Below are 288358 nucleotides of genomic sequence, written 5' to 3'. Positions count from 1 at the left end.
TATTAATAGGAATTATCACTCGTTATCATGCTCATTAGTAGTTAATCTTGACTCATTAATAGGCATTCTACCCCCTGGTGAATAAAACTTAGAAGCTGACAATTCCCAACAAAATTTCTACATGGATACCTGCCAACTCCAGCTTGCTGCTTGCTCCTCCAGACTGCCATCATGGACATCTGGCAACAACATCTCAGGATATGCTCCTCGGACTGTGGTTATGTATACCCGACATCCACAGATGCTGGTATCTGACATGTATCTCCACACTGTCATCATATATTTCCAATCCACGTGCCGTATGTTTCTGCACTGTCACTTTGGTGCAGCTTGAGAATTTTCATTGGAATACTGCTGCAATTACACTTCATGTGCATAAACAGACACCCAGCTCACATCATTATTATTCCAGCTCATGTTATTATGAAAAAAATCAGATCCCAAACTGAAATCTGGTTTGGTAGATCATAAATTGCTTCTTAGCTTTAATGCCTTTCACTAAAGCACAAGCACAGAATGTTGCAGATTTTCTTTTAACAGTAAATCAGAAGCTTATTATTCAAAAGAAATGAAGAAACATCAAGCTATTCACATATAACTCAAATTTAAAGATTTTGAAGCATCATGGTAAAAATGCAATCTCATTAATCCCAACTGCACCCTTGTATAGACCTTAACACGAGTGAGAATTCCCTTCTTTATCCCACTTAAGCTGTGCCTTTAATTCTCAGTTATGAGAGGCTCATAGCTTCTTCCTTGATTCATCCTTCACATGAGCTGAGACTTTTTCAGTTTCACATCATCCCTTCAGGGTATTAACAAACACTTCTTTGACCCTTCTAAAACCTAGCTTTGACAAAGGCTCAGTTAGACTCGAAACGTCAGCTCTCTTCTCTTTTGTCTCCTTACAGATGCTGCCAGACCTGCTGAGATTTTCCAGCATTTTCTCTTATGATAAGATGCAGTTCTATGTATAAGTTGAGATATCATAACAGTCTAGATAGTTAGCGTTGTTAATGAACTTCAAGTCCTTTGTCTCAACAAGAACCTAGTCTTTATATATAAGTTATGTCAACTTACAGATAGGGAAACCCTCAGACAATACCATAGAATCCCTATAGTGTGGAAACAGGCCCTTCGGCCCAACAATGTCCACACTGAATGTATTACTTTACATTTACCCCTGACTAATGCATCTAATCTACACTTCCCTGAATACTATGGGCAATTTAACATGGCCAATTCACCTAACCTGCACATCTTGTGATTGTGGGAGGAAGCTCATGCAGACATGGGGAGAATGCTCAAGCTCCACACAAGCAGTTGCCTGAGGGTGGAATCAAACCTGGGACCCTGACATTATGACGCTGCAGTGCTAACCACTGAGCCACTGTGCCACCCTTAATATCATATTGGCAGTGGTGCTTTTGACCCACAAAGTTATGTCAAGTATGACTATGATCATATTAGGCTGGTGTTATGGTAGTCTGTGAGACAACTGTTCTAATTTTGTTACAAAGCCTGAGATGTTTTCTCGTTTGACTGAATTTGGTGTCCTATTGTAATTTCCAGTGTCTAGGTTGATGTCAGATACTTCATCTATTATTCCTTTTTGACTTCTAGTAACGCAATTTCAGAAGATAATTGAGAACCAACCACATTGTGTGTGTCTGATTTTATGTGCAAACCAGATTAGACAAGGTATGCTTTCTTTCCATGAAATCCTATCTAAATTGCTAATGAGTTGAAATGTAGTTTGATGCACTCCAAAGTTGTGATTCCTGTTCACCCGTTGTGTCACATTCCTTTGGCAGTCCCAATTCCTCAAAATTGGGAAGTAGATGAAGGTTTATGGTCCAACCATAAGTCTGCTCCCTAGCTTTATTCTGGTTTTCAACTGAATCTGTTTAAAAAATTGTAAAATTGGGTGCAAATTATATTTGAAACCTGGCAACAGTCATTCTACAATAAAGACAATCAAGATTAGAATTAGAATTCCTACAGTGTGGAAACAGACCCTTCAGCCCAATAAGTCCACACTGACCCTCCGAAGAGTAGCCCATCCAGACCCCTACATTTAACCCCTGACTAATGCGCCTATCCTACACATCCCTGAACACTATGGGCAATTTAGCATGGCCAATCCACCTAACGTGCACATCTTTGGATTGTGGGAGGAAACCCACACAGACACAGGGAAAATGTGTAAATTTCGTGCAGACAGTCACTAAAGGCTGGAATCAAACCAAGGTCCCTCGCACTGTGAAGCAATAGTGCTAACCACTGGGCTACCGTGATCATATAAACTTTCTGAATTGTAGTCATGTATATAGATTATCAGATAAACACACTTATGCTGCATGTTGTTTGTATCACTGATCTGTCATACAGAAACTAGATTTAATTCAGGCTGCACTCTCTAGCATTTGTGTAAAGGTAAACAGAAACTTGAACAGGCATTTTCAAAGAAAGAGAAAGGAAAGGTTTTCAATTGTGACATAATTGTCAGTGCTTCAAAACAGTCACAAAAACCAGTTGGTCCATTCAGTCATGTTGTAATTAACCATTAGGACCCTCAGTCCACCCACCCACTTGCAAATGTGTATAATCCAAGGAAAAGAAAGAAAAATCAAAAAATGAAGAACAATAGAAAATGCTTGATTTCCCAAGGGAAAGGAAATCAATTCATTAGGCACATCATGTGATACTTCACCCGCCTTTTTACTTAGTGATATCTGTCTCAGACAGGAACTGATCTAGATCCATTTTAAAGCTTCACACTCCAGTCTACATTCTCCCTTCACCTTGCACAGCTGAACTTGCATTAAGAAACTTTAAAGAACCACCACTAGTGCTTTTTAAAGAATTACTTGCTGATTTATTTCTTCTGTTTGCTGCTATGTTTCTATACAGTTACTTGGCTCTTTCCATTGTTCATAAAATTTTCAAGAGCCTACAGACGGTACAATGGTACAAAGGATACTCCTTTTAGTGAAATCAAGGCATCAGTATGATTATCTTTCAGATATAACTGCACTAGCAGGCTTTCTTCTTGGAGTTGATCATAAATGGGAGTGTAAGCCGAGATCACACAGTACAGGACATGCTGCTGAAAGAGGGAGGAGAAGGACTTTCAGCAGGAACTACATCTACTCAATTGCTCAGGAATCAGTTCATATTCCGGAATTTCAGTGATAACTAATGCTTAACGGCTCCATTTCGGAATGGCAGGCAGTGACCAGTGGGGTACCGCAGGGATCCGTGCTGGGACCGCAGCTTTTTACAATATATGTAAATGATATAGAAGATGGTATCAGCAATAACATTAGCAAATTTGCTGATGACACAAAGCTAGGTGGTAGGGTGAAATGTGATGAGGATGTTAGGAGATTACAGGGTGACCTGGACAAGTTAGGTGAGTGGGCAGATGCATGGCAGATGCAGTTTAATGTGGATAAGTGTCTGGTTATCCACTTTGGTGGCAAGAACAGGAAGGCAGATTACTACCTCAATGGTATCAAATTAGGTAAAGGGGCTGTTCAGAGAGACCTGGGTGTTCTTGTCCACCAGTCAATGAAGGCAAGCATGCAGGTACAGCAGGTCGTGAAGAAGGCTAATAGCATGCTGGCCTTCATAACAAGAGGGATTGAGTATAGAAGCAAAGAGGTGCTTCTGCAGCTGTACAGGGCCCTGGTGAGACCACACCTGGAGTACTGTGTACAGTTCTGGTCTCCAAATTTGAGGAAAGACATTCTGGCTATTGAGGGAGTGCAGCGTAGGTTCACGAGGTCAATTCCTGGAATGGCAGGATTGCCTTACACGGAAAGACTGAAGTGACTGGGCTTGTATACCCTTGAGTTTAGAAGACTGAGAGGGGATCTGATTGAAACGTATAGGATTATGAAAGGACTGGACACTCTGGCAGGAGGGAACATATTTCCGTTGATGGGGGAATGCCGAACCAGAGGACACAACTTAAAAATACGGGGTAGACCATTTAGGACAGAGATGAGGAGAAACTACTTCACCCAGAGAGTGGTGGCTGTGTGGAATGCTCTGCCCCAGAGGGCAGTGGAGGCCCAGTCTCTGGATTCATTTAAGAAAGAATTGGATAGAGCTCTTAAAGATAGTGGAGTCAAGGGGTATGGAGATAAGGCTGGAACAGGATACTGATTAGGAATGATCAGCCATGATCATATTGAATGGCGGTGCAGGCTCGAAGGGCAGAATGGCCTACTCCTGCATCTATTGTCTATTGTCTATTGTCTATTGTCTATTGAAATGTCTGCACTTCATTAGTTAGATGGTCACTGTAATCTGCCAACTGTTCAACTACAAGCAATACGATGCCATTGGCTGGGAAGGTGACTGTGGCAATACACACATTTAGTTCTTTTGTGGCAGATGTTGTAATGCCTTGCAGTTGTAATGCATAAGATCATTAAAGTTCTCTATTCAGAGATACTAATTTGCTTTGTTCACTCTTGCCAGAGTGTAACAGGTGGAGTGAGCATTACAGTTTGCAAGGATCGTACACATCCCAAAGGTGAAGAGCACCACTGATTGAACACATTTTGTTTTATGGATACCATGCACCAATTTTGCCTTGTACCTGAATTGAAAGGAGTGCCACACCCTTAACGTGTGTCTAATTTGTGACCATAAGTAAAATTCACTGCCAGTGACTGGCACAAGTAACAATGTCTTCATTCGATGGCAGTCCTCAAGGCCAATTATATTTCAGTACCATGCCAAGCTGAAAGGTTGCTGCTGTATGACAAGGGCTGTTCACTGACAATGTGCTTATGAATCTTCATCTGCAACTCTGTATGTGTACGTCTCTTGCACGTCTGGCTCTTCTTGCCCCAGGAAGGTAAGTGAAATGCTCTGAGCCTTAGCCTGTCTTTATTTGCTCCATTGTGGGATTGATTCTTCTTGCCCATGCAAAGATACTGAGGAAGTAATAGGGTGGGAGGATGAATTCTATCATCCCGAGAGTACAGGATGATCACTGTCATCAATGTTAGCAATCTGTTGGAGGACTGTTTGCTGGACTGCTGTGGCACCCTTTGAGCAAAGAGACTCAACTCTTACACATTGGCTGACTATTGTTTATATTGCAATGAATGTTGAAACATTAATCATCAGAATCTGCATCATAGTTAGTTATATAATTGTGTTGATGGAGTTAGCCATTAGTTTTCATATGAATAATTTCCTGTATAACTTTATAAAATTGTGCTACAAGTCTCATAATAGGAAGCTATAAATACAGTGCATTCTGTTCCCATAGTACGGGTATAGGCTAACTGCTTACAAACCTACAGCATGTGCAGCATTCAGTGAGAAATCAAGAGGAAATCATTTATCAAGTTTAGTGGAAAGCCAATGAATGTTTAAGTTGTTGAGGTGATAATTCAGAGTTGGAGGGCAGACAGTACTGAGACACATTCAGCTCCTGATTCTTCTCATTGCACCCATATTGAAAACCTGATGAAAGAAAATTGCGTATAATTAGTCATAATATAAAGCTTTTCAATTTATTAAAAATCCTACAGAGTTAGAGACAAATATGTGCTCAGGATGCAAGCATAATACCCCCTTGTTTTTGTTTTGACAAGAAGAATGCATTGAATTTACAAAAGCAAAACATATGATCCTGGAAATTTGGAAGAAAAACATATATTGTTGGAAAAAGCAGATTAGATAATGTCTGTGGAAGGAGGTATAGCATTAATGTTGCAGGTCAGAATGTTTAATGTTTCATTAGAACTGGTAACACAGGACAAAAGTTTGTTTAGGGATTAGATCACAACATTGTGATTCTAGACCCAGCCTCACAAGATCAGGGTGATTTTTGCAGGAAAGCCCAGTAAATGACCAGAGAATCCCAGAAGTGGGGCCTCCGCCATAAATCTGGTGCCATGTCCTGCGATGGAAAATCCAGACTGGTCTGCCTCATCACTGTCTCCAGTGGGCTTCCAAAATTCTGCTCATTATCCCTGTCCCTCCCTCTACAGACTTACTGAATATTCGGCAGTTCTCTTTTATTCTGAAGGTACTGAATTAAAAATGAGACTGGGTGTATTTCCAGAGGCAGCATACAGCTTAAGTAAATGGTCTGATGATTGATAGAAGTTGATCTTTGAGCGGCATTGGTATACTCAGAGTGTAAGGGAGAAACCTTACCTAACATAATCTTCAGGAAAGTCCAGGTGAATTGAAGCAGGCTCTATACAACGGTAGACTGTGACTCTATCCAGACATTCTCCATATGGTATGTAGAATCTCTATTTTGCCTAATGGAAAACTACTTTCTGTCTCATGAAGCTTTTGCTCCTTAAAGCATCCTGACTTCTGCAGCTATTCAATAAATTCTGACAAGGATTAGCTTCCTTATGCGCCTTGGAAATTGTATGCTATTGGTTGTCCTCTTCTTATTTCTGTTCCAGTTGAAACTGAGAGTAGGAATGGCTGCAGTATGTTAGCATAAGCAAGGAACCATACAGATGGAAGTAGTGCTTTAAAAAATAGGATTTAATTGACCTCAGCAAGCCTGCTGCAACAACAACAAAAAAAGAATCCCACTGCAGATTTCTGCTCCAATTTAGAGCCAGCAGAGTACCCCAGCTTTTTTGTGTAGTGCCAGTTGCCACTGCTAAATCAATTGCACAAATTTCCACTGGGTTTAATGCCAATGAAAATGATCACCAACCCGAATCTGGAACAAAGAACACAGCCCTCTTTAAATGCCAGAAAGACCCAATTCTGGTTGAATCTTTCGAATTGTGTATATGATTACTTGTAACAAAAGATAGTGCTATCTTTGTAAATATGTATTCTGTTGTCAGTAATTTTACACTGACACAAACTACCTTGAAGAATTATGTATTCCTTATTTACGTGTATAGGTTTATTACTGAGGTTGCTTACCTACAGATATCCTGTTGTGATATAGCCAAAATAAAATTAACTGTATGGAATAATAGGTCTACACAGATACACAGGACAATATTGGTCCAAGAGATTCTGATGACTGCATAAATTACAAGCAAAAACGCACTTTTTCTGGCCCATTATCAGAATCCAAAATTTAATGGCTTTTCTAACACATTGTGCTTGAGTCATATGGAGTTAGATTATGTATAGTTTATGCATTGGATATTTGTACCTTTGACAAATCCTTCTGATTCTTACCACTCTTGTGCAGCATTCCCTGTTCCCTGACACTTTGTTCAAGTTTTTCTGCTTCCTCTGACCATTCAGACAGGAATTGCAAAACTAGTCCCACATGCAAGAGATCGCAATTGTTTCAAAGAACAGACAAAAAAAATCCTAACTTTCCAGTTCCACAACAGTCAATGATTATTTATTCTTGATGCTGAAATTTTAGAGAATGTTTTCATTGTCCTGGGTTTAATTTTCCTACCGCACATTTTTCTGAATTGATCCATCAATGAGCAACTGCCCTGATTTTTAATGTGAAATTCCCAATGGAATTCCACCTGTATGATTGAACCTTAGTTCAAACAAGTAGAATAAATAATGTTGCTATATGGTATGGTTGGACTTGTGGCTTGGGTCTTTCTGGCACTTAAAATGGTAGAAGATCCAGTGGCAGGGCAGTAAAAGCTATAAATACAGCGCTATGATTTGCATAGTCCAAACTCCCAGTAATGCAGGCAAAAGCAGTGAAAATTAACCCCATATTGTTCACGTTGAATACTACAGCTGTTTGATTTCCTGCTGTTTGGGACTACGGGGTTTATCATCCATTGAGAATCCAGTCAATAAGTCACATCGTTGTTCACTTACTTATCAACTTATTGTTGATAGCAGTGGCATTGGATCTAAAAGTATTCAGCATCATCTGGTTCATGCTATTCCAAAGCTGATGAAGAACATTGGAATATATCTGTAATATTGGGGGTAATTTTGGATATAATCTCAAAATGGTTGATAATAATTTAGACACATTTAATGTAAATGAAATTTGGGAGAGATGGATGACTGAACTGATGTTGTCTGTTTATCATCCAGAGTCAAAATTATCTCCAGCGTGCCTGATATGGATAAATTACAAAAATACTCTGTAGTTGCTTCATTTTTGTAATACTTCAGTTATTACGTTTTACAATGACATATTTGCCTATGGATGAATAGGCCACATGAAAATGAATAATCTTTCTTTTGCCTCACCTTTTGAACCCCATTATTTTCAGTGCTTCAGCAGAGAGCATTTTGATGTTATGACATGTAAAAGAAGGTAACTGTGAATTGCAACTGTTATTGTTGCCAGAAAATATCAGTCAAATAATCGGCAACAATTAAAGTAGTCTACTCTGATTCCCCATAGTTGAGCATTCAGGCGCATATGTGCAGAATGCCCAGATGTGTGCCTAATAACCCAGGAAAATTTGCATGAAAGCAGTGAGGAACAGCACTGCACATATCTTACAGCAGCCAGCCAGTGCAAATGTTCCTTCAGCTTAAAATTGCCCTATGCCTCTAAGTCATTTTCTCATAGGCCAGATAATCAGTTTTCAAACAACATGTTGAATCAACAACTTCAGCAAATTACTATTTCTGACAGCCATAAGTTTGGTGAAATGCTAGTGAACAACTGTATAATGCATTTGCAGCTGGGTTAGTCTGGAAGCATAGTATTTATGGTTCTCACTTCACGCTGCTGTGGATATGGAATCTTTAGAAGACTAACAATCCAGTACATTAACCATATGCGTAATGACCTTTTTTTTAATCACGAAGAGCATCTCATTTCAAGGGGAGAAAGGAAAAAACAGAAAGTGCTCATTTTATTCTCTTAAACTACGATTTCTACAGGACGCCCAAGGAGTAGGGAAAATAATACATTTTTGGTGCCATGAATAATTCATATTTTTTAATACATAGGTATACATTTCTACTATGTAAGTCAGCAATCTATGAATATTGTAACATTAGGGAAGGCATTTCCAATGGTTGCTACATTTGTTTGTTTCAAATATTTGATGTATTTCAATCCACTCAGGAGTAAGGCTGGATTTGTTACGAAATTTTCAACATGTCCTTCTGAACAATTCAAGGGTTACTGCATAGGAAATGTAGTCAGTTGGATGGAGGCGCGAGAAGAAAGGTTGTTACCTTTGCTGTGAGTCAGTCAGATACTTAGGGAGAAGAGGCTCAATCGTTAAAATGTGCTTCTGTAGCAGGCTCTGAGCTATTCGGACTCGGAAAATGCCTACGAGAGCCAAGAGGTGCAGTTAAGTGCTGGGTTTATGGCTCAGCGAGAGCTCTGGGAGCTGTAGGCCTCAGAAAAAGTCATATGCCATTCATATTTCGGTGCAGCTGACAGGAGGGATGAAGCAAGTCCTCAAGCAGTACTTGCTTTGTATAGCTGAGCAAGAACAGAGTTCAGGAAATGCAGGGACTGTACTGAAAAAATTCCACAATCACCAGTATCCTGTCACCAAGTCACACTTTATTTACATGTTTGACTAGATTAACCATTCAGCGAACTCGTATTCCTTGAGGTCAAGCTTGGCTGACATAGCTACATCACTGCATCTCTCCCCCACTGAATCTAAGGACATAGGCCAGTTCTCTTCTTTTGTAGCTCCTCCTGGGTCTTTTTATCACTGGGTCAGGTTCCTCTGACTCTTCCACTGATATGGGCAGCATGTAACACACGCCACTTACACTTGGAGCACCCGGAAGAAATTCATTCTCTTCTTCAGGCGGCAAAGGCAACGAGGCAAGTCCATTTCAGATTCCGAGATATCTTAAGCGCTTGGTGGAAAGGGAGAATGCACGGGTTCTGGCACTGTTGGAAAAGCTGTTGAGGAGTTGGGCATAGTTTGCTCTTGCACAATTTGGGAATTTACAGCTTTCGTAGGATCCACATGCTTGTTCAGGACTGTTGCACCTACCTGAACTTTATACGTCACTGGCTCTGACGTTGTGTCAACAATGCCTCTCACTCATGCAGGACCGTTCCCATGGTTCCTGTACCAAACACCCTGAAATAAACTATCTCTCTCACTTAGCAGTCTTGCATCTGGCATTGGTGTTCCTGATGCCATTTCGCCCTCAACCCCTCCAGATCCAAGAAGATCAGATAAAACTTGGTGCGGAATCTTCTCCCCATTAGCAACTCTGTTGGAGATATACTTGTAGTTGCATGAGGGGTGGAACCAGGACAGTTTGGTATCTAGTGAAGCTATAGGCTTTTTTTAAAGCCTAATTTCAAAGTTTGGGCTGCTCTTTCTGCCAGACCATTGGATGGTATGATGCAGTCCTTATATAGGAGAAAGTGAGGACTACAGATGCTGAAGATCAGAGCTTAAAAATGTGTTGCTGGAAAAGCGCAGCAGGTTAGGCAACATCAAATGAACAGGAGAATCGATGTTTCGGGCATTCCTGATTCCTGAAGAAGGGCTTATACCCGAAACGTCGATTCTCCTGTTCCGTTGATGCTGCCTGACCTGCTGCGCTTTTCCAGCAACACATTTTTAAGCTACTGTCCTTATATGTTAAATATCAGTCGACTTCAGGAAATACTTAAAATCCCTGCTGGTAAATAATGGACCGTTATCTGTAATCAATACTTCTGGATGTCCGTATATTGTGAAAATGCATACAGCTTTTCTATCATTGTTCCCATGTTTGACAAATAAACTCAATGCATGTCCAGTCACAATGATTAAGAATATTGAGTACATGAAAGGACCTGAGTAGTCAACATGTACAGAGTCCAGGGTTTATCTGGCCATTCCCACAAATGTGGAGGTACTGTTGGCAGTAACCTTTGTCCTTGTTGGCACTCTGGACACTGCCCCACCAATGTGTACATGGCTGCATCTTAATTTTGGAAACACCTGGATGAATCTGGTGGAACTCAGCCCATACCTGACAGTAAACTTTGCTCAGGACAATCTATCTTATTCCCCATAACAATACGCTATCCTGTGAGCTGGTCTCTCTGGGTCTAAAAAGGTTTCAATTCTGGTTGTGATGGTCCTTTGTTTTCCCCACATCACCGCCAGCTGTTTCAGTTTTGCCCGGACTAGATCTCCCAGCATCCAAAGTCTGATATTATTGGCTGTGACTGAAACTGTGTGCAGAAAATTTAAAACCATTATTGACTTTTCCTGTGGCTGCATCCCTGGTGGTGTATCTGCCCGAGGAAGGCAGCTCAATGCATCCACGTTTATCATTTGGCCTTATGGATGGTGTTCCAACTTCTAATTACATGCACTCGGTATTTGAGCCAACCACTGAATTCACTCTGAAACTATGGGTGGCACTGCCTTTTCCTCTTTAAATAGACAATGCAGGGGTTTGAAATTCATTATTACAGTATTACAAATTTACCTCTCTGAAGGATTTGAAGGAAGTTCCTGATTCTAAATATGACTGCCAAGCATTCCTTCTCTATCTGGTCATATTTATACTCTCCATTAGCCAAAGTTCTGAATGCATATGCTATAAGTGCTTTTGCATAGTTATGTCATTGATCTCACTGGCCACTGAAATAACTCCGCAGAGGCCAGTTTCCCATCACCAAGTCACCCTTGATTTACACAAGACCTTGACACTGATCCTGCTCCTTCAGAGCTAGCTCTCAAAGTGAACAGAACCTCTGACAGTCCAGTTTATATCTGTCAGCAAGGACTCCCTTATCGGAGCAGATTAACAGGTCCAATCAGGGAACTCATATTCGATAATGTTCACCTGGCTGACCTTGTTACAATCACTACAAGGACCAGCTTGGTGAAGCTAACTGTCCATGGCCAGGCTGAAATTGTGCCTATGTGTAGGTGCTGGAGCACAGGTTCCAGAACCCACAAAATCAAACTCTCAGTTGGGAGAGTGAAATACCAAAACATGAGCAGTCACCAGATAATCCATAACAGAATGGTTTTGAAGAATGCTCCAAAGTTATATCTTCAACAGTAAAAAATTGGAATCTCGTATGAAGTTTTAATATGATTTAATAACCAACAGTGTCACTAATATCTGGTGCGATTGCTGAGAAATCTATGGAATCTGTCTTGACCACAAATATTATTTGATGTGCCCAAGACTCTTGGCCTCAGTTACCCATTATATTTTTTACTCTCAAGTTAATTCTTGATCTTAAAATATAAATTATATGTGTGAAATTGTATTACTGTTCTAACTCTATAGTAAAATGTATTGTTGCTTGTTAAAAAAAAATTGAAACTTCATAGAATCATGGAATTATACATTTTAGAAGAGGCCCTTCAGTCCATCAAACTTGTACAGCTAAAAATACATGACTACCTGCACTAGTCCCACTTTCTCACTCTCGGCCTATAGCCGTTATGAATATTATAACACTTCAAGTGCCCATCCAAGTACCTTTTGAAGGTTGTGAGGTTTCCTGCTTCAACTATCCTCCCAGCCACATTCTGAGTGAAGATGTTTTTCCTCAAATCCCCTCCAAATCTTCCTTCTTCTTTAGTGAACAACTGAATCTTATATCGGGCCTGCTTTGAAAGAAATATTACTGATTCCTCACTACATTGTAACTTAAATTTGGAAGGCTGCTCCAGTATCATAATATTATTTGGTGGCTTTTGTGAGATGCAAATTTCTAAAACAAATGTAAATTCAGGGGACTTGCTTAGGTTATGACTTATTAAGATTTTCAAGGTGAATTTTACTTTGCATATTGTAAAACAAATTGGCATTTTTCAGTTACTACGATCTTTGTGGAAAGGGTTCATTTACCTTTGGATGATTTTCCCAAAATTAACCAAGGCTAGGATAACAGCCTAGGCAAAAAAGTTAAAGTTAGAATTAAAGTACAGAATTAAGTGGGTAAAGATACTTGATCGTATAACCAAACATCTGGGAATGGAAGAAGAAGTCTAACCAAGGTAGGTCTAACCAAAATGTATTTGTAGATGAAGCAGCTTGAAACAGAAAAGCACAAAGCAGTGCAAGCATTTGAACTTGGAAATTGTTATGAAGGTGTAAGGGTACTGTACCTTGAAGAGAGTTGAAAGCTAGCAAGGACTTAGAGAGGCACACAAAGTACTGGAAAATTTACAATGTAACATTTGGTCCAGCAGCTAGCAGTACCTGGGTTGCCACGAAACAAAAAACAAATTCAAATTCGGCCAATCAGCTTAAATTATACCCCAAGTTACCAAACTCTAATTAAGTTTGAATTTGGTATTTTGACAATATTAAAACCAATGAAACGATCTGATGTTTTGTGGTATAAAACTGAAAAAAAATTGAACAGTTAGTGAAGAACTGCCAAGCCACCAATGCATGCAGACTGCCCACAGAATAGCCCTTAAAAGTTCCTTTATCTATCAGAAAACTGTGAAACATAATTTCTAAGCAGAAGAAAATGAGATGGAGGAACATACAAAGAGAAGATGTGACAGCTGCCTCGTTTTTAAATTTGATTTTTTTGGTAAATCTTAATCTGGGGTTTTATTGGACCAGTATTACAGAAGGGAAAGTAAAAGATAGGTTAGAGAAAGAAGTTGTAAATAGTTGTTAGTTTATTATTCTCTGTTAGACTTCTAAGTAAAACTAAAGTCGTTAATTTAAACTTTAAATAGTGACCTTTGGGATAGTTCTTGACGTCTCAAATTTTAACAGATTATAGCACAATTTAAATCATTTCTGTGTTGCAGGTTTAAATTATCAGGGGGGTTTACCCTGTGTCATAAAAAACATGAAAGCCAAATATTTGAATTTGAATGCCAGAAAGGGAATTTGGCAATGGAGGAAAGAGATTAGAAAGAGAAAGAAAAGTTCAAAGAAAGGAAAAAAAAATCAGTAAGTGTCAATTGGCTCAAGAGAAGTTTAGGTTAAATGGTTTAAGAGAGGCTGGCACAGTCAATAAACATGAGAATATAGAGAATGAAAGTGCTGTCAGAAATCCAGCTGCATGTTTTCATTGTCATAAAACAGGATATATAAAAGCAAAAGGTTTAGAAGTGGAATGGCAGTTTCATGGGAGTAATAGGAAAGCTTAAGAATTCTTCAGAAAAGACAGTACCAGTAGAGGAAATATGCGTGAAAGTAACAATGATGCACTTAAAAGGTGGTCAGAGGCAAGGATTCTTGCAGCAAGTAACTCATCCTGTGACTCCCCAAAGTCTCTCCATCATCTACAAGGCACAAGCCAAATGTGTGATGGAATACTCCCCAATTAACTGGATGAGTGCAACTCCTATAATACTCAAGAAGTTTGACACCATACCAAATGGATTACAGCAGTTCAAGAAGGCAACGTCTCACCACCTTCTCAAGAGCAATAAAGGATGGGCAATAAATGCTGACCCAGCCAGTAATACCCACAAAGAAAATAAAATTATGGCAGTTATGGAACAGATCAGTCATAGATTGTGGCTGATGATGCAATTTGTGTTCCAGATTATTTGATTATGAAAAAGTATTAAGAAGGGTTTTTATTGGATTCATTAACCTATTTTCTTGTACAAAATTAATCTATAATGCAATTTAGTAGATAGAATTGTTAAAATGGAAATTGTTCCTAGTTTACCCATTGAATGAGTGAATTTTATACTAGTCAATGGCAGATTTGAAACTCTGGCATTTCTAATAGTTTTGGGAAACCAATTGAGATGAGAGAAATGGAGTATTCAAACTCATAGGATAAAATGGAAAAATAACTAGCTCAAGATCAAGGAAAATTAAAATCAGAAATGTCAAAGTCAGCATTAGGAACCAGGTTGTACTAAAGAGAAATGATCAATACAGGGAACCAATCTTTTTGCATAAAAGATGAGTTTATTAATAAACATGAACTGATGATAAGATTTAAACACCAGTCACAGCAATTAAAACACGTAAATGATGATTTAAAACATCTAAATGATAAACTAGCAAAAGCTAATTCAACAAAAATAGATCTTCTGTTAAAAGCTAATGAATTTCAAGCATCAGAAATCTCTTTGAAATATGATTGTAAATGCATTGAATAGGAGAAGAAATTGCTGATGATTTAGAACATTCGGTTGAATGCAGAATGAAAAGCCCAGATTGACAAACTATTGGAAATTTGTTTTGAAAGCAGCAGTGAAAGGTTTGAACTCCAAAACAATCTTGGAAATCAGATGGGTGAGTTATGCAGTATGGAAAAGCAGATCCAAACTTTAAAAGCAGCCTTTGGAAAACATTATGGCACAGAATTAGGAGCTGATGGGTAAGTTGAGAAAGTCTAAGGGACAGTCAGTAACTACGGAGAAAAAAATTCTGAAATGACCAGGATGTCCATGTTAAGTAGGGTAAAAACAATGACTGCAGATGCTGAAAACCAAATACCGGATTAGTGGTGCTGGAAGAGCACAGCAGTTCAGGGATGCTGCCTGAACTGCTGTGCTCTTCCAGCACCACTAATCCTGTCCATGTTAAGTGATCAAACTTATGTAAAGGTTCTATGTGTGACTTCCAAAAGGGACTGAACTGATTGGAATGGTTGCTAAAATGAATGGGAAGATCAACAAGCTTGAAAATTAATTGGAAAATAAGACAGTAAACAAATGTTGGGAGAAAATTTTTATAGAAAGGAAATTGAAAGCTTCACTTTTGAAGAATCAGTGGGAAGAAACTGAATGCCTGCAGAAGGTACAGCACTCACTAAACCAGATGATGACTTGTTAAAGAGAACAAAACTCGCTCAGTGCAGATTTATTCAGCCAAAATGACAAACTGTTAAGGAGGAAATGATTGTGGAATATAGTTCTGAAGCTGCCTGTCAGTCTGAAACACATGCTTTCCATAGCAAACTTAAAAGACCAGTTGAAAGCACATTTCTATTAAAAGAGGAAAAAAAGTACAAAAATATCATGCTGTTTGGTATTCCATTTAAGAAACCTATGCAAAAAATATTTATGGATATTTTCTAATCAATCTGTTCAGAGATGTTATTATACATTCCTCTGGAGCAGGTGGAACTTGAACCTGGGTCTCTTGGGGGAGACCACCAAAATGTTGGTTTGCAGTTACATCAAGAAAATGGAAAACCGTGGTACACAATAAAAGGAGACATAGGAGCAGAAGTAGGCCATTCAGCCTGTAAAGTCCAATCTATCATTTAATGAGATCATGGCTGATCTGATAATCCTGAGCACCATTTTCCTGTCTTATCATTCCCAGGCTCTGTTCGTGATGAAAAACCTGTCTGTCTCAACCTCAGAAATATTTAATGATGCAGTCTTCAAAGCTTTCTATGGTAAAGATTCACCATCCTCTGAGAGAAGAAACTCTTTCTAAACTCTGTTCTAAATGTAAAGCCTCTTATTCTGAGATTATGCCTTCTGATCCTAGATTCTCTTATAAAATGAAACAACCACGCCACATATATCCTGTCAAACATTTTAAGACTCTTATATGTTTCAATACTTTTTTTTCTAAACTCCAATTATTATAAGGCCAATCAGATCAAAGAAGCTTGTGCTGGAATAATGTAGCTGCCTCAAGACTCTGGATCTCAGATGTAATCTGGAAGAACTACCAAATATTTCTTAGGGAAAGAAGCGTACACTGTTAATATAAGGTAGACTGTGTTTGAAGTGTTATAATAACCAAATGTCTTGCAGCACTGACAGAGCACTGGTTCTGGATCAGGTACTGTTTTATGGAATATGTGGCAGTAATACACTTTTTGGTTAATATGAAAAAATAAACAAAAGGTTTGAAAGTATTCACTGAATCTGTAGGACATAGAGGTTGAGGGAAATAAGTTAATGTGAGTTATGGAGTTGAAGTACAAAGAGCAAAGGTCAAGATGGGTTCGGTACAGTTATTGAAAATCATCACCACCAGGCTGTCTACAGCATTCTCATTCAGAACCTGAACCTCTATTTCACCTTCTACCTCAAGAATTCCCATTATATAGCATATTATGCAAGCACTACCCAGAGCTCCTTGCAACATTAGGAACCTGAACAAAACCTTTAACATTTCAATTGTCTGTTTAGCAAGAATTTTGGTCTTCACACTTTTTTTTATTCACTTCTAGGACATGTGTATCAATGGCTGGGCCTGCATTTTATTGCCTATCCTTAGTTGCCATTACAAAGGTGGTGGTGAGCTCCCTTCTTGAACCACTGCAGTCCACATGCTATATGTAGACCCATAATGTTGTTTGGGAGGGAATTCCAGGATTTTGAATGTTTGAACATTCTTATTTACAGTGATGGTCCTCAATAAAGCTATTGTTAAACAAAGAAGCAAAGTGGAGCTCTCTACTGACTTGCCTTCATGAGTGGAAAAAAACTGGCAGTGTAGCTTAGCTGAGAATGATCATTGTCCTGACAGCTGTCAGCAAAATACACATCGGCAATCAGAATTAGATATTTGCAAATGCACTACACATTTAGGGAATGGAATTCCTTTATTTCTACTTAATTCTTAAGCTTCAGAAACAGTGGTCACATTGTGTACACTGTGACAGATGTTGGAATTTGAAAGATGACTTTGTTTTCAATTGTTCCTTTAATTCAAGATAACATGGAGAAGTATGTGGAGAATGATGTGACTTCCTGTGAAAAATGCCTAAATATAAGTCCATGTGATCTCATTGTCATTGTCCAGATCAAAACGTATTGCAAGTATGATACAAATTTTCACAGCTGGACACAGAGAAGAGGCAGTTGGCCTTACTGGGTACAGAGTCAGTCAGAAAGGAAGTGAGAGAGAGATACTGTTGGGTGAAGAAGGAAAAAGAAGCTGCTGCTGTGAGAGAGGAATGCTGATAGGAACAGATTTCCTGTTTGAAGTAATAAACCTTGTAGGGTCTCCAAGATTGAGAAGTTGCCAGAGAATGCCTTGCTTATAGAAGTTCATATGGTTACACTCAGAAAGCTTGTCTGAAAGGAAATTTAAAGACTCTCTGGAAGACTGGCACCAGTCAGGCAAAGCAAACCTTTTGAATAGCCGAAGTGTTGGGACTTCAAATAAAAGGTTACATATCTTGTGAGGATGTGCAATAAAGTATAAACATGGTTGTTTGATTATGTTAAAAAAGTTTCTTTTCTGATGCCTACTGAATAATGCTTGGTCAACATTGATTTTAATTTGTTTGTTACGGTTAAAATCTTAAAATGTTATATCTTGTACAAACTTTGCATCTGTCATCAAGCAATTAATGTCTGTTATTAAAAGTCATTGGTTCAAAGTTTGGTGGAAGATTTGTAGCTCGGGTGCTCGTTGTTGTGGTTCTGTTCACCGAGATGGGAATTTGTCTTGCAAACGTTTCGTCCCCTGTCTAAGTGACATCCTCAGTGCTTGGGAGCCTCCTGTGAGGCGCTTTTGTGCTGTTGCCTCCGGCATTTATAGTGGCCTGTCTCTGCCGCTTCCGGTTGTCAGTTCAAGCTGTCCACTGTAGTGGCCGGTATATTGGGTCCAGGTCGATGTGTTTGTTGACAGGACAAACACAAACACATCGACCTGGACCCAATATACCGGCCACTACAGTGGACAGCTCGAACTGACAACCGGAAGCGGCAGAGACAGGCCACTATAAATGCCGGAGGAAACAGCACAAAAGCGCCTCACAGGAGGCTCCCAAGCACTGAGGATGTCACCTAGACAGGGGACGAAACGTTTGCAAGACAAATTCCCATCTCGGCGAACAGAACCACAACAAAAGTCATTGGTTTTGAAAGGGTCAAATCTTTGAGAAGCTACTTCTCCTGTAAAAATGAACAGCTTTGCTGTTCAGGATTAATATCAAAAGGAACAAAATGGGCTGCCATGAAAAACCAACCTCAGTGATTTGACAATTGTAATCGTACACTACAAACTGGTTTGCATTACAGAAGGACCTTGTAATACCCTGGTCAATACCCGTTGTAAAGAAGTGAATGACATTTGGCAGTTTTTGCTTATTGTCAGTATAGTCCCTGTAGTGGACATGGATTAGTTTGGAATATAAGGGATATCTCTTCAAAGGCTTCTCTGTTGAATCTCAGGCTTTTCATGGAGAAATCATGCCTGAACCTCTAGTAAGGATAACAGGTCCAATAATTCTTCCCTGGCAGGAAGTTTCATTTTCTACAATCCTGGCAGGTATTCTAAACTTTCATAAATAATTCCTAAACCTTCTAGACACCTGCTATAAAAACAAATGCATAATGGGATTCCTTAGGGAATCGTATGTTACAATATGACAGTGTTCGTGAAAAAATCCTGAATGTGTAACCTACTCAAAGATTGAAGCAAAGACTCCGACTTATCTAGAAATAAAAATCATGGAAATTAGAGTCAATTTAAGATTTTATTAACTTAAAACAGCAGTTTTGCCTTGATCAGTTACTTAAGACAAACGCGTATCTTTTATAAGATACATTTTATGACTACACATGAAAAGGTGGAAATCATATAATCTATGACCGAGCTCATTGAATTGTAACATTGTCACATATGATTTCTTGGGTTAATTTCTAACCTATCATAGAATCATTTATTTTTGACACAGCAGGAAGAAATGTAGCCCTTTGAGTTTCTGACAGCTCTCCATTGAGCAATCCACTGTCCACTATCCTCTAATCTGAAAATTAACCATTTACTGGAATGTACTCTTTTGTGTCCTTGAGCCTATTTTTAAAATTCAGTTGGATACTCACCTTTCTATTTCATGAACATCAATTTTGTTCAGCAATCTTTTACGTAGTACTTTGTTGGACACTATCTGAATTCCACATTGACAACATCCAGCACACCCCCATATTGACTTTCTCTGTAACTGCATCAAAATCCATTTAGATTAATTAATCTGCTGCTTACAAATCTGTGCTAGCTATTTTTAATTAACTCAAATTTCTGTTGATTTTTCCTCCATAATTGTTCCTAAAAGTTTGTTCACTGTTAGTTTAACTGCCCTGTAGTTCCTGTAGTTCTTTTCTGAACTCAAGCTGAAGTGGGGTCTCTTCCTATCCAAGTTAGATGAAATTCGGTTCCAATTTTAAATTCCATTCTCTTGTTAGCATCACACTATTATGCTACCCACATGCCCTTGTTTGGCACCTAACCAACAGGATTTTGTTTTTGGTCTACATTTACATCTAACTTCCACAATAATAGGCACATAAGGGGACAGAAACCTCATGGTTATGATGTCTTTTTTTAAACCAGCTGTCATGAACTCACACACTGCCATGGAGAGTATAAAGTTGGATCTTTAAGTCTAAAAAAGTCGCTGTGAAAGTCATGGAATGTTGTGAAAACCCAATTGCACCACAAATGTCCTTTAGCAAGCAAACTAAAGAGACTTGTTTCCGCCAGGTCTTGTTTTCTCAACTCACAACTGCTCTCAAATGTACTTGTAGTTATTATAATGTGGTCATGGTCTATAAGTTCCCTGATTGAGGGTGTAAATGTGCTCCAATCAGGGAGCCCTGGCTGACACATAAAAGGATAAGTATCAGGGATATTGATGCCCTGAATTCCTGACTCAGTAGGAGGCAGTGCTATTATCAAAGGTAATAATTTGTAAATAAAGGGTAATTAGTGATGGGATGCTGGCCACTGAAGAATTATTTCAATTCCAGGACAAAGAAAACACTTCAATGACACACCAAAGCTCCCTGTGAAAAATGGAAGCATTGACATTAATGACTGAGAGGAGCATTTTCTTAATTCATTCATGAGAAATAGGCTTCACTGTCCAGGTCAACATTTATTGTCCATACCTAATAACCCAGAGTTAAAAGTCAACCATATTACTGTCTGAAGTCACAAGTAGGTCAGATCAGCTGAGGATAGTAGATTGCCTTCCCTAAAGGACATTAGTTGACCAGATAGTTTTTTCCTAAAATGACAATCGACAGTGGTAGGAACCATTACTTCAGCTTTCTATACCAGTTTTTTAATTGAATTCAAATTTCAGCACCCACAATAACAGTTATGGCTAGGGTTTTCTCAAACATTAAGCTGGGCTTCTGAACTACTAGCTCAGTCAGATTACCTCTATGCTATCACCATTCCCATAGCTTGTGATTCCTTGATCAAAATGGTGACACTTTGTCCATTAGGCTACATAAAACTCATAATACCTTAATGATAAGGCAAAATGGAAAGAAAAGGAAAATCCCATCTATGGACCATGAATCAGCCTGTTCAGTCACGTGAAGACACATGGCAAAAACCTGTGACCCTGAATTGTTGACATCAGCAAATTGAGGGACAGTTGATGGTGATGACCAGAAGGAAAACGCAGAAAGCAATTTATGTGGGACCCTTTTGAGAAGTCAAATGTGTTTCATGGCCCTTCAGGAGGAAAATCAAGACTTTGATGTTCGCATGAAATGGAATTGAATCAAATTATTGAGGCTCAAAAATGAAAAGACATAACATTAAGATGAAAGGAAGGAAGTTTAGAGGGGATTTGAGGAAATGTTTTTCACTCAGAGAGTGGTGGAACTCTGAACTGCATTACCTGGAAGGGCAGCCGAAGTGGGAAACCCCACAACCTTTAAAACATATGTGAATGAGCATTTAAAATGTCATACCATTCAAGGTAATGGGAAAAATGGGATTAGTGTGAATAAATCAGCACATAGCTGATGGGTTGATGAGCCTCTTCCTTGTTATATGACTCTTTGACTTTAAGCTAAACATCATGAAAAGTAACAGCCAAAAGTGACAAGTGTTAATCTTAATTCTTCCATGCTGTGATTCTCCCTTGCTACTGTACTGAAATAACTTGTAGATGGCATTCTATGTGACTGTAAAAAGGCAAAATGCCCCAAACCCCATCTTTTGTGACCTCTTTGCAGCTTTACACATAGTTAAGTATACCATCTTCCTCCAACATCTCGATACTTTAATCCAGCTGAGTGATTTCCATTCTTATTCTTAATCTTAACCCAAGTATATCTTGTAATGGTTTCTGTTCCTGCTCTCAGACCATTATCTCTGGTGTCTTCACAGTCTTGGCCCCATCCTACTTCTTACCAATGTACTGCCTTTTGGCTTCTTAATCTAAAATCATAACCACATGTACCCTTACAAACCCAGCTCGAACTCATCATCACCTCTCGCCTCCACTTTTGAAAAATCACCAGAATGCTTATCCAATGACCAGTATTAAATGAATTGAAATTTGCTGTGATTAAAAATTGGAAGACTGAAGCTTTTGACTTTGGTCTGCACTGGAAACTCCCTTCCCCAGTTATTAACTCCATTTCTGCTCCTGGCAACAGTCTGAGGTAGAATCAAACTGCTTGTCTGAGATAGAACTAAGCTTTTAACCATATAAAAAATATTATCACTTGCATTTCTAACTGCACCACACCTGAAGAAGGAATGAGACTCTGAAATCTTGTGTTGCCAAATAAATCTGTTGGACTATAACCTGTTGTCGTGTAATTTTTGACCCTGTCCAACCCAGTCCAACACTGACATCTCCACATCATGGCTGAAATCCTCATCTAATGCTTTGTTCCATCTAAACTTGGCTTTGCGACACATTCCTGGTTAGCCTCCAACATTCTATACTTACTCTAAGACATTATTTATAACTTAGCTTTATCATAAAGCTTTAATCTGTCATAATAACTTGGTGTCAAATTTTACTTTATAAGGTCCTATGCTGTACTTAGAGTGTTTAATTATATTTTTATGTGTGGAATGTAGTCAATAAAGTTGGCGAGCTGCAGGCTCAGATAGTAACATTGAAATATGATGCTGTAGTGATAACAGAGAAATGACTAAAAAAAAGCGGGACCGAGTATTAAATACAATAGATATAAGATATCCTGGAAAAACAGAGAAGAAAAGAAACAAAAAGGGGTAGCAGTATTGATTAAAGAGAATAGTATAGTGTTGGAGAGAGATAATGTCATGGAGGAGTCATGTTCAGAATCTAGTTCACAAAGTGAATAAAAGAGCTAGAAATCAAATCACATACCATTACATTGCTGGGCAAATATTCCAGGCCTAAGAGTCTTAATGACTGATCAGAAAAATATGTTGTGGGTCACTAAGTATCATAAAAGATTGGGACCACTAGTTTTTGGAGCGCTGCTCCTTCATCAGGTTATAGTGGACTACACAAGTGTAAGACACAGAATTTATAGCAAAAGTTTACAATGTGATGTCACTGAAATTATACATTGAAAAATACTGTGATTGTTTGTTGAGTCTTTCATCTGTTAGAATGACCATGATAGTTTCACTTCTTTCATATGTAAATCACAAAACTTGTTTTAAAAGTTACATTCTCAGGTTAACTGTAACAATTGGTGTCAGCCCAGGTCAGATGTTAAGGTGATGAAGGTGTTAGCCCCCTGTGTTCTGTTGTCTGTGCCATAATGCTTCGACTGATTCTAATCTAAAAAGTGATTTAACAGAGCTGGAAAATGTGTTGCTGGAAAAGCACAAGAGGTCAGGCAGCATCCAAGGAACAGGAGGATCGCGTTTCGGGCATAAGTCCTTATTCCTGAAGAAGGGCTTATGCCTGAAACGTCGATTCTCCTGTTCCTTGGATGCTGCCTGACCTGCTGCGCTTTTCCAGCAACACATTTTTCAGCTCTGATCTCCAGCATCTGCAGTCTTCACTTTCTCCTAGTGATTTAACAGAGTCTTATATGGTGGATGAATACTTGAATATTTCACAAATGCCTTCACCAAGGGAGAAGACGCTGTCAAAGTCACGTAGAAGAGGAAGTAGTTGAGCCACTGAATGGGCTAAAACTTCACAAATGCCTTCGCCAAGGGAGAAGGCACTGTCAATGTCATGTAGAAGAGGAGGTAGTTGAGACACTGGATGGGCTAAATATATATATCACAGGAGGCATTAGATATACTTGTTGTATTTACAGTTGCTAAATTATCTGCAAATGAAAAACTATGACAGTACTGTCTATGATCTTCCAATTAATGCAAAGAAATGATACATTTCAGGTGGAAGACTGAGAAGAGGCAGGAGGGTACAATTCTAAGTCAGAAGTCACACAACACCAGGTTAGAGTCCAACATCTTTATTTGAACTCACAAGCTTTTGGAGTGCTGCTGCTTTCTCAGGTAAAATGGAGGGAAATGCACAGGCATAGAATATATAGAGGGAGAGATAATTGCAAGATTATTCCAGGTAATTAAGAATGTCAACAGATAAGGACAAATAGTATGAATGGAGTGTCAATAGGCTGAATAACAAGTCTTTGCGGGTGATCAAAAATGTCAAACCATATGAGTAAAGTGTTAACAGCTGCATAACAAGTGAATAACAAGTGTCCACCCCAGTACAACACTGGCACCTCCACATCATGGGTACAATTCTAAAAGGAGTGCGGAAGCAGATGGACCTGATGATATCTGTGCACAAATCATTGAAGGAGGCAGGGCAGGTTGAAATAGCAGTTAGGAAAGGATGTGGGATCCTTGATTTTACAGATTGAATAATATATAAGTGTTGCATTTCTGACCTCAACTACAGTATTATGTCTAGTTATTGGCACCACAATTCTGAAAAGATGTGATGGTGTTACAGAGAATGCAGAAAATATTCATAAGAATGATTCCAAGAATGAAAGACTTTATTAACATGAATAGATTGGAAAATGCTTCTCCTTGGAGAAGAAAAGATTAAGAGGAAATTTGATGGAGGTATTCAAAATTATGTGGCATCTTGATAGAGAAAATAAGGAGAAACAAGTGCCGTTCATAGCAGAAGTGGAAACATAGGACACAAGTTAAAGACGATTGATATAAAAATAATAATGGTCACATGGGGATTTTTTAATCCAGTGAATTGTTAAATCAGGGAAATAGAAATGGTTAAGTGCTTCTTTCAGACAACAATCATGGGCACAACAATCCAATTAGCCTCTGGTACTCTCACAATTCTATTCTAATATTCTATGATAAGTAAAACTTTACCTAAGTTCATGCAGTCTGCAAAAATCTAATGTAGGTAATTATTGCTTTACCAATCTACTCTTAATCATCAACAAAGTGATGGAAGTTTCCAGTCCCAGTACTATCAAGTGACACTTACTCACCAATGACCATTGCACATAACTCCTTTGTTTGGATTCTGCAAGAACCACTCACCCCTAAACCTCATATCAGAGGAATGCTAGGAGTGAGGTACGAATGACTGTCCTTGAAATCAAAGTAACATTTGACTAAATATAACACTGAGATGCCTTAAAAAAAACTTGAGTAAGTGGGAATCGAAGGAAAAGTGCTGTACCATGCTCCATAGAACTTTAGTTAGGCCACAGTTGGAATAAAGTTCTGGTTACCACGCCATCAGAAGAATGTGGAGACTTGAAGAGGCAACAGATGTTGCCTGGTTTGGAGGGCATTATTTTTCCAGGTAAACATTGGAGGCTGAGGAGTGGCCTGATGCAGGTTTCCAAAATTCTGAACAGTGTGGATAGAATGTATAGTTGAAGTCTTTAACTTTGGGGAGAAATGTCGATTATTAGGGGGCATAGGTTTAAGATAAAAGTGGGGAAGTTTAACAAAGTTGTGAGAGAGAATTTCTTCACATAGAAGGTGTTAAGTGCCTGAAATGCATAACCAGAGGAGGCGGTAGAAGCAGGAACAATAACAACACTTAAGAGGCATCTTGGCAAATTCATGAATAGGCAAGGAACAGAGGGATGCAGACTGTACAGATACAAAATGTATTTAGTTTAGAAAGGTGTCATGTATCAGCACGAGATTGGTGAAGTGAAGGGCCTGTGCTGGACAATTCTTTGTTCTTTAATAAAGTGATACTCAGCACAAGGATAATGATTGCGATTGTTAGCAGCCAATCAATACAGTTTAGGGACATCACTACCATGCAGTTTTTGTGGCCTTACCGGTTTTGAAATCTATCCCATTTAGAATGGTAGAAATACCACAACATGAAGAGTTCCTCCATGTAGGAACACTGAACTTCATCTCCACAACAGTCAGGACAGGACAGTAAAATAATAATATAGAAAGTGAAAGTCAGAATGACAGGAAGGCTCAGAATGAATAAATATAAGAACACATTAGTAATGAACGCTAGATGCTACAAATATAACAAATTATATCATATCAAAGTTAGTAAATATGATGTGGTCACCACTACATAGACATGGTTGGGGTGGTACAGTGGCTCTTTGGTTAGCACTGCTGCCTCAACAGCACCAGGGACCTGGGTTTGATTCCAGCCTCTGGTGACTGTCTGTGCAGAGTTTGCACAGCCTCCCCATGTCTGCGTGGGTTTCCTCCCACAATCCAACGATGTCCAGGTCAGGTGAATTGGTTATGCTAAATTGCCCATAGTGTTAGGTGCATTAGTCAGAGGGAAATGGGTCTGCGTGGGTTACTCTTCAGAGGGTCAGTGTGGACTTGTTGGGCCGAAGGGCCTATTTCCACACTGTAGGGAATCTAACCAAATGATGGAATGTGTTATAAACTATTATTAAAGACATTGTAACAGAGCACTTTGATAAATTCAAGGTAATCAAGCAGAGCCAAATAGTTTTGTCAAAGGGAATCATGTTCAACTAATTTATTTGAGTACTTTGAAGAAGTAACTTATGCTGTGAATAAAGGGGAATCAATGGATGCATTGTACGCCCATTTCCATAAGGCATTCGAGTTTGATGAGATGCCACATCAAAGGTTATCGAGGGAAATTGAAACTCTTCGTGTTGGGGGTAACATATTGACATGGATAGAAGATTTGCTGACTAACAAAAGCAGATTACCAAGGAACAAATCGGTTGGCAGAATCTCATGAATGATGTACACCGACATCAGTGCAGGGACCTCAACTTTTTATGATTTGTATAAATGTTTTGGATGAAGTGGCTCAAGGTTTGGTCGATAAACTTCCTGATGACATAAAGATAGTTAGGAAAATAGTTATGAAGAGGACACAAGGAGCCTACAGGGATATAGATAGGTTACATGGGTAGGCAAAGATCTGGCAAATGGAGTACAATGTGAGAAAGTGTAAAATTGCCTATTTTGGCAGAAAGTATAAAAAAGAAGCATATTTTCTGGATGGTAGGTGTTTGAAGAGGCTCTAAAGTACAGAGAGATCTGGGTATTTTAGAGTGTAAATTGCAGAAGGTTAATGTGCAAATTTCGTGAGGGGAATTGAATGACTGTCAGACCATAAGAAACAGGAACAGGATAAGCCTTTCAGCTGCTTGAGCCTGCTCCACCATTCATTAGGATCATGGATGATCAAATATTCTGCACATTCACTTACTTGCCCTTTCACCATAACCCTTTATTGACTCACTGATCAAGAATCCATCTATCCCAACCTTAAATATTCATAAAGACTTCATCCCCACAGCTCTCTGTGATTACATTAGATGCCATACAGTATGGAAACAGGCCATTTGGCCCAACAAGTCCACACCGACCCCCCAAAGAGTAATCCACCCGACCCATTTCCCTACCCTATATTTACCCCTGACTAATGCACCGAACACTACGGGCAATTTAGCATCACCAATTCACCTGACCTGCACATCTTTGGATCGTGGGAGGAAACTGGAGCACTCGAAGGAAACCCACGCAGACACGGGAGAATGTGCAAACTCCACACAGACAGTTACTTGAGGTGAGAATCAAACCTGGGTCCCTGGCACTGTGAGGCAGCAGTGATAGAACATAGAACATAGAACATAGAACAATACAGCACAGAACAGGCCCTTCGGCCCACGATGTTGTGCCGAACTTCTAACCTAGATTAAGCACCCATCCATGTACCTATCCAAATGCCGCTTAAAGGTCGCCAATGATTCTGACTCTACCACTCCCACGGGCAGCGCATTCCATGCCCCCACCACTCTCTGGGTAAAGAACCCACCCCTGACATCTCCCCTATACCTTCCACCCTTCACCTTAAATTTATGTCCCCTTGTAACACTCTGTTGTACCCAGGGAAAAAGTTTCTGACTGTCTACTCTATCTATTCCTCTGATCATCTTATAAACCTCTATCAAGTCACCCCTCATCCTTCGCCGTTCCAACGAGAAAAGGCCGAGAACTCTCAATCTATCCTCGTACGACCTACTCTCCATTCCAGGCAACATCCTGGTAAATCTTCTCTGCACCCTCTCCAAAGCTTCCACATCTTTCCTAAAGTGAGGCGACCAGAACTGCACACAGTACTCCAACTGTGGCCTAACCAAAGTCCTGTACAGCTGCAACATCACTTCACGACTCTTGAATTCAATCCCTCTGCTAATGAACGATAATACTCCATAGGCCTTCTTACAAACTCTATCCACCTGAGTGGCAACCTTCAAAGATCTATGTACATAGACCCCAAGATCCCTCTGTTCCTCCACCTGACTAAGAACCCTACCATTAACCCTGTATTCTGCATTCTCATTTGTTCTTCCAAAATGGACAACCTCACACTTGGCAGGGTTGAACTCCATCTGCCACTCCTCAGCCCAGCTCTGCATCATATCTAAGTCCCTCTGCAGCCGACAACAGCCCTCCTCACTGTCCACAACTCCACCTATCTTCGTATCATCTGCAAATTTACTGACCCACCCTTCGACTCCCTCATCTAAGTCATTAATAAAAATTGCAAACAGCAGAGGACCCAGAACTGATCCCTGTGGAACTCCACTTGTAACTGGGCTCCAGGCTGAATATTTACCATCTACCACCATTCTCTGCCTTCGACCGGTTAGCCAGTTTTCTATCCAATTGGCCAAATTTCCCTCTATCCCATGCCTCCTGACTTTCTGCATAAGCCTACCATGGGGAACCTTATCAAATGCCTTACTAAAATCCATGTACACTACATCCACTGCTCTACCCTCATCCACATGCTTGGTCACCTCCTCGAAGAATTTAATAAGACTTGTAAGGCAAGACCTACCCATCACAAATCCGTGCTGGCTGTCCCTAATCAAGCAGTGTCTTTCCAGATACTCGTAAATCCTATCCCTCAGTACCCTTTCCATTACTTTGCCTACCACAGAAGTAAGACTAACTGGCCTGTAATTCCCGGGGTTATCCCTATTCCCTTTTGTGAACAGGGGCACAACATTCGCTACTCTCCAGTCCCCTGGTACCACCCCCGTTGCCAGTGAAGACGAGAAGATCATTGCCAGCGGTACTGCAATTTCCTCTCTTGCTTCCCACATAATCCTAGGATATATCCCGTCAGGCCCGGGGGACTTGTCTGTCCTCAAGTTGTTCAAAATGTCCAACACATCTTCCTTCCTAACAGGTATCTCTTCTAGCTTAACAGTCCGTTTCACACTCTCCTCTTCAACAATACGGTCCCTCTCATTCGTAAATACTGAAGAGAAGTACTTGTTCAAGACCTCTCCTATCTCTTCCGACTCAATACACAGTCTCCCATTACTGTCCTTGATTGGACCTACCCTCGTTCTCGTCATTCTCAGGTTTCTCACATACGCATAAAATGCCTTGGGGTTATCCTTGATCCTATCCGCCAAGGATTTTTCATGCCCTCTCTTAGCTCTCCTAATCCCTTTCTTTAGGTCCCTTCTTGCTATCCTGTATCCCTCCACTGCTCTGTCTGAACCCTGTTTCCTCAACCTTATGTAAGCCTCCTTCTTCCTCTTTACTAGACATTCAACCTCCCTCGTCAACCAAGGCTCCCTCACACGACCATTTCTTTCCTGCCTGATAGGTACATACATATCAAGGACACGTCGTATCTGCTCTTTGAAAAAGTTCCACATTTCCACCACATCCTTCCCTGACAGCCTATGCTCCCAACGTATGCTCCTCAAATCCTGTCTTACAGCATCGTAATTTCCCTTCCCCCAATTATAAAATCTACCTTGTTGTGCGCACCTATCTCTCTCCATAACCAAGGTGAAAGTCACAGAATTGTGGTCACCATCACCAAAATGTTCACCCACTAACAAGCCCACCACTTGTCCCGGTTCATTATCGAGTACCAAATTCAATATGGCCTCCCCTCTGGTTGGACAATCTACATACTGCGTTAGAAAAGCTTCCTGGACACACTGCACAAACACCGCCCCATCCAATCTACTTGATCTAAAGAGCTTCCAATCAATATTTGGGAAGTTGAAGTTGCCCATGACTACGACCCTGTGGCTTCTGCACCTTTCCAAAATGTTTCCCAATCTGTTTCTCCACATCTCTGCTGCTATTGGGGGGCCTATAGTAAACACCCAACAAGGTGACTGCTCCTTTCCTATTTCTGACTTCAGCCCATACTACCTCCAAAGGCAGATCCCCCTCAAACTTCCTTTCTGCAGCCGTTATACCATTTCTAATTAGCAATGCCACCCCCCCTCCTTTTTTACCACCCTCCCTAATCTTACTGAAACATCTGTAACCAGGAACCTCCAACAGCCATTTCTGTCCCTCATCTATCCATGTTTCCGTGATGGCCACAACATCGTAGTCCCAGGTACCGATCCACGCCTTAAGTTCACCCACCTTATTTCTAATACTCCTTGCGTTGAAGTATACGCAAGGAGTCCACAAGTAGTCCCTGTCAGTGCTACCTTCTCCACAGCCTCCCTACAGTCTTGGGCATCCTGACACACAGCTAGCTTACTTGCTGGACTACAAGTCCGGATCCCATCCCCCTGCCAAATTAGTTTAAACCCCCCCGAAGAGTGCTAGCAAACCTACCCCCCAGGATATTGGTGCCCTTCTGGTTCAGATGCAACCCGTCCTGTTTGTACAGGTCCCACCTTCCCCAGAATGCAGTCCAATTGTCCAAATATCTGAAGCCCTCCCTCCTACACCATCCTTGCAGCCACGTGTTCAACTGCACTCTCTCCCTATTCTTTGCCTCACTGTCACGTGGCACCGGCAACAACCCAGAGATGACGACTCTGTCTGTCCTAGCTTTTAGCTTCCAGCTTAACTCCTTGAGCTCTTGAATGACCTCCCCACCCCTCTTCCTACCTATGTCGTTGGTGCCAATGTGTACCATGACTTCTGGCTGCACACCCTCCCCCTTAAGGATTCTGAAGACACGGTCCGAGATGTCTCGGACCCTAGCACCCGGGAGGCAACAAACCATCCGAGAGTCTCGCCCATGTCCACAGAACCGCCTGTCCGTCCCTCTAACTAGAGAGTCCCCTATAACTAGCGCTCTCCTCCTCTCCCCCTTTCCCTTCTGAGTCTCAGAGCCACAGACCCCTTCACTGCAGCTTACACCTGCAAGGCTGTCCCCCCCAACAGTTTCCAAAGCTGTATACTTATTTTTCAGGGGAACGACCACAGGTGAACCCTGCACTGCCTGCTTCTTCCCCTTCCCACCTCTAACTGTTACCCAGCTACCTCTGTTCTCCTGCGTAACTATGTCCCTGTAGCTTCTATCAATCACCCTCTCAGCCTCTCGAATAATCCTCAGTTCATCCAACTCCAGTTCCAGTTCCCTAACTCGTTCGGTGAGGATCAGGATCTGACTGCATTTCCTGCAGACGAAGTCGGCAGGAGTATCGGTGGTCACCCCTACCTCAAACGTCCTGCAGGAGGAACATTCCACCGCCTGCGCTGCCATGACTGTACACTTTGTCTCCAAAAACAAGAACACTGAGTCAATAACACTGAGTCACTTACCTGTGGACTTTAAAGTTAGGTTAGAGGAGGCCCTACGAAAGTAGGACCTGGGGTCTAGAACACACCCACTCAAATACTAATCACTTACCTTCCCGCCCAGCTATGCGTTCCAACCTCACTTCCGCTGCCCGCTACAGGTAAGTAATTTTGAAACAAACTGTCTTACCTTAGCTGTAGTCTCCCGGGTTCGCTTTTACTCGGCCGCTGCTCCCACTCAAATGACCGTTGGTGATTAAAGGGTGAGTATTTATACTCACTGTTCTCCTTCCCGGCTGCCCCTCTGTTTGCCGTCACTTCCTCTGCTGCTCCCGCTCTTTTTGTGAAGAGAGAGAAAAGAAAAACACCGCTGCCCGCTACAGGTAAGTAATTTTGAAACAAACTGTCTTACCTTAGCTGTAGTCTCCCGGGTTCGCTTTTACTCGGCCGCTGCTCCCACTCAAATGATAAGTTCCAAAGACTCTCAACCCTCAAAGAAGAAGTTCCTCCTCACCTCAGTATTAAGTTTGGATTGCCTTTATTCTGACACTATGCCCTCAGGTTGTAGACTCTCCCATGAAGAGAAACATCATTTCAATGTTAACATTGTCAAACGCTAAAGAATTCTATATTCTTCAATGAGCTCACTTCTCATTCTTCTGAACTCTAGTGAGTAGAGTCTGAATCTGTTTAATCTTTGCTCATAAAACAATCCATCTATACCAGGGATCATCCTGGTAAACCTTCTCCGAATACCCTGCAATGAAATGATATCTTTCATTAGATAAAGGCACCAAAATTGCTCACATACACCAGATGTGGTTTCACCAGATGCCTTGTGCAATTGCAGTAAGCCTTCCCTATTCTTATATTCCAACGCCCTTGATATAAAGGCCAATATTCCACCAGCCTTCCCAATTATGTGCTATATCTGTGTGTTGGATTTCTATGTTTTGCGTACAAGAACCCCACAAGATTGTGTCACTGGTCTAAGGATATGATTCACTCCTAAGCTTGCTTTCAACTAGCAAGTGAGATGTCACAGTTTCATATCCTGGACAAGCCCCTGATTATTAGGGTGGCATGGTGGCTCAGTGGTTGGCATTGTTGCCTCAGTGCCAGGAATCTAGGTTTGAACGTAGCACTGTCTGTGTGGAGTCTGCACATTCTCTCTGTGTCAAAATATGGCAATGGAAAAGCACAGCAGGTTAGGCAGCATCCAAGGAGCAGAGAGTCAAGATAAGTCCTTCATCATGGTGGGGAAGGGGGGGAGGAGTTTGTGCATGGGGGAAGGGGGCTGGTAAATAGGAGGGTGGGGGTAAGGTAGCTGGGAAGGTGATAGGTAGACGCAGTTGGGGGATGATGGTGATAGGGTGGAGTGGATAGGTGGAAAGAAAGATGGGCGGGTAGTACAGTTCAAGAGGATGGTGCTGAGTTGGAAGGTTGGATCTAGGATGAGGTGGGGGGAGGGGAAATGAGAAAACTGGTGAAGTTAATGATGCCGTGTGGTTGGAGGGTCCCAAGGCAGAAGATGAGGCGTTCTTCCTCCAGGCATCAGGTGGATTGGATTTGGCTGTGGAGAAGGCCCAGGACTTGCAGTCCTTGGCAGAGTGGGAGGGAGAAGTTGAAGCGGTCGGCCACAGGGTGGTGGGGTTATTTGGTGCATGTATCCCAGAGATGTTCCCTGAAACGTTCCACAAGTTGGCATCCCGTCTCCCCAGTGTAGAGAAGACCACATCGAAAGCAACTGACACAGTAGATGAGGTGTTTGGGTGTGCAGGAAAATCTCTACTGGAATGGAAGGATCATTTGGAAGCTTGGATGGAGGTGAGGGGGTGGTGTGGTTACAGGTTTTACACCTCTTGCGACAGCAAGGGAAGGTGCTGGGAGTGGAGGGTGGATTGGTGGGGGGGCGGGGGGGCGGCCGGGGAGGTGGGGCGGGGGGGTGGTGTGGGATGGACCTAACAGGGAAGTTGCGGAGGGAACAGTCTCTGCAGAACAGGGAAGGAATGTCTGCCTGAGTTTCTGCCAGGTGCTCCTATTTCCTCTCATAGTTGAAAGATGTACAGATTAGGTGGATTGACCACGCTAAATTGCCCCGTAGTGTCCAGGGATGTGGGGATGTGCAGATTAGGTGGATTGGCCATGCTAAATTGCCCCATAATGTCCAGGGATGTGGGGATGTGCAGATTAGGTGGATTGGCCATACTAAATTGTCCCATAGTGTCCAGGGATGTGCAGATTAGGTGGATAGCCAATGCAGTGTCACAGGATAGGGTGGGGGTGCTGGATCTTTTCAGAAGATCAGTGCAGATTTGATGGTCTAAATGGCCTCTTTGTTTGCAGTTTTGCTCCTGTACTTTTCCAGAGTCAAGGAGTTTTGAAAAATTGCAACCAATGCATCTCCTATCTCAGTAGGTTTTGTGTAGGATTCTATGGTACAATCTATCAGCACCAGGGGACTTATGCACCTTTAGCCTTATTAGTTTACCTAACATTACTTTTCTAGTCATGGTAATGTACTTAATTTAAATAACATTCTACTCCTTTGTTCTCTTTTGAAATGAACAACTTCACATTTTCCCACATTATAGTCCATTCACCAAATTTTTGCACACTTACTCAATGCATCAATATCTGTCTGTAAACTGTTTGTATACTTCTCACCACTTACATGTCCACTTATTTTTGTGTTATCTGCAAAATTAGCTACAATAGAGTCACTTCCTTCCTTCAATTCATTAACATATATTGTAAACAGTTGCTGCCCTAGTACTGGTCCCTGTAGGACCCCACTGGTTACAGGTAACCAACCTGAAAAAGAACTTCTTTATCCTGCCCATGAGCCAATTCTTTATCCATGCCAATATACTACCCCCAATACTAGCTCTTAGCTTATAACTTAACCCTTTCTGAGGTATCTTGTCAAATGACTTCTGGAACTCCAAATACAACGCATCTCCTGGTTCCCTTCTGTGCACATTGGTTGAGACTTCCTTGCAAAAATAATAAATTAGTCAGACACAATTTCCCTTTCATGAAGTCATGCTGACTCTGTTTGATCAGGTTATGGTGTTCTAAATGTTCTGCTTTTACTTCTTTAATAATTGATTCCAATACTTATCCAACAACATACGTTAGGCTAATTGAACTATACTTACCTGCTTTTTGCCTCCCTCCTTTTTTGAATGGGGGCATCACATTGGCAGTTTTCCAATTCTCCCGTAGTTTTAAAGAATCCAAGGATATTTGAAACATTACAAACTCTGCATCTACTATCTCTGTAGCTACTCTTTTTAGGATGCTACGGTGCAAGCCATCAGGGCCAGGGGACTTAGTTAGCTTTAGTCTTATTAGTCTGTCTAACATTAGTTTTCTAGTGATGACGATAGTACTTAATTTCTCCCCATATTCTTCAATATTAAAGAGACAGTCACAGAATCTTCCACCTTAAAGACTGACATAAAATATCTACCTATCTCCTTTACCATTTTCTTGTTCCCCATAATGATCTCCCAAGATGCATTGTTTATGTTTACATTGACTTTTCCCTTTTTATACATTTAAAGAAGTTCAGATTGTTAGATTTATTTTCCTTGCAAGATTCCCCTACTAGTTAATTTTCTCTTTATTATCTCTTTAGTCCTCTTTTGTTAGATTTTGAATTTATCCCAGCCTTCAAGGCTATCACTGCCTTGTGCCTCATTGTGTTTTTTTCAACTTAATACTCTCCTTAACTTCCTTGGTTAGGCATATCCCCCTCTCAGAAACTTTTCCCCTTACGGAGATACAGTTTTGCTGAGTAACATACATTACTTCCTTAAATATCTGTCATTACTAGCTTGCTGTCTTTCCTGCTAACCTACTTATCGAGTCCATTTTAGCTCATTGTAATTGTCTTTATTTAAGTTAAACATTGTTGTTTCCAAAAGCAAGAGTGAGGAGGTTATGTTTCGTTTATACAGGGCATTGATAAGACTGCCTCTGGAGTACTGGTCACTGTAATTATGGAAGGATGTTAATACATTGAAAGCAGTTCAAAGAGGGCTTACTAGATTAATACCTGAAAATGAGCAGGTTGCCTGAAGAGGAGTGGCTGGACAGGCTGGACAGGCTAGATCTGCGTCCTCTGGAATTTAGAAGATTCACCGGTGACTAAATTGAAATATATAAGATTCTGAGGGGACTTGACTGGATGAATGTTGAAAGGATGTTTTCTCCTTTGGGAGAATATAGAACTAGGGCTCATTGTTTAACAATATAGGGTTGCCCATTTAAAACAGAGATGAGAAAAACACTTTATTCACTTAGAAGGTAATAAGTCTTTGAAATTCATTTCCTCAAAAGATAGTAGATGTAAAATCTTTAAATATGTTTAAGGCAAAGGTGGATTACTAAGGGGATGAAAGATTTTTGAAGATTTGCAGGGATGTAGGGTTGAGGTTAAAATGATCAGTCAAGACCTTATTGAATGGTGGAGCAGGCTTGAAGAGCTCAGTAGCTTACTCTTCTAGGTATGTGTGTAAGATAAGAAAGGTGACCTGAATGTTCAGGGGTATATGGCATTTATGAGTACCTATTGGTGGATGGATAGTACTGTCCATCAAGGATAGCACTGGGGCTATACTTAGAAACATTTATGTCCTGGCAACCAAGTAAAAAGTATTGCCGTTGTTGTGCTACTCTGTCGTTTGCTCCACTGTGAATGTTTTGTCACCATGCCAGAACTTCATCCCTCGGTCATGATGCATTTTGTCTTCTGCAAGAAACATTGGTATTGCCATGATCTCTGCGGCCAAGAGGGCTGTGCTCAAGGCAACCCCTCCTCCATCTCTGAGGGATGGAATATGTCTCGGAGGATAGTCTAGTAAGACTATCTCCTGCATCTCCTACTGGCACAGACACTGACACCTTGGTGGGTACATCAGCTGGATTAGAGTCAGTTGTGCACTTTACTGTCAAGTCTCCACAGCTGTCTGAGGAAGAAATGCCCAGATCGGTGGCATTTGAAGAACTGGCAGAGACCAGGCATCCACTCAGCTCCAGGCAGGAGCTGTCCCCAGGATTCATGACTTTATTGACACGAACAAGCAAACAAAGGAACAGCATGTGGGTTTGTCAGGGGCATGGGCGACATGATGCAAAAGGCTGAAAGACTGTAGCAATACTGCCTTAGACACGTCAAAAAGGACAGTTTGGAGGCAGCCAGGTTCAGCACTCTCAGGGTCTGCTAAATATGCACACAGACCTTTTTTGTTAGTTGCCCTCGAGAAGGTGGTGTTGAGCTGCGTTCTTGATCTGCTGTAGTCTATTTGCTGATCCACAAAGTTGTTAGAGAGGGAACTTCAGATTTTGACATAGCAACACTGAAGGATCAGCCATATATTTCCAATCAGAATGGTGGGAAACTTGTAGATGGTCATGTTCCCATGTATCTGCTCTCCTTATTCTTCTAGAAGGACGTGGTTATGGGTTTGGAAGGCACTGTCGAAGGATTCTTGGTGAATTTTTGCAGTGCATCTTCATGTGTGCTGCTGTTACTGAGTGTCAGTTGTGGTGGGGATGAATGTTGGTGTAGGTGGTGTCAATCAGACCTGCATTGCCTGAGATGCCCAAATCAGAGGCTGCCTCCTTGTCTGACCACCCACAGGTTCAGGGTGACAGACAGGGTGGAGGTGGAAGGCTCACACACCTCTGGAGTGTCCTGAGGGGTATCATGTTATCATAGAATTCCTACAGTGTGGAAGCAGGTCATTTGGATCTTCAAAGCCACACTGACCTTCTGAAGAACATCCCACAGAGACCCTGTGACCCTGCATTTCCCATGGCCAACCCATCTAGTCTGCTCATTCCTGGACACTATGGGCAATTTAGCATGGCCATCTTCTCAACCTGCACATCTTTGGACTTGAGAGGAAACCAGAACACGCAGAGGAAATTGACATAGACAAGGGGAGAATGTGCAACTCCACACAGACAGTTAGAGGGTTGAATCAAGCACAGGTACCTCGCATTGTGAGACAGCAGTGCGAACTACTGAACCACCTTGCTGCCCTAAGAGGTGGTCACGGGGACGTTGAGCTAGTTAAGTGGGGTGAGGCTATTAACATTTACAGAACCAGTAGTAGGGCAGACAGTATGGAAAGAGTCAAGAATCTAACACCAGGCACAGCAGATAAGGAAACAACTCCGAGAAAGGGAATGGTCAACGCAGGACTGGTGATGTTGTAGTTAAATGCATGTGGTATTCAAATCAAGGTAAATGAGCTCATGACTAGGTTGAAATTGTTAGGTATGATGTTACAGGGATCACAGATATGTGGCCGCTCGACGATCTGGGCTGGGAACTAAATGTCCCAGTGTTCCATCTAAAAGACAGTTGGGGTTGTCTTGTTAGTAAAAAATGAAATTAAATCAATAGCAAGGGGTGATATATATGGTCAGAGGCACAGAATCTGTGTGGGTAAAGTTGAGGAACCACAAAGGAAAAAAAAGATTCTGATGGGAGTTATATACAAGCCCTCCTTCAATATGTTGGTGGAGATCAGGTGGGTGGCAGATCCCATGAAAAGGAATATGTGATGTGTCTGTTTGGTTTTTGGAGCAGCTTGTAGTAGAGTCCACGAGGGAACGCAAAATTCTGGATTTAGTGCTATGTAATGAGGAGGACTTGATTAGGGAGCTTCTCGGGGGCAGGGACTATAATATGATAAAATTCACCCTGCAGTTTGAGATGGAGAAGCTGGAATCAGACGTAACGGTAAACCAATTGAGTGATAGTAACTACAAAAACCTGAGTGAGGCGCTGGCCAGAGTTGACAAGGGAAATTAGGAACAGCATAAAAACTAAAGATGAAGCATACAATGTGGTAAAGATTAGTGGGAAGTAAGAGATTTGGCAAGCCTTTACAAACCAACAGAGTACAACTAAAAAAGCAATAAGGTAGGGGAACAAATTAAATGAGGGTAAGCTAGCTAGTAATATAAAAGAAGATCGCAATTTTTTTTCGTATTTATAAAAGGTAAGAGCAAGGCAAGAGTGGGCATTGGACTGTGAGGCTGAAGAAGTAATAATGGGGAACAAAGAAATGGCAGAGGAACTGAGTAGTACTTTGTACCAGTTTTCACAGTGGAAGACACCAGCAGCATACCAGAATTTCAAGAGAGTCGGGGGCAGAGATGTGCAGTGACCATCATTAAGGTGCTGGAGCAGCTGAAAGGTCTGAAGGTAGATAAATCATCCAGACCAGATGAACCACACCACAGAGTTCTGAAGAAGATGGCTGAGGAGATTGAGGAGATATTGGTGGTGATACTTCACGAATCACTGGAGTCAGGGTCAGTCCCAGAAATCCTGCTGGAAAATGGATAATGTAATATCTCTATTTAAGAAGGGATAGAGTCAGAAGATGGGAAGTTATAGGTTGGTTAACCTAACCTCAATTATTGGTAAGATTTCAGTGTCCATCAGCAAGGATGAAATTGGAGAACTTGGAAGTACATGTTAGAACAGGGCAAAGTCAACATGGTTTCATCAAGGCAGGACATGCCTGACAAATCTATTAGAACTCTTTGAGGAGGTAACAAACAATTTATGCAAAGGAGAGCTAGTGGATGTGAATTATTTGAATTTCTAGAAGGCCTTTGACAAGTTGCTGCACAGAAGCCTGCCAAATAAGAAAAGGGCAAGGTTTTGGGTGCAAGGTCCTATCGTGGATAGAGAATTAGCTGACTGGAGAAGGCACATTGAGGATAAAGAGGTCTTTTTCAGGATAGCAGCCAGTGACGAGTGGAGTTCCGCTTTACATGTTATACATTAGCGATCTGGATGAAGCAACTGAGGGCACCGAAACTAAGTTTTCAGATGACACAATGGTTGGTGGAGGGACAGGTACTATTGAGGAACCTGGGAGATTGCAGAAGGACATAGGTGGGAAATATAGGCACTTTGGTATTAGGGGTGGGGTGTAGTGTTGTTATTGATTCCTCCTTCTGCTGGCTACATTCTTAACTCTTTTTGGAGCTGTACTTATCCAGGCAAGTGGAACTTGCACCTTTGTGGAGTCAGGAGGTGAATTACTCACTGCAGGATTTCTAGCCTTTGATTGTAACCACAATATGTGTATGGTTAGTCCAGTTGAGTTTCTGGTCAACTCTAATACCCAGAATATTAATTGAGGGGTTGCAGTGCTGGTAACATTATTGAGTGTTAATGAGAAAAAGTTGTTGGCTTTGGTCATGGCCTGGAACTTGTGTGGCCTGAATTTTACTTGCCACTTGTTAGCCCAAGCCTCCATATTGTCGAGGTCTAGCTGCATTTGGACATGGACTATCTGAAGAGTCATGAATGATGATGACTACTGTACAAACGTCATTGAACATCCCGACTCTGACATTATGGTGGAGTGAAGGTCAATAATGAAGCATCTAAAAATGTGGTTGGTCCAAGGACACCACCTTTTGAAACTCTGCAGAGATGCCCTGGAGCTGAGATGACTGATCTCCAACAACCAAGACCATCTTCCTTTGTGATAGAGATGACTCCAAACAATGGGGACATTTCCCCCTGATTCCCACTGAGTCTAGTTTTGCTATGGCTCCTTGATGCTTAGTCAGTCCATCAAATGCACTTTGATGTCATGAGCAGTCATTCTCACCTCACCCCTAGAATCCAGAGCCTGCCCCCCATTGTTCTAACCATTGGTGCTCAAAACCAATATTAAGATGACAGGGATTGAGGGATTTTGAGTTTGCTCCAGGCGCCTCTTCCTCAAAAAGAAACAGTGCAGTGCCAATCGGCACCCAGGAAAAGGAGGCCTCAATCACCGCGCCACTGCCCACCCCTGATATTCCCAAAGTTAACATTCAGAACACTCCAGAGATAGCTGAGACTTCCACCTTCACCCTCTCTGCCATCCTCAGCTCTGTGGTAGGTCAGACAAGGAGGATGTAGCTGCATCTGAGAAGGACACACTCAGCATGTCTGGGCCCTCCCAACCACAACACCCTCACATTCACCCACCGAGCTTCTAAGGCCAACAGAACTCCAGGGTAGGGCAGGATCCCTTTGACCCAGCTGCAAAATCCATGACTGTGCTGGGATGTGTTGGGAGGAAAAAAAGAAGATCACCATCTGAGGGAACAGAGGGCACATAAGGGCTGGCTAACTGGAAATACATTATCTACATTTGTTACGTCTGTTCACTGTTCTTCACCAGCTGTGTGAGCGAATGTCTGTCTAGCCACAACTGCAATATTGAAGATACCGTCCAACCATCCTGAATGTTTGATGGGCCAAAATGTGATGTGAGGAGTTCCTGCAGCATGTACAGGCTTTGGGAACTTGGCAGGTGTTTGTTGCTTTGGCAACTCCCAGCATACCTGAATGAGCACAGCTCCAACAACATTTAAGATGCTTGACATTATCCCAGACAATGCATGTGCACTGACACCACTTGCACAAACATCCACTCCATTGACACTCAATACCAGCAGTGTGTATCATCTACAATATATATTGCAGAAATTCATGAAGGGTATTTAGACAGCACCTTCTAAACCCATAACCCCGTACACTTGGAAGGGCAAGCAAATATGATCAATCTTACCAGACTGCAAAACACTCTTTCTGCATCATGGCATAAGTGTGATTGCTTCATAATGATTCATGAAATGGTCTCTTTATGCCCTCCGGTCTCTTAACAATAAGATTATAACCTGGGTAGTTCACATGTTAACAAGTAAAGTAGTGTATGATGTTAATATGTAACAAACTGAAGCTTAAAGACTATTCTTGACTTTACCTTCTCCTCAACTAGTCTGTCTTGAACTCAAATTCTCAGGTGTAGTCCTAAAACCACCTGGCTAAAGGGTTAATTGGGAGGCAGAAGCAATTAAACACATAATTCTGCTTCCACTGGAGCTTCAATAATGCAAGTGTTGATTTAATATCTCACTTTCAGCCCTTTGATTATATTTACCTGCACTAGTATGAGTTGAGCGCATTGACCATGCTTTCTGACGTGATTGGCTGAATGTAGTGGGGATCCTATGTGATCAATTTTACCAAACTATGGTTTCAAGAAGGCTGTCCTGTGTTCTGAAGTAATGTCATTCAAGTCTTATTTTTTCAGAAGAGGATTGTGTGAGCACATATGAATACATTTTTAACTTTTAAACAAAGACAACTTTGCTAAGGAAAAACCACTGAGTACAACAACAATAGCAAACATCAAGGGAGCTCAGGTACAGTCATATAGTCCGAGGCCCATGTTATTCGTTAAGTCCTCACCCTGGTTAAACTTAGAATTTATTGCGACCATGAAAGAGTAGGACTAGAAAAAGAAACAATCTATCCGTCTAAACTTGGTTAGATCACCTGTCAATCAGTCTTCCCCCTGAATACAATAGCTGCTGCATTTCAGTAACTGTGCCCACAGCTGGATTACAGATGTAAATGCAGATATTTGGAGGTTATCAGTCTAACAATACAAAACTGACAAGTATTAATTATGAACAATTTTAATTTGAGTTGAAAATACAGCCTTCTTGCTAATCTATTTACTCCCAAGAATAAACATGGCTCCAATTATTTCATGAGTCTGCAATGTTTTGGATTTCTTGTAAGCTGGAAACACACTTAAATTGTCCTTAAAGTTATCTAGTCTGATTATATTGCTATAGAAATTACTGGAAAGATTATAGATTCCCTACAGTGTGGAAGCAGGCCATTCAGTCCATCGAGTCCACACGGTCCCCTCCAAACAGCATCCCATCCACACCCACCCCTCCACAAGCTATCCCTGTAATTCTTCATTTCCTATGGTTAATCCACCTAGCCTGTACATCTCCAGACACAAGGGGCAATTTAGCATGGCCAATCCACCTAATCTGCACACCTTTGGACAGTGGGAGGAAACCAGAGCACCCAGAGGAAATCCACAAAGACATGGGGAGAATGTGCAAAATCAACACAGCCAGAGGGTGAGATCAAATCAGATCCCTAACGCTGTGCTAACCGCGGAGCCACTGTGCCACTTCCACTGGGGGTAAAAGAAAAAGGTTACAGCTTCTGCAACTGCGTGGAAAAGTGCTGTGGAAGGGAGATGAGGTGCCGGGGATGTTAGAGGAGTGGATCAGGATTTCACAGATGGAATGATTGCTTCAGAATACTGACAGGAAAGGGAGAGGAAGGGGTTTAAGGATTGGACAATAAATACTGGCCTGACCACATCCTGTGAATGAATGAATAAAATGAGACTGGTGGATTGGAAAGTAAAGACAAGGGAAACACTCATGCAGTACAGGAAAGGAGGAGAGGGGGTGAAAGCAGAAATGAATTGGATAAAGTTGATGATACTGTGCATCATAGTGTAAGACCAAAGAATGTTGGAAGCACTATTGTGGAAAATAGATGGAGAAACAGGAAGAATTGAATGGAATTCTTTCAGGAAACAGGATCCATTTCTGTGCGTCATAACTCTATGGCTTTATGAGAAGAGGAGGTGGCATTGATTAATTCAGTGATGTGGTCAGGAGATTGTGTAGGACTGGAACAAAGAATGTTCCATAAAAAAAGACAGGTTTAACTAAGGCATCTTTCTGGGTATCCATGTGTTTTCATTGGAGGAAGCAAGACCAGTGAGACAAATTATTCAATGAGAGGACAAGTTCAGCCAGGTGGAGGAGAATAAAGATGGATGGAGACTGATAAGGATTCTGTTCAAGAAGAAGCAGAGAGACTTATGACAATCCTGCTGGGGATGGAGGTACAGAGGCCTGGATGTCCAGGGTGAAGATGAGGCAGTTTCGGGCCAGGAAATTGGAAATTAATGAAATATCAAATCATGAATGTAAGTGTGAAGAGATTGAGCAAGGCAAGGAAAAATCGTGTCAAGGTAGGAAGAAATAAGCTCAATGGGTAGGAACAGGCTGAAAAAGAAATGATGGCCTTGTGGTATTTATGCCAGACTATTAATCCAGAGACCTAGATAGTGTCCTGGGGGCCATGATTCAAATGCTGCCATGGCAGATGAATTCAATTTTTAAAAATATGGAATTAAGGGTATAATGATGATCATGAAACCATTGTTGTTTTTCAGAAAAAAACGGGTCGGGTTCACTAATGACATTTAGGGAAGGAAATCTTCTGTCCTTACCTGGTTTGGCCTACATGTGGCTCCAAACCCACTGGTTACAAAGGTCCAACAAAGGCATCTCTTCTACCTCAGGCAGCTGAGGAAATTTGGCATGACAGCAAATACTCTTGCCAACTTTTATAGGTGTGCCATTGAGAGCATTCTGTCTGGATGTAGCACTACCTGATATGGCAACTATACCATTCAAGATCAGAGATGGTTACAGAGAGTGGTGAATGCAGCCCGGACAATCACAAAGGCCAACATCCCATCTATAGAATCCACCTACTAGTCCCACTATCAAGGAAAGGCCGCCAGCATTCTCAAAGATCCATCCCATCCTGGCAATGTTTTTCTACAACCTCTACCATCGGGGAGAAGGTACAGAAGCCTGAACACATACACCAGCCAGTTTCAAAACAGTTTCTATCCTACTGTTGGTAGAATACTGAATGGACTCACAAACTCTTAACATTTGCCTGTACCTGTGTTTTTGTTTTTGCGGCTGTTTACCTATTATTTACTTATCTATGCTACTTAACTATGTGATCTGCCTGTATTGCCCGCAAAACACGTAACAATAAATTCAATTCATTCAATTCATTCATTCAACTTGGGTGGTATGCACGTTGCCCAAAGATGAACCTTATTTATTTCTTTCTGCATGCAGGCAGGGAGTGCTTCACTACCTGAAAAGTTATGAATGATACTGAACACAATACAAACATCAATGAATGTCTCCACTTCTGAATTTATGTTAGAGCTGTAACAAGGTCTTCAATAGCTTAGGTTGAGAATGATAGAGGACACTGATCAAGAGAGTTGAGCAGTTCGTTGGGTCTTCCCCCAACAGGTGGCAGCAATAAGGGAGGGCAACTGGAGCAGTTTAACAAACCTTTGCTGAAAAGAAAGTCTTTGGTGAAAGAGAGCAAATGGGAATGGCAAACAGAGAGACTGAGTCTCCTCAGTCCTTGTAATCACAGATTTCGTTCCATGCCCACATTTGTAAATAATTTCCTTTTTATCCTTATTTTCCCTTCATGTTTGTAAGGCCAATAGAATAAACAATTCTGTTTCTTGATCTCATAGAGGAAGGTCATTTATGAAGCAGTTGAAGATAGTTGAGCCTAATACCTGAGCCTGTGGGACTTCTACAGCAATACCTGCAAATTAGACAATGGACCTTCAAAACAACTACAACATTAATGTACCCGTGTGGAAGGAGCAATTTCTAATCCAACTTTCATTAGCTAATTGTTACAGTTGTCAGTTAATGCCCAGAAAATGGATTAGGTCAGAATGCACTGAAAAAATGATGTTGCAGGAATACAACTTTCACTTATCCTCACTCCACGGTAAGAGTTGGCACTCAGGAATTCTCAGGCTTCACAGGAAATACTGCTTGATGCACCTCATGAAGGTATTCTTGATAATAGTTCTGCCATGTACTTTCCAACCGCTCCAGAATTCAGAGGAAAGTAGGTAGTAAATCCAAGAAAAAATGGATTGCCTTCCAGGCCAGGCTACACCTTTGGAAATGTTAAGCTTGACCCAGGTGTCTGAGAAGCACTTTGCCAGCTTAGTGTTGCATTAGAGCAATATGGCATCATCTTAACTTTCCAAGCTTTCATAGGTCAGTCCCAATGAAGCATCATTGCAGACTTGGGTGAGCTTCCCAAGTATACTAAGGGTCTGACTCCCATTCTTAACCATTAGGCTCCATAGGTAATCAGATGTTACTAAAACTTTGAAATAAAAACAGAAATTGCTGGATAAACTCAGTAGGTCTGGCAACATCTGTGGACCAAAATCAGAATTAATGTTTTGAGTCCAATGCCCATTCTTCAGAACTTAACAAAATTTGTCTTCTTACAGATGCTGATGAACCCACTTCTTGCATTTTCTGTTTTTATGACTAAAAGCCTGTTTGTGTTGCTTCGTAAAACCTATTGATAGGATATAAATACTCATTTTATGCAAGAAATTAATTCCAACATTCAAAACATCAACAAATTGACTGAAGCATTCCGATGATAAAACCAGATTAAGAGCACTCACAAAAGCATTTTTATGCTTGTTCTCACATTCTATTTTAGAAAATACACCCTGTGCACCATTTTCTCACGTTTGGTTTGTCTGTCAGTAGCTGGACTCTGCAGTGTTATTGAACCTCATGCGCAGATCTAGAATGATGTGCAAATTAGGTGGATTGGTTATGCTAAATTACCCATAGTGTTCAGGGATGTGTAGGTTAGGTGCATTAGCCATGGCAAATGCAGAGTTACAGGAGTACAGTAGGGGGATGGGTCTGGGTGGAATGTTTTTCAGAGGGCTGAATGTGGACTCATTGGGCTGAATGCTTCCACACTGTAGCGATTCTAATGAAAACCAAACCTCAGGACTAACTGCCTGAGCAAACTTTCTGAGCTTAGTTAATCTGATGAAACATTTGTAGACCCACATTTTCATGCATCGGGGATCATATTGGCTCTCAGCCACTTAGCCTTTTTACACTGCATCTAGCAGAGGGAGATGGCTGACTGCCTCCAATTATACTCCACTGGCGTAAAAACACATATAATGTGGTATTAAATATCAGAAAATGCAGGCTAGCATAAATTAATGGGATTGTCTTCTAATGATTAGTTTGATGGCTGTTTTTAGTCCACTAGCCATGAGATTTTTCTACTGAGGTGCACAGGATACATTTTATAATTGATAGTGTGATTATTTTAGTATAAGAGTTGCCAACAATCCCATCCCTAGAATTTCTTATTTTCTTCTTTGTTTCTTTGCATTCTTTAAAACATGCTCAACGTTTTCATAGTACTTTTCATGTAAATGCAATGGAAGTAGTTCAGACAAGAATCTAGAATGGGTAATTTTTCATTCTGAGGAGAGATTGGATAGACCAGGTTTATATCCACTGGAGGTTAGATGAATAAGAGATGATGTGATTGAAATACATAAGATCATGAGAGCTGCTGACAGAGTGAATGTGGAAAAGATGTTTCCACTTTTGGGAGAATCTAGAACTAGGTGTCACTGGTTAAACATTCTGTCACAAGAAGAAACGTTTTTTCCTCAGTCACCCTGTCTGTAAATTTGTAAATTGTAGATTGCTATTCTGATAAGCGCAAGAGGTGAAAGATTGTCTGGGGTAGGTAGGGTAATCAGATCACCCACCGTCTTATTGGGTGGCAAAGCAGGCCTAAGAGGCCAGGTAGTTTACTTCTGTTCTTAATCCATATTTTTTCACGAATGACCTGACACTTATTTTTATAGAGAGGTTTACAGCTTATGATTAGATCAGCTTCACATTATGCAGAACTTAATGCAGGTTACTGGGGTCTCACTCTCCAGCTAGAGAACTAGCAAGAACCTCATACTTACTTCTTTTCGGGAAGGTCTGCCACTTGAGGGCACTTAGCTGGTAGGGACTCTCTGAGATTAAGGATCCTGGTGAAAGTAGAAGTTCTTCCTGCTGAGGGCCACTGGTTAATCAGACGCTAACAGCCCTCATGGTTTGGCATGAGGATTGGTGTCAGTAATACACCCTCCTGGTCCTAGGATGGCCAAGGAACCAAGTCACAAGTGAGCAATGGCAGCTGGGGGATTGCAGTGGGGATAAAAAGGCATAAGGCAGGGGTCAAAAAGAACAATTGTGATGTTTCTCAGCTGCCCAATACTCCCCTCCCCGCTCACAAAACTTTCTGGAGTTGTGTCCATTTATCAGCAACTAAGAGTGCATAATTCCTGGCCATAATTGATTATGGGATGAGAAGGCTGTCCATGAGCTTCCCAGCACAGTCTTAAGTGAGACAGAGGTGAGAAAGCATGGGGGTCCCTAGCTGCTACACTCCTGCACAATTAAATGTCTTAATCTCACCAAACTCACCACTGGGACATCCATTAAATGCTTGCCATTTTGTGGATTTTGATGAGTGACATGAACGTATTGCTTGAATGCCCATGGTTTAATGATTGCTTACCAAAGAATCCAAAGAAAACTTACCTCTGCATAAAATCATGTAAATTTTCAGCATTCCAAACTAATAAAATTGCAAGAGAAAAGTATGGGGGTTGCAGACAACCAATCAACTGGGAGTTGAGCCAGGTAAAGTTAAATGGAGGGTGTACAAAGACATTTGTAAGCACATTGTCAGAGCTAAAGAGGAAAAGTGAGAGGAGTATACCATGACCGTAACTAGGAGGACACAGAGATTTGCTTTTAATGGCTCCACAATATTTTAAAGACGGAACGGACTGCAGTATACACACGCAGATAGCAAAGCAAAACACAATTTTTGATGAGAAAATGATGAACATGATGAATGAAAATATCTTATTTTCAAATTGAAACCAGAAATGTTATGATGTTGGATATATGAGAATCCTAAGGCAAAACAGAAATCAACAAAATGATCCCAGAGAGGTATAGCTTTTCTAAAGTAAAGTAAATGATTTGTTGTGGTGTTTAATAAAGATAACATGCCAATAGAGCTCCTAAAGTATCAAAGGTTATGAAAAAGTAGACATAATAGAGTTTGCAAACAAGGAAGAATGGGAAAATGACAAGCTTTATTTCACAAATAACACTATTTTTATTTATTCTTTTCATGATCTGGGAACTGCTGGCTCGGCCAGCATTTACTGCCCATTTCTGATTGCCCTTGAAATGCTAGTATTGAGTTATCCTCTTGAACTGCTGCAATTCATATCCTATAGGGAAACCCACAATCCTAGTAGAAAAGGAATTTCGGAAGTTTAATTCACAACAGTGATGGAATGGCAGGGTAATTCCAAGTCAGGATGATGTGAGGTTTTGAGGAGAGCTTGCAGGTGCAGGTGTTCCCATGTTCCTGTCCTTGTCTTTCTAGATATTAAAGGTCATGGTTTTGGAAGGTTCTGTCAAAGGAACCTTGTTAGGTTGTTACAGCGCATCTTGTAGATAGTATGCACAATTGTAATTGTGGAATGAATATTGAAAATATTGGTGGATTAGGTGCCAATCAAGTGGATTCCTGGATGGTGTCAAGTTTCTTGGATGATCTTGGAGCTGCACTTATCCAGGCACATGGGAAATATCCTGTTATATTTCTGACATGTGCCTTGCAGATGATAGACAGGCATTAAGGAGAAAAGAGGTAAGTGATGTGTCACTGAATTCCTAGCATCTGACCTATTTTTGTGGCCACAGCAGCCATATGGCTGGTCCAGTTCAATTCATGTTAATAGTGGATTCAAAGGTATTGATAATGGGAGATTCAGCAATGATGATGTTATTGAATGCCAAGAAAAAATGATTAGCTCTCCCTCATTTAGGATAGTGATTGTATGACAGCTGTGTGATGTGTATGTTGCTTGCTACCTATCAGACCAAGCCTGAATGTTATTCAGAACTTTATGCATTTGTACACAGGCTACATCAGTGTGGAGTCACAAGTAGTACTGAACATTGCACGGTCATCAGCGAACATCCCCAATTATGGTTGTATGACGGAAGATCATTGATGAAGCAACTGAAGTTAGTTGAGTCAAGGATGTTGCCCCAGAGAACACCTGCAGTAAAATATCATTATCTCCAACAATCATAACCTTTGTGCTCGATAAGCTTCTGACCAGTGGAGATTTCCATCCCCACTGACTTCCATTGACTCGAGTTTTGCTGAGGTTCCTTGATGCCACATTCTACTTTGATGTTAAGGGCAATCACTTTCACCTCACCTCTTACTTTCAGCTCTTTTGGAATGTTTCGACAAAAGCTGTAGCATGAATCAAATGATCCTGTTGGAAGTTCTACATTATCTGTTTGCAATAACTCTAATTCAGGCTTATATAAGGAATCAAGTGCATATATTTTAGAGAAAAGTGCCAGCTAAGGGCACTATAAATGGTTTCAATGGGTAAAGTATATTGGACCACAATGAAGACTGTAATAGATATACAAGGCCTTCTTCAGTGCAGTGGATGTACAATACAGAACATAGAATGTAGAAAAGTACGGCCCACGATGTTGTGCCGCGGATTATTCCTAATCTAAAATAAAATAACCTAACCTATGCATCCCTCAGTTCCCTGCTGTCCATGTGCATGTCCAGGAGTCACTTAAATGTCCCTATTGCCTCTGATTCCACCACTACTGCTGGCAAGGTATTCCATGCATTCATAACTCTCTGTAAAGAACCTACCTCTGACGTCTCCTCTCTACCTTCCTCCTAATATCTTAAAACTATGACCCCTCGTGCCAGTCAATCCTGTCCTGGGGAAAAGTCTCTAGCTATTGATTCTATCCATACCTCTCGTTATCTGGTATACCTCGATCAGGTCTTCTCTCTTCCTCCTTCTTTCCAGCGAGAAAAGTCCGGGCTTAGTCAACCTAAATTCATAAGACAAGCCCTCCAGTCCAGGCAGCATTCTAGTAAACCTTCTTTTCACTCTCTCCAAAGCCTTTGTATCTTTCCTATGATAGGGTGACCAGAAATGGACACAATATTCCAAGTGTGGTCTCAACAGGATCTTGTAGAGCTGCAGCAAAAACTCGTGGCTCTTAAACTCGATCCCCCTGTTAATGAAAGCCAAAATACCATGTGCTTTCTTAACAACCCTATCCACTTGGGTGACAACTTTGAGGGATCTGTGTACTTAAACACCAAGATCCCTCTGTTCCTTTATATTGCCAAGAATCCTGTCTTTAATCCTATATTCAGCATTCAAGTTCGACCTTCCAAAATGCATCACTCTGCATTTATCCATGCTGACTTCCATCTGCCATTTCTCAGCCCAGCTCTGCATCCTGTCTATGTCATGCTGAAGCCTGCAATAGCCCTCGATACCATCAATGGCACCTCTAACCTTTGTGTCATCTGCAAATTTACTAACTTACCCCAAAACCTCACTATCCAACTCATTTATAAAAACTACAAAGAGCAGAGGCCCAAGAACAGAGCCCTGTGGGACACCACTGACCTGCAAGCAGAATAATTTCCATCTATAGCCACCCTCTGCCTTCTGTCAGCCAACCAATTCTGAATCCAGACAGCTAAATCTCCCTGTATCCCATACCTCCTGACTTTATGAATGAGCCTACCATGGGGAACCTTATCAAATGCCTTGCTGAAGTCCATATACACCACATCCACTGCTCAACCTTCATCGACCTGTCTCATCACCTCTTCAAAGAACTCAATAAGATTTGTGAGGCATTACCAGCCCCTCACAAAGCCATGCTGACTGCCTTTAATCATGCTATGTTTATCCAAATAGTCATAAATCCTATCCCTCAGAATTCTTTCCAAAACCTTGCTGACCACAGATGTAAGACTGACTGGTCTGTAATTGCCAGGGATTTCTCTATTCCCCTTCTTGAAAAGAGGAACAACATTCGCCTCCCTCCAATCCTTTGGTACAAATCCTGTGGCGAGTGAGGAAGCAAAGATCTTCACCAGTGGCTTAGCAACCTCCTTCCTCACTTCCTAGAGCAATCTAGGGTAAATCTGGTCTGGCCCTGGGGAATTATCAATCTTAATGATTGCCAAAATTTCTAACACATCAACTTCAGCAATCATGATCTGTTCAAGCCTGTTTCCCAGCTCATCAAAGTTCTCATTCACAACAAGGTCCCTTTCCTTAGTGAAGACCGAAGCAAACGATTCGTTTAGGGCTACCCCTATCTGCACAAATTCCCTCCGCTATCCCTGATCTGCTCTACCTTCTCCCTGATCATTCTGTTATTCCTCATGTATGAGTAAAATGACTTTGGGTTCTCCCTACTCCTTCCTGCCAAGCCTTTTTCTCAACCCCTACTGACTCTCCTTAGTCCATTTCTGAGCTCCTTTCTAGTAAGCCTGTAATCCTCTAAAGCTGTGCTAGATCCTCGTTTCCTCCACCTTATATAACCTGTCTTCTTCCTTTTGACGAGAAGCTCCTCTGTTTTCATCATCCAAGGCTCATTAACTTCACCCATTCTTGCCTATCTCAGAGGAACAAGTTTGTGCATCACTTGCAACAACTGCTCCTTAAACAGTCTCCACATGTCTGTTGTGACCTTTCTGTGGAACAATTGCTCCCAATCTGTACTTCACAAATCCTGTCGGATAGCGTCATAATTTCCTTTTCCCCAACTAAATATCTTCTCTTGGTAACTGCTCCTTTCCCTCTCCAAGGCTATGGCAAATGTGAGGCAGTTGTCGTCACTGTCACCAAAGTGTTCTCCCACCACAAGATCTGACACCTGTCCTGGCTCATTGACGAGCACCAAATCCAAAATGGCCTCTCCCCTTGTCAGCCTGTCTACATACTGAGTAAGGAAACCCTCCTGACAAAAACAGCTCCATCCAAATCATTGGCACTAAGTAGTTTCCAGTCATTATTGGGAAAGTTGAAGTCTCACATAACAACAACCCTGCTACATCTGCATATTTCCAAAACCTGCCGGCCTATGAGTTCTTCAATCTCCATACTGCTATTTGGGGGTCTGTAGAAAACCCCCAGTAAGGTGGCTGCTCCCTTGCTGTTCCTAATTTCCACCCATACTGACTCAGTGGACAAACCTTTCTCAACAATCTTCGTTTCTGTAGCTGTGATGCATTCTCTGATTAGCAATGCTACACTCCCTCCTCTATTTCCACCCTCCCTGTCCTTTTTAAACATTCTAAACCCTGGAACATCTAGCAACCATTCCTGCCCCTGTGAAACCCACATCTCCGTTATCATAGTCCCAAGTACTGATCCATGCTCTAAGTTTTATCTCTCTTATTTCTGACACTCCCTGCATTAAAGCAGGCACACTTTAACCAATCCCTTTGTTCCATCACATGAATAACCTTCTCGATAGATTCACTACATCCTATCACTTCCCATTAACTAACTGCCCCCCTCTCAGATACGTAGCTCTGGTTTCCGTCTCCCTGCCAAACTAGTTTAAACCCTTTCGAACCACACAAGCAAATCTCCCATCCAGGATACTTGTGCCTTTCCAATTCAGATGCAACCCGCCCTTCATGTACAGGTCCCACTTTCCCCAGAAGGCATCCCAATAAATATCTGAAGCCCTCCCTCCTGCACCAGCTGTGCAACCACATGTTAAGTTGCACTTGCTGCCTGTTCCTCACCTCACTATCACGTGGCACTGTTGGCAAACATGAGATCACTACTCCACTCGTCCTGCTCTTCAGCTTCCAACCTAACTCTCTGTAGTCACTTTTCAGATCCTCAATCCCTTTCCTGGCTATACCATTGGTGCCAATATGTACCACGATTTCTGGCTGCTCACCCTCCCCCTTCAAAATCCTGTCAACCCAATTGATGACATCCCGGATCCTGGCATCAGGGAGGCAACATACCTTCCCAGAGTCCTGTTCCTGACCACAAAATCTCCTGTCAATCAATCTAACAATTGAGTCCCCTACCACTAGTGCATTTCTATTCTCCCCCCTTTCCTTCTGAGCCTCAGTGCCAGAGACCTGACAACTATGGCTTTCCCCTGGTACCCATCCCCACCAGCAGTATACTTACTGCTGAGGGGAATGGCCACATGGGATCCCTGCTCTATCTGTTGGTTCCCTAACTGTAACCCAGCTGTCCTTATTCTGTGTCTGAGGAGTGACCACCTCCCTGTACATCCTCTCAATTTCTCCCTCAGCCTCCCAGATGATCTGCAGTTCATCCAGCTCCAGCTCCAGTTCCCTAACTCGATTTTCGAAGAGCTGGAGTTGGGTGCACTTCCCGCAGATGTGGTTGGCAGAGACATGAAGGGCTTTTGCCCGAAACGTCGATTTCGAAGCTACTTGGATGCTGCCTGAACTGCTGTGCTCTTCCAGCACCACTAATCCAGAATCTGGTTTCCAGGATCTGCAGTCATTGTTTTTACCAGGCAGAGACATGTGTTGTGCCTCTCACCTGCCACATTCTGCAGGAGGAACATGCAATTGCCCTATCAGCCATACCCTGCTAAGCTGAAAGCCCACACAGGACTAAACAAGGAAGAGAAAAAAAAAAGAGAAAACCTGAAAACTTACTGAGTTTACAAACTCTTAGTAAGGTTAGAGGAGGTGGGCAGGAGAGAGGCCCTATAATGTAGGGTCACGGGTTTAGATCTCACCCACTTAAAAACTTCCCGGCAGCCCTCTGTTCAAAATGGAGGCCCGACTCTTGAGCTGTCCCTTTTTAAGTGGGGAAAACGGACTTACCCAGCAGCCCTCGCTTCTCTCCACCCTCTCTCCTTGCCACTCTGTTCAAAAAGGTCGACCAATTGCAAATTCTGCTGTATTGTGGGGATCTCAAATCCCAAACCATCTGTGACATGAATATACACTTATTTCACTATTTAAGCATTTCATTTGGGGTTCATATGAAAAATTAGCTTAACTTCAACAGTTGAATGAAAATGAAACCAAAATAGTTTTAAAATTGGAGTACTGCATTTGGCATCCCGGCTTCAGCTTAATCCTTGCGGCTGCAATTTTGCCAAGGGCTATTTAATTATAATGTCAATCAACCTACTTGTATAAGCACTGTCCATGACAATGATGGTCCTTTAAGTTGCATCTCAGGGGATGACATGATCTCTTTCCCCCAACAGAAAGGGGAGATTCTGGAAAGATACACTCATGAATGAAATAATTGAAGTCCCTGTTTGCGAGAGTGAATGTTTCAAAATGTTTAATTCAGGTGGCATGTAAATCAGATTCTGTAGCAGTACCATACATTTACGTGACAGGAGGAAAAGTTATTGATAAGATTATTAATTTGTCTGAGACTTGCAGTAGCAACACGGTCCAGATATGATGTGAATTTCATTTCTTGGATCCCAACACCCATGTTATATTGGGTGTTTTAGGAACAATATCATGAAGTAACCTGAGAAATACTCTCCTGAACATGTCAAAACATCATTAATAAATATCAATCTTGCTTAAGTTAGGTTGCATGAGGCTATTTTGTTCATTCACAGAATCATAGGGTGTTATAGAGGCGACACGGTGGCTCAGTGGTTAGCACTGCTTACCTCACAGCACCAGGGGCCCTGATTTAATTCCACTCTCAGCTGACCGTCTGTGTGGAATTTGCACATTCTCCCCATATCTGTGTGGGTTTCCTCTGGGTGCTCCATTTTTCCGATGTGCAGGTTAGGTGAATTGGCCATGCTAAATTGCCCGATGTGTCCAGAGATGTGCAGGCTGGGTGGATTAGCCATGGGGAAGGCTGGATTGCAGGGATAGAGTAGAAGGATGGGTCTGAGTGGGATGCTTTTCAGAGGGTTGGTGTGGACATGATGGGCCAAATGGCCTGTTAGGCATTCTAAAGAAAAAGAAATTTGTGGTTCCCCATTGGCAGTTTTGCAGATGGGTGGTTTAGTTGAAATTCCTCAACGAATCTTGCAGGTGGTACGGCACCACTGTGCACAATATTGTAGGGAATGAATGTTTTAATTAGTGGATGGGATGTCAATCAAGCAGGTTACTCTATCTTGAGGCTGCTATTGAGATTCTTGACTGTTGTTAGAGCTGCACTCATCTGGGCAAGTGGGGAGCATTCCGTCACACTCCTGACTTGTCCCTTCTGGATTCTGGACAGGTTTTGGGAGCAGGAAATGATGTATTCGCAGCAGAATTCCCACCATCTGACCTGCTCTTGTTTTTCACAGACCTTGTCCAGTTCAGCTTATGGCAAATGATAACCTCCAGAATATGGATGATGGGGTAATCAGCAATAAGAATACTGCAGAAAATTAAGGGTATGTGATTAGATTGTCTTTTGTTGGAGATGGTCATTGCCCAGTACCTGTGTGACACACTTTTCATCCAAAGCCTGAATGTTGACAACGCCTGGCTGCCACGGACTGTTTCATTTTCTGAGTCATTGAGAATTGTATTGAACATAATGGCCCCTCCTCTGTCATTATGTTGAAGGAAATATCACTGAGAAAGCAACTGAGCTCCTGCAGCAATGTCCAATGGTTGAGAACATTGACTCAAACAATTCCAATCATTTTCTTTCTTGTTAGGAGTGACTCCAATCTGTGCAGAGATTTGCCCCTGATTCCCATTGACTTCAATTTTTTTGTGCAAAACTGCCATTGGGAGACCGTAAATTTGTTTTTTTTTCTTTAGAATCCCTACAGTGTAGAAACAGACCATTTGGCCCATTGTGCCCATACCAAACCTCCAAAGAGCATTCCACCCAGATCCATTCCCCTACTCTATCCCTGTAACTCAGCATTTCTCATAGCTAATCCAGCTAGCCTGCACATCTCTGGACACCATGGGCAGTTTAACGTGGCCAATCCATTAAGCTGCCTTAACATTAAAGGCATTCACTCTCACTCAGTAAAACAATTACCTGCAGAATGGAAACTGATACCTGCTACCTTGTTATTGCTTTCACATCCTGGCAAAAGTACAGATCGATGGGCAAGAGAAGGGCTGTGTATGTACAAATGTATCTGAAGAAATAATGGGTCTGATTTTCCCCAAATATTTCAGATGTTAAGGGTCAAGACAGGGCATGGAATTGTAACGCCAGTGTCTACCATTTCTAGTTCCAAGAGTAAATGAGTTGAAACTCAAATGAAGAATGGCCATTGTTAATGAACTGATTATCAATTAAATTCATTAAGAATCTGCCCAGCATTTTGATGGTAGGGCTTCAATTAAAGATGTCTCCTTATAGGAAATGGAAAACAAAGTACACGAATCATTGCTGAAAAATTTGAAAGCTATTTCAGCCTGAGGTCAGCTTTCACTGGTTAATTTCTGCTGGAGGTTTGTAGATCATTTTAAGACAGGCCAGGAGACCATTTCTGGCATTTTATCAAATCTTCATCTCCACCCTTATAATAATTTATTCCAAGTAGCTACAAATGTGTGACCTAAAGATGGGGAGTAAAACTGAGACCAGAAGGAGGGGAGGAAAAAAAGGATGACCTGTGTTTATAGAACATCTCCTTTCCTCTGAATCTCCTCCTCCTCCATCTCCAGTGTCATGTCTAAAGATCTTTATGATAGTCCCTGAGCCAACTTGAAATGTTCCACTGTGCCAACCAGCACTTTTCAAACCTCTGGCAGGAGCAGGATTGTGGAGATTGCCTCTATTACTTTGTGAAAATCACTTTAAATCAGCACTAAAGTGTGAATACTACAACCTTTTGTTTTACCACTGCCACGTGACTTCAAGTTATAACAATCATCGATTAACAAAAACTTACAGGCTGAAAGCTAAACTTCTTGGTCAATTTTATAATAAAAATACCCAACTGGAGCCTCTTTTAAACATTACATTAAAGTAGCACCAAGCAAGTGAATCCATAAGTAGAAATGACTGCTGAAAACAATAAAGCTCAGAAGTGTACTAAAGTGCTAATAACAACTAGTAACACATTTGTTAGGCTTTGTTCAGGGTAATTTTGGTCATAATGGAATGTGGTAGTATAATGGGTAGTGCTATTATGCTAGTAATCCAGGATAATGTCATGAAGACACAGGTTCAAATCCCACGATAGTATTTTGTGGGATATAAGTACAATAAATTAATAAATCTAAAAATTGAAAGTTTACTTAAGTAATAGTAATCATGACACTATTATTGCTTGCCACTGAAATAGCTGCACAGAGTCTGGTATCCCATCAGCAAGTCATCCTTTATATACACGTACACAGTACACTGGCTGTAGTCAGCCAGCTCCGAGTCAGTCTCTGAACCGGGGAGATTCAGAATCCCCTGTTTATATATTTTATTAAACAGTGCAAGTTACAAACAAACAGTTAAGATTAACAGCCTTATACAAGAAAGTACAATTTACAGGGAAATGGGGCGGCAAGGCCAGACCCCAAACCCTACCGTACAACCAGTTTGCAGGGAAACAAGGACAAATCTCGAATCCCATCTTATGTTAATCAAGAAGGAAACAGTAAATGCAATCACACACACAGTCCGATAAACTGAACAACAAAACCATGTATAAAACACAGACACCCTGGCAACCCACCAAACCACCGCCTCTCCCACCTTTTCCTTTTTGCTTTGGTCAGACAAAGCTTCCTGATTGGCCCAGATTAACAATCCCAATTGAGGATCTCATAGTGAGCGGAATCCACCTGGTTCCAATCATTACAACCATAAAAATGTATTGGACTCATTAATACTCATGAGGAAAAGAAATCTGCCAGCATTGTCTGGTCTGGCCTACATGTGACTCCAGACACACAGCAAAACTCTTTACTGCTCTCTGGAATGGCCAAAAAAGCCACTCAATTCAAAGACAATTACAGATGAGCAATAAATACTGCTGTTGTCAATGACACCCACATCCCTGGGAAAATTTGAACCTATGGAATGATGGTTAACATTCTAGGTCGAAAAACAATGTAGCACAGACATCATCTGTGGAGAGAAAACAGAGTTAACATTTTGAGTCCCAGTGGCCTCTCTTCAGAACTGGATTCGAGACAGGTCACTGGACTTGAAATGTTAATTCTGTTTTCTCGCCTCAGATGCAGCCAGACCTGCTGAGTTTCTTCAAAATTTATAGTTTTGTTTCAGCATTTGCAATTCTTTGTTTTATATTAATGAGGCACAGTTTTTTTTAAATACAGCAGAATAACATTTCTTTATTTTTATCCTGGGGATAGAATAAGAATTGCACTTCACAAATCCACAAAAATTCAGATTATCTCTATATAAATAACTGCTGAAAATGCAACAGTAAGTAATCCTCAATAAAAAATAGTTTAAATTTAAGGCTGTTCTAACCTTGATAAACCTGACAGACACTTTAACAACTGAAAGCTTCTCTTTTGGTCTTTGGTAGAAGTTTTGATAGGTATAAGACTCCAAAAGCTGCTAGGATGGAGGGGCAATCAATTTCAAGCTTGATAAGGCGTTAAATGAATGAAGTACAGACATCAATACCTGCACCAGCAAGCATAGATTTGATCCAAAATCTAATAAGATTTAGCCTGGCGAGGCAATCGAGACCCACAGCGTGTGGTTATCTCTATCCTTTTTAAACAAGCTCAAAACAACTAGAAATACAAATGGGGCTCCAAAACTGAAAGCACCTAGAGGAAATAAAAGAACGGTAACACCTCTGACCTCAGGTTTGTAAACTGAAGCTGAGGGTCAGAAAAACCATAAAGGTTGAACTCTAAATCTGAGAACTTAAAGCAGGCTCTGTAAAAGAGAAAAAGCTCAATGAGGTTAAATTTATGGGGAAGAATTCTGCCACTTTTCCACTGTAACTATGATGGAGGAGTTGCAGAAACTCCAAAGAACCAGCCTTTTCACAGTTTGTGTTATTTCAGTGAGGCTATGGCAGAAAAATCAGGAAATCCTCAGTTGAAACGATAAAAAGTCAATAAATATCTGATTTTTTTGCCTTTTTTAACTGAAAGGTGCAGAGATTACAGGGTCAGTGATAGTTGTTTACAATGATCTACCTACTTTACCGCACTGCACAAGTCAAATAACCTGTACAGGTCCAACTCATAACATGGCTCCTGTGAAATGGGATCCATCTCAGCCTCAAGAAGCTCAAAAAGCTTATATTAAGAAGTACACTACACACATTTCTATTACTCAGGAGTCTGTAGGAGAAAGAATAAGTGAGGGCTAGGAATTGTTGTAATAGTTTCATATTTAGTAACTAATGTGGACTTGAGTTTGAAGGATTGTGGAGATGGCAGAATTGTTATTTCTTTCAGGCAAATGAAAAGACACACTGGAACTCTTTTGTCAACAAGACATTTCTTGGGAAGCCATGTGTTCCCACATAATTGCAAATCTTGGTTGTTTAAACTCAATAAAGGGAACAACACCAAGGATCATAGAATCCTTGCAAAGTGGAAGCAGGCCATTTGGCCCATTTAGTCCATGCTGACCCTCTGAAGAGCGTCCCACCCAGACCCATCTCGAAACCCTATCCCTATAACCCTACATTTTCCATGGCTATATATCTCTGGACATTTTAGCATAACCAGTTCACCTAATCTGCGCAACTTTGGACTGTAGAAGGAAACCAGAGCACCTGGAAACCCACAAAGACACAGAGAGATTGTACAACCCCCCACACAGAATCCTCCAAGGGTGGAATTAAACCCAGGTCCCTGGTAATGAGGCAGCAGTGCTAACCACTGAGCTCGCAAGTCACTTTGAGACACCTGACTGTTTCAAGACTGGGTTTTATGGCTGTTTTATTTGAACCACATGAGTGACACAGTGGCTCAGTGATGGTTACAGTTTGAAAATATCCCAGCAGCAATTGCCTATGTTTGGTGACACCCATCTGCACATATCAGAGTGCCAGAACATCCATCTGAACATGTTACATCTTAATCCTTTTGTCTTCAAGGCATAAGACTCATTGGCCAAAAGTGTTATTTTAAAGTGAATCTCTGCCGAAAGAAATCTGCTTGGAGTGTGTGTTTGACTTAGAGGGGCAAATATTTATATTCCCATATTAGATACTCAGTATGTAAGACAGTTACTTAATCTCATTGAAGCTGTTTTGTTTTATAACAGATCAATGATTTTGTAATTATTAAAGAATATGGCTCTTGGATCTTTTCATTTACGGCTAACATGTAAAAATCTTAAGATGAGTTATATTGTAAATCAGGTAAAGCAAGTACATTTATGTTGTGACCTTTGCTGCAACGTACTCAGAGAAAGACACATTTTTCCTATTTGAATCTTAACATAAAAGTGGGGTTTGTCTCCCATACCCAGCCAGGACAACATATAATTGGATGCGGGATTAATTATTTGGAAAGGGATAAAAGAAGGTAAACCTGGTTTCTTTTGCATTATTGAATCAAAATGGTTTTGACAGATATGAAAACCTTTCTAGAGATGGAAGATTTATCCCTGGATGATTTACAAAAAAAAGCAAAGTTAGGCTTTTAGAATTAGTGTACAAATTGAAGTTAGAATTAAAAACTAGAACTCAGAAAGGAAAAGTAATTGAGGTAATAAAACATTTCAATTAAAAGGAAATCAAAGCAAACAACATGGTAACTTTGTTAAATTATCAAGAATTAAATTGGAGATGAAGCAACTTAAAGTAGAGGAGAATTAGAAATGCAGAAACTTTGAACTTGGAAGAGAAACAATACAGAGAGAATGAAAGGAATGAGCACTTTGACACAGAAGAATGAAAAGAAAGAACAGTTAAGAAGTTAAAGCTAGATTTTAAAGTGAATGCCTGCTAAAAATGTCATTGGCCTCCATGGAACAGGCTGACAAGGCAAGATTTGAGTCCAACTCAAGACCCAATAGAAAGTCTTTATATTGTTCTATCTCTCCCAAAATCAGATGAAAAGGCACAAAGGCATTTTTAATTGCTTTTGAATGTATAGCTAAGGTGAGGTGGCCCAATCAAAAGGTTGCAACAAGCCAGACAGTTGGGATTTCTGATGATTGTGAGCCAGTCCATAAATCCAAGCTTTATTTTTAATCCACTTCACAACTGACAATGATAGAAAGCAGGAATGTGAAAAGAAAGTGAGTAACCAAAGACATGAAGGGCCAACTGGAAATGCTTTGATTTAGAAAGCAGTCTTTTGGTAGACTTGGATTGAGCCTACAGGATTCTTAAGGGGGAAGGAGAGTATCCAGAAGTTGTGGCACACATTGGTACCAATGACACAAGTAGGGAAAGGCAGGAGGACCTGAAAAGTGAATATAAGGAGTTAGATTGGAAGTTAGAAGGCAGGACAAGAAGAGTAGCAATCTCAAGTTTGCTACCAGTGTCACGGGCTAGTGAGGCTGGGAATAGACAGCAAGTGCAGATGAACATGTGGCTGCATGGCTGGTGTCGGAGGAAGGGCTTCAGATATGTGGATCATTGGAATACCTTCTGGGGAAGGTGGGACCTGTACAAGAAGGACAGGTTGCACCTGAACTAGAGAGGCACCAATATTCTGGGCAGGAGGTTTGGTAGAGCTCTTTGGAAGGGGTTAAACTTGATTGGCAGGGGGGTGAGAACTGGAGCTACAGATCAGATGACGGAGTAGGTAATGAACAGCCAAATACAGAATGCAGAGAGTCTATGAGGAGGGATAGACACTTGATCGGGCAAAGGTGCAGTCAGTGGGATGGGTTGAAGTGTGTCTATTTTAATGCAAGAAGTATCATCAATAAGGATAACAAACTTAGAGCATGAAACTTGGAACTATGATGATGTGGCTCTTATGGAGATTTGGATAACACAGGAGCAGGAATGGTTGTTGGATATTGCAGGGTTTAGATGTTCTAAAAGGAATAGGGAAGGATGTAAAAGAGGTGGAGGAGTGGAATTGCTAATCAGGGATGGTTTCACAGCTGTAGAAAGGGAGGTCGTCGAGGAGGACATGTCTAACAGAGTCAGAATGGGTGAAGTCAGAAACAGTCACTTTATTGGGGGTTTTCTACAGACTCCCCAATAGCAACAGAGACATGGAGGAGCAGATTGGGAGGCAGATTTTGGAAAGGTGCAGAAGAAGCAGGGTTGTTGTCATGGGTAACTTTAACTTCCCTAATATTGATTGGAACGTCCTTACTTCAAATGGTTTGGATGAAGCAGTTTTGTCAGGTGTATCCAGGAAGGGTTCCTGGCGTAATATGTAGATAAGCCAACCAGAGGGGAGGCCATATTGGATTTGGTGCTTGGCAATGAACCATGCCAAGTGTCAGATGTCTCAATGGGAGAGCATTTTGGTGATAGTGATCACAACTCGCTGACCTTTACTATACTCATGGAGAGGGAAAGGAGCAGAGGGTATGGGAAAGTATTTAACTGGGGGAGGGGGAATTATAATGCTATAAGGCAGGAACTGGGAAGTCTAAACTGAGAATAGATGGTCTCAGGGAAATGCATGACAGGAATGTTGGGATTATTTAGGAAGCACTTGCTGATATTGCTGGAAAGATTTGTCCCACTAGGGTAAGGAAAGGATGAAAGGTTGAAAGAACCTTGGGAGACAAGAGACGTAGAACTTCTAATCAAGAGGAAGAAGGTAACTTCCTTAAAGTTGAGGAAGCAAGGATCAAACAGGGCTCTAGAGGGTTACAAGGTAGCCAGGAAGGAACTGAAGTATGGATTTAGGAGAGCTAGAAGGGGGCGTGAAAAAGCCTTGGTGGGTAGGATTAAGGAAAACCCTAAGATATACTACATTTATGTGAGGAACAAGAGAATAGCCAGCATGAGGGTAGGGCTGATCAGGGATAGTGGAGGGAACTTGCGCCTACAGTCGGAGGAAGTAGGAGAGGTCCTTAATGAATTATTTGTTTCAGTATTTACTACTGATAGGAATCTTGACATTTCTGAGGACAGCGTGAAACAGACTGATATGTTCAGACGGGTTGATGTCAGGAAGGAGGATGTGCTAAATATCTTGAAAAACATTAGGACAGATAAATTCCCTGGACCAGATGGGATACACCCTAGAATACTACAAGAAGTGAGGGAAGAGATTGCTGTGCCTTTGGCCTTGGAGTAATGCCAGGTGATTGGAGTGTGGCCAATGTTATTCCCTTGTTCGAGAAGGGGACATCATCAAAGAATTCAATAAGATTTGTGAGGCATGATCTGCCCCCCTCAAAGCCATGCTGATTCCCTCCATTGTGGAAACAGGCCCTTCAGCCCAACTAGGATAATCCTGGGCACCACAGACCAGTCAGTTTTATCCATGCATTGGAGAGTATTCTGAGAGACAGGATTTATGATTACTTGGAAAATCACATTTCAATTAGAGATAGAAATAATGGGCAGCCGTAGCATCTCAGTCATTGGCACTGCTGCCTCACAGCACCAGGGATCCAGGTTCAATTCTAGCCTCGGATGACCGTTTGTGTGGAGTTTGCACATTCTCTCCGTGTCTGTGCAGATTTCCTGTGGGTGTTCTGGTTTCCTCCCACAGTCCAAAGATGTGCAGGTTAGGTGGATTTACCTGTGCTTAAATTGCCCATAGTGTCCAGGGATATGTAGGCTAGATAGATTAGCCATGGAAGTTCAACGGTTCTAAGGGAAGGGTAGGGTAGGTGGATCTGTTCGGATGCTCTTAGGGGGCATGGTGGCTCAGTAGTTAGCACTGCCATGGACCCAGGTTCAATTCAAGCCTCGGGCGACTGTCTGTGTGGAGTTTGCACATTCTCCCTGTGTCTGTGTGGGTTTCCTCCAGGTGCTCCTGTTTCCTCCCACATTCCAAAAATGTGCAGGTCAGGTGAATTGGCCACACTAACTTATCCATAGTGTTAGGTGCATTAGTCAGAGGGAAAAGGATTTGGTTGAGTTACTCTTCAGAGGATCAGTGTGGACTGGTTGGGCCAAAGGGCCTGTTTCCACACTGTACGGAATCTAATGTAATAGTCAGCATAATTCTTTGAGGATGTGACAAGACATGTTGATGAAGGTCAAGCAGTGGATGTGGTGTACATGGATTTCAGCAAGGCATTTGATGAAGTTCCCCATGGTAGGCTGATTCAGAAAGTAAGGAGGCATGGGATGCAGGTAAATCTGGCGTCTGTACACAGAATTGGCCAGCCCACAGAAGACAGAGGGTGGTAGTGGATGGAAAATATTCAGCCTGGAGCTCGGTGACCAATGGTGTTCCCACAGGGATCTGTTCTGGGACCTCTGCTCTTTGCCATTCTTATAGATGACTCTGATGAGGAAGTGGAAGGCTAGGTAAGTAGGTTTGCCAATGACACGAAGGTTGGTGGAGTTGTGGATAGTGTGGAGGACTGTTGTACATTGCAAGGGACATTGGCAAGTTGTGGAACTGGGCTGAGACATGGCAGATGGAGTTCAAACTGGAAAAGTGTGAAGTCATTCACTTTGGAAAGTCAAATTTAAATGCAGAATACAGGGTTAAAGGCAAGATTCTTAGCAGTTTGGAAGAACAGAGGGATTTGGGGTCCATGTCCATAGATCCCTTAAAGTTGCTACCCAAGTTGAGAGGGAATTTAAGAAGGCAATTCATTAGCAGGGGGATTAAGAGTTGAGAGGTTAAGCTGCAGCTCTATAGAGTCCTGGTTAGACCACATTTGGAATATTGTGTTCAGTTCTGGTTGCCTCATTATAGGAAAGATGAGTAAGCTTTAAAGAGGGTGCAGAGGAGATTTACCAGCATGCTGCATAGACTGGAGGGCATGTCTTGTGAAGAAAGGTTGAGGGAGCTCGGGATTTTCTCACTGGAATGAAGAAGGATGAGAGGGAAGGGGTGTACAAGATGTTGAGAGGTATAGATAGAGTGGATAACCGGAGACTTTTTCCCATGATGGAAACATCTATCATATAAGGGTATAACTTTAAGGTAATTGGAGGAAGGTTTAGGGGAGATGTCAGAGGTAGGTTCTTTACGCTGAGAGTAGTAGGTGTGTGGAATGCACTGTCAGCAGTGGTAGTAGAGTCAGATACACTAGGGACATTTAAGTTGCTCTTGGATAGGCACATGGAAGATAGTACAATGTAGGTTAGTCTGATGTTAGAGTTAGTATCAAAGGTGGGCACAACATCGAGGGCTGAAGGGCTTGTCCTGTACTGTATTGTTCTATGTTCTAAAGGAAGGTGCTGAGGGTGAAAGAGAAGTCCAAAAGCTTAAATTTTACTCATCACAAGGTTCTATGGAAATACATGGGATGTATCAGGAAACATAGGGTCAATGCAGCAAAAGGAGCCCTGTCTGAAAGTACAATAAACTTGCTTGTATCCCTGACTGCAGCTGTGAGACCAAATACAAACACTGCTGTAGGTCTGGTGAAAGCAACCAAGATACCAGAGAGTTACAGGAGATTCTTGTCAAGAGGAAAAGGAGATCATCTTTCCTCATATGCGTCAAGTCAATCTGACGGCGATTACCAGGAGCCTCCCAAGCTCTTTGCTGGAGAACAGCAAGACTTTTCCAGCAGAGAGTGACATGGGTGCCCAGGCTTTATGCAATGATATTAATGGGGAGTATACACCTGTAATATTGTATCAGGTGCACCTAGAGGATGACATAATGTTTGGAACAGTAACTGTAGCGGCTGTCCATAACTTGCTTGTGGCAGTGTTGACCTACTCCTGGGGACGAATTGAACAGAATGAAGATAATAGCTTCTCTTGTATTAATACCAAGGTCAAGTGAAATCAAGCAGACAAAGCAGTTGCAGGAAAAGGTCCCAAGAAATTTTCCTTCATGTGTAGCGACCTGAACAGTGGCTAAGTTAAGTTTATCATTGGAAGTCAATTTGTCACCTGACACAGATATTGGGTTATCCGAAACTTTCTTTGGGAATTTGAATAATTCAAAGGAAATATTTAGTAAATCTCCTGATTAAGGCTCAGCAAACTGCCCCAGAATTAACGAAAGAAGACCAGTCGGATCAAATTGAAGTTGAAGCCATGAAAGTTCTGCATTGTTACTATATTAAAAATCAGTTTTGATAAGGAAGTGGAAACCTCGTCCAAGATTTGCTGATGGATTGAGTGGATGGTGGTTCACCTGGCAATTGTAGCATTCAAAACTCATTGAGAGGTATTAATGATATCCCCTAAATTCTTTTTGCAGGGCATATAGGAATCTGGAAGGCCCAAGTATGTAGCGGTTAACATGTCTTCACAAGGATATGATACAGTCCTGCTAAGTGTGCCATATGTGCTGAATACAGGGAAAATAATAACATGCAATCAAAGCTGTACCACAAATTCCCATATCGGGTTTTTGAGCAATCATTTAGTACAGCTTCATTAGACTGTGAGGGACACCTGAAAATCCTTATTATTTTGAACATGGCTACTTGATTCACAGGAGCCATACCCTTCAGAACAATTGCGACTGAAGTAGTGGCAGAGAGCTTAAACAAGTTCTTTACAGAATACCAATGGAAATCCAGTCAGATCAAGGTTGCAATTTCATGTCTTAAATATTTCAGCAAGTTGAGTATTCCGGGCATAAAAGAAATGCAGTCTTCAATATACCAGCCACAATCATATGTAACCATAGAAAGGTACCGTCAAATCCTTAAACAATGATCAGGACTAAAATTTCTGTTGTTTGCCACCCAAGGTTCATATGATGAATCTATTGGTTGTTGACCTTTTGAATTAGTTTAAGAACATAAGATGAGAGGTCCTTCATTCTGAAGAATGAATGGTGGACCATGTGTCCATGTATGGTGAATGGCTCATGGAGGTCTGCAAAGTAGCTCAAGAGCACCTTGAAGCATTGCAAGCAACCATGAAGAAGCATGCCAAATCCTGAACATTTCACCTGAGGGATGAGATGGTAGTATTATTGCCTTTACCAGGTGAACAAATGAAAGCACAGTCTAGTAGTCAATGTAAGTAATCAAAAGGATTGATCAGGTAAATTATTTGGTAGACACCACAGATTGTGGTAAAAAATTATTACATTAACAGCATATTAAAGCAATATCTCTGCCTGTATAAGCAAGGGCAGATATGTCAAGTGGTAAGGACAATGGAGGATGAAAGGGCTAGTGATAATGAGGTGGAAGGAAGCCTAGAGCATTCTCAGATTGAATCATCTACTATCTGGTTAGCTCACACTGAACTGTTAAGGAAATGAGATACCATGCCTTCATATTTATATACAGAATATTGAGAAGGAGAAAGTGAGGACTGCAGGTGCTGGAGATCAGAGTCGAGAGTGTGGTCCTGGAAAAATACAGCAGGTCAGGCAGCATCTGAGGAGCAGGAGAATCGATGTTTCAGGCAAGAGCCCTTCACCAGGAAGGAGGCCTAACAAAGCTATTTGCAAAACTTAAAAGAACTTATCGGATCACAAATTTAACTACGTATGTTGTGAATGTGGGAGAGTCTCCTCTTATAAAATTCATTCCTGATGAAAGGCATATGCCTGGAACATCGATTCTCCTGCTTCTCGAATGATGCCTGACCGACTGCTCTTTACCAGCAACACACCCTTCGACTCTGATCTCCAGCATTTGAAGTCCTCACTTTCTCCTATAAAACAGTATTCTTATGGTTTGGGTTCACGAAAGCAGGCTCCGGTGAATCAGAAACCAATGCATGTTGGAAATTAACTTAATTGGACACAATCAAAGCAGTTGGAGCCCCACGGTCATGTTAGTGACCAAGCCTAATGGTTCAACTAGAATCTACATGCACTATGTCAAGGCAGATATTTATCTAGTTACCTGCTTGGAAGACAGTATTGGCACAGTTGGCATTGATAGCGTTCTTACTGAAATAGATTTGATTAGGTGATACTTGCAGATTCCTTTATCCCCAGAACTAAAGCAATATCAGCCTTTATCACACCAGTTGATCTTTTCAAATGTCAATTGATGCCATATAAACTAAAAAAAGCCACTTTCCGGAGATTGATGAATGAAGTGGTAGCCAGTGTTCCTAACCGTGTAGTTAACCTTAATGACATATTGTTATATCGTGACACTTCGAAGGACCATTTAGAATAATTAGAATCTTTAATTAGAAGATTGCAACTAGTTTCATTGAACCTTGCCCAAAGTGAGTTTGCAATAGCGCTTGTAACCTATTTGGAGCATACAGTAGGGCAAGGACAAGTGCTGCCAAGAACAAAAGTAAAAGCTTTAGTGAAATTCACTGGCACTAAAACGAAACACAAAAGTGTGAGGATTGTGAAGATGTGGTGGTTGTTTTTCATAAAATTATCTTGAATGTCAGGTCCATAGCTGTCCTACTGATGGCTTCAGAAGAGAACCAAGATAATGTGGTCAGGGGGATGTCAAGCAGCTTTTGAGAGGCTGAAAGGCATTTTCAGTAATGAACCTGTGTGACTGCACATAATTTCACTCAACCCTTCAAGGCAGCAATAGATACTAGTAACTTGTGGTAGATATAGTCCTGGTACAAAAAGATAAGCAGCGCATAAGAAGCGAGAGACATACTTTTGTGTAAAACTAAATCAATATCAAAAATGACGTTCTAGGGAAAAAAGCCTAAAATTGTTACTGAATCTTAAATGTTTTGATATATATGTCTCTCATGGCTGCAGGGAAATGCTATGATATTACCAATCACAACTCTTTAGTGTTTGAAGAAAATTTCAGTGTCCAAAATGCCAGGTTAGTTGAATGGAGTTTGTTAATACATCCTTAACGCATGAAGATTATTCACATTGCTGGGAAAAATAAATGCAATTGCAAATGTTTTGTCAGAAGTGTAACATTGAATTATCTAAATAGGAGGAGGACATCTGAGATAACTAGATAGATTACAGGTAAAAAGAGAGAATGGGAGTGTTAATGTACCTTGAGTTTTTATACTTCTATTTTTGCTACACTTCATAATGAAATAAATTTGAAAATCATGTTTCTTTTCAAGGTGGATTTGCTATGATGACTGCATACTTAATCATTTTTTGGACTTGAGTTTCAATGTGGAACTACCTGGACTGTATTTTTCATTTAAAAGTCATTGAAAAGAGGCAGTGATTTTTTTTTTAGCAAGGCATTTCTTGCAAACCACATATTTCCACAAATGTTCTGGTCTTAGATGTCTGAACTCATTTCAATGAATACTCCTGGCTGTTTGTATGACTGGGTTTTATGGGTGTTCTATTTGAACAATGTTTTGCAATTTTGATGATAGTTCGGATTTTCAGTTGGTGGAAATAGTCTGTTAAAACCCAAGCATCAGCACTTCTGTTTGCTGGAAAAATGCTTGTTATGAAGCCATTGTACAACAGATTGTCCTCAAAGTGCATGTGCGATAATCCTCGATACAATGTTTCTTTGCCAAGCTGTGGTTTGCAAAGATCCTGATGACAATTGTTTATGTTTTGTGATGGTCATCTACATCCACCAGATTGCCAGTGCACCAATTTGGACACCATCCCTTTTACCTTCACAAACTAAGCCAGAAGTGTTTTTTTTCTAAAGTAAACCTCTGCAGAGAGAAATTTGTTTTCTTTCACTTGGTCTGTGTGTGTATTTACATGTGTATTGTTTGGGTCATTTAGAGGCATAAATGCTTATATTTTAATGTCACAAGCTAGGTATATTAGTCAGCTTTACATCTCATTGAATATGGTTGTTTTATAATCCCTCAAATATTTTTGTGTTTATTAAAGAAACATTGTTCTTGGATATTTTCATTTCGGTCTGATATGGAGAAAGCCGACAGACAATGCCATACTGGGAACAGGGCAAATTTATGTTGTGACCCATGTAGTAGCGGGAGTAGAGAAACACAGTGCACTCCTCCCATTTCAGTCATAACAGAACCCATGCTTCAGTAATAGGGAAATAAAAGAAACAGGAGATAAGAACTGTGACTCACTTACACATGCATATGCAGAGGAATGGGCAATAGATGTGCCTCAGCCAGTGATGTAAATGAATGAAAGAAAACAGGCAGAAAATGGAGGCACTCTTAAATTATAATGGCATTAAACTGAGATGTCTAATTTCCAGGTGACTACTAACATAAAGTGCTGGTCTGCTGTCTGAGAGACTTATGATACATTTCTTTGGGGACACCAAGAATGATGGCTCTTCAAAATGAAAAAAAAACAAAACAATAAAGAACATGCATATGCTATACTGAAGAATGTCCCATATCAATTCAGACATTTCATTTATTCTTTTAGCATTCAGTAAATTATCAATCTGATTGCTTCATTCTCTTATGCATTCAATGGAAGTGGCATTATTGGTAGGACCAGACTTTACTGCTCATCCTTAATTTTTCCTAAGAAACTGGTGGCTACGTAGGAAGCTCATTTCATTGCTGCTGAGCTCAGATACTAGGACATCACACACCGCCATGATTGCAAAAAATAATTTTGATGCCCAAGTTTCATCTGAGACCTTCTCAAGAGAAGTGTCAGCACACTTACTTGCCTTAGAACCACCAGTTGTAATAAACAACTTGGAAGTCAAAACTATACATAAAACTGAGTGCTGGTGGACTCATCATTGATGTGCAGATAGGAAGAATTAATTTGTTCTAATTCTTGGATTTGGAATGATCAAGGCAACATCCAGGGTCATGTGCAGGCAACAGATGACTCTTTGAATGTTCATAAATCCTGTTATTATAAGGTTGCAGTGCTTTATAATGACATTACTGGCTGTCCATAGGCATCTACAGATATCTGGAGACATCTCATAGAGAAACTAATAAGCATCCATGAAGTAAATGTAATTCAAGCAGATTGAGTTAATTACAATTAGAAACTAATATGCATTGATCTCACAGTTCATGAGTAGAGATTTGGAAGCAATGTACATTAGGATGTCTTCCATCTTAGCATATTAGAGCCAATAGATTGTTCCTTACATCAATAAACAACTTAAATGCTGTATTCAGTTTCCAGATCAAGTAAAGGTAAAATTGAGTTGTAATTAAGAGAATTCCTTAAGAGGGAAAACAATTTAGGATGATAACATTGTAAAACTCTATTAGTAATATAAATTAGTCATAAGAGTTAGAGAGTCAAAGGGTAGTATGCAAGGTAAACTGATTAGTTTGTATTTCTGTTTGAGAGCATTTAAGAGCATCACATATCATAATAGAGACAGGATATGTTTGTGGCAATACCCACTGTGCTAAGTGGATAATCTTCAAATAGATCTAGTAATTCAAAATTATAGAATCATGCAGTACAGAAGAGACCCTTAGGCCCATCAAGTCTATACTACTAAAAATACACTACATTTACACCAGTCCCACTTTCCAGCATTAAGCCTGCAGCTTCGAATGTTATGCCACTTCAAGTACTCATAAAATAGCTTTTTATGTATTTTGAGGTTACATGCCTCAACAACCCTCCCAGACAGTGTACTCTAGACCCCTTTCACCTGCTAGGTGAAAACATTGTTTCTCAAGTCCTCTCTTAACTTCTTGTCTTTCATCTTAAAAATCTGAATCCTTGTTATTGACCCTTCACCTAAGGGGAACAGCTGCTGTATATCCACTCTGTCCATGATCCTCATAATCTTATACAGTTCAAGTCTGCCTTAACCTTTTCTACTCTGAGTTTATCCAGTCTCTCTTTATATCTAAGATGCTCCAACCCAAGTAACATCTTGGTAAGTCACCTCTGCACACCATCCAGTGCATTCGCATACTTCATATATTAAAATGACCAGAATTGCACACAGTACTCCAGCTGTGGCCTAACTAGAATGTTTAACAGCTCCAACATAACGTCCCTGCTCTTAGAACCTTTGCCTCAATTGATGAAGGTAAGCCTTCTTAACTACCCTATCTTCTTCAAGGCTCTGTGGACAGTACATTAAGATCCAGTTGTTCTTCTGAGCTTCTTAGTGCCCTGCCAATCAGACTACTCCTTTGCTACTAGACATTGGTTTCAAGTCAACCAAACAACCTTCTAGCACCACTCTTTGAATCCTGCCACAATGCCAATTTTAAATTCAACCTTGGATCCCATACACTTTTACTTTCTTTATCAGTCACTCATATGCATACTTGTTGAAGGTCTCACTCAAATCCAAAAAACCATATCAACTGCATAACCTTCATCCAAATACTTGGTCGTGTTCCAGAAAACTTCAACCAATATGTTAGACATGGCCTCCCTCTGACAAAGCCATTATGATTATCCCTGATCAAACCTTCCAACTCTAAATGGAGATTAATTTTCTGCTCCAGAATTTTCTCCAGCAGTTTTCCTCCACTGAAATGAGACTCGCTGGTCTGTAATTTCCTTGTATATCTCTACTACACATCTTGAAAAGTGAAACCAAATTGGCTTACCCCTATTCCTTTAGCATCTCTCTGGTGGTGAGAGAAGAGTTACAAGTTTGAGCCAGGGCCCCTGTGACTGGGAATCCATGTGGCAAATGGGCTAGCAGCAGTAGAATTGTATTCACCCACAATATGTAATCACGTGGCCTGGTATATTGCCTACTCTATCATTACCATCAGGCTAAGGAGATCAACGTGGTTCAATAAAGAGTGAGGAAGGCATACTAGGAAGCACACAAGGCACATCTGAAAATGAGGTGTCAACCTATTACACAGGTTTACTTGAGTGCCAAAAAGCTGGAGCTGCACGCAATAATGGTTCCACCACCAACAGGTCAGATCTAAGATCTGCAGTTCAGACTCATTCAGTCATGAGCAGTAATGGATATTTAAACAACTAACTGTAGACAGAAGCTACACAAACATTTCCATCCTCAGCATGGGGGAACCCACCATATAATTGCCAAAGAGGGGAGGGAGTGACATAGTGGTAATGTCAGTGGTAATAGAGAGATACAGATCCTTAGAAAATAGGTAACAGGTTTAGGTAGAAGATCTGGATCGACGCAGGCTTGGAAGGCCAAAGGGCCTGTTCCTGCTCTGTAATTTTCTTTGTTCTTTGTTCTAATATCACTGGACTGGTAATCCAAAATCCTATATTAATGGTCTGGGGACATGGCTTACTATGGGGACTTGAATCTTACTATGACAGATGTGAAATTCAGAAAGAAAAGTCTGGAAAAGAAGGAAAGCTAACAAATGGCAACTGTATAATCACGGTTGATTTTCATTTTTTTTAGAAATCCCCATCTGGTTCATGAAAGCCCTTTATGGAAGGTGATCGGCTTTCTTACCTGGTCTAGCTGATATGTTAACTCCAGAAGCACAGTAATATGGTTGACTATTAACAGCTCACTGGACAATTAGGGATGGCCAATACCCACATCCTGTGAACAATTAAATAAAAGACAAGGCCAAATGAAGTGCCAAGTGAATGACCTACTCAGTTGCCAAGGTGCATGATAGTAACTCACCAAGTCTCCTTTCACTACACTTTCCAAACCTGTGACCTCTCTCATCTGAAAATACAAATGCAACAGCTGCATGGACACGCCACCACACCACCACCTGCAGGTTCCCCTCCAATACCTACATCATCTTGACTTTGGACTATATCAATTCTCCTTTGCTACCACTGCAGAAACATTCTGGAGCTCCCTGCCTAACAGCACTGTGAGTGTCCTAACATCATAGGGACTGCAGTGGTTGGCGAAATCAGCTCATTTCTCTTAGAAATTAGTGATAGACAATAAATGCTGAAATGGCTATCTGCAACTACATCACATGAATGAATTTTAAAAATGTGAGCGTGTAAATTCTTTTTGTTGACTTTATGTGTTTGTATTTGCAGACAGAGACAATTCAGTTGAGTTCAGTTTGGGTTTAGTGAAAGAAACACAGCTGGAGGATTTACCCTTCTAGCTAGTGGAAGAAATCTATACCACTCCTGATAGAGCTTTCTAGCAAAACAAATCAGTCTGCTTGAAGATTTGGTTTTGAAAGATATACAGAAGCTGTGTGGACACATTAGGGGAGAAAATAGTCTCTGTGTTTCCAAATCCGGGTCAAAGAAATGAAAACTCCATTGTCATGAAGTCTTTAAAGAAAATTGAAGGAATGCTTGCCAATAGTCAACTAAATGAATAGCTGGAATACTGAGGACAATTAGAATAAATTCCAGAGGACTGTGGCATATTTTTGGGTTGGTCTCAGGAAACATGAATGGAATTTTAAGATTTAATAAGGAACTATGGTGAGGAATGGTAAGGAGTAAAATGTAGCACTGAGTTTGTGGTATTTGTCATTATAACTTTAGTATTAAGTTAATAGTGTATGGTTGTTTAATTACAATTATGCTATATAGTTATTCATACAACAAACTTTGTTTTTGTTAAAAACATGAAATCATGTAGCCTAGTTCTGTTGATTACCTGCATGAATTTATATTTTAAGCATTAACAGATCCTAATGAGATCATAACATTAGGAACAGGAATAGGCCAGTCATTGCCTCAAATTTCCTTCATATTCAACTTGGCAGCTAGCTAGATATCCAGTGTCGAGGCCAAGGCTGGGGCCTGACCCGGGACTGTTGGTGAATTCCTGATACCTGGTGCATGGATCAAAGGGGAGGCTGAGGATTGGCAGACAGACTGAAGGAAAAGCCGAGGCCTGCCCAGATGGCGCCTGGATCAGGGCTTTTGCGATCTGAGATCTCAGCAGCAAGCCCAGTGCAGCAATTGAAGGCTCCTCCAACATCTGCAATGATGATGAGAGCAGCAGAGATCGAGACAGAGTGAGGAAAGCATACCAAAGTGGACAAGATCGAGGCTTTGTAGGAAATGCAGTCCCAGCATGGCTAAGCACTTAAGAAAGACTGCAATGGTTGAACTTTTAGCGTTATTTCTTCATTTTTTGAAATAATAGGAAGAAGGACTGTAATGTTTGACTTTAAACACTCTATTAAGAGTGACTGTAATAGTTAACTTTTAACTTTGTTGCTTATTTCTTTCTATCTATTCTTAACTTTTTGGACCTAGGTACTTGAACCTAAGATGGTCCTGTGTGTGGTGATATTGAAACCTTTTCAGTGTACTCTGTACTTTTGTAGTTGAGTGCACATGACAATAAAATCTAAAACTAAAATCTAAATCTAACTAGATCATGGCTGATCTATACCTGAACCCCATGTGTCCACTATTGTTCCAAGTCTTTGATGCAAATACCTAATAAAAATCTGTTGATCAGGCATAGAAGCCCCAGTTCTCCCAATTTCCAAAACTTTATTTGAGGAGAAATTTAGATTTCTATTATGATTTGAGTAAAAAACTGCTTCCTTTAATGTTGTGTGCTCCTTTTTGATTCACCCACTAGATGTAATTGTTTCTTTCTATCTAGCTTAATAGATCAGATCACCCCTTAACCTTCAAAGTAAAGCAAATCTTATATAAACTTATATAAGATCTGATATAAACTGTCGAAACACAGGAAAATGATAAATGCTCATCTGTGTGTTACTAACTCAACATTGCACAGCTGAAGAGTTTGGTTTTTTTGCCTAGTGGCTATTCAAAATAATCAATTTGTATAAAACTTCAGATGAATTGTGCCTTTGATAATTAGGAGCAGTATCAATGGCAGGGATCAATGCAAGCAGCATATGGCATAAATTGACAATGGTTTCCTTAAGAAAAGACAGAATCAGCAGATATTTCTTCATAGACAACTTGAAATATCAATGTTTCTCCTTACATATTTTGGTATGTGGCAAGTGTGTGATTTGCAGTTCCGCTGCAGTGTAACCAGCCTGGGATTCCTTTAGAGTCCCTCTTCTTACAAGAAATAAAGATTTGGGAAAATTTCTGAGGCAAAACCTATTATACATTCCATAATAGAGAGCAAATGAGAGCCCTGCAACACAGAGCACAATAGAGAAGAAAAGTATCCAGGAATAACTAAATGAGAAAACCAAGTTTACTTTAAGAAACTAGATAAATTACTATTTTAATGTGTACAGTGAATTGGAATTAGATAGGAAAAAGAAGCTGAAAGATAAGATCACTTCCTGAAACTGCTTGAATGAAGAGGCAATGTACAGAAATCTCCTTCTGGTTCAAAGTGCTATTTTTCTGGCGTGATGGCTCAAAGTCCATCAAGGGTCTTGAGCATTCTCATAGATGATATGATTTTGAACAATGTCAGATGGTGTAAAACCACCAATATACAGTGGTACAATTATTTCCTGGGTTATAACACAGTAGTTCTGTTGTAGTGTAATCCCTTTTATATGAAAATCGCTTAACAGCGGCATCATTTAAACTAATGGGGCCAGATTCATGTTATAACCAATGTGACACTTTATGAGTTTGTGCTTTAGAAGCAGCGTCCCCCAATTCATCAATAGTGTTATAGTGAATTCGCATTAATGAAACATGCATTGTAGCAGAACGACCTGTAACTGAAATTTCAATATTAACACTCACTTTAGGGTAGTTTAGTTAAGGAAAACTAACTCCCCTATACGTTTTTGACAAATTATGGTTAATTAACTGAATTGGGTTTTTTTTTGGTTTTTGATGCAATACACATGTGGGTCATAGAGGTTACTGATGAGAGAAATGCTGCTGACACAGTGCATGCTGACTTTCAGAAATTATTTATATAGCATGCTGTGTTGCTTGTCAGCAAAGTTGAGACAAATGGAATAAAAAGGATAGCGGCAAAATGGATGCAAAATTGGTTGAGTGAAAGAATCATAGAATTGTTAGCTTAAACAAAGAATTAGGAGGGCTAAAAGGGGGCATGAAATGCCCTGGGCAAACTGAATTAAGAAAATCACAAGGTGCTTTATATATATATATATATATATAGCAAGAGGGTAGCTAAGGAAAGGCTAGTTCCACCTCAGGACAAAGGAGGCAAGTTATGTGGGGAGCCAAGGGAATGGGTGAAGTCCTTAATGAATACTTGGCATCGATTCTGGATTTAGGTTTGCTCACTGAGCTGGAAGGTTCATTTCCAGAGGCTTGGTCACCCTACTAGGTAACATCTTCAGTGGGCCTCAGGTGAAGCACTGTACGTGATTCCTGCTTTCTATTTATATGTTTGGGTTTCTTTGGGTTGGTGATGTCATTTCCTGTGGGGACGTAGTAGGGTGATGAAACATCTGGAAATGAACCTTCCAGCTCAGCGAGCAAACCTACATCCAGAACCTCAACCTGAGCTACAAATCTTCTCAAAACTCACTTGGCATCAGTATTGACACAGGAGAATGACATGGTGGATGTTGAGCCTAGCGAGAGCACATTGATATTCTTGGGCATGTTGATGCAAATATCTGAATGAGCAGTTAAGCTAGAACCATTCCCCTACCTTTCCCCATAACCCCGTACATTTTTCTTGTGCAAGCAATAATCCAATTTCTACAATTGAACTAACCATACCCAAACTCTCATGCAGCACGTCCCAGATATTAACTACTCACTGCATGAAAATGTTTCTCCTATATCTCCATTGCTTCTTTTGCCAATTGTTTCAAATTGGAAAAATAACTCCCTCTTGCTCAATCTTCCCTTCAGTGGAAACAATTTTTCTCAATCTACTTTTTGCAGATTTCTTGTGATTTTGAATGTTTTGAGTAAGTCTTCTCTTAACCTTCTCTTCTCCAGGGGAAACTGTCCCAACTCTTTCAATCTATCTATATAATTAGATTGGTGTGCAATTAGGATGGCAAATGACATATTGGCAGATTGAAATACAAGAATAAACAATTCGTGTTTCAGGTTTTGCTGAGACCACAGGTGGGGTAGTGGTGTGCAGTTTTGGCCTCCACATCTAAGGAAGGATCTATTTACCTTAGAGGTGGCATAATGAAAGCACTTGGGATAAGAAGGTCATGCTTTAAAAAGCCACTGGCTGAACTCAGCCTATATTCTGTGACATTTAGAAGAATGAGTTGATCTAATTGAAGCATATGAAATTGTGAAGCGTGAATGAGAGGTTGTCTCTTAATTTGAGGAATTTAAAATTTTAGGGCACCTTCTCAGCATCATTTGGGACTGAGAGGGGAAGAAGCTTTTTTCACTCAAAGGATTATGCATCTTTCAAATTCTCTACTCCAGCAGGTTGTGGATGAACCATTGTTGAATATATTTAAAACTGAAATAGGTAGATTTTTGCTTTCTCAGGGAATTAATGGATATGCAAAGTGTGTAAGAAAGAGGAGTTGAAGTAAAAGATCAGCATTGAACAAATTTAATAGCAAGCAGGCTCGGGAGACCGCGTGGTCTACTTATATTCCTATTTCTAATGTTCTACGCTCTTACAGAATTAGGCAAAAATCTCAAGATAGAAACTATGCAGGGCTAGAGGGAAAGTTGTGGAATGAGAGCTGCTGAATTGTGTTTGCAGTGAACCTGTGCAGAGTCAATTGACCAAATATTCTACTTCTGTGCTGTAATCATTATATGATTGTATAAAACAGAAGTAAACAATGCAGCAGTGGAAGGGACATTTGTTTTCTATATCAAAATTTTTAACTAAACAGCAAATATAATGAACACAAAAGCTCGATGACATTAGAAGCTAAATTTACCCTAATTACCAAATTAATAACTTAACAGATAAGATAGCTTCAACTCTTGAAGTTCCTGGAAGAGGTATGATTTGTTCAAGACCTAAATAAGTTGACTGTAAGTCCTTTGAAAGATACATTCCTGAAGGCAAGCAACTCATAGACCATTAGTAAATGAAATCATAGGTAAGTTTACATTGATAGGCATGATGGTCTTTATCCACTATCTTTTTCTTCCACTTATATAACACACATGATGTCTGTCATGTATTTATAAAGCTAGTCAACAGAATATATGGAGAATCTTGGGGTCAGTTAAACCTCATGTTGATAGCCTGAATAGTCTAAGTGGAAGAAATGACAAAGAGATTTCCATTGGACTTATAAATTCTCCCATCCATGCATTTCTTTCAGGGCTTCCGATGCCAGCTTTCACAGGAATATACAAAGTAATATCATTCAGGAGTGGAATGGAGTTAAGGGGAGACACGACCCATTTTACAAAATTAGCTATTGCAAGATAAATTTAACTGACCATTCTTTAAATGTGGGTGAATGGAGAATTGGGCAAGTGAATACATAGGTTTGTGGGTGAGGTAGGTGGATGGATAGTGTGTGTAAGCAAGTGAGATAAGAAATTGGGTAAGTGGGTAATGGTGGGCAAGTGGACAGTCAGGTTGGTGGTGGGGGGGGAATAGTAGAATCTGGTCCTAGAGGGTAGTTATGTGATCAGGATGGGTGGTTGGGTTAGGGTGTGTCCTCTCTTCAGATCTTGTGGGGAGGAATCATGTTGGGTAAGGGCAGGTTGGAGTTAGTCAGGTCTGGTCAGGAAGGTAGTCAGGATACTGATGTAGTCTCGTCCAGTTTGAGGTTACTCAGGTTCAGGGTTATTAAGTGATTGAGGAGTAGTTGAGTCATGTTTTGGAGTTTGTCAGGTGCATGGATGGGTCAGGTATGAGGTGATTATGGAGGTGGGGGAGGGTTACAAGTCAAGAGCTAGTCGGGGGTGGTCAATGGTTAGGCATAAGATCTGAAGTGTGACTAAATTGTGGAAAGGCTTGTCAGTTATGTCATTTACACAGCTGTCAGATTAGATTTTATTCTGTCTAACACTGCCTGGGTAATTGTATAGTTAAGTCTTAGAACTGTCTAAAGACTCTGAATCTAACTAAGAGGCAGAGACATTTGTGGAGGGTCTTAGGGGCACTGGATATTCCACATGAGTAATTTGCCAAGGCTCCCCAAACCTTGTTCACCTTCTCCAAGGCACAAGTCAGGAGTGTGATGAAAAACTCTCCAGTTGCCTGGATGAGTGCATTTCCAATAACATGCAACAAAATTGATATCTTACAGAATAAAGCAATCCACTTGATTGGCACCCCACTCATCACCTTTGCCATTCACTCCCTCCATCACTGATGCAGACCAGTGTGTACCATCTACAAGATGTACTACGGCAACTCACAAGACGTCATTTCTCAGTATCTTCAAAACCTACTTAATAGGACAAGGGCAGCAGATGTATGGGGATACCACTGGCTACAAGTTGTCCTCCAGCTCACACATCATCCTGACTTGAAACTTTATCACCTTTCATTCACAGTCATTGGATCAAATTCTGGAACTCCCTTCTAAACAGCACTCTGGGCAAATCTACACCTCAAGAATTGTGGTGACTCGACAATGCAGTTTACCATCACCATTTTCAGGGAAATGGGGATGGGAATAAACCTAACTAGTGACATCCGCACCCAATGAATGAATAAATAAGTAAACAGCATCCCTGATTGAATGGACATAATGTTGATATTACTTTATGCTCATGCGTATATACAACAACCAATTTAAACAGGCAAATACTATCAGATCCCTTTTTGTTTTATTTATGTCATAAACCCATAAACCCCATATCAAAATATTTAATAGATTTATGATCAATAGATATAAAAATAGCTGAACAAAAGACAGACACGTAAATGGGTGATGATCCTGTTTAAAATGAACTAAGAACATTAATTAAATGGCTGGCCTCAGATGTTCCAGAAAAAAATGCAAAGCAGATTAAAACTGGGCTGAGAGAAATCTGGGAAAGAATACAGAATTAAATTGGGACAACTCTCCAAAAGGAAAGGCTCAACATCAGACTAACATCTCTAGTAAACTAATTTTAGAGTAAACATGACTGCAACTGAAGTACAGACCTTGACATTAGGAATTCACTGCCAGCGATTCATGCAGTTGGTATGTTCACTTCAGTAACAGTTAGCAACATTTTAAATTCAACTGCACCATTCAATAAGTATTCTGTAGATCACCAATACATAAATTACTCAATTGTCAGTGGACAGAGTCCCTGTTAATAGACAAAGCTAAACAGAACACTTTGTATTGCAGGGGCTTTTAGATAGGTTTGAATCTTACAGTTGATTTGCTCATTGCAAGTTGCGTTGAGTTTGGTGAGTGAATCTCACCACACAACTGAGTGAGTTATCTCTTACCAAACCTGTTGCATTAATTGCTATTGCCACTTTTAAGGCAGGCAACATTTCTGCCCCATCTTAACACGAGCCATTCCCAGAACAATTCATCATTCACAAGATATCTGCCCACAGACCAACTTCCCTTGTACCTTTGCCATCTTTAAATGCCTACTATGGACTTGAAGGAACCATGGCAGCTGGCAGCTACCACCACACCCTCCCACCAAGGCTCATCCTCTGATCACCCCCTGGCAACCTGTCCCCCCTGCCTCCCCCACCCACACCCCAGCCTCCTCAATAACACCTTCCTTCCTTCACCCTCGATACCCCCCATCCTCCCAAGCCTTCACTTGCATACCCTCCCACTGCTTCCTCACTCCCTCAAAACATCTCAACCCATTTCCCTAACATGAAGCAGCCCTAACAGCTGCACCATCCTTTTGGGCTTTACTCACACACCCCCTTTATGTTATTACAGGGGAAGACACAGGGTGGAGTAACAATGTATAGATTTGGAGAGGGAGGTGTGAGATTGGTTGGGGAGGATGTGGGGGGTGGGTTGGAACAGATGTGTGTGTGTGGGAAATGTCCAACATCCATGTTCTCACACTATGTGAAGAGAGGGACTTATTCCCCCTGCCCTGGAGAAGACCAGGAATGCTCCTGTGCAGACTTCTGCTTCCCAGCAACCAAATATGTCCCATTTGCCATTCCATTGCAACATCGGCATGAACCAGGTGATTGGTATTATCTATCGGGTACCACTTGTAACCAGTGGCTGGGATGCCTCCTGCCTTTAAGGTCTTAAAGGTGAAACCAGTGTCCCAAGTACATCTGTTGAGAGTGCCCCCACCCCTCCCCACCCACGTTCACTGTCTCCCCAGAGGCAGGTCTTCAACCTCTGAAGATGGTAGTGTCTAGGTTCTGGAGGGAGCATTGACAAGGCTGCTCTTCTGGATATTCCAGCAAATCTGAAACTGCAATATCAGTGGGGTCAATCAGTGAATGGATTGAGGCTGCTGAGCATCTTACACCAACTACTGCACAGATTGGCAAGGGAGAAAAGCCCCGGGCCAGTGTCACTCAAAAATCAGGCACCCATTCAGCTGCAGGCAGAAGAGATCCCCGTGGTCTCAGCAATCAAGGACTTCAGAGAAATGCAAATGGAAGAGAAACATTGGCAGACAGGTGGAAAGCCTAAGTGATGCAGCCAGCCCCGAAATGTACTGGCTATTGGTGCTCAGAAGCCAGAGCAATGTGGTGAATCTTGCAATGTTCTGGATGTCAATGATCAGAAGCAGGGGCATCACAGCCAGTCCTGTGATATACTGGTCATTATTGCTCAGTACCGGGAACTCGACAAACGTTTCTGCAAACACATGTATGGCTCCGTGGACAGGCTTGTGCCTACCAGACAAAGCAGCATCAAGGTACGGTGGAGTCCCAAACACCTGCCATCTCCCCAAGCATAGTCCTGAGGACCAAGGGCAGGGTGAGAGTGGGTAAGAAGCCTTGATCCCAGAACAGTTGACTCATCTTCAAAAGGAGAAAGAGTGGTGCTAGGAGGCACTCAGTCAGAGGAGAAACCATACAGAATGGCTGTGTCCACACAGTGAACAATGAGTTTCTGTTGAAAAGACTGGTTAGATTTTCAACACAGGCTGGCCTGGTCATGTTGTTCAGTAAAATTAACAAGAATAATAAATGGGTAATTGCAATATGAAAATGAATATTACTTATGAAATCAATAAAAGAGAATACTCAACAGTCTCTTTCAAACAATCGATTTGTTTTCCCAACATTAGTTTGTCCAATTACTGTAGAATGAAGAGTAGTAACATGAGTAAATATTATATTTGAGGTTGTGTTCCTTCCTATTGTCAAGCTAGTTAAGCAGAAATAGGAATTGTGGTACAAAATATAATGGCAACTTTGTAGTTTAGCATAACAGTGACATTTAGATGAAATAGGTGATGCATTAGATTACTACACTCTTCTTTCATCAATGGGACTTGCACTTGATTCCAGTCTGAAAAGATAGAAGTTTTCTGAGAAAAGCGTTCAGGTTCCTGCCTCAAATAAATTTGGGTGGTCTAACCCATTTCAGGCTGAATACCGATACACTACTCAAAACTGGCTACAATTGGGAAAATTACATTCAGAAATGTCCTTGTTCCTAATTTGAAATCCCAATGTGCTGATTTCTGTTTGTGAGCTATGTAAGTGAGGAAATACTAAGCGGAGGCTACGCAATATTGTCACAGATAGGAGCAAAATTCAGTGGACAGGGAAAATTATGGATGATCAGCATTGTTTCATGGAAGCCAGGTGCGACCAGTGGGAGTAGTCTGTGAGCAGTCTGTAAATGTACTTCCTCCTGCAGGCACCATGCAAGCATTTTAATAGTGACTTCCACAATTTAGAATATCACTGTATATTAAAAGCCAATTAAGTATTTTTGAATTGTCACCATTGTAATGAAAAAGTATGGCATTTAGGTGACCAAGTCCCAAGTGAGATCATTACCAGATAACTTGTTTTTGGTGATGTTGGTTGATGGATAAATGTTGGACATAATATTGAAGAGAATGCCCCAGTTTTCTATTATCTAATACTCTGATTATTTATATCCACTTGGTTTAACAGCTCAGCTGAAAGACAACTCCTCTCTAGCATGATAATCCCATTAATTTGCTAATTCTTATTAATACAATATGAAACCAGATGCTCACTAATAATACTTATAAAATGGTTTAAAGTATGTTCACTGTGAAATTTCATATTTTGAAATGAGTAAAGGTCAGAGATAGTGGATATGAGTAATTTTAGTACAGTTATTATTGTATTCCTATGCTAATAATTAGCTATATTAATTTACTACATCCTGTACTTTATATTTATTTAGCTTAGTGATTGTTATCAGAATTAAAGGATGAGTCTCTACAAATGTTTAATATTTCAGCAAAATTCTGTTTTTGTGTCCAGAGTGTCACAAAGTAAAATAAATGTGGAACACGTAAATCAGATCTGTACACCTTTCTGTGCTTTGGGTGGTTATAGTTTTAAAAATTTGTTGATTTTGTCAAATTCTATACATCTTCCTTTAAAAGCTACAAAATCAATATAAAATTGGCTTTTAAAATATTTCAATTTTGAAAATAATATGAAAAAACTTGTTTTATAAAGAAAGTGTAAAGCATTAAAAATGTGATCTACGTGTAATTTTTCACAAGTCAGACTTCTTGTGGGAAAATACAAGGCAAGGCTAGTATTTTGTTGACTTTCTTGCTTTGTCAGTAATTGATAAAGAATTTAAGCCATGCATTTCCAAAGTGATGAAAATATGGCTCTGTGGATAATACTCTCACTAGAACTGGTAAAAATAAAGTTACATACTGGTTGGGATGGGCCTATCAAGGTATTCAGCAAATTATTTTCATATCTAAGATAATAAAATGACCAAAACTAAACTTGCAACCCTAAAAATTACTATTAGTGATACTACCTAATAAACATTTGCTGTATTTGTATGACATTCATCCTCCCCTATTCTTTAACAAAATGTGAAAGAGGATTGTTGCTGAAATAGTAAACAAATGAATGTCAAATCAATATGTTAGTATTCATCCACTAATGCTACCTATAATAATTTCTAAGCCATAGACTTCAAAGAATGAAAGGTCCTCACTCTTTTCTAAATGGGTCAGTGACTTGTGCTGAAAACCAGTGTGACATTTCATCCACTTCAAAAGACAATACAGATGGCAAAATTTAAAACATCACCACCTGTGATTTGTTATGCATGATGGGCAAAGGGACCTAAAGCTGGCTGCTAAGTAATACTGCTCAAGGAATGACAAGTAGATCAACAGTGCATGGATACCAGGTCCAAACTCAGAAAATCTGTCCTTTAATCTACTCTGAATGGCAATTCTGGCAACACACCCAATGACCTTGAATTCAACATAGAGAATATATTAGATTCTTAGATTGCAGTTTTTTTTATTATCATTTCCACATACATACTCACTTAGGGAAATCATGGGATCCATTAATTACTGATCTGTTTACAACGTTGTCAATGTCAGCATGCATCTTTTAGACAAGCTTCTTATTGGCATGAGACCAATATGTCACCCACATCTGTGATACAAGAATATATGCAAACAAGGCCTCAAATTGACAAGGATTGCAGTTGAGACATGAGATGTTCTTGTTGCTGTTTGGGGTGCACAGTCAGGAACACCCTGGGGAAAGCAGAGGTCAAAATAAATGACCACATGTTGGAAAAGAGAACTAACAGCAAGGAATAGAATAGCAGATGCTATTGATGTTGTCAGCTGCAGAAGGGATTTCCACTTACAAATCAACCACTACAAGTGCAACTAATCATGTTTCCCCTCAGCAGCAACATACACACCAGGTGCAGCAGTTCCTCTCCTGAGACAGATGGAAGCCATCCTCAATATGTCCTTGCAGAGTTTTAATTCTCTTCCTTTTTCTCCAAGCAAAATTATCATAAATTAAAATTAAGCACTAAGCAATATGGCCAATATTTCAATATTGAAGTGCCAAGCAATATTTCTGGATTGAAATTAGATACATTGTCCCCACCCCAATTACCTTTGGTTGTGAATAAGAAAGGAAAAACAAAAGTTGCATTATAGGGGTTTCATCAATTGCCAATTTATATTTATTAATTTGGACATTAAGCTGAAATATTTCATATTGATTTTCTAAATACATTTAGAGCTCCTTAGAACAGCGAAAATAGTGAAAGCATTTAATAATAGTGATAAAATAAGGAAGGACTGGATAGATCTAATAAGAGGAAACTTTCTGTTGATGAAAACTTCGCAAAATACCTTGATTCAATAGTAAATCTGACCTCAAACTTCTGATGCCTGTCATTTTAATTCTCTAGTTTAGGCTGACTTCTCTAGTCCTTGGCCCCTTGCTGCATTTCAGTGAAGATAAGCATAAGCTTGAGGGAAAGCATCCCATCCTTTAGATAGGCATTCTGTCGCCTTTCAAACTCAAAACTGAATTTATTAAATTCAGACTGCAATTTCTCTTGCCACTCTGCATTTTGATTCTGTTTTCTTGAAGGTTTGACTTTCCTTTGTTTCTCTCTTACTTTTACTGTTGAGTGAAAGCCATTTGTAGTTCTGCTTTTCACACCTCCACTACTTGTCCTGTTATTTTGTCCTTTTGGCCTTGCACCACCAAATCTTTTGTCATTCATGTCACTTGTCTTCAACCTTTGCATAAATCTTGCTTTTGGTTCTTTAACCACATTCCCCCTTTCACTTGCTTGAAAACTATTACACTTATAACATTTCCCAGTTCTGCTGGAAGATCATCAATTGAAACATTCACTCCATCTCTCTGTCTCCACAGAAATTGCCTGACCCAAGCACCATTCCAGCCTTATTTGTTTTGGTTTGTTTAATTTCAGATTTCCAGCATTTGCAACATTTTCTTTTTGTATTGGTGTATATTTACTCCCACATCTCTTCCAGGAATGCCTGCTGTGAAAACATGCAACTATTCTCTCAGACAGGATTTCAGTTTGTCTCCTTTTATCTTCGCATCTTCCCATTTTGTTCCCATGTTTGATTAAGTATCATGTCAAACTTCCTTTCAAACCCACACTCTTTCCAGCAATTCTCCAACCTTATCTAACGTGGATTTCAACTGAAATTCCACACTTTGCTTCCAATCCATCCATGATTATAAATATCCTAGATATTCAAGATTCCTCAAACAGTAGCAGTAACCTGAAATCCACTGTCAATGCCATACACCACCATATGGCTCTCATTGTCATCCTTCAGCAATATGGGTTCACTCTGTCTCAAAGTTGCCCTGGTCTGCAGTTTCATTCCATTTTTCATCTCATGTGACACTTCAATTTCAGACATGAAATCCTGGAAGCTTTAACAACCCATGAATACCAATGATCCTCTGGGTATGCCTTCCCTTTTGCTTCCTCTGACCCCTATCCCTCTGTCTCATCTTAACCATTCTGCTGTATATTTGTGATAACCTCCAATTTCTCTCACATTGAATTTGAATGTTCTATTCTCAACAAAGGCCTCAGTTTACACCCCATTCCTTTTCTTCAGTAAATGTTGTGTTTGGCAAAATATTGAGATCCTCTTCAGTCACCCCAGGCTCTGTGATGACATGAGCTTTCCGCTCTACCTGCCTCCACATACAATGTACTTGTTTACCCATTACCAGTTTTCCCTCACTCTCTCCATTTTGACGCATTTTTCTGCTCACCCTAACCTGTTTAGATAACTGTTGTTGAAAATTGCTGGCGTGAGACAAACTGTAAAAATTTCTTGGCTTCCATCACTTATTGTAACTTATCTTCTTCAAAGTTTGCTCTCTCAGGTCTGGCACTAACATTGTAAGAGCTTTCTAACATGGCGATGTTCTTGTCTGGTGAGCTGATCTCTAGAAATTATTATGTACGTGACAAAGATCAGCACAGAAATATCCAGAATAATCTTATGTTTCTGTGTTCGATGCAGTGCCTGCAGTGTCTTCAAGTTGTGATTCAAATACAGCAAACCTTTTATTATCCAGCACCTATGGGACTAAGAGTGTGTCGGTTAATCAAATATTTTAGATAATCAATGTAAAAACACACACTAAGTAATAGAAATGTAATGCAGGGGCATACACATCACTGTTATACTATACTTACAGCATAAATCACTTAAATAATAATGCAACTTTGCCTTAAATAACACTTGCTGGCAAAGAACTTTCTCACTCGCAATCTTAACTGACTACTTGGACATCATGGTAGTCATAGTATTTGAGGTGAAATTGACTCAAATTTGAATCAACTGTCAATATTTCATTTGGCCATTCAATTGGACACGTATATTTGCACAGAAGTGAATAAATTTTGAAAGCTATAATAATTGGACAGAATGTACAGTAAACTTCATGGTAATTGAGGTATATAATTTTTGTCACTTTATCAAGAGTGACTGTTCATAAAATACAAGTTAAGAGAAAGGTTTCCTATAATTTTTAAATGTGATGACCTTGGAGAAACTCTGTATCAGGAACTGCTAACAACAGGGGAACAGTTAAATTTTTTTTAAGTCTAACCATACTCTTTTTTTTTGTAAATCTGTAATAGTGAGTAAGGTGTTTTTTTTATATGTTTTATTGAGATCCATCTCTAGGTTAAACTTATTTAAAAAATATAAAACATAGGTCCAAACTACCCTCGAGCAGTGTTTTCAGAGCAGAAAGACTGTGCTATTTTCTGGGTCTGTAGCTTGTTAAGGTGTAAAGAGGGCCTTTACTAGAGTGATGTGCTCTTCTATTTGGATGTGGAACATGAGGGAGAATTTCATGTTACTGATGATAATATCTGCAGGAAGTGTGTCTGGATGTCAATCCTATCAGATCGTATGGATGGGTTGGAGTGGCAGTCAGAGGCAATAAGGAATTGGCAGTTTCAGGAAAGTAGAAAAGTCACAGATACGGTCGCTTAGATGGGTTACCTCAGGGAAAGATAGTAGAGATAGACAGGTAGCGTAAAGGTCTCCTGTGGCTACCCTCATCTCAGACAAGTATGGTGTTATGGAAACTGTAGGGGTGATGGGATTCTCAGTGAAAAGTAGCACTGTCAGCCACATTTCTGGTATTGACACTGGTTCTACTCTCACAAGGAGTGTGCCAGGTTCCAAGTGGTTGATTGTGATAAGGGCACAGTCAGATGTTTCAGTGGCTGGCAATGAGATATCAGATTGGTGTGTTGTCTCCTGAGCGTCAGGGTCAAAGGTGTCTCAGAGAGGTGCAGAATATTCTCAAAGGGGAAAGAGACCAGCAGGAGGTTGTTATACACATTTGTACCAATGACCTCAGAAGAGAAAAGAACAAGGCTCTGAGCAGAGATTATAGGAAATTAGGTTAGGCAGGACATTAAAAAGTACGTCCTCGAAGGTAGTGATATCTGGATTACTCCTGGTGCCATGTGATGGTGAGAGTCAGAATAGGAGAATGGTTCAGATGAATGCAAGGCTGAGGAGCTGATGCAGAGGAGAAGGATATACAGTTTTGGATCATAGGAATTTCTTCTGTGGTGGAAGTGACCTGTATAAGAAAGATGGATTGCGTGTAAATGAGACACAGACTAATAAATTGGCAGGGAGATTTTGTTAGAACAACCCAGCGGGATTTAAACTAACGGGGGGGGGGGGGAGGAATTTATGAGGTATGGGACAGGAGGGAGGGATGGTTTCAGGGCCGGGGAGGTGGTGACCCAGGGAAGTAGTGAAAAGGGATCAGTCTGAGACTGGTGCAGTTGGGAAAATGTGCAAGTCAAATACTCAAGGTAGGCAGGAACAAAGCTGAGACCAAAATAGGACTAACAAAATTAAATTGCATTTATTTCAATGTAAGAGGCCTGACAAGTTAAGGCAGATGAACTCAGGGCACGATTGGAACATGAGATTGGGATATCATAGCAATTACAGAGATGTGGCTCAGAGATTGTCAGTACAGGCAGTTTCATGTTCCAAGGTATAGATGCTGTAGGAAGGATAGAAAGGGAGGCAAGAGAGAAGGGGAATGGTGGCTGTTGATTACGGATAATATTACGGCTGTACTTAGGAAGAATATTCTAGGTAGTATGTTCAGTGAAGTTATTTGGGTGGAACAGAGATATAAGAAAGGAATGATCACCTTATCGGGATTGTAGTATAGACCCCCCAATAGGCAGTGGGAAATTGAGATGCAAATTTGTAAGGAGATCTCAGTTATCTGTAAGGACAGGAGGGTGGTAATGATAGGGGATTTTAATTTTCCAAACATAGACTTGGACTGCCAAAATGCTAAAGGATTTGGTGGAGAGGAATTTGTTAAGTGTTACAGGAACATTTTCTTATTCAGTACATGGATGTACCGACTAGAGAAGGAGCAAAACCTGACCTACTCTTGTGAAATAAGGCAGGGCGGGTGACTGAGGTGTCAATGGGGCAGCACTTTAGTGCAGGTGATAATAATTATACTAGTTTTAAAGTAGCTATGGAAAAGGATAGACCTGATCTAAAAATTAGAGTTTTAAGTTGGACAAGGCCAATTTTGACAGTATTAGACAAGAGCTTTGAAAAGTTGATCGAGGGGTGGATATTCACAGATAAAGGGACAGCTAGAAAGTGGGAAGCCTTCAAAAATGAGAGTCAGGACAGTATGTCTCTGTTTGGGTGAAAGGCAAGGCTGGTGGATTAGATCATCTACAGTGTGGAAACAAGCCATTCGGTCCAATAAGTCCACACTGACCCTCTGAAGAGTAACCCACCCAGACCCATTTCCCTCTGTCTAATGCACCTAACATTATGTGCAATTTAGCATGGCCAATTCACCTAACCTGCACATCTTTGGATTGTGGGAAGAAACTCATGCAGAGAATGTGCAAATTCTACACAGGCAGTCACCCAAGGCAGGAATCGAACTCAGGTCCCTGATGCTGTGAGGCAGCAGTGCTAACCACTGAGTCACTGTGCTGGTGGGTGTATGGAATACTGGATTAGTAGAGAAATTGGAGTTTTGGCCAAGAAAAAAGGAGAGGTTTGTCAGATATAGGCAGCAGGGATCAAGTGAACCCGAAAAGAGTATAAGGGCAGTAGGAGGATACTTGAGAGGGAAATCAGGAGAGCAAAAAGGGGACATGAGACAGCTTTCACAAATAGGGTTCAGGAGAATCCAAAGGGTTTCTTCAATACATTAAGGTTAACGAGGGAGAGAATAGGGCCCCTTAAAGATCAGAAAGGCTGCCTGTGTGTGAAACCGCAGTCGATGGGTGAGACACGAAACAAGTATTTTGCATTAGTGCTAGAGAAGTTGGGGAAATAAATAGCCATACCAAGAAAAGTGTCCTTATTACAGAAGAGGAGGTGCTAGAAGTCTTAAAACACATAAAAGTAGATAAATCCCCAGGACCGGATCAGGTGTGCCCTAGAACTTTGTGGGAAGCCAAGGAAGTCATTGCTAGGCCCTAGCTGAGATATTTGTATCAGTGATAGCCATGGTGAGGTGCTGGAAGACTGGAAGTGGACAGATGTGGTGCCTTGATTTCCGAAAGATGAGAAGGAAAACCTAGGGAACTGTAGACCAGTGAGCCTGACATCAATGGTAGGCAAGTTGTTGGGGAGGATTCTGAGGGACAGGATTTACATATACTTTGAAAGGCAAGGACTGATTAGGGATAGTCAACATAACATTGTGAGTGGGAAATTGTGCCTCACTAACTTGTTTGAGTTTTTTGAAGAAGTGACGAAGACGATTGATGAAGGCAGAGAAGTGGACATGATCTATTTGGACTTCAGCAAGGCATTCAAAAAGGTTCTGCATGGTAGATTGGTTAACATGATTGGATCACATGGCATACAGGGAGAACTAGCCAATTGGACATAAAATTGATTAGAAGGCAATAGACAGAGGATAATGGTGGAGGGTTGCTTTTCGGACTGGAGGCCTGTGACCAGTGGTGTGCTGCAGTGAACACTGCTGGGTCCACTGCTTTTTGTCATTTATATAAATGAGTTGGATGTGAATATAAGAGGTATAGTTAGTAAATTTGCAGATGACAGCAAAAGTGGTGGTGCAGTGGTCAGTGAAGAAGGTTGCCTCAGAGTACTATGGGATCTTGATCAGGTGGGTCTATGGGTCAAGGAGTGACAAATGGAGTTTAATTTAGATAAATGTGAGGTGCTGCACTTTTGGAAAGACAAATCAGAGCAGGACTTATACACTTAATGTTAAGGTCCTGGGGAGTGTTGCTGAGCAAAGAGACTTTGGAATGTAAGTTCATACTTCCTTGAAAGTGGAGTCACAAACAGGTAGGATAGTGAAGAAGGCAATTGGTACATCTGCCTTCATTTAGTGTAGGAGTTGGGAGGTCATGTTGTGGCTGTACAGGACATTGTTAGGCCATCTTTGGAATAAGGTATTCAAATCTAGTCTCCCTGATATAGGAAAGATGTTGCTAAATTTGAAAGGGTTCAGAAAAGATTGTCAGGGTTGGAGGGCTTGAGCCATAGGGAAAGGCTGAGTAGCCTGGGGCTGCTCTCCCTGGACCATCAGAGGCTGAAGAGTGACCTTATAGAGGTTTATGAAATCATGAGGGACATGGATGGGGTGAATAGTCAATGTCTTTTCCCCAGAGTAGGGGAGTCCAAAACTAGAGGGTATATATTTAAGGTGAGAGGGGAAAGATTTAAAAGGGACCTAAGGGGCAAAAGTTTCACACAGAGGGTGGTGTATGTATGAAATGAGCTGCAAGAGGAAGTGGTGGAGGCAGGTACAATTATAGCATTTAAAAGGCATCTAGATGGGTATATAAATAAGAGGGTTTAGAGGGATATGGACCAAATGCTGGCAAATGTGACTAGATTAAGTTAGGATATCTGGTTGCTGTGGATAAGTTGGACCGAAGGATCTGTTTCCATGCTATACACCTCTATGACTCTATTACTATATCCCTGGTTACCCTTATCGAGTGAGCTGTCTTTTTGAACCACAGCTGTCCTTGGTTGCAGGAACACCCATGATGAAGTTTGAAAGACAGTTTCAGGATTTTTACCCAATAACAGCGAAGGAATGGTGATATATCATCAAGTTACAATGACGTACAACTTGGATCGTAATTTGCACGTGATGGAGTTCTCATGCATTTGCTGCCCTTCTTCATCAAGTGGTAGAAGTTGTGTGCTTGGAAGGTTGTTTCAAATAAGCATTAATGAGTTACTGCAGTGCACCTTGTAATGGAGCGCACTGTCATGACTTAGTATCAGTAATGAAGAGAGTGAATGTTGAAGATGGTGGATGGGATAATAATCAAGAAGGATGCTTTATTCTGTATAATATTAAACTTATTGAGTGTTATTAGAGCTATAGCCATCTATGCAAGTGAAGACAATTCCATGCCACTCCTACTTATGTGGGAGACAAGCAGTGGTGAGACAGTAAATGAATACTACCTCTGACCAACTCTTTATAGACACAGTATTAAAGTGGCAGGTCCAGTTACATTTATGATCAATAGGAGCTCCCAGGATGTTGATAGTAAGGGATTCAGCAAGTAATGCCATTGAATGTCAAAGGGCAATGGAGAGACTCTCTATTTTTGGAAATGATCGCTGTTGGGCCTTTGTATGGTGCAAATGTTACTTGTTACTTATCAGCTCAAACCTGAATGTTATCCATTTCTTGATGCATAATGTTATAGATTGATTTGGGATTTGAGGAGTCATGAGAGATACTGAACATTGTGCAATCATCAGTGAACATCCCCATTTCTGAAGTTATGATGGAGCAAAGGTCATTGATGAAGCAACTGCAAATGGTTCAGTCAAGGCAGCTGCCCTACAGTGATGTTAAGGAGCTAACAACAATAATAACTCCTTTGAGCTGTGTATGACTCCAACCAGTGGCAAGTATTCCCCTGATTCCCATTGGCTTTAACTTTGGTAAAACTCCTTAATGCCAGACTTGGTCAAAGGCAGATTTGATATCAAGGGCAGTCACTTTCATCTCACCAATGGAATTTAGCTCTTGTGTCCATGTTTGACCTAAGGATGCAATGGGGTCAGGAACTGGCAGAACTCAAACTGAGTGAGCAGGTTACTGCTGTGCAAGTATCGCTTAATAGCACTGTCAACAACTCCTCCATAACTTTACTGAGGATCAAGAATAGATTGATAGGGTGGTCTATGGCTAGATTGGTATTGTACTGCTTTTTGTGGACAGGACATACATGAGCCTTGTAAGAATACTGGAACAACTGGCTGAGCGATATGGCTAGTTCTGAACCACAAGGATTCAGTGTTATTGTTGAAATGCATCAAGGCCCATAGCCTTTCCAGTACTCAGCGTATTCAGCCATTTCTTGAAATCACATGGAACGAAGCAAGTTGACTGATGACTGGCACCCATGATACTGGGAACCTCAGGAGGACACTCAAATGGATTATTGGCTCAGCACTTCTCTTTGGCATGAATGTGCTTGGTTCCTCCATCATTGACGATAGCAATACTCACAGAACCTCCTCCTCCAGTGAGTCTTTTAATTGTTCACCACTATTCTTGAGTAGATGTGGAAGCACTGAAGAGCCTAGATATGACCTACTCTTTTGGGATTGCTTAGCACTGTCTATTGCTTACTTTTCCACTGTTGACCTGTGTTATAACTTCACGAATTTGTCACCTCATTTTTAGGTGTGGTGTTGTTCCTGATATGACCTTCCATATTCCTGACTGAACCAGAGTTGTTTTCATTAATGGTAGACTGGAGGACATCCTGGCCTTGAGCTTACAGATTATGGTTGAATACAATTCTGCTGCTGCTGATGGCCCACAGTGCTTTATGGTTGCCCAGTTTTGATTTATTAATGACAGCGTAATGTAGCGTGAGGGAGGGTATCCTCAATGTAAAGATTAGTCTTTGTCTCTACAATGATTACTCCTACTGACATTGATGAACAACAGGTAGATGACTGAGAATGAAGTCTTGTCTTCCTTCTTGTTGGCTACCTTAACTGCTGTAGACCCAATCTAGACATTGTCATTTTGGTCTCAGCCACCTTGGTCAGTACTGATGCAACAGACCAACTCTTGTTCATGGGCTGTTAAGTCCCTCATCCAAAGTACATTTTGTGCCCACTTATAAATTCTTTGTGTTTAAACTCTATGTCCTTATTTATAAAGCCTTGGGCCCTGGTATATTTTATTAACCATTCTGTCAACCTGACCTACCACTCTCCACAGTTTAGGCACAGATAACCCCATGTCCCTCTACTTCTGTACTCTTTTTAATCTAGTATCCTTATCTTATAGCGTTTCTCTTCATTCTTTCTTCCAAAATATTATTACTTGGCACATCACGCTTCTTGCACTCTATTCTTCCTTTCCACCAATTAGTCTATTATTTTGAGGGTTAACACTATCCTCCTCAGAGGTCATATTAATTACTGGCTTTATGTCAGTCATATATTTTGATATTGTGGCTTCTCTACCTAGGTCTAGGGAATTATTATGCATTACCAAAAGGTGCTGCCCCAACAGTTGACCCCGAGGATCCCCACCACCAACTTTTCTACTGTACCAATAACAACTGTTTACTGCTACTTTATTTCATGTCATTCAGCTAATTTCACATCCCTTATGCCAACTCTACTCTTCTATACCATTGTGGCTGATTTTGTTTATACAGTAGTGCCTCGACATACGAACAACCCCATTCACGAACAAATCGGTTTACGAACAGGATTGTACGTAAAATTTTGCTTCAACGTATGTACGAAATTCAAGGTACGAACAAAGGTACGAACGCAAAAAGCCTGTGTGCGACCACGTGGTTTCATTGTTCTGCTTTGCTACGTGCTTGTTGAACGCAAAAGCTCTCGGGCCCCACGTGATCACATTCAGTTTGTCTTTGATGTGTGCGCTGTGAACAGCATTCATTGCTACGTCCAAGCATTCTTATGCTATCCGAACAATGGGAAAAATTGATTCAGTTTGCGAACTTTTCGGTTCGCGAACCGGGTCCCGGAAAGGATTAAGTTCGTAAGTCGAGGCCCTACTGTATATTGCATTCCATATACCCCTATATTCCTGATTACCTTTGATTCCCTTAACTAATAAGAATCTATCTCTGCCTTAAATTTTTTTATGAATTCACTTCCATTGTCTTCTGAGGTAGAAAGTTCTAAAGTGACACAACCCTCTGAGAGAAAATATTCTACCTTTCTCTGTTGTAAATGGATAATCATTAATTTTAAAACATTATCCTTTGGTTCTGGACTGACCAGCAGAAGTCCTTTCCATATCCACCTTGTCAAGGCTACTTAGAATCTAAAAAACTTCAATTAAGTCACCCTGCACTCTTCCAAACTCCAGTCAAAATAAGTCCAGTTTATCCAACTTATCTTTTTAAGACAACCTGTTCACTCCAGGAATCAGTCCAGTAAACCTTCTCTTCATCCAACTCCAACATGTTTAGATCATTCCTTAGATAAGGAGACAATAAAAATGCCTTGTATAACTGAAGCATGATGTCCTGACTTTTATAAAAGCAAAATACTGAGATGCTGAAGATCTAAAATAAAAATGGAATGCACTGGAGAAACTCAGCAAGTTTGGTAACATCTGCGGTGATAAATACAGAGTTTACATTTTGAGTCAAATGACTGTTCTTCAGAAAAAAGTTCTCTGGCACTTTCCATCTTTACTTTCATATTCAATTCTCTCATAACAGCCTATTATCTTTCTTGAATACATGCTGTACCTGCATATTAATGTTTTGTGATTCATGCATCAAAAAATCTAGATTCCTCTACACTTTGAAATGTCATATTCAAGTTCCCAAACATATCTTCCTGGTACCTGGTATTGTTTTTTTCAATTTAGTGTACTGTATTCAATTAAATTAAGGAAACAAATGGATAACACCAACCCTAAGATCTTTGTATGGTTGTTTACCTGATTTTTAAAACCTATTCACCCGATGCACCTTAAAGCTTGTAACCAACAGGTTCTCTATGCCAATTTATTTTATTCATTATTTCTAGTTATTGAATATCAGACTTACTTCATGTATGTGAAATCTTACATTTCAGCACCCGTCATGGGATTTAGAACTTAATCTGAAAAGTATTAGCTTGGGATACTGGATTACAAATCTAGTGACATTACCATTAGACCACAATCAGCCTTTGGTAGGAAGAGTATTTGGCTTTAAAAGCACCATTGAACCCTAGAAATGATGCTTGATGTGGGCAGTGTTCAATAAGCACTGTGGCAATCCTAGGTGACGTGAGAAAATGCTTAGAGAGGGTTTATGAATTGAAATAAAGTCTCTATTTTTATAAAAATATTTAAAATCTGGTATGCACAGTCTGACAGGTTGATGGTGGAAGCAGAGACAAATGCAACTTTTGAAAGGGATTTAGGTGAAGACTTGAGGCAGAATAATTTGTAGGGTATGGAACAAGTGTAGCAAAATGAAGTTAACTGGGCAGGTTTTTCAAAAAGCCAGCACAGGTACAAGAGACTGAATAGTCACTTTTTGTGCTTTTTCACTTTATGATTCTATGGTTTTGGTGTAATTTTGTAACACTGTAGAGACAATGAGCACACTTGTTTATATGAAATCATATTGTCTTATGGCAAATAGAAATTCATGAAATATAATTTTTACATTGTCATATTTTCCATTAGATGAAGGTAGTGAAGGTTGTTTTCAATTTGCTCATCAATAGGTGTATTTCAACAAACAGTATTTCAATTCCATCTCAAACATCAAAAACTGTAAGTACAACAAACTTTTATCCACCCACCTCCATAACCAGTGCTCCTCAAACATTCCAGAAGATTCCCCTGGCCTCTGAACCTATTCCACCATTAGCCATGCGGCTGATGCAGCTACCACCCCCACGCTGATTGATGATGCCACTTCCGCCCCCATCATGGCCACTCCCACAACCACTTCCACCTCTCACAATTCTTCATGCATCACACCTTACATCACTTCTGCCCTTCACATCATCGCTGATGCCACATGCTCAGTGACTTCTGCCACCCCTACTGCCGTGGTCACCACCACTTCCACCCCCACCAGCACCACTCACCTGCATTCTGCTGACATGCCCCCCACAGACCCCACTGTCACTATCCCCACCCTCCAGAACCCCAAGGTTCTGCTCATGACTCCACCCCCATTCCCCCCACCATCACACCCACTCCAGTTACAGGTTCCGCCCCCACTCCCAGCTCTACACCCACACCAGATCCCAGCTCCCGGCCCTGCCAAGTTTTCACCATCCCCCCAGACCTACCCCTCACTGAGGACGAACGATCAGTCCTCAGCAAAGGACTCACCTTCATCCCCCTCCGTCCACGCATCAATGAATTTAATACACGCCGTGACGTTGAACAATTCTTCCATCGCCTCCGCCTCCAAGCTTACTTTCATAATCAGGACTCCCGCCCACCTTCCGAAGATCCCTTCGCCCACCTCCAACACACTGCATCCACCTGGAGACCCCGCGCTGGCCTATTACCTGTCCTCGACCTCTTCATTTCCAACTGCCACCGGGACATTAACCGCCTCAACCTGTCTACCTCCCTCCCCCACTCCAACCTCTCACCCTCACAATGTGCAGCCCTCCAATCCCTCTGCTCCAATCCCAACCTCACCATCAAGCCAGCGGATAAAGGGGGCGCAGTGGTAGTCTGGCGCACTGACCTCTACACCGCTGAAGCCAAACGTCAACTCAAGGACACCTCTTCCTACTGCCCCCTCGACCATGACCCCACCCCCCATCACCAAACCATCATCTCCCAGGCCATACAGAACCTCATCACCTCAGGAGATCTCCCACCCACAGCTTCCAACCTCATAGTCCGTGAACCCCGCACTGCCCGGTTCTACCTCCTTCCCAAGATCCACAAGCCTGACCACCTTGGGCGACCCACTGTCTCAGCATGCTCCTGCTCCACTGAACTCATCTCTACCTACCTTGACACTGTCCTATCCCCCCTAGTCCAGGAACTCCCCACATATGTTTGAGACACCACCCACGCCCTCCACCTCTTCCAAGACTTCCGTTTCCCTGGCTCCCAACGCCTCATCTTCACCATGGATATCCAATCCCTCTACACCTCAATCTGCCATGACCAGGGCCTCCAAGCCCTCCGTTTCTTCCTCTCCAGACGTCCCCAACAGTACCCTTCCACCAACACTCTCATTCGTTTGGCCGAACTGGTCCTCACCCTTAACAATTTCTCCTTTGAATCCTCCCACTTCCTCCAGACCAAAGGGGTAGCCATGGGCACACGTATGGGCCCCAGCTATGCCTGTCTCTTTGTTGGCTACGTAGAGCTGTTGATCTTCCGTAATTACACCGGCACCACTCCCCACCTCTTCCTCCGCTACATTGATGACTGCATTGGCACCACCTCGTGCTCCCGCGAGGAGGTTGAGCAATTCATCAACTTCACCAACACATTCCACCCTGACCTTAAATTTACCTGGACCATCTCTGACACCTCCCTCCCCTTCCTGGACCTCTCCATCTCCATTAATGACGACCGACTTGACCACACTGACATTTTTTACAAACCCACCGACTCCCACAGCTACCTGGATTACACCTCTTCCCACCCTATCTCTTGCAAAAATGCCATCCGTATTCCCAATTCCTCCGCCTCCACCGGATCTGCTCCCAGGAGGACTAATTACGCCACAGAACACACCAGATGGCCTCCTTCTTTAGAGACCGCAATTTCCCTTCCCACGTGGTCAAAGATGCCCTCCAACGCATCTCGTCTACATCCCGCACCTCCGCCCTCAGACCCCACCCCTCCAACCATAACAAGGACAGAATGCCCCTGGTGCTCACCTTCCACCCTACCAACCTTCGCATAAACCAAATCATCCGCTGACATTTCCGCCACCTCCAAACAGACCCCACCACCAGGGATATATTTCCCTCCCCACCCCTTTCCGCCTTCCGCAAAGACCGTTCCCTCTGTGACTACCTGGTCAGGTCCATGCCCCCAGACACCCCACCTCCAATCCTGGCACTTAACCCTGCCACCGCAGGAACTGTAAAACCTGCGCCCACACCTCCTCCTTCACCTCTATCCAAGGCCCTAAAGGAGCCTTCCACATCCATCAAAGTTTTACTTGCACATCCACTAATATCATTTATTGTATCCGTTGCTCCCGATGCGGTCTCCTGTACATTGGGGAGACTGCACGCCTCCTAGCAGAGCGCTTTAGGGAACATCTCCGGGACACCCGCACCAATCAACCACACCGCCCCGTGGCCCAACATTTCAACTCCCCCTCCCACTCTGCCGAGGACATGGAGGTCCTGGGCCTCTTTCACTGCCGCTCCCTCACCACTAGATGCCTGGAGGAAGAACGCCTCATCTTCCTCCTCGGAACACTTCAACCCCAGGGCATCAATGTGGACTTCAACAGTTTCTTCATTTCCCCTTCCCCCACCTCACCCTAGTTCTAAACTTCCAGCTTATTAACTGTCCCCATAACTTGTCCGGACTTGTCCTACCTGCCTATCTCCTTTTCCACCTATCCACTCCACCCTTTCCTCCCTGACCTATCACCTTCATCCCCTCCCCCACTCACCCATTGTACTCTATGCTACTTTCTCCCCACCCTCACCCTCCTCTAGCTTATGTCTCCACGCTTCAGGCTCACTGCCTTTATTCCTGATGAAGGGCTTTTGCCCGAAATGTCGATTTCGAAGCTACTTGGATGCTGCCTGAACTGCTGTGCTCTTCCAGCACCACTAATCCAGAATCATCAATAGGTGTGACAGCATTGGAAGTTTTCTGTATTTTATTTCTTAATATTTGAAATAGCTAGAATTAAAATCAAAGCTTTATTTCCTTACTCAATTGCCAATATAAATTGATTGTTCTCAAAACTGACCAGAAGAAACTAAATATTCATTTTTACGTGTGAATTGAATGATACTTGAAAGGTGCATTTGGGAAGTATGTGAAACCTGGATGATATGCAAACCAATCATTTGAATGTGATGTGCCTTTAATCATGGCTAATCAAACAACATAAACATCAGAGGTTTTAGTTCTGGTGAGCATTCTGAACTCTTTAGATGAATTGTAAATTTAACTCATCCATGTACAACTTCTCATTATGAAGGTTTATGGAATGCTACATCACACCAATGTCCCCATCACTTATCACTCTGGCAAGAAATAAATTCTAAAAGGGGAATTTAAATCCCTGTGAATGATTGTTTAGTAGTTTCAGTATTGTTTCTATGTTTACTATTTCTATGTATTATTTGAGTCATAAGCATGTTTGACTGGTGGTTTTAGCTTGCATGGATAGGCCTGGCCATTTTGAATAAGTCAGAAAAATGTCAACGTTCTATTTTATCTCCATGGAGGAATTATGCAATTTGGGGACAATTATCATTTATTTGTAAGAGTAGAGATATAGAAAATAGGATTTAGGTTTTCACAGACATTATATCAGTCTGATATTGTGGTATTCAGTGAATGGAAATAGTGAATAAAAGAAACAAATGCATTGTGAACACTTTAATTACAAGTTATGCAACATATGTGGGTAGGATCTTAAACATCAGCCACATGCCCTTGTGGGAAGTTAGAAGTAAGGTTAGAAGTATCCACTAATAGTCTTTTTTTTTCTATAGTTTTCTGCAGTGTCTTTCCATTGTTTTATTAATGAAAGATATTTTTTGTGAAGTCTCATAAAAAGACAGAAGGCTTAATTTTAATACAATGTTCACCAATGTGTATATGATGCCTATAAATCTTACATACTCCAACATGAAACAGAACCAATGTTGACATCAGACAGTTAAACCTTCACAGGCTGCAAGCATAATAGAGTTGAACTCATGTTTATAAGTATTTTTAAATAAATCTGTTCAGATGGGTTATGAGAAACCTCTGTAGCAGATGGGCCTTGAACTCCAGCCTCCTGACTCAGAGCAAAGGCACTACCAATACATCTGGTATTCCCAGGCAGCTTCCAATCCAAGGATTAACCATCCTTGAGTCTACTTAGTTTCCAAACTTGGCCAAATCCAGACAATTTCAGATTCCTAACTAGAATGGCCTTAGACCAGACTGGCCTTTATAAAATCGGAATTGTTGGTTAGTTTTTCTAACTAACTCATGGAATGAGAGGTGTTGATAACATGATGATGACAAAGAGGGGACTCAGAGCCACACAAGTTTCTGGTATTAACTCTTGGCAGAAATGTTTGGTCCATCAAAGAGCTTCTGGTTTTAATATATTTTCTAATCAACCTGTTCAGTGATGCCATTACATACTTCCGGAGCAGGTTGGACTTGAACTAAGAGTTCCTGGTTCAGAGATAGGGACGCTGCCACTGAGTCACAAAAGCCCTTCAAGCTTCTGTTTTTTTACACAATTTCCCAAGTTAGAAAGAAACAGATTAAATTCAATGCACATGTGAAATCCAAACAGATCTCCATTGATGGGAAGTAGCCTCCCAGTTCCTGGAAAGATACCAGGACAGACTTGTGTTTTAGGAACAGCATTACTGGTAGCACTCTCATCCTTCAAGTCAATGTGTGCGATGGGGCTTTGGGACTGCAATCTCTGTGCCTTGGAGAACAGCAGGATCCTGAATCCAATAAAAGGGAGCAAGGCCTTCTCAATCAGGATTTTGCAGTTCGTTGATGTTAACATGCCAGAAACATTTTTATCTCTATTGCTTAATATTAATTGAAATGATTCCAATCGAAGAAGGAACATTTCATGAGGACCTTTTGACAAAAACCTTCAGTAATGTGAAGAATTTGAAATTGCCTGAAGTATTAAAGTGGGCAGACCTGCATTTAAACTATTAGCAAAAACATTGTGCAGACTGGAGAGCCCGAGATTTGCAGTTGGAACATTTAGAATGATTTCACAAAGCACAAACTGAAGATTCTAGGCACTGGCCTAGAACAAGCAGTCACATTTCCGTGACGGTCTGACACCTTAGATTTAGAAAAATAATTCTTTGCCTACAGCATACGTTTCGTGTTGAGCCCAGTAGGTTAAATGATGCCTGGGAGATTTCTTGACTATTGCCATCGACAACGTTCCCCTCCCATGTAACTGTGTCATTGAATATTTCCGATGCTTATTTAGAAAAATCAAGAGGTAACAATACTCCTGGCACATATCGACTTATAACCATCCCTGGATAACATAGTGTTGCTGCATTACTAATTCGGTCAAGCGTTGGTGTCCATTTAACGTTGACGCGGTACTCCAGGTCATTTTATTAAATTTAAATCGGCTTGAAGCAATGTCAGCAGACATCTATTGTAGGGCATAGCAGCCTATGGACCTCCTGCAGGAGTCACAATCTCTGGAAGCCATTAATCCAAGAAGCCGGAAAAGAACACATTTTATGACTTCAGACATTTATAGGACAGAATAAGGACCGCTTTTAAGTTCGGAACTCCCAGATCAATAGGGATCCGCTGCAATCACAATTTTAGACTAGGCATGGTGATGTTTATGTGTGTAGGCTGAGGAATTGAACATAAACATATTCTGTGCAAGCTAATACCGCTGGAATCTATCAACAACACAGACGAATAAAGTTGATCTCTGCAGATAAAGGCCATCTTATTCGAACTTCAGGTTGCACAACTATAGCCTGAGTTATATTCGAACCGACTGTTGACTATATTTTTAAACGCTGTCTTAAAAAGTTTCTTTTTTTTCCATTCTTAAGTGATTAGCTTCAGGCATATTTACATTTTTGCATCAATGCTAAACTTAACGAATTGGGTTTGAGAATGCTGAAAAGGTTCAAAAGCAATATAGCAACATCCCTGAAAACTGGTCTCTTTATTTCTAAGGTTGCAAACATTACAGCTGGAGCCTTTAAAGCAGTGGGCCATTCATGTTACACACAGGTTCTGCTTTAATGTTTCAAGAATATTCCATTCAAAACGAGGAGACACACACTTAGGCTTTTGGACACATTAAAAAGGCCCATCCGGTATATATTTTAATGAGTAGGATAAGAACTTTTAGGTTTTAATGTCGCAATGATGTTAGTGCAATATAATCCAGGCTAATTCATTATTGCTGTGTTGGTTAGACAATGCATGTCATCTTTTGCAATTGAAAGAAGAGGAAGTCTTAATAACAAAAATGTCAGTGTTACCAAGACATTAACAAGACAATCTGGTAATTTCCAACGATCGTAATATCAAGTGGATAATCATCTCTTTGTTTCAATGCATCAACAGTATTAATGGGATAGAATCCCCCGTAATTCATTATAGCAGACAGTACAGTACTGGTTAGTCTGCATGTCATCTTATGCAACTGCACAGGCAATAAAATGGCAAGAAAGTTTGTGCCATCATCTGAAGATTGCTTTGTTCATCCACCTTCATAAATCCATGCATGTAAAAGATGAGGAAAAAAATATTTTGTGGGACAGAGTCTTTTTTTTCCCTGTGAGATATTCATTCACCCAGAGAGAGAGAAGCGTGGTCACAGAATTAGCAGTTTCAGCTCAACAGAAGTCGCTAGGCTGTGAAGGAAAGAGAAATTGACTAATTAGCAATGCGCACTAAAACTTGACGGTTCTTTATAAAGGGGACTGCTTTTCTAAGATGTTTGACTGCGCAGTCATTTACGCACGACAATTTTACAATAGCCTTGAGCCATAATTTTAAAACTCTCTCCAGCATCCAGCCCCTCCATGGTCACTCTTCACTGGCGATGCACGACCGTTTCTCTTCCCAACCGTGGATTTCCTATTACTCTTGTTACGACTCACTGAATCCCAGGCCCAAGGATAATGATGTGTTGTTTCTTGGTAGCATAATTTGTCACACGTACATTTTTTTGCGAAAGCTGCTCTCAGACTTCTTGCTGTTGCTAATTCTGGAGACAGTATATCAAATGATGAACGACAAAAAAACCTCGCAAGCGTAACTGCTGAAGTTGCAACGCGTGGAGCTTGATCGGATACGGATTTTACTGGGGGATCGAAGCAAAGAGAAAAGGAGGGAAAAAAAAATATAAAAGTGGGGGTCTGATCGAAGTGGACGCGAGTTTGCAGCCCAGCGTATACAGGTAAGTTTGTGGCCTCTGTGCATTGGTGACGAGTGGGAAACACTGGGGAGATGAGACTGTGACAGGTACCTTGGTGAATAAACAGCACTGTGAGATTCCTCGGGCAGCAGCTTGATCAAACAAGGGGCTATTGCTCTTTTTTTAAAAAAAGGGGGATCCGTGTATGTAACAAACAGCATGCGAGTTCGGCAGCTTTTACCTAGTATGGCATGCTTCTGATTTTTGAAGTTTATTTCTGTTAAGAATCTGACCCCTGACGTCTGTTCTTCCACCTCAACCCCCCCACTCCCTCCACCCCCCCCCCCCCCCCCCCCCACCCATACCAAACAACTGCACGGCTCTTCATGGATTAACTGATCGTTTCAAACAAAAACATTAGGAAACATGAAACTTTAACTATTTCATCTGTGGTCTGTTTTAGAGCAGCAAATTAGACCTTGAATTCAAACGGCACTGCTCTTTATACCTGATCCGTTTCTGTAATGTTTATAAGGACAAACATGCAGAGGGTGACTTAAGATTCACACTCATTGTGTGCTGTTCAAAATGTGCAGACTGAACAAATGAAAGATAATAAGGGGCATTAAATAAAAAGGTAGCAGTCCCGCAATCGTTTAGCCCGCGGAGACATTTCGCATTTCAGATCGATGTTTTTGTAACAAAATCGCAACATGTTTGTGTGTCTGTTTCATGGAGTGCTGGTTTCAGGAACCTTGCTTTACTTCCATGGGAATGTTTGGGTTTTGGGGTGGCGGGGGTTGGGGTGGGGGGGGGGTGGGGGGGTGGGAATTGCCTATGAATCTGACTGTGTGCAATGTGTGCCCTTTCAGGAGGTCTCCAAAGTTGGATACCATGTCAAGATCTGGCGACAGGACGTCCACCTTCGACCCCAGCCACAGTGATAACCTCCTCCATGGCCTCAACCTTCTCTGGAGGAAACAGTTTTTCTGTGATGTGACTCTGACAGCTCAAAGCCAGCAGTTCCACTGCCACAAAGCGGTGCTGGCTTCCTGTTCCCAGTATTTCCGATCGCTTTTCTCTAACAGCCAGTGCAAGGAGAGCACCACCGAGCCGGGCAGCCGGACCCCTACCTCCCCAGCCGAGGACGTCTCCAGGTCCATCAATAACATTGTGCTCCAGGGCTGCTCGGCCACCGGAGTCTGCCTAGTCTTGGAGTACATCTACACGGCCAACATGACCCTGTCACTGGACACGGTGGAGGACGTGCTGTCGGTCAGCAAGATCCTCCACATCCCCCCGGTCACTAAACTCTGCGCCCAGTTCCTCAACGACCAGATCTCCATGCAGAACTACAAGCAAATCTGCCAGATCGCGGCTATCCACGGCCTGGACGACACCAAGAAGCTGGCCAACAAGTACTTCGTGGAGGACATCCTGCTCCTCAATTTCGAGGAGGTGTGTGCTATGATGGACTCGATGCCGCCACCTGTAGAGTCGGAGCTGGCCCTTTTCCAGATGTCCGTGCTCTGGCTCGAACACGATCGGGAGACTCGCATGCAGTACGCCCCAGACCTGATGAAGCGACTCCGCTTCGCCCTTATCCCCGCCACCGAACTCGTGGAGAGGGTGCAGTCGGTGGATTTCATGCGCACCGACCCCGTCTGTCAGAAGCTGCTGCTGGATGCCATGAACTACCATCTGATGCCCTTCAGGCAACACTGCCGGCAGACCTTGGCCAGCAGGTGAGAGACAGCGAGACAGACAGAGAGCAGCCCCCCCCCCCCCCCCCCCACACACACACACTGTCCGCTCAGCCAGACAAAGCCACTGGGAGCCGGGGCTGGGGGTGGGAGACAGCCGCCTGCTTTTCTCTGCTGGCTTTCCTGATCTCGGGTTAGCTGGGAAACTGGTTGTCAGCAGAAAAGCAAGCAAATGTGGAATTATTTTAAAAGAAAGGGAATTACAAATTAGTTTAGTAACGGGGCCCTTGAGACTCCTCAGTAAGTACGCCCATAAAGTTGACTTTGGAGGGAAGGATCAACTTACAAATTAACTTTCTTCCCGTAACAGGACCATTCCAATCTTCAGCAGCCAGAAGACACCGCTTCTGCTAAACGTCGTCAACAAGTAATCCATTCTGTTAGCCCCCCTCCCTACCCAACACACATTCCCCCAGAGAGGCTGGTGCTGATGAGACTTGCTAACTGTGCCATGAGTTTAGCCACCGGCAGTAAAACAGGGTGGGGGTTGCAGTGCAGCAACAATAACTCAACACGCCCTCCCCATTAAACAAACATCTATCTGGGGACGTGTTAAGACCCCTTGTTCTACATTCTCTAACCTGAAAGCATTTGCCCAATTTGTTCTTTAACAGGGTGTTCCGGTTGAATGGTCCTGCGTTCATATTTCTTCTTTACCCCAGCGTGTGGTGGGCCTTATGAATAAATAACCTGTGCCTTCAATAATCAACTATATATAAGTTGAATTTCCATGATGTGACGAGTGTTGAATGAACCCTGCTCCGCTCCAAGTGGCTCTTAAGGCCTAGATGTTGAATTCATACTGGTGCTTTAATCATGGTATAAATTATTTGAAATAGTTGAGGCACATACGAAAGCCAAATTGTGCTATAAATTATAGCAAAAGACAAGTCAAGTGCTAAAATGCAGTGTACTCTACAAAAATATGGATAGCCACATACATAGCTGACCTGAATTGTTATTGTTGGGCCATCTTGTTTATGTACGTTTATTTCCTTTCTGTGTCTCATCATCAGTACTTGATCTGAGGCAGAACAATGAAAGGTTCAATCATAATCCTCCTGTATTATATACATCGTGTGATATATTTCTTAGTAATGCATTGCTGAAAGAAACATGATAATAGTAGACTGATAAACCCAACTGAAGGCACATATCATGTGACACTGAATCTTCAAGTCTATTTCATCACCATTGTTAGGCTTCCAGCCACAACATGCTGTTGTTCCTCCACTGATGACCTGCGTAATTATATTTGTAAAATAAATTAACACATGAAAAATAAGACAAACAACATACAAAAAGAATGATGTAAGTCTGATTAAAGAAACTATTTTCCTGTATCATCAATTTGAGTTTAGTAGAAGTTTGTGAAAGGGTGTTTGTAACTTATTGTTGACATCCAATGTCTTTTAATTATCCTTACTGTTTATGTAATTGCAATGAAATATCAGTTACAAGACTTGCCGTATTATTAATTAGATGATTCTTTGAAGGAAGTTGAAGGCAAAGTATGCTCAGGCATTTTCTTGACATAATCCAGTCTTGAATATAACCTTCAGACTTCACGCTGCAGTATTCTATCCATTGACAACTCATTTTAAAAATTATTTTGTCTTGCACCATGACTCTGAAAATAAGAAATCATTTTCACCGTTTTGACATCAATGTGTTATATGAATTATTAGATCATTGTAAAATCAAAGTCAGTGGTGTGATTGACTAACAGATTGCTGTAATAGTAAAGGATCTTTCATCCTCAGCTCTATTTAACTGTTGAACTTGGTTCAACAGTAACTGGTATTCATCCCCACTCAGTGCAATAGAACTGATTTCAATTTTTTGAAAAGCATTTTAAACAGAAATGAAACAAAGAAATTTACTGGAGTATTACTAAATTAGTTTTTATTTTGAATATAAAATTAATTGAATGTAAAACAGCACTGCAGTATGGATGAAAAGCATATCAAGGCACAAAAAGGCAGTGACATGAGGGATTGCATCTTTGATCTTCCACATGCCGAGTCTCCTCTGTGAGCCATACTGCTATGGGAGGCATTGAATGGGGGGTAGTTATCATAGGGAGGGAAAATCAGAGAGAGTGCACTCTCTGCAACCACTGCACTGTGTTCCATTCATACACATCTGAGAACAGGTTAGGAGCATAACAGTGCATTTCAGACAGGTGTTAGGCAAATGGGCAAGATGGAAAATACTTTACAAAAGCTTCATCCTTAAAATAAAAGCAATCTAATAACTATAATCACTATGGTAACCCCACTTGTCTCCCAAGTGTACACATGCCTGCTGGTTCATTATTATCTAATTGCATGGGTGACGGTGTTATTTTCAGTATTCTCAATACTGTGATAACTACCTGCAGTGATGCTAAAACATGCTTTTCCCACAGGTAGTTATCCCATAACTGGCAGCAGTGTTTGGCACATTGTTGAACAGATTCTAACAGTCCTGTTGCATTGTTAACAGCTTTTCAGAACAATCATTGTATATATTTTTTCAAACGCTGAAAGAAGTGTGATATATCATTCCATCTATAGAAATCATGAAATGACACTCCAAGTAAGAACTATGTATAAGAAAGAATATCAACTTCTGGACCACACATTCCTTAGTTTAATTCACTTTTGTGCCACAAAAGCATAACTCACTTATCCTTGCATCATTAGTCAGGCATTTTTCTTTCATACTCATGGATTTATATCACTAATGCATTGCCAGGGTTGTGAAACCTAGTATTTATTATCTGAGGCAGCTTAAAGGAGCATTTAGTAGGGTCACCTTTTTCATTAGAATTAACTTTTTCTGATTCAAAATTGTGCTGATTCTATCAATGTTCAGCTGTAACTGTGAACGGATTCCTAAAAAAGTGTTCTATTGAACTTTGAGATATTAAAAGATCATTAAGTGGGAATAGTTTGAGCAACTTTTTTATTCATTCAGAGGATGAGTATTGTTGGCAAGGCCAGTTTTTCTAACCAGTACTGGCCCTTGAGACCTAGTAATGAGTTGCCTTTGTAAACTTGTGTGGTGAAGGTACCTCTATGTTAGGGAGGAGTTTCCAGGATTTTGACTTGATATCAATGAAGAATGGCAGTATAGTTCCAAGTCAGAATGTGTGTGACTTGAAAGAGAATTTGCATGTGGTAGTGTCCCAATATTCTGCTGACATTGTTTTTCTAGGTGGTAGCGGCCATAAATTTAGAAATTTCATATAAGAGAATTTGGGATTTTCTGCAGAGCTTCCTGCAGATCATACGCACTGCTGCCACTGTGCACCACTGTGGTGGAAGGAGTGAATACTTAAGATGCTGCATAGAATGCTGATCAAATGGGCTGATTTGTATTGGATGACGTTAAGCTTTTAAGTGTTGCTGTCACTGCACTCACCAAAGCAAGTGGAGGATATTCCTTGGCATTCATGACTTATGACATATGGATGGTGGTAAGGTTTTGGGGAGTCTGGTGATGCTTTAGACGTCACAGAATATAGCCATCATATTTATATGACCAGTCCAGTTAGGTTTCTGGTCAATAATGATCCCAGGATGGTGATGATGGAACAGTGGGGAGGTGAGAGGGAGTTGAGATGTTTAACAATGGAAATGCCATTGGATGTCAATTGGAAATAGTGAGGTTCTCTCTTGTCAGAGATGCTCATTGCTTGGCACTTTTGTGGTGTGAATGATACTTGACAGAAAATCAGGGAGAATTGTAAATTATGAAGTGGCTAATATAGAAATTCAAAAGAACATCGACACATTAGTGAAGTGGGAGGATAGATGACAGATGAAGTTCAATTGTAAGGTGTTGCACTCAGTACAAAGAACATGGACAGATAACATAAAATAAAGGGTACTATTTTAAAGATGTGTGGGAGCAAAGAGGTCTGGGTGTGCATGTACAAAAGTCATCAAAGATGGTGAGACAGACAGGCAGAGTTGTTAATAAAGCATACAACATTCTAGGCTTCAGAAATAGAGGCATTGAGTATAACAGCAGGGAGATTATGATAAACTGATAGACGATACTATTTAAACCTCAGTGAAGTATTGTGTGCAGTTCTGGGTACTGCATTAAGGGAAGGATATGAATATATTGCAGAGACGGCAGAAGAGATTTATGAGAACAGTTCCAGGGATGAGACACTTCAGTTATGAGGAAAGATTGGAAAAATTGAGACTGTTTTCCTTGGAGAAAAGACTAACGGAGATTTCATAGAGTCATAGAGATGTACAGCATGGAACCAGTCCTTTCGGTCCAACTCATTCATGCCGACCAGATATCCCAACCCAATCTAGTCCCACCTGTCAGCACCCGGCCCATATCCCTCCAAACCCTTCCGATTCATATACCCATCCAAATGCCTCTTAAATGTTGCAATTGTACCAGCCTCCACCAGTTCCTCTGGCAGCTCATTCCATACACGTACCACCCTCTGCGTGAAAATGTTGCACTGTAGGTCTCTTTTATATCTTTCCTCTCTCACCCTAAACCCATGCCCTCTAGTTCTGGACTCCCCAACTCCAGGGAAAAGACTTTGCCTATTTACCCGATCCATGCCCCTCATAATTTTGTAAACCTCTATAAGGTCACCTCTGAGCCTCCAACGCTCCAGGGAAAACAGCCCCAGCCTGCTCAGCCTCTCCCTATAGCTCAAATCCTCCAATCCTGGCAGCATCCTTGTAAATCTTTTCTGAACCCTTTCAAGTTTCATAACATCTTTCCGACAGGAAGGAGACCAGAATTGCACGCAATATTCCAACAGTGACCTAACCAATGTCCTGTACAGCCACAAAATGACCTCCCAACTCCTGTAGGAGAAAGTGAGGACTGCAGATGCTGGAGATCAGAGCTGAAAATGTGTTGCTGGAAAAGCGCAGCAGGTCAGGCAGCATCCAAGGAGCAGGAGAATCGACGTTTCGGGCATGAGTCCTTCTTCAGGAATGAGGAATTCTCCTTGGTTTTCTGTCAAGTAACATTCACACCACAAAAGTGCCAAGCAATGAGCATCTCTGACAAGAGAGAACCTCACTATCTCCAATTGACATCCAATGGCATTCCTAAAGAAGGGCTCATGCCCAAAACATCGATTCTCCTGCTCCTTGGATGCTGCCTGACCTGCTGCGCTTTTCCAGCAACACATTTTCAGCTCCCAACTCCTGTACTCAATACTTTGACCAATAAAGGAAAGCATACCAAACACCTTCTTCACTATCGTATCTACCTGCAACTCCACTTTCAAGGAGCTATGAACCTGCACTCCAAGGTCTCTTTGTTCAGCAACACTCCCAAGGACCTTACCATTAAGTGTATAAGTCCTGCTAAGATTTGCTTTCCCAAAATGCAGCAGCTCACATTTATCTGAATTAAACTCCATCTGCCACTTTTCAGTCCATTGGCCCATCCGGTCCAGATCCTGTTGTAATCTGAGGTAACCCTCTTCGCTGTCCACTACACCTCCAATTTTGGTGTCAGCTGCAAACTTACTAACTATACCTTTTATGCTCACATCCAAATCATTTATATAAATGACAAAAAGTAGAAGACCCAGCACCGATCCTTGTGGCATTCCACTAGTCACAGGCCTCCAGTCTGAAAAAAACCCTCCCCCACCACCCTCTGTCTTCTGCCTTTGAGCCAGTTCTGTGTCCAAATGGCTAGTTCTCCCTGTATTCCATGAGATCTAACCTTGCTAACCAGTCTCCCATGGGGAGCCTTGTCGAACACCTTACTGAAGTCCATATAGATCACATCTACTGCTCTGCCCTCATCAATCCTCTTTGTTACTTCCTCAAAAACTCAATAAAGTTTGTGAGACATGATTTCCCATGCTCAAAGCCATGTTGACTATCCCTAATCAGTCCTTGCCTTTCCAAATACATGTACATCCTGTCCCTCAGGAATCCCTCCAACAACTTGCCCACCACCAACATCAGGCTCACTGGTCTATAGTTCCCTGGCTTATCTTTAACACCCTTCTTAAACAGTGGCCCCACGTTAGCCAACCTCCAGTCTTCTGGCACTTCACCTGTGACTATCAATGATATAAATGTCTCAGCAAGAGGCCCAGCAATCACTTCTTCAGCTTCCCACAGAGCTCTAGGGTACACCTGATCAGGTCCTGGGGATTTATCCACCTTTGTGCATTTCAAGACATCCAGCAGTTCCTCCTCCGTAATATTGACATTTTTGAAGATGTCACCATCTATTTCCCAACAATCTATATCTTCCATATCCTTTTCCACAGTAAATACTGATGCAAAATACTCATTTAGTATCTCCCCCATTTTCTGCAACTCCACACAAAGGCTGTCTTGCTGATCTTTGAGGGGCCCTATTGTCTCCCTAGTTACCTTTTTGTCCTTAGTCATTTGTAAAAACTCTTGGAATTCTCCTTAATTCTATTTGCCAAAGCTATCTCATGTCCTCTTTTTGCCCTCCTGATTTCCATCTTAAGTATACTCCTTCTTCCTTTCTCTTCTTCCAAGGATTCACTCAATCTATCCTGCTATACCTGACATATGCTTCCTTCTTTTTCTTAACCAAACCCTCAATTTCTTTAGTCATCCAGCATTCACTATACCTACTAGCCTTTCCTTTCACCCTGGCAGGAATATACTCTCTCTGGACTCTTGTTATCTCATTGCTGAAGGCTTCCCATTTTCCAGCCGTCCCTTTACCTGCGAACATCTGCCTCCAATCAGCTTTCAAAAGTTCTTGCCTAATACCATCAAAATTGGCCTTTCTCCAATTTAGAACTTCAACTTTTAGATCTGATCTATCCTTAGAAGTTATGCCAAATCCAGCTAATTTCATTGACTTCAAATTTGCTTGGATTCTTAAGAACATAAAAAATAGAAGTGGGATTAGGCCATTTGTTCTCTTAAAATTCTCTGTCATTCAACAACATCATGGCCTATCCGATTCTGAATACAGCCATCCACAACCCTTGATTCCCTTGCAGATTAATAATCTGTCCATTCAACCCAGAATCCACTGGTCACTTTGGAAGAGAATTGAGAAAATTAACAACCTTTGACAGAAAACAATTCTACATGGCAGACTCAAAAGGGAGAGCTTGTACTCTTAAACTAGTCTATTCCCCCAGTTCTAGTCTCCCTAACAATCAGAACTGTTCACCTGGTATCCTAGTTATCAAGATCCTTCAGAATTATATGTGCCTTGATAAGATCATCCATCATTCATCAAAACTTGAGTAGGATGAGATCTTCATGTCAAACTACATCAAGTACTACTTCGGTGTCATGGACAATCAGTTCCATTACACTTCTAGAAATTGGGCTCTCTTATCCAAGACTGGAATGATGTTTGAAGCCAAATAACTGTGGCAGAACCCAAACCGAGCATTAATGAGCAGCCTATTGCTCGACAATTTCCGTTTAATAAGACTTTTGATCATACCTTGAACCACTTTGTTGACAATTGATGATGTTGTAAGTAGCCATTTTGGAGGTTATATATTCTTGTCCAATTTTTCATATGTCAGGTAGATGCTGGGTGTGACAGAACAATGACCTGATCCAAGGGTTGTGGAGTTACTGAAGTTCATCTATAGCTGCTGCTTCCACTGTTTAGTTTGTATGTAGTCATGTTTAAAATGTAAGAACTAACTGGAACTAACAGCTGGAACAAGTCTATTGTCCTTGCAAGGTTGCTCCATCATTCAAAACATCATGGGTAAACTTATCTCTACTTCCCAGTCTGTCCATCGTAACTTTATTAATCTATTCTGGATCTACCCCATTTCGCATCATTGTAGTGCTACACCGCACAGTGGAGATTGTCCTCAGTGCATAGCTATGGTGATCAGTCCTTCCAGTACGCATGGACAGATGCATCTGAAATAGATAGATTGGGGGTGATAATGTTAAATAAGTTTATCTCCCTGCTGCTGGGAGATATATCCTCCAGCACTCAGCAAGTTTGGGCAAAAATACTACAAATGAGTCTGGCCTGCTGATGGGCGTGGGAGTTCTTCACCGACAGTACATCTTGCATCCTTGCTACCCTCAGTGTTTCTTCCAATTGATGTTCACAATGAAGGAGCACTGATTCATCAGCTGAAGAAAGTTGATGGACTGTAATCAATTGGAGTTTTCCTTGCTCATAATAGACCTAAATCCAGAGTCAATGTTGAGGCCTCCTTTAGTCATTGCCACCTAACTGTAAAATACAATACCACCACCTCTGCAAGGTTGTTCCTGCCAGTAGGACAGATCATACACAGGAATGGTGATGGAGATATCTGGGACATTGATTCTGTCAGTTTCTAGTTTGACTGGTTACAAAATTGACTTTACAATGGGAGACAAAGGGTAGTTTTTCAGACTGGACGACTGTGACCAGCAGTGTTCCACAGGGATTGGTACTGGGTCCATTTTTGTTTGTCATTTATATAAATGCTTTGGATGAGAATACAGGAGGCATGGTTGATAGGTTTATGGATGACACCAAAATTGGTTAAAAATCACATAACACCAGGTTATAGTCCAACAGGTTTAATTGGAAGCACACTAGCTTTCAGAGCGACACTCCTTCATCAGGTGATTGTCACCTAATGAAGGAGCATCGCTCCGAAAGCTAGTGCTTCCAATTAAACCTGTTGGACTATAACCTGGTGTTGTGTGATTTTTAACTTTGTACACCCCAGTCCAACACCGGCATCTCCGAATCACCAAAATTGGTGGTATCATGGGCAGTGAAGAAGTTTATGTAAGATCACAAACAGATCTTTATCAATTGGGTCAATGTGATGAGGAGTGGCATATGCGATACAATTTGTGGAAATGTGCGGTATTGCATTTTAATAAAACAAGCAAGGGCAGGACATATAACACTGGGTGGTGTTGTAGGCAGAGAGACCTAAGGGTTCGGGTACCTAGCTCTTTGAAATTTGCATCACAGTTAGACAAGTTGGTTCAGAAGGTGTTTAACATGTTTGCATCCATTGCTCAGATCTTGAGTATAGGAGTTGGGAATGTTTAAAAGACATGTTTAAAAGACATTTGGATAAGTACATGAATAGGAAATGTTTGGAGGGATATGGGCCATATGCAGGTAGGTGGGACTAGTTTAGTTTGGGAACATGGTCAGCGTGGACTAGTTGGACTGAAGAGTCTGTTTCCATGTTGAATGACTCTGTGACTAGTTTGTGGATAAAGCTCTCCTTGCAGGATCGACTGGAGGGTGTCCTTTGTCATTTACATTACCTAAGTGTATGCCAAGTCATTTGTCCACTTTAATTCTTATTTGATTTCTCTGTACCAGTTTGATAAAACTCAATGGCTCACTTGGCACTAAATAAGGACAGTTCATTGTCAGCCACTGCAGTTACATTTAGACTAGACAGGGAAGGATAATTTTTATGACAATCCAGTAAATTCATTTTCTATTGCCCATACCTAATTTCTTTTGAAAGACAGTGATGTCTTCTTGAACTACTGCAGTATATCTTATATTTATCATCTACAGGAGGTATATAACCAAGCAGACATCGGTCTTGTCCTTTCAAGTGTTGGAAGTCTTAATTTGCAATGCGCTATCTAAGGATTGTGGGTGAGATGCTGCAGTCCATCTTGTAGTTGGTGCATACAACTGGCACTGGGCAGTCGAGGAAGTGAATGCTGGAGGTATTAGTTGCATGGTGATCATGTGGGATTGCACTATCATCTGAATAGTGTCAAGCTTTTTCAATATTGTTGGAATTGCAGTCATCCAGACAAGTGGAGAGTAGTCATCCGCACTCCTGACATGTCATGTAGATGCGGATAGGCTTTGAGAAGTCAGGAGATGAGTTATTCAGTCCAGAATTCCCAAAATGGAAAGTCCCAGGATAATTAGAGTGGGGGATTCAGCAATGGTAAATCCATTGAATGGTAAGGGATGATAGTAGGATTTTGTCTTGTTGGAGATGGTCAGTGACTGATACTTCTGTGTTGAAAATGTTACAGGTCAAACCCACTGACACCCACAGCTACCTGGATTATACCTCTTCCCACCCTACCTCCTGCAAAAATGCCATCCCGTATTCCCAATTCCTCTGCCTTTGCCGTATCTGCTCCCAGGAGGACCAGTTTCACCACAGAACACCACAGATGGCCTCCTTCTTTAGAGACCGCAATTTCCCTTCCCATGTGGTTAAAAATGCCCTCCAACGCATCTCATCCACATCCTGCCCCTCCGCCTTCAGACCCCACCCCTCCAACCGCAACAAGGACAGAACCCCCCTGGTGCTCACCTTCCACCCTACCAAGCTTTGCATAAACCACATCATCCAGCAACATTTCCGCCACCTCCAAATGGACTCCACCACCAGGGATATATTTCCCTCCCCACCCATTTCCGCAAAGACCATTTCCTCCGTGACTACCTGGTCAGGTCCACGCCCCCCTACAACACACCCTCCCTTCCTGGCACCCTCCCCTGCCGCTGCAGAAATTGCAAATCCTGCGCCCACACCTCCTCCCTCACCTCCATCCAAAGCCCCAAAGGAGCCCTCCACATCCATCAAAGTTTTACCTGCACATCCACCAATATCATTTATTGTATCCGTTGCTCCCAATGCGGTCTCCTGTACATTGGGGAGACTGCATGCCTCCTAGTAGAGCGCTTTAGGGAACATCTCCAGGACACCCGCACCAATCAACCCCACCGCCCTATAGCCCAACATTTCAATTCCCCCTCCCACTCTGCCGAGGACATGCAGGTCCTGGACCTCGTCCACTGCCGCTCCCTCACCACCCGACGCCTGGAGGAAGAACACGTCATCTTCCGCCTTGGAACACTTCAACCCCATGGCATCAATGTGGATTTCACCAGATTCCTCATTTCCCCTTCCCCCACCTCACCCCAGTTCCAACCTTCCAGCTCAGCACCGCCCTCATGGCCTGTCCTATCTGCCTATCTTCCTTTCCACCTATCCACTCCACCCTCCTCTCTGACCTATCACCTTCATCCCCACTCCCATTCAACCATTGTACTATTTGCTACCTTCCCCCACCCTCCTCCCTGACCTATCACCTCCATCCCCACCCCCACTCACCTATTGTACTCTATGCTACTTTCTCCCCACCCCCACCCCCCTCTCATTTATCTCTCCACTGCAGGCACCCTGCCTCTATTCCTGATGAAGGGCTTTTGCCCGAAACATCAATTTTCCTGCTCCCTGGATGCTGCCTGACCTGCTGTGCTTTTTCAGCACCACTCTAATCTAGACTCTGGTTTCCAGCATCTGCAGTCCTTGTTTTTACCTAGGCCAGTTATCTGTCCAAGCCTGCTTATTGTCCAGTTCTTGCTGTATATGGATATGGGCATGGACTGGTTCAGTATCTGAGGAGTCTTAAATAATGCTAAACATGCTGCAGTTAAGTGACCATTCTGATCTCTGGTCAAATGATAGAAGGAAGGTCATTGATGAAGCAGCTGAAGATAGTTCAGCCTAGGACACTACCCTGAGGAGCTCTTGCAGAAATATTCTGGACCTGAGATGACTGACCTTCAAAAACCACAACTATCATGCTTTGGCAGTTACTAGGCATTACTCCAATCAGCACACAGTTTTCCCTGATTCCAATTGACTCCAGTTTTGTTATGACCCATTTGCCATATTCAGTTAAATGCTGTCTTGATGTCAAGGACAGCCTCCCTTTTATCGTGGTTTGATGAAACACTGAGTTTTGGGTCTTCATACACTGGTCAAGGTGAAGACAAAATCAAGTACTGTCTTCGGGCTTAGACGTCAAAGTAACACTAGTCATGATACATCAACATTTAGTAATGTGATGGTTGATAGGCACTTGAAATTATTGATCATCTTCTTGATCTGCATAAGATTTTGATCTTCTTGTACTATAAACATTTTGCTGCCTTATTGTGTTATTTGTTGATTAAGATAGTTGTTGCATCCTTGTCATAAAGATTTTTTGTTGTGGCATAAAAACTGAAAGGTGTTAAAATTTCTGCTGTTTTGACTACTGCTTTCAATGAAAAATTGGTTCTCCTTTACAAATATGGCTCCTTAATAGAGATGAATTGAAGATATTCCAAGATGGCTGAAGGGTTTCTCAAACAAATCTGTGGGTAGAAACTTTCAATGTTTCAATGTTTCAATGTTTTTTGCCTTTACTTAAGATATTGGCCATGATGTTGCGGCAATTTTCTGTGTGTCCTAGATATTTTCTTCCAAAATTCAATGCTGTGTTTCGATTCACATAATTTTGCTTTATCCAATTTTTCACATTTTATTGAGTAAAATTGATAAAATTTCTTATTTTTGAAATAAAACTTTGAATTTCTGATTCAACTCCTGAAAGTAATGAAGACTTTAGTACCTTCACTATTAGTGCTTGGTACTTTGAATTGCAACAACAATTTTTGCTCTTTTTTGTTCTTTGCAATCTATTTTATTTAAGTCTATACATGAAGAATGGTCTTAACTCACTGATGTTAACTTTTTAGTTGAAGAAATAATTCAACGAAACTTGTGAACTTACTGTTAGAAATCTTAACTCTGTCCTTTTGCCTAGTTTTCAGATGAAGATTAAAATTTGTGCGTCCCTTAAAGATCACGCCTGTTCTGGGTACACAGTAATCAGCCTCTTTTCTCAGATACTCAATTTGAGTTTCTCTCCTTTCATTCTAGGGGGTTCTTATTGCTCTCACTCCTATCTATAAAGGCTTATTTCCCAGCGGTAAAAGGCTCTTTTTGTCACTTGGTGTCCTGGTGGTTTCTCTGGAGAAGTTCTGTTCAAAGATGTTATTTTCACAGCTGCTGATAGCTCTATGCTTTTTATTTCCTGGTTGATGCTGATGGTGATTTTAAAGCTGCATTGGCTAACTTTTTAAGAACTGTAGTCTTCGTCCAGAGTGTTCTAACTCCACCCACACAGTGGTATTTATACTCAATAATGTGTAGCTCTGTGACATCATCACAGATTGTTGCAGGGTCTTAATCCCCTACCACAACAGCTCTCACATGTGCTCTTGAGTTCAATTTGTAATGAAATGGGAAGCTGAGTCTGGCTGAACCCTAAGAGCATCAATGAGTCGTTCATTTAAGTCCTACTTGATAGCACTGTTGCTAATACCTTCTACATCTTTTCTGATAATTGAGAGTAGATGGTAGTTGAAAAATTAAATTAATTGTGCTTTTTGTGACAGGATATAATTAGGCAATTGCCCATATTGCAAGTAGATGCCAGTGTTGCATTTGTACTGGAACAACTGAGGGCTATGGCTAGTTTTTGAGCATAAGTCTTTGGTAGCATTGCTAGAATGTGGTCAGGGGCATAGTCGTTGCAATTTCTACTGCCTTTAGCCAGTTCTTGATTACATATGGAGTGAACCAAATTGTTTGAACAATGGCATGCTGGGGACCTCAGAAGGAGGCAGTGAAGGATTGTCCAATCAAAAAACATCAGCTGAAGTTGGTTGAAACTACTTTTATCTTGTCTTTTGTACTGATGAGCTAGGCTCTTTCATCATCAAAGATGGGGAGATTTGTGGTGCCATCTCCTCAGATGAATTGTTTAATTTTCCACCACCTTTGAGGATATGGCAGGACTGCAAGCTTAGATCTGATCCACAAGTTGTAAGATTGCTTAGCTATCTATTTCAGGTCCTTTAATGTTGGCCATGTAAGTAGTATTGTTTGTAGCTTCATTAGGTTGATCCCTCATTTTCACCTATGCGAGTGCTGTTCCTGACATGCATCCCAGCATTCTTCATTTAAGCAGGCTTTATCTTCTGGCTTGATGGTGATAGTAGAGTGGCAGACTTGCCAGGCATGAGGCAGATGATGTTTGAATATAATTCCATTACTGCTGATTATTTCATGGATGCTCAGTTTTCAGGTCCTAGACCTGTTCAAAATCTATCCCACTTAATAGTCATGCTGCACAACATTATGGAGGCTATACATTGTCTCCAAGTTGACTCAGCAGTGATCATTCCTGAGGTTTTAGGTATGCCTGGTTTTGCTCCTGGCACTCACTCCAGTAATCTTCACTGACCTAGGATTCTGGGGTGTAGTTTATCTAGTCCAGGTTATTTATCCACCTTCAGACCTTTCAGCTTTCCCCGCATCTTCTCTTTAGTGATAGCCTTTACATTCACCTCTGCCAGCTGACTATCTTGAAGTTTTGTTACTGGCGTCTTCCACTGTGAAAACTAATTTAACGTACCTCTGCTACTTTTTTGATCCTCATTACTACTTCTCCAGCCTCATTTTGCAGTGATCCAATGTCCACTTTTGCATCTCTCTTACCTTTTAGACACCTAAAAAAACTCTTGCAATCTTCATTTATAATACTATCTAGCTTTCTCTCATATTACATCTTCTCCCCGCCACCCCCCCCCCCCCCCCCCTCTCCCCCAATTGCTCTTTTAGTTATCCTTTGTTAGTTTTTAAAGCCTTCTGAATCCTTTGGCTTCCCAGTAAACTTCGACACACTGTATGCTTTTTTCCTTTTGCTTTTATGCTATCCCTGACTTCTCTTGTCAGCATGGTTTCCTTGTCATCCCTTTAGAATGTGTCTTCTTCCTTGGGATGAATTTCTGCCAAGCCTCCTGAATTGCCCCCAGAATCTCCTGCCATTGCTGCTCCACCATCTCCTTTGCTAAGCTCCCCCTTCAAATCAGCTCTGGATAGCTTCTCCCACATGTCTTTTACTCAACTGTATCAATCACATCTGATTCCAGCTTCTCCCTCTCAAGACGCAGGGTGATTTCTAACATATCACAGTCAGACTACATTTGGAGTATTGTGTGCAGTTTTGGGCGCCATATCTCAGGGAAGATGTAATAGGCCTGAAGCATGTTCAGAGGAGGTTCATGAGAATGGTCCCAGAAATGAAAAGCTTAAGATATGAGGAACATTTGAGGAATCTGGGTTTATACGCGATGGAGATTAGAAGGATGAGGGGGATCTAATTGAAACATAGACAGAGTAGGTGTTAGGAAGATGTTTCCATTGGTAGGAGAGACTAGGACTCATGGGCATAGCCTTAGCGTAAAGGGAAGATGTTTTAGAATGAAGATAAGGAGAAACTTCTTCAACCAGAGAGTGGTGAATCTATGGAATTAATTGCTACAGAAGGCTGTAGAGGCCAGGTTATTGAGTATATTTAAGACGGAGATGGATACTTGAGTATGAAGGGGATCAAGGGTTTCAGGGAGAAAGTGGGAGAATGGGGTTGAAGAAACTATCAACCATGATTGAATGGCGGAGTAGACTCGGTGTTATATTATGGCCCCCAAATGGTTCCTTAAGGTCTCAAATGAAGTCTGCCTCATTACACATCACCTAATCCAGAACTGCCTGACCCACACACCACTGCAAAAAATCATATCGTAGATTTTCAATGAATTCCTTTTCTTGAGATCTGCTACCAACCTGAATTTCCCAGTCCACTTGCATATTGAACTCCACCAATGATTATTGAAATAATATCTGTCTTACATGTCATTTCTATCTCCTGATTTACTTTCTTCCCCACATCCTGACTACTGCCAGAGAGCCTATACACAACTCTCAACAGGCTCTTAATTCCTTTGCATTTGAATGGCCTTTGAATGGCGGCACGGTGGCACAGTGGTTAGCACTGCTGCCTCACAGCGCCAGAGACCTGGGTTCAAATCCCGCCTCAGGTGACTGACTGTGTGGAGTTTGCACATTCTCCCCGTGTCTGCGTGGGTTTCCTCCGGGTGCTCCGGTTTCCTCCCACAGTCCAAAGATGTGCAGGTCAGGTGAATTGGCCATGCTAAATTGCCCGTAGTGTTAGGTAAGGGGTAGATGTAGGGGTATGGGTGGGTTGTGCTTCGGCGGGGCGGTGTGGACTTGTTGGACCGAAGGGCCTGTTTCCACACTGTAAGTAATCTAATCTAATTTCCTCAACCCCACTCCCACAGACTCGAGGCTTCTGACTCGATATCAACAAATCTATGCAGGCAAAGGAAATAAATGTTTCTGATTGTAGATTTAAGTGAGAAAACACGGAGGAGAATTGAGTGTTGCGTAAACGCTGTCACAGGCTTGCTTGGGCTGAATATCCTGTTTCTGTGTCTGGTATTACATGACAGTAGATTTTTCCTGTAGGTTGATTCTCTCAGTCTCAGTTGTAGGACCAGTCTGTGACTAAAAACAAGATCGTGTGATCTTTTTGCATTCATTCAGGGGAAGTAGCATTGCTGGCTGGACCAGCATTTATTGCCCATCCCCAGTTGCCCTGGGAAGGTGGTGGTGAGCTGCCTTCTTGAATTGCTGCAGTTCATTGGATGTAGATGCACCCGGAAAGCCACTGGAGAATGTTTCAGGAATTTGACCCAACTAAACTGAAGAAACAGTAATATATTTCCACGTCTGGATGGTGACTGTGATGATGTACAATCTAATTAACATAACATATAGTCAGATTTAACCCAGTTTACAATAGTAATGAACCCTGTGAAAAAATTCTTAAATAATTGTTCCTAAGGAAGTAAATATACTCTAAGTTGTTCAACAGCCAGCATCTAATTTTCTTCCAGTTCTAGAACATTTCAGTGCAGTACAGGCCCTTTGACCCTCAATGTTGGGCAGCCCTCTAAAACCAATCTGAAGCCTATCTAACCTACACTATTCTATTCTTGTCCAAATGCCTATCCAATGATCACTTAAATGCCCTTAAAGTTGGCGAGTTTACTACTATTGCAGCAGGGCATTCCATGCCCCTATTACTATCTGAGTATGAAACTGCCTCTGACATCTGTCCTATATCTATCACCCCTCAATTTGAAGCAATGCCCCCTCATGCTAGCCATCACTATCCAAGGAAAAAGGATCTCACTATCCAACCTATCTAACCCTCTGGTTACCTTTATATGTCTCAATTAAGTCACCTCTCAACCTTCTCTCTAACGAAAACAGCCTCAAGTCCCTCAACCTCTCCTTGTAAGACCTTCCCTCCAGACCAGGCATCATCCTAGTAAATCTCCTCTGAACCCTTTCTGAAGCTTCCACATCCTTCCTACAATGCAGTGACCAGAACTGTACGCAATAATCCAAGTGCAGTTATAACAGAGTCTTGTACAGCTGCAGCATGATCTCATGGTTCTGAAACTCAATCCTTCTATCAATAAAAGCTAACACACCGTTTGCCTTCTTAACAACCCTATCAACCTGGGTGGCAACTTTGAAGGATCTATGTGTCTGTACACCGAGATCTCTCTGCTCATCTACACTACCAAGAATCTTTCCATTAGCCCAGTACTCTGCATTCCTGTCATTCCTTCCAAAGTGAATCATCTCACACTTTTCTGCACTAAACTCCATTTTCCACCTCTCAGCCCAGCTCTAAAGCATATCTATGTCCCTCTGTAACCTACAACACCCTTTAGCACTATCCACAACTAAATGACCTTAGTGTCATCCGCAACTTTACTTACCCATCCCTCTACGCCCCTCATCCAGGTCATTTATAAAAATGGAAAAACAGCAGTGGACCCAACATAGATCCTTGCGGTACAATACTAGTAACTGAACTCCAGGATGAACATTTTCCATCAACCATTATCTTCTTTCAGCTAGCCAATTTCTGATTCAAACTTTTAAATCACCTTCAATCCCATGCCTCCGTATTTTGTGCAGTAGCCTACTGTGGGGAACCTTATCAAACGCCTTACTGAAATCCATATACACCACATCAATGCCTTTACCCTAATCCACCTGTTTGGTCATCTTCTCAAAGAACTCAATAATGTTTGTGAGGCACGCCGTACCCTTCCAAAAATCATGTTTACTATCTCTAATCAACTTACTTCTATCAAGATGATTATAAATGCAATGTTTTATAACCTTTTCCAACACTTTACCTACAATGGAAGTAAGGCTCACTGGTCTATAATTGCCAGGGTTGTATCTACACTCCTTCTTGAACAAGAGAACAACATTTGCTGAGCTCCAGTCTTCTGTTACTGTTCCTGTGGACAATGACAATATAAAGATCAAAGCCAAAGGCTCAGCAATCTCCTCCCTGACTTCCCAGAGAATCCTAGGATAACTCCCATCTGGCCCAGGGTACTTATCTATTTTTACACTTGCCAGAATTGCTAACACTTCCTCCTTGTGAACCTTAACCCCATCTAGTCTAGTAGCCTGTTTCTCAGTATTCTCCTTGACAACATTATCTTTTTCCACCGTGAATGCTGACAAAAAATTATTCATTTAGTGCTTTACCTATCTCCTCTGACTCCACGCACAACTTCCCACTGCAGTCCTTGATTGGTCCTAATCCTACTCTCATCATTCTTCTAACCCTTATATACCGATAGAAAGTTTTTGGGTTTTCGCTGATCCTATCCGCTAACAACTCCTTATGGCCCCTCCCGCTCATCTTAGGTCTTTCCTGGCTACTTTGTAACTCTCAATTGCCCTAGCTGAGCCTTCACAACTCATCCTAACATAGTTAAAAATCATACAACACCAGGTTATAGTCCAACAGGTTTAATTGGAAGCACACTAGCTTTCGGAGCATCACTCCTTTATCAGGTGATTGAAGGAGCGTCGCTCCGAAAGCTAGTGTGCTTCCAATTAAATCTGTTGGACTATAACCTGGTGTTGTGTGATTTTTAACTTTGTACACCCCAGTCCAACACCGGCATGTCCAAATCATCCTAACATAAGCCTTCTTCTTCCTCTTGACAAGAGATTCAACTTCCTTAGTAAACCACAGGACCTGCACTCGACAACTTCCTCTCTGCCTGACAGGTACATACTTATCAAGGATCCGCAGTAGCTGTTCCTTCAATAATCTCCACATTTCTATTGTGCCCATTCCCTGCAGTTTCCTGCCCCATCCTGTGCATTCCTTGTCTAATCGCATCGTAATTGCATTCCCCCAGCTGTATCTCTTGCTCTCTGATGTATAAGTATCTCTTTCCGTCGCAAAAGTGAACATAACTGAATTGTGATCACTATCACCAAAGTGCTCACCTTCCTCCAAATCTAACACCTGACCGCGTTCATTATTCAGTACCAAATCTAATGAGGCCTCGCCCCTTGATGGTCTGTCTACATAATGTGTCAGAAAGCCCTCCTGCACACAATGGACAAAAACTGACCCATCTAAAGTAGTTGAACTATATAATTCCCAGTCAATATTTGGAAGGATTAAGTCCCCCTAACAGTTACCCTGTCACTCTTGCTTCTATCGAGAATCATCTTTGCTATCCTTTCCTCTAAATCTCTGGAACTATTCAGAGGCCTATAGAAAACTCCCAACAGGATGACCTCTCCTTTCCTGTTTCTAATCTCAGCCCATACTGCCTCAGTTGATAAGTCCTCAAAGCATCCTTTCTGCAGCCAAAATACTGTCCTTGACTAACAATGCCACACCCCCACCTCTTTTACCATCTTATCTGTTCTTACTGAAACATCTAAATCCCAGAACATGCAACAATCATTCCTGCCTTGCTCTACCCATGTCTTTGAAATGACCACTCATCAGAATCCCAGGTATCGACCCATGCTGCAAGTTCACCCACCTTATTCCTGATGCTCCTGGTATTGAAGTAGGCACACTTCAAATCAACTTCTTGCTTGCTGGTGCCCTCTTGCAACCCTGAAACCTTATTTCAGACCTCCCTACTCTCAACCTCCTCTATACTCAAACTACAATTTAGGCTCCCACCCCCTGTTGCATTTGTTTAAACCCACTCATAGATCATTAGCAAATTCCACCTCCCCCCTCCCCCCTCCCCTCAGAATATTGGTACCCTCTGGTTCAGGTGTAGACCATCCTGTTTGTAGAGGTCCCACTTATCCCAGAAAGAGCCCCAATTATCCAGGAATCCAAAACCCTCCATCCTGCACCATCCCTGTAGCCACGTGTTCAACCTCTCTCTCTCCCTATTCCTCGCCTTGTTAGCACGTGGTACAGGCAACAAACCAGAGATAACAACTATGTTTTTCGTAGCTCTAAGCTTCCACCCTAGCTCCCTGAATTTCTGCCTTAAATCCCCAACTCTCTTCCTACTTATGTCATTAGTGCCTATGTGAACCACAACTCTGGGCTGCGCCTCCTCCCTTGGTTCAGCACTTCCAGTAAGGAGGAAAACCACTAAAACTTGGAAATGACAGTACTGGTCCAAATCCATCTTATATATCCGAGGATAAAAGAACAAATAAACCAGTGCTATTAGTTTCAAGTTTTATAGATTTTTTACTGGGTTTTCACTCTTCAGGCTGTGCAGCAATGTGAGTGAAATATGAAAGTGCATAGTTATGGCTATGAGTTGAGAACTAGTTCTTGCTGACAGGAGAGTGAACTCAGAGGTATGTTATTGTATTCAAAGTCTGCAGTATATTTGTTTCCCAGTCCTAAGCTACTTCCTTCTCAAGTGCTATAGGAAAAAGATGCAAACGTGTTTCTATAGAGTACATATGCAGATTTGCTTTCGTTGTGTTCCGAGTACTTGTTGTAGTACTTTTCAAAATTGTGCAAGCCCACCAATTGAGAGTTTTGAGAGTTAGTGAACCTGCTTGTTAAGGCAAATATTGATGCCTTGTTCATTTGGCCTGAACGACCGCTTGCAGTGTTGAAATTTGTTTTGTAATACAGTTCAGCTCTTTAAGTTCAGGCTATCGAGAAAATTTACAATTTATTATTCTGTCAACTCTCCTTAAAAAGGTAGTGTGAAAATTGTTTGGAGAAATGCAGATGTACTTATAGTGCACTGCTGATTTATCATAGTCACATGATAGCTGTCACAATTGTAAGTATCTTAATGTGCAGTCGACAGCATCCATTGAACACAGGAGTAGAGTAGGGCATTCGGTAGAGCATAGGAACAGGAGTAGGACATTTGGTCCCTCGAGCCTGTTCCTCTACTCAATGAGATCATGGTTGATCTGTGGTCTAACTCCACATACCTGCCCTTGGCCTATATTTTCTTAATACTTTTGCTGAAATAAATGTGCCTATTTCAACTTTAATATTAACAATGGTTGCAGAATTCATTGGTGTTTGTGGAGGAGAGTTCCCAACCTCTACCACCCTCTATGTGTAGAAGTATTTCTTAACATTTCTCCTGAATGGTCTGGCCCAAATTCTCAGACTATGCCTCCTTGTGCTTACATCCCCAACCAATGGAAATATTTTACCTTCAGCTACCTTGTCCTTTTTTGTTCATATCTTGAAGACTTTGATCATCATTTGAAGTATCAGTCAAAAATGTGTGGACTTTCAGAGTTTTTTAGAGAACAGCTATTAAAAGAAACAGCAAGGATGAAGGGGAAGAAATCTGAAACTTTGACTTACAGATGGAGTCAAAATGGCTGTGTGTTTTCCATTCCCTGCTGCTGTGGGATGAAATGTTCTGACAGTTGAATTTTTGTAAAAACTTAATTGTTTTCCACTGTTTGTATTTAATAATTTTGTGAACTTCACTTTGAAGGATTGTGGACACATGAATTTTTTTAAGTATCAGTTTTAAAATATAGAATTGTAGAATTTTAGGTTTTAACAAAGTGTTTCTTGAAAGTCACGCGTTTTCTGATAGCTGCTTGATTACTGTAGCCTCCTTTCTTAGATTTGTGACTGTCATGTTACAGTTCTGCACTAGAGGTTGTTTGGATTTGTCAGCTGATGACCAGCTGAGGATGGAAAAGAACCTTTCAGCCCAGGTCTCCGGTTTCTAAAAAGCCTATTGTAGTAGGTTCTGTGTAGTATATGGAACCATAGTTCAGGCAGAGTCCGAAATTGGCCTGCTGTAAATAGTTCAGAAGGATCCTCAATGTTGTCCTTCTGAACAATGCCATTAACAAAGATCGTTTAGACATCTGCTCATGCTTGGTGGCATGTGTCTTTATGCTCCAGAGTGTAATGCTGATAGCCACCTGAGCGTTCTATGCCATGACCATTTAATTTCCTTCAAGAGTGAAGACTTATTGGACAAAGATGTTTTTGTTTTCCCCAAAGTGTATCTCTGCTTTGAGAAATCCATGTTTCTGCTTTTAATGGAGAATGTAACTGAATGCATGTGGACCTATTTGGGTTATTTAGAGGAGTAAACATTTTGTAGTACAAGTAACATGTGTTAACCAGATTCACATCATCATTGAATACATTTTGTTTAGAATAAATCAATAACTTTGTGATTAGGAAAAAACTTGGATGTTGAATCATTTTTAAAATCTAATACAGGGAAAGTATATGTTTGGCTAAGTCAAGAACAGAGTGAAACAATTACATTTATGTTGTGACTGATGGAGTAGTGAGATTGGAGAACTGTGCACTCCTCCCATCTTGGTCATAACAAAAACAGGAGGCCATAGTAACCATTGCTAACAACATTTAATTAGAACTATAGCAATAATAATTGGAAAAGGAGAGAAAGCAAGTTATCAAGTTTCTTGTGTATCTAGCAATTTCTATCACTTTCCTGGAGATGCAAGATTCACCCCTCAGTGATTAGCAAAAATTGAGAAGTTGCTGAAGATAGAATTAAAAGCAGAAACTAAGAAAGCAGACATTATTGAGGAACAAGCACAATATATAAAATTGGAGGAAGGCATAGAAACCCAAATGGTAATTAAGTTGAGATACTTAAATTCAATTTTAGAGATGAAGCAGCTTGAAAAATAAAGAATAAAAGCCTAAATCGTTGAATTTTACAGAGAATAAGTAAGGAAAATAAAGATGTAAGAAGCCAGAATTCGAACTGTAATGGAAAAGAGAAAATGAAAAAACGAGACAGAAAACCAAGAAAGAAAATGAAGGAGAGAGAGAGAGAGAGAGAATGCCAGTGTAAAAGATTGGAACTGAAAAAGGAGGCCTTTGACTCCTGGGAACATTTTGATGAGGAAGGATCTGAGTCTAATCCAAGACCCAGTGGGAAGCTGTTTAACTTTGTGCAAGTCTCCCAAAATTTGATTAAAACATGTAATTAAAGAGACATTTTTAAATTGTTTTGAAAAGATAGCGAAGTAAATGAAGTGGCCTAAAGAAAACTGGATGATGCTTAGACAAAGCAGGTTGACAGGCTGAGCTGACAGGATTTAGGTCTTGCCTTCTTTGGAGGCTTCTGTAGATGATTAAGTGGCAGAAAAGCACAATTCTTAGTGCATGCAAGTTGTTCCCTGAGGCTTAAAGACAGATAATTGCAATTGGAATGTAGTGTGGCCAATTCACATGGAATTTAAAGGGTAAAGTGAAATAATTTTGACCATTTCCTGCAGGATTTAAAAATGGAGAATATCTATGAGGCTGTTAGGGAAATAATTCCCTTGGAAAAATATAACAACTTACTCCCATCATTAGTAAGAACTCAGATAGAAAACCAGAAGTTACCAATAGCAAATCAGGGAATGAGGTTGGTTGATAATTACAAACTGGACCGCAAACCCAAATGCTTTTTTCTGTCACTCCCACTAATCTAAGAAAGATCGAAGGTGAGAGGATGAAAGGATGGTGTAATTACTCAGGATGCCTGACTGGAAAGGAGTGTCATTTCTTGTTGAACATCAATGATGGCGTACATAGGCTAGTCCCAGCAAGGGCCAAACAGTTCAGGTGATGGGCAGTCTATTACCAAGGGAACTCATACTCAAAAATCTCCAAAAGGAGATAAATTAGTCATTTCCCATGGGCCTTGTAGGATGTTACCACAGAAGGCAGGTTGCCAGGGATGAGAAAGGATCATCAGCCCATAAGACATAAGAGTAGAAATTAGGTCATTCAGCCCATCAAGTCTGCTCCACCATTCAATCATGGTTGATATGTTTCTCAACTCCATTCTCCCGCTTTCTCCCTGTAACCTTTGATCCCCTTTATACTCAAGAACCTATCTACCTCAGTCTTAAATATACTCAATGACCTGTCCTCCACAGTCATCTGTGGCAATGAATTCCACAGATTCAGCAATCTCTGGCTGAAGAGGTTTCTCCTTATCTCTGTTCTAAAACATCTTTCCTTTAAGGCTATGACCTTGTGTCCCAGTCTCTCCACCAATGGAAACATCATCCCAACATCTACTCTGTCTAGGCTATTCAGTATTCTGTATGTTTCAATTAGATTGCCCCCTCATCCTTCTAAGTACAGTTGGAATTGCCTCAGGATCTCCTTCTCAGGGCAGAAAGGAAGATGCTAAGGGTGGAAATGATGTCCGAAGGCCTAAGTGTTTCCATTGTCACAAGATGGGACATCTTGCAGATTGCTGGGATTTGTAGGGTATGCATATGGACATAGTGGGAAACACAAGGTCAGTGCAAAAGAACACTGGCTGCATGTACACAGATCAAACTCTGTGGGGCTAAGTATTATTATTGATGTGATTAGGTCATAATAAGCAAGCTACCTGACAGATATGGGAAATTCTTGTCAAGATGGAAAGTAACTTCTTATTCCTCAAATGAGAAAGACAATCCTGTAGTCATATGAAAGGGTACAGGAACCAGCCAAACTACCTTGATGGGAAAATGTATGATTTTTCGAACAGAGTTGCAGGAATTGCAAGGTTTTAGTGTCTGGTATGAGTAGGGAGAATATGCAATAAGATGTAGGAGAATTAGGCCATTCAGCCTATCAAGTCTGCTCTGCCATCCAATAAGATCATGGCTGATCCAATCGTCCTCGACTCCTTTTTCCTGCCTTTTCTCCATATGTCTTGATTCTCTAATTGATTAATTTTGTCTATCTCAGCCTTGAATATACTTAGTGACTCAACCTCAACAGCTTGCTGTGGTAAAGAATTCCATAAATTCACAATCCCTTGAGTGAATAAATTCCTTCTTATATTTGTCTTAAATATGCAACCCCTTGTTCTGAGATTATGCCCTCTGGTTTTAGATTCTCCCACAAGGGGCAACAACCTTTCTGCATCTACCCTGTGAAATCCCTTAAGAGTCTTATATATTTCAATACCTCTTCTTCTTATTCCAATTGGTACAGGGCCAATCTTCTCCATCTTTCCTCATAAGACAGTCCCTTCAAAAATGGTATGAGTCTAGTGAACCTTCTCTGAACTCTCTCCAATGTCAGGATATCATCCCTTAAATAAAGAACCCAGAATTGTTCACAATATTTCAGATGTGGCCTGATTAATGCTATACATAGTTTTAGGAAAACCGTCCTACATTTATACTCCACTCACTTTGAAATAAAGACCGACATTCCAATTGCCTTACCTATCATTTGCTGAATTTTGATGCCAGCTTTTTGAAATTCATGGGCGAGGACTCACAAATCTTACTGTTCCATAACTTTCTGCAGTCTTCTCCATTTAAATAATATTTGGCTCCTCTATTCTTTCTTCTAAAGTGTATCATCTCACACATCCCTACATCATATTCCATCTGCCAAGCTTTTGCCCAACACTTAACATGTCTTTATCTCTCTGCAATCTCTTTGTATCAGCCTTACTGTTTGCCACCCCACCTGTTTTTGTGTCATCTGCAAATGTGCATTCACTTTCTTCATCCAAGTCATTAATATTGTAAATAACAAGCACTGATCTCTGTGGTACACGATTAGTTACAGCTCACCTTTCTAAAAATGCTCCCTTCCCAAATCCCAACTCTCTACCTTCTATTAATTAGCCATAACTCTATTCACACCATGCCCTCTTATCTTATTAAGTAGCATATTGTGTGGTACCTTATCAAACCCCTTCTGAAGTCCAAATATTTTACATCCATGGTTTCCCCTTTATTATCTCCTCAAATAATTCTAGTAAATTTGTTAGAAATAATTCCCCCTCATGAAGCTGTGTTAACTCTGCTCGATCATATTATGCATTTCTAAATGCTCTAATTCCTTAAAATAGACTCTACCATTTTCCCAATGATAATTAAGTTAACTGACTTATATGTACATTTTTCATCTCATTCCCTTTTTAAACAAAGGAATTACTTTGGGTGTTTTCCAGTGTTCTGGGACTTCTCCTGGAAGGAAAGGATTCCTGGGAGATTACTACCAGTGAATCCATTATTTCTGTAGCTGTTTCATTTAATATCTGAGGATGTATCCTGTAAAATCCAGGGGACTTATTTATCTTTAGTTCCATTAGTTTTTCTAGCACCTTTTTTCTAATGATGGATATTGTATTGGTTTCATCACCTCCTTTTGCCCTTGAATATTTAGTAATTTTAGAATGCTATCAGTGTCTTCTCAGGATCAGTGTTGGGGTTCTTGCTCTTTGTAGTAGGTGCAAATGATTTAGATTTGAACGTAGGAGGTTGAGCAATTATTTCATGGATGATACAAAAATTGCTGGGAAGGTAGATAGTGAGGATGATAATCTTAGATTATAGGAGGACATAGATGGCCTGGTTAGTAGGCTAATCAGTACCAAATGGAATTCACTCTGAATAAGTGAGAGGTGATGCAGTTGAGCAGATCAAACAAAGGAAGGAAATACAAGATGAGTGATAGGAATCTGGGAAGCACCAAGGATCAGAGTGACCTTGGTCTGTATGTCCATCACTATCTTAAGGTAGTGAGATAGGTAGATAAAGTGATTAAGAAGAGATATAGGATACTTACCTTTATTAGTCAAGGCATGACATTTAAGAAAGTATAAAATATTGGGCTAAGTCACAAGTACAGTATTGTGTGCGGTTCTGGAATTCACATTTTAGGAAGGATGTGATTGTACTGGAGAGGATGCATTGGAGCTTTACCAGGATGTTGCCAAAGCTGGGGAATTTTAGCTATGAAGAAAGATTGGGTAGACTAAGGTTATTTGCCTTGGAGCAGAGGAAACTGAGGGGCCATGATTGAGATGTACAAAATTATGAAGGGCACAGGTATGGTGAACATAAGGAAACTTTTCCCCTTTAAAGGATCAGTGTCTAAGGGGCATCAGTTTAAGATAAGATTTATTAGAGGAGCTGTGAGGAAAGGTTTTTTTTCAATCAGAGAGTGGCAGAAATCTGGGAGTCACTGTCTGTGAGTGTAGTAGTGGCAATAACCCTTAAAACATTTAAGAAACAGTTGCATGAGCACATGTAAAGCCTAAACATATAAGGCTATGAGTCAGTGCTGGAAAATAAAATTAAAGTAGTTAGGTTCTTGTTTTGACAGGTGCAGGCTTCATTGGACAAATAGCCTTTTTCTGTGCAGCAGACTTTTTTGACTCTACTGTGAAGACTGATAGAAAGTATTTATTCATCGCTTCTACCATTTTTTGGTTGCCCATTATTATTTTCCCAGCCTCCTTCTTAAAAGGGGCTTATGTTCACTTTAATATGGTTATGTAAATCCTTGCCGTCCATCTTGATATTACTTGCAAGTTTCCCCTCAAAGTTGATCTTCTCTCTGTATATTTTTTGTAACTCTTTTCGTTTGTAAAATATTCCCAATCTCCTGGTTTACCACTAATTTTTTGCTACATTTTATGCTCTTTCTTTCAATCTGATGCTATCCTTCACTTTGCAGGTTAACTATGGTTGGCCTTCCCCCTTTCTATAATTCTTTTTCCTCACTGTGAGCCATGAACTATTTTCTTAAATGTCGGCCGCTGTTCCTCAGCTGACTTTGCTAATGAACACTCCAGCAAGCTCAACCCTCATTCATTTGTAATGACTTTTACTTAAGATTAGCACAGTTATTCCCATTTCAAGTTCCTCCTTCTCAAACTGAATGGTAGTCTTCTACATTATGAGCACTGTTTCCAAGACAATCATTTATTCTGACATAATTTATTAAAGCTTTCTGATTACCATAAAACCATGAGACGTCGGAGTAGAAATTAGGCCATTTAACCGGTTGAGTCTGCTCCACCATTCAATCATGACTGATAAGTTTCTCAAACCCATTCTCCTGCTTTCTGCTCGTAACCCTTGATCCCTTGATACTCAAGAACCTATCTATCTCTATCTTAAATATACTCAATAACCGGGCATCCACAGCCCCCTGTGGCAATGAATTCCATAGATTCACCACTCTCTGGCTGAAGACGTTTCTCCTTAACTCCATTCTAAAGTGTCTTCCTTCTAAGGCTATGTCCTCGGGTCCTAGTCTCTTCTGCCAATGGAAACATCTTCCCAATGTCCACTCTGTCCGGACCATTCAATATTCTGCAAAATAAATTATACTTCACGATATTCGAAAATAGCCTAATCCTTGGTTGATCCACAACATATTGTTCTAGGAAGCTGTCCTAATACACTCTGAATTCTTCCTTATGGCTTCCTCTGTTAATCTCACTATTCCAATCTACCTGAAGATTAAGATGCCCACAGAATTAAGGTACTGCCTTTGTTACATGCCCCCATCATACTGGATTTGGATATGAACATAGGAGATATGATTAGTAATTTTGCAGATGACACCAAATTTGGAGAAGTCGTGAACAGCAAATAAGGTTATCTCAGAGCGCAATGGGACCTTAATCAGATAGGCTAATAGGCTGAGGAGTACTAGATGGAGTTTAATTTCGATAAATGTGAAGTACTGTATTTTGAAAAGGCAAATCAGGGCAGGACTTATACATTTAAGGGGAAGATCCTGGGCAGTGTTGCTGAACAAAGAGACCTTGGAGCGCAGATTCATAATTTCTTGAAAGTAGAGTCACAGGTGTACAGGATAGTGAAGAAGGCATTCGGTATGCTTGCCTTTATTGGTCAGTGCATTGAATATAGGTGTTGAGAGGTCATGTTGTGGCTGTACAGGACATTTGGACCACTTGGAATACTGCGTGCAATTCTGGTCTCCCTGCTATAGGAAGGATGTGTGAAATTGAAAAGGTTCAAAAAAGATTTACAAGGATGTTGCCAGGGTTGGAGGGTTTGATCTATAGGGAGAGGCTGAATAGGCTGGGGCTACTTTCCCTGGAGCTTTAGAGGTTGACTGGTGACATTTAGAGCTTTATAAAATCATGAGGGGCGCAGATAGTGTAAATAGACAACATCTTTTCCGCAAGGTGGGGAGTCCAAAAATAGAGGGCATTGGTTTAATGTGAGAGGGGAAAAATTTAAAAGGGACATAAGGGGCAACTTTTTCATGCAGAGGGTGGTGCATGTATGGAAAGAGCTGCTAGAGGAAGTGGTGGAGGCTGGTACAATAACAACATTTAAAAGCCGTCTGGATGGGTATATGAAAAGGAAGGGTTTAGAGGGATATGGGTCAAATGCTAGCAAATGGCACTAGGTGAATTAAGGATATCTGATCGGCATGGATAAGTTGGACTGAAGGGTGTGTTTCCATGTTGAACAGCTATATGACTCTATAACTCTCTAGCTACTGTTAAGGGACCTAGAGACTACTACCAGTATCTTCTTTCCCTTTTTATTTCTTATCTCCATCCATATGGATTCTATATGTTCCAATCCAGGATAATTATTTCTATCATGCTTACTCCATCCTGTACCAACAATGCTACTCCACCACTCTTTCCTTCCTCCTTGAACTTTTGAAAAGTCACATACCTTGAAAATTTAATTACCAGCTTTGATTTCCTTGTAACCATGTCTCCGTAATGGCTATAAAATCAGACACAATATCTTTGTATTGGGTAAACCCAGAGTGAGACTTAATACCTGGAATAATAATTGTAGGGGCTTCTTCATGATTTACCTGTAACCAAGTTGACCTAATTTTGGAGAATGATTTGTCTGGATTGATGGTGAAACCATGAAAAGGCCAAATTAATTCAAGGACAGAGAGAGAGCAGTCACTGTAAATAGTTCCAAGAATTTTGTCTAGTGATCCATACAATGGACAAAAAAGGCCCATTGTTGACTCCACAAACAGATATGTGATTATTTGAAATATTCTCTGGAAATTTAGATAATCTGAAAGAAATATTCAATTAGTCTTCTATGGTAACACTCAGCAGGCCAATGCAAATATAAGTCAAGTAACCTAGTCAGCTTCAAACTAAACTCAAAGCAGAAGGAGTTCTTGAATGTTACTATATTCAAAATAGATCTCTTATGCAGAAGTGGAGACCAGAAGTGATTCACCACACAGTGGTACTATCAAAACTTTGTCATGAGATACTAAGGATAGCTTAGCTATGGCAGGACAAGTTGGGATATGGAAGACTCATGCATGAATGATTTTACTGGCCAGGTCTTCTCAAGGATATAGTACAATTTTGTAAAGCTGCCAGATAATGGGAAATCCACAATATATAGCCACAACACAAAATGGAGTTGCACATACAAATTCCATAGGAAGTGCCCAGGAAATTGAAACTTGTAATAGGCAATTCCACTACATCCTTCTTAAAATAGCCTTTGAAGTGGGATATTTGGAGGAATACCAATCATACCTTAATGCTCTCATTTGCATGCCACAATCATGTGACCCTACTTTTATTGTAGCTACTTTCATATGCAGTTTTGGCTGGCCATTAAACACACATCACCTGAAACAGAAATGTCATGGAATGTTCTTATGTTATCATAAAAATATCAATTAAATAGCAAGTCTGAAGTAGCTTTGCTGATTTAGGCAAGAAACACCAAAAGCATTGTCAACATCTGAGTTGAACAGCAAACTAGACTGTAAATGGCCAAAGTATCTTCTTGCTACTTTGTCATATATTCAACTGTGAAGTGAAGCAGCTTGAGCATTGTGAATCCAAATAAGAAACAAATATAATTATATCCTTCTGCTGTATTATAGGTTGTAATTATAATATGACAGCATTATACTGGTAAGTGACAGTCATGTTGCACTCTGTGGCTTTCAACCCAATGCCATAGCAGAGTGGGAGTGTGTGAAACTTCGATTATGATTGCCTTAAGCCCAATTCAATGAGGTGTTACTCGATTTACTCCTTTCCCTTTTGACCTCTGTTCCTGACTGAGGTAAGCCAAAGGGTATTCCCCCAACCCTGGTTTTCAGATTCCAATTTTTCAAATAAACTTGCAGCAAAATTCTTTTGAGATGAAACCAAATATTTGACTTATTATCAAAAGATTCAAATGCAGAGGATTTGCTTTGCTATTCCATAAACACACAAGCAATCAGTAAATTAAGGAAGACCAGACCGACACAGAGGTAGGTTATAAATGTCAAGTTTTGATAAATACTGGGTATTTAAAAATTGGTTGATATGAGATATAACTTTCCAGAGATCATCATCCAATAATAGTTCCCTCAGAGAGAGAGGGCCCTATATTTTTCCTTCTTGCAGGCAATGCAGACTTCTCTCCATTAAGAAATTTGGAGACACAGATGGGTATCCAATGCTGGCTGCCAGCTAAGTCTACAGTTGTGTTCACCCTCTGGGGGTCAAACAGAAACTGACTTAGAAACCCTAAAGTGTAACTTAATTCAACAAGCTCTGATTTTAGTAATGTGATAAAGTCAGCATTTCAGTTGCTGAGGACCTATCCCAAGTGGCTTACTGGAAGATTGTTAAACTAACAATGTAGCTTAGATGTGTGAGGGTGTTAGGTGCCTGAAATGTGTTGTCAAGGGAGGTGGTACAAACAGATACAATAGCAATGTTTAAGAGGCATTTAAACACAGGAACAAGCAAGGAATAGAGGAATACAGACCATGTGCAGACAGATGGAATTAGTTTAGAATGGCATCATGGTCACAGCAGTCATGGTCAGCCGAAGGGTCTGTTCCTGTGCATAGAACATGACTGTTCTATGTTCGCTATCTCCCCTGTCAGACTTTGCAGAGCTGGCAAGAGGAAGAATGGCTCATCTCCAAGTCTGTTACGTCAGCGTTAGTTGGAATGCCAACAATGAGAATTAGGTTTTTAGAATTAGATTTAGGTTTTATTGTCATGTGTACTCAAGTACAAAAATACAGGAGTACTTTGGAAAATGTACAATGTTGCCACACACGGCAACATCTTAGGTACAAAGTACCTAGTTACAAATCTTAGGTACTAAAATAGATTATCTACAGATATAAAAAAAACTTGTTCTTCATTGTATAATTTAGGAAAATAAAGAAATAAAGTCAAAAGATAAACATTACAGTTCTTCTATCGCCTGTAGTTGCTCTATGCTCAGGGCTTCCATGCGTAGTCTCACTCTCCCCTGCACTGAGCCAACCCCACCCACCTTTGACAGGCCCCAATCCACCAACCGCCAGCTGCCCTGCTCTGGGCTCCCAGCCCATTGACCACTCCCCTCCACTCCAAGGTCTCTGACCGCTGGCCATCCCATTCCGTTCTGGGCCTGTCAACCACTGGCCATCCTGCTCCACTCTGGGCCTGCTAACCACTGGCACTGTACTACGCTGTGGGCTGGCCAATCACTAGTATCCCATCCTGTTCTGGGCCCGCCATCTACTGGCCACCCCACTTCACTCTGGGCCTGCCAACCACGGGCCATCCTGCTCCACTCTGGGCCTGCTGACCATTCCGCTCCAGACTCTCAGCTGCTACAATGCTCCAATGCCATCACCACTCACTCTCTCCACAAAGTAAGTTTAAAAATAACTCGAAGAAATTAAGAAGAGAATGGAATAAAGGGCAAAAAAAGAGAAGTGGATGGAAAGGATGAGCCCCGGGCTAAACTCGGACACTGCCTACTTCAATGCCTCCACCTTGGAAAAACAAAACAAAATACAAAGCATTCAGAAGTTTCTGCAATCACATTCATACAATCAAGTTTCACCCATTTTATGAGCCTAGTAAGGCTGTCCATGTTTAAAACAACCAGAACTTAAATGGAAAATATATAGAACAGAATACTTCCTTTTCTTTGTGATGTCTCATCCTGTCCTCTGGGCATTATCACAGTGAACAGATTGAACGATTGTCTCCAACCCCATTTCAAACAGATTCTGAATTTATCAACATAGAAGGTCAGTAAGTGAAGATGAAGTATTTCTCAATCAGGTGGAGATGAAAGGCTGAAAATCACTGCGTAATACCAGCTCCCAACCGGCAGGGAAATAAACCTTGGAGAATTTGCTCAGATATGCAAGACAGTAAGAGGGTCCAGAGTAGATAAACCGATTACAGAGGATGATGGGAGGAAAACAGTGTTTCCACACTTCTACTCAGCACTGCCACTATCTCTTCTCCTTCATTTGTCAATATCCACTTCCCCTCTTCCTTTCTTTTCATTCTTTATTTTAATTTTCCTTTCTGATCATGACTTTTCCAGTTGTGGCCACTTCAACTCTGCTTTCTTTCTTCCATTGTTCTCCAATGAAGAAGAGTCCTTGAATGCTATTTGGAGGTACTGCTGTCTTAGTATCATTATATAAATGAAATGGCCTTAACAGAAACAATGCTCAATCACAGCATTAGTTTTTGGATGCTGAGGTAACTTTCACTTCTCATATATTCTCTTGTTATCTGATCTTGAGTGCAAGGGATTAAAGGGAAACTAGTGGAAAATTGAATTCTAATATTACTGTAATTGAGTTTTTTCTTAATGAAACAAGATCAATTCCAAGAGAAAGTGAGGACTGTAGATGCTGGAGAGTGTGATGATGGAAAAGCACAGCAGGTCAAGCAGCATCTGAGGAGCAGGAGAACACACTTGTGGGCCGGGGCTGAGAGATAAATGGGAGGGGGGGGTGGGGTTGGGGGGAAGGTGGCTGAGAATGCGATAGGGTAGATGGAGGTGGAGGAGAAGGCGATAGGGTAGATGGAGGTGGAGGGGAATGCGATAGGGTAGATGGAGGTGGCTGGGAAGGTGATAGGTTAGATGGAGGTGGAGGAGAAGGTGATAGGGTAAATGGAGGTGGAGGAGAAGGCGATAGGGTAGATGGAGGTGGCTGAGAATGCGATAGGGTAGATGGAGGTGGAGGAGAAGGCGACAGGGTAAATGGAGGTGGAGGAGAAGGCGATAGGGTAGATGGAGGTGGCTGAGAATGCGATAGGGTAGATGGAGGAGGTTGAGAAGGCGATAGGATAGATGGAGGTGGAGGAGAAGGTGATAGGGTAGATGGAGGTTGAGGAGAATGTGATAGAGTAGATGGAGGTGGAGGGGAATGTGATAGGGTAGATGGAGGTGGAGGAGAATGCGATAGGGTAGATGGAGGTGGAGGAGAAGATGGTAGGTTGATTGAGGTGGCTGAGAATGCGATAGGTTAGATGGAGGTGGAGGAGAAGGCGATAGGGTAGATGGAGGTGGAGGAGAATGTGATAGGGTAGATGGAGGTGGCTGGGAAGGTGATGGGGTAGATGGAAGTGGAGGAGAAGGTGATAGAGAAGATGGAGGTGGAGGGGAATGCGAAAGGGTAGATGGAGGTGGAGGAGAAGGTGATAGGGTAGAGGGAGGTGGAGGAGAAGGCGATAGAGTAGATGGAGGTGGGGGAGAAGGTGATAGGGTAGAGGGAGGTGGAGGAGAAGGCGATAGAGTAGATGGAGGTGGGGGAGAAGGCGATAGGGTAGATGGAGGTGGAGGAGAATGAGATAGGGTAGATGGAGATGGAAGAGAAGGCAATAGGTTAGATTGAGGTGGAGGAGAAGGCGATAGGGTAGATGGAGGTGGAGGGGAATGTGATAGGTCGATTGAGGTGGAGGAGAAGGCGATAGGGTAGATGGAGGTGGAGGAGAAGGCAACAGGGTAGATGGAGGTGGCTGAGAAGGTGATAGGTTAGACGGAGATGGAGGAGAAGGAGATAGGGTAGATGGAGGTGGAGGAGAAGGTGATAGGTCGATTGAGGTGGAGGAGAAGGCGATAGGGTAGATGGAGGTGGAGGAGAAGGCAACAGGGTAGATGGAGGTGGCTGAGAAGGCAATAGGTTAGATGGAGATGGAGGAGAAGGTGATAGGGTAGAGGGAGGTAGAGGAGAAGGCTATACGTTAGATGGAGGTGGAGAAGACGGCGATAGGTCGGAGGGGAGGGTGGAGTGGATAGGTGGGCAACGTGATGGACAGGAAAAGAGGGCGGTGCTTAGTTAGAGGCTTGGCACTGAGATAATGTTGGGGAAGAGGAAATGGGGAAAGTGGTGAAATACACATTAAACCCTTGTGGTTGCAATGGCAAAGGGATAAGTCCCTTTTCCCCCTTTTTCCTGAAATTAGGTGATTCTGAATCGCCTTCCTTGCATGGTGTCACCGTGGTAGCACTGCTGCCTCAGGCAACTGTCTGTGTGGAGTTTGCACATTCTCCCCATGTCTGCCTGGGTTTCCTCCAGGTGCTCCGGTTTCCTCCCACAATCCAAAAAAAATGTGCAGGTTAGGTGAATTGGCCTGGCTAAATTGCCCGTAGTGTTAGGTGAAGGAGTGAATGTAGGGGAATGGGTCTGGGTGAGTTACACTTTGGTGGGTCGGTGTGGACTTGTTGTTGAAGGGCCTGTTTCCACACTCTCAGTAATCTAATCTAATCTCAATCTAATCATTACACAGCAGTGGTGCTCATTTTTTTCCCCACAGCACATGTGTGTGTGTGTGTGTGTGTGTAAGTGCAGTGACTCAGTGAAGACACCTTGTATAAAAACATTATTCAATATTTCCACACCAGGAAAACACCCTTGTGGCTAGTGAACCAGTAACAAGCAAAACCCAACAGGGGCAATGCTTATGTGAAAAAAGTGAAGGGGGAGGGTAGGGATTAAATTAAAGTGGAATTGGAGGGGGAAATAAAGCACTCCACCCCCCAACAATGCTTATCACTCCCTAAAGGTATCAAGGGTATTGATAGACACCACGTGCTCTCCTCTCCAAGGACACCTAGGCTTGAACATGGGATAAGTGTCTTAATAGATCCTTACTTGGGCACTTATTAGCCTCAATTAATCATGGGCTAATTTCTGACCAGAGATTAATTCAGACAGAGGCAAAAAGTGATGTGGTTCAAATACAAAACAACTCCAGCTATTAAACTGTCCTTCCCACCTTCATGCTTTCCATCAGTAACAGCAGAAAGTCCTGTGAATCTATTAGATTCACAACTCAGCTTCCTGATGGAGTTTGCTGAATCTGATTGCAAAATTTTGACAAAACCGTGAAAAACACACATGAAAACATCAGTTGGCAATTAAAAAAGGCCATTCTATACCATCCGTACACGCCTTGGCGTGCCCATTTGCCACCGGGCGGTGGGGATCCTCAGTGGAGGGCTCTCTACGCGGGAATCCTCCTCCTTTCTCTCGGAGATCTGGGGTGGAGGGTGCTGCACGCAGCAATCCCCTACAACCACAGGTTGCAGTAGTTCACGGACTCCCAGCCCAACTGCTTGTTCTGTGGCGCTGTGGAGTCCGTGAACCATGTACATATTGGGTGTGGGCATTTGCACTCCCTTTTTGATTTTCTTAAAAACCTCCTCCTCTGTTTTTGGTTGCACTTCAGTCCCACGCTCCTGATCATCGGGCACCCGGTACGGAGGAGGGAGGGCAGGTCTGAAGACCTCTTCGTGAGTCTGCTCCTGGGCCTGGCCAAACTGGCCATAAACAGGTCCAGGCAGCGGGCCATGGAGGGGGTCGTTAGGGCCGACTGCCTGCCCCTCTTCCGCGATTACGTTAGAGCCGGGGTATCCTTGGAGAAGGAGCACGCGGTCTCCACCAATACCTTGGAGTTGTTCAGGGAGAGGTGGGCGCCGCAGGGAGTAGAGTACATTATTTTCCCCCTCCAATTCTATTTTGATTTGATCCCTGCCCTCCCCTTCACTGTATGATCACACAGCATTGCCCTTTGATGTGAAGGGCAGTGCTTGTCACTGGCCACTCGGGTGTTTCCTTTCTTCCTGATGGTGGAAACTGAATAAAGATTTGTGCACCTTGTGTCTTTCACTGTGTCTCACACCTGCACACACACAACATGGGTGCTAGGGAAAAAAAAATAACTACCGCAGTTATGCAGTAGTGTGGGGATTTTTAAAAAAAGGCCATTCCTACAGGTACAGAGCCATCAAATCTTGATCATCCCAAGTTGTGAAATGTTAACAAATTGCTCAATATGCAGTAACCACCAAAGACAGTGAGGATCTTACTTGTTTAATCAACTTTATTGTAACTTATTAATCATTGTAAAGTCAGAAAAGAAATTAATGAATGGATCAGAGAGGTGTAAGTAACTGAAGATGTTTCTGCTTCGACCACAATTTTGATTGTTTGTCTCCAGAGAAGTGCTGAATGCTTGAACACTAATACAGTTGGTTCTGCTATAACACGTTTCTTCAACAGAAATTGACTTTAATACAATTGAAGATTTTAAACTGTTATTTGCAGAACGCAAACTTTCCTTACTTGTATTTGTTGTAATGTGATTCTGATCCCATTAGTTTAAATGAGGTGCAAACTTTTCTTTGAACGTGAGATCGCATGAGAACATCATTGAGAGCTGAACATTAAGAAGGTAATTTTGATTGCTATTTGAATCAAAAATGAATAATTGCATTTAGATACCTTCATGAAATATCTCACAATAGCCACTGTAGAACACTAAGATCTGGGACTAGATGTAATTTTCCCTGGTACATCTTGCTCACTGGTTACGGAACCTATGTTACTTCATTGAAGGAATCCCAGTTAAACGAAGTGTCTCTCAGATTAATTGGCCAGTGACCTGCCTTTTCCAGGAAATCCCAATTATGTACAGCTGCCAGGTAATCAGACACTGTTTCTAGCAGCACCAGAGGGAGGGAAATTGCTACTGCTCATACGGTGAGGTCACTGCAGGGTTCCTGGAATGACAGCTCTGAAGTGGATTGGAGCCTGTGGGCTGGTGATGTGTTACTGACAAGGGGGTTGTGTCATGGGCAACAGGCTGAGTGAATGCCTGGCCCAAATTCCAGGACCAAGACAATTCCTCTTCCCGATATGGGGCCACTTGATTGGGCCTGAGGTGCCTTTGAAAGTAAAATTCCCTGGGGAGCTGCTGCCTTTAGCATTAGATTACTTTACTTTACAGTGTGGAAACAGGCCCTTCGGCCCAACAAGTCCACACCGCACCCGCCGAAGCGCAACCCACCCATACCCCTACATCTACCCCTTACCTAACACTACGGGCAATTTTACATGGCCAATTCACCTGACCTGCACATCTTTGAAGTGTGGGAGGAAACCGGAGCACCCGGAGGAAACCCAAGCAGACACTGGGAGAACTGGGAGGCGGGAATTGAACCCGGATCTCTGGCGCTGTGAGGCAGCAGTGCTAACCACTGTGCCACCGTGCCGCCCACACATGTACAGAACAAAATAAATGAGAGTTCAGAGAAATCATGAGCAGTATTGTGCCTCTTTTTTAAACAAGTAACACCATCAGTAAAAACACCCGTGTATCAAATTAAGTATTTACAAATCCCTATATTCTGTTGGGTTAATAGATAATGTCCTTTAAGTTGCTCAATAATGAGGCAAATTAGCCAGTAAGTGGGTTTCCCACATCAGCTTATTCCCATCACTGACAAAATGGATTTCAACATTCCCTCCAGTGAGAATGGAATGAGTAACCTCCCATGTGATCACACAGGGCCCCCCCAGCACTAAATCCAGCTCCTCACATGCTGTAAATTATCAACTACCACATATTCCCAGTCTTGGTAGTGCTTTTAAAGTGTTTGGTAAAGAGTTGTCCAAGTGCTTCTGTATGAGGAAGGGTTAGGAATCACTGCTTGCCTTAAGCCCAATTATTGACCCGTTATCAAAAGATTAAAAGAATGTTTAAATGAACTACTGCTACTTTCAGAGTGATGCTGTGGCATTGTGCTTTAGAATCATATTTTCAACACAAAAAGTTTAAAATAAGAGAGCAGTAACAGCAGTCTAAATCTGAAATGTTCTCATGATAATTGAAACTGAGTTTGACAGAAACCTACTTTGATATTAACTGTTGATGACAAGGGCTTTGCTAACTTGAAGGTCATTTGTTGAATTACGTTTGTTCTGATAAGGAAAAGAATTATGATATTGCCCACATTTGTACCTTTGGCACTGCTCTTGATAAACCTGCCACCAACTTTCAAAACAGAAAAGCCAGCACTTCTTAGAAACAGAAAATGCTGCAGACATTAGAAATCTATGTTTAGAAGAGGAAATACAAGAAAAGCTTCGCAGGTCTGGAAACACATTTGGGAGCAGACTGAAAAATTGGGAGGAATATTCTGCTTTCCCTTGTGACTTTAATGTTGGGGGTGGACATTTAATCAGGTGGAAAGGTGCAGAATGGGTATTGTCCACCTTCTTACCTCCACCTCAGTTATGTTGGTGACAGCCAAGCCCTGGGATAGCCTTCATGCTTTTACCATCAAGAGAGGCCCTTAAACACGTAATCATTGCATAATTAATGGGCCTGATTCTGTTGACATTGGTATCAATGGATGGGAGTGAAGGGACACAATGAATATACTCTGGCGTGTTTGCTTGAAGTTTCCCAGGAAGCCCTTCAATGAGAAGCACTTCATGCTTGATCAAAAAATGAGCATCAGGAAGGAAGGGTGTTGTTGAGAGCCTCTCCTGTTCATGCTACCAGTCCTACACGCAAAGTCTACCATCACTTGCCTCTGCCTCAGACCCTGCTAAATCTCAGACCTCCAGTGGGAGTCATGTTAGCAACAGTCACCACTCTCCCAGTGCACCACTGGGTACAGAAGAGCTGCTGCTGGCCTCCGATTTTTCAGGTGAATATGATTCCACTGGTGATGTCCTTGATCACAGGACTATGCCCGCTTCTAGCCTGCTGAGACCTTGATGGCACAAGAGGCAGCAGATCTTCTCAAAAAGAGGTGATACGATGTGAGCTCTCCAGCTGACAGCCAAGGCCCCATCACCTCCACAAGATTCCACTCATTAGCTGTTTTTCTCTCTCTCTCTCTGATACTGTTGACTTGCTGTGTATTTGCAACATTTCTTTTTCAATTTAAGATGTCACTTCATTTTCATCTAATGTCAAGTATAATTTCTTATAAAGTAAACTGACAAATGTCTGCAGGGAGTTCATCTTCATGTAACTAAACAAAAATAATTGTCAAAATATTTGTTTGAAGAACAGTGTTGATACAGTGTACTGAAGCAGTACATTGATGTTTTGAATTACTAAATGGCAGGATTTAGAAGTGCATCCACAATTAGCTAAAAATGCCAGCTCATACTAAAAGATGGAAGATATGATTGAGGTATTCTCTTGTGTTGACCATAATGTGTTTTCTAATGCTTGAATTAGATGGCAAGATAAAAGACCTGGGAAATATATGAGGGAAATGATTTTAAATAAAAAAGTTATGCATCACATATCTTGTGTGATGGTGTTAAATGAGTGATAGTGGCAGTTAATCCAGGCAATGGGATCTCTTCAGCTGACTGGAACACAGGTAAAATCCTGCCTCAACTCTTTTGGGAAAGTCTTCCCTGGAACTTCCTGACTCACCACACCCCAAAGAACTATTAGCCAAACTGAAAGCAGCAGCAGCTCATTACAGACAGTGCTATTGGGGAAGTGGTGGTAACTGCTGACAATACACTTACCAGACTCTCAGCAGTGAGGACAGCATGGGGAAATGCATGAGGAATGGAGGGTGGGAATTGTGAGGGAGAGTGGCTTTCAGTGACCCCCCTCATTCTGATGCCAGGTTTCTTGATCAGTCATTGAAGTTTGCTTTTCAGCTTCTTGGGTGGTGAATGGTTCACCTTTAACTGGTTGAAAACCAGCAGTGGCAGGACAAGGCTGTTAAGTGGACACTAAATATTCACTTATGGTCTTGATTTGGCAATAGAGGAGAGAAGTCATTCATGAGCCTTGCCTTACTAGAAATAATTAGGACAGAAATATGAAAGTGTCTGGGTCACTATCTACCATGCCTCCACCTTGATTTGAATACCCGTCCTTCTAAACTCATTGTGAGAGAAGAACATTAAATTCCACCCTGTGAGTCACAACCTATTTTGTATGGCTCCTAATTTATCAACTTCAATGGAAATAGAAATCAAGAGAAATCTAAATTAAGGTTGTTACTCACCATCAACCATTTTACACTATCACACATCACTAACATTTATTTCAAAAATATGATAATTCAAACGCAATGGTGTTTCTGAATTTAAAAGGTATCCCAACATTTTTGATAGTAATTTAATTGATGCTATAGTACAATTCAGTATAATTGCAACTGAGAAAAGAAAACTAGATTTTTACATGTTGCACTACAGCAGGCTATATGTCAAACACATCTATGCACACAAGTCAGTTACAATCTGGTGCTATGTTACCCTGCTAGTATTTATTTATGGTCTTGAGACATGCATGTGTTGAACAGCAGGAGATGGGTGAGATACTAATCTGCGTATTTTACATCAGTATTTACTGTGTGAAGGGATATGTAGGCTACAGAACCTGGAGAAACAAATAGTGATATCTTGAAAAGTGTCCATATTACACAGAAGGAGGTTCTGGATGTCTTAAAACGTGTAAAGGTGGATAGATTCCTGGGACCTGATCAGGTGTATCCTGGGACTTTGTGGGAAGCTGGAGAAGTGATTGTTAGGCCCCCTGATGAGATACCTATATCATTGATAGCTATGGATGAAGTGCCAGAAGACTGGAGGGTGGCTAATGTGGTGCCATTGTTTAAGAAAGGTGGTAAGGAAAAATGAGGGAACTGTAGCCTGATGTCAGTGATGAGTAAGTTGTTGGAGGGGATTCTGTGGGACATGATTTTCATGTATTTGGAAAGGCAAGGACTGATTAACATGGATTTGTGCATGGGAAATCATGTCTCACTAACGTGATTGAGTTTTTTAAAGAAGTGGCTGAGAAGAAGTTACTAATGAAGTTATAGACGTTGTCTATATGGGCTTCAGCAAGGCATTTGACAAGGTTCCGCATGGTAGAGTGGTTAGCAAGGTTCGATCCAGGGAGAAGTAGCCATTTGAATTTAAAATTGGCTTGAAGCTAGGAGACAGAGGGTGGTGAAGGGTTGCTTTTTGGACCGGACGTCTGAGACAAGCAATATACCCCAAGGATCATTATTGAGATCCACTGCATTTTGTAATTTATATAAATTATTTGGATATGAATATCTGAGGAATGGTTAGTAGGTTTGCAGATGATACCAAAAATTGGTGATGGGGTGGAGTGTGAAGAAGGTTATTTCAGAGTAGAACAGGATCTTGATCAGATGGGCCAATGGGCTGAGCAGTGGCAGAAGGGGTTTAATTTAGATAAATGTAAGGTACTGCATTTTGGTAAGGCAAATCAGGACAGAACTTGTACATTTAAGAGAAAGGTCCTGGGCAGTGTTGCTGAACAAAGAGACCTTGGATTGTAGATTCATAGTTCCTTGAAAGTAGAGTCACAGATAGACTGGATAGTTAAGAAGGCACTGGTACACTTGCATTTATTGGCTAGTGCATTGAGTTTAGGATTTGATAGGTTCTATTGTGGTTGTACAGAACATTGGTTAGGGAACTTTTGGATTACTGCATTTAGTTCTGGTTTCCCAGGTAGAGGAAGGATGTTGTGAAACTTGAAAGAGTTTGGAACAGATTCACAAGGATATTGTTGGAGGGTTTGAGCTATGGGGTGAGACTGAAGAGACGAACATTCTCTGGAGCATTAGCAGCTGAAGGGTGCTCTTACAGAGATTTATAAAATCATGAGCATGGATAGGGTGAATAGCCAAGGCTGTTTCCCCAGGGTAGGGGAGTACAAAACTAGAGGGCATAGTTTAAGGTGAGAGGGGAAAGATTTAAAAGGGACCAAAGGAGCAATTTTTTTCACACAGAGGGTGGGGAGTACAGAACTAGAGAGCATAGGCTTAGAGTGAGAGGAGAAAGGTATAAAAGGGACCTAAGGGGCAACATTTTCACACAGAGAGTGGTAAGTGTATGGAATGAGCTGCCAGAGGAAGTGATGGAGGTTGGTACAATTACAACATTTAAAAGACATCTAGATGGGTACATGAGCAGGAGGGCTTTAGAGGGTTATGGGCCAAATGCTGGTAAATAGGACTAGATTATTTTAGGATATCTGGATGGTGTGAATGAATTGGACCAAAGGGTTTGTTTCTGTGCTGCACATCTCTGTGCTTCCATAGTATGGATTAATGCCAGACTCAGTTTGTTCCAAGGGCCTATCTATTTTTCAGTTGTACTGCTGCTATATCTTAAGGGCAGGAAACTGAAATGGCTTCAGAGTCTTAATTTGTAATACCTTTCTCACACTTGCATCTTTTAGTTGCCAAACTGGATTCCAAGCATGCAACAAAGCCAAAGTTGTGCAAAACCATGGAAGGTGGTAGAATCGTGGCTTGAGTAATGACTTTTCTTTGCTGCATATGAAAATTTATTCAAAACCTTAGCAATGAATGTTCTCATATCAAAAGTAATTTAAAAAGAATTCATTTTAAGAATTTGATTTTGGTAATCCCTGATTGCTTAACTGGTATTGACAAAGGGTTGCTGAGCCAATGCAAACAGAGGGGCCCAGATCATTTGCTAGATTGTGCTGAGGAAACAGCTTGGACAAGGAGTATTACAATGAGCACCAATATCCATAACGCCATAAAACATAGGAGTAGAAATTAGGCCATTCGACCCATTGACTCTGCTCCACCATTCAATCATGGCTGATACGTTTCTCAACCCCATTCTCCTGCTTTCTCCCTGGAACCCTTGATCCCCTTCATACTCAAGGACCTATCTATCTCAGTCTTAAATTTGCTCAATGACTTGGCCTCCACAGCCTTCTATGGCAATGAATTCCAGAGATTCACTACTCTCTGGCTAAAGAAGTTTCTCCTTATTTCAGTTTTAAAATGTCTTCCTTTTACCCTAAGGCTATGCCCTCAGGTCCTACTCTCTCCTACCAATGGAAACATCTTCCCAACATCTACTCTGTCCAGGCCATTCAGTATTCTGTATGTTTCAATTAGATTCCCCTCATCCTTCTAAACTCTGTCAAGTATAAGCCCAGAGTCCTCAAACATTCCTCATATGTTAAGATTTTCATTCTTGGGATCATTTTCATGAACATCCTCTGAACACGCTCCAGGACCAATACATCCTTCCTGAGATATGAGGCCCAAAACTGTGCACAATACTCCACATGTGGTCTGACCAGGGCCTTATAGAGCCTCAGAATTACATCCCTGCTCTTATATTAGAGGCCTCTCAAAATAAATGCCATCATTACATTTGCCTTCCTAACTACTGACTCAACCTGCAAGTTTACCCTGAGAGAATCCTGGACTAGAATTCCCAAGCCTCTTTGCACTTCAGACTTCTGAATTTTCTCCCCATTTTGAAAATAGTCCATGTCTCTATTCTTCGTACCAAAGTGAATGATCTCGCACTTTTCTGCATTGTAATCCATCTGCCACTTCTCTCCCACTCTCCTAACCTGTCAAAATCCTTCTACAGCCTCCCCACCTCCTCAATGCTATCTCTCCCTCTACCTGTCTTTGTATCATCTGCAAACTTAGCCAGAATGTCCCCAGTTCCTTCATCGAGATCGTTAATGTATAAAGTGAAAAGTTGTGGGGCCACCACTGAGCCTTGCCGAGCACCACTTGTCACTGGCTGCCATCCTGAGAATGATCCTTTCATTCCCACTCTTTGCTTTCAGCCAGACAGCCAAGCTTCTATCCATGCTAGCACCTTGCTTCTAATACCATGGGTCCTTAACTTACTCAGTTGCCTCCTGTGCGGTACCTTGTCAAAGGCCTTCTTGAAATCCAGGTAGATAACATCCATTGGCTCTCCTTGGTCTAAACTACTCATTACTTCCTCAAGGAATTCTAGCAGATTTGTCAGGCATGACCTCTCCTTGATGAAACCATGCTGACTCTGCCCTATTTTACCATACATTTTCAAGTATTCAGAAATCTCATCCTTCACAATGACCCACGACCGAGGTTGGGCTAATCGGTCTGTAATTTCCCATTTTTTGCCTTACTCTCTTTTTAAACAGGGTGTCACGTTAGTGATTTTCCAATCCTATGGGACCCTCCCAAATTGCAGTGATTCCTGAAAGATCACCACTAAAGCTTCCGCTATATCTTCAGCTATCTCCCTTAGAACTCTAGGGTGTGGTCCACCTGGTCCAGGTGATTCAGTTTTTCTAGTACCTTCTCCTTAGTGATGGCCACTGTACCCAGTTCTGCTTCCTCACTCTCTTGAATTACTCCTGTCTTCAATCATGAAACGAAGTAATTCTCCAGTTCTTCAGTCATTTCTTTGTTCCCCATTACTATCTCTCCAGCATCATTTTCCAGCAATCCACTTTTGCCTCTGTTTTGCCCTTTATATATTGACAGAAACTCTTACAGTCTTCCTTCATATTACTGGCTAGCTTACTCTCATATTTAATCTTCTCCCTCCTTATTTCTTTTTATTTTGTTACTTTCTGTTGGTCTTCGTAAACTTCCCAATCCTCTGGTTTTCCACTGCCCTTCACCACATTATATACATTCTCTTTTGCTTTTATCTAATCCCTGACTTCCCTGGTCAGCCATGGTTGCCTCATCCTCCCTGTACCATGCTTCTTTTTCCTTGGGATGAACCTCTGCTGTGTCTCCTGAATTACTTCCAGAAACTCCTGTCATTGCTGTTCCACTGTCCTTCCTGCTAGGCTCCTCTCCCAGTCAATTCTACCCACCTCCTCCCTCATGCCTCTGTAGGTATCTTTATTCAGCTGTAATACCATTACCTCTGATTCCAACTTCTCCCTCTGAAATTGCAGAGTAAATTCAATCATATCATTCAGGATGTGGGGAGGGGGGAGGGAATTGGCCTAGGTTCACACTTCTGATCAATCCATTCACCTCTACTGGAAGCTCTGTATGTATAGGCGTTGCTTTAGATCCAGTTCTGTAGTAGAGTCATATTGGACTTGAAATGTTACCTTTGGTTCTGTGTCCAGAGATTTGCTGAGTTTCTCCAGAACATTCTGTTTTTATTTTGGATGAAAATAAAATATGAATGCCCCAGAATTGACCAGATTTCAATACTGATTATTGGGATCCATACATGATTATTGACTACTTTGAGTGCTTGATGGTGGCAGTGGAGCCACATGCTGGATGAAAAGATGGGAAAGATTAAAATTAACAGAGAATTAAGATATTTGTGTCTTGTTCAGAAATCGTGAAACTAGAAACATGAAGAACATTCCAAGTCTGTTTCAAAACTGGATGCGTGATGAGTTTAGACCAGACGGAGACTTTAGTAAGGGAGTAGTAATTTTAAAAATGCGCTCAGATTGCTTTGCATAAGATATGGTCATTTTGCATAATAAAGTGTTTTCAATTTCCTTTGGATCCTTTTTGCAGGATTCGCTCCAGTAAGAAACTTTTATTACTGGTTGGTGGATTGCCTCCAGGTCCAGACCGACTTCCAAGCAACTTAGTTCAGTATTACGATGAAGAAAAAAAGACATGGAAAATCCTTACAAGTAGGTGTGGCCCAGAAAACATTTCCATTAATTTCTGAGTTTAGATGATAGGAATGGTATATCATTGTTGAGGAGAGTCTCTGATGTTGAAGTAAGGGATAATTGTACCATTACACCATTTGTCTCTCTGTCTCACTTATACTTTCGTCAAGTGACTTACAATACCATTTCATTTGTCTGCTGAGTAACAATATACAGTCACTTTTTCCATTGAACTGATATGTTTCTGAGCCAAACACTGCTGTTGTGAACCCTTTTCTCTTTTCATTAATTCAGATTTGTGTTTTTTAAACAATTGTCACTCCTGACTGATTGATCTTGTCTGAAATATGACATAGCAGGGATCCTTAAAGGAGAAGACAGTCCTGCTTAAATGATGGTAAACTTCAATCATCAATTTGTGACAATTTGCTGCTTATTGTTCTGCTTGAGAAAAGCAATAACAGTGCCAAAGTCTGGCATAGAAGGGAGGGAATGATCTTCTCTGTATTCTGATTAAAACATCTTAATTTTGTGAAGTCTGTAATTTTACTTCTGGACTTGTGAAAAAAGAGGCTTGGAAATGTGGATTAAAAAATAATCCAAATGCAGAACTAGGATGAAGGCATAATGTTTGTTAAATTGTAAATGTATGACTTAAATGTTTATTTGTCAAATATACAATTTATTGCTTGCTTTCTGGTCCTTAAAGTTCTCATCACTTTTACCTGGAAATTTCTCCCTTTCAATTACTTGGGATTTCATTTTGATCAAACAGACAGTTTTTAAAACTTATTCCACTGCTGTTATATTTTCAGTGAGGTATTTGGCTTAGAAGTACTTTTATATATTTCATCAGGATCTATCAGTGGCACTCAATGAAGGTGAACCTGTTAAAAGTAAAACAAGGTAACTGGAGAGAAGGATGAAATGATCTAAATTAAAGTGAGGCCGAAAGGTCCCAAAAGTCCATGAGAAAACTGATTTTTCTTCCTAAAGCCTACATATCTTTCTTAAAAATGCTGACTCTTCAAGGTAGTGCAGGTGATAGAGGTCCTTTAGCATTTAACGTAAGTGGTGTTTATTCCTGTGACAGGCTAGGCATCACCTGACAGCAAAACATACATTGGGTAATCATTGCTAAGCTCAACCTGTGCTAAGCTAATATCCAAATACAGATTTTCTATTGCATGTAAAAATCAAGCATGTATTTATAAATTTTATTTCTGTTAGTTTTTAAAAATTTCTTTCTAAAAAGAATACAAACTTGTGCAGGAAACATTTTGGCTTTACAACAAATTATGATGTGATGAATGTGGATTATGGTCTATGTTGAACTGGTATAAATGAACCTTGGGAAGGTGGTAGCCTGACAGAAATTCATTTTTGGGTAACTACTTACTGCTTCTGCTGCACTCAAGTTCTGGTTCATTCTATTGTTGTTTAGACTTTTGATTTTCTACTTAAACTTGTCCATTTTACTTCAGACATTTTACCTTTCTTTCTTGTAAATTGATGTGGAGGTAAGAGCATGAAGTAGGCAAGTAATAGTTGCGATAAAAATGGGAATGAGATTTTGAGATCCAGCAGAAACTCTGGGGCAAATCCATAACAGCAACTAGGGCTAAGGTGATTACTGTGGAGGTCATGATTCTAGCAGAGACATAAAGTGAGTAATTCAGCTGCCGTACAGAGGGAGAGGAGGACAATTCTGCAATACAGTTAAACCATAACTGACCTATGACCTAGCTCCAAAGAGCTTTACCCTGGATTCGTTATTACCTTTGACAAATCAAAATTTGTCATTCTCAGATTTAAAATGAACGGTTGATCAAGAATCAATCATTATTTACAAATGAGTGTTCTAAACTTTTGCTTTCTTTATGTGTGGAAGTTTTACTGAATTTAATTTCTAAAAATGCTTTGGATGTCTAAGTTTTAGATCATTTTTTGTCCAAGATTTTACACACATAGAAATAATTTAACTGTACTGACCCTCTATCTCCCTTAGTATATTGAAATCTTTAGTCAATCCTTCTACATTCTGGGGATCGCACATTGTGTATAATCACTGCTCATTATTTCACTCTTGGAGTTTAGGTATCATTCTGGTAAATCCTATGCTTTTACATTAAGGCCATTAAATGCAGTGGTCATAATTACTCTTATTGCTCTCATTGCTCTCAGTGTGTTCTAAGCAGGGCTTTGTGTGGTTGCAGTGTGAACAAATAGGGAACTTGGACACTTCGAGTCATACTGGAGAGAGGATAGAATAAAATGTGCATGGTAGCATATGGTTATGTAACTGAACAAACAATCCAGAGACCTGAACCTATGATCCAAAGACATGCCAGCATGGGACTTTTAATTCAATTCATTGAACAAATCTGGAATTAAAGTCACCAATTTTAATGCATTTAAAACCTAGCCATATTCATAAAGTTAAAATCAAGCCCCACAGTCTAGCAGCAGGGACAATGAAACTAATTGATTCATGTAAACATGATTATGGTTCATTAATGTCCTTATAGAAAGAGGACTGCCATTTTTACCTGCTCTGGTCATTGTGTGACTTAAAACCCATAGCTGTAATGTGGCTGAATGCAGAGTTCCCGAGATACCGGAGACCTCCCAGCTGCATCCCACTCCGATTTTTAAGAAGGTTGATAGAGGAAAATTAGGGAAGTATCGACCAGTGCAATCTACTTCTGTGGTGGGGAAATTGTTGGACTCCACAATCAAGGATGGAATACCTGAATACCTCAAACATTTTCTGTTAATCAGGAAGAGGCAGCATGGATTCATAATTGTCAAGTCATGACAAACCTAATTCAACTGTCTGAAGAACATGGGGTTGCATGGTGGCTCAGTGGTTAGCACTATTGTCCCAGGAACCTGGGTTCGATTCCTGTCTTGGTCAGACTGTCTGTATGGAGTTTGCATTTCCTTCCCGCATCTGTGTGGGTTTCCTCCTACAATCTAAAGATGTGAGGGTTAAGTGAATTGGTCATGCTAAATCACTTATAGTGTTCAGGGATGTGTAGGTGGGTGCATTAGTCAGGATAAATGTAGGGGAATGGGTTTGGGTGGGTTACTCTTCAGAGGGTTTGATGTGTACTTGTTGGGCTGAAGGGCTTGTTTCAAAACTGTAGGAATTTACATCTATATTCAATTTTTTGAAGAGGTGACTAAGATAGGTGATAGGGAAGTGTGTATGGATGTTGGTTATATGGACTTCCAGAAGGAATTTAATAAAGTCCCACAGAATATATTCTTAACTAAGGTAGAATCGCATGGAATTGAGGGAAAATTATTAATATGGCTAGGAAATTGCTTGAGTGGCAAGTGATAGAATGTAGGGATAATGGGTAGGTACTCAAATGGGCAGAATGTCACCAATGGTGCCCCACATGGATCTATGTTGAGCCCTCAGTTATTTGCAATATTTATTAACAATCTGGATAATGGCATAGAAAGTTGTATATCCAAATTTGCTGATGACACAAAGGTAGGCAGCATTATAGACAGTGTAGAGAATACTATAAAATTACAAAAAGGATATTGATAGGCTAGGTGGAAGGGCAAAACTGTGGCAGATGGAGTTCAAATGAAGCAAAAGTGAGGTTATCCATTTTGGACCACAAAAAGGATAGATCAGGGTACCCTACAGATATAGTGAAGTTAAATACATTGGATGCCCAAAGAAACTTAGAGTTTGAGGTGTATAGATCTTTAAAATTCCAATAACAGGGTGCAGAAAATAATTAACAAGGCTCATGGAATGCTGGCCTTTATCCAGAGGATGGAGTATAAGGACATAGATATTATGCTACAGTTATACAGAACCATAATTAGATCTGACTTGAAGCATTGTGAGCAGATCTGAGCACTACACTTTAGGAAGGATATATTGGGCTTGGAAGGAGTACAAAGTAGTTTTACAAGAATAATTCCTGGACTTCAGGGTTAAGTTATGAGGAGACATTATACAAATTAGGCCTGTTTTCTCAAGAATTTAAAAGGTTAAGGGGTGATTTGATCAAAGTCTTCACAATGTTAATAGGAAAAGACTGGGTAGATAAAAATAAATTACTTCCACCAATTGATTCAAGGATCTGGGGACTAGTCAAAACAATTGGGCTAGACCATTCAGAAGAAATGTTAGGAAGCACTTCTACACACAAAGGGTGGTAGAGGTTTGGAACTCTCTTCTACAAATGGCAATTGATGCTAGATGAGTTGTTAATTTTAATCTGAGACAGCTAACTTTTTTTGTTAAGCAAAGGTATTAAGGAATTTGTTCTAAAAGGTAGGTATTTGAAATTAGGCCATAGGTCAGCCATGATCTCATTGACTGGTGAATCAGGCACAAGAGACTGAATAGCCTTAGTCCTGTTCTTATGCATCTATATTAATCTTTATTGCCCTCTGAAATTGCCTCACAAAGCATTCTGTTATGTTAAAGATGACATCTCAGCATCACCAGTATCTGAGGGGCAACTAAAGATGGGCAATAAAATTTGATCTTACCAGGATATCAATAGCCTAAAAAATTAATGCTATAAAATACTGAGGTGGAGGAACAAAAGTGAATAAATAGAGCAAATCAAGGCTGAGAAACAGCAACAAAATCAGAAAATTACAGCAACAAACACACTGTGGTAAATTTTACTGAATAAATACTCCCATTCAAGAATACAAAGCCAATATGTTTGTTTGCTCCAAGCCACTGATCAGTCATTCTATTCATTTCTAATAAAATTGCATGTTCTAGGTAACTCCTGTTGAAGTGTAGTGGGATTGATACTATTTTTTTAAATCCTTAAGTGAAATATCAGTTTCAATTCATTATGGGAAATGAATTAGATGTGACTGGGAGGAAGCATCTAATTGTACAGGAAACCTTTCTGCTTTTACACAGTCTTGTCCATTTTGACTAGTTTTATAATTTGCTTTATAAAGATCCATATTTTGAAAATGGTATGTTCTTGTTATCACATACAACCTCCTCAAAACAACCTCACCAGGTGTGACCACAGTATGGCCTGTCAACTGTGAATTTATACAGCTCTGTTAATCCCTTCTTGATTTTGGAGTGTTCCAATTTCAAAAATATAACCAGCTGCAAAGGAAATGTTGTAAGCAAGATTAAAGGTTAGTGTATTACAGAAATATTACATGAACTTTTATTTGTTCATAGGATGGGAGAATGACTGACAAGGCTAACATTTGTTGCCTATCCCCAATTGCACCTGAATTGGGCTATTTTACAAGGCATTTTTGAGCAGAGTTAAGAGTCAACCACATTACTATACATCTGGAGTCACATAAAAACCAGAATGGATTAGGATATTTCCTTTCCCAAAGTGAACCAGATGGGGTTTTACAATGATTGACGATAGTTTTATAGTTGCTATTACTGAGACATGCTTTAAATTCCATCAATTCCACCAGCTGCTGTGGTGAGACTTCAAACCTATCTTCAGCCTTGTTCTCTGCATTTGTAGTCCAGTGACTTTACCACTGTGTCAACATCCCTTTATTGGATAAAACACAGATGCAAAGATTGAAATATATGGAGAAGAGATATTTATAAAGATAAAAAAAACCGAGCATCCATTATCATTATAGATCCGTAATTTTCTTGAAGATTCTCTTTTTGAAGATGAGGTGGGTAGAAACTGAAAGTTCAGTTCTCAGTTATTGTTCAATATTTGAAGGCTGATTGTCCAGGTATGATAAAAACTTCAACAAAATCTTTCCTTTTTCAGAAGTACCCAAGTTCTGTACTGCAAAGGTTACTTTCCAAAAGTTTTCCTCACTTAACTAAGATTTTTTTCTTTCTTGTCTCGGAGACCTTCAAGAAGAATTCTGTTTCAAAAATGATGTGTCGTAAAGTCTTATGCAGATTATGGTGTGTTAACATTTGATGAGTCATTGTTTCACAAAGCCAAGTCAATTATTTTGGAATTCTGATATTATCCTTTCAGTCTTCTGTTTTTTACCTTTGAATTCTCACTCCTTTTAAGGGCCTATTGCATTTTCCAAGGATCACTTGAATTCTAAATGCTTTCTTTCTTATGAGCGTTGAGATAATGTATCAGCCAATCTGTCATTCTAGATGAAATGAATCAACAGGAATAGTCATGTGACTCCTAGCAGCCCTTTTTTAGATGCTGTGTCTATTTTAAAAATCATATTGACCTTCTTTATATGATATTGGATTTAGACAGTCATGATGTAACTTCCTCCATATTGGGAAAATAGAAATGTATATTTTCATTTTTTTACAGAACTACTTTGTTGCAACAAAGGTAAAGAAATACACAAATGGTTATTTTTGAACACAGAGTTGACTGATGTGACACATGTCCCATGCATCACTAAATGCAAGGAACTGAAGTCTGAACTTTTTTTTAAATAATCTGACCAGAACTGATATTAGCTGTCACAATAAGTTAGTAAATACCTTTAAAAGATATTCAATTAGTCTGTTCACGAACAGGGTCTATAAAATACTGGACTGGATGAGTGGTGGCAGCAGAGGTCTGCTGGTGTTAACAGGTTACTCCTCCTGTTAAGGCTGGCCACTCATTCCAACAGATACTGGCCAGTAGGAGGCACTGCAGCTCCTCAGTGGTGTGAACGGAAGTGGTGAACAGACTGGGGCTGTACCAAGAGAAAGATCATGCAATGATGAATATACCTTCACAAACAGGTAGATGGGGTTTGGGGGTGCCAGAGACAGTTAAGCAGGCCCTGACACTACAGCTTTGTTGGGTTGGGTGAGTAATTGTGATGTCATCATAGTGGAATTAGCCACTGTCATCATGCAGTCTGTATGGACGACTATGTGTCCAAAAAGGACTTCTTAAGGTACTCCATCAGGATGCCATCTAGGATTTATTTAGGTCTCCTCATACAGTGGAGATAAATGCTAGTGAGGGTGAGAGGAGATCCTTAATTGGCCACCTAAGACAGCTCTGGTGAGTGGACTGCCCACCACCTCTTCTGCCACTTGCGAGTTATGTTAGTGAACAATTGGAATGCCACCTGCCACTCTCCTGCATTGTCGTTAAAGTCCTCCCACACCCTGAACTTGTCCCCAAAAGACTGATAATGTCCAGCCAGGATCTGCTGAATATCATGGAGACAGAGTGATATTTTCTAATTATTGCCAACATCTTAGCAGTGTCTGCTTGAAAATCATGACTGAAGTAATTATTTGAATATTTTAAGTTTTGATACACACTAATGATGACAATTGTAATTTTCAAGCTGTCAAGGAGCAATCTGAGTGACTGTTAACTGTACAGCAAGATCCATACTGAGATTACCATAGTAATAGTAGGTGATTGTTTAACTTCACCAATGAAATTTTAAAATAAGCTGTGTATTATAGTGTTACAATTGACAGGATAATGGGAGGTGGTGGTGCAGTGGTTATGTCACTGGGCTAGCAAACCAGAATCTCATGTTGCTGCCCTGGGACATGTGTACAAATCCCACCATGGCAAATGGCGAAATTTGAATTCAATACCAATTTGGAATACAAAGTTAGTCTACTGGTGACTATGTATCCACTGTTATAAAAAATCAATCTAGTTTACTAATGCTCTTCAGGGAAGGAAATCTGCTTATCTTTGCCTGGGCTGGCCTACATGTGACCCCAGACCCACAGCAATCATGCTCTGGAAGGACAATAAATGCAATGCTCACATCCTGTGTATGATTTGTTTAAGAAGTTATTTATCAATAATGTTTGTCTAACTACTTATTGTAAATATCCTATTATTATATAAAAGAGAAATTTAGAAGATTGAAGCACCAGATTGTAGTCTTGTTCAGCAGCAGTATACATCAGAAACTTGGGCATCAGCTTATAAAAACTGTGAACTACATGTCTGAAATTTGGACACCTGCAACTGGTGGGCAAGGCTACCTGTGCTCAGTGTAGAGATTAATGAGTTTACCACGGTGCTTTTGCTCTGACACAAACTTTGATTTCAAATACACCTCTCCTGTTGACTCCATCTCCATGTTGGATATTTAGGAGTTAGGTTATGACTGGCACTAGCAACAAGAATGATGAAAGTAGATTTGAGTCAATGCTTATATAGAAATTGCAAATCAAGATCTCCTCAAAGATGGCATGGCTAGTCTGCCCCACCTGAATCCACACTGTCACCATCTCTTATCTACAATTCAGATAACGGCTGTGTCACCGTTTGATTTGCTGGTGCAGGCAAACACCACATGATTGTGTCTCTCTGAAATCCAGGGTGGGCTCCAAATTCTGAACATATAAGTAAAACATCTAGGTCTAAATGTGAGATATTCTGAAAATCATTTCAAGTCTCATAGGCAGGTTTTATGGAGTCTGTAAGAGTGGAATGCACAAAGTGTTTGATAAATTAATCAGCCAGAGTGAGAAATTTTGATTTCTCAATGATGGGTTGAGAAATAGAGATAAAATCAGTGGTGTGTTTGTAGTGTTTTGAGCCTCACAGCTGCCTGTGTGAGCTTTTATGTGTAATGTGTTTGCATGCCACAAATGCTTATTAGCATGAAACTGATGTGATAAAGTCCTAACTTTGGTCAATTAAAGGTGGAGTGCAAAAGTTGTCTTTGTGCAATTGTGACTAAAGTATGTGGATGTCCATGTAATTCTATTGTACAAGACTGGGCATTTGGAAAGGTAAATATTCAGGTGTAAGCTTGAGGGTGTTCGGGCATTGGTAGGTGCTGAAGAGGGAAGGGAGGGATGATAAGCCTATAGGGTAAGGTTGGGGTTATCGATAGTGGGACCCTGTGGGTTGAATTGAAGGCAGAGTTGCAGAAGATATGAGGGAAAAATCCAGTATTAAAATGTCTCATGGGGAAAGTCACAGGAGCAGATAAAAAAAATTGAGGAAAATAATGGAAGGTTTAAGCAAGAATTTGGATGTTCTTTTGACAGTGGTAAATCCTGGAGCGGGGACTCTTGGTGGTGATGGCGAGGCAGCGGTGGCAGCAGCAGACCAAGGGTCTCATGGGACATTGTCATTGCTGTTCTTGGAGCAGGGACTCTTGGTGGTGATGCTTAGGGACATTGTCATTGCTGTTCCCAGAGCGGGGACTCTTGGTGGTAGTGGTGAGGGATATTGTCATTGCTGCTCCCGGAACAGGGACTCTTGGTGGTTACAGTGAGGGACATTGTCATTGCTGCTCCCGGAACAGGGACTCTTGGTGGTGGCAGTAAAGGACATTGTCATTGTTGTTCCTGGAGCGGGGACTCTTGGTGGTGACAGTGAGGGACATTGTCATTGCTGTTCCCGGAGCGGGACTCCTTGCAGAAGTCTTGCAGTCATGCTTGAGACCCAATTTGAACAGAGGATGAACTCTATTCAAACAATGTATTTTTATTCTTTTTGTAATTTGAAATGGTGCTGGATTGTGGCGACAAAGCACTTTTCACTGTATCTTCCTAGATATATGTGACAGTAAAATCATTCATCCATTCATTGTGAAAAGAAAAATAGAATAGCAAGAGAAAGTTTGAGTGGGTCCAGGGTAATGGGAGAAATTCAAGGGTTGCAGAGTGAAGGTATTGTTGTATGGGTCATCAGTGATGGGAGCCAGTGTGAGTGACACCTCCTCTCCTTCTTATCACCTTCTCCCACACCTTCATCTACCTAGTGCATTCTCAGCTACCTTCCCCCCCAGTCCCAACCCCTTCCCATTTATCTGTCAGGCCCCCCCGCCCATAAGTCTCGTTCCTGATGAAGAGCTTATGCCCGAATCCCCAATTCTCCTGCTCCTCAGATGCTGCCTGACCTGCTATGCTTTTCTAACACCACACTCTCAACTCTGATCTCCACCAAGTGCAGTCCTCACTTTCTTCCAGGAAGAGGTTCAGAAGTATAAGAATTTCTCGTAAAGGAAGATAAAGGCGGTGGTTGCTACGCCATTCTATTGAACCAATGATTTTATTTACCTCACCACTGATGAAAGCAAACATGTTGCAAGGTCAATTGTGGTTGGTGACATTTCCTGGAACTTAAGATGTCATGACTGCACTCTTGTGGCTATAAAAGACATTCTAACAACAGACAGCTGCATTTGTATACCATCAATATTTTCACTCCATGAACACACAAATTGGTGTGCAACCACTGAACATAGTATGGCCTTTTTGATATTGAAAGCATGTGTTTTATATGCTTTCCCTGTATTTTGTTCTAGAAGCACTTTAATAAGTTGGAATTGCCTTTCAGCACCTTTTAAAACATTTTTTTTAAACTGGATCAGTATGGCTTCTTTTTGTTTAGGAGAGAGTACTTACAAATATTTTTTCCCACAATGCAGACTGTAGAACTCTAGTTTTGATTTAGTTGTAAATTCAGATCTGAACTCTGATGATAAATAATGACAGGGGAAAAAAACCTTGTAACTGCCCTTTTCAGCCTTTAGTACCAACTGCTGCCACTAACTACCTGTCACCATTAGCTTTTAGTGCCCACTTGCTGGCATCATGACAGGCAATCTGAGACGATTTCTTAGGTTAAACACCACTATCAGTCTGATATGGTCAGTGTGGTCCTATATATTAGCTTATATAATACGCACTACAAAGACTGGGTTCTTGTTGAGTCAGATATATTTAAGTTTAGTAACAACCTCATTAACTTTGTTATTGTATCACTGATATGTGCATTGTTTGGTTTCTCTGCATATGGATAATGTGAACTATAGAATTCTGAACACACGACACTAACTCCTTTGCATTAAGATCCAGATTGAAGACAATGGAGTAATCTTACTAAGTCCCATGTTGTGATATTGTGCAATTGTCTTAAAAGTACACTGCTCATCTTGTCTGGAATCTGTGCAATAACACAATAAAAAAGGAAAATTTTCAGTTTTGAATGATGAGGAATTGTTGTTGAGATACCTGTCTTCTATGCCACACGTTTAAAGTTTATTGGGATTTTGCATTGAAGTAAGATAAGAATTTCCAAAATGTATAGTGCAGTACAGTAACAAAAGATTGCAGCATTGTTAAAATCAACATTCACTGGGAACCCAAAGACTAATCAGGGCAGGACTTATACACTTAATGGTAAGGTCCTGGGGTGTGTTGCTGAACAAAGAGACCTTGGAGTACAGGTTCATTGTTCTTTGTAAGTGGTGTGCCAGGTAGTCAGGATAGAGATGTTTGATATGCTTGCCTTTATTGGTCAATATGTTAAGTATAGGAGTTGGGAAGTCATGTTACAGCCATATGGAACATTGGTTAGGCCACTTTTGGAATACTGCATTCAATTCTGTTCTCCCTGCTGTAGGAAGGATGTTGTGAAACTTGAAAGGGTTCAAAAAAAATTTACAAGAATGTTGCCAGTATTGGGGCATTTGAGCTATAGAGTGAGGCTGAATAGGCTGGGGCTATTTTCCCTGGAGCATCAGAGGATAAGGGGTGACCTTATAGAGGTTCATAAAATCATAAGAGGCAAGGATAGGGTGAAGAGCCAAGTTCTTTTCTCCAGAATGGGAGAAGTAAAAAACTAAAGGGCATAATTTGAGGTGAGAGGGGAAAGATTTAAAAGAGACCTAAGGGGTTACCATTTTCTTGCAGTGGATGGCGTGTGTATGGAATTAGCTGCCAAAGGAAGTGTGAGACGCTGATACAATTACAATTTAAGAGACATCTGGATGGGTACATGAATAGGAAGGGTTTGGGAGTATATGGGTCAAATGCTCACAAATGGGACTAGATTAATTTGGCATATCTAGTCAACATGGATGCGTTAGACCAAAGGGTCTGCTTCCATGCTGTACAGCTCTATAACCATAAACACCAGAGATCAATGTTGCTTTGACTAGAAACGTATATGTCTGTAATCTGAGTTTATTTAGACTCACATATCACAAAACTGTAACCATAATGCTCACTTACTGAATCTACATATATATATAAATGCACCCAATGTACTACTCAATCAAGTATCCCTGAATTATCAATTACTGATCCCCTAATTCCATTTGGTCTCAGGTATCCCTGCCAGATCTTATTAGATGATGCTCCTTATATCGTCCCATAAAAAATGTTTGTAATGCTTTGCCAAGCATGCAAGGGCATAATGCTTGGATAATGGAATACGACTTAAAATGTCAAAATATTCGCGAGTGATACATTCCAAGACCTACCGCGGATGCCCAAAACTGCAGATAGTAGTGAACCCTATCATTTAATTGGGAAACTTTCTTCCCTGGCAGCTCCTGGAATTATTTCTGGAATATTCCATGTAATATTTTTGTGCCGCAGTAAACTGCGAATAAGAGAAACCGCAAAAACCGAATCCGTGGATACGGGGGTTCTACTGTATTCCAATGATACCAAACCTGGAAGTGTGACCATTAGTGAGGATGATACAAATTGACTGCAGCAGTGCATAAATTATCCAACTGGACAGATAATAACTTTCAAACTCTCAATTACTACCATCTAGAAGGACAAGGGCAATGGACACATGAAAACACACACCACCTGCATGTTCCTCTCTAAGCCATTCATCATACTGACTTGGAAATATGTCAGTGTTCCTTCACTGTTGCTCTGTAAAAATCGTATGACTCTCCCCAACAGCTTTGTGGGTGCACTTACACAAAATAAACTGCAGCAGTTGAAGAAGGCAGCTTCGTCTAACTTTTCCAATGGCCAAATGCAATAAATACTGGTCCAGCCCGTGAACATTTCATACCTTGATTAAATAGAAAAAGGAAGTGTCAGCTACATCCTTAATTGTGATACAATGCATTTTGCAAATATGATGCTGAATATATACTTAACTTTACTGCAATATACTTTGAGTTCATGTACATAAATCTTTGAAGGTGTCAGTGCATGTCAGGTGAATAGTCATCAAAGTATGTGGGATCTAGAGGTTAATAAGTTAAGTATAAGTGAGGCAATCAATGCAAAGGCAGCAAATGTATGCTGAATGGTTCTAAAGCTCTGGTGTGGCTACAACTAAAGTATCATCTCAGTTCTGGTCACTCCACTTTAGGAAGGATATGAAAGTTCTTGGGGTGGTTCAGAGTATAGGTTGGAAAAGCTGGGGCTTTCTCCTTATAACAAAAGATATTCAGGGGAGATCTGATAAATAAGTACAAGACCAAAATAAGGTTAGGGAAGCAGACAAAAATACCTCACTCCCATTAGCTCTTGGTATGATGACTGGTGGACACTGGTAAAACTCTTTGGAGGAGAGATGGAGGGAGGAGTAGAATATGAGGAGAACCTTTTTGTGTGGCATGTGGCAATAACCTGAATCAGCCTACCTGTCAGTAGATGTGCAGATGATCAGAGGTCTCAGAAGGAATTTGGATGGAGAAGTGAGGAGCATAACTTGCAAATATACAGGGTTGGAGTTGGGTATGAGGCTGACTGGATTGCTCTGCAGAGATTCAATGGACCAAATAACCTCCTTCTCAGCCATAATGACTCTGTGACTGTCATATTCCACTGGTTATTTTTTTCAAGTTGATGAATAGAGTGCATTAGATTATTAACAGTATCATTGGCATGAACAATCAATGGTATTCTTATTTAAATACTGATACTCTCTGTGACTCACCTTTACAGCACCTTATGACATTACTGATGAAGATATTAGGTAGCATGATAGCAATGGACAATGTTGCACTCCTCCACTTTAAATTGTATTGAATTGAATTGAATTGAATTTATTGTCACATGTACTGAGATACAGTGAAAAGCTTTGTCTTGCGAACAATACAAGCAGATCACATAGTTAAGTAGCATAGATTAGTAAATAATAGGTAAACAACAGCAAAAACAGAAACATAGGTACAGGCGAATGTTAAGAGTTTGTGGGTCCATTCAGTATTCTAACAACAGTAAGGTAGAAACTGTTTTGAAACTGGCTGGCACGTGTGTTCAGGCTTCTGTACCTTCTCCCCAATGGTAGAGATTGTAGAAACAAATTGCCACTTTAGCGAGAAATGGATTCAGTATTCTCTAGCATTCTCCTCACATCAATTTTGAAACTGAAGGTCGTATCACAGTCAAAATCCAAGATCTGCCATGTATTCCTATAGCTTCCAGCCTCCTTTTCATGATAGAATGCTGAAACTAAGTAGAAAGAGTTGTGAAATCAATGTAATGAATGAAAGTGAGTCTGTGATTTTGGATCGTCTTTCATGTTAATGCAATTATACAAATTTATATCACAATGTGTAACTTTAATGATAAATGGTGATGATCAAAAACAAAACACTAATACTAGTGGGAATTCATGTCAACTAAAACATGGAAATCTCCATAAGTGCATCAGTTTGGCTTAAATAAAACTCTGTGTGGGTCACTTGTTCTCAGCTTCTGTGTACCAATACCACACTACCAGTCTCATTATAGTAAAATATTTGAAATCCCTATTGCAAGTATAGAAATGCATTTCAGAATTCAAATGTCTTTAAAATGTTCTTGGTAGTAAGAGACTTCTGATATTTGTCAGGAATAATGAAACATTGTCAATCATAAGCCAGACTTAAGAACATATAAGTGAAGATGGAAATAGTCCTAGCAGAACATTTCAACTTCAGATCAGTGCTAAATTTAAAAGACAGCGTAGGGATAAGATTATATCCTATTTAGTTATCAAAATGAGACTGAATGCAGATCATTGAATTACCTAAACTGAGTATTCACTCAGGATTTCAACAATTTACAGAGAAGTTTTTCAGTGATAAACAATGTGATTAGGTTTCTGTGAGATACGCAATTGAATTGTGAGTATTTGCAAAACTGAGTCACAAAGTAGGTGGCACTTACTTATTCAAGCATTTGCACTGTTGCTTCTCATATGGCAGCCTATCACAAAACATTTATTCTGTGCACATACATAATGGAACATGAATTTCAGCGTAACTAGATCAACAGTAATTTGAGGAACAACACTTTTTTTTGAGATTAGGTTTTGAATGAAAATATATTACTTGATGTAGAAATAACATGGCAGAGTCTGAGCTTATCTTTGGCAAGAAATTTGTCATTGTGTGGTACTTAGAATTTTCAGTGTTGATGCCAAAATTCTCTAGCATTCTCCTCACATCAATTTTGAAACTGAAGCTCGTGTCACAGTCAAAATCCAAGATCTGCCATGTATTCCTATAGCTTTCAGCCTCTTTTTCATGATGGAATGCAGAAATTAAGTAGAAAGAGTTGTGAAATCAATGTAATGAATGAAAGTGAGTTTGTGATTTTGGATCATCTTTCATGTTAATGCAATTATACAAATTTTGATGCCAAAATTTGAAAGGAAAGGAAAAGATTTACATTTAAACATTTTTCTTCTTCTGCTTGTCCCCTAGCACCTCATAAAATACTTCAAAGATGTCCTTTTAAAGTGCCATAGGTAAATATGGCAGCCGCTTCATGCATGGCAATGTTCCACAAACAGCAATATCATCACTTACCAGATAATATTTTGTATTTGTAATGATGGATAAGTGATAAACACTGGCCAGAGTATTGAGGGAAGTCTGTTACTCTGATAAGAGGATAGAAAAACACTTTCACAACTCCAGCACATCTCAAAGGTCTTTACAGCCAATGTGTTGTGGCTCCCCAGAATTGACAATAACGAAGATAGTATGTGAATATCTAGGTGGCATCAGATTGGAGCTATATTCTAACAGCAGTAGATGTCAATCCATTAAAAAGAGTGCTGACATTTTTTAAATAGGCAATTTAGAAAAAATTAACACTGGTAAGAATCCACTGCACTAATGTTTTATGAATCCATCCAAATGACACTGGTCTCATGCTTCAGCTGTGTTTCACTATTGTAGAGGTCATAGGTTTGGAAGGTGCTGTTGGGGGAGCTTTGGTGAGTTGCTGCAGTGAACCTTGTAGATGGTATACACTGCTGCTCCTACGCATTAGTGGTAAATAGTGTGCTAATCAATTAGGCTCCTCTGACCTGGATGGTATCAACCAACCAGATCCCTGTGGGAGTATTTTCCTTGTTTTTGGTCAATGCCCTTTTATCAGAATTGGAAACTACTGAAAGTTTTAAGCAAGGGCAGGTCAAAAAGCGGAGGAATAAAGAACAATTGTGAAAAATTTGTGGAGGTTGACAAGTATACAGAGATTAAGTGGCAAAAGAAAATGAGTAAATATTCTTAATGACCCAGCCTCGACAGCCCTCCAAGATGTAGAATCCCACAGGTTTGGCTACTGTCTGAGAGAAGAAATTCCTCCTCATCAGTGTCTTACGCTGAAATTATGCCATCTGGTAGTAGACTCTCCTACAAAGATTAACAATCTCTCCCCATCTACCTTGTCAAGTCCTCCAAGAATCATCAATGTTCCTTAGCACCACCTAGACTGATTCCACATCTAGATTTTCTGTGCCAATTCACAGTGCTACCACTCTTACTTTAATCATGTGTAAAAACTGACAATCAGTGTTCCCAGATAATCTGCCATCTGTAGTGCTTTTTAAAGTGAATAAATCACTGAAATTGTCCAATTTATGAAGAGTAAACTTGCCCCAAAATTTGAAGAATGTGTGTTTATTTTTAACTATGTAATACCTCCAGTATGTTTTGTTTTCCCTTGCTCCATGCCTTTGCTGAGCCCATTCTACAAACAAAAATGTTCAAGTTCATTAGTGACGGCAGGACAAGTCTCAGCAGTAGCCTGACTATTGTGACATTGGTCGCTACCTTGACTTTGCCAATAACAAAAGTTATTTTCCATGATAAAATTATTTATTCGTTTGTAAGGAAGAATGAGGATATCCATGGTTACGCTAGCAAACCAAAGAAAACATGGTTTAGAAGTAATTGCTAGTTTATTTTGGGCAGAGGGATGCTGCTTTTAGTGGGCTGGAATGAAAATGAAGTGAAGGCCACAATCATATATCCATCTTTTGAATAGCTGATCAGGTTTGAGGCATAATGCTCTCCTCCTGTTTCTATTTCTTGTTTTAAAAACTTCATTAAAGTGGTGCATTTTAAATTAAAATATTGAAAAACAGTAAAATTGATTAAACTGAACAATTCCCAAAAATAGAATAGAAGTGTGTTAAAATACTAAGTACTAAAAGCCAAAGGGCATGATAATCAACATTTACATGAAAACAGACAATACAGGACTATTTAGATAATTTGATTCATTCTGTAAAAAGCATATCAAAACTACTTCCAAATAAAGTAATGCAGCTTAGTTGAATCATGAGAAAAATACTGCTATCCTCATATATCTGAACACCATTTTAAATCTGGCCTTAAACAAAAGGAAAGCATTTTAGAGAGGAGAAAGAAGTGGCTAAAAACTAAGTCCAAAAAGGATCCAGTCATCCATTACAGGTGCATGATGGCTGAAGTGAGAAGTATTGTGCTCTTTGGCTTCGTGTTGTTCTCTATGTTGTGCATATTTCTTGAGAAAATGCATTTTACAAATTGTTATTGCAAGGTAATATTTTTAATAGAAGTAAGGAGCATTAACATTTTACACATACATTTTTCTGAGTTTGTTATGCTTCTGCTCATTGCAATTATAAATATTTTAAACCCTTCGATCACATGGGTAAGTCCAATTGTGCAGTCATTGACAATTATAACAGACGGATTATTATGCATCTGGACATCAGAGTGCCAAATAATTTCTTTTCCGATCGTGTGTTCAGGAATGTTTTTACTTCAGGCAACAATGGATGCTTCAAATCCACAGCCATATGAGTTTGCCCACAACCATGCCTTGTGGCACCCTTAAAGATACAATGACCTTTATTTTTCATTCGTAATTTAGGTAAAAATTCATTGTTACTTCAGGTTAATGAAAGCTAGCTGAAGAAAAAATTTAAATGTTTCAATAGGAAAGTGAAGGTAAAAGCTCCTAGTTAGCTTGAGCATCATAGAGACGTACAGCACGGAAACAGACCCTTTAGTCCAACTCATCCATGCTAACTGGATATTCTAAATGAAACTAGTATTTGGCCCATATCCCTCTAAACCCTTCGTGTTCATATACCCATCCATGAAAATTTTGCTAGAAACTTAAGTGCTCAAAGTACTATTCATGTTAAAATGTACAAATAATTAAGTGAATGGTCACTTAAAGTTTTCTTAATAATTTTTAAAACCCCAATAATTAATCTTAAAGCATTATGAAGATTTACTCTGATTCACACATCTGAAAAAATTCCACTAAGGCTAATTTCACTGATCTTCCAGTGTTGATGAATTTGGCATTGCTGGTCCCAGTCTTGCTGTGTATGAGCAATGACTGCTTCAGTATCTCCGAGTTTAGTGGTAATAGCAGAGTGAGGAATATGCCAGGAAATGAGGTTACAGATTTTGGTTGAATACAATTCTGCTGACGCTGATGTCCCACTGTGCTGCTTAGATTTTCAGTTTTGATTTGCTAGATCTGTTCAAAATCTGTCCTACTTAGCATGGTGGCAGTACCACACAACATGATGAAGAGTGTCCTCAATGTGATGACTGATCGTCATTTCTACAAGGACTGTGGTGTGGGCACTTCTACCAATATTGTCATGGGTGGATGCAACTGCAACGCTAGATTGACAAAGACAAGATGCAGTGAGATGTTCCCTCGTGATCTGTCATAAACCCAGTCCAGCAGCTATGTCCTTTACTCATTGAGCTCAGTCATTAGTGGTTCCACAGATCTATTATTGATAATGGACATTGAAATCTCCACCCAGAGTACATTCTGTGGTCTTACCATCCTCAGTGCTTCTTCTAGATAGTGGTCAACATAGGGGAATAATGATTCCACAGCCAAGGGGAGTGGTGGAGAATGATATGTGGTAATTAGCAGGAGGTTTCCTTGCCCATGTTTTACTTGATGGCATGAGACTTCATGGGATCCAGAGCCAATGTTCAGGACTCCTAGGGTGGCTCCCTTCGGACCTAACATCATTATGCTGCATCTTTGGTAAGTCTAGCATGCTGGGGGGATAGGATAAAGCCAAGGATTGTGATGGTACCGTCTGAGATATTGTTCTAGTTCTTGTGGCAGATCAGGTTAAAGATGACAGATTTCCTTCCCCTAAGGGCATTACTGAACCAGATAGGGTATTTTTTTTTTAAATCAGCAATGATTACATTGTCACTATGAGACTAGATTTAAATTCCAAATTTTATTGAATTCACGACTTGCTATTATGAAATTTATAACCATGTCACTAGAACATTAGCCTGAGGTTGACAACAGGTAGACAGACTCTCTGTGGCAGCCCTAGGAGGGAAGGCCTCACAGGGACAGGGTGATGAAATTGCCAGAAGGGTCTGTTTGCTGGCGGTCAGGTTCAGGATCCACTTTACTCAATGATGTCAGGGGTTCCTGCTCAAATGATAAAACTTAGCCTACAATGTATTGAACATGTCCCAACTGACTGTCCCAACAGCATACTGTTTAATTTTCTCTCAGGAGGGTTTAGCTGGAAAAGGCAATTTATGCACGTGCAATAGATTGTTCCTGACATCCCATTTCACTAATAACTGTGGTTATTATTCCACCTTATCATTTGTTCCTGGTTTCTCCAAATACGTCTGTACACATTACAGCAGGAGCAGACTCTGTAGTCCCTTTGACCTGCTCCACAATAGATATGATTGTAGTGATTGTAAGGAGACCAGCCAGGTGGACCACAAAGAACATGAGTTCCCTGATTGGGGCTATTAATCTGGTCTAATCAGGGAGCCCTGTCTCATAGATATAAACAGGAGTGTCAGAGGTGCTGTTCAATCTGAGGGCTGGCTCTGAGGGAGCTAGATCATTGTCAGAGACTCTCCATATGTAAATAAAGGGTGACTTTGTCGAAATATGAGCCTCTGTGGAGTTATTTCAGTGGCCATGGTGTGGGATTAATGCAACCATGCAAAAGCACCTACTAGTTGAAACCCAATTGGATTTCAGACAGACACTACAACTGGCTATACCATTGGAAACTATGGCAAGTGGAACATGAGTTGCAGGGTATTCCGATGGATGTGAACATCATCGCCAATCTGACTAAGCTCGAGGAACACCACTTGAATGAAGGTAGGTAGATAGGGTGGTGAAGAAGGGATTTGATATGCTTGCCTTTATTGGTCAGTGCAATGAGTACAGGAGTTGGACGCCATATTGCTGCTGTACAGAACATTAATTAGGCCACTTTTGCAATATTGCATGCAATCCTGGTCTCCCTGTTAGAGGAAACGTGTTGCAAAACTTTCAGAAAAGATTTACAAGGATGTTGCTAGGGTTAGAGTTTGAGCTACAGGGAGACGCTCAATAGTTTTGGGGCTATTTTCCCTGGAGCATCAGAGGCTGAGGGAGAACCTTACAGAAGTTTATAAAATCATGAGGAGCAAGAATAAAATGAATAGCTAAGGTGTTTTCCCCAGTGTAGGAGAGTACAAAACTAAAGAGCATAGGTTTAAGACTAAAAAGGGATTTAAGGGATATATATTTCACACAGAGGGAGATGCATAGAAGGAATGAGTAGCAAGAGAAGGTGGTGGAGGCTGATACAATTACAATATTTAACAGGTATCTGGATGGGTACATGAATAGGAAAGGTTAAATGGATATGGACTAAATAGTGGCAAATAGGACTAGATTAATGTAGGATGTTTGATTGACATGGACGAGTTGGACTGAAGGATCTGTGTCTGTGTTGTACGTCTTTATAACTTTATGTTGCTGCCTTGACATCTTTGTCACCTGAAGAAGAGAATGAATTTCTTCCAAGATGCTCCAGGCACAAGAGGCGAGCTACTGTGCATTATGCACCTCCCGTATCAGAGGCGGAGTTGGAGAATTTGACCCAGGGCTAAAACACCCCAGAAGGAGTTACAAAAAAAAAGAACCAACCTATCCTCAGATTTGGGGAGGGACTTAGTGCCTGTAATGAAGTTAGCCAGGCGGACTTCATTGAACATGAGGTCTCTGATTAATCTAGTCCAATCAGGAAGCCCTAGCTGACAGATTAAATAGGAATGTTAAACATCCTGTTCACGCTGAGAACTGGCTCTGAGGAAGCTGAATCAGAATCAAGGATTCTCCACATGTAGATAAAGAGTGACTTGGTGACGGGATACCGGTATTGGTGAAGTTATTTCATGTGCCTTTAAATACATAAATAAATAAATAAATAGGAGTGTCAGACATTCTGTTCACTCTGAGAGCTGGCTCTGAGGAAGCTGGATCAGTGTTAAGGACTCTCCATTTGTGTATAAAGAATAACTCGGTGACAGGATATTGGCCTCTATGGAGTTATTTCAAAGATCATGGCTGATATGACTGTAGCCTAACCTCTATTTTATTGTTTACCCATGATACTCTTTTATTCCCTTGTCAATGAAGAATGTAACTAACTGAGTTTTTAAAATGTTCAGTGACTATTACAGTGGGTCAAATTGCCTCTCCTATGCTGTAACCATTCTGTGAATCCCTTAGTTAATGTGAAATGTTCACCATTTGTTGATGATTACCTTTCAAACCTATCTGTCAGCAAGGAACAAAATAATTCAATGGTCTGACCCTAACCAACAACAAGATCATTCAATGGTCTGATTCCTAATTGTAAATCATGGATTGTTGACCTGAACCAAGATTTCCTACCAAATAGGAATGAAATGCAGGCCACCTTGGCTGTGCAGCTACCTGCTCTATGGCTGTTAACCACAGGGAATGTCTCAAATGGTTATTATTAATCCTGCTGACCATTTGAAACCATTCATTGTTACAGTATGAATCCAGGTGCCCTTTCCAGATACCAAATACATTTTGACCAGGTAATAAGGTTGTTTGAAAGGTTTTACTTTGAATCTGCCATCCTACCTAACAGTCATAAGATAGAAATTTATGAGTTGAACCTAAGAGTATCCAATTTCCAACATAAACAACTAAAGATTTATTGGCTCACAATCCATACTGTAATGAAAGATGAACTTCAGCATGGGTTCGAGTAAGAAATGCCTTAACAAATTGAAAAAGTAAGTAACAAAATAAACAAGAACCCTATCTCCATATTAATCTGACTGTAAAAACATTGCTCATCCAAAGCAAAGGCCATCATCACCTCATTGGAACATGTTTCTCAGACAGACAACAAGAAATGATGGAAGATGAAACAGAAATTACTGGAAAAGCTGAGCAGGTCTGGCAGCATCTGTGGAGAGAAACCAGAGTTAATATTTTGATTCAAGTGAACCTTCCTCAGAACCTCCTCTGTTCTGAAGAAGGGTCACTTGACCCAAAATGTTAACTCTAACTTCTCTCCACAGATGCTGCCAAACCAGGTGAGCTTTTACAGCAAGTTCTATTTTTGCTTCTGACTTACAGCATCCACAGTTCTTTCAGTTTTAATGAAGGAAGATAGTTCAATCTATTTAGAAGGTTTGGATTAACATCTTTTTGTGGAAGTGGTAGTTTTGTCCAGCTTTATTGGTAAGCATGCATTGCTGCAATTCATATCTGCTGAATATTCATTTGAAGTTAAAGTTGTGAGCATTTCTCAGAAGGCTCACATTCACTTTCCATCTCGGATTGCCCTTCAGTGTTGACGATGAATTCACAAAAGTCACTCCCTCTCTGCTTTTGGTTGGGATTTTGTCTTAGAGTCAATGTCAGTCTTAATGGCAATTTGATGCAACAGTTTTACTTGTTCAGCCAATCCATTTGATAGGCAGCAAAAAATCAATCAAATTGATATGGGACTGAAGTCATATGCAGGCCAGGCCAGGCAAGGAAAGCAGGATTCTTTTTTTTTTAAGGAAATTAATGAACCAGTTATGTTTTACTGCAGTCTGGCAGTTTTTGTCACTTTTACTGACAGCAGCTTTTTGTAGTTACCAAATTTTATTTTAATGGAAATCAAATGTTCAAATTGTCCACTAGGCTGTTAAAATAACTATTACATTTAATTTGCAGGAATAAGAAATTAGACAGCGTCTCATTCTCTTGCCAAAAATATCATTTTGTGTTTTCAAACTGATCCAGAAGGGAGCAGTATTATCATTTTAGCTACAAACTTGATGTTGTGCTAAAGTTTTACAAATGCTAAGGCCGACAAGCCCAGGATTAAATGGTTTTATTCTGTACCCCTTGGACATTTTGAGAATTATTAGTGATTTTCACTGCCATTCACAGCCTTATATTAATATTTACATCTCAAATATTTGGAGCCCCTCCAAAGGTGAGAATCATTCCACTGCATGAGCAAGTTTTTGATTTGGTTTATTACTGTCACATGTAATGAGGTACAGTAAAGCTTTACAGGCAGATCGTACTATACAGAGTGTATGATACAACGTTAACAGCTGCCGAGAAGGTGCAGAGAGAGTATTGAAAGAGAAAGTGCAGAGTATCTCTTATTCAACTTGGGTAGTTACAGAAAACTAAGTTTCTGTTCTAGGTAAAGATTTTTGTGGATTCTTCATTGGAACTTTGCTCCATAGATTAGTCATACAGTCTTAGAGTCACGGAGATGTACAACACAGAAACAGGCCCTTTAGTCCAATTCGTTCATGCTGACCAAATATTATAAATTAATCTAGTCCCATTTGCCAGCGATTGGCCCATATCCCTCTAAACCATCCAGATGCCTTTTAAATGTTGTAATTGTTCCAGCCTCCACCTTTTTTTTAAGGAACAGCACCGTCCCATCTTCAAACTTGGTGATTTACAACCTTCCAGACTCAATATTGAGTTCAACACCTTTAAAGTGTGAACCCATTCCATCTTTTAGCTTTGCTTGTTACATTCTCTGTCATTATCATTCCCCTCCCACCCCCAATCCAGTGGGACCATTTGTTTTTCCCAGTCCAGCAGTTAGACACACAATTGTTTTGCCATTCTCACATTCCAATCACTTAATCTGAACTATCAATATTCTTTCTCCCCCTCTAATCACCTCTCCTTCCTACTATAGCATAAATGCTGGCCCCCTCCACACTTCACTTCAGCTCTAATGAAGAGTCACCTAGACTCAAAACATTAGCTTGCTCTCTCTCCATGGATGCTGCCTGACCTGCTGTGATCTCCAGTATCTGCAGTCATTTGCTCCTGCTCACCATAAACATCCTCTTGGCGCGCCACTGACTTAATTAGATTGACCAGTCAAAGCAATAGCTTCCCTAAAAAGGGATAATAGTGGTTGGATGTTTACTGGTAAATCATCTTCTGCACCTCAAAGGCTCAATTCAGGATTATGGTGAAATTTCAAGTATTAGAAGTAATACCTCTTGCCTGCTATGAGCTTTCATAACAATATTTAAAAATTTCAATATCATTTGGGATAGAGTTAGCTCTTGATTAGCATCCTAGTCCATAGAGCTCAATGTCCATCTCTCCACATTCAAAATGCACTGTGGATGTCATGTAGACTCTTTACACAAGAACAATTAATCACTAAACTTATTTCAGCAACACCAAGCAACCTCATGATCTCTGCTACCAAGTAGAATAAGTGTACTAATGCTAAAAAAAATTACTTTCAAGCCTGGAACAATTCTGACTTGGACAGTTATCACAATTTCTTCTTCACCGAAGGGTTAATACCTTGGAATTCTCTATTTAACACCACTGCGCAAACACATAACCACAAGAACTGAAGTTATTTCAAACTGCATCAAATTGAAGAGACTGTGGTAAGACACACAATACATTTAAGATTCCAAAAGATCATTAACAAACCTTCCATAAGGAAGACCATCACTCATTCAGGGTAAACATTTGAGAATAAATATAGATCAGAAATTTATCCAAGATTTGAAACAAAATCTTTAGATTTTTATTTGAGGAGTCAAGTCAGGGTGGAAAGATATAAATTAAATGGTGAGCACCAATGGGACCATTTTAATTCAGATAATTGACTTGGATCTAGAAACTGATCAAACATGTAGATAGTATGTAAGAATAGAATGAATGGAGGTAGCTCAGAAATTGTAAAGAGTGTTTAATAAAATTTGTAGTAAGTTATAAATTATAAGAAGTTGAACAATGACAAACAAATTTGAATTCAGACAAGTGAAAAATGCTGAAGACAAAGGAAAATTTGCAACATGTATACTCCACAGATTTGGATGAAATATTCAAGGATAAAGTTAAACCAGACCAAGGTCAATGTGATGTTAAACTAAGCTGAACCAGTGAACTATTGATCAACGTAAATTCTTTGGAAACAATGTGGCCCTCTAGTTCGATTACATCCATTCTTGTCACTGAGACCTGAGCTTCAGAAGGTAGAGTTACATGACCAACATTAGGTGTCAAAAGGCAGAGTTATGAGAAAAGATTTGAGAGTCTTAAGCTTTTCACCCTTGATAGTACTGTCTAAACCTGATTTCATAGATTATTGTGCAGAATAGAGAAAAGCAAATCAGAGTAACTCCAAAATAAATTGCTGAACACAGGAAACTTCATCGAATGATCAGGAATATAAAGGCCCAATACTACCCAGAAAGGAATGGACATGCAATATAGTCATTCTGATTAGGTCACCTTCCACCTTTATTTATTTCTCCCTTGCCAATATTGCACTTTGTTATTTTTGGGCACTGCTGCCACTTAAGTTACATTGTATAAATAGATAAGAGTGGGTATTTTTTTGAAATACAAATATTCAGCAAAATTGAGATGACAAAGATGAAGTTGTAAGGGAAAAACAAAGCAAAGCAATCACAACAAGTCTTGGACTATTTTACTATTGAACTCATTTCCCCACAGAAGGTCAACCTTTGCCTTCTAACTTCACAAGGTAGGTAGGCATGGAATGCTGCCATATGCTATATCATACTCTACACAAATATTTGCTATCAGGAACAGTCTCTCCTGTGAATACACCATGAAGCTTTCACACTGGTAAAACTGTCCAAACCATATAAATGCTATAATACACAATCTGCAATCACATCTGCAATGCACTAAGTAAGTGCAAGTGTTATGTCTGCAAGGGACAATTTTTAGCATATTTTCAATGGTAAAGGCCATTAGATGGACAAAATAAAGAGCTTTTTTCGGTGCATGGTTATAAAAGGGACAACTCTGCTCTTTTCATGCCACTTCCATCAAAATGGTTGCACTCCGTATTGTTCACCATATCAACATCTAAGAGCAGTGCCTGAATTACGAGTAGGCAAAGGAAAATTGTCTATAATTTCATCAACAGATACAATTTCCAATGACACAGCTAAGACATGGACACTGCATCAACAGTTCTGCCAGGAGCTAACATCTGTGCATTTCACATGTAGATGTTAAATTACTAGTGGCAGTCACATGAAACATTTTACCATTGTATGACAGAGCTAGTTTTCCATTTCAGGTTCCTATTGTCAGGTGATAGTATAGCTATGCACCAAGGAAAAAGCATGTGTGATAGGGATGTGAGCAAACAAGGAGGTCAGTCAGCATTTTTCACTATATCTCCAGTTTCCCTGTAGGACAAGTACATGACCAGAAGGAAACGGTGAAGACAAAAGAAAGTCCAATCTGAAGGACCTCACTCTTGCTGGGGAAGAACCCCTTCAACTTGGTGGAAGATATGGCAGAAGGTACATTGTGGCTGGTGAGGCTGGAGTGGCAAGGCACCCAAGTGAGAAAGCAGCCAACTTGGTACTACCATGGTGGGTATTTATGACTGCAAAAGGAATTGTGCTGTGCTTGCAGATTCTGTGGAAATCTAATGTGTTTCTTCTGTTCTCTTTTGCAGGTGTCTACCAGCCAGGCCTGAGGCCTCAGCCAGTAGCAACCAAAGATTCCATCTCTGGACAGTGTCCCAGAGGATGGACTATCGCCTGCCTCTCCAGTACCTTCTACCAGTGATGGTACAACCACCAGGCTATGGAAGGGTCACTTATAGATCCAGATCCACATTCTGGTGAGCACTGGACAGATACAGCCCAGTCACGGAAGCAGGCGCTGACAACTGAGGAGACTTTGAGAATTGCTGAGGAACAATGCCCCACAGGCCTCTTGTTATAGCCTCTGGAAAAGTAACAGAGGCTAGAGGAGACTATTGTGAATGTACCAGGGGATATGTGCAGTTCTGTGCTGAATGCAGAGGAGTCCTTGCACCACCATGAGCTCTGCAATGTCATAGGCATTTGAGCACTTAGCTTCTTTCCTGGAGAGGCTGGCAACTATCATCGAGAGCCAGGTCAAACATTCAATCTCTGCTTGCTCTGACCTGCACTCTCATTCATGAAAGAGTAGCCAGGTGAGAAGGTTCGAGGTACTTGGAGCTCCCTCCAGGTGCTTCTACTTCTCTTTGGAAACCCAGACGGAGTGAGAACAGCATTCAAGGGCTGGTCTTGCGGTGGGAGGAATGCTTTCACAACACCCCCAGGAAGAGAGGAGGCCTCTCCTCCAGCCCCATGCCACTGATTACATTGTCTCTGATTTGAATGGTTCAGGAGGTTGCATGAATGAAGGAAATCCTCAAGAAGGCCCTAACCTCAAGAGAATGCACACAAAGACATAATTGGAATGAAGCAACATACTGAAGCAACCTTCCACATTACCTGGTGCCAGATTCACAACAAGATCTCGTGATAAGAAAAGAAAATTTTAGGATTTGTGAGGGGACAAGGGTTGCGCTGGAGTTTTGAAATTAGCCTTTTTTGGCATTTGATTAGTCATGGACCTAACTTTACTATTTGTCTCATTGTCTCATACACAACAAAGAAAATGTTTAATGATCCATGCAGCCAACAATATTATTATGTATTTGTGACAGGTCTTTATTTAGTGTTCAAGTGTGTGCCAAATTTGATATTTGTTAGGTGGTGGGAAAAGCTGGTTCGGTAGATATTCCACTTCATTTTGTGTCAAGGAGATTGTCTGAGATTATGTTCCAAAGGGACAATTGAAGTGCCCATTTGAGGTCAAGGACCTGTAAAGATGGATCAGGGTCTGAGATCTCAGTCATGCTAGGCTGCTTGACATATAGTGTCATTGGTAACAGTCTTCTGTAGTGAGTGTATGTGATAGATGCCTGCTTTGCTTTGCAGGTTCAGAGGTGGCTTTACAGGGGGAAGTTGTAGTCATTGAAAGGAGGTTAGTCAGGTGGACCTCAGAATATGAGTTACCTGATTGGGACTGTGAATCTGGTCCAAACAGAGAACCCTAGTTGAGAAATATAAACAGGAGTGTCAGAGGTTCTGAGAGCTGGCTGTGAGGGAGCTGAATCAGTGTCAGGGACTCTCCATGTGGAATTAAAGGCTGACTTGGTGATGGGCTATCAGCCTCTGTGGAGTTAATCCAAAGGTTTTTGGTGATTTGTAGATACCCCAAGCAGGCAAACCTGTCTTGGTGATAGCACTGTAGTAGTATGGAACCCTCAATCTTGGGTAAATCTCCCTGATATCCCTAAGATATTTCTCTATGGCCCTGGCATGCATTAGTGGCTCAGGCATGTTAGTGTCTTCTTCTTGAGGCTGATTCTAGTCATCTTCATCTGAGGAGTGATGAAGATCCTCCCAGTGTTCCTGATACAAGGGTTCTCTGTGTTACGTGGTCACATGGTGCTGTAAGAACCTGTGTATACTACAGAGCCCCTCCAGACCTGGTACGGCCGTGGAATAGCATCCCATGCAAGGACTTTTTAAAAATTAAATTTGTGAATAGAGGTTTGTAATTTTAGTACAAAATTGCAAAATCTTGCAGATGCTGAAATAAAAGCAGAAAAGACTGGAAATATTCAGGTTAAACAGCATCTAGTGATAGAAACAGATTTAGCATTGCAGGTCTTTCTGATGGAAAGCCACTACAACATCATAATAGAAATATTAAGTCTGTTTCTCTCCACAGATGCTGCCGCAACTGTTTACAGTTTGTTTCTGAAATTTTAGTGTTTGGACAGGTTTATGTCCTTTAAGTGAAGCAACCAGGACAATCTTAATATAGTAAATCACTAAAGCAACAAAGTGATTGACATGTCTAACAATTAACCAAATATATTCTTATTGCATTAGAAGATAATCTGTTGCAATCATTTTCTGTAAATTATTTTTATTTTTATTATTTAAGTGTCATGTATTTAGGTTAATGATCAGAACGCATCTTTCATAAGGCATTTATTTTTTCTTATTACTTGCCTGTCTAATGGGGCAAAGAATAAATGGGGGAAGAAGGGCCTTCAGTATAAACATTTCATATTTTCCATTAGCTCCAAACCCCGAGTACCACGTCTGTGAAATGGAGGGGGATCATTATGCTAATAGAGATGACTTATTAGTTATTATGGTAATCAGATCTAATATGCATACGCCCAATAGGTTCATTAGGAAATTGGCTTTTTTTATGAACTCAAAACCAGAAGATCTATCTTTCGGAAACCTGCAGAACAATATTGATTAGAAAATGGAAGTTAATGAATGATGCTAATATGTATTTTGCGTATGAAAATCAGATGAATTCAAACTTGGTTTTGAACTAACCTTAAACTCATAAAAATAGATAATTAAGGATGAATGTAATTTTGATGTTATTAATAAATTATTCTAATACTCTTTAGATTTGTACAAAAATGAAGTTTTCCCCTGTAGCTTTTAAACCATATTCAACAGGGTGAATATGACTTACACAGGACATCAATTAATGATTCACTATAGATCTGTTTCAAGATGTAAAATTAGGTCAATTACAAAATAATATTTTTTCTCTAAATGAACAAGTTCTACCTTTATAAAGCTTGTGGACTACCAATAACCTGCAAAAGTTTTTCAATCCTTTACCCATTTAAGAAAAGATTCTTCTTGTTTGACAGCAATTACGTATGAAAAGAGATCTCATTAAATTAAACGTATTACTTACAATCCACTTTGTCAAACAAAAATTGAGGTGAACTTCCTGTTGCTATGGTATCACCATTTTCTAACCTATTAAATGAAGCAACCAGGACAATCTTAATATAGTAAATCACTAAAGCAACAAAGTGATTGACATGTCTAACAATTAACCAAATATATTCTTCGTGAAGCTACTGTTCTTTCTTTTTTATCATTTTTTAAATTTCTAGAATTTTCCATGTAGACAATGAAATAACTCGACAGAGGCCAATATCCAGTCACCAAATCACATAGAGAGCTCTTGACACTGATCGAGCTCCCTCAGAGCCAGCTCTGAAAGTGAACAGGATGTCTGACAATCCTATTTTTATCTGTCAGCCAGGACTCCCTGATTTCAGCTGTTAATCTGGTCCAATCAGGGAACTCATATTCTATGGAGTCCACCTGGCTGACACTGTTACAATCACAACATCCTTCCTCCTCTGAGTCCCAGGACATAGGCCGGTTCTTTATTGTGTAGTCCCTCCTTGGGCATTTTACCAGTGGATCATGTTCCTCTAACTCTGTCACTGATACAGGTGATATATAATGCAAAAAGCTTACCTCTTGTGCCTGAAGCATTTCAAAAAAAACTCATTCTCTTCTTCAAGCAACAAGGGCACATAGGTGGACATCTGCCATGTCCATCTCAGATTCTGAGGTATTTTGAAAGGCCGGGCATATTTTGCTCCCACATCATTCACGAGTTTGCAGCTTTCATATAGTCCTTGTGCTGGTTCAGACCACCACATGTACCCGAAATTTATAAGCCACTGGACCTGACCTCATGTTGATCGTTATCTAACTTACGCAGGTCTATTCCTGTGGTTCCTACACTAAAATTTATTCTCTGCAGTAAACTGTCTCTTTTGCTTAGCAGAATCTTGCATCCGGTATTGGCCTTTCTGATACTTTCACACCTCCTCCCTCTCCAGGTCTGAGAAGATCAGATTTTTGCTGGTGTGGAGTCATTTCCCTATTAGCAACACTGCTGCAGCCATCCCAGTAGATGCACAAGGGGTGGTCCAGTAATTAAATATGAACTGGGACAGTTTGGCATCGAGTGAACCTGTAGGGTGTTCCCTTAAGTCTGCCTTCAAAATTTGGATTGTCCTTTCTGCCAGACCATTGAATGATGGATGGTTTGGAGATGTCCTTATACGTCAAATATCATTCAACTTTAGGAAATAGTTTCATTCCCTGCTGGTAAATAATGACCTGTTATCTGTGTCCAACCCTCCCAGGAGTCTGTGTATTGCAAGAGATGTATTCAGCTTTTCGATCGTCATCACCATGTTTGATGATTGAATTCTATGCATGTCCAGTCACTTTGAATGAGTGTCCACAAAGACTAAGAATGTTGAGTCCATGAAAGGACCTGCACAGTTGACGTCTAACTGAGTCCAGGGTTAACCTGGTCATAAATGTGGGGGACCTGCCCCACTAATGCAGTTCTGTCAGCATCCAATCCTAGCCACCAGATATAACTTTCTTCACTTTGGAAACCCCTGGATCACCAAGATCGAGTTCAGCCAGTATATGGCAATGGCCTTTGCTCAGGAAGATCACTCTTGCTTCCCATAATAATATGCCATCTTCTACTGTGATCTGGTCTCTCCAGGTGAGAGACTATGAGATACACTGCCATGTCTTCTTTAAATGGACCCATCAGAGTTTTGTGATCTGGCATTATTATAAATGTATGTACGTAAAGGTACTGGAGGAACTTCCTGGTGCCAAATATGACCGCCAAACCTTCCTTCTTTATCTGGGTGTATTTATGCACTGCCTTAGCCAATGTCCTGGATGCTTATGCTATTGGGCATTCTTCTCCATTAAGCAACCTATGAGCTAATACTACCCCGATGCTGTATGGAGAGGCATCGCATGTTAAGACAAGATCTCACTTGGGATCATAATGTACCAACACCTTGGAAGATGATTGCTGTGGCTTGTCTATGTCAATGTTTCCAAGGCTGATCCATTTTTAAAAAAGTACCAGGTTATGTATGAACTTGCTGTAATAGGTCACCAGCCCAAGGAAAGATTGAAGCTCCAGTACAGACGTGAGAGCTGGGGCACCTTTGATCACCCTTACTTTACCCTACAATGGGTGTAACCCAGTCTTGTTGACTTGTAGCTCAGATACATGGGATGCCTGAAACACACATTTTTCCCTTATAAGGCATCTACCTGGAAGAAGTGTCCAAGGACAGTGTCTAAGATCTCCAAGTACTCCTAATTAGTCTTCTCTATTATTAGCATTTCACCTAAATAAATGGTGACTTAGGGTAGAGCTTGGAAAATGTTTTCCATCATCCACTGAAAAATTACATAGGCTGACAATGCATTAAATGGCAGTCTTGTATATTGGTACAAACCCGGATAGGTATTAAGTATAGCATGCATCTGAGAATCCCCATCTAACTGCAGTTGCAAATATGCATGGCTCAAGTCCAGCTTCATGATAATATAGCTTCCCTGCCAGCTTTGTGTCTAAATTCACTATGCAAGGTCTTTATCCAGCTACAAAAAGTGGTTTACAGTTTGTCTAAAATCCACACAAAGGTAAACTGATCCATCGCACTTCACAATCAACATAGCCCATGCTGCCCATTCTGCAAACCAGCCTGGTTTCACGATTCCTTCATTTTCCAGCTTTCTGATTTCTGCCTCAAATTTTGCCCAAAGGCAAATGAGTCTAGGTGGGCCTTCAGAATTGTGGAATTGTTTCCTGGTCAATGTGCAAGTTGGACTTGGTTCCTTTGATAGTCCTATACCTTCCAGAAAAACTTCCAGGTATTTAATTAGGAGTTCACTCAGGCAGTCATTTTCTAATTGAAAATGTTGAGTCAATTGAGGTGAATCTTTCTGAACCAATTTCACCCCATCAGGCCTGAGTCTGAGCCTTGTACTACAATCAGTGTTAACTGACTAAGAAAATAGAACCAAAGTTGTACCCTTAATCTGTAAAGGTTCCCCAGTTATAGGTTCTCAGTGTCAAGTGAAGTCTTGAGCATACTTAAGTGTTGGAGTCCAGAGTGAAATTTGTTAAACATTGGCTCTGCAATCAGTGGAATGACTGCATTGGTATCAACCTCCATTAGAACCAGGTGATCATTTCACCAGATGTTTATTTTGATTGGTTCTGAATTGAATGTTGCTAAGCAATTTAAGTGTTCCAAATCAGATGCAGGTGGACTTTCTAGGGTATGTATTCTCCTGACCTATGAGATCTTTTACTCTATTTAGGTACAGTGGGACTCTTTCACTATCTTGAGTCCACGTAACAGCAGAAATTACAATGGCTTGTTGGCCCAGATCCTGAGGAAAATTTTAACCATTTGCCCAAATTTGTGGTTTTACTGTGGGCTGACCTAGAGTCCCTCTGTTCAGGATATGCAATTGCCTTCACTCAAGTGTTATTTTCCAAGCTCAGTTGAACTGGCAAAGGTGCCCACTTCCATCAAAATACCTTCTATAACTCCTATGCTCCATTTGCTGCATTTTCCAATGATAAAGCCAGTTGTAGTGCCTTTCGGAAGTCCAATTGAGCTTCAGCTAGTAGGAGCTTTCGCATGGTTGCATCATTGATCCCACATATGAAACACAATCTCTCAGTATCTCGTTAAGGGTTGGACCAAAGTCACATGCTCTGCCAATCATCTTAAGTTAGTCAAAACTCCATAGTTCTCAAATTGCTGAGTAAAACTGATAACATCTCAGAATTAGAGAAGGCTTGCGGTCATAACATTACTTAACTAAATCCATCAACCTTTGAAAGGCTTCAGTATGTGGTGCCTCAGGGAGAGTTAGGTTCCTAATAATGGAAAAAGCTGCAGGTCCACAAGCTGTCAGGGGAATTACTCGTTGTTTCTCATCAGCCCCAGTGTCATTTGCCCGGAAAACATAATGCATACTTTCCACATACTGGGGCCCAGCTTTCAACGGCAGGACATGTCAAGTTTCCAAATAATGGCATGATGCCAGAAATGCTCAAGGATAACTTCTGCGAGTGAATTTCTTCAGGAGTGTGCTTTTCCCTCATTGCCACTGAAATAACTCCACAGAGGCTGGTCTCCAAGTCACCCTTTATTTTCACATGGAGAGTCCTTGTCACTGATCCAGCTCCCACAGAGCCAGCTCTCAGAGTAACACCGGATGTCTGACATGCCTGTTCATTTTTTTTCTGCAGTGACTCAGTAAAAAGACACCATTGTGCAAATAATTTTATTCAATATTTCCACCACCAGGAAAAACACGCACGTAGAACCAGTAACAAACAAAGCCCGATAAGGGCTAGGCACTCCGCTTTTTAACTGTCAGTTCACATCTAACTTGAAATGTTGCAAGTTCAACTGCCATAGACTTGATTGATCCAGATTAACATCCCCAAACAGAGAACTCACATTCTATGAGGTCCAGTTGGCTGACCTCCTTACAATCACTGCAGACAACAATGACATAGAAAGTAAAGGGGAAAAAAAGCTATAGCATTTGTATCATGCCTTTTGTGATCTCAGGGTGTTCCAAACACTTCATGGTGATTTAAGTATTTTTGAACAGCCAGATCCCCATAACAGCAAACTGGTAACGACCATACAATCTGTTTTAGTAATGTGGGTGGAGGATAAATGCTGTCCAGAAAAATGGAGAAAATGTGCCTTCTCTTCCTTGGAATAGTGTTAAGTGATTTTGAACATCCCAAGAAAGAACTGACGGGATCTCTGTCAAAGTCTAATCCCAAAGACTGCACTTCCTCAGTTTTGTGTTGAAATGTCAGCCGAGCTTTTGTGTTCAAGTCTATGGCAGTAACATTTCGAGTTAGATGTGAACTTAAATGAGCAAATACATTCTCAAAATTTAACTGACCAGTTAAACAAGGGTTAAGGAAAGGAAGATCAACTGCAGCATGTTCACAGAATGACTATTATACGCAAATTTCCCAGTCTATTATAAGAATGAGCTTCTGAATGTTATTCACTATTTTCTTCTTTATTCCTTCATGTGATATGGATGATACAGACTGGCATTTGTTACCACCCCTAATTGCCCTTGGACTGCATAGCTTGCTCAGCCTAATTCAGAGGGTATGATCAAGAACGTAACCAGGCACAGGTATCTGATGGCATGAAACAATCAAGGTCTGGGGGTCACAGTAGGAGAGAGAGGATACGAGGAACAAAACAATGCTAAGGAGGTGATTATAGCAGTTTCTCCCTGCTGCCCAGTGTTGGGTTCCTCTCTTAGGCATTGAGTGCTAATTGAATTAGGCACCCCAGGGATCCTGCAAGCAAATAAGCCAAGATTTGTTTGTCTTACTACCCACATGCCGAGCCCTTCACTCAACACTGGATTAAAACCAGTGGTAGGGGCATGGGATTGAGACCCTGTCATGAAAAACCTCCTCAGTTGCAGGATTACTTGGGCAAGCCATACCTATATGGCTGCTGCTATTTTCTGCCCCTTCACCAGTCTGTCACCCTGTGGCTGGGAAAATCCTGTCTTTCAACTGGAGATTGTAGAACCCCTGTCTATGCCCTCTTTTTGTCTATGCCATTTTAGTCAGAGAAAGCTAGCATTTTCAGTGCCTTGTCCATACTCACTAAACTTACTGGGGTATTTATTGTGATACTGTACGTACCAGTACAACTATTTAGCACTCTAGTTATTTTTTGTCCTTCCCTATTTTGAATTAGTTGTCCTCACAAAGTATTTTCACTGTTCTTCTTCAGCTGAAACTATTCCCATTAAAAGGGGAGACACTAAAACTTCATTTTGTTAAAGCAATGTTGCAAATGTAACGTTTGCATAAATGTATTTTTGGTGTGATAGAGGTTACAAAATTGAGGCAGAGAAATCCAGCAACCATGTTACATTTTAAGAGATCTGTTGATCTCATTGTATCATTTGCCTCAAAAAGGCTTACAATAAAGCTTTGTTTAATAACTCAAAAGTGCGAGTTTATCACTATCCAAAGGAATAGATTGTTAATCTCGTAACATGCTGTTACCCACTGCTGTGAGACATAGGATACCAGCTGTGAGATGAATTCCCAATCACGTCTACTGTGAGCAACTGAGCAAAACTGTTACAGGCAAGCAGAGGAAATCAGAGGGCAAGTAAGGCTCCCTGCCTTACATGACTCTAGATTCAAGCCAAGCCCCAGTTGCCTATGTACACAGAAACATTTATGTCCAATTTCAACAATAATTTGAGTGTAGGATAGATAGAATTAGACTCTTAATCTTTCTTTGATTCATTTATAATAAATGTGTTGTGTCTCACAAGCAGTATGTCAGAATATTGTTAAGAGATATGCTCATGATATGATCACTTTATCATAGCATGTGACCTGAGGGTATAAAGACCTCAATCTCCATCTTAACTCTAGCCATTTAAGCGTGAACATGATGATGAAACCTTACGTAAGCTCAGACCCGAAACGTCGATTTCAAAGCTCCTTGGATGCTGCCTGAACTGCTGTGCTCTTCCAGCACCACTACTCCAGAATCTGGTTTCCAGCATCTGCAGTCATTGTTTTTACCTCAGACATAGATGTGCCTAATGAATGTAATGAATAACTGTTGGATCTTTCAATTCCACACTATCCATATCCAATTTATGTTATGAGGGATACATAAGCATTGCCATGCCTGGTAAAGTTACCCTGCTGGAGGCAAAACACACATCATTCAACATGTCAATTCCACACAAAACCCTGATTCTTGATTTCAGCTGTGATGCCTTTTTGTCATCAAGGTGTTTGGACAATAAGCAGGAGATGTCTCAAAGTACTGGAGTGCTACCACAAATGCTGCCTGCAGAAGACCCTACATAGCAAATGGGAGGAACAGGTACACTACATTAGTGTCCACTCCCAAGCAAGCATCAAGACTGTGATCATCTGCCATCAGTTTCAATGGTTGGTCATATTGCTTGAATATCAGATACCAGATACACTAGAGAAGGACAGAAAGAACATCTCAGTGGTGCACTGAAAGCCAACATGAAGAAATATATTACTGTATTAGCATTAATTCCAGGGAAACCATTCCCCTGGACAAAACGAGATGAAGTATCCCAACATTTTGAAACTAAACAATGACAAAAAGAAGAGGAAAAGCAAGAGTGGTACAAAGAATTAGCAGTGACTTGAAATATGGATGCATGACCAGAAATTCAACATGAACTCTGGACTCTATAAACATTATAGATCCGAAAATGCCTACATGAGCCATCTTTGGAGTTATGGAAGATAATCCTGCAAGGGCTAACCAATAATATTAATATAGGATTTGTATATTATACCTAATTTATTTAGATGGTATGGTATAGGACTTCATTTATAACTAGATGAGGTGAAATCATAACCAATTTTGCAAACAAAGGCAATATCCCAAACCTTTATATGTTAGTGAGATGGTATATAACAATTCAATGGTATTCCTGTCAGATCCTGAAACAGTGTTTGTATGGCAGGGCAAGCTAAAGGAGCACAAAGTTTATTTTTTAATAAATTTATTGGATGTGACCAACCATAGTGAGACCAGTTCTTATTTCCCATCCTGTATTTATGTTGAGAAGGGTGATTACATTGATGCCAAAGAAATAATGGCATAGACATTATATGAACCTCCTTCCAATATACTTCTTCTAACTCTATACAGGATAACCTTCTGTTCCTTTCTTACTTATGTTTATCTTTTGTCTCTGTAAATATGTCTGTGCCATTCATCTTAACCAATCCTTATCGTAGTGAGTTTCAGGTTCTAAGAAATCCTTGGGTAAAGAGATTTCCATGGAAAGAGGTTTCACAGTTATTACACTATATGTGAGATGCCTGACCCTTAAAGTAACACTTGTGCCAGACCTACTTGCATCTCAACATTTGGTGTTTGTAAGGTAATGTATATGTCTATTGTCTAGACCTGCAATAACCAATTAGGCATTCTAGCATCACATCAGCTAGTTGGACTGTGTGATGTCAAGATAGTGGTCCTTCTGAGGGTTCTAGCAGACATTGGGCACCAGAAGTGGCTGTTTGTACAGTGTGCTCCTGCAAGAGACTTCCAGCACAGCTATAGAGATGAACTATATATTTTCAATGCAAACACAGAAATTGCTGGAAAAGCTCGGCAGGTCTGGCAGTGTCAGTACAGAGAAAGTTCCAAGGTAGGGGGACCAGACCTGAAACATTAACTATGATTTTTCTCCACGGATGCTGCCAGACCTGCTGAACTTTTCCAGCAATTTCTGTTTATTTTTGATTTACAGCTTCCGCAGTTCTTTCGGTTTTTATTTTGATGTATCTGTTTCTTTAGTACTTCATGTGGTCTCTCTGTGGTACCTGTTGGACAATCTGTTCTAAAATGCTCATCAGTGATGTTCCTGGCTTTCCTCCCTGAGAGTGCACAAGGACTATTGTACCTTTCAGTATACTTCAGTTGAAATCATGTCTGCCATATAACTGTGACAATTCTCAGTCAAAACAGGCAAAGCAAGTGAACTAAAGTTTGTGTGTAGAGGGGATTTCCCACTTTCTCATATGTTATTACTCTTAAGTAAAAATGTTTGTTCTGCGATTTATTTATTTGTTTATTGCAGTACTGAATACATGATAAAACTCAAAAATACTCTCTTTAATCACACATTAGAATTCTGCTGTTTCTCGATTGCTCTTGATAACTACTGGTATCCTGAACTACTTTTGTGCTGATATGACCCTTTTTTGAATCTGGTGAAGTGCTTTTAGATGACAGTTATGATGAACGCGGTCATGTTCACTCAATAAAATAAAGCCCAGCACGTTTCAGGATAAATCAGTGAAATGTACAGCCCCACCTGTCTTTCTCCATCATTCATTTCCACTGTCAAATTCGCAGTGCCTGATGGATCACAGTTGCTGTAAAATTAGACAGCCTTTAATCTCATTTCATCCTGATTAGCCTCTCTCTACCCTTTACCTCTAACTCACTGACTGACACGCCGAGGACTCTCTGTATGTTTTATATGAACAAGGATTGCCGCAAGGTTTAGAACTCTACATTAAATAACCAGTAAGAAAGGACTGAGTGACAAATTGGAACCCAGAATATTCCAACATACAGGAGTAACTTTGCTACTTTTTTTTTACCTTTTCTTGAAATTATTAGTTTGATTTGTTTATTCCCAGAACCTGATGTCTTCCTAGGTGAATTAGAAAATGCTGTTATATTTTATTTCTTTCTTCCCTTCCATTTTAGATTCAATGCAAATAATAATGATATGTTAAATAAACTCTTAAAAGAATTTGCTGCTTTTTTTTCCTTGAAGTAATGACAGATAAAGAGCAATTGAGTTGGCTTGAGCTGTACAGGTAGAAATTTGGATAATGATGAAAAGGGGGGGGGACATTCTAATGTGTTTTTCTGAAACAACATTTGTGTGGTGATACAGATGTTATAATATCACTGTTAATTTTTGCAGTTAAAAATTCAGAAAACGCTTGACAAAATTTACGTGCAGTAAGTTGCACCTTGTATCATACTTGATACAGCTAATCTGGCTGCAGGAACACATGTTTTAGGAAAAGCTTCCTTTAAAACTCCGTGTAAAGGGGATCATGCCCATTCAAGTATCAGGTACAATGAAAAGAACCGTGTAAACATTTTTACATTGTGTTTGTAATGAATAAATATTATTAAGCCCTTTGTTGGATTTTTACTTATTTGAGTGTATACCTAGATGCTGTGTTTTGTAAAATGACAATATATACTTTTTATTATTGTTAAAACTATTACTTGAGGCTATTGTTTCCTTCCAATATATTTTCTTTCTTAAGTCTGCAATGTGTTCCAAGCTCTGGCTGAAAAGATGTTCAGATCAGTGGCATTTCCTATTGTGTTTGTGTCACCAATGTCTAGAAGACTCTTATGAGCAACGCCAGTTGACTTACATACCAATGTTCTTTTCCTTGATGTGTTGAATTTCCTTGCCTCTACTCGGGGGTCCTGTTTAACAGTCTGGCTTAAATCAGAAATTTGCTGCAAAGGAGTCCCAGACACAGTCCACCCAATGTTTTCTTTACTATTCTGTTCTTTGATAGTCATCTCTGCCATGATGAGAACCAATATTTAAAAGGACAGTCATACGGTGAAATGATTAAATACTCGAGCTAACAGATACAGTATTTTATGTACTGCTATGTATTTGCCTAAAGAATAGCTAACCAAGTTTGAATAGTGGGGATGTATAAATGGATAAATAGTCTGCAGTTCTGTCTTGATTACACCAACTCCTGTAAGCCTCTGCTGAGGAAAAAGCAAATGGCTTTTTTGCTCTCTTCTGGGAGTCTGGTCCTTTTCTGTGCTAGGATGATCTGAAAACACATGAGTTTCTGCATGTGCAGCACCATCTCTCCAAACCATTTAAATTGTTACACTGTATGTCTGACATCCAGAACTGGATAAACATAGAAACATAGAAAAAGGAACATGAGTAGGCCATTCAGCCCTTCAAATCTGCTTCACCATTCAGTATTATCATGGCTGATGAAACAATTCAGTATCCTGTTCCTGCTTTCTCTCCATACCCTTTTGATCACTTTTGTCCTAAGAACTATATCAAAATAGCAGCATAGGTTTTCTGCAATTGCAGTTAAGGAAGGCCAAAGCCATCGTTCTCAAAGAACTCTGACAAACTCTGTTCCCTAGCCATATAATCCTTCTCCCTGGCAACTGCTGATGAACCAGACTCTTCATCAATCCTATTGCTGTACTTGACCCTGAGATGAATGTCCACCCACATATTTGCACCGTTTCTAAGACCATCTTATAACATCATTGACTCTGCCCTGCCTCAACTCATCTACTGCTGGAACCATCATCAATGCCTTTTTCATTTTTACATTTGAGTATTCTATTGCTGGCTTTGACTCTGTCTATCACCTTAAAGTCATCCAAAGCTCTACTGCAGATTTCCTAACCTGATTGCTGATCTACATTAACTCCCATTATAGAACATTTCAATTTTAAAACTGCCCTCCTTGTTTTCAAATCTCTTCCATACTTCACCGTCCCTATCTCTGTAATATCATTGGGCCTGCAATATTTGAAGATACCTGAGCTCCTCCAGTTTTTATCTCTTGAGTATCCCTGATTTTAAACACTTCATCACTGGTGTCAGAGGCTAATGTTCCCAAGGCCATAAGCTTTGGAATTTTCTGTCTCAATCTCTCCACCTCTCTACCTCTCTTTCCATCTTTCAGACACTCCCTAAAATGTGGAAACTTGGCATAGCACTGATTTTCTTCCCTAATATCTCCTTATGTATCTGGGTGTTATGTTTTGTTTGGCAAGTGCCAATGAAGTGCTTTAGACCATTTTACAAGGTGTTACATGAATACAATTTGATATTATTATTGTTGCCAGCTTATGGCAAATGTTTTTGCTGCCTACCAACAGAACAAGCTAAAATTGAATATAATGGAATTTTGCTGGTTCTAGGATAGGTGTATAACTCTGGAAAATTTAATTGTCTATCCACCTACTACTAAGGTTAAAACCAATCCTTAAAGAAAGAAGATGTCCAATAAGATGATAATTGACAGATCAAACCCAACATGGATAATTTCCTCCTCTTTGTAAATAGCCTCTTAGCTAAAGACCAACATTCTAGTGCCCTTTTTGACTGTTTTTTCTGTCATTAAATCAGCTTTTAGTGAATCAGGCACTAATTCTTTTGCTCTTTCACAATTTCTAATTTCTCAGGAATCTGATCACAAGAGCACAAGATCACATTTGTCATTTAACAGGGCTAGAAATGAAATAACTATTTGTATCAGCACAATTGTTGCTCAAAGTAAAGTACAAATACAAGGGTGAGTTCAGTCTAAGGGCATAATATATATAAACTGTTGGCTCTGAGGCCTTCCTTTTGAATGACAGTTCAAGATTCAAAGAAATGATCATCAAATACCATAATCTCAGCAATATCCTTCACTGTGTAGCACCTATTCCTAAATGTGATTCCTTAATGGCATAGCATGGTGATGTGCAATTAATTCAAAGGAAAATATCCTTCATCAGAATTTCTACCAGTAGGATTTTATCCTCTAATACTTTTACTATGGGCCTGGTACATGGACTTGGTCTTAACCATTTTAATGCAAGATAGTGGAAAGTTGAGAGTGCCTCAGTTTTGGAAACATCCAAGAGATCCTTACTTTGAAAGTTCCAGTCAAAAGCTGCCATTTTGAAACTCATTGCAAATTTGTATAGTGTGATCTGTCATTTGTAGTGCCAATTATTGTAATGTTAATTGCTTATTTTTACCTTATCTCAATTAAAACAAGTCCTTATTACAAGGATAAAGTAGGTCAACAGCAATGGCACAAACAGGCTGACATTGACTTTCACAGAAAGGAGTGTACAACAGACAACTGATCCACAACCACACAGGAGTCTGCTCTGTTCTAAAGTTACAATCTACTGTAATGACAATACTGTGGCCTCTTGCATATCTCTAAATATAACTGTTTCACCATCAATGGTTGCCCCTTTAGTTTCTGAGGCACTAAGCTCTGCAAATGCATTCATATTTGCTCCTTTAATTCTCTTACCTCTTTAAAAGATGTTCTTAAAGGCTACATCTTTGACTTGGCTACACTAACATTTCCTTATATGCTTCAATGTCACATTTTATTTGACAGCGTTCCTGTGAAAAGCGTTTGAAGATTTTACTTCTTAAAAACATAATTCTTGGGAAGGCAATAGCCTCACGATTTTCTCACTAGACTGTTAATCCAGAGATCCAGATAGTGTTGTGGGGTCCCAGAATTGAATCCCGCCATGGCAATCATGGTGAAATTTGAATTCAATAAAGATCCATAACAATCCAAAAAGAAATCAATAAGGGGTCTAATAATGACTGTGAAACCATTGCCAATTGCTGTGTTTTTTAAAAAAAAACTCCTGTTCAATAAAGTCCTTTAGGAAGGAAATCTGCCTGGTCTGGCCTACGTGTGACTCCAGACCCATAACAATGTGGGTCTCGACTGCCCCCTTGGCAACTGGGGGGTGGGTGACATCAACATCCTATGAATGAATTAAAAACAACACAATATAATCACAAGTTGTCATTGTGGTGTAATTTAATCATTAGTCCTGAAATTATTGCTTTCTATGTCTTAAAAATGTGAAAAACACAAACGACAGCAATTCCATTGCCTGGAGTCCCCAGACATGTTCTCTGGTGCAAAATGTAAGAAAGAGTGGAAATGGATAAAAATGGTCATCTTTATGGTCAATTGCCTATCTTTGGTTACCCTGGAGAAAGAGTTGGTGAGCTGCCTTCCAAAACTGTTGCATTTTATTTTGTGTAGATACACCGACAATACTTTTTCAGGAAAGAGTTTCAGGACTTTGGCCCAGCAACCAGTGAAACAAAGGTGACATAAATCCAAGTCATAATAGGAAGTGGCTTGAAGGGGAACTTGAAAGTGGAGGTGTTCACACGTATCTACTGCCCTTATCCTTCTAGATGGTAGTGGTTGTGGGTTTGGAAGTTGCTTTCTAAGTACCCTAGATGGATTTCTGCAGTGTACCCTATTGATTCAATGCTGGTACTGTGCCATCTGTGGTTGAGGGAATGAATGTATGAAGATGTGATGCCAATCAAATGGGGGCTGCTTTGTCCTGAATGTTGTCAAGCTTCTTGAATGATGTTGGAGCTGCACTTATCCAGGGAAATGGGGCATATTCCATCATATTCCTGACTTGTATCTTGTGAATAGAATTTGGTGAGTAAGGAGATGAGTTACCCACTGCAAGATTTCTAGCCCCTGAACTGCTGTTGTAGCTACAGTATGTATATGGTTGGTCCATATTAGTTTCTGGTCAATTGTAACCTATTTTCTTTTTTTGAAGATGGTCATTGCCTAATACTTGTGTGGCATGACTATAACTTGGCACTTGCCAGCTCAAGCCAGATTTTGTTGCATTTGAACATGGACTGCTTCAGTATCTAAGGAGTCATGAATGGTGCTGAATATTTTGCAATCATTAGTGAACGTCATCATCACATGACCTTAAGAAGGGGAAAGTTTATTGATGAAGCAGCTGAAGATGGTTGGGCCCAAGAGGAACCCTGAGGAACTCCAGCAGAGGTCTCCTGGAACTGAGATGACTAATCCCCAACAACCATAATCAGTTTCCTATATGTTAGGCATTACTGCAGTTAGCAGAGATTTTCTTCTGTTTCCCTTTGACTTTAGTCTGGGTAGGACTCCTCAATGCCAAACTTAATCAAATGCTGCCTTGATGATAAAGATAGGCACTCTTACTTCACCTCTCAAATTTGGCTCTTTTGTGCATGTTTGAACCAAAGCCCAGGTTGAATTTGTTCGACATTTTATGTACAGGACTTCCTGGGCAATTTTCCACATTGTCAAGTAGATGCTATAAATAAGGAAAGATTTGCTAATAATGTGATTTTTAAAATATTCCCACTGTATACTCCTAATATTGTCACCATTGTCCCATCATTCTGGTACTTGAAAAGTTCCACCTGCAGAATTCCTGCTAATTTCTTGTCAAAATTGTCAGAGGAGATTGGAGGGATCCTGTCAAAGTTCTGGGTTTATTTAAATGGAATAAACTATTAAACATAACACAAGATGTTGAATCTTCAATTAATATATAAATTAAAGATAGCAAAATATACTTGACATTGAGGGGAGTAATAATGATTCTCGAATATAATTCTTGAGATCTTTGGAATGTCACATGAGGGAAGATTAAAGAGACCAAGCCTTTATTTTTCAAATTTTGGAAAAATGGAAGATGATCTCATTTAAGATATAACATTTGCAGGACTTGGCAGCGTTGATGCAAGAAGGAGGTTTCCCTTGGCTGGGAGGTCTCCACCTAAGAATAAAGGACAGGCCATTTTGAAATGAGATGAGGAGAAATCTCATTACGCAGACAGTGATGAATCTCTGAATTCTCTGTTCCAGAGGACTCTGCAGGTTTAGTTGTTAAGTGTTCAAGACTGAGATCAATAGATTTCTACATATTCAAAACATCAAGGGATACAGGGATAGTAAATGGTCTTGAAGGAGAAGATCAGACACAATCCCATTGAATGGTGGAGCTGGCTTGAAATATTGAATGGTTGTTCTCTTCTATTTCTTATCACATGTATAAGCAATCTCTTCTATTTGAGAGCTGACAGACACAAAAAAATTGCACCATCAATTGATAGTTAAAAAGAAATCACTTCCATGGCATCTTACTACATTGAATGTCTGAAACAACAGAAGACAGTAAATTACTGTCATGTAACATATTCCCACAGTATCAGATGTGTCGGACAGTGGATCTTCCGGCACTGAGTTTTGAGGCACTAATTAAATTGAGCAGCTCTGATGACGTCATAAGCTGCAAGAATGAAGCTCTTGTGGATCATGATCAGCCGTAGACTGTGGCTGAATTATTGATTCCAACTCAATGTCAGATAACATCATTACTTAGTATGTTTAAGCATTATGTTGCAATGGGAGTGATAGAACGATGTAATAAAAGGCTAACAAATATGATAGTGACATAAAATTGAAGAAACTCTGAGCCCTGAGACTAATGTCACAGTTAATTCTTTTGTTTCTCCTTAGAATTTGGAATATCTATGATAGATTGAATATTAAGACAAATTTTGCAACCTTCTTTTTGTATGTGTGTGGGTTATTATTGAGTGATTAATGTTGTAGACTACAGGAGGAGAGAGTGCAAATTTACCTGGGATTACTAGGGTACATTGGAGCTTGAAGAAAACCTCATTTATAAGCAAAACAGTTGGCACTTAGCAGAACTGTTGCTGAAAAAAGTAGATAGGAAAATTCATGTGCTCATCAAATTTGCTATAGACTTGGGTCTGGTCTTATTCTTTAATAGATAACATGAACAGATATTATCAGGATTGTTATTCCAAGATATGGTCCAAGTACATATATTCCTGCTCTTGTGAGGTATGTAACCCCTAACTGCTTATTGTGTTTGGATAATTTTTTTTTCTGTATTTAACGCAGTATTTCTCTTGAAGGTTTGGTTGCTTTGCTCAAATCCACTGTTGGCAGAAAGCTTACTGATTTTCGGAGTAAACGGGAGAAGGGAGGATTGGACTGTCGTACTAATATTGTAGGCTGAGCTTTTATTATATTAATTTTATGGGGATTACAAACTGGGAGTGCATTATAGTCACACCTAGATGTCTACTTCTTGCTATTTCCTCTGTGTCTTGATTCCCATTTTGTTATAGAAATAAGGGTCCTCACATTCCCAAGGTTACAGAGGGCAGAAAGCCTGATTTCCTCCCAATGAGTTTATTCAAAGGGGTGGAACTGGGTTCCATGAGCATTTGTACCATCCCTATAAATTCTGCGAGTGAGATCCAGTGAGATCTTATGGTGATCCCATCCTCGCTGAAGTGCAGGGTCATGTCTGAGGGAGTTTCTGGGTTATCTCAGAAGTTGGTACTGTTTAGAAAGATCTCAGCAGAACAGAAGTGAATCCTGAAAAACTATCCAAATCCTCTAAGAAATTAATCTCAAAGGCTAAATGGTCCCCTATCAGTCATAGACAACAAAAGATAATTTTATCCTTTTCATTTCATCAGGCTGCTCCACCATTTAAGGATAGATCAGGACAAACACTTTAATGTGCCTTTACGATTGACAGTAGCCTATTCTAGACATGTAACTGACACTGTTTGTGTGACTTGGATGAGGTTTCCATTACTGTCCTTCCATGTACTTGACAAGCAACTTTATGATTTTTGTGAATAGTGCATTGAGAAAATTGCTCTTTGTAACTTTAAATGGAAGCTTTGCCTCTGTGACAAAGGTCAAGGAGGATAAAATAATTTGCTTGTCTACCCAACCCCTCCTGAACTAACTCCGCACCCTCCCACTCCAAACTGCTATTTATTGAAGGCTGCACTCCAGTTACATCCATACCATAAAAATAGCAAGCAGTAAGACTTGTGTTGTCCCAAATGAAGAAACCTTGGCTAAGGGGAGATGGTTTATTGAAAAATTCAAAATAGTTCTGATAATGCCTTCAATTCATGACATTCCACCTACACGACTGTAAAGTGTTGGTAGTGCTCTGTAAAATGAGTGTCATGGTAAAAACTGACAAAACACGTCATTAAACATAGCAGCAACATTACCACTTACTAAAAAATCTTATGCAAAGAATTATGTGATTCTTTAGCACTGATTACAAACCATGAATCTAATTGAGAGGCTCAAAGGGCATCACAAACTGAAAGAGAAAGGTTATGTAGATTAACGGAATTTCAAAATTGAAAAGGTCCCTTTTCTATTCCAACTGGACGTCTGCACTTTATAATATCTGAATTTAGAGATCTATATCTATTGATGGATCTAGTTTGTACAATTATATATCCAGTGCTGATTTTCTTTGAGGTGTATTAATACAGTTTTCCATGTGATTTGTGTTGATGATGGCGGATGCGGATGTAGTGAATACCAGAACACTCCATGTTGATGCACATTGAAAGATTATAGCTGGTAGCATACTATTATAAGTTTACTTCACAACAGTTTGCAGTTAATTACCTTCCTACACAGCATCATTAAGGATCTCAGAAAAAAAAATGTATTGTCCTCAATCATTACTATAGGAGCTTATGAGACAAAACTCAGCTGTCCATTTTCTTGCTGTGGAGGAGGGGCCAAGAGAACAAGAGAGAGAGAAAAACACTTTGCCCCAGCTGCTCTGGCAGCCATTGCAGAGCTGCAAAGTTCATTAGCTTTATTCAGAGTGGAAAGGCAATGACCCTCAACGAGTACTTTGAAATAGAATATAACATAAATTGTATATAACAAGCAAAGAACAGATAGGAAAAGCAAATATAAAATAGGCAATCATTTTCTTTAAATTTAACAGTGAATAATTCATTGTCACAGAAAAGGTGAAAGCTTAAATAAAGAATCTAATATCAGACACAGTGCAGTAACGGGTCCAAAGCATGCCACTGACAACCAGGATTTATTTGTTCCCAGTTTATGTTCTGAATAGCAAGTCTTGGTACCCAAGGGGTTAGCATTAGAAAGCAGTGACGTTTCTGTTGGAGCAGTGGTCCATGTCACATTACCATGCTTTGTTACTAATGAACTGGTGCGAGTTCCCTGCTGTTTTCTGAACAGGCTGTAATTTTTGAAAAGTGACTGTGAAATATTCTAAGCGCTGGACAAGGTGCTACCATCTACCTCATTTGGTGTGATAAATGGAACCTATGCTTCAGTGATAGCTGCAGGTGTGACCCAGTTATAGGAACATCAGAGGGTCCTCTGAAAAGCCAAAATAGATGAAGCTTAGAGTAAAGCAGTATTTTTTTTTAATTAATGAGCAAATCTGAAAATGATCATGGCTAACTTTCATGTTGCAATAAATACATTGTGAGTGCAGTCATCTAATTATTTGAGTAATCATTCACTTGCTACTTTAATGTTTTGCAATTGAATAATTTATGAGTTGCCATTATCATCTATTACAAGACAGTAAAGTTTTGCTATTTTTTCTGCATATATGTTTCAATACACAGACGACTGGTATATACATCATATAGGCATAATGGTTAAAAAGGAAAAATCTCTAAAATAGATCTGGTGAAATGTCTTCTTTATTACAAGTATGCTTTAGAGACATAGGGTAGTGTTTTAAATATTTGGTGCTCCATATCCTGAGTCCTCAACATCATCTATTGTGTTGGCATTGCTGTGCAAATGCCAAATACTTTCCCACAGGCCCGAAAAGATTATCAACCACCAAGTACCCTCAGACCAGTCTCCTGCACCTTCTAGTGGCTAGATTAAGAATAACACTGGTAGAGGTCTATTGACAACCAAGATATACATTTTTTGTAATTGTGCACATAAAGACAGAAGTCTAAAGTAAATGATCAAAACAGATTTTCTGGTCCTAGCGTGGCAAAAGTTGAATTATTGAATTATGGAGAATTTTAATGGTAAGTGTTAGTACATTTGGAAAAGGAAATTTATATCACCCTTATAAAGGATAATGGATTCCCTCAACATTTTTCTAAAGTTATTTTAAATGTGTAAAAAGCAAAAACAGTCTTTATAAAGGTAGACTAGTATAATGCATTGTCTGCCTAAAACCTGTGGGAAGTGATTATATGTTGAAAATGGAGTCTGTCAGTGAAAGCACAAAAGGGATAAGAGCTGAAGTACAACGTTTTACCCCTTGAACAACGTTTTTACAACATGTTTGGTAAGATCGCAGCTGATTTGATTATGTCCTTAATATTGCTTCCCTGTCTGCCTGGACATTGGAGCACCCAAACCCAGTGTTTAATAGTTGGCAAGACGAATATTTGACCATAAGAAATCGGTGGGGCAGAGTTGTTCTGTCTGCACTCCAGGTTATTATCCCCAGAGAGAAGTACTGAAATTTGACTAGCTGAAATGACAGTCAGGTTAAACCATCCACAAGAGCTGGTGACAAATGGCACACCGTGAAGAAACCCAACAAAGTAATCTTAATGAATGCTTTTGTTTATCACACACAAGTAGATGATCAAGAATACATGCCAAGAAATGTTGTAGGGTGGCCTGATGCACATTAATTGGTGGCCTCACTCCACTTTAGAAAATTTAGGAGTATTGTGGAATTACACAAGCAAGTAATGGTCCTGTCACTAGTCAGTAATAGAAGAATGATTGTACTGACTGGTTCAGGCACTATAATCATGACATACAGTTTTAGATATCAAAGGCATCAATGGTGTGGGAAGAAAGCAGAACTATGGCATTGAGAGAGGATTAGCCATGTTCACACTGAACTGCAGAGCTAACTCGAAGGGCTGAATGGTCTACTCCTCCTTCTCCTGATTTCAATGTATTTATAGGTAAACCTCATGGTAAATGACCAGAAATTAGAAATATAACAAATTGACTGGCCTTCCGTACCTTGGAGGCTAATGACACTTCACTAAAGGTTTCACTTTCAGGAGATTAGCAATAATTTTGAAAATGTTCTTGAACACTGGGGGGATATCAGAATGTACTTAGAGTCATAGAGTCAAGGAGATGTACAGCGCAAACAGACCCTTTGGTCCAATTTGTCCATGCCAACAAGATATCCTAATCTAATCCACTCCTACTTGCCAGCACTTGGCCCATATCCCTCTAAACCCTTCCTATTCATAGACCCGAACAGATGCCTTTTAAATGCTGTAATTGTACCAGCCTCCACCACTTCCCCTGGCAGCTCACTCCATACATGCACCGCCCTCTGTGTGAAAACATTGCTCCTTAGGTCCCTTTTATATCTTTCCCCTCTCACCCTAAACCTATGCCCTCTAGCTCTGGACTCCCCACCCCAGGGAAAAGACTTTGTCTATTTATCCTATTCATACCCTTCACAATTTTATAAAGCATTGTAAGGTCACCCCTCAGCACCAGGGATACAGCCCCAGCCTATTCAACCTCTTCCTATACCTGAAATCCTGCAACCCTGGCAACACCCTTCTAAATCTTTTCCTTAGAATGATTAGATTACTTACAGTGTGGAAAAGGCCTTTCAGCCCAACAAGTCCACACCGACCCTCCGAAGAGCAACTCACCCAGACCCATTCCCTTACATTTAACCCTTCACCTAACACTTCCCGCCTCAGGCGACTGACTGTGTGGAGTTTGCACATTCTCCCCATGTCTGCGTGGGTTTCCTCCGGGTGCTCCAGTTTCCTCCCACAGTCCAAAAATGTAGTTAGGTGAACTGGCCATGCTAAATTGCCTGTAGTGTGAGGTGAAGGGGTAAATGTAGGGGAATGGATCTGGGTGGGTTGCACTTTGCCATGGACTTGTTGAGCCGAAGGGCCTGTTTCCACACTGTAAGTAATCTAATTTAATCTAAACTACGGGCAATTTAGCATGGCCAATTCATCTAACCTGCACATTTTTGGACTGTGGGAGGAAACCGGAGCACCCAGAGGAAACCCACACAGACATGGGGAGAACATGCAAACTGCACACAGACAGTTGCCTGAGGTGGGAATTGAACCCAGGTCTCTGGTGCTGTGAGGCAGCAGTGCTAACCACTGTGCTACCGTGCTGCCCATTTTGGGCCCTTTCATGTCTCACAAAATCCTTCTGATAGGAAGGAGACCATAATTGCACACAATATTCCAAGAGTGACCTAACCAATGTCCTGTACAGCCACAACATAACCTCCCAACTCCCATACCCAATGCTTTCACCAATAAAGGAAAGTGTACCAAACGCCTTCTTCACTAATATATCTACCTGTGACTCTACTTTCAAGGAACTATGAACCTGCACTCCTAGGTCTCTTTGTTCAGCAACACTCCCCAGGACCTTACCATTAAGTGTCTAAATGCTGTTCTGATTTGCTTTTCCAAAATGCAGCACCTCGCATTTATCTAAATGGCATTGAATGCCATTGAGTGGGCAGCACAGTGGTTAGCACTGCTGCCTAACAGCGCCAGAGACCCAGGTTCAATTCCCGCCTTGGGCAACTGTCTGTGTGGAGTTTGCACATTCTCCCCGTGTCTGCGTGGGTTTCCTCCGGGTGCTCCGGTTTCCTCCCAGTCCAAAGAGGTGCAGGTCAGGTGAATTGGCCATGCTAAATTGCCTGTCGTGTTAGGCGAAGAGGTAAATGTAGGGGAATGGGTCTGGGTGGGTTGCTCTTCGGAGGGTTGGTGTGGACTTGTTGGGCTGAAGGGCCTGTTTCCATACTGTAAGTAATCTAATCAAAACTCCATCTGCCACCCATTGGCCCATCTGATCAAGATCCCATTGTAATCTTTGCTGTCCACTACGCCTCCAATTTTGATGTCATCAGCAAACTTACTAACTACACCTCCTAGGTTCACATCCAAATCATTTATATAAATGCCAGAAAGCAGTGGACCCAGCACAGGTCCTTGTGGCACTCCACTGATTACAGGCCTCCAGTCTGAAAAGCAACTCTCCACCACCACCCTCTGTCTTCTACCTTCGAATCAGTTCTGTATTCTCCCTGTATTCCATGAGATCTAACCTTGCTAACCAGTCTCCAATGGAGAACCTTGTCAAACACCTTACTGAAGTCTAGAAAGATCACATCCACTGCTCTGCCCTCATCAATCCTCGTTGTTACTTCTTCAAAAAACTCAATCAAGTTTGTGAGACATGATTTCTCACACACAAAGCCATGCTGACTACCTTAATCAGTCATTACCTTTCCAAATACATGTACATCCTGTCCCTCAGGACTTCTTCCAACAACGTGCCCACCACCGACGTCAGGCTCACCGGTCTATAGTTCCCTGGCTTTTCCTTACCATCTTTCTTAAATAGTGGCATCATGTTAGCCAACATCCAGTCTTCCGGCACCTCGCCTGTGACTATCGATGATACAAATATCTCAGTAAGGGGCCCAGCAATCACTTCCTGAGCTTCCCACAGAGTTCTATGGTACGCCTAATCAGGTCCTGGGGATTTATCCACTTTTATTCATTTCAAGACATCCAGCACTTCCTCTTCTGTAATATGGACATTTTTCAAGATGTGACCATCTATTTCCCCACATTCTATATCTTCCATGTCCTTTTCCAGAGTAAACACTGATGCAAAATACTAATTTAGTATATCCCCCCATCTCCTGCAGCTCCACACAAAGGCCCCCTTTGCTGATCTTTGGGAGGGCCTATTCTCTCCTTAGTTACCCTTTTGTCCTTAATATATTTATAAAATCCATTTGGATTCTCCTTAGCCCTATTTGTCAAAATTATCTCATGTCCCCTTTTTTTTGCCCTTCTGATTCCCTCTTAAGTATATCTTTATATTCTTCAAAAGATTCACTCAATCTCTCCTGTCTATACCTGACATAATATGTCCTTCTTTTTCTTAAACAAAACCTCAATTTCTCTGGTCTATTTGATTATCAGCAATAGATTTCTACAATTGCTTGAAGGATGGATTCAGAGGTAAAATGTCTGACTTTATCCCTGAATTTCTTTGAGAAAATGACAACTGAATTGGATAGAGAAGAGCAATGTATAGTTATGCCATAATTACAGGGGATTCCATAGGTGAAGGAACAGATGGGCACTTTTCTGTAACCATCATTTTAAGTCTCACAAGGTATGTGTGTTGCCACCCTTGTGTCAGTGTAAACAGCATCATAAAGAAGGTGTAGAATATTCTGCAATTATAAACGAATGAGCTAGAAGTTGTAGTACAAATTAGTACAAATGACATAAAGAGGGCCGGTATTGAGGTCACACAATCAGAACTTCAGAAACTAGAAGGGAGTTTAAAAAAAAGACATCAATTGTAATACTCTTTTTGTTATTCCTCGATCCATGCATCAGAGAGAGTAAAAATAGGAAGATCGGGAAGATCAATGATTGGTTTTGTAGCAAATGTAGTCAAGACTACAAGGATTTTTCAGCAACCTTCAGATATTGGTGATATTGTGGGACATAAAATCTTATTCAATCATTGTAAGAGATTCCAATTCTTCTTTTTGACCTCCCTCAAAAGCTACAGTATCATAGACTGCCAAAACAACTGATCCTGCTATGGTGGTCTGCTTTCTTTTCCTGAGTATAGGCTTTCCTGAATTCTGGAGACTGCACTCTAGCACTTCGTTACAGACACATCAACTAGTACATGACTTGGTTTTACTCGTGCATTCTAATTTTGCTCAGCTGCATCACACAAATTCTGCTTGTGCACTTTTCAACTCCCACTTTCCACTGCATTGAAGTATTATTTGCTTCTTCTGAGTCCCTTATGGGTGGAAGTTATTTTTGAACCCTATTTCCGATGCTTACCTGCACAAACTGGCTCTAATGCCTCCGGGGTGGAGAGATAAATGATAGGCTCTACCTCCATTCATCATGACCAGGGCCCCCAAGCCCTCTGTTTCTTCCTCTCCTGATGTCCCCAACAGTACCCTTCCACTGACACTCCCATTCCTTTGGCTGAACTGGTCCTCACCCTGAACAATTTCTCCTGCGAATCCTCCCACTTCCTCCAGATAACCATGGGCTCCAGCTATGTCTGTGTCCTTGTTGGCTACGTAGAACAGTCCATCTTCTGTAGTCACACCAGTACCACACCCCACCTCTTCCTCCGCTAAAATAGACTCTCATTTATCTCCCCACCCCAGAGGGTCCCAGCCTCATTCATGATGAAAGGCTCCTGTCCGAAACTTTGATTTTCCTGCTCCTTGGATGCTGTCTGACCTGCTGTGCTTTTCCAGCATCACTCTAATCTTGAATAAGAATCAATGGTCTTCTCAGTGGCACGTTTAGTTTAGAGTCAATTTCTTGCTATCTCCATTACCCTCACTGTCTCCAAATGATTGTAACACTGGAACTGCTCTACAGTGAACCTTAAATTGTTTCTGTGACCAACTGAAAATTTTGCAGCAAGCTCCATCCTTGATCATAGGCAAATTTGTATATAGACATTATTGTTGCAATTAAAAGTAGCAAACACTGGAATACCTGGCTCACTGAAATTTGCAATATTCATAGATTATTGACATATAGAGCACAATTACATGCAAACTAAATAGATTGCATCACCGATCTATAACAAACAATGAGTAACTCTTAAGTAATACTTACTTCATTTGTAGGCTAGTTACATTCCAAGGGTTGGTTATCTCAGGTAGCTAGACAACGGGTTTGTGATGCCAAATAATGCCAACACCAGCATAGGTTCAATTCCCATACTGACTGAGGTTACCATAAAGGCCCCACCTTCTCAACCTTGCCCATTGTCTGAGTCTGTTGACCCTCAAGATAAACTTACTACTAGTCACTTGGTCTACTGAGAGAGTAGCCTGATGGGACTATGGCACCTTTACCTTTTACTCAGTTGCATTCCAACAAGTGGCAAGGCAAGAGAACTAAAATCAGTTGCTTTTTGTTATAAGAGAGATAAAAAAAAGTGATGAAATATAAAAGGATATACAGGGTCGATGTCATATGAATTCTGTAATCAAGAACCAAGCCAATAAAATAAGTTGAGTGAGGAAGTGAAGAAGAAAATTAAACTGGTAAGCAGACGATGTAAGCCACTTAGTTCAAAGGTAACAATAATGTTTACGTCGCCAGCTTACATCCCCTGAAAGAAAAAAAACAAAAGTCCCTCTGAAATGGCCTAACAACACACTCAGTTGTATCAACCACTGCAAAATCAAAAAGGATTGAAAGTAAATAGATTGCTCTGTCTCAAACCAGACAACAGAAATGACAATGGCAATTCCAAACCTGTGGATCCTTTGGAGAAAGTCTTGCGATTATCTTGGGACTAGACTTAAAATTGGGAGAGTCTTGTCAAGCAATTTCCTGACATTGTCATAATCACAGAATGATATCTTACAGACAAGATCAAAAACACTCGCGTCCTCTTCAACGAGCAGGACAGTCCCACAAAAGGCAATGACAGTGTGGTATACATTTGAGGTGCGAAGCACTGACTCAGGAGCTGGGTAAGGAAACCTCCTGCTGATTACCATCTACCACACAGCTTTGTGGTGGATAGGAAACAAACAAATGGAAAACTGTACTTGAACTCATCCTCAACTTGTCACAGAGACATCTGTTCTTGATAGTATTGATAGGCGTGACCACTACACTTGTAGAAACAAAATCCAACCTACACATTGACAATACCCCATATTGTGTAAATTAAGTAAGTTTCAATCAGATCCAGCAATTCAAAACTTGTCATCCATGAGGCGCTATGAGTTATCAACAGCAACAGAATTGTGTTCAACTCCAATGTCTAACGTTGTGGCCTGGCATATTTGAGTCTAAGTAACAGTCTTTGACATGGAACATTATTATTCCCATCAAGCTGGGAGAATAACCGTGGTTACTGAGGAATGAAGGAGGGAATGCCAGGAACAGTAACAGTCAACTTGGTGAAACTGTAACACACAACTAGTTGCCAACAGCGAAAGAAGCATGCATTAAATAGAGCTAAACAATACCACAATCAATAACCAGCCCTAAGCACTGTAATCCTGCTGTATTCAGTCATGGATGGTAGTGATACTTTAATAACTAACCAGAGGAGTGAAGTGCACTGGTACTCTTTTCCTCAATGATAGAGGAGTCCAGCACATCAGTGAAAAAGATAAGACTAATGTATTTGCAACCATCTTGAGCCAGAAATAGCAACTTGATCCACCTCAGCCTTTTCCTAAAGTCCCCGATATCACAGACACTAGTCTTCAGCCAATTTGATTTACTCCACATGATATCAAGAAGTGGCTGCAAGTACTGAATACTTCAAAGGTTGTGGAACTTGATAATATTCCAGTAATAGTAATGAAGACATGCTCCAGAATTAGCCATTAGCTGAGCTGTTACAGTACAGCAATAACACTGGCATCTACCTGAAAATGTAAAAACATTGCTATGTTTGTCCTGTCCACAAAAATAAGGCAATGAAGATCAGGTAAAAACAAACCACTAGTTGAAGTCACAAGCTCCTGGTTGTTGGAGATCATTCATGTATGACAACATTGCTGCAGGGGTTTCTCAGGGTAATCTCCCAGACCTAGGCTTCATCAATGGCCTTCCATTCTTCAAAAGGCCACAAGTAATCATTACTGATGTTGGCAAAATATTCTGTCTCATTCATAACTCCTCAGATATTTAAGCAGTCAGTGTCTATATGTAGCAAGACCTGTACAACATTCAGGCTGTCAATCTGTCAATTTGTACTCATGTTCCAATTTGTGTTCATTTCAAATTTTTATAGACGCAAGAGAGAGAAGTTATTCATCCCATGAGTTTAGTCTGAATTCAAACCCTAGTTCCAGATATGAAAAGATAACATTTTGCCTACTTAATAAATGATCTGAGAAAATTTAGTTCATCCTAAAATCTCTCCTCAAGCTGACAAAATAGGTTAACACTAAAATTTAATGAGCATGTTTTATATTTGTGGCTTTGATTATCTATCTTTTTCCTGGTTCAGGTCACTCCAGGGAACACTTTGACAAGTATCACTGAGTATTTCCTCAGAGTTTCTGCTACTCTGCTATTGGAAGCGTTGACAGAAATTTTGTGATTTGCTGAGCTATATTAAGAATTTGCTGATTTTCTATCGTTCAGTCAAGTGAAAGGTTTATATCCAAAATATTGATCTCTTTCCTCCTTACCCATCTGCACATTTCAAGCATTTGAAAATTTTCTTTGATTATTAACAGAGACTTTCTTATTCAATTAAATGTGCTCTTCTATTATAACTCTGTTGTATATTTAAAACATTTCAAAATATTAAATATAAAAGTCCACATTTCCCAATATTCATTTGTGAAAAATACATTGCAAAAATGCAATGCATACAATAACCTTGCCAGATTAATCACTGGGTTGTATTGATTCTATAATAAAGACTTTGCAGTGAAGATGTTTTTGTTCTTCATTTCAGTAATGCCTTATAACAGTGCCCACCACTGTGTTGTTGAAGTAGAAAATTTCCTATTTGTACTAGGAGGAGAAGACCAATGGAATCCAAATGGTAATAACAAACTGCTTGGTACTTCATACTTCACTGTAAAGAGCTTTATTAATATTTTTGGGAGCAGAAATAACTGCATCTATATTTGTACATATTTGAAAATAAATAAAATCTGTAACTCTATGACAAGCGATTAAATGCAACAAAAATTATGGGATCACTTAACTTGCAATTGGAGCAACTTTATTTCCTTATTGTAATTTTAATTTTAATTGGTGCCATATGTAAATAGCAATGTGTTCTTCTATTTGGAGTGAAATATGTTTCTAACAGCTGCTCATACAGCATATATTTTAAGCTATCTAAAAGGAAAGTTTGATTTACAGGCTGGTCAGCAGACCATGTACTTAATGTAGAAGCAGTTTGTACACCAACAAGCTGGAAATGGCCTCCCTTCCTTAGAAATGCTGATTTAAGAAAAGGATAGTACCAGCACTAAAGCTGTAGATGAAATGAGATTATCTGTGATGAAAATATTAAGGAACAGTACATAGCAGGCTGAAAATTTCAGGTTGGCTGTCATCACTGATTGTCCTCTAATCTCAGCAGCTGTACAACCAGAAAGTTTCCATTAGGCCAGGGGAAGTTGGCGTTTTGAAAGACTCCCATTCACTTAAGTTGAAAAGTGTGGTGCTGGAAAAACGCAGCAGGCCAGGCAGCATCCGAGGAGCAGGAGAATCAACGTTTCGGGCATAAGCCCTTCTTCAGGAAGCCCTGAAGCATAGGCCCTGAAACGTCGATTCTCCTGCTCCTCGGATGCTGCCTGGCCTGCTGCGTTTTTCCAGCACCACACTTTTCAACTCTGGTCTCCAGCATCTGCAGTCCTCACTTTCTCCCATTCACTTAAACAAACCATCCCCATAAAAACTGAGAAGCAGCGTTGCTCATCACAGTAAACCACTTGTAAAGAAAAGAATTCTGATCAGGGCTACCTTAAAAAGCAGAAAGTAATAAGCTTCAATAATTGGGAATGCAGAAACAAAGATCTTTGGCTGTCAATCACAAATAGACTCAAGATTGAAATTAGTGCATTGTCCTTGTGTTCATTAGGCATCAAAATACAGCTTTGTTAATTGAGACTGACAGAAAAGTACAGCTTTGGACTACCTTTATATCGGAGGCACAGATCTACAGTCTCCAGATAGTCAGAGGTGTGACTGTGGCCCAACATGCCTCTGCCAGCGCACCTCTGAAATCCCAATCTAATGACTCTGTGGAAGTTGCCTGGGAAGTTTTAGCTTCCAATGGGAAATTCTCCTGCTCCCTGGGAGCCTCTGCAAAAACCTCCAATTATAACTTGTTCATAATGTTCAGAGTGTTCCAACTTACTGGGATAGCAACTCAGAAAATGTGAGATAGAAGCATCACCTCACTCCTGGGTAACCATAACACTGGTCTCCATAGTAACCCCCTTGACACCAGACTCATCTCTACTCAAAATAAAACAAAGAACTGTTGGAAATCTGAAACAAAAACAGATATTGCAGGAGAAACTCAGCAAGGCTGATTACAAGGATCCGAAGAAGGGTCACTAGAATGGAAATGTTAACTTTGCTTTCTCTCCACAGATGCTGCAAGACCTGCTGAGTTTCTCCAACAACTTCTGTTTTCGTTTCACCTCTAACACAACCTGACAAGACTGCACCACCCGACTCCCCTGACCCAACCTGGCTAGCCCCCTGACTTTCGGATCCCTGCCCTAACCCAATCCAGAGTGACTGTCTAGCTTACAAACCCCTCCCAATTGCTATCCTATCCTACTATGTAGCTATCTGCACCCTACTCACTTACCTCAATCCACTACCAATTACCTTACCCAACACTCTTGCACACTTAGTTGATCTACTCCCAATCCGCTACCCACTTATTTCATCTATCCTACTCACTCACTCACCCATTTTTTTCCCCACTATCATTTACTAACTTGCTAAGAAGCTGTTTAAATGTCTCGATGCTTGTGGACACAGCAGAATACAGCAGTTAGTGCCATAAAAGAAGCCTTGGTTAATTGCCTTCCTCCTTATAATTCAGGTCTACAAGTTCTACATTTCTGAAGAAGCCTGGACTGGAAGGCCTGACCAGAAATGTGGAACTCAACTTTAGTACAAAAAAGTAGGAGCATTGCAGCAATCTGATAGTGATTGATTCAGGCCTTAGAAAATAAAAAGCCTGTAACTATCAATGAATTATGAATGCACCACAAAATGTGCATGTCTATCTTTTTCACTAGTCACTTAGATATTCCTTAGGCTTTGAATGTAACATTCCAAGTAATGCTGAATTGCTACCAAAATCCAGAAACTTTTCTATCAAGATTGATATAATTAGTCTAACAGTTGAACTTTTTAATCATGTCATGGGAAATGAATGGGATATTGATTCTGATGATGTAACAGGAATCTTGTTTAGACACTATTGAGTGTCCTTGATAAGTACGTACCTATCAGGCAGGGAGGAAAGGGTCCTGTGAGGGAGCCGTGGTTTAATAAGGAGTTGGAATCCCTGGTTAAATGGAAGAGGGCGGCCTTTGTAAAGATGAGGCGTGAAGGTTCAATAGGGGCAATTGAGAGTTATAAGGTAGCCCGGAAGGACCTGAAGAGAGAGCTAAGAGCAGCAAGGAGGGGACATGAAAGGTCCTTAGTTGGTAGGATTAGGGAAAACCCTAAGGCTTTCTATAGGTATGTTAGGAATAAAAGAATGACTAGGGAAGGAATAGGTCCAATCAAGGATAGTAATGGGAAGTTGCGTGTGGAGGCTGAAGAGATTGGGGAGGCGCTGAATGAATACTTTTCGTCAGTATTCACTCAGGAACAGGACATTGTTGTCGATATAAATACTGAGGCACGAATAAGTAGAATGGATGGCTTTGAGATATGTAGAGAAGAGGTGTTGGAAATTCTGGCAAGGGTGAAAATAGATAGGTCCCCTGGGCCTGATGGCATTTATCCTAGGATTCTCTGGGAAGCAAGGGAGGAGATTGCAGAGCCATTGGCCTTGATTTTTGTGTCCTCTTTGTCGACATTAGTAGTGCCAGAGGACTGGAGGCTAGCAAACGTGGTTCCCTTGTTCAAGAAGGGGAGTAGGGATAATCCTAGTAACTATAGGCCAGTGAGTCTCACTTCTGTTGTGGGCAAAGTCTTAGAGAGAATTGTAAGGGATAGGATTTATGCACATCTGGATAAGAATGATGTGATCAAGGATAGTCAGCATGGTTTTGTGAAGGGCAGGTCGTGCCTCACAAACCTTATTGAATTCTTTGAGAAGGTGACTAAGGAGGTAGATGAGGGGAAAGCGGTAGATGTGGTATATATGGATTTTAGTAAGGCGTTTGATAAGGTCCCCCATGGTAGGCTACTGCAGAAAATACAGAGATATGGCATTGAGGGTGAGTTGGAGGTTTGGATTAGGAATTGGCTCTCTGGAAGAAGACAGAGGGTAGTAGTTGATGGCAAAGGTTCATCTTGGAGTGCCGTCACTAGCGGTGTTCCGCAAGGATCTGTTTTGGGACCATTGCTGTTTGTCATTTTTATAAATGACCTGGAGGAAGGGTTAGAAGGTTGGGTGAGCAAGTTTGCGGATGATACGAAAGTCGGAGGAGTTGTAGACAGTGAGGAAGGATATGGCAGGTTACAGCAGGATATAGAGAAGCTGCAGAGCTGGGCAGAAAGGTGGCAAATGGAGTTCAATGTAGCTAAGTGTGAAGTGATTCACTTTGATAAGAGTAATAAAAAGATGGATTACTGGGCTAATGGTAGACTACTTGGTAGTGTGGAAGAGCAGAGGGATCTTGGTGTCCATGTACACAGATCTCTGAAAGTTGCCACCCAGGTAAATAGTGCAGTTAAGAAGGCATATGGCGTACTGGCTTTTATTGGTAGAGGAATTGAGTTCCGGAGTCCTGAGGTCATGCTGCAGTTGTATAAGACTCTGGTGCGGCCGCATCTGGAATATTGTGTGCAGTTTTGGTCGCCATACTATAGGAAGGATGTGGAGGCACTGGAACGGGTGCAGAGGAAGTTTACCAGGATGTTGCCTGGTATGGTAGGAAAATCCTATGAGGAAAGGCTGAGGCACTTGGGGTTGTTTTCATTGGAGAAAAGAAGGTTTAGGGGTGATTTGATAGAGGTGTACAAGATGATTAGGGGGTTAGATCGGGTTGACAGTGAGAACCTTTTTCCACGTATGGAGTCAGCTATTACAAGGGGGCATAGCTTTAAATTAAGGGGGGGTAGATATAGGACTGATGTTAGGGGTAGGTTCTTCACTCAGCGAGTCGTAAGTTCATGGAATGCCCTGCCAGTAGCAGTAGTGGACTCTCCCTCTTTATGGGTATTTAAGCGGGCATTGGATAGGTATATGGAGGATAGTGGGTTAGTGTAGGTTAGGTGGGCTTTGATCGGCGCAACGTCGAGGGCTGAAGGGCCTGTACTGCGCTGTATTCTTCTATGTTCTATGTTCTATGTTCTATTAAAACTCTCATGGTGTCTTAGTATCTCATAGTATGCATCTGTAACATGTTTAATTCATTTGTTTTAAACAGGGAAACACAGCACTAATTTTGTTAGCCGGTATGATCCTAGATTTAACAGCTGGATACAACTCCCACCTATGCAGGAAAGGTAATACTTTATGATATTTCAGAAATATTTAGTACTTTAATACCACATACAGTTGAGGAGCTCATCATAAAGTATATCATTGGACTTTTTGTTTACATATGTAGGTATATTTGTCACAAACTATTGTCATCTGGTAGGTAATAAATTGAACAAACTAATTGGAAATCATGCTTCATTAGGAAATTACAATTCAATAAAAAGGCTACATTTTTATTTGTCTATCTGATCCAGCTCAAGGGCTGCATTCTGAGATTGCTTTAATTCTACATTGTTGGATTATTGTTCATATTAATTTTATATTTTTAGATGCTGTCCATTCCAAATATTTACTCTTAGCTTGTTGTCCACGTCAAGACTGCTTTCTTATGTGATGCTTCAGCCATTGAGCCAATGCCAGTCAAAAACAAGTACCTATCTATTCTAGTTGTTCTCTTTTTATTAATGCCATCTTTCTACTTTCTTGGATTGCTGTACAATTCAATAACTTAGTTTGGATTATTGTCCAGTCTGAGGCCTGCATTTTTTTGTCTCCATCTCAATTCAAAATCTGCATTTGTTCACAATAGGCCGGTCTAAGAATAGCATTATTGATCTGTTGTGTTAATAATAATGGCATTCTTCCAACAATGATCAATCCAATTTTTAATTATTGCCTATTTCAAAGTCTCTTTTCTGTGGCCTGCAGGAGCTTTGATATTTGTGGTGTTTATGTGGTTGTTTTGAGACATACGTTAAAAAGACTTGACTTTGTACTGATCAAAATAACACACCATAATTTGAAATTCCAGGAATAGAATCCTAAAAATATGTTGATTCCAGAAATCTAAATTTAGGATAAAGCTGGGATAATGAATACAGGCAATTACTGTAATAAACTAACAAATCTGTTTTATAAACCATAGAACCTGTCTTCTTGGGTGACTTTTTTTTAGAAGTGAGAAGATGGTCATGTTCAGCTTTATATACTTTAATACTTTATAAAATGAATTCATGATTATATGTTGGATGTTTAATTAAAACTAAGGCACGATGATCTCACAAAGCAACTTACCATGACATGAATACAAATTCATCAAATGGAGATGTCTAGCTATTTTAGTGTACACAAGAGTGAGTGTCTTGCTGAAATAATCAGTATATTTATTACAGTTCAGGCTTTACTTCAGATTTACAATTACAAAATCATCACTTTTAATTGCCTTGTTGAGTGAAGTTTCCTGAATATTAGCTAGCCACTGCCCCATTATACCAGATAAACCGAACTCTTATCACAACCCCATGAAATGAAGACGATGGAATGGGTCTTCAAGGAATGGTTTACGAGATAACAGAATGGAACTTTAAAGTCAGAGCTTCTGATGTTTATGGCCAGTCTGAAAAATCACAACAAAGTATAGATTTGAGAGCAGCTTAGAGTAAATGCAATTTATTATGTTTGTTTGAAAACTATAACCATGTATGCAAAAGCACACACAAAAATCTGGCAATTTATTTAGTTTTAATAGAACAGCAATGCTCACACTATAGTTAATATGTCCCAAAGAAAATCACTTGCAATTTTTGAATTTAAGTGGTATGACACGGGGTACACCCCTCTGCTAATTTAATTTCTCTGCACAGAAAAGCTTACCTCACCATGTAATTTGTTTAAGTATGAGTGACAAAGAGCTACTCAAATCCCACTACTTAAAGAAAAAATTAACAATTTATTCTTTAACTCCAAGAAAAGAGAACATTAAGTAACAACTATCTACCTCCTTTGTCTGATCGACTTATCTACTTCCAACTCTACAGCAATATACTGATCTGATAAAACACCCAGATTAAGTTAACAAAAAAATCAAGTTTCAAAACCAACCAGCTGTTGATCTTCCCTTTGTATCTTCCAGTCTTCATCTCTTCTGTACTCTGCTTCACAGATCTTTCATGGATAATGGTACCTTTCAGAGAGCAGTTCTGCGGGCAGTCTGTATTGGTGCTCTTTGCCTCTCTGGCTAGCTGTTCAAAATGCCATCTGCTGCATTCACAAGCTCCACACCCCCCTCCCACAACATCCTCACCTTCAAAAATACTGGCAGAATCAATAAAATCCAACTCCTTATATAAACAGAATCATTTGGTCACATCTGATTGTGTTGTTGGGGCTGCACAAATGGCGTAAGACCATGCTGTATCTTCTAAATTATTAGTTTGCAAAACTTGCTCTATAAGGAGACCATGTCTGCTATTAGAAAGACACCCTGGAGTCCCAGTATTATAGAGGACTTAGGCTGCAAGTCATTGATGTCTGCTTAAAGACCTCAATTGGTGATAAGGTGAGAAGCTTGACCATGAACCTTTCTGCCTAGAACTTCATTCTGGCAGAGGCAAGAAGGCAATATGGTTCAGGCATAACCTGATTATGCTTTATTAAATGACTTAGCAAGTTCAAAGGGCCCTATGGCTTACTCCTGCTCATATTTCTTATGTTCTAACAGTTTTAAAAATGACTTTTGTCTGATATAGGCTGATGATTTGGACAACCAGCTATAGATCCTTTAAAAACAGCTACAGTGTTGGCTTTAAGTGAGCAATGAGTCTGCTAGTCCAGTTTTGAGGCCACCAATGATGGTTGTTTAACTCAGTTAAAGTTACTCCCTATTGTTTTATCACTTACTCTTCAGGTGCCTCCCATCAAGGTTTAATTTTTAGTAGCAAATAGCAAGCTCCCCACCTACTGCTTGGTGAATACCAATGGTGGCGGGATGAGACCCTCAAATGGACAATAATTGAAGAGAGGCAGGAAGTTAGTGGGGTCCCCAGCCATCGTTCTCCAACCAGATTAAACAACTCTGCCAGTAATCTCACTATAGGAAATACATTAAATTACACCCACTGATAAATTTCCACTTAACTTTTACTTGCTCAAGAAATGTGGGCAGCACTGGCTGAGCCAGTGTTTATTGGCTGTTCTTAGTTACCCCTGAGAGCGTGGTGAGGTAAGCTGCCTTCGAGAACCACTGCCATCTATCAGCTGTCAGCATAGCTATAATGCTGTTTGGTGGCAAGAGTGATATTCCAGGATTTGGGGGAAGAACAAAATATAAGCAAGAAACCGAAATGGGCAATCAGAAGCTTCCCAAAGTGTGATGAAAATGTACAAATTTCTACTATAACAGAGTGGCTGAGGCAATACAGTTAATGAATCACCAGAATGAATAGGAATGCATGTCCCACAAAATTCTTATAAACCACTGTTGTACTATAGTCCCAGCAGATGATGTGCCAGCCTGAATCCATTTGAAGCAGGAAATCTCACTTCCATGAGATTGAGAGCTTCAAATGTTATGGGTTGTTTGACTCTCAGAATGAGCAGCTGACTGGCAATCTTCCAGTCTTCTAAATTCACATTACTAATGGGAAACATTACTAACCAGCAGCACATGAATTTATGACCATTTACATTTAAAATCAGAAAATAATACGTCTTTCTGATAGGTGTTTTATAATCTGATTTTTAATTGTATTGTAGGCGAGCAAGTTTTTATGCCTGCTTTCTGGATAAACATTTGTACGCGATTGGTGGAAGGAACGAAACAGGTTATTTGTCAAGTGTTGAATGTTACAATCTGGAAGCCAATGAATGGTGCTACTTGTCCTCTCTTCCTCAGCCCCTGGCAGCACATGCTGGTGCAGTACACAATGGAAAGATTTACATATCAGGTACCTTTTACAATTTTAGATTAATTATTTTCCTGCTGATTGAATTTTAAATTAAGAAATTGTTTAAAGGTGCTGATTTACTTCCTTTATTGTTCTTACTCCTCTCTCTCAGTAAAGTTGCTGCATCATAAATTAATCTTTGATAGGCAGGATTCAGCTGGTGTTTCACTGCATTCTGCACTGCTAATTCACTACATTCTGTTTTAAATTATTTGATTTTTTTTTAACCTTTCAAACCAGCCAAAGGCCAGCAGATAAAGGAAACAAAAGCAGAAATTGATCAAAATGATCACAGGTCAGACAGTGTCTGTGGATAGATGACCACTTATCAACCAGAAATGCTAACTGGGAGTGCAGTCTTGGGTAAGTTCCTGGTTTGCACACTTATCTCAGGAGAAACAGCCTAAAAGATCAGGTTTGCATTCCAGAGCACAAATTGGGATCAGGTCCGCCGTCCCCTAATGTTCAAAAATAGCCAAAAGAGCTGCCAACTGCAAAGGTGGATTGGTTAAAAGGTCAACTTGTCTTCTCTGAATCCTTATTTTTTGTTCATTCATAGGATGTGAGTTTCACTGGCTGAGCCAACATTTATTGGCTATCCTTCGTTGCCCTTGAGGACAGGATGCTGAGCTGCCTTCTTGAACCATTTGGTGTAGGAACACCCACAATGCCTTTAGGGAGGGATTCCACAGTCTTTATCCAGTGACACCAAAGATGACATATTTCCAAGTCAGGGTGGTGAGTGATTTGGAAGGAACTTGCAGGCAGTGGTGTTGCTGTGTATCATCTGCCCATGTCCTTCTCGATAGTGGTGGTTGTTGGTTTGGAAGCTGCTGTCAAAGGAGTATTAATAAATTTTTGCAGTGCACCTTGTAAGTAGTACACACTGCTGCACATTGGTGGTACACTTTGAGCATTGTATTAAAAAAAATGATGTTTGTATATATGGTGCCAACCAAATGGGATGACTGACCTCCAACAATCACCTTCCTATGTACCAGGTATGACTCCAACCAGCAGTTTTTTTTAACGTTTATTGCTATTGACTCCAGTTTGGCCAGGACTCCTTGATGCCATTCTTAGTCAAATGCAATCTTGATGTGACTTCCACGTCCCCTCTGGAATTCAGCTGTTTTGTTGCAGTTTGAACCAAAGCTGTGATGAGGTCAGGAGCAGAGTGGCCCTGGCAGAACCCAAACTGGGCTTTACTGAACAGGTTATTGCTGAGTAGATACTGTTTGAAAGCACTGTTGGTAACACCTTCCATCCCTTTACTGATAATCGAGAGTAGAGGGATGGAATGTATTTGGCTGAGTTAGATATGTCCTTTATGTTGGACACAGGACATACCTGACTATGTTCCCACATTGTCAGGTAGATGCTATTGAACATAAAGCTTGCAATTCCTCAGTTTAACTCTGACAGATTTAAGTTAACAGAAAACACAAAACAAGTTTCTGTACTTACACCAATTACTATTTATTACACATAAATAGATTCCATTCACAGGGAAACAATTATGAACCGTTAGTTTATAATTTTCCTCGTTCCCCTTCTAAGAAACCCTTTCTACTCACATTCGGACAGACAAAAAACGTCATTATGGGTGGAGGGGAGAAAACTACTGTAAAACAGTTCAATGGTATCAGTCCTTAGGGATGGGTTCCTTTTGTTTCGCAAGTCCCTTCGTTTTCCCAGCTTTTCCTTCATGGTTCTTTGATTTCTTCTTCACAGTGGGGCTTGTTTACAAATTATGACATCTCTGACTGAATGGTTAAAAGCAACATTTTACAGCAACTTTAGTGGGAAGAAACAACTGGTTTTCTTTCAATTCCTTCATTTTACTGGAGATGTGCATACACACACATGCGCGCGCACACAAAATTATCGCATAATCTGCCACTCCACGCTACCTATTGTTAGTCACTAACAGTCCCAATTAACAGCTATGCACCCTCCCAGCCAGATCATTATCGACTCTTCTGTCCGTCCAAACTGTTCTCTCTCTTTGAGATATATCACTATCTATTATTTACTGCTAATCTCTTCCCCCGCCCTATCTTCTGCAGGCAACCTGACATTCTCCTAGCTACCATCAGTTCTGAGGGAGGGTCACCAGATCGAAACGTTAACTTTGTTTTTGCTTCACACATGCTTCCTGATCTGCTGAGCTTTTCCAGCAACTTCTGTGTCAGACAAGAAGTGCAGTCTAAATTTCTAGCTTCTCTATATTGTTTGTGGTCTTCTGTCTAAAAACTTACATTCATCCACTAAACTGGTGCTGTTTAAATGCAGTAATCTTAAAGTACAGTCTATTTAAAGGGACAAAAAGGACAAAGTTAAATGATTTGAAGAAAGACTATAACAAAAGAGGAAGTTTAGAAGAATATTAATCCTATTAGAAGGTTGGGACATATAAACTTCACAGTTTAAATTTTCAACCTGCAACCAAAATACCATTTTTTTTAATGTAAAGGACACGTGCTTTGAGCCATGAAAGGCAAGAGAACATTCATTTTGACCTGAAAACAGTGAGGTACTTTCAACTTGGCCACATATGCTGGGGTTGGGGGAACTAATAGAAGCAGAAAAACCACCATTTCAATCATTAGAAAAGCAGGAAAACTCATATAAGCATTACATCAATACAGTATCCCATGTAATACAATTCAAGCTTGAAAGAAGTAACACAGTACAGATTTGCTAGTTAACTGAATTAAATGCTTCATTGGAAGAATTTCATGCTGTTGCCAAAATACAGAATTTAAAAGCTTGCAGATAAAGAAAATACTGCAAAATTTCAATACTAGAGTGTAAGAGTTTGAAGACACTTTAAGATTACTGCATTTAAACAGCACTGATTTAGTGGATGAATGCAAACTTTTAGACAAACGACCACAAAATAATGGAGAAACTAGAAATTTAGAACAACTTTACAAGAATAAGAATAAACAAACACATTAAGAAGAAATAGATGAAAAAAATACTTCCAAAAAAGATTCAGTGTCAGAGATGGGCAAAAAATGACATGGGATTTGACATAGTGGACATAACATTTCTTGAGATATAGAATTGTTTCAAAATTAACAATAAATCTAAGGATGAACAAATTAATGCACTATTTCTTTCAACAGCGAATGACATGAAAAATCATCAAAATGCTAAAGAAGCCACAGATAGTTTTCATGATGTTTTAAAAAGCCTCTGGTAATTACTTCAGTCTGAGGACAAATAAAATTCTTGAACAAACAAGATTTAACAGAAAGTTTCAGCTTTCAGGCAAATCCATGAATAATTGAATTAATGATTAGGTGATATACCTCCTTTAGGAAAAAAGATCTTGGCATTCTGAAGGGAATTTAGACAGTAAACTGAAATTAGTGATTCATACAACTCAGGTTTCATAGATTTTTATTTAAATCAATGGATGTCTTGTTAATTTTAAGGTTGATAAGGAAACAACTGTCACTATCCTGGCCAATTAGATACCATAGCTGAAGAAACAGAAGTTACGAGGATATAAGATGAAAATAGAGTTTTTTGTGGAATGAATCCTAAAATTAAGGGCATGCTGCAAGTAACTGCAACACAAACAGCATACGGGTGGCACAGTGGCTCAGTGGTTAGCACTGTTGCCTCACAGCATGAAGGACCCAGGTTTGATTCCAACCTTGGGTGACAGTCTGTGTGGAGTTTGAATGTTCTCCCTGTGTTTACATGGGTTTCTTCCAGGTTCTCTGGTTTCCTCACACAGTCCAAAGATGTGCAGATTTGTTGGATTGGCCATTCTAAATTGCCCTGTGATGTCTAGGGATGCATGGGCTAGGTGGATTAGCCGTGGGAATTGCAGGGATAGAGTGGGGGGGGGGATGGGACACTCTTCAGAGTGTCTGTGTGAACTTGATGGACTAAATGGCCTGCTTCCATACTGTAGGGATTCTATGAGAGTTGAAAATGTTTATGTCATTTGCAATCAACTCTTCTCACTTTTGAGCCGACATGTGTGACTTGGCCTCAATATTCTTGCATTAACAGAAGGAGTTTGACTAACTCCTTGAGAACATATGGATCAAAAACAAAGATGTTCAGACAGCATCTGTCAGAATATTTCATTGGATTTCCTAGACCCATACTGACATTGAGATTACCTATGTTGAAATAACAGAATTATTTCATGCTGTCAACAGGAAGTAGATTTTGCACACTGTTGAAATATTCCCATTCCTATCATCAGCAAAGAGCATTTCGATCTTTGAATTGTCAGTGCCAATGACAGAGGTGCTGCTAAGTGATCAGCAATCTACAGTAATGCAACTAAAGATGTGAAAATGACTAGTTCACCAAAAAGAATGAAAGCATTCACCTTAATGAAGAAGCTGAAGAATGTAGATACATAAACAGATTTAAAGTAAAGATTTGCATGTATAAAATGGAAATGAGCTGCATAGAACTTCATGGATACCAAAACAATGTTCATAGATTCGGAATATAGTTTAAAAAAAAGAAACACATGGCTTGAACATCCAAAAGTAAACGCCAGTTCAAACCATAAACAATTGGCTGATCCAGAAATCCAGGATACTGAAGGAAAAAAGCATGTGTTGTAAAAGTGCAGTCATCTTCCATAATAAACACTTGTGAGATTAAAGGAATCCGTTTGTGATGTTACCATGCAATAAAATATACTCCCCTATATAAAACAAACGCGTTTTCCCGGTAAGTCTTTCCAGCAGTTTATCTCGACCAGTGATAATCAAGCAACACACTAGACCCATTGGATAAACCAGAACGGGTGGCAGCAAAGTACCTCAATCACAAGCCACAAGTGATTGGTACCCAGAGTCTACTCTGCCATGTGCCTTCTACAAGATGCAATGCAGAAACTCACCAAGGCCTCTTCTACAACACTTCCAAATTGGAAATCTCTACTGCCTAGAACAACATAGGTACCAGATGAATGGGAGCACCTTCATCTGAAAGTTCCACTCCAAGCCACATACCATCCTGACATGGAACTATATCACTGTTCCTTCACAGTTGCTGGGTGAAAATCCTGGAAGCTACTTGCTAATGTCCCTGTATATGTACCTACTCTCCCGTGGTTTAAGAAGGTGCGAACCACCACCTTCTCGGGGACAATGTAAGATAGTCAATAAAAGTTGCCTTAGTTAGTAATATCCACGTGCCAAGAATTATAAAAAAAAATGTTGAGTTATTCAAAATCATGAGGTGTCTAGAGACAGTCAATTGAAACAGTTCCCATTGACAAAAGAATCACAAAACAAGAGAATTCACTTCAAGATTTTTGGAGAAGAGCCAAAGCTAGCAAGTGGAAAAACAATGTTAGGCGTTGTGCAATTACAATTTGGAACATACTGTCTGAAAGGGAGACTGGGCAGATTCAATCAAGATTTTCAAATGGAGTTAGATAATTACATGAAGGGGAAAAGAATTCATGAAAATTGAGAAAGGGTAGGACTAGCTGGATTGTTCTTGCCTTTTGTGCTGTATCTTTAGATTCTATTATCAGTTTAAGTGGGCAGAGAATTAAATACTGATCAACACATCCTCCAAGTTCCTCACTGCAAGCACTCAATCAGGAAATTCACTGGATAAATTTATTATAAAACCTTGGTGAGCTTAGATGGATCATCATGACATTGAGGTGAATTTATTCTGCTCGTGATCTGTACCGCACTGTAAAAGAAAGACATTGAAAAGAAGCCTCACTGTGAATGGAGCTAAATGTCAGAATTCCATTTTAAAGCAGACATAGCAGAGTAGACAGTAATGTCAAATTTTACAACCGTTGTCCTGACTAGACTGGCAGAATTTACTATATACAACATGGATCTATCTGATGGTTGCAGAACTGGTAGAACCCACGTTTTGACCATGTTTTTGAGTGTCATTGGAATTAAGTCACAATCAAGTTGTTTTACTAGCTGCTGCTGTGTTCCAGCAGAGGGAATGCCAGCAAGGATTTCTTCTGCATTGCAGATGTCCTGCCTCTGAAGTTTTTTTGGCCAGTCAGAGGCTGACAGCTTTCCAGTACTGGCAATGCTACCAGGAACACATGAGGCCTCAGAATGAGGATCCTCACTGGAGCCCCCGAACACAGGTAAATACGCAGTGTAAAGGATTAATGAGTATATATTCATTAGATAGGCTACATCATTGGGTATGGATGTAGCACCATATGACTTCTGGGCTTTGGTTCTCTCTCAAGGTGTTGTGTGAAGTCTTGTCTGATACATTGTTAGCTTTTACCATGTTGAATAATAAGTAATAATGGCTGTTAAACAAGACTTTTTTTATTTGTTTATGGAATTTGGGCTTCACTGGTTGAACAGAATTTATTGCCACTTCTAATTGGTCTGAAGAAGATGGTACTGAGCTACCTTTTTGAACATCTACAGTCCTTGTAGTGTAGGAACAACCACAGTTCTGCTAGGAAGAGAGTTCTAGAATTTCGACCCAGTGATAATGATGATACAGAAATATAGTAATAAGTGAGGGTGGTATGTAGAACTTTCAGATAGTTTCTCTACTGCTCTTGTCCTCCTTGGTGATAGAGATTACAGGTTTGGAAGGTGCTGTTGAAGAAGTCTTGGTGAGTTACTATGCTACGTTTACCAGGAAAGCTCCCATGAACTAATAAAAAAAATCTAACAATATTGGATAATTCAACAGTCCATCCTCCAATAGATTACTTGATTGCTGTGGCACCATTTCAAGGAATTGCAGTGTCTCCATGAAGTTTTTCAATTCATGGCATCTACTAATAAGATGTGGTTGGCTTTCATGAGTAAACAGAATCAATGGCTTCGCTTATGCAAGATGTGAATGAGATTTTGCAAATATCACCAGCCGCAGCTTGGAAGGAACTGAATGCATAACATTTCAAATACCTCTCTGCGCATCCACACAGGCAGACACAATGAGCAAAGATGGATTCTAGATATGCAATGTGCATTTAAATTATTAACAGAAATACAAGTAGAAAATCATGTGTTTAAATTTCAATCCTTTAAGATGTATACATTTCAAGCCTGGATATGTTATCTGTTGTGGTTTTCTTTCAGATTAATTAAATTTGGGATTCTCTGGGTTTCCAGACAAAGCTGCAGCCAAGTTTCTGCAGAGGTGAATCTTTGTAGGTGAAAATAAATGAGTGCTTCTCTCACTCAAAAACTAAAGAAAGACAGATATTGCTGGCAAAACTCAGCTGGTCTCAGAACTTCTTCCAATGAAGAGTCTCAAGTCTCGAAATGTTAACTCAGATTTTTTCCCTCTCTCACAGTGCCTGGGCAGTGAGACAGAGTTCTATTCTTTTGCCTGGAGAACGATCCCTGTTTTATTCTGTTAGTTTCCAGACTGCCATGTTTCTGACTGGGTCTTGGAGTAATAAGATTTGTTATGTAAGCATATGATCAATATCTCTATTGCAGATACAAATGATTTGAAGGTAGAATCCATTACTGCCCACTGGAAGATGAATAGTGGCTATTCACACCCCATTTATGGTAAACTGGTTTCTCTGCAGCTCCCTTTATTAAGTGATGAGGCCACAAGCACTACACCGGGGAGGACAATTCATTTTGAGTTTTGTTAAATACTCAGTCGATGGGTAATGTAAAATTCACAAAATGAGTTGGGAAGTAATATGTGTGATTTATATGCATTTTAATATCATTTAGTTTAGAGGTTGGATTTGAGCAAGTGGCATATGGTTTTGGTCTTTGTGTCTGAAAATAACTTGTAGGTATTTCTGTAGCCATTGTGATTTCTTTTTGAAAAAAGACTGAGAGATGGTTCTTGGAGCTAACGGGAATTTGTTTACATTGGGATAGTTGTTATGAGAAACGAAGTACACAGTTATGCTTTGGATTTAGAAGGTCAGTGATTGATAGTTTTTCCTTTTGATTATGGAAAACAACTGTAGCTTGAAATAAAGCTTTTGGATTTTGCAAAAGGATTAGCTGAAGTTAGATGCATAAAAGAAGCTGAATGTGTAAAATAATTGCTCCTGATGAAAGCAGGTGACTCAAAACCTTTATGAAATGGATTACACAGTGTTAGCAGTTTAGTTCAAAAGTTACAAATCAAGAATGTTTGGTTACAACCCTTAGAGTGTTATCTGAAACTGTTCAGTCTAAGGCCAGTTGTATGAATGCTCCAGTAATGTGCAAAATTGAAGCCACAGTTAAATTAAACTCTATAGAATGCCCTCTCCAATATGAATACTGTAAAATACATCTTTTTTAGATTCATGAAATTGTATGTTACTGTGTGTTTTAAAATCTTTAAATTTAGTACAGTAAACAAAGAAATTATCCCTTCCACTGGACAGGAAAGAGATAGGACAGAGTTATGTATGTAAGTGCATGGAGTATCACAACAAAATCACAGAACTGGAAGCAGAAATTGGTTTAGGGGTATCTGACAGCATAGCACTGACAGAAATGTAGTTCAAGCCTGACTCGATAATTTACAACCTGGGTAATAGGGTTTTTAGGAGAAAGGTTGCTTAAAAAAGGAGGTCTAACAGTCTTGATCAAAGATAGTATCATTGCCCTTGAATGAAATGCAATTCCTAAATTAGAATCTATATGGTTGGAGCTGAAAAATAGGAAAGGAGAAGTGACCTTGTTGAGTGTTTATCATAGATCTTCATATAGTGGGGAGGAAGTAGAAGACAGCATTTGTAGGCAGATTATGGAAATCTGCACGTCAGATACTGTTGTGAAGGATAGAATGGGGCCCATAAGGAAGAAGCACGTAAAGGCTCACTGAAGAAACGGGCATGGCAGAGTTACTAAGTGAGTGTTTTGCTTCTATATTTACCAAATTAGAAAATGATGACAATGACCTAGGTGTGCAGCAACTAAGAAGTATAGTGATAGATCAAGAAGAGGTGCTAAAAAGGCTGACAGCACTGCAGGTGGCAAAGTCACCAGGCCCAGATGAAATGCAACTTAGATTGCTGAGAGGGATAAGGGAACAAATTGCGGAACCATTAAAAGAAATTTTCCAAGCCTCTCTGAACACAGGATTAGTCCCAGGTGAATGGAAGATTACAGATGTGACGCTATTGTTTAAGAAAGGGGCAAAGAATAATGCAGGAAATAACAAACCTGTCAGCTTGACATAGTGGAAAATCCATTGAGGCCATAATATGGGATAAGGTAAATATACACTTAGACAAAAATAAGCTAATGCTACACAGTGAACATGGCTTTGTTAAGGGCAGAATTTGCCTGACAAATCTGATTGAGTTCTTTGATGAAGTGACACAGGTAGTGGACAAGGGTAGGTCTGTGAATGTTGTATATTAGGACTTTCAGAAAGCATTTGAAATGGCAGGTTGGTTTGCAAATTATAAGTGTTTGTGATTAACCAGTCCTTGGCAGCATGAATTAATAGTTGGCTAAAAGAGGAAACAGAGGATAAGTATAGATGGGAATTTCTCAATGAGTTGAGAGCAGTGTTCCCCAGGGAACCGTGTTCTGATTTGTATAAATGACTTAGAAATGCATGTTGAGGGCAAAATCTTTCAATTTGCAGATCGCATTAAGCTCGGGAGAATAGTGGATTATGAGGGTGATGCTTAGCAACTTCAGAGGGACATTGACAAGTTGGCCAGTTCACCTGTCAGATGAATGTCAATGCAATGAAATGTGAGGTACTGCATTTTGGTAGGAGAGAGTCAATACAGATTCAATGGTACGACTTTGAGGGGAGTACAGGAGCGGAGAGATCTCGGGGTTCACAATCATAGTTCTTTGAAGATAGCCAGGTAAGTTGAAAGAGTTGTTTAGAGGGCTTATTGGATCCTTAGATTTATAAGTATAATTATAGAATATAAAAGTGAGGAAGTGATGCTACATCTCTACAGATCATTGGTCAGACCACATTTGGAGTATATTGCGTTTGGTTCTGGGCACCTTATTTAAGGAAGGATGTTAAAAAGCCCTAGAGAGGGTTAAGCTTAGGGTTAGGGTTAGAATTTACGAGAATGATACCAAGAATAAGAGATTTTAGATTCAAGGAAATATTAGAGAAATTGCACTTATTCTCCTCAGAGCAGGAAGATTAAGAGGTGACCTTACTGGGGCGTTCAGAATTTTGAACAATTTTGGTAGGGTAAAGAAGAATATTCTGTTTCCATTAGTTGGTATGTCAGTAACTCGAGGTCACAATTTCAAGACTGTCAGCAACAGAGCTAGGAGTGAAATGCGGAGAAACGTCTTTAATCAGAGAGTTGTTAGGATTTGGAATGTGCTGCCTGGCACAATGGTGGAGGTGAATTCCGTAGGAGGTTTCAAAAAGACCTGCATATAATAGAAAGTGATGAACTTAAGAGGGTTACAGAGATAGGGCTGGAAAATAGGGCCAGCTGGGTAGCCAGTACAGATACATGTATCTAAACGCCCCTTCTGCACTGTAAATTCTATGATCCTGTGATTTTATATGTAAATAATTTGGTTTTCTATTTTATCATTTTTTTTTATACAGAACATGTTTTGTTAAAGTAAAGTCTGCTGCTTTGAGTGCATGTGTTTTAAAACTAAATTTAATAAAACTAATTAAAACCAAACAAAATACAAAAAACTCTGCTAAACCAGATTTCAATCTAGGATCTGACTTGTCCAGAAGCAACTTAAAGGGCATGGCTAAGGTAATGATGAATTTATTGCATTTGTCCATAAAGAACAGAAGGCTTCAAATATCACAGTAACTATGAGATATTATAAAAATGAGATGTCATGCTTAGTATAGATAACATATTACTAACATCCAAGCAATTGAATTCTTTTTAAAAATGACTATTAAAACTGGACAAACGTCTGGCCAAGTTGGGTTGCAAACTAAGATTGGCAGCTAGCGCAGCAAATGAGCAAGGGATGGCCTACTGAAACTGAACTTCCAAAGGATTCTTGCTTTTAGTGACCTTCCTTTCCTCTCAGGAAATGTATCTGATCTATACTCAAACTAGCATCTCGTGAAAGCCTTCCCTTGCTCACTCGCTGCATTAGCTGCCAATCTTAGTCTGTAACCCAACTTGGGCAAACGTTTGTTCAAAGCACTGAAATTATCTCTTCTCCAGTTAAATATTCTCAAGAGATTTGTCTTTGTTCTTTTCCACAATTATACTGTAATCGTCATTTCCCAAATAAGCCCCCTGTGAAACATACTCCATTTCATTCCACACAACTAATTCCACCATTGTATCCATCCTCATTCGACTGGAAAGATACTGAACAAAAAAGTTAGTCTGTACACATTTTAAAAAATATTACCTCTCTACATTTTTCATTGCTATTTTCCAAGTTTGTCTTATAGTAATTGCTGTTCCTTATAATCATTATTCTAAAGTCCTTAGAATTGTTGCAATTTGCCTCAAAATGTTTTCCTTTGACTTCTTCCCACAACCTAGTGGCCTAAAATATATAATGGAGCTGTAGCAGTATCGTTGATCAATTATGTCATCCTGCCCCCTTTATCTCTTGCCTTTCTTTCCTGGGCACATTTAAGGTAGGCATGTTGAGTGCCCAATTCTCCCCTTATTTGAGTCAGATCTCGACAACTGACATTATTTATACCCTATTATCCTCTGTAATTGTCATAGTAAAAGGTGGAGATATTGATGTATGGAGAAATTGTCTTTGTAAAATTGGAAAGTGTGTCTCTGACAGAATTAGAAAGTTTACAGAAGTTATGAATATACTGCTGTACCAGCCAGATACAGTCAGATGTATAAGTTTCTTCTGAAATCAAGGAAGGTAAGATTTAAGCCACCTATAGAACTATCATCAAGCAAAGTGTATTTACCTGGAAGCAAAGGATCAAGGGCAAATGAATAACATTTCTGCAAATATGAGTTTCCCTATTTTGTCATTTCAGAAGGCTAAAAACATCCTACCCAGAAAGAGAGAAGTCAAGTTACTAGTTCATAAAGTTGAGCTTATATCATCTCTGAAATCATTACTAAATACAAGAATGTAGATTTCATCTAATCAATAGAATAGTTCTCTAAGGCTGTTAAATTCTCAGTTATCTAAGAACCCTAATCCTAAATTAATCTCACCTATTTATATCAATCACAGATACTGATCTCATGCATAATTTTTAAACTGAATTATTGTGAAATAACTGACCTGCTTTTTAACCTCCATTATTTATTTTATCACTTGACTCTATTCATTCATAATTTGCATAGCTAACTTTAACATTATTTAGAATTCTGCTGACAATGGGTCTAGGAAGAATAAATATTTTTAAATTCATGAGTTTGAACTCTGACTTTTCCTTGGATACTCAACAAAAAAATGATTAATTCAATTATGCAGTAGCTTGTGCAATTGCTGGAGAGAGTTGATAATGCAAAACTGGTTGAAATATGTCTGTTCAGTGAGCAAAACATAGACATAATTAACTCCGAAGCATAGTGGAAATTTGAAGCAATTCCTTGATGAAAAGTTCAGTTGAAGCAGCTAAAGATTTATCTGGCACCCTTAATGAATACTCTATACAGGGTATCCATCCCACTGTGTTTATAAAGATGTTCAGATTAAATTACTGTCATCACAATTTAACAATGGTATTAACTTGTTATTCTTAAGTAACCAAGCACTTCTTCTAAATTAGTTTGGAGAGAAATTTGATGAGTGTTCAATGTTCCTATAATAATATTACTCAGTATATTCCTGGGAACATACACATAAATTTCATATTCCTATCATTCAATTAACATGTACATTCAGTTAGCAAAACATACAGGAAATCATAAATTGTATAATAATAACAGTTTAAATGTTTATTGTTACTTGCAGGAGGTGTTCACAATGGTGAATATGTATCGTGGCTGTACTGCTATGATCCGTTAATGGATGTGTGGGCCAGAAAACAGGATATGAACACCAAACGGGCTATTCATGTTCTGGCTGTAGTGAATGATCGTCTGTATGCCATTGGGGGAAACCATTTAAAAGGTGTGTTACAAATGAAAAGTACTGGATTTAGAACAGATATTAAATATGGGATAAATCACCATATTAGAAGCCCATTTGTAGGTCAGGCTGTTTTATACAGAAATCAGACAATGTAAAGCTTATACCCATTGTTGTGGAAAAACGATAAACAAAAATAATTGAATTTAGCAAGCCATTCTCAAATGGACAGATTACATGATTTTGTAACTATACTAGAATATGAATCAGATTCAACGTAAAGCAAACATGACATAACTGGCAATTTATGATCATTATGAAATATGAATTATAAATAGAATTGTAGAGAATAAAGACTTCATGAGATTGTAAGAATTCATATCACTCCCCATTCAAATCTGGCACCATGTGCAATATCACAGGTTTTCCAACTTGGTCTCTTGTATATTAGATCTATTATTTTTCTCAATCAAATGTTACTTGCCCTGAAATCACCTGCAATAGTAGTTTCCTTTTGTCCAAGTCCACTGGAAACAGTCATCACCCAAATGGCACAATCCTATAGAATCTCTGTGCTAGGTTCATGATGGTATTTGATCACACAGATTCCCAGAAACACCTTTACTTAATCCTTTAACGAATGTTATTAAATGGTCTGCTCAACTCAAGCAAAACTAAAGCATAGGAATGGAATTAACAATCACTGCTCTACCCCCATCTTCAGCTTTCTGTCCCTTTTAAATATACAGCTGCTTCTATATATGCCTTCAATGTTCTTCCCCTGTGACAGCACTTTTTGTCTGGTCACACAGTGTGTCTGTATGTTAACTTTCTTCTTGTTAGTAATGTTTCCAGGCCAAAGGTTGCCAGGACACAGAAAATCAATCCTTCTAGAATTGATATAGATTCATAACAGTCCTTTTCCAACACTTCAAAAAAATGCAGACTTACCACAAAGTCAAAGAAATTATAAATTTTCCTTGTTATCTTGCTTCTAGTCAAAGATTGGCACAAGATTGAAATAGGTTGGAGTATATTTATGCTGTTATGATATCAGCTGTACTTTTGCATGTGACCAGATGATAAGATAAAGTAATGAGCTCTGGCTCAAAACTTATTCCTAGCTCTATATACACATTAAGACAACAAACACATCGCATCTATAAACTTTACTTCTAGTTATGCTGATGTTACCATTATGATTTTATGGCAATAATGAAAACTCTTTGTGTACACGCATTCTAATGGGGGAAAAAAAACTACTGAAGCCCTTTCAGAGTTTAAAAATACCATGAAAACCCTATCTATCTGTTATATTGAACTTACAGAGCTCCCATGACTGGTGGTGCTGTGGCACCAGGTAGTCAGGTTCACCCACCTTTCTTTTGGGTCTTCAAGCAACAATGTTTCCATTTACCTGTCAATGAAATTGGAGCTTATTTACAGATTAAAAACATTTGGGCATATTTTCCACTGGTCAGACAGTCATTAAGCGGGTATAGATCCAAGTTGTGCATAGGAATCCCCATCACAGCACTCTCCAAAGGAATTGCCTGAGAAATTCAATTATGCCTAGACTCTTTAAAAGTCTTCATAAAAATCTGTCACATTAGATGTTTCAGATGAAACTAAATAAAATAGTTACTCAGGAAATGTTAGACTATTAAATACATAGTCTAACTCCTGAGTAACAATTAAATTGACCCCATACTTACCGTACTCTCAAACTGCAGATCTTTTACACTCCAGGAACCTGATCTGACATCCCTCAGCAACTCACCATCCAGACCTCTTGGGAACCCAAACCCCACAGAACTGAAACACGACCATTCCGTCATTCTCAATCACCCCATTCCCACTAGGATCTGATTCCTTTCCCTCATCCTGCGACTTAAAACACAATTTACCTGGCACCCTAACCCCTACCCACCTGGAATCCAGCCTTTCTAGCACACTAACAGCAAACTCATCTCACGCACGTACTCTTGGACAGCAATTGTCGAAGTGTCTCTCAGAGCTCTTAACTGTCAGAATAAAGCAGCTGGCTGCTAGGAAAGGAGGGCACAGATTGCATTTCCCCAACAGTTCTGTACTTTGAAAGAACTGTCAGAATGGATGAATGTATTATGCACCAGATCTAGCACATTGCTAATATATCAATGAGATAGCCTAGAGCCTAACTTTTATCTTATTTAAAGGCAAGTATAAGGTGTTGTGTTCCAGATATAATTTGATTGGTCATACTACTTCGCTTTAAACAAAATGTACTTTATTCTTGCCCTTAAAATGCAAATAAAAACAAGAAGAATTGGTCTAATTTCAACTCTATTGGAAAACTTAACAGAATAATAAATTGTTTACCTTCTAAACAGCAACTGCTCCAATATAGTAAAATCTCATAAACATGCAATGTCAAAGTCAGTAAAACAGATTGTCTCACATGCTATTCTGGGAGCGGGAAGATAACCCAAGCTTTTAGCTGCAACAGAGAGAGAGAGATAGAGTCATAGAGTCCTACAGCATGGAAACAGCCCCTTTGACCCAAACTGTCCATACCGACCAATATGTCTATCCACACTAATTCCATTCCCTGCACTGGGCACATATCCTTCTAAACATTTCTTATTAATGTATTTGTCCAAATGCCTTTTAAATGCTGCTAATGTGGCAGTTTCCACAGCTAACTTCAAAACCCCAATAATGAATGAAATCTAAACTAAACCAGGGTTCTGTGGGAGCCTGACCCCATCCATTCATGCTGCTGCTATTGTTCCAACTTTTTCAAGTAAAAAACCCAAGGCCTCACAACCTGTTTACTCTGTTGGCTTGGAGGAGACAGCTTGGTACCTATGGCTCAAAACGTCTCTTCAAAAAAAAGGAAGAACTATACCTCTTAAAGCCATAGTTTTATCACAAATGCCCCTGCATTTATGAAGCAGTCTTGACTCGAATCTTCTTTCAGAAATGCAGAACTCCAGTCTTCCATTTAAAAAAAAGGCCCAGGCACAGATTGACTCTAAGTTCCCTTTCTCATTTCCTTGTTTCAACTGGTACTTTCCCTCTTCTTACTTTTGGGCCAGCTTTTCAGATCTTTCTCCTTGTCAGAATTGAGGTGAACTAGCTTTTAAAGTAATGGGTAGAACCTGATGGCAGAATTCTTTCCACATTTCAATTGCTGTTAATTTTTTTTTGGCATGGAATAAGGGTTCAAAAGCAAGTCCACATTAAACACCAAACTTTGTCAGCTCTATTACAGGAGTGGGCATTTCAGAACTCCCAGAATTGTTGATGGGGTCAGGTCAGGTTTTGCAGGACATATGGTATCAGGAAACCTTTGACAGGAAGGTTTAGAAGGTGTGTAGATGGTTTATGATATGTCATTTTAAATATTTATTCATTTGTTTAAGGTTTTCATACAGCTTTAAATATACATTCAGTGCATTGATTGATTAGGCAATGACCTTAAAAGATAAAGATTCTTTAAGTGGACCTGTGCTGAGCATGGACAAAGTGTATTCCACAATGTGTGGAATCAAATTCTAATGTGCTTTGACTTTCACATTGATATGATGTCCTGACATTCGCTGAACCTTGGGACTGAATCTTAACCATCAGATTTCAAACACTTGGCTAAAAGGTCAACAAGAGGGAACTTGTGAGGGGAAATGCCTCTGCAGCAAGTCCTACCTCAGAGAGCTGCAGCAGCTCTCCAGAATATTGAGAAAGAAACATGTGGCACTGGATCAGGATTTAACTGAGTGTCCAAATGGCAGATTCTGGGTGGGGATGGGGTTTGAGAGACCAATAAAGGAAGAGAAAACTGGGTTAGGTGGGAGGTAAAATCTTGATGGCCATCCAAAGGATGCTGGAGCCCAATTATATAAGGATACACTTTACTCTTAGATAATCCCCCACCCTTGCTCATCATGAACCCACACAGGTAAAACAATCAAACTTGCTACCTGGTGTTTGCCTCTCCCATTACTGGTTATGTTACAACAATTGCAGGATTCCCTCTGGCATTTGGGCCAACTTGCCTCACACCTGCTTCAGAGATAATTGAAGTCATAAGTGGTATGTAAGCTGTCCAATTCTCCTGCCTTCAGACCTGCTGACTGAGGGTAAAATCTAGCTCCTCATAATGATGATACTGCAAAGATTTGAAATGCAGATAAAATATAAAGACACATATTTCAGTATTCACTTTGAAAACATTGACCTCCTTATACTTTCGTGAAAATATCAGTCAAGGGCCATGGATGTTGATTTGAAGAACTCTTTAATTCATTGTAACAATTAAAGCAGGGTGAACAGATGACCTAACATCTGTTTTATCAGATAGCCTCAATGTGAATAATTTATGAGTTTGTCCAAATGGTCTCAACCCAATATGGAATTGTTTACACAAAACTAGCTTGTTTGATCGTGAGTTATGTGAGTTGCAATAATTATTCCTTTCTTTGAAGTGATTTTTCAATGTCTGTGTTTATTTTAGCAAGGTATGAAGGTAATTAAAGGTCTTTTCAATAACAGAGTACTGGCTATGTTTCACTGATGGGTTTTATGAGATTGCAGGAAACAAGAGGCATATTGTATGCTTGACTTTTGTTTCCCCATGATTATTTAAAAGACTTGCTAGTGTTATTACAGGCCTCATTTGTTCTTAATATGATTAGTATTTGAAATTTGGGCATGGGGAATGCAATGGAAGGTGTAGAGGGCACATGGTGTGTGTGGATAGTGATTTGGGTGAGAATTGATGACTAAGGTACCCAATGACTAAGATAAAGAATATCCAGTATCACAGCAGATGGAGATAGCATTCTAAACCATCAACTCTCACATTCACTCACCCCAGGCATTCTTTGAGAGGTGGCTGGACATCTTCAATCTGTGACCACTTCCTCAGCATAAAAATACAGTGAATGAGAATGGAAGTCTAATCTTAATGTAAGGAAAATTTGAAGCTCCTGAATGCTAACTGAAAATGAAATTATTGCCCTTTCATCGCTGTTAAAATACATGGCCTTCAAATCTGCTGCTCCCATGGTGCTCCATTTTCATTAGCCTCAATTGTTCAAGATCAAATCAATCCATTTCTGCTGCAATTAATCTATCTAGTTTATATCTTTATTAGTAGTCCATTCTGAATTAAGTTTCTTTCATTATCTATTCAATTTATGTTTGTTACAATAAATTACATTTGATCACTTGTTTTTTTCACTTCTTACTTGCATGTTTACCTTTTATTTAATTAATACATTTTAGTCTAGTCTTGTTCTACTTCCCTCTTTTTGGAGCAAACCTTTTATACTACATAGCCACTCATTTTACTAATGAATTTATACAACTTGATTAAATAGTGGCTACATTAATATCAAACCATCCGCTATCATATAATTAATAAATTTTACAAAAACCCCATTCCACTGAGTGGATATATTTTCATTTAATTAATAATCTTGGGAAGGGAAACCAGTGCAATTAATATGATTTAATTTACATGATACATTTTTGTGAATCCATCTGAGTTCATTTGATGTCTTGTCAGCAACATGATGGGAGATCAAGTAGAAGCATAAAAGCTAATTTTACATTGATATAGCCCAGTCAGTGAGTGTGACAATCCAGATGCCGCTAGCATATTCAGTATAAAGGAATACTTCTCTCCACTACTGAAAAGGCTATCAACATTTTTGTTTGGATCCCAGAACCAGTCTAAAATATATGTTTCTTTATTTTCTTTCCTAGTAATAACCAGCATCATGGTGAAGAAAAATTAGAACAATGAGATATGTCAATAGTAGCCTCTATACTTGTGCCACATCGTTAGAGCCCTAGCCTGCAATATTGGCAAAATTTAGAATAATAAAATAATTACAGCACAGAAGGAGGCCATTTGACAGTTTCTGTTTACATTGTCCCTTTGCAAGAACAACTCAGCAAATCTCTGGTCGTGCATTTCAGCTCCTTACGTCTTACTGTAAAAATGCTTCTCCTCCTGCTGGTTCCTTTGCTTCTTTTCCAACAACATACCAGTATCAGATAATCTAAACAATTAGATGAAAATTGGTCACCAAATTCAATAATGCACTTCACAATAGCAGTTACCTGCTTCTGTACATGTAAATTGGGCTGCTTTGCTGCTTGTAGCTATATATTTAATAAATATAATGAAGTAATCTATTAAGCTGGAAGCCAAAAGAAGTTTTAATTCTTTGCCTCTTGTTTTCTAATTTTCATTGATTCCTTCATTAGGTTCCCTCCCTTCTCATAGGCATACCATTTCCTGTGCAGACAAGAGTACTGTCAGACCTTTGTCAATACAAAATAAACCTTTTTTTTTATATTGTCTTAAAATAAGTCTTTTGGAGGCATGAAAGAACTCTCATGGCAATTTCTCCTCAATTTTTTTCTAATTATTTCTTGTTTAAAATTGAAAATTCATCACATATGCTCACGCCAAAGTTTGTGAATAAAAAGTTGGGTTGATGTAAGAATCAGAAAGTAAATCAATAGCTAACAATAACATTTAAATGGCAGGTAGAATTTTGACCTTTTTGCAGTTACTGTGAACTAGTTTATTACTAAGTTAATGCATAAAATTGTGCTTATACCTATACAAGACAAGATCTGGAGCTTGAATTTTGAGCAGCCCTTGATTTATTAATATGCCAAATTAATCATTTAATCCAACTCAATATTTGGCTTAATTCTGTAAGTCCATAAGTATCACACAACTGTTGTAGTGGAAAGGAGTCTATTCAGCCCATCATATTTGTATTGGCACACTAAGCATTTTAGCTTGGTGCCAATCTCCTGGCTTTTCTCTGTAACCATGCACCTTGTTTGAATAGAAATAATCATGCATGGTCTTACTGATTTCCTTAACTTAATTTGCCTTCACCACACTTCCAGGTTGTGTATTCCATACCCTAAAAACTCACTGAGTGGAAAGGCTTTTCTCACCTCACATTTGCTTCTTTAGCAAACACTTTAAATCTGTATCATCTGAGTCTCGATCCATTTAGAAGTGTGAACAATTTCTCCCTACCTACTCAACCTAGAACCCTCAATTTTGAAAACTTCTATCAAAACCTTCCTTAAGCTCTCCTCTTCGGAGAAAACGTTCCAACTTTCCTCATAATGGCAGTGTTTCAACCCCAGAACCATTCTCGTAACCTGAAGTGTGGTGCCCAGAACTCTACACAATCCTTGAAGTGATTTTTAGCCAGTAACTTATAAATGTTCATTATTACCTCCATGCTCTCATACTCCATGCCTCTGCTTATGGATACTAAAGCACTGTATACTTTAACAACTCTGTACCTGCCCTGCCCCCTTTATTTACTAATACACATTCACAAACAGATATCTCTGCTTTGGCACTTCATTAAAATTAATATACTTAAATTGTGTACTCCAAGCTTAGCATATTATATGAAAGAGCACCTAATCAATTTAATTATTGAAAGCACATTTTACACATTAACAGCAATTTAAATCATTCCTCGGATGTGGATGTTGCTGGCTGGGCCAGCATTTAATGCCCATCCATGGTTGCTGTTGAAAAGGTGGTGGTGAGCCACCTTCTTGAACCGCTGCAGTCCATTAGTTGTGGATAACCTCACAGTGCCGTGAAGGTTCAGTTCCAGGATTTTGATCTAGCTAGTGAAGGAATGACTACTTATTTCCCCTCTGCCTCATGGATGCCCAGTCTTAAGATATCAAACCTAATCAAAATTAAACCCATTTAGCACAGTTGTAGTGCCACAAAACACAATGGAAGATATCCTCAATGTGAAGATGGGACTTTGCCTCGACAAGAATTGCACAGACATTGCTGCTACTGATACTACGTACAAGCAAGGAACAGCCCTTCAAACCTGTTCTGCCATTCGATAAGATCATGGCTGATTTTCACATGTCTGCCCATTTCACCACTTTCCACTTTCCTGGATTATGTTATTATCTTTCTCATTGTTTACTTCACTTTTACTTATGCACCATTTCAGCTCCATAATTGCTTTACATTTTTAAAGCCTTTATTTAAAAATTCATTAATGGGATGTGGATGTTGGTGCCCGGGACAATATTTATTGCCCAACCCTAACAGCTTTTGAAAAGATAGTGGTGAGTTGCCTTCTTGAACTACAGTTCTTGAGGTGTTGGTATGTCCATAATACCATTAGCAAGGAAATTTCAGTAAGTGATATATTTCCCAGTTAAGATGTTGTATGGCTTGATGGGGATTTTTAAAATGATGATTTTCCTATATATTAACTTGCCTTGTCATTCTGACTGATAGAGATCATACATTTAGAAGGAGCATGGGTGGGTTACAGCAGCACCTCTTGTTGATACTACATACTGCTGCCACTGCATTACAGTGGTAAAGAGAATGAATGTTGGAGGTGGTGAATGGGTCATGCAAGGTGCTTTGTCCTGGATGGTGTTGAGTGTTGCTGGAGCTGCACCCATCCAGGTACATTCCTGATTGTACTCATGGATGCTGAACAGGCTTTAGTAGATATGAGGTGAGTTACTTGATGCAGAATTCCTAGCCTCTGGTGTGGTCTTGTAGCTACAGTATTTACATAACTGGTCCAGTTCACAGTGGTAACCTCCAGGATGGTGGTAGTGGGAGATTCAGCAATGGTAATGTCATTGAATGTCATGGGAAGATGGTGTGAGATTCTCACTTGCTGAAGATTGTCATTGCATGGCACAAATGTGGCGTGATAGTTACTTGCCAGTTATCAGTCCAAGTCTGGAGTTGTCCAGGTCATGCTGCATATGAAATGGTCTGCCTCCGTATCCGAGGAGTCATGAATGGTACTGAACATTGTGCAGTCATCCCCATCTAATCTCCAGCAACCACAACCATCTTCCTTTGTGCTAGATAGGATTCCAACCAGAGGAGAGTTCTTCCTCTGATTCCCATTGACTCAAGTTTTGCCTCAGCCAAATTCCACCTTGATGTCAACATCAGTCACACTCACCTCACATCTGGAACTCAAGCTCATTTGTCCATGTATGGACCAAGGCTTTAATGAAGTCAGACAGTGGCCCTGGCAGAAGCTGAACTCATAATTAATGAGCATATTATTCCTTTGCAAGTACAACTTGATAGTACCGTCACTGAACCTATCCACTTTGCTGTTAAAGAGAGTGGAAAATGATGGAACAGTAACTGGCCGGATTGGACTTGTCCTGCTTTTTGTGCACAAGACAATTTTCCGTATTGAGGTAGATTCCTGTGTTGTATCTAGATTGCAACAGATTGACCAGGAGCATGACTAGCTTTGGAGCACAAGTGTTCAGTATCATTACCAGAATATTGTCGGGGCCCATAATCCACTTTTGTCCACACACATTGAAATTCACCAGCTAGAGTACTTTCTGTGCTCTAGCTAACTTCAATATTTTTTCCAAATTGGTGTTTAATATGGGAAAGTGTCAATTCATCAGCTGAGGGGACAGGAAGATGAAGTAGGTGGTAATGAACAGGTGGTTTCCTTCCCTATGTTTGGTCTGATAACTAGATTTCATAAATTCTATAGTCAACATTGAGAACTCCCAGTGCAAATTTTTCCTGACTGTATAACACTGAGCCACCATTAGGAGTGGGTCTATCCTGCTGGTGAGACAGGGCATACCCATGAACTAGTGGGGCATAGCCATACTTTCAGAATCATACCTTACAGGCAATGTCAGGCCGTTGATTCACTAGTCTGTGAGACTACTCTGTCAATTTTGGCATAAGCCCTCAGATATTATCAAGAAAGAGTATGCAGGGTAAACAGGAGCCAATCAGTATACCCTCTAACTTGTGTTTAAGGTGGATATTGAGTTGTTTACTTGCACTGACATTTTAATTATTTCTTTGTGGTCATCTAACTTGTGAATTGCCTGTGCAGGAATTGTAGGGTGCAGCCAAGCAGCTTAAGGGGGATGTTGATTATAACATTAAACAACATCTGGCCTGCGAACTGGTGAAAAAATCCATGCTTTTCTTTTCAATATAGGCACACATCCAGATAGATCAGAGTTCGCAACGTTATTCCTAGCTTTTTTACTTGGTGGTTAAAGAACTGATTTCTATACAAATAGATAAAGTCACTTCAGACACGTGCCCTTCCACTCTCCTTCTAGCAATATACAGCATAAATTGAAAATTTTGAACATGTCAACTCTGCAGTAGAAGACAGCTGGGGAAAGACATATTTTTAGTATTTGAATCATAAATGCTTGATTAAGGCCACATTTATGATTTTTGTGCACTTAACACACTAAGGACCTCCTCCATCAAATTTCTGGTTGCTTTTTAAAATTGTAGGTAATTGTCATACTGTCTCTTCTTGTTTAAGTGAACGCTTATTACTAAATTGGACCTCAGCGTAGGTCAGCCCGGTGTAATTTACACACTTTTTATCTTAGGTGCAGGCTTGAAGTAAGCAGCTATGACAATAATTGTATTAAGCTAAACAGTTCCCAACTCATTATTTTGATTGTAATTGCTTCTTTTGGTCTAGGTTTCTCACATCTTGATGTTATGCTCGTTGAATGTTATGATCCTAAGGGTGACCAATGGAACATTCTCCAGACGCCTATCTTAGAAGGTCGCAGTGGTCCAGGCTGTGCAGTGCTAGACGACAATATTTACCTTGTTGGTGGCTACAGCTGGAGTATGGTGAGGCAAATTTGATTCAATATTCTTATGATATTTCATAATAACTGTATTAGGCAATTAGAAAATGACATGTAAGGCAGCATCGCTCTGTACAATAGCTAGCCTTTTTATCATTACCTGTAGTTTGCTACCAATAACTGCAAATGCGCACGTCCAAGTCAAATTAGTGCTTCATTGTCAGTTTAAAATATTGCTAATTTTCTCCTGTTTCAAGATGCGGTAAGATGCATTGAAATTATGCCTTTCAACTTAAAATTTCAAGTTTATTCTTTTGATATGTGTTTCTGTTATGAAAAGTATCTTCCACTCAATTATTTAAGTTGCTACTTATTTAGACTGATTGATGTGGCCAGGATAATTCCAAGTGGAGAAGATGTTGCAACTGGGTAAGAAGGTAAATGGTTTCCTATCTTTGTAGAAACTCTAAGTTGGCCACTACAAACATTTTAATTTTGTTTTAGCTTGCTACTATAACACACTTCCATTAAAATTTAGTTCTTGTCAAAGTTACTGAGCAAATTACAAGATTTTCAGTGAAAGGGGATTTTATTTCTTACCACTCTAGAAAAAAATAATTAAATGTGACAAATAGATATAAAGCTTAAAAGACAAGAGCATATATCATGAAAAGAAAGATCAAGAATTTATAGTTTTGAAATTCCTAAAGTCCTTCAGGTGTTTAACCTAAGACCAAAGTTGTTTATTTAATGATTTGTATCCTCTGCATTAGCAAATAAAATTCCTTTTTCCATTGGTGAATGGATGTTTCACCCGTGTGCTTGTTGAGAGAGTGATAGCAAGAAAGCTTTCCAGTTCTGTTATTACAAATACATTTCTTCACTGTGCTGTGCCCAAAAATAGTTGCCTGAGATATATTTCATTTATGGATTCCCATATCTGGTTTAATTGTTGTTTTAAGAGAGGTGTCCACAGATGAGTCTTTCATCCCAACATATGAAACTTCCAGAAAAGTGTAAATGATATAGGAAATATAGATCAGAGTGATTGGTTGAGTCATGTCAATGACATAATTTGACTGTTTCAGTTTCGACTAAGCCTTATTCATTGATCGTTTCATGAAGATCAGTTCAATCTGGCCAGGTTATTTCAGCAGTCCAAAGTCAGTTTTTTTAAAATCATTTAATATTAGAAAGGTCCCAAGTATTTCCAAAATAAAACAAATGATGAAACTTGAAAATTAATACTCCATCCTGACTGCTATCATAAAGTTCAGAAATATCAGTTTCTGTACTAGATACATCTCAAAGGAAAGATTAAGTTTGACATGAATTTATTAGCTTGGTATGGGTAAGTACTACCATTCTCCATTATTTGACTGGTGATAGATCTATGAGTTGGCATTCAGATCTTTTGTTTCAAAGAAACAGAAATGGACCTCCAATGTGATGCTCTTGTGATTACTTCAAAACCAGATGCTCAAAATTAGCATTCCTAAATAGTAAGTCTTTAGTTAGTTGGTTTTTGCTGTTTATAGCAATTGCGTTAATGGTCTAAGTATCTAAAAGCAGGAATTGAGAACCAAATAAATCATTAGAGTCACCACATTTTAGATATCTTCTTTCAGAACTGAACTTACATATTCATACAGCATCCAGCTGGGATAAATTGTTATGGAACAGTCAGAATCCGTGGTTTGAGTCTGAACTCTTGAATACACCAGCGGGTTACTCTGACATTTGTTGCTTCCTAGGCAGGCAACATCCAAACTTTGTGGAGTCAGCTCATTTAAATAATGCAGGGAATGCTGATAGCACACCCAGCAAGTTATACAATGTAATGAGAGGCCAGCACAGTTTAAGCCAGCCCTCCATATCTTAAAAGGTACACTGGGTCTGGAAGTCATTCTAAAATTCATTTGACATAGGAACTCTTGGAGTAGAGTTTTCCTGCCCCATGTGTGCGAAAAATTGTGGGAAACAATACAGTACGAATGACAAACAGATTTCTGATGGAGAAACTCCCAAATCCCCACCCACTTAAATAATGACTTCAGAATCTCACCATTAATCGTGATCATATTATTTCCTTGTACTTGCATTACATTAATATCCAACCCACGTTATGCTCTTCTCCTCTAGTGAGAAACTAGATGGCACAAATTCCTGATAGGTTAATTAGTGTGGATATCTGGCTGTTGCAATCACAGAATGATCATCATTCAACTGCTACCTCAGATGCCCCTATATGTACCATAGCCATTATCCTCCTTGATCTTTCAACCATGCAAGTCAGTACCAGTAAATTAACCGTCTCATCACATTACCGTGCCTACTCTTGGACCAACTAGACACCACTGACTAGATGTTTACATCTACACTTTGCACTCATGTGGACATATGGATCCTATGACTCCTGGAATTAAAGCTCATGATGTATTATTATTAATGCTGTTTTGAATTTTGGATTCCAAAGTGGACATAACTTTAATTTTGACTCTCATTTTAAATATACATGATAGAGTTTCAGTTTCATTTGCATTCAGAGAGTGCTCAGGATATTTGTTTACATGCATTTAAGTAAGACTAGCTGCTTTGCTAACCACAATCCCTGTACAGTAAAGGCCTCCTGAACTCCAATTGGATTGCCAATCTATGAAAAGCACATGACCATTCTCAGATTGGCTAGATAGTGTCCAATTCCTCTTATTTCTAAGAAAGCAAAGTGATGATTATCTTAAGGTCAAACTAGTGAACCAACAATGCAAGACTATTTACATGGCAAATAAGGCAAGGAACATGCACTGGTGAAAAGTGATTCTACAATCAATGGATCAGATGGAAACTCTGCAAACTCATGGAAAGGAGGGAGGTCTCATGAATATCTCCATCCTCAATGGTGAAGGAACTCAGCACATCAGCCCACAGCATTGCAAAATATAGCGCTGTAGCCCAAGATTTTGAATCCAAAGTATTGAGTGTACAATCTATCTTGGCCTTCTGAGATCCCCAGCATCACAGATGCCATCCTTCTGCTAATTCAATTCACTCCACATAAGAAACAGCTAAAGATACCAGATACTGCAAGGCAATAATCCTGACTACTTTCTGGCAATAGTACTGAAGTCACATGTTCCAGAACTAGTCACACGCCTAACTGAGCTGTTCCCATACAGTTACAACACTTGCAACTATCTGAATATGGAAAATTGCGTAGGTTTATCCTGTTCACAAAAAAAAGGAAAAATCCATCACAGCCAATTACACCTACTCCTGATTATCAACAGCATTAACTCACCAGTACCCTGCTCACTGAGGCTCACTGAGTTACATCAGGCACACTCATATCCTGATCTCACAGACTTTATCCCATAATGAACAAAAGAGCTGATCTTGAGGGGAAGAGGTAATGACTGCTCTTGATATCAAATTTGGCAAAATCAAGTTTGACCAAATTTGGTCTCAAGGTGCCCTAACATAACTGGTTCCAATGGGAATTCTCCATAAGTTATAGTCATACCTAGCACAAATGAGGATGGCTCTGGTTGTTGGAAGTCTATCGTCTTAGCTAGAGGGCTAGTGACTAGTTCTGGAACATGTGACTTCAGTACTATTGCCAGAAAGTAGTCAGGATTATTGCCTTGCAGTATCTGGTATCTTTAGCTGTTTCTTATGTGGAGTGAATTGAATTAGCAGAAGGATGGCATCTGTGATGCTGGGGATCTCAGAAGGCCAAGATAGATCGTACACTCAATACTTTGGATTCAAAATCTTGGGCTACATGATTGTGTAATGGCTTAACAATCTTCAGCCACATCACCAATACTTTTCCATTAAGTTCACAAAAGCTGAGGATGTTTGCTGATGTATAGCACAATTTGAAGTTCCTCAGATACTAAAGCAGTCAATGTCCATATGCAGCAACACCTGGGCTACATTCAGCCTTGTAATGTAGCTGACAAGCAATATCTACACTACACAAATGACATCTCCAACAAGAAATGCAAACATTGCCCATGATATTCAATGATATTATCATTGCTGAATGCCTCACGATAACACCCTTAGGGGTTAACAATTACCAGAAACTGAACTTGACCATTCAAATACTGTTGTTAGAAGAAAAGGTCAGAGAAAGCATGATCTGAACAGGTTGGGCAAATCGATGGTAGATGCAGTATAATTTGGATAAATCAGAGGCTATTCGCTTTGGAAGCAAAAATAAGATGGTAGATTACTACCTGAATAGCTGCAAATTGGGAGAGGGGAGTGTGCACCAGTCGCTGAAAGTAAGCAAGCAGGTGCAGCAGGCAGTAAAGAAGGTGAATAAAATGTTGGCCTTCATTGTGAGAAGTTTTAATTACAGCACCAGGGATGGGCTGTTGAAGTTATACAGGGCCTAGAGAATTGTGTGGAGATTTGGTCTCCCTTTCTGAAGAACAATGGTCTTGCTCTCGAGGGAGTGCAGCAAATGTTTACCAGGCTAATTACAGGGATGGTGGGACTGACGTATGAGGAGAGATTGACTAGGTTAGGATTGTTTCGCTGGAGTTCAGATGAGTGGGGGGGAGGAGTAGGAGGGGGATGTCATCGAGACCATAAATTTCTAACAGGATTAGACAAGCTAAGTGCTGGTAGGATGTTCCCAATGGTGGGTGCATCCAGAACTAGGGATCACAGTCTAAGGATTCAGGGTGGACCATTTAGGATAGAGATGAGGAGGCACTTCTTCACTCAAAGAGTGATGAGTCTGTGGAATTTATTACCACAGCAAGTAGTTGATTCCAAGCATTAAATGTATTCAAGAGGCAGTGAGATATATCACTTGGGGCGAATGTAATCAAAGATTATGGGAGGAAGCAGGATTAGGCTATTGAGTTGTGATGAATGGCAGAGCAGGTTCAAAGGGCCAAATAGCATCCTCCTGCTTCTATTTTTCATGTTTTTAAGACGAGAAATTCTATAGAGAATAACTCTCCTCCTGACTCTTCAACACTTGTCCATAATCTACCAGACACCAGTCAGGAATATGATGTAATACTCCCCACTTGCCTGGATGAGTACAGCTCTAACAACACAAGAAGCTCAACTCCACCCAGGAAAGCAGCCCATTTGATTGGCATGCCATCCAACACATTCACCATTCACTGCCTCCACCAGCAATGTACAGAGGCGGTGGCGTACATCATCTGTAAGATGCAATGCAACAACTCAATAAAGCTCCTTTGGCAACACCTTCCAAGTCCATGATCTATGATCCAGAATGACAAGAGCAGCAGAAATATGGAAGCCCCACCATCTGCAAGTTCCCACCCAAGCCACTCATCATTCAAATTTGGAAATGTAATCACCATTTCTTCACAGTCACTGGGTGAAGATCCTAGAACTCCTTCCTTTGGTAACACTGTGGATGTACACACTCGGCATGGACCACAGCAGATCCACGTCTATCTTCCAAAGGATAGTTAGGGATAGGCAATAAATACAGGCTTTGCCAGCAATGCCTACATCCTGTGAATGAATATAAAACATAAAAGTAACTACACTTCGAAAATACTTCATTGGCTATAAAACCCTTTGGGATATCCAACAGTCAGGAAACACTAAGTGCAAGCTTGAGGGCTGTTGTGGCGCAAGAGACCAATGTTCATTCACTGCCTGTTCCAGAGGTGTGTAACCTGAACACTTGTGCATTTGTAGATTAAAATATATGGACAAATCCAAGATTTAATTCATAGGATTATATAATGCGATTTGTAAATTTTGTTCAGCATGTTTGTATTAATTTGTTTTCAAGTTAGATTTTCAGACAGTTGACTGCCAGGACAGCAAAAATAAGGTGTGAAACTGTTAGTGAATGGGAAATTGCTTTTCCATTTACTGGTATGTCAGTCAGATAAGGCAATCACAATCACAGACAGCTCATTCATAACAGGGTTCTGATAAGATCATCAACCTGAAACATTCATTCAGTTCGTCTATCCACAGATACAGCACGATCTGTTGAGTATTTCCAGAGAAGGTTGTGTTGGTTGCAAGCTCCATTTTTTTTGTTTTCCTCCTGTCCCAGCTCATCTTCAACAACACTGATCCTTCATGATGGTGACATTAGCAGTATGCAGCAGATCCCCACAGATCCAGACCACTGTAATATCAAATACTGCAGGGCTTCCCCAGAGCATTCTATGCACTGTTAATCACTGTAATGGCACTCCCCCTCTGAGTTTTATGTTGAATCATGACTTTCATTGTATTCATGCCACCCAGAGGTTGTACACCAGTATCATGCACCATGTCAAATGGTAGCCCTAGTCACCTTGTAGTCACCCTCAGATTTGCTGTGAGAGCTAAAATACATGTGCTATGGTGAACTGCTGCAGAATGAAAGTATTGTGACTGCTGACAAGATACCAGAAATTGACTTCCATGATTCGCTACATTTGATCACACACCATTCTACTTCAAGTATGTGGAACCCCTTCCACTTGTGATATATCTATGGCACCCACAAAGTCAAATGCGCAGTGAGTGACAGCCTACACCTTGGAGTAGCCTACCTGAAGCCACATACTGCCTCCACTCCTGCTTTTCAGCGAGAGATTCAAATATATTGAGGTCCTTCGAAATGTAGAGCCACAGTGACCTCCCTAATGCAATATGGCCAAGAATACAGGAATATTGGAATTAACACTGCTCCTAAATGAAAGTAACCATAAGAGTGGAAAAAGAAACATGGCATCAGGAATCTTTGCAATCATTGGCAATGCCATCATTGAAGTTGCAGTTTGCAAATTTCATGACAGCATTTTCAATGCAACAGAGAAGTGTATCACACTTGATAATTCACCGAAGGTTTTAGTATCCAAAAGGATCCCATGTCAAAGGTGAGAGTTGGTGGAATAGAGGCTGCAGAATGGAGGTTGCAGGAGGTGGTTTAAGGTCAAGAAAGAGCGTGGCTTTTAGCTGCCTTCCTCTTTCCTGATGGCAGATCCCCTTGTCAGGCTCCAACCCCAACCAACCACCCCAACCCCTCAGGAACACTTAAGCAAATCTGACAATTGCTCCCTGTTCAGGTTTCACACATGGTGGCTCTCCTGCCCAGTGCTTAAATCAGATCATCAAGTGGAAATTAATTGGCTACTTCTGGGCCTCACTTAGTACTGGGGCGAAATGGTGGGAATGACAAGGCACTCCAAAAATCATTTCACCCCAGTCGTAATCAGACTGTCCAAGCCTGGCATCCTCCATAACTCTAACCTTGCTGCCAAGGACATTAAAATCTGATCAGATTTTCAGAAAGTAGAGCTGCTCCTCGAACCCCTTCACCCCTAGCTGATTTCCTTACTGTTTCATCTCTGCCCATTCTTCTAGTTATTGTGCAGTCTAAGGGGAAGGTTTTCTGCCCCAGCCCCAAAGCAACGGGTTTGTCCAGAATCGTTGAAGTCTGAACCCAATCTTTAGTGTGTGCTACACCACTAAAGTATTAAAGATAATAGTTGTACATTTAGATAATGTGTTTCAAGCTAATTCTTTAGATAAGTCTGTTATGTTATTTCAAATAACCTCAAGGAATTTGGAGCTCTTTATAATGATGTCGATGTCCGACTCTTCCGCTCTGCTTCTGCGGCAACTTTTGATTGACAAACATGGCCGCCTTGCGAACTGGCAGTGTCATCAGAATTCCTAATTCATCAGGAATGAAGATCATGAAGTTATAATTATAATTATAAAAAAAACCCACCTAGTTCATTGTTGCTTTTTGGAAAGGAAATCTGCCAGCCTTATCTGGCCTACATGTAACTCCAAAACCATAGCAATATGGTTGACTCTTCACTGCCCTCCAAAGTACCCAGTGTAAACCCAAGGGCATTATTATAAATAACAAAAACTAGTGGAGGAACAATCTAGAAGGCCTTTTCATAGCCTTGCATTCATAAGAAAATAATAACAAGAAATCCTTTTTGATTTTTTTTAAAAATCTGTATACTTTGCACCATCTAGTGCTGGTTGACAGTATTACCAAATGATTTAGAATACATGAATGCATCAAATGTTGCCTGTGTGCAGAAATGCTGATGACTTTCAGAAGCCTTTAAAAGCAAGTAAGCACAATATGTTTTGGAGGTAGAAGTGCAAAATATATAAGAATATAGAGCATCTGCAAAATTCGTTTTATAAACTGCAAGAACAGCTATCATTGAAAGGTTTATCAGACTTTTTCATTTCATTTCACAACCTTCTGTGGCCCATAATGATGATTCGCTCTATATTAAAAAAAAAGGGCAATTTTGAAAAGGTATTTCAAAGGATGCATTCACCTTATTAATCACTCCTTTCTTAGTAAACATGGATTCTAATAAAACCTCCCCATTTTACAAAGAAAGTTAAAAGGATCTGATGTGATATGTTCTTTAAAACATCATTCTCTCTACCAAGCTGTTTTATGGTGTCACTGGTGAGCATTGACCCTCCAGATCCCTTCATATCAGCACAAGAAATAATCTCAAACTACAATCTTCCAATTTGCACTGTTGCAGCACTCCAAAATGCTCACCATGAGTGACACATGGAGTAACCTTCCCTATGAGTAACTCATGCAACACTTCAACTTTAGAAGCCACCAAACAATGGCTCAACTGTTTATACTTGGAAGTTACTTAGATAATATAAAAATATTTACTGTGATCAGCTGAATATCCTGTACAAGAATGATAAAATACCATTTTTAGTTTAGCAAGCAAGTGACCTGTGGTCAATGTGTAAAATCAACAACAATAATATATAGCACCTTCAACTTAATAAATTTTCCCAAGGTATTACACAGGGCTAATTATGAAACAAAATATAACACTAAGACACATAAGGAGCTATTAGGGTGGATGACCAAAATCTTGGTCTAAGAGGCCCTTTTAGGGAACCTTCTTGAGAATTTGTTTTTGTTTATTTTTCATTCGGGGATGTAGGTTTCATTCGGCTGGACCAACATTTACTGCTGATCACTATTTGTTCTTTAGAAAGTGGTTATGAGCTGCCTTCTTGAACTGTTAGTCCTTTTGGTGTAGGTAGACCGACAATGCTGCTACGGAGGGAATTTCAGGATTTTGATACAACACTGTAGAAATTTTCAAATCAGGATGACGAGTAACTTGGAGATGAAATTGCACGTGATGGTGTTCCAGCTGCCTCATCCTTCTAGATGGAAGTAGTTGAGGGTTTGGAAGATACTATCAAAGGAGCTTGGTGAATTTCTACAGTGCATTTTCTACATGTTATACATTGCTGTGACTGAATATAGGCGATGGAGTGAGTGAATGTTTGTGGATGTTGTACCAATCAAATGGGCTACTTTATCCTGGATGCTGGCAAGTTCTTGAGTCTTGTTAGAGTTGTACCCATTCAGGCAAGTTGGGAGTATTCTGTCACACTTTTGACTTGTGTGTTGTCAATTGTGGAAAGATTTGGTGAGTCAGGAGATTAATTACCCACTATAGATTCCTAGCCTTTGACCTGCTATTGTAGCCACAATATTTGGGTAGTAAAGTTCAGTTTTTGGTCAATGGTAACACCCAGGATGTTGATAGGTGGTTATTCTGCATTTGAGAGTGTGTTTCAGGAATCCCTGATGAAGGGCTTTTGCCCAAAACATCGATTCTCCTGCTCCTTGGATGCTGCTTGACCTGCTGTGCTTTTCCAACACTACACTCTTGACTCTGATCTCCAGCATCTGCAGTCCTCACTTTCTCTTAGGTAATTCTGCAATAGCAATGCCTCTCAATACCAAGGTGTGATGGTTAGGATCTCTCTTATTGGAAATGGTCATTGTGTGGTGTGAATGTTACTGGCCCTAAGACCACAAGGAGTAAGAACAGGAATAAGTTATTTGGCAAAGTCACCCACAGAGTCACAGGGAGCTATGGGGATAGCATCATTGTGTATCTTTAAGGCTGAGATACATTCTTGATCAGGAGGGGAATCAAGGATGATTGTGAAAGAGTAGAAAAATGGATGTGAGGAATGTTGGACCAGCCATGATTCTATTGAATGGTACAGCAGGCTCAAGGGGCTAAAGTTCACTAAAGTCACTGAAAGCTAACATGTAGGTTCAGCAAGCAATTGGGAAGGCTGGCCTATATAACATGAGACTTTGGTTACAAGAGTGTAAATCTTTTGCTTCAAATGTATAGAACCTTGGTGAGGTCTCACTTAAGAGTACATGATGCAGATTTGGTCCCGTTAAACTAGGGAATGATGTATTTACTTTAAAAGGATTTCAACAGAAGTTCATCACTCTGATTTCCTGGATTATCCTTTAGTGATAAAAGAGACTAGGCATATATTCTCTAAAGTTTGAAGAATAAGGTGTGATTTTATTAAAACTTACAAACTTCATGAAGGGCTTAAGAGGTAGAACCAGGAGACAGCCTCAGAATAAAAGGAAGGCTTTTTAGGACTGAGATCAGTAGGAAGTACTTCACTCAAGCTAATGAAGTTTTTGAATTCTCCATCCCAAATGATTGTGGAAATAAAGCAATTGCATATGTTCAAGACAGAGATCAACAGTTTACTGATACTAATAATATCAGTGTATAGAGCATAATAATGCTATTGAGGCAGTAGATCAGCCGTGATAGAAGAGCACATTCAAGAGGCACAAGAGCCTCTTCCTGCTCATTTATTCCAAAAGTCCCTCCAATGCCTTCACCTTATTGCCAGCCCTCCCATCTCCCAATGTGTCATCAACAGGCTAGAAGTGTTGGTTAACTGAGAACCAATGTAGATGGGTGAGTGAAGTGGTTTTAGGTATATGCATTATGGTGCAAGGTTAGAACACAAGCATCAGATTTTGGATCACCTGAAATCTATGCCTTGACATATAGAACATATGAGATCAACAGCAGTTCATTATAGTGATTAAATCTTGAGGTAACAGAGGAGTGGATAAGAGTTTCAACAGCAGATGATCTGAAGTGGAAGTTAAGTCAGGCATAGTTGCTGAAGTAGTATTATCTGACATTCATGATGATACAAATATATGAGTAAATTTCATTGTCGACCCAAGTATGACACCAAAGCTTTGAATCCCAAATAATTGCCAAGAAGAAAGATGGAGTTGGTGGCTTAGGAGCAGAGTTTGTGACAGGAACACAAAGGCTTCAGTGTTCCCAATATCTAACTCAAGTTAATATGTGGCTCAGAATAAATATGAATTTTTTGAAATCCTATGGCATACATGTTAGTTTGAAATGTTACGTTTGATATTACAGGGAGCCTACAAATCTTCTACAATTTGTTACAGTCCTGAGAAAACCACTTGGACAGAATTGGAAGGGGAAGTTGCTGAGCCACTAGCTGGCCCAGCATGTGCAACTGTTACATTGCCAGCCTGTGTGCCGTATAATAAATAAAACAATTTGTCAGTTTGCAACATTAATATTAACACTGAGACAATTTATTTAAGTGATATCATGCAAAGTACTGAATTCTTACTCCCAAACATATTTAATGTTTGAAATGTGCTTTTTTACTATGGTAATTTATGACAATGAAAAATGTTATGTAAATCTTTGTATCTTTCAGAAGAAAGGCATGACCAAGTAAAATAATGATGTAGTAGAATATAACAATATGTAAATTTTGTACAGGATAAAAACTGTAAATGAAGCTTGTCTGTTGAAAACATACTTAAATAAAAACTTTAAAAATCCTGGTGATTTAATTTTATTGCACAGTTGGATATAATTTTTGTTTGCATTTAGCTTTAATTCAATGATTTATGTCTGTACATTTTGTGATGTCACTGGTTTTGATTAGGAGTTATTGACAGCTTGTTCAAAAACTGAGAAGGGCAGCACACTTACATAAGAATAAGACACGTTTTTGGTTCCAGTTTTCTGTCTTAAGCTGTACCGGAGGATATGCGGAATCCAGCTTATGTGGAATTTGTACCCGTATCAATGCAATGGACCACTATTTTGGATTGACATATGTGTATTATGTATTTAATCCAATGGTATATTGTGAGAAGATTGGGGTTGGTGTGCATTGAACAATGGAATTTGTACTAACTTCAGGATTGTAAATAGGATGTGATTTGTTCTGCATTGAGTAAGGCCAGTATGTGTGGGTTTGTGTCTACAAGAAATAATAAGTTGTTAGTTATTACCTTTGTGACCTTCAAGACTGACATACAAATTGTTTGAGGTGGAGACATGACCAAAGTAAATGAAGCAATGGACCTTTCTTTGCGTAGCTCCAGTCAATAATTGGTACAACATTGGTCCAATTTTACTGCTGCAATGGGCAACTACAAACAGCATAAGTCTCACCAAGTGAAATTCAACAAAAAGCAGCCATAATATTCATCCTTAAAGAGAATATCAAAACATCATCTCCCCCATAGAAATCTTTTCATCTGCTGTCAGAAACATTACATTCTTCCTTGTGATGACAATGTATCCTCCAATGTGAAGGAAAAGATGCTGGATTAGCTCAATGAAGGAACAATTGATTTTTCAAGCTGTTTGCCAAGATGACAATCAATTCTCCAAAAACACACTAGTTTAATGAAGTCTTTCAACAAATGTTTTGCAAGGTTTGTGAAGTTTTGTAGCTCAGGTTGAGGTTTAGGGTGTAGATTTCCTCGCTGAGCTGTAGATTTGATATCCAGACGTTTCATTACCTGGCTAGGAAACATCATCAGTGGCGACCTCCAAGTGAAGCGAAGCTGTTGTCTCCTGCTTTCTATTTTTATCTTTCTGCCGGATGGGGTTCCTGGGGTTTGTGGTGATGTCATTTCCTGTTCGTTTTCTGAGGGGTTGATAGATGGCATCTAGATCTATGTGATACATAGATCTTAGATGCCATCTATCAACCCCTCAGAAAACGAACAGGAAATGACATCACCACAAACCCCAGGAACCCCATCGAGCAGAAAGGTATAAATAGAAAGAAGGGGACAACAGCTTCGCTTCACTTGGAGGTCGCCACTGATGATGTTACCTAGCCAGGTAATGAAACGTCTGGATATCAAACCTACAGCTCAGTGAGCAAACCTACACCCTTTCAACAAAATGCTCAAGCTTTCTATAAAGTTCATTGGACAGTTACGGGGATTGGGCTAATGAATGACAGCATTGAAAAATTGTCCACAGCATGTATTTTTAATTTGGCAGGAGTACTTATGCAATGCTCAGTCTGGAAGTAATAATGAATGGATATTCATCCCAATAATTATCCTGGCTGTTTCAGTTCTTAAGTTTGATTCTTTTCCTTCTGTTCTGCTGTTTTCTTCTATTCTTTTCATTTAGTAATGAAGCTTGTCTTATAATCATCCAAGAGTAAGCAAACATAATAAAGATCACAATATGATCAAATTTAATGTCAGGTTAGAGTCGGATAACTTAACACAGCTATTACTGTTCTAGATCTTGTAAGGCTAATTTCAAATACTAGACAGGGCTAACAACAGCAAATTGGTCAACATTGTTAAACATTAAGTGACCAGTGGGAAACATTCAAACATCAATTAAGCTTGATAGAGAATCGACATTTACTCCTAACGGACAGGTGTTCTACTTATCAAAGAAAGCAAAGGGTTCAGAAAAGAATAGCTAGCTTGGTATAAGATATTTCAGTTATGACAGTGGTGAAACTGGTGTAATCCTCTTTAGAGCAGTGAAGGTGAAGAGGAGATTTTCAAGAGTTGTTCAATATGCTGAACGGTTTATCAAAGGAGAGTGCAAGAGGAGTCAATAACCAATGGACATGGATAGAAGATGATTGGAAAAGAACCAAAGGTGCACGAGGCACCTTTTGTTTTCACACAGCAAGTTTTCTTGTCGAGAATGCATAATCTGAAAGAATGGTGGAACAAATACATTATTACCATACAAAAAAGAATCAAATAAATGCTTGATAATAAAAGATTTAAAGGACATTGCAGAAGCAGCAGGAGAGTGGTATCATTTGGATAGCTCTACCAAAGAGCTGGCATTGGTTTAATGGGCTGATGTGCTGTATCAGCCGGATGATCCCTGGAATGACAGGTCTAGCATATGAGGAACGGCTGAGGATACTGGGGTTGTATTCGTTGGAGTTTAGAAGATTAAGGGGAGATCTAATAGAGACGTACAAAATAATACATGGCTTTGAAAAGGTGGATGCTAGAAAATTGTTTCTGTTAGGCGAGGAGACTAGGACCCGTGGACACAGCCTTAGAATTAGAGGGGGTCATTTCAGAACGGAAATGCGGAGACATTTCTTCAGCCAGAGAGTGGTGGGCCTGTGGAATTCATTGCCACGGAGTGCAGTGGAAGCCGGGACGCTAAATGTCTTCAAGGCCGAGATTGATAGGTTCTTGTTGTCTAGAGGAATTAAGGGCTACGGGGAGAACGCTGGCAAGTGGAGCTGAAATGCGCATCAGCCATGATTGAATGGCGGAGTGGACTCGATGGGCCGAATGGCCTTACTTCCACTCCTATGTCTTATGGTCTTATCATTTATTGATTTTATGATTCTAAGGTCATCTGAAAGGCATGCATTCTAGAAATTGCAGAAATAGCTCATAGTCATAATTCTTTGCTCTATGTTCTGTAAAATAATATATCAAACTTTTTTTTCTCATTCACTAAGGACTTAGAACAGAAATGGAGATTTAAAAGTTAATCCTCTCCCTATTAATAATTTGTTTATATTGGACGGGAACAAGCTGTAGGAGCCACAATGGAGTTCCTCCTAAAATTGAACAAAATTAATGTTGTTATGTTTCCTGTGTCTGTGTTTAGATGTATGGAAATAACTCCTAGGAATTTACTGTAGTGTTGCATCTGTACTTCAGGTGAAGCATAGTATAGTTAAGTGAAGAGTAATTGTGTTAAATAAAGCCTATTTTTGTTACTGTCATTTGTGAATCCATCTGTAATTATTTCAAGATCTAACAAGGCAATGCCTGGTAATTTCTACTGCGTTCTGCAGTAACAAATCATATTCCTGATGTTTCTATTAGATTCATTACTGAGATGTGAAAAAAGTTAAGTTGCTTTGGTGAAATCTTTTCTTACAGCATCTTGAGCCTGTGGATGAGGGACCTACACAATCCCTTAATTGTCTATAATCACATTTTTATTTATCCTGGGACTACCAGGATAGTAGTAGCCAAATAAATGAAACTCCTCCTTGTTATTACCAGGCAATTAGTGTGTTCCTTGAGCTTCCCTTGGGCATCTTGTTCTCACCATGTTCTGAAACTAGCTTTGTACAGAATAAAAACGACATATCTGGAAACTACTGATGGGACTTCACTCAACAAATTAACTTTGCAGCTCCTCTGAAACTTCTGATTGGACTTATGAGTGGTGATTAAGTTTCCCATATTGTTTTCTTGCAATATAAACAACATATTAAGCAGATACTGATTATTGTACTACTTACATTATGAAAGAGTAAGCTCTATACGTATTCACTCAAATGCATTACTGATGTTTGATACAGTTTTTTCATTTGGCTTTCTTCTCATAATCAATACTTCATTCAATGTTTTTGGTAGTGGTGCACTGATACTCTGTGCATGTCTCAAGTATAAATTTGCATGATTAGATTAGATTACTTTCGATGTGGAAACAGGCCCTTCAGCCCAACAAGTCCACACCGACCTGCCGAAGCGCAACCCATCCAGACCCATTCCCCTACATCTACCCCTTCACCTAACACTATGGGCAATTTAGCATGGCCAGTTCACCTAACCTGCACATTTTTGGATTGTGGGAGGAAACTGGAGCACCCAGAGGAAACCCACACAGACACGGGGAGAATGTGCAAACTCCACACAGAGTGTATGTGGAGGCAGGAATTGAACCCGGGTCTCTGGCGCTGTGAGGCAGCAATGCTAACCACTGTGCCACCATGCCACCTATTTACAGTGTCAGATGTAGTTCTAACAGGACTCTATTAACCCAATGCTAGACTTACTTTTCTGGTCAGGGATCATCAAACATTGAGGACAGAGCCCTGTCATAATCTCTTCCATGCTAAGTAAGCATCCTGCTGACAGGCAGGAAAATTTGGTGATGCAGGAAGGATTAAAGGAGATAGAATTACTCTGCAGGGGTCATGAACAATTTTTACTTATGCTGTGAAAGACCCTTAGCTATAGGGATGGAGACAGAAAAAAAGGACATATGGCTATTACGAGGCACTCTCCAATAACGCTATCTTCCTCTTCTTCCTCCTCCTGCCTCAGCAAATACCATCATCGCTATTAAGAATGTATCTGCAACAATGATAATACAGCAAGAATGCAAAAGAAATGGCTGATTTAAATGAGATAGGATAGGCAGGAGGCAAGCAGCCGAAATCTCTGTTGGAGAGACAGTTACAAGCTAAGGACATTCTCAAATTACAAGAATACTTCAGTACTCAATTTTTTCACCAATAGTATGCTAGTAGATTTTAGGCAGCATAGTGAATAAAATCTAGTAATACTACTACTCAATCCATGCAGCCTTCTCTAATTATTAGATCTTGTCATTTTTGCAGATGCAACTCATCTTTCAAACACTATTGACTTCTTATAAAAATTATGTTTTGAATAATAAATTGTTTTAATTTGTTTCAGTTTCAGTGTGAGTAATTAAATAAATGATTGTATGAATGCAATTAGTTTGGTATTTTCAAATAAATATTATGTAGAAATCTGTTCTGTGCATAACCCTCAAATAAGTATATGATTTCTTGGCAGATGATTTTGAAAATTATTATTGTATAAATGCCATTTGAGATCGAGAGCACATATTATTGTTATATAGAGAGGGCATTTTACGTGGAGGTGATTTAGTAAGTAAATCCAAAACCACATTTGGTTGTGGGTTCCTTATATTAGGCAATCTATCTATCATTCATAGTTTGAAATACAAATTTTAACTCTTGGAAGGCACTCTTATTAATTTTCAAGGCCAGTAAATAAGTTATGGCTAGGCCTCAATACGAGGCAGCCTGTAGGTAACATATTACATTTATTTTGCACTCCTTGTAATTGACAGATTGATTGGATTTTAAAGAGAGGTATATTGATTGGGACAACAAAACTTCAACCCTTCATCAGAAAACCCCATGACTTCATGCAAAATTGCAGCCCTAAAACTGTGCCAGAGCCAAGGTCCCATCCTTTTCCAAGTAGAGTCATAGAGATGTACAGCATGGAAACAGACCTTTCAATCCAACCCATGCATGCCGACCAGATATCCCAACCCACTCTAGTCCCACCTGCCAGCACCCGGCCCATATTCCTCCAAACCCTTCCTATTCATATGCCCATCCAAATGCTTTTAAAATGTTGCAATTGTACCAGCCTCCACCACTTTCTCTGGCAGCTCATTCTATACACATACCACAATCTGTGTGAAAAAGTTGCCCCTTAGGTTTCTTTTATATCTTTCCCCTCTCACCCTAAACCTATGCCCTCGTGCTCTGGACTCCCCAACCCTAGGGAAAAGACTTTGTCTATTTATCCCATCCATGCCCCTCGTAATTTTGTAAACCTCTATAAGGTCACCCCTCAGCCTCCGACGCTCCAGGGAAAACAGCCCCAGTCTGTTCAGCCTCTCCCTATAGCTCAAATCCTCCAACCCTGGCAATATACTTGTAAATCTTTTCTGAAACCTTTCAAGTTATACAACATCTTTCCGATAGGAAGGAGACCAGAATTGCATGCAATATTCCAACAGTGACCAAACCAATGTCCTGTACAGCTGCAATATGACCTCCCAACTCCTGTACTCAATACTCTGACCAATAAAGAAAAGCATACCAAACACCTTCTTCACTATCATATCTATCTGCGACTCCACTTTCAAGGAGCAATGAACCTGCACTCCAAGGTCTCTTTGTTCAGCAACACTCCCTAGGTCCTTACCATTAAGTGTAAGAGCCCTGCTGAGATTTGCTTTCTCAAAATTCAGCACATTACATTGATCTAAATTAAACACCATCTGGCACTTCTCAGCCCATTGGCCCATCTGATCAAGATCCTGTTGCAATCTGATGTAACCTTCTTTGCTGTCCACTACACCTCCAATTTTGGTGTCATCTGCAAACTTACTAACTGTACCTCTTATGCTCGCATCCAAATCATTTATGTAAATGAGAAAAAGTAGAGGAGCCAGCACCGATCCTTGTAGCACTCCACTGGTCACAGGCCTCCAGTCTGAAAAACAACCCTCCACCACCACCCTCTGTCTTCTACCTTTGAGCCAGTTCTGTATCCAAATGGCTAGTTCTCCCTGTATTCAGTGAGATCTAATCTTGCTAACCAGTCTCTCATGGGAACCTTGTTGAAAGCCTTACTGAAGTCCATATAGATCACATCTATCACTCTGTCCTCATCAATCCTCATTGTTACTTCTTCAAAAAACTCAATCAAGTTTGTGAGACATGATTTCCCATGCACAAAGCCATGTTGACTATCCCTAATCAGTCCTTGCCTTTCCAAATACATGTACATCCTGTCCCTCAGGATTCCCTCCAACAACTTGCCCACCACTGACGTAAGGCTCACTGGTCTATAGTTCCCTGGCTTGTCCTTACCTCCTTTCTTAAACAGTGGCACCACGTTAGCCAACCTCCAGTCTTCCGGCACCTCACCTGTGACTATCGATGATACAAATATTTCAGCAAGAGGCCCAGCAATCACTTCTCTAGCTTCCCACAGAGTTCTCGGGTACACCTGATCAGGGCCTGGGGATTTATCCACCTCTATGCATTTCAAGAAATGCAGCACTTCCTCTTCTGTAATATGGACATTTTGCAAGATGTCACCATCTATTTCCTGACATTCTATATCTTCCATATCCTTTTCCACTGTAAATATTGATGCAAAGTACTCATTTAGTATCTCCCCCATTTTCTGTGGCTCCACACAAAGGCTGCCTTGTTGATCTTTGAAGGGCCCTATTCTCTCCCTAGTTACCCTTTTGTCCTTAATGAATTTGTAAAAACCCTTTGGATTCTCTTTAATTCCATTTGCCAAAGCTATCTCATGTCCCCTTTTTGCCCTCTTGATTTCCTCTTAAGTATACTTGATTATATGTTTTTGAGATCTGTCTCTTGATTAAACTTAAAATATAAGCCATAACTATTATTTTAACCTGGGGCAGTATTTTGTAGAGGAATAAGACGGTGTTATTTTCTGGGTCTGCAGATTGTGAAGGAGTAAAACTGTCATTTCGTAGAGTGATATGTGTTTCTTGTCAGATGTGGGAGTTTAAAGAGAGGTGAAGGGTCTCTGTGGATTGTATCTGCAATAAATGCTATTGCTTGCGAATCTGATCAGATCGAATGGATCGGTTGGAGAGGCAGTTAGAAGCGATGAGGAATTTACAAGAGCAATAGTATGTGATGAATAGCAGTTATAGGAAGAGGGGGAAAGTCACGGCCACATATATGGGTTAACTCCAGGAAAGGTCAGAGAGGTCGGCACCGAGGGCAGGAGTCTTTTGTCGATATACCAATTTCAAACAGATATGCTGTTTTCAAAAATATAGGGGATGATGGATTCTCAGGGGAACATAGCACGAACAGCCAAGTTTCTGGTATTGAGATTGGATCCAATGCAACGAAGAGTATGTCGGGTTCCAAGAGATCAATCGTGTTAGAGGATTCTCTAGTCCGAGATACAGACAGATGTTTCTGTGGCCAGCAGCGAAAAATCAGAATGGTGTGTTGCTTTCCTGGTGCCAGGATCAAGGATGTCTCAGAGAGGGTGCAGAATTTTCTCAAGGGGAAAGAGGGGTCAGCAAGAGGTCATTGAACACATTGGAACCAATGACATAGGAAGGGAAAAGGTTGGGTTTCTGAAGAGAGATTACAGAGAGTTAGGCAGGAATTTAAAAAGGAGGTCCTCAAGATTAGTAACATCTGTATGACTCCCGGTGCTACTATGCTAGTGAGGGCAGAAATAGGAGGATAGAGCAGATGAATGCACAGCTGAGGAGCTGGGGTCAGAGAGAAGGATTCACATTTTTGGATCATTGGAATCTCTTCTGGGGTAGAAGTGACCTGTACAAGAAGGATGGATTGCACCTCAATTGGAAGGGGACTAATATACTGGCAGGGAAATTTGCTGGAGCTGCTCGGGAGGATTTAAAATAGTAAGGTTGGGGGGGGGGGGGCGGGGGGGACCCTGGGAGATAGTGAGGAAAGAGATCAATCTGAGACTGGTACAGTTGAGAACAGAAGCGATTCAAACAGTCAGGGCAGGCAGGGACAAGGTAGGACTCATAAATTAAACTGCATTTATTTCAATACAAGTGGCCTAACAGGAAAGGCAGATGAACTCAAGGCATGTTTAGGAACATGGGACTGGGACACCATAACAATTACAGAAACATGGCTCAGGGATGGGCAGGACTGGCAGCTTAATGTTTCAGGATACAAGTGCTACAAGAAGTATAGAAAGGATGGGAAGAGAGGAGGGGGAAATGGCATTTTTGATAAGGGATAGCATTACAGCTGTGCTGAGGGAGGATATTCCTGGAAATACATTTAGGGAAATTATTCAGGTGGAACTGAGAAATAAGAAAGGGATGATCACCTTATTGGGATTGTATTATAGACCCCCTAATAATCAGGAGGAAATTGAAAAACAAACTTGTAAGGAGATTTCAGCTTTCTGTAAGAATAATAGGGTGGTTATGGTAGGGGATTTTAACTTTCCAAACATAGACTGGGACTGCCATAGTGTTAAGGGTTTAGACAGAGAGGAATTTAAGTGTGTACAAGAAAACTTTTTGATTCAGTATGTGGATGTACCTACTAGAGAAGGTGCAAAACCTGACCTGTTATTCTTACAGGTAGCTGAGATCTCCTTACAAGTTTGTTTCTCAATTTCCCTCTGATTATTAGGGGGTCTATAATACAATCTCAATAAGGTGATCATTCCTTTCTTGGAGCGGCATGGTAGTTCAGTGGTTAGTACTGCTTCTGGGTTCAATTCCGGCCTCGGGTGACTGTGTGGTGTTTGCACATCTTCCCATGTCTGCGTGGGTTTCCTCCGGGTGCTTCGGTTTCCTCCCACAATCCAAAGATGTGCAGGTCAGGTGAATTGGCCATGCTAATTTGCCCATGGTGTTAGGTGTGTTAGTCAGGGGTGAATACAGGATGGGGAACAGGTCTGGGTGGGTTACTCTTCGGAGGGTCGGTGTGGACTTGCTAGGCTGAAGGGCCTGTTTCCATTCTGTAGGAAATCTAATCTTATTTCTCAGTTCCACCCAAATAAGTTCCCTGGATGTTCTTCAGGGAATATCCTCCATAAGTACAGCTGTAATCCTATCCCTTATCAAAAACACCACTCCCCCTCCTCTTTTGCCTCCCTTTCTATCCTTCCTGTAGCATTTGTATCCTGAAACATTAAGCTGCCAGTCCTGTCTATCGCTGAGCCATGTTTTTGTAATTGTTATGATGTCTCAGTCCCATGTTCCTAACCATGCCTTGAGTTCATCTGCCTTCCCTGTTAGGTCCCTTGCATTGAAATAAATGCAGTTTAATTTATTAGTCTTACCTTGTCCCTGCCTGACCTGACTGTTTGACTCCCTTCTGTTCTCAACTGTACCAGTCTCAGATTGATCTCTTTCCTCACTATCTCCCTGGGTCCTACCACCCCCACCTTACTATTTTAAATCCTCCCGAGCAGCTCCAGCAAATTTCCCTGCCAGTATATTAGTCCCCTTCCAATTGAGGTGCAATCCATCCTTCTTGTACAGGTCACTTCTACCCCAGAAGAGATTGCAATAATCCAAAAATGTGAATCCTTATACCCCAGCTCCTCAGCCATGCATTCATCTGCTCTATCCTCCTATTCATGCCCTCACTAGCTCATAGCACCAGGAGTAATCCAGATATATTTACTCTCGAGGGCCTCCTTTATAAATTCCTGCCTAACTCTCTGTAATCTCCCTTCAGAAACTCAACCTTTTCCCTTCCTATGTCATTGGTTCCAATGTGTACAATGACCTCTTGCTGACACCTCTCCCCCTTGAGAAAATTCTGCACCCTCTCTGAGACATCCTTGATCCTGACACCAGGGAAGCAACGCACTATTCTGATTTTTCGCTGCTGGCCACAGAAACGTCTGTCTGTACTTCTGACTAGAGAGTCCCTGAACACAATTGATCTCTTGGAACCTGACAAACCCGTTGTTGCATTAGAGCCAGTCTCAATACCAGAAACTTGGCTGTTCGTGCTATGTTCCCCTGTGAATCGATCACCCCTTACATTTTCCAAAATAGCATACTGGTTAGAAATAGGGATAGCCACAGAAGACTCCTGCACTAGCTGCCTACCTCTCTAACCTTTCCTGGAGTTAACCTGTCTATGTGACTGCATCTGCGACTTTTCCGCCTTCCTATAACTGCCATCCATCACATACTGTTGCTGTTGCAAATTCCTCATTGCCTCTAACTGTCTCTCCAACCGATCCATTCGATCGGATAGGATTCGCAACCAACAGCATTTCTTGCAGATATAATCCGCAGTAACCCTTAAACTCTCTTTAAACTCCCACATCTGACAAGAAGTGCCTATCACTCTACTAAAGGCCACTTTTGTTCCTTCACAATCTACAGACCCAGAAAACATTCCTCTACAAAACACTGCCCCAGGTTAAATTAATAGTTATGGCTTATATTTTAAGTTTAATCAAGAGACATTTCTCAAAAACATATAATCAAGAAAGAACCCACACACTTAAAACAATTCACTTATCTGCTTCTGTGCTGTGAACTTCGCCCAAACAGTTCCTCCAAGATCAGTTGTGAATTTCACTGTTTGCTAATTTTCCCAGTCACATGCTGATGTCCAGCGACACATTTTTTTTTTCTCTTTCTCTCTCTCCTGCACTGACCTCACCATGTGCTTCCTTTGTCTGTTCTTCTCCCTTTTAAACTGCTGTTATTTTGACATTTTTTTCCAAAGTTCCAAAACAATGCAACAGCATATAAAACAATAATTGTTGCTCCTGGAATTTGAAGAAATCACCTCCAACACCGAAAATACCTCAAAAAAGGAGCAGCTGTTACAGCCAGAAAGTTTTCCCATCCTCCATCTTGGATTACCCAGAATCCTAGTTGAGTCGCACTCAGAAAAGTTTTCCTGCATGGGCCACAAAGGCCCACTGCTTACTTGTGTTAGAAGAAAATGAAAACACATCTTATTTAACATCTTTATACTTTGTTTCCTGGATTTGCAATACCTCCAGAGTTTAATTTAATTTTAATTGTAAGGTTCAATCACAGTTACAGAGTGAGTTGGAAGAGCCGAATAAAAGTCATTTAGTACTGATTAATTACAAACCACTCTGGGCACAAATATGTTTTCACAATGTTCACAAAATTTAATAATTTTATCATAATTGGTGCAAAAGAATGATACTTAATAAAGGCAGTGGATCAGTCAGCTCATAATGGAACACTAATTCACGCCTGGGCTAGCGGTCTGGACAATTGTCTTTTGTTGACCAAAATCCTTAGAGTCATAGAGATGTACAGCATAGAAACAGACCCTCTTGCTCTTTGCTTCTCACTGCATAACTGGCTGCTAAGAGTTACTGCTTATTACCCCTGATTGCCACAACCACTGTGCATGGTCAATGGCATCCCTGAGCTCTGAATGGCTAACACAGGAACAGCACACACTCAGCCTCAGATTGGCTAGATGGTTTTGCACAATTCTGATTGAAGGTGATGGTCATCCTACTGATGTCTCTTCCTGTTATGGTCTGACTGGTTCCTTAAGATGTCACTGACTTTGATAGACTTGCATTTTTTTTCAGTTATTTTCTAATTAACCTTTTCAGAGATGTTATGACATGCCTCTGAAGTATGTGGAAATTGAACTTCCTGTCTCAGAAGTAGCAACAGTACCATTGTGCCACAACAATCCCACGCATTAACTTTCTTTTTTATAACCAGAAGTGCTAGCACACATAGCGGAACAACTTTCTCTATCACCAAAATACTTGTGCAGTTTACATCTGTTTACCACCATCATTAAATCGCCCATCTTTCCAACTGTTTAATTTATCCACTGTGAAATTTATATGTTATAATCAACCTGATTCCAAAATGTTATGACACGCCTCTAGAAGATATAGGATTTGAACCCAGGTTTTCTGACTCAGAGGTAGGGATACTACCATTGTGCCACCACAGCCCCATACACTATCTCTCTTTATTCTCCAATTAACTAGTGATCACATGCTTTACTGGAATGGTCATTTGTACAACCTAGGTTGCCTTAAAATAAATTATTATATAGTTAATTAAAGGAAATTAAATAAGGAAACAATGTACCATTGCAGTACATACTAACATGAAACAGCAAGTCACAAGAACTCATTTTAAAAATCACAGAGCTAAATTCCAAAGTTACGTTCAGTCATGGTACATATTTTAAAAGAAAACGGACTTCTTCTCTTTGAGGCATCTTAAGTCAAGCCTTTATAGAACATACTTGACCTAAAACTATTTCACCTCAAAGTGGTATTTGCCCTGTAATAATGCGAGCTGTGGCCCTCCTCCATGTTACATTATGTTAATGCGAGACCATATGGTATATTTCACTTCACAGTGGGAATGCAGCCACTAGTGCCTTAATGACCACAAATAAACAGAATATATTATTAAAACCTTGCTTGGTCATTACATAAAGGTAAACCACAACTAATTATTGGAAAATAAAATTAATCCTACAAACTGCTTACTATGATGTTCATGAGATTAATCTTTAATTCTGGAGGAAATGGAACTCCTTCCATTGTTAAGCTTCAAATGATGAATGCCAAAGCATAAGACAGGTTTCAGTCTGCAATGTGTAAGCAATGGTAAGTGGTGTTATGGTACAGAATGCACCCATCATAAACTGGAGGACACAGGTTCACAGTTTAGTACATCCCAAAAGAACTCCTTTGCATATATGTGGAAAGATCAAGGATAATGTTTCAGAGCATTTGTGTGCTTTTGTGCAACAAGGTAAGATTAATTAATTATTACACAGTGAAGGCACTCCTATGCCAAATTGAGCATAATATGATTGAATTTTACGTTCAGTTTGAGGAAAAGAGGAGTAGTTCCAGGATTAATCTTTAAAATTCAATTAAATTCAATTATGAAGGCATGAAAACAAAGCCAGCAAAAACGAATTGACAAATTATGTTAAGGGATAGGTCAACAGAGTTAAAGTGGCAATTATTTAAGGGACTATTTCAGAATACAGAATAGATACTTTCCAACAAGAAAGCAACATTCCGAATGAAGGACCCATCATCTATGATTAGTTTTAAAAAAGTACAAAATATTATCAACCCAAACCAACAAATAATCAGGAAAGCAAGTAGAATATTACTGATTATTGTGACAGAAATTGAACACAAATGAGGGAAGCTACTGCTTTATCACTGGTGAGACCACATCTGAAACTTACTTACAATACCTATCTCCTTATTTAAGGAAGGATGTAAATGCACTGGAAACAGTTCAGAGGTATACTAGACTACTACATGAAATGAACAAGTTATCTTAGAAGGAAAGGTTGAACAGGATGTATCTGCTGGAGTTTAGAAGAGGAAGAAGCAACTTAATTGAAACATAAAATCCTGAGGGCTTTTGAAAGAGTAGATATGGAAGGGATATTTGTTTTTGTGGGAGGTGAAGAAGATTACTTTAGAGTACAATGGGATCTTGATCAGATGGGCCAATGGACTGAGGAGTGACAAAGAGAATTTGATTTAGCTAAATGTGAGGTGCTGCATTTTGGAAGGGCAAATCAGGGCAGGACTTATACACTTCATGGTGAGATCCTGGGGAGTGTTGCTGAACAAAGAGACCTTGGAGTGCAGGTTCATAGTTCTTTGAAAGTGGAGTCACAGGTAGATAAGAAAGTGAAGACGGCCTTTAGTATACTTGCTTTTATTGGTCAAGGCATTGAGTACAGAAGTTGGGAGGTCTTGTTGTGGCTGTACAGGACATTGGTTTGGCAACTTTTGGAATATTATCTGCAATTCTGGTCTCCCTCCTATAGGAAGGATGTTACAAAACTTGAAAGGGTTCAGAAAACCTTTACAAGGATGTTGCCAGGATTGGAGAATTTTTGCTATAGGGAGAGGCTGAACAGTTGGGGCTATTTTCCCAGGAACATCAGTGGCTGAAAGGTGACCTCATAGAGATTTATAAAATCATGAGGGACATGGATAGGATAAATAGGCAAGGTCTTTTCCCTGGGATGGGGAAGTCCAAAGCTAGCAGACATAGACTTAATATGGGAGGGGAAAGATATAAAAGGGTCCTAAGGGGCAAATTATTCACACAGAGGGTGGTGTGTGTATGGAATGAGGAAGCGGTGGAGGCAGGTACAATTACCATATTCAAAAGGCATCTGGATGGGTACATGAATAGGAAGGGTTGAGAGAGATATGGGCCAAACTCTGGTAAATGGGATTAGACTTATATAGGATATCTGGTCGGCATGCTGTATATCTCTATGGCTCCATAACTCTATAACTAGGGGTTACTATTTTAAAAATAAGTCATTCATTTGAGACAGAGATGAGGAGAATTTATTTTCTCACAGAGAGTCAAGCATCTTTGGAGATCTCTGAAAAGGTAGTGTCTTTGAAATTTTTAAGGCAAAAGTTGCTGATAAGGAGACAGTGAAAAAAGGCTAGGAAGGAATGTAGACTTGAGGTTATAATCAGATCAGCCATGACCTTATTAAATAGTGGCACATGCTCAACAGGCCAAAAGTCCTACTCCTGGTCTTGCTCATAGAAAAAGAAAATGGACATCAACATGAGAACATATGGAAACAGGTCCAACGGAGAAGCTGAAAAGTAGTCTAAAGTAATACACAAGTAAAAACCGTTGAAAACATATACTTCTGACTCATCTTGTACACTTCAAAATGGAGCATCGGTACCCAACATATTAATTTTCAAGTATTGCAGTTGTATTTTTCTTCTGTGACAGAACAAAAGAAAGTAAGGTCAGAGCATTTTGGGACAGAGTTTCACAGGACAGGAATATAATAGTTTAAAACTACAGCAATATTTAAAAAATAGAAAAAGATCTTGATGCTGAAGCAAATATGGGTAAAAGAGCACAGCTCAGGAAAGAACAAAAATCTGATCAGTATAGTTTTACCTTGTCATAGAATCACAGAATTGCTACATTGTGAAAGCAGGCAATTCAGCCCATTGAGTCCACACCGATACTCCGAAGAGCATCCCATCCACACCCAATCCCTGTCAACCTGCTTTCCCATGGTCAATCCAACTAGCCTGCACATCACTGGATCCTATAGGCAATTTAGCATGGCCAATCCACCTACAACTCAATCCTGCTCATCTTTGTGCTGTGGGACAAAACCAGAGCATTCGGAGGAAACCGGCAAAAACATGGGGAGAATGTGCAAACTCCACACTGAGCCACAGTGCCACCCAGCAGTTAGGAAAGTTTGGAGTGAAGAGCAGATCTAAAGTTCTGAAAAAGATAGCTTCAGTTTTGGCTATATGAAGGCAGAGAAAATGTTGGTTTTTCCAAGGCGTAATGTCAAAAGAGCCGTTGAAAGTTGAGACACAGTTGTGAAATTGACAAAGCAGGCAGAGATGTAAAGCTGATTGCTAAAAGCCTACATAGGGAATATTTTACCATGTTTTTAGACAATTTTCTGCACACTCTCCATAACCCTTCAAATGATTGCTAATTAAAAATCTGTGTATTTCCTCCTTAAATTTGCTCAGTGTCCCACCATCCACCGTACTCTGGGGTAGTGAATTCCATAGATTCATGACTCTTTGAGAGAAATAATTCCTCCTTATCTCTATTTTATATCTGGGTACCCCTGATTCTAAAATTATGACCTTTCATTCTAAGCTGTCCCTCAAGAGAAAACATCCTCTCTATGTTTACTTTGTTAATTCCCCTTTAGCATCTTATATACCTCAATTAGGTCTCCTTTCATTTTTCTATACTCCAGAGAGTATAGGCCGAAACTGCTCAATCTCGCTTTATAAGATAAAGCCTTTATCTCTGCAATGAATTCAATGAACTTATTTTGATACCTCTAATATGACTAGATCACTCCTCAATTAAGGGGACCAAATTCAACATTATTTCATAATTCTGTGTGAATGAATGTGGGGTGAGTGAAATAAAAACAAGTGGATGGGAGAGGGATAAGTGAGTGGAGGGGTGGGATGACATCTGGGTAGGATGGGGGCAGACAAGGTGGCAGAGAGGCAGATTGGCATGTGGGTTGAATGGCAGGGTGACAGATTTGTAGGTGCTTGCAAGTGGATAAAGTGAAAATGTGGAAATGTGGTAGAGTATCAGGTGGATAAGGTCTTAGGAATACCTGTGTGGAAGGATGACAAATTAGAAGGACTGTCGGTAGGTTGGATATCAGGGGTGACAGGTTTGCATATGGGAAGAGTGGTAGTTAGTTGTGACAATAGGATAGCAGTTGGCTGGAGGTTAGGGGACAGGTGGGTGAGGGGATAGATTTTGTCAGACTAGGGTTCGATTCCATAGACAAGGTGTCAGGCGATGAGGTCAGGGCAGTTGTTCCGCCATCGGGGTCAGGTCAGGAGGTTGTCAGCTGGTGAAGTTGGGTCAGGTTGTTTTGTGAATAGTGTCAGCAATTCAGGTTGGGTTGGGGGAATGTTGGTGGTAGTTAAGGATTGAATTGAGGTGTTCCAGCCAGCATGGGTTGGAGTACAGCTTTGATGGATCAGGTCAAGTAGTGCAGGGCTAGACTTCCTGGGCAATTCCAGGGTGATCTAGGGTCAGGACCTGTGATTGTTCCTGTGCATTTCCAGTCTAAGCTCTTGTGGCAGCTAACTTCCTATCTGTGCTTGTATTAATGAGGTTAATGATATCTAACAATTAATAAGGTTATAAAGACAGGCCCAAAAACAAACATTGAAAGACTTTGCCAAAAAACTAATTCTCAAATGATTTAAATGCTATTGTTTTAAATGACAATTATATTTGCATTTCTTATTGTCAGGGATGCAGACAAGCATGGATTACCAACCATGCACTTTACCTACTCCTGTATATACAGACCAGGATAATATTTTCTTCAGTTATCCCAGGAGCTTCTGCTTGAAGAACCTGTGGTTCATAAAGGAAGCAATCAATTAGTTTTGTTACATTCTGTAACCTGTCTTACAAGCACAAGCATTGCTCAACCAGCAGTTTTAATGGTCACAAGTGGCTTAAGATTAACGTTATAAGGTCATTCTAATCTGCCACTGAGAACATGCACATGTTAACTAATCAGTTATGCACAGAAGCGTTGCTTAGCACAGCACAGCAAGCCATTTTATCCACTTCCCAAAGATAGCTATCAGCATTGTGTTAGGGAATTGCTGTATCACTGAGGGGAGGATTTTGCAAAGGTCTAATGATTACAATGACATAAATACACATGTTGCATGTCCAATGTCAAAAGGAAAGGATTCCATTATTTAGAAGTGCAACTCATCATGCAAAAAAAGTTGCCTTCCTAGGTGACTGCAACAATACATTTCTTTTAGGTCAATCTGGTCTCTGATTGGCTCCTCAACGATTTGTATTTTGTGCTGTTCTGCTCATGGCACTAAAGAAATGATGTGGAGGTTTTGGAGAAGGTGCAAAAGAGGTTTACCAGGATGTTGCTTGGTTTGGAGTGTTAGTTATAAGGAAGAGGTTGGACAAACTAGAGTGTCTGAGGCTTGGGGTGTCTTGATGGAAATATATAAAATCAAGAGACATGAACAGTGTTGCTAGTCAGAGTCTTTTTCCCAGGGTGGAAATGTAAATTTTGGACTTTAAGGTAAAAGGGGGAAAGTTTAAAGGTGATGTTCAAGGCAAGTGTATTATACAAAGGGTGGTAGAATAGTGCCCTGCCAGATGGTAGAAATAAGTTTGACTTTTGATGTTTTCTGACAGACACATGAACAGGCAGAGAATAGAAGGAATCAGACCACTTGCAGGCAGATGGGATTGGTTAGAATAGCATCATGGTCAGCATGGCCATGGCGGGCCGAAGGGTCTGCTCCTGTGCTGTATTCTATGAGTAACAAATGCTTATGCAAGAACTCAAATTCTACTCTTTAACTGTCTTTGTTCCTCCATCAATGTCCTAGAGATACACAGAGGAGCCTAGAACAAGGTCAGCGGCTGTCCTTTCATGATGACTCCTTGTAAATCCTCCTTCAGGCTGTGGTTGGTGGGAGGTCCTTACACATGCAGGTGGATTGAGGACTCTTCTCACAAAATAGGGGTGCATTGGCAACGTGGTGGTATCACTAGATTATGAATGCAGAGACCCATGTAACTTTCTGAGGATCTGGATTCAAATTCCCCAATGGCAGATGTGGAATATGAATTCAATAAAATATAACTGATTGTCGAAAAGACCCATCCTGTGCAGACAGAAGCATAGCAAGCCAGTTTATCCACTTCCCATGGATGGCGATCAGCACTATAGTAGGGAATTGTTGAATTACTGAATGGAAGATTTCGCAAAGGTCTAATGAATACAACTACATAGATACACATGTTGCAACTCATTATGCATTGTATTCACTGACATACCTAACCTCTCCTTACTACAATCTTGAAGCAGGTGGGGACTTCAGAAGACTACCACCACTCCGGTCCCAAAGAAAAATCATGCAATGTGCCTCAATGACTACCACCCAGTGGCTCTGATCTCCACAGTTATGAAATGCTTTAAGAGGTTAGTCATGGCTGACATAGAATATAGATCAAGAAACTAGGTGCAGGAGTAGGCCATTTGGCCTTTGAACCTGCATCACCATTCAATATGATCAAGGCTGATCGTGCAATTTCAGTATCCCACTCCCATGTTCTCTCCATACCCTTTGATCCCTTTAGGCACACGGGCCACTTCCAGCTCGTCTTGAATATATCTAACAAACTGGCCACAACAGCTTTCTGTTCACAACTCTGAGTGAAGAAATTCTTTCTCATTTCAGTCCTGAATGACTTACCCTTATTCTTAGACTGACCCCTAGTTCTGGACTTCCCCAACATTGGGAATATTCTTCCCACATCTAGTCTGTCCAATCCCATCAGGATTTTATGTGTTTCTATGAGACCCTACCGCCCTCATTCCAGCAAGTACAAGCCCAGTTAATCCAGTTTTTCTTCATATGTCAGTCTTGCCATCCCCAGAATCAGTTTGGTGAACCTTCGCTGGACCTGCTGAACAGCAAGAATATCCTTCCTCAGACTATGAGACCAAAAATTGCAGACAATACTCAAGGTTTTGACTCACCAAGGCTCTGTATAACCACAGCAAGATATCCTTACTCCTATGCTCAAATCCTCTTGCTATGAAGGCCTGCATAGCATTAGCTTTCCTCACCGCCTGCTGCACCAGCCTGTCAATCTTCAGCAACTGTTCCACTGTGACACCCAGGTTTCATTGCACTTCACCATTTGTGAAACTGCCACCATATAGATAATTATTTGTCTTCCTATTTTTGTCACCAAAATAGATAACCTCACATCAACTCTAGCCTACCAAATTGCATTGATCCTTTGCACAATAGATCCATGGCAGATACCATCTCCATGCTCTACACTCATCCTTGGAACATCTGGATAACAAGGATACCTACATCAGGCTCTTATTTATTGACTTCAGCTTCACCTTCAATAATTCGAAACAAACTGCGCTAAACTCTGAGATTAGGTCTCAGCTCCCCACTCTATAACTGAATCCTTAACTTCCTGAACCCAATGACCTCAAAGAGTAAGATGATAAAACTTCTACCATAATCCTCAACATTGGTACACTGCATGGCTGCGCACTCAGCCCCCTACTATATTCCTTATACAGTCATGACTGGTTAAATTCCTCCCCAACATCAATTACAAGTTTGCTGACTTCACCACGAGTCTAGGTTGGATCTCAAACAACAATGTGATAGAGTACAGGAAAGAGATAGAAGTGCTTAGTAGAATGGTGTAAAGAAAGCAATCTCTCCATCAAAGTATGATAAACGAAGGAGCTGGTCATTGACTTCAGGAAGTGAATTTGAGGGAATGCTCCTGTCTGCATCAAAGATGTTGAAGTGGAGGTAGTCGAGAGCGCCAAGTTCCTGGGAGTGATAATCACCAATAATCTGGTCCACCCTCTAGATGTGACAGTCAAGAATGCACATCTCTACATCCTCAGGAAGCTAAGTAAATTTGACATGTCCACAAAGAATTTTACCAATTTTTAGAGATGCATTGTAAAAAGTATCTATCAGGATGCATCACAGTGTGGTATGGCAACAGCTCATCCCAAGAATGCAAGAAACTGCACAAAGCCCATCTCAGTGAACACAGCTCAGTCCATCACACAAACTAACTTTCCATCTATTGACTCGATCTATACTTCTTGCTGCCTTGGGAAAACAATCAAAGACCCCTCCCACACTGGTCAAACTCTCTTCCACCCTCTTCAGTCAGGCAGAAGAAATAAAAGTTTGAATACACGTACAGGCTCAAGAACAGCTTCTTCCTCATTGCATTTGGACAAACCTTTCAAATGTTAATTTTGGATCTCTCTAGCCTCTGCACCTTCTCTGCAGCTGTAACACTGTATTCTCCCCTTTGTTCTGCTATTCTGATGCACTTTGCATGGTACAATCTGTCTGTTTAGTGTCCAAAACAACACTTTTCACTGTATCTCAGTACACATGACAACCATAAATCAAACCCAAACTAATTTCCTAATGTCCTTTAGAGAAGGAAACCGCCATCCTTATCTGGTTGGCCAACATGTGACTCCAGATCCACAGTGACATCACTATTTTTCAACTGCCTTCTGGGCAATTAGGGATGGACAATAGTAATGATACATCCAGTGAATAACTAAAAAAAAGAGAAACACAGCCTGGATAGATGTCTTAGAGGAGGGCAGAAGCCATTTGGTTGGCCAGAGATTGCTGTAAAAGGTTGTATAACCTCAATTATCTACTGCTTTATGCTGTGAGCATTTCAAACGTGGAATAAAATGGGAAGGTGTGAGGATATGTTGTATATCAAGTGTGCGATTATTTAGTATCTTGCACAAATGTGTAAGGCAACATGATACAAACACAACTTCACTCGGCACCAGAGGATTTTGAATTGCAATGCCTTTTAGTTGACAAGGAGTATTGTTAGATAACAGAAGGTGTGTTTGCCATTCTTTTGTGGCAATTGTCTGATTGTAGCACATGATATGTACTCACACGCATAGCTTTTCTTCTGCCTCTACACCATTGACATAAGTGCACAAATGTCTCAATGTCAAGGCAACAGATGAGACTCCTGTCACTGTACAGAGGACTCTCACCAGACCAGGCCAGGACAGCCAGAAGATAACAACTAACTTCATCCCAGATAAGGAAGCATGAGGATCAGCAGCCTGTCTCCAGCAGAACTGGCAGCAAGGAGTCAACACCACATATAGCACGTTAAAAAATTGCATTCATCAATTCTTTGTTCATAAACTCATGCTTATACAATTTGAAGATTTATGAAAAAGAAAGAATCTTTTTTATTATTAAATAACTATTATTTACAGTTGGTGCTCCAGCTACATTAGTGTATAATGTGTATGTGATGCAATGGTTTTGATTTGGATTGACTGCATGCTGTTAAAGGAGTTTGTGCTCTGTGGCCCTGATGCTCATTCATGAGAGATAACAAGAAAAGATTAATCTGGTCAAGATGATCTAAAGGAGCAAGAGACACATTCACTTTATGGAATCTGTAAGAGCTCCAGGACCCTAGAGCAACCTTGTACATTAACACAGACCTACATGTCACTGAGAAAAATAACTCCATCTGGGAGGAGTTAGACCAATCTTTGCAAGACTACTGTCTGGAAGATTCACCAGCACATGGAAATGAACACAAGAAGATGGATTAGTTCTAACTATAAGTCAGAACCTAGTATATCTATAAATGCCATGTATAGCAATATTTAATATTACTGTGTAATAAATATGTGATTTAGGAGTCTAAGCCTAAAGATAGTGTTTCATTTTGCCTTTTCCTTGACCAAATTCATCCAACCACACGATTCCAAATGCTGACAGTTATGGCATTCACTGCCGAGAAAATTATGTCAGCAGTGAAGATCAAGAGACAGAGCTGAGATCATCTGGATATGACAAGAATTCAAAAAAATCAGTTTTTCAAAAAATCATTAGTATGGATTTAAGACTAAACAGTAGTGAGAAAAGCCAGGGACCTGAACAACTGTTGTAAAGGAAACATCTCTAAACAGAAAACACTTCTCAAGAAACTACCAGGTTACTAAGTCTGAAAAAGCTATCTTTAATCAGTAATCAAGGAAATATATTTTTATAAAATAGTGAGAACAGTAAAAGCCCACTACCTGCTAAGATGAGAAATCCAAATTGAGTACCAATGAAAAGTAGCGGATTATTGTAAACCCAGATCAGATTTGTTTCATAAAATGAATCATGGAATCCCTTCAGTGGGGAAACAGACATTTGGCCCAACAGGTTCACACTGAACCTCTGATGGGTAACCCACCAGACCCATTCCCCTGCCCTATTACTCTACATTTACCCCTGACTAATGCACCTAACGCACACATCTCTGAACACTGTGAACAATTTGACCAATTCGACACTACGACCAATTCACCTAACTTGCACATCTTTGGATTGTGGGAGGAAACCGGAGCACCCAGAGAAAACTCCCTTTCCTTAAGGAAAGGACAAAAATGTTTCATTTCCACCTGAATAACCAGGCTGAAAAGCACAGTTAAGAATCTCAACAGTGAGTTGACAAATTTCTGAAATAATTAATAAATTACAGTTAACAACAGCAAGTTAAGATAATTGCTCAGATACTTGTTCAATTGAAAAAGAGAAAAGCTCAGGAGTAAAAATCATTATTTAATTTGACATATCAGACCCCAGTAGTGAAGTTATTGACATCTTTATTTTATTGACACTGTGAATGACATATTCAATGTTTTATTTGACATCTTAGTTTTATCTATTTCATTTGCTAACATACAAAAGATTGACTAAGGAAGACAACTCTAAATCTATTACATGGTAGGAAATTCAATGCAAAAATACCTCAAATGCAGACAAGATCAGTATCAATGGCCTCACAGCAGTTTAGTTGTGTCAAGTAATAATTGAGCTTTATGAGTTAAGCCATTTTGATAAGGTTCTGCCCAAATGTCCTTCGGAAATCCTTCAATCATCTTGGAAAGTGGATGTCTTGATTTATTTCTGTAAATACATCATATTAGTAAAGGTAAGACTTGAAACATTAAAAACAGAATTAAATACAGTAGAAACTTTAACAGCCTTCAGTTTTAGTACTGCAGTAATAATCTTTGCAACAACAAAGATTCAACAACAACTTTAAACAACTGATAGTACAACAAGACAATGAAATGTGTGTACTATAAGGAGAACAAAATGCAATAATATTCTTCAAAATCAAAGAAAATAATTAACAACTTCAAATCCCATCAATAATTAAACAATATAACAACATTTGCCTCAAACAAACATGTCCCCCAGAAAACCTTTGGCTTTCAGATTCATTTAACAGATCAGTGAACTGGCAGATGTGGAAAGCACAATTTTTGAGATTTCAAGCAGTTTCTGGATTAGACACATCAGATTATGTATTACATAGACAATGAGAAACAAATAATGATCGACAGCCTTTTAACAGCTTTCAATCAATATTTTCCATGAAGAACAACTAGAGTACTGGCGAGATCGTGCTTCAATGCAGATATAAAGGAAAGAAATCTATAGTTAATTTCATTATTAGTCTGTACGCAACATCTGAACCACATACTTTTGGAAATTTATAATTGAAATTTCAATTTCTGAAAGAATTGTCATCGGTTTCTAAGATAAATCAGTGACTAAACTCCGCTCGTTGGATGCTGCCTGAACTGCTGTGCTCTTCCAGCACCACTAATCCAGTATTTGGTTTTCAGCAAATGCAGTCATTGTTTTTACCTCCTTCAATCAAAAGACTATCCAACTCTAGAATGTGCTGTTGAAATACAAATGAGTAAAGAGTCTTGAAAATTATTTAAGAGGATTATACAATAAAAGTCCTATTGAATATCTTTGTTCTCTTCCACTCTGTGACTGACTATATTTCTACAGAGGATGTTGATTTTTTAAAGCACAATAAACAGTCTGACCAAAGGAGACAGCCCTCTCATCTGAACAATGAGTGTGTGATGACATCAACACAAAATCTAAAAGCAATTTAATACGACTGTATTTTATTACAGGTGTAGTTCCAAAGTACCATTGCAGGAAAGAGAAAACTGTCCAGCCATCCTCCACAATGTTTTCACTGTACCTCAATACATGGTATTCAGAGATATACCAGGCTCTAATCTTACTGTTACATTACTGAATGACTATTCAGGGGGGGTAGATATAGGACTGATGTTAGGGGTAGGTTCTTCACTCAGCGAGTCGTAAGTTCATAGAATGCCCTACCAGTAGCAGTGGTGGACTCTCCCTCTTTATGGGTATTTAAGCGGGCATTGGATAGGTATATGGAGGATAGTGGGTTAGTGTAGGTTAGGTGGGCATTGATCGGCGCAACATCGAGGGCCGAAGGGCCTGTACTGCGCTGTATTCTTCTATGTTCTATGTTCTATGTTCTATTCCATAACTCTACTGACTAATGCTAACTGGTATACTCCACATGTTTCTCTTTATCAATTCTTAACTCTACCAACACTCAACTACTTATTCCCAGTGAGGAGAACCTTCATAATCAGCTCATTGCAAGGTTGCACAAATGTCTTAAAGCCCTTACACAACATTATTAGCCATCTCTCCAAAGAGATTTCTCAAAAGCCAACCAAAAATTCTGGGCCACTGAACATCCCTAGCACCTATGAGAGTGCCTAAGTCTGTATGTATCATGACAGCTTCCTGGATACTATTCACAAAATTGCATTATCATTCATTCATAATCACAACAATGTGACACTGAGAGTAATATTCTTTTCTTTTTGCAAATGTCCCTAACTTTTATTGCAACATGCGTGCAAGTGATGCCTCTGGCTTGCTCTGCTGACTGTCATCATCACTGATAAAACAGATGTACCCTTGGGCATGTCTGAATGTGCCATGCATGAAAACCTTGATGCAGACTACAAAATTCCAATAGGGTACCTATACAATGACTAGAATGCCCAGAGGCAAAGAAAATTATAGCGACAGTCATTCAGCTTATTTGGCATCTTGGCATGATTTGTTCTCTTCCACTCAATGGCTGACTGTATTGGTATCATATTGCTATTCAGTCGTTGATATGGTTTTGTGTTTGTGTTGAATTTGATGCATTTACTTATGTTTAATACTAAAAGATTGGCTTGAATCTAGCTTTACTGTTTCAAACTCTGACAGAGACAGTTTCAAATGCTGAAATAATGATTTCATAACTAGCATTTCACATTGTAAATTGCTGCCTGTATATTAACTATTATTTTAATGATCTAAAAAACTGGTATAGTAGCATAATCAATTGACTTTGTTATATCAATTATTTGTATGCGTACTTACTATTGGATTCCTTCCACTTTTCTGTTCAGTAGTGTCTAGCGCTTGCCAAGGATACAACGATATATGTGCAATGGAAGAAGTCATGGTTAAAGGGATTTCTTTTACGAAGTAAATGCTAAACTTGCAGGAAGCATGTCCTATATGTATAACTTTTAATATGTTTGTCAATTTTCTTCACCCCATGATGTAGACAGCTTGCAGTGCTTGTTCCATTCCAGCTCACTAAATATAAATGAGATTTAAATGTTTCTTTTAAATGGCATGTTTCATTTCCTTCGCATAACTCCTATGGCCTGCTTCTCCAAACTTCTCTTCAAATCAACTGTTAGCTGCATGTGTAATTCCCTCACACATTTACTTGACCCCGTCTTCTCAGCATTTGTTACTTCTTGTGGTCGGTAGACAACAGGCCTCTAATTATTTAAACTGTTAACAATACTCGAATGAATCTGGCCAGTATGCATGATGTTCAATGCCTTAATGTTACGATAAGTGATCAAACTCTTGTATTTCATCCAATGTTCTTATATCACTTTCATGACTTCTATGCGGCTGAACAGTGATTCAACACTATGTTGCCAGGAAAAGAAACTGTTACCTATTGATCTTTTTATTAGTCACAATGGATAGCATTTAACACTTACAAGAGATACTTCTTCAATAGTTGTTTGGCAATCCTGAACTTGAGCATTGCTGTAAAAAGACACATTTTGTAAAAGATTTTGCCTTGCAATCATCAAGTCAGTACACGAGAATACCAAAGTAAAGAGTAAACTATATTTATACCACATGAAAGGGGAAGTGCTGTTTTGTTAGCAAGTGGACTGAAATTGGTAGAGGCATTGCTATGGAGAATGAACCAGTTAATGATAACTGGTAGTTGTTATGATCCAACTGATGTTATTAGTGAGAAAAGTCAAATCCCAAGCAGGGTCCTAGTTTGATAGATCATATTGTGATTGGTTTTGATTTTTAACATAATAGTCACTCTCTGAAACATAGGCATGCAGTGCTGTGGATTTTCCATTAACAATAATATAATGTTCATGAACAAAAGAAGTGACGATATAATGTTAAGACATGGGGTAAACCCTCCTGCTTAATTTAAAACCAGCAACACGGAAAAGACGTTCTCGGGTAACAGATCAGAAAGAGTGCATATTCACTCATTTCTTATCATCAGCAGCTGCTTAGATCCTGTATCTCTCAAACTTATAACTTCTTGTCCTTCTCCCCTTGTTCTTTCTGAGTAAACTTCACCCACAGAAGTGAATTCTTTGTAGAGATCAAGTCCTAATTCCATACCCAGTCCCTGCCTGGGCTGTGCACTCTCCTGCAGCTCCTCAGCTCTCCTTGGGGTCTCCTTTACGACTTAACTAATGCCACTGGCTTACCTTCTTTTATGAAATCTTTTCCCACAGCATCTTTCTTTAACGACCAGCACTATGACTTTACATGTCCCACTTACTGGCAGTGAAAATACCTTTTCCCAGTGCCCTTCTGAAACCACCAGCACTGTAATTTTCTGTGTCCCATTCCATTACAGTGAAAACACCTGAGGTCTTTCACCTCTTGTCCACCCTCTTGGGCTCCTTTTTTATCCTGTGGTAAATTCTTACCAGTGGTCTCTACTCTAGGTTTAGTAGTGTAGGACCTCCTCTCCTCCCAACTTCTATCCCTCACAGGACGAAATTCTGGCTGGAAGCTTGTCTTATGCACCAACATGTATTCATCTGCTAATTCTGCTGCCCTTCTCACTTCCTGAACTTTCTGTTCCTCCACGTGAATTTTTACCAGCTCTGGAAGTGAATTTTTAAACTTCTCCAGCAGAATAGTCTCTCTGAGAGCCTCAAATGTCCTATCTATTTTCAAAACATGTACCTATCCATCAAAATGACTACGTTTAATTCTTTCAAATTCAACATAAGCCTGCCCTGGTTCCTTCTTTGTTTCTGAACCACCGTCTATACACTTCTGGTATCAATTCATAAGCACTTAAAATAACCTGTTTAACCTCTTCAGAATCTCTTGACCTCTTATCTGACAGTGCAGCAAATACCTCACTAGCTCTGCCTACCAATTTAGTCTGAACTAGCATTACCCATGAATTCTCCGACCACTTCATCTGCCAAGACAATTTTCCAAATAAAATAAAGAAGGCTTCAATATATTTCTCTGTAAAATGTGGCAGAGTTTTGACATATTTATATATATCACTACCTTCTCTTTTAATCTCCATCCTGTTAACTTGACTTTGTTGATTAAGTTGCAACTTCTAAAGTTCAAATCTCTCTCTTTTTGCTCAGCTAAGAACCTTCTCCCTCTTTCTTTTTCCTCTCTCTCTCCTCCTTTCTCTTCTCTCTTCTTTTTTTCTACCTCTTTGCTCAGCCAAGAATCTTCTCTCTCTCTCTCTTTTTCCTCTCTCTCTTTCTTTATCTTCTAACTCCATTTCCTCAATTGTAACTTAAGTTTTTCTACCTCAACTGCACTTGTGTGTTTCTCTGATACACATAAGTATTTGAGTAACTCCCTTACCATTTCAGCTTTACTTTTGTCCTTGGTTAAACTCAAATTTGCTAATTCTAAAAGTATGGCCTTTTTCTTTCATTCTCAACTTTATTGGCAAATATGAGAATTATCCTCAAATCCCAGAACCTAAGAGCTATTTCTCTCACTTTTAAATTAATCTATTAAACAAATTGCCTCACTTTTAAATTAATCTATTAAACAAATTAATCTATTAAACAAATGATCTCAGACACTAACCTGCAAGTGTTTAAATCTGCTGGAACTTTTCATACCCCTAAATCTATTCAAATCTGTCTAAACCAGCTCAAATCCCGAATGAGGCCCCGAACTGTTATGAAACGGGGTAAACCCTCCTGCTTAACTTAAAACCAGCAACACAGAAAAGATTTATCCCATGCAGTAATCTGTAAAGATTCGAGTGGCCAAGTACTATTTAAAGTAAAATTTCACAATTTTAATTATTAAAGTATAACACAGAATAATTAGCTAACAACTATTCACAAGTCCTTACTCTAACCTATCTTTTATCTTGTCTTCTATAATACTAATCTGATAAAACTCCCAGTTAAGATTTACAAACCAAAACTTCTTATCTCAAAACCAGGCAGCTTTCGGTTCTTCTATTTGGATATTCCTGTGTCTTCTTTTCTTCTTCTTAGGGATTTCTGCTTCACAGGTTACTGATTGAAGAGGTACCTTTTAAGAGAGCTATTTTTTCAGGCAGTCTGTTTACATGCTAAGCTTGGCAGTTCTCCTCTCAACTGTTCAATCTTCCCCAGTCTTATACCCGCAAAGCATTGGATTGTGTCAGTAGCTTTTAAGATTGTCAATATATTAATTCAAACTGATCAGGATTTGGTATTTTTTGGGGTATAATTTAAACTGATCAGCCTAATTTGAATCTGCTTTTGTTATTTCCAGGCAACCACCTACTCCAGTAGCTGGAGCACATGTTGCATTGTGTCTTATTGAGAACACTTGGTGCTGTCACTGTTAGTTTTTAACTCTCTTAAAAGATACAGTACACCCACATTTTCATAACAATAATAACTTAACATTTTTCAGTATACAGAAAAAATATAAACCCAGTAATTACAAACACAAGAAAAGTAGTAAAACAGCTTTTGTATTGTATCCAATAATAACACATGCGCAGCACTTGCACTAGAATCTCTGTCACTAATCCCATGGTCAGTTACCTGTGACTTCAACTTTTAGGCTGGAAATGTGATAGTATATTCCTGGATATAATTAACGAGTTAAATGTGACAGGACCTTCGCTCCATCATAAGATCAGAAAAGGACTAATTCACTGACAATTGCATATTGTTCAGCATCAATTGCGACTCCTCAGGTACTGAAGCAGTCCATTTTCTGGCAAGATGGTGGCAGAGTAAGACGCACCTGCCAGCCTCAGCTCCACATATTCCTTTTCTCTCCCCTTAGCCCCAGAGACAAATCCTGGAGCAGTGACAGATGTGGACAGCAATTCCTACAGCAGCGCGGGCAGCGAGTCCCAGGCAGAGACTGGCAAGGGAGAGGCAATCCTCGAAATTATCAGGTGAGTGCTGGTACAGAGCAGCCTGAAAGCTTGAAGCAGAGCAGGGACGACTGTTGGCTATGGTCTAGCGCAGTCAGTCACCCTGTGTTGAATTTTTGCAGTGTAATGTTATTTAAAGTTCTTTACCTAACAGTCATGTCAATCCTTTAACCATGTCTTATTTATAACTTATTTTTTAAACTCTGTAAAGTAATACAATTACTTTTTATTCCTCTTTTGTATCCATGATTTGTATTTAGTTCCTTGTACATAAGATGGTGACATAAGAAGCAGAGATTGTAAAAGATTTTCACTGTACTTCTACAATGGAGCACACATGACAATAAAGGATATTCTATCCAATACAGCAAGACCAGGACAATATCCAAATTTGGGTTGACAAGTGGTCAGCAACATTTATGCCACAGTAGTGTCTGGCAATGGCCATACCCAACAAGAGAGAATCTAACCATCACCCCATAACATTCCATTGACATGGAACTGAACTGGACTAGTCATTTAAATACTGAGATTACAAGGGCAGGTCAAATGCTAGGAATCCTACAGTGAGTAAGTCACCTCCTGACTCCAAAGCCTGTCCACATCAAAAAAGACTCAAATCAGGAATGTAATGGAATACTCCTCTCTTGCCTGGATGATAGCAGCTCCAACAGGACTCAAGAAGCTATACACCATGCAGGACAAAGCAACCCACTCACTCCTGCCACCATTGACACTCAGTAGCAGCAGTGCGTACCATCTACATGTCACAATGCTCCAGTGCTCTTTAGACTTCACCTTCCAAACCCATGACCACTACCATCTAGAAGGACAAGGACAGAAGATACATAGAATCATCACCATCTGCAGGTTCCTCTCCAAGTCCGTCATCATCCTGATTTGGAAATATATTATGATTGTGATCTCTCTGCTAATGGACTGCAGCAGCTCAAGAAGGCAGACTAACACCACTTTGTTTTTTTAAGAACAGTACAGCACAGTACAGACCCTTCAGCCCTTGATGTTGAGCTGACCTACTTTAAGATCAATCTAGCCTACATACCCTTCAATGTTACCATCATCCACATGCCTATCCAAGAATCACTTAGACGTGCCTAACGTATCTGATTCTACTACCACTGCTGGCAGTACATTCCACACACCCACCACTGTCTGTGTAAAGAACCAACCTCTGACATCTCCCTAAACCTTCCCCCAATCATCTTAAAATTATGCCCCTTTGTAATAGCCACTTCTGCCATGGGAAAAAGTCTCTGACTATTCACTCTGTCTATGCCTCTCAACATCTTGTACACCTCTATCAAATCACCTCTTATCCTTCTTCGCTCCAGTAAGAAAATCCCTAGCTCCCTCAACCTTTCTTCATAAGACAGACTTTTCAGACAAGGCAGTGTCCTGGTGAATCTCCTCTACACCCTCCCTTAAGCTTTCACATTCTTCTGATAATGAGGCGACCAAAGCTGAACACAATATTCCAAGAGTGGTCTAACCAGGGCTCTATAGAGCTGCAGCATAACCTCTCGGCTCTTAAACTCAATCCTCCTGCTAATGAAAGCTAACATACTATATGCCTTCTTAACAATTCTATCAACTTGGGTAGCAACTTTGAGGCATCTTGGACATGGACCCCAAAATCCCTCTGTTCCTCTACACTGCAAAGAATCCGACCTTTAACCCTGTATTCTGCATTCAAATTTCACGAACCATCATTTCACACTTTTCCAGGTTGAACGCCATCTGCTATTTATCAGCCTCACCCTTAACAATTTCTCCTTTTAATCCTCCCACTTCCTCCAGACCAAAGGGGTAGCCATGGGTACACGTATGGGCCCCAGCTATGCCTGTCTTTTTGTTGGCTACGTAGAGCAGTTGATCTTCCGTAATTACACCACTCCCCACCTCTTCCTCCGCTACATTGATGACTGCATTGGCACCACCTCGTGTTCCCGCGAGGAGGTTGAGCAATTCATCAACTTCACCAACACATTCCACCCTGATCTTAAATTTACCTTGACCATCTCTGACACCTCCCTCCCCTTCCTGGACCTCTCCATCTCCATTAATGACAACCGACTTGACACTGACATTTTTTACAAACCCACCGACTCCCACAGCTACCTGGATTACACCTCTTCCCACCCTACCTCTTGCAAAATGCCATCCCGTATTCCCAATTCCTCCCCCTTCGCTGGATCTGCTCCCAGGAGGACCAGTTCCACCACAGAACACACCAGATGGCCTCCTTCTTTAGAGACCGCAATTTCCCTTCCCACGTGGTTAAAGATGCCCTCCAACGCATCTCGTCTACATCCCGCACCTCCGCCCTCAGACCACACCCCTCCAACTGTAAAAAGGACAGAACGCCCCTGGTGCTCACCTTTCACCATACCAACCTTTGCATAAACCAAATCATCCACCGACATTTCCGCCACCTTCAAACAGACCCCACCACCAGGGATATATTTCCCTCCCCAACCCTTTCCGCCTTACGCAAAGACCATTCCCTCCGTGACTACCTGGTCAGGTCTACGCCCTCCTCCAACCCACCCTCCCATCCTGGCACTTTCCCCTGCCACCGCAGGAACTGTAAAACCTGCGCCCACACCTCCTCCCTCACCTCTATCCAAGGCCCTAAAGGAACCTTCCACATCAATCAAAGTTTTACTTGCACATCCACTAATATCATTTATTGTATCAATTGCTCCCGATGCGGTCTCCTCTACATTGGGGAGACTGGGCGCCTCCTAGCAGAGCGCTTTAGGGAATATCTACGGGACACCTGCATCAATCAACCAAACCGCCCCGTGGCCCAACATTTCAACTCCCCCTCCCACTCTGCCGAGGAGATGAAGGTCCTGGGCCTCCTTCACCGCCGTTCCCTCACCACCAGACGCCAGGAGGAAGAACGCCTCATCTTCCGCCTCAGAACACTTCAACCCCAGGGCATCAATGTGGACTTCAACAGTTTCCTCATTTCCCCTTCCCCCACCTTACCCTAGTTCCAAACTTCCAGCTCAGCACTGTCCCATGACTTGTCCAGACTTGTCCTACCTGCCTATCTCCTTTTCCACCTATCCACTCCACCCTCTCCTCCCTGAACTATCACCTTCATCCCCTCCCCCACTCACCCATTGTACTCTATGCTACTCTTTCCCCACCCCCACCCTCCTCTAGCTTATCTCTCCACGCTTCAGGTTCACTGCCTTTATTCCTGATGAAGGGCTTTTGCCCGAAATGTCGATTTTGAAGCTCCTTGTATGCTGCCTGAACTGCTATGCTCTTCCAGCATCACTAATCCAGAATCCATGTACCCTATCAATGTCCTGTTTCAACCTACAACAGCCCTCCACATTATCTTCCTTTCCACCAACCTTCATGTCATCGGCAAACTTACTAACCCTACCTTCAACTTCCTCATCCAAGTCATTTACAAGAATCACAAAGAGCGGTAGTCCCAGAACCGATCCCTGTGGAGCACCACTGGTTACGAGCTCCAGGCTGAATATTTTCCACCTATTACCATCCTCTATCTTCTATGGGCCAGCCAATTCTGTATCCAGACAGCCAGATTTCCCTGTATCCCATTCCTCCTTACTTTCTGAATGAGCCTACCATGGGGAACCTTATCAAACTCCTTGTTGAAATCCATGTCCACCACATCCATTGCTCTACCTTCATCAATGTTTTTGTCATATCCTCTAAGAATTCAATAAGGCCTGTGAGGCACAACCTACCCTTCACAAAGCCATGCTGACTACCTCTAAACAAACTATGGTTTTCCAAGTAATAATAAATCCTGTCTCTCAGAATTCTCTCCAATAATTTGCCAACCACTGACGTAAGACTGACTGGTCTGTAATTCCCAGGACTATCCCTATTCCCTTCCTTGAACAAGGGTATAAAATTTGCCACCCTCCAATCATCTGGCACTAATCCAGTGGACAGGCAGGACGCAAAGATCATTGCGAAAGGTGCAGCAATCTCTACCTTCCCTTCCTGTAGTAACCTTGCATATATCTCATCTGGCCCAGGAAACCTATCGATCCTTAAGTTTTTCAAAATTTTCAGCACAGCCTCTTTCTTAACATCAACCTGTTTGAGCATATCAGCCTGTTTCACGCTGTCCTCACAAATGTCAAAGTCCCTCTTGTTAGTGAATACTGAAGCAAAGTATTCATTAAGGACCTCCTCTATTTCATCTGACTCCAAGTTCCCTTCACTACCCTAATGGGTCCTACCTGACTCTGGCTATCTTTGTGTTCCTCACATAAGTTTAGAATGCCATAAGGTTTTTCTCAATCCTATCCGCTAAAGTTTTTCATGCCCCCTTCTAGCTCTCCTAAGTCCATTCTTCAGTTCCCTTCTCAAGGGAATGTTGGGATGGGCAATAAGTGCTGACCCAACCAGTAATGTCCAAGTCCCATGAATAATGTAAAAAGTGTACTCAATTTTACGTAACTTTTTCCAACACTTCTGCTCGACAACTAACTCTGACTCTTCACTCTGAGGAGACCGAGCTGATTTTATATCCTCACTTTCTTTGGGACATAGCTCTATAGGGCTATCCTATTCCAAGGACTTCACAAGACTGCTCAAAACTCAGAAGAACCTGAAAATGGCACTTCTC

At 40.3% G+C, this 288358-nt stretch overlaps 1 protein-coding gene across 1 annotated transcript; it reads left to right on the top strand.

Moving 5' to 3' along the window:
• The first annotated feature begins 104279 nt into the window (after positions 1 to 104279).
• klhl14 (kelch-like family member 14) lies at positions 104280 to 253709 on the top strand. The gene is made up of 9 exons (XM_072570444.1): positions 104280 to 104667; positions 105498 to 106370; positions 152545 to 152666; positions 209992 to 210081; positions 214622 to 214700; positions 218212 to 218402; positions 231239 to 231397; positions 241891 to 242048; positions 253270 to 253709. The coding sequence occupies exons 2-9, from the start codon at positions 105520 to 105522 to the stop codon at positions 253408 to 253410; spliced, it is 1791 nt and encodes a 596-aa protein (XP_072426545.1). The 5' UTR covers positions 104280 to 104667; positions 105498 to 105519; the 3' UTR covers positions 253411 to 253709.
• Positions 253710 to 288358: the final 34649 nt, after the last annotated feature.

The sequence above is a fragment of the Chiloscyllium punctatum genome, chromosome 5 (genome assembly GCF_047496795.1).
Source record: "Chiloscyllium punctatum isolate Juve2018m chromosome 5, sChiPun1.3, whole genome shotgun sequence".
NCBI lineage: Eukaryota > Metazoa > Chordata > Chondrichthyes > Orectolobiformes > Hemiscylliidae > Chiloscyllium > Chiloscyllium punctatum.
The sequence above is the reverse complement of the archived record's forward strand: the minus strand, read 5'-3'. Positions and strand labels throughout refer to the sequence as shown.

Coding starts and splice junctions, on each gene's coding strand:
- klhl14 (XM_072570444.1), top strand. CDS start 105,520: ATGTCAAGATCTGGCGACAGGACGTCCACCTTCGACCCCAGCCACAGT. Junction 214,701..218,211: donor CTCCCACCTATGCAGGAAAG/GTAATACTTTAT, acceptor ATTGTATTGTAG/GCGAGCAAGTTTTTATGCCT. Junction 242,049..253,269: donor GTGGCTACAGCTGGAGTATG/GTGAGGCAAATT, acceptor TTGATATTACAG/GGAGCCTACAAATCTTCTAC.